The sequence below is a fragment of the Neofelis nebulosa genome, chromosome 6 (genome assembly GCF_028018385.1).
Source record: "Neofelis nebulosa isolate mNeoNeb1 chromosome 6, mNeoNeb1.pri, whole genome shotgun sequence".
Classification (NCBI taxonomy): domain Eukaryota; kingdom Metazoa; phylum Chordata; class Mammalia; order Carnivora; family Felidae; genus Neofelis; species Neofelis nebulosa.
Genome location: NC_080787.1, coordinates 39129369 through 39398308, shown reverse-complemented (window position 1 = coordinate 39398308; position 268940 = coordinate 39129369). Strand labels below are relative to the sequence as shown.

The window sequence follows — 268940 nt, the reverse complement described above, 5'->3', positions numbered from 1 at the left end:
TAATGTCCACATATCCCTGATATGTGTTTAGCATCCTTATCTGGAAATCTTTCCCGACTCCCCAAGTATGGGTTGGGAGTCCCACCCTGGTTCCCATAGCTTTGTCCTTCTGCTATCAAAGCATTTATCACAGTGTTGTGTAATGACCCCTTGACCGGTTTGCCTCCCCCACTCGGTTGTAAATTTTGTACAAGAAAGGTTCTTTCCGGGGTGCCTGGGTGGCTCAGTCTGTTAAGCATGTGACTTCACCTCAGGTCATGATTTCACAGTTCATGAGTTCGAGCTCCGCATCAGGCTCTGTGCTGACAGCTCAGAGCCTGGGCACTGCTTCAGACTGTGTCTCCCTCTCTCTCTTCCCCTCCCCAGCTCATGCTCTGTCTCTCTCTGTCTCAAAAATAAATAAACATTAAAAGAAATTTTAAGAAAGGTTATCTCCATCTGTCTGTATTAAATCCTTAAGATCCATAAGATTTAATACAGTGGCTGGTAGTAGGTGCTCAATAGACATTTATTGAATCTGTTGAAGTATGGAAGATGAATGAAGGTTAAGTGATGTGCCCAAGGTCACAGAACCAGGAAGCAGCAGATGAGCATTTAAACCAACTCACGACAGATTCTTAACGTATGTGTGCCTTAGACACCTTTGGTAATCTTGTAAAGCTTATGGACAGACCCATTCTCAAAAATAATAATTGAATGGCATAAAATACAAGTTTAGGATAACAAAGGAAATCAATTATATCGAAATACAATTATTTAATGAACTTTGTGATTTTTTTTGTAATTTTATTATTTTTTTTTTAAATTTTTTTTTTCAACGTTTTTTATTTATTTTTGGGACAGAGAGAGAGACAGAGCATGAACGGGGGAGGGGCAGAGAGAGAGGGAGACACAGAATCGGAAACAGGCTCCAGGCTCCGAGCCATCAGCCCAGAGCCTGACGCGGGGCTCGAACTCACGGACCGCGAGATCGTGACCTGGCTGAAGTCGGACGCTTAACCGACTGCGCCACCCAGGCGCCCCTTTTTTTTGTAATTTTAATGTAAAGCATTAAGTAATAATTTTAAAAATAGGAAAATTAAAGATAAAATTAGTTTTTAATATATATGAGTAAAAAACCAATGAATAGAGCTGGAACAACCAAATAAGTATTTAGGGGAATGATGAATCTTGATTTCTACCTTACACCATGTGCAGAATTAAATCAAAATGGATCAGACCTAAACATAAGAGCAAAAATGGTAAAGCTTGTAAAAGAAAACATTAGCAACTGTGGAGAACAGTAATGTATATTTGAAAGTTACTAACAGAGTAGATCTTAAAAGTTCTCATCACAAGAAAAACAATTACCACTGTGTGAGGTGATGGATAGTAACTTATTTGTGGTAATCATTTCACAACATATACATATTGTCATTATGTTACACACCTTAAACTGATACTATATGTTATTATAACTCCATAAACAGGGGGACAAGGAAGTTAAAAAAAGAAAACAGGAGAATATCCTTGCAGACATGGAGTAGACAAAGGTTTTTTTCACAAAAGACCAGAACAGCATTAATCAGAAGAAAAACTTGATAAAATAGACCTCATCAAATAAAAGGCTTTTTGCTCCTGAAACCAATATTGCACTGTATGTTAAATAACTAGAATTTAAATAAAATTTTGGGAAAAAAATAAGAGGCTGTTGCTCATCAAAAGACACCATTAAGAGGGGCACCTGGGTGGCTCAGTGGGTTAAGTCTCTGACTCTTGATTTCAGCTCAGGTCATGATCTCATGGTTTGTGGGTTTGAGCCCTGCATCGGGCTCTGCACTGATGGCATGGAGCCTGCTTGGGATTCTCTGTCTCCCTCTCTCTCTGCCCCTAGCTTGTTCTCTCTCTCTCTTTCTCTCTGAAAAACATAAATAAACATTTAAAAAATAAAAAAGACACCATTAAGAAATTTGGGGCGCCTGGGTGGCGCAGTCGGTTGGGCGTCCGACTTCAGCCAGGTCACGATCTCGCGGTCCGTGAGTTCGAGCCCCGCGTCAGGCTCTGGGCTGATGGCTCGGAGCCTGGAGCCTGTTTCCGATTCTGTGTCTCCCTCTCTCTCTGCCCCTCCCCCGTTCATGCTCTGTCTCTCTCTGTCCCAAAAAAAAAAAAAAAAAAAAAAAAAGAAATTCAACAGGCAAAGGGCACCTAGCTGGCTCAGTGAGTAGAGCATGCAATTCTTGATCTCAGGGTTGTGAGTTCCAGCCCCGAGTTGGGTGTAGAGATTACTTAAAAATAAAATCTTTAAGAAAAAGAAATTGAATAAGCAAGCCGCAGACTGAGAGAAAAACATTCACGACACATATATCTGACGAATGACTTACATCCAAAAAACACATAATATTCAGTAATAAAAAGAAAGAAAGTTGCAATTCTTGTCAAAATGGAGAAAATACATTCCATCCCATTTCTCCAACTGAATGCAACTAAAACCTAGGAAGAATGCATGGAACATCTCTCTAAGGATTCTGAAAAGGAAATGGTAGCAGGATTAGTGGAGAAGGAAACCAGAAGTCAAAGAGCCACCAAATTGGAGATAAGTTTCCCAATTCTAACCTCATTGGTATCTCCTGGCCAGGAATGAAAGGCAGCTTGAAACGTGGAGCTATCCAACAGGTGCAGGTGAAAAGAACTCCAAGAGAAACCATGTATTTCTCATCCCAGAAGCAAGAAAGAGGTTCCTACAGATTACAGAAAGTGGGGGAGAGGGGGTTGTTTTGTCAGCTTCCTTAATTCACTTCCATCCCAGTCTCCCGGCAGTCACCAGGCGACAATGCAGACAAAGCCTACAGCCCATTAGAATCACAGCCCACAGAAGGTACATAGGCAATTGTGGTTTGGACCTACTTGGGCCAGTTCCCCATTATTTTGCTTGTTTGTTTGTTTGTTTGTTTGTTTATAGTAGGCTCCACGCCCAGCACAGGGTCCAATGTGGAGCTTGAACTCATGACCCTGAGATCAAGACCTGAGCTGAGATCAAGAGTTGGACACTTCACCAACTGAGCCACCCAGGTGCCCCCAGTTCCCAGTTAAAACAAACAAAAACAGAACAAAAAACAACCAAACAAAAACAAATAAACCAAAAAAGAAAAAAAAAAAAACATTCTCCATAGGATTTGAGCAAGACCCAGCATCATATATGTAATATTCAAAGCGTCCAAGATAAAATCCAAAACTACTCAGGTGCCTGGGTGGCTCAGTCAGTTGAGCAACCAACTCTTGATTTCAGCTCAGGTCATGATCTCAAGGTTGGTGAGATTGAACCCCGCTTCAGGCTCTGCGCTGACAGTGCAGACCCTGCTTGGGGTTCTCTCTCCCCACCCCCCTCTGTCTTTCTCTGCCCCTCCTCCACACACTCTCTCTCAAAATAAACAAGTAAACTTAAAAAAAAGACTTTATCTTTTCTAGAGTTTAAGGTTCACAGCAAAATTGAAGGGAAAGTACAGAGATTTTCCATATACCCCTGCCCCCACACATGTGTGGTAGCTTCCCCCTTTATCAACATCTCCCACAAGAATAGTACATTTGTTACAATTGATGGACTTACACTGACAAGTCATAATCACCCAACGTCCGGAGTTTACATTAGGGTTCACTCTTGATGTTGCACATTCTGAGGGTTTGGACAAACGTATAATGACATGTATTCATCATATGGTTTCATACATAATATTTTCACTACTGTAAAAGTCCTCTGCATTCTACCTATTTTTCCCTCCCCACCCCAAATCCTGGCAACCACTGATCTTTTTACTGCCACCATAGTTTTTGTCTTTTCCAGAGTGTCATTAGTTAGTAATACGCACTAAGTTTCCTCCAGGTCTTTTCATGGCTAAATAGCTCATTTCTTTTTAGTGCTCAATAATATTCCATTGCCTGGATGTACCACAGTTATTTATCCATTCACCTACTGAAGGATATCTTGGTTATTCTGTTACTTCTAAGTTATGAATAAAGCTGCTATAAACATCCATGTGGATGTTTTGGTGTGGACATAAGTTTTCAACTCCTTTGGGTAAATACCAAGGAGCACAATTTCTGGATAGTATCTTAAGAGTATATTTAGTTTTATAAGAAACTATCAAACTGTCTTCCAATGTGGCTGTACTATCTTACATTCTCACCAGCAATGCATGAGAGTTCCTCTTGTTCCACACCCACACCAATGCTTGGTGGTATCAGTATTCTGGATTTTGGCCATTCCAGTGTGTGTGTGTGATGGTATCTTATTTTAATTTGCATTTCTCTGATGGCATATGATGTGGGGCATCTTTTCATATGTTTATTTGCCATTTGTGTATCTTCTTTGGTGAGGTGTCTGGTCAGGTCTTTGGCCTATTTTCTAATTAAGTTGTCTGCTGTCTTATGAAGTTCTAAGAGTTCTCCATAAATCTTAGGTAATGTACTTTATCAGATGTGTCTTTTGCAAATATTTTCTCCCAGTCTGTCTTCTCATTCTCTTGACATTGTCTTTCATAGAACAGGTTTTTTATTTTAATGAAGTCTAGCATATCAATTATTTTTTTCATAAATAATGCCTTTGGTGTTGTCTCTTAAAAGTCATCCTCATACCCAAATTCATCTGGGATTTCTCATATGTTCTCTTCTAGAAACTTTACAGCTTTGTGTTTTACATTTAGGTCTGTTATCCATTTTGAGTCCATTTTGGTGAAATGTGTAAGGTCTCTGTCTAGATTGTTTTAAATGTGGATGTCCAGTTATTCAGGCACCATTTGTTGAAAAGATTTTTTTCTCCATTGTATTACCCTTATTCATTTGTCAAACGTCAGTTGGCTATATTTGTGTGGGTCTATTTCTGGGCTCTCTATTCTGTTCCACTGATCTATTTGTCTATTCTTTGGTCCATACCACATTATCTTGATTACTATAGCTTTACAGTAAGTCTTAAAGTTGGGTAATGTCAGCCCTCCAACTTTTTTCATCACCTTCAATAATGTGTTGCCTATTCTGGACCTTTTGTCTTTCAATATAAACTTTAGGATCAGTTTGTCAAGGGGCACCTGGGTGGCTCAGTTGTTTAAGCATCTCCAGCTCTTGATTTTGGCTTGGGTCATGGTCTCCTGCTTTGTGGGATCAGGCCCAGCATTGGGGCATGGGCCCTGCTTGAGATTCTCTTGCTCCCTTTCTCTCTGCCCCTCCCTCAATCATGCTTTCTTTCTCTCTCTCTAAACAGGTAAATAAACATTAAAAAAATAATAATCAGTTTGTCATTATCCACAAAATAACCTTCTGGGATTCTGATTGGGATTGCATTGAATCTATAGATAAAGTTGAGTGAAATTGATATCTTGACAATATTAAGTATTCCTATCCATAAACATGGAATATCTCTCCATTTATTTAGATCTTTTATTTCATTAATTGGAATTTTATACTTTTTCTCCTATAGATCTTGTACATATTTTGTTAGATTTATACCTAAGTATTTCATTTTTGAGGGTGTTGAAGTAAATAATATTGGTGTTTTTAATTTCAAGTTCCGTTTGTTCATTCTGGTATATAAGAAACTGATTAACTTCTGTATATTAATCCTATATCCTGCAAGAGACAAAAGGTTTTTTTAATATATATTTATTTTTGAGAGAGAGAGAGAGAGACAGAGCCTGAGCAAGGAAGGGGCAGAGAAAGAGGGAGACGCGGAATTCAAAGCAGGCTCCCAGCTCTGAGCTGTCAGCATACAGCCTGATGTGGGGCTCCAACCAACAAACCACAAGATCATGACCTGAGCTGAAGTCATTTGCTTAACCAACTGAGACACACAGGCACCTCAAAAGACAAAAGCTTTTATAATAACTGTTATAAAATAACAATGACCAAAACAAATAGCCCAATTTAAAAATGAGCAAAAGACTTGAATAGACATTTCTGCAAAGAGGAAATACAAATGGCCAACAAGAATATGAAAATATGCTTAATGTCAGAAATCATTAGAAAAATGAAAATCCAAACTGCAATGAGACATCACCTCACACCCATTAGGATGGTCACTATCAAAAAATGAAACAGGGGTGCCTGGGTGGCTCAGTCTGTTAAGTGTCTGACTTCAGCTCGGGTCATGATCTCATGGTTTGTGGGTTCAAGCCCCATGTCAGGCTCTGTGCTGACAGCTCAGAGCCTGGAGCCTGCGTCAGATTCTGTGTCTCCCTCTCTTTCTCTCTCTACTTCCCCCACTCATGTGCTCTCTCTCTCTCTCTCTCTCTCTCTCTCCTTCTCTCTCAAAAATAAATAAAAACGTTAAAAATTTTTAAAATATATACTATAACAGAAAATAACAAGTATTGATGAGGGTATGCAGAAATTGAAACCCTAGTGCTCTGTTGGTGGGAATGTCAAGTGCAGCCACTCTGGAAAACAGTATGGAGGTTCCTCAAAAAATTAAAAATAGAGCTACCATATGATTCAGCAATCCCACTTCCAGGTATATATCCAAAAGAATCAAAAGCAGGATCTGAAAGAGATATTTGCACACCCCTGGTCATTGAAGCATTATTCACAGTAGTCAAGAAATAGAAGCAACCTAAGTGTCTAAAGATCTGTTGCACAACAATATGAATATAGTTAACACTACTGAACTGTACATTTTAAGATGGTTAAGATGAGGGGCGCCTGGCTGGCTCAGTTGGTAGAGCATGAGACTCTTGATCTTGGGGTTGTTAGTTCAGGCCCCATGTTGGGTGTAGAGATTACTTAAAAAAAATCATAAAAAAAATTAAAATGGTTAAGATGAAAATAAATGGTTACAATTTACAAATGGTAAATTTTTATGTGTTTTCCCCACAATTGAAAAAAAATGTCTATTATAACCACAACCTAAGAAGGAATGCAGACTATTAAAATGAATAGAAAAATAGTAAGTTTCCACAGAGAAAGAAAAAATATAAAAGAGAACCAAGTAGGGATTTTAGAATTGAAAAATACAGTAAGAGAAACAAAAATTTCACTGGATGAACTCAATATCCGAATGGCAATGGCAGAGGAAGAGTCATTGAACTTGAAGATAAATCAATGGAAACTCTCCAATCTGAACAACAAAGAAAAAAAAATGAACAGAATGTCAGGGACCTGTGGGAAAACATCAAAAGGTCTGACACCAGTCCCAGAAGGAAGACAGAAAGACAAAATATTGGGTGCAGAAAAAAATATTTGAAGAAATAATGGCTGAAAACTTCCAAAAGGTGTGGGGGGGGACCCATAAATTTATAGATTCCAGAAGCTCACAACTCTCCAAACACGAAAAACTCAAAGAAATCTATTCCCAAAAGCATCATAACCAAACTGCTGAAAGCTAATGACAAAGAAACTATCTTGAAAGCAGCAAGAGGGGTGCCTGGGTGGCTCAGTCAATTAAGTGTCCGACTCTTGATTTTAGCTCAGGTCATGCTCTCACAGGTTCATGTGTTTAAGCCCCGCATCTGCTCCTTGCACTGACAATGCAGAGCCTACTTGGAATTCTCTCTCTCCCTCTGTTTCTGCCCCTCCTGAGCATGTTCCCTCTCTCTCAAAATGAATGATAAACTTAAAAAAAAAGAAAACAGAGAAAAACTGAATATCATATATAGAAAAACAACAATTAGAGCAACTATGGATTTCACATCGGAAATGTCAGGAATGAAGGAAGAATGATAAAAATGGTAAGTATTTAAGTAAATATCATAAACTGTTTTTCTACTTTTATGTTCTTTAAAATTCACATGAGATTTGAAAGGAAAAAATATAACATCATCTGATGGGGTTTTCAATGGATGTAGACCATTGTAGATGTCTGTCTCTATGTATGACAACTATAACATGAATGCGGGATGGCAAAATGACCTATAAGGTGGCAAGGTTTCCATATTCTGCTGAAAGTTGTAAAATATTAATTCTAAATAGACTATGAAAAGTTATCTATGCATATTGTAATCCCTAGAGCAACCCCTTAAAAAAGATTTAAGAATTCCAACTTCTAGAATAGCATAGTAAGGACCTCTAAAAACACAGTCTTCCATAGAAGCAATGAAAACACAGGCAAATTTGTCAAAATCAAGTTTTTTAGAACTCTAGAAATTAACCAGAGACTTGCAACAATCCAAGGAGGGTTTCCTCAGGAAAAATGGGTTCAGTAACAACAATGAGCTTTGTGGCATTTTAACTTGCCCCAATCCTATCCCCTTATCACCAGCTCCATAGTAGACTTGAAAATCAACAGCATCACAAGCATGGTAGCTATGAAAACCATCAACCTAGCAGCAACTAGCAGGACAAAACAGGTTTGGAGCTCCTCCAAAGCCCCACCTCCAGAGAATTATCTCTATTTTAACTGTCTGGCAGCTTGCTGAAAAACTCCATTCTCAAAGCATGTCTTTATTTTATCTGACCCAGAGGTTACTCTGTGCAAACAGTTCTATTTGCAAAACATTATCAAAAATAATCACTGGCAAGCATTACTTGAGGCAGCGTTACCAGTTGGACCTAACAAAAAACAAATATCTGGGAATGAGTTGCCCAAAGGGCTCTCTAAAAAGCCCCAGAATATTCCTAGGTATCTAGAAGGCTACAGGAATAGGCAGGGCTGTGCACATGCTTAAGAAAGACCTGAGAGGGCCCTAATCTCTCACCTCTCACCTACTGTGCGGCTCTGCACAAGCAGGAAGTGAAGACAAAGGCAGAGTTAGTTGCAAACTGCCTGTCAGAGCATTGAAGCCATATCCCAACATGCACACACAGACCTTGACAAAGGCTAGGAGATTTATTGGTTCCAGGCATTTAAGGAAATCTGTCCAGTCATTAGCTGACCGTTAAACTAACCAAGCAGAGACTTCAGTGGCCATCCATGACAAAGAATGCAAACTTTACAGAATTCAGGAAAATTACTAATAGCAATGAAACCAAACTAGTTGCGGGCGGGGGGCGGGGTGGGGAGGGGACACTGCAAAATTATTTTAAACATTCCGTTTTCAAGACAGAAAGAAATGGTAAAGTATGACTCATACAAGGAGGGGAAGCAGCCAATAGAAACTATACCGGAGAATGCCCAGAAACTGAACCTAGTAGATAATGACTTTTAATCATCTATTATAATATGTCCAAAGAATTAAAAGAAAGTATGAGGGTAGTGTCTCACCAAATAGAGAACATCAATAAGAAGATAGAAATCATTTTTTAAAAAGAACAAAGTAGGGGCGCCTGGGTGGCTCAGTCGGTTAAGTGGCCAACTTCGGCTCAGGTCATGATCTCGTGGTCTGTGAGTTCGAGCCCCGTGTCGGGCTCTGTGCTGATAGCTCGGAGCCTGGAGCCTGCTTCTGTTTCTGTGTCTCCCTCTCTCTCTGCCCCTCCCCCATTCGCGCTCTGTCTCTCTCTGCCTTTCAAAAATGAATAAATGTTAAAAAAAATTTTTTTAAATGAATAAAAAGAACAAAGTAGAAATTCTAGAGTTGAAAAGTACAAAAACTGGCATGAAAATTTCACTGTTGGGGCTTATAATGGACTGAATTGTCCCCCATAAAATTCATATGTTGAAGCCCTAATTCCCAATGTGACTGCATCTGCAGATAGGGCTCTTAGGAGATAAGTAAGATTAAATGAGGTCATAAGGGATCCTCAATAACATTAACAGCTGACTGCATCAGAAATCATGGAGGCCAGAAGACAGTAGGATGACATATTCAAAATGTTCAAAGAGTGCACCTGGGTGGCTCAGTCAGGTGTCTGACACTTGATTTTGGCTCAGGTCCTGATCTCACAGTTTGTGAGATCAAGCCCATGTGGGGCTCTACACTGACAACATGAAGCCTGCTTTGAATTCTCTTCCTCTCTCCCTATCTCGCCTTCCCTCCCCTCTCACATGCAAGCTCTCTCTCTTTCTCAGAATAAACTTAAAAAAAAAAAAGCATTGAAAGAAAAAAATTGTAAATTAAGAATTCTATATCCAGCAAAACTTAAAAAAAAATAGCAACAAAACCAAACCGGGGGTAGGGGTCATAAAGAAGAAATTAAGACATTCCCAGATTAAAAACAAAGATTTGTCATTATCAGACCTGCCTTACAAGAAACACTGAAATGAATCTTTCAAGCTGAAAGAAAAGACACTAGACAGTAAATTGAATCCACACAAAGAAATATATAGCACCAGTAGAGGCTGCCTCAAATCCATTTTCAGAGTAGGCAAATGACAAACAGTAAATAAATTACATTCAGAGTTCTCTGTCTTCTATTCTCTGCCATGTTCATCCCTGTCACTTAATCAGAAAACCAAGTCAGAAGTAACTTGAGAAGATGTACTTTTATTTCTTACTTTAAAAATAAATATGAATTTTTAAAGTATATACAGAGATATAGTAAAAAAAAACCAACTCACTATATCAATTAAAATGGAATCTTAATCCAAAAAAGTCAGAATGAGACAGAGGTATGAAAAACAGAACAAACAGTATAAACAAACACAATATAAAGAATGCAGACCTATAGCCAAATATATCAATGATTGTATTTAGTGTCAATAGTCTAAACACATCAATTTGAAGACCAAGATTGTCATAAGGGATAAAAAAATCAAGAACCAATTTATATGCTATCTATAAAAATTCACTTAATACAAGAGTCAGTTAAAATTAAAAGAATCAAGAAATGATATACCAAGCAAATACTGACCAAAAGAAAGCTGAAAGATCTAGAATAATATCAAAGTAGACTTCAGAGAGAGGAAAATTCTCAAGAATAAAGAGTGACATTGTATAATGATAAAAAGGATCAAGAAGACATAACAATCTTAAATATGTATGTGCATCACAACAGGACTTCCAAATAAAAGTGAAGACTGATGGAAATGGAAGGAAAAATGGGCAGTTATGGTTGGTGAGTTCATCTCTCAGTAATCAGTGGGACAAGAGACGGAAGTCAGGAAGGATATAGAAAATCTGAACAACTTCATTAACCAACTGGATCTAACTGACACTGACAGAACACTTCACCCAACAACAGTGGAATACACATTCAAGTACACATGTGCACCAAGATAGACTACATGCTGGATCATTAAACAAACCTTGATACATTTAAAATAATTGAAATCATACAAAGTAAGTTCTCTAACTATTTAGCATTAAAGTAGAAATCAATAACAGAAAGATAACTGAAAAATCTCCAAATACTTGGTACTTATATTAATTATTTCAAATGATCTATGGGTCAAAAAGAAATCTCAAGGAAAATTAGAAAGAATTTTGAACAAAATAAAAATAAAAATACAACATACAAAAACTTCCAGCATGCAGATAAATCATGCATAGAGGTCAATTTTATTGCATTAAATGCAGAAAAGAAGAAAAGTCACAATCAACAATCAAAGCTTCACTTCAAGAAAATAGAAAAGGAAAAGCAAATAAACCCAAAGTAAGCAGAAGAAGGAAATAATAAAAATAAAAGCAAAAATCAGTGGAATTCAAAAAAAAAAAAAAAAGAAAGAAACCAGAAGCTGTTCTTTGAAAAGATCAGTAAAATTAATAATCTTTTTGTAAGACTGACCAAGAAAAAAAGGAGGTATAAATTTCTGGTACCAGGAATGAGAAAGGGAGTATCTTTTTTTTTTTTTTTTTTTTTTTAACTTTTATTTATTTTTGAGACAGAGACAGAGCATGAACGGGGTAGGGTCAGAGAGAGGGAGACACAGAATCTGAAACAGGCTCCAGGCTCTGGACTGTCAGAACAGAGCCCGACACGGGGCTCGAACTCACGGACCGCGAGATCACGGCCGCGAGATCATGACCTGAGCCGAAGTCGGCGGCCTAACCAACTGAGCCACCCAGGCGCCCCAGAAAGGGAGTATCTTTACAGGTCTTGCAGGCATTAAAAAGATAATAAGGGAATACTAAGAACATCCCTACATATAAAAATGGACCAACTGATATTGACCAATTTCTTAAAAACTACAAATTACCAAAACTCACCCAAGAAGAAATTGATATCTGAATAGTTCTATCTCTGTTAAAGAAAATGACTTCATAGTTTTAATTTAAAAAAAAAAAACTTCAAAATAAAATTGAGGTCCAGATGGCTTCACTGTTGAATTCTTCCAAACATATAAAGAAGAAATCACACCAACTCTACACAATCTTTTCCAGAAAATAAAAGAAAGAACACTTTCCAGTTAATATGAGGCCAGCATTATCCTGATACCAAAAATGAGATAAAGACAATAGAAGAAAAGAAAATTGTAGACCAATATCCCTTACGAAAATTAGAAACAAAAGTCCTAACCAAAATACTGGCAAATCAAATCCAACAATGTATAAAAAAAATTCTACACCATGGCCAAGTAGGGTTTATCCTAGGAATGCAACACAGATTAAATATTAAAAGGTCAATGTAATCCATCATATTAACAGACTAAAAAAATCAAACCTCATGATATTAATTGTTGCAAAAAAGTATATGACAAAATTCAGCACTCATTAAAAACTAGTAGTAAAAAGGATATATATAACCATATATTATCATAATATAATGTAGTGATATGTGATATATATTAATTATCCTAATTAACAGTAAAAGTCTGATGCTTTTTATCTGAAATCAAAAATGAGGGAAGGATAAACATTCTCACCACTCATATTCAAATCATACTGGGGGCTCCTGGGTGGCTCAGTCAGTTGGTTAAGCAGGTTAAGCGTCTGACTTCCATTCAGGTCATCATCTTGCTGTTGGTGATAGCTCAGAGGCTGGATGGAGCCTGCTTCAGATTCTGTGTTTCCCTTCCTCTCTGCCCCTACCCCACTCACACTCTGTCTCTCTCTCTCTCTCTCAGAAATAAATAAAACATTAAAAAAAAAATCATACTGAAAGTCCTACCCAGTGCAATAAGGCAGGAGAAAAAAGACAGATTATTGGAAAGGAAGGAAGAAAAGGATCTTATTCACACAGAAAATGATATCTATATAGATAATCCCAAAGAATCTACAAAAAAGTTCCTAGAATTAATAAGTGAGTTTTTTAAGTTTGTTGAATTCAAAGTCAACATATATAAATTAACATTTCTGCATACTAGCAATTAATAATTGGACATCAAAGTTTTAAAAATACCATTTACAAAAGCTTCAAGAAAATGAAATATTCTAACAAAACTTATTCAAGGAATGTCTGCTAAAAAGAAAAAACAACTACAAAATGTTGATGTAATAAATCAAGGAGGACCTATATAGAGAAAAATACCACATTCAGGGACTGGATGACTCAGTATAATTAAGATGTAAATTATCCTTAAATGATCTATTGATTTAGTGTAATTCCGATAAAAATTCCAGCAGCAATATTTATAGATATAGACACACTGGTTTTTAAATTTATGTGGAAAAGCAAAGACACTTGGATAGCCAAAAACAATCTCAAAAAAAGAGAAGTTAGAGTTCATAGTACATGATTTTAAGACTTACTATAAAAAGTTTACAGGCCACCTGTAATTTACAGGGCTCAGTCAGTTGAGCATCTGATTCTTGATTTCAGCTCAGGTCATGATCCCAGAGTCATGGGATCGAGGAATCAATGGAAAAGAATATAAAGGTCATAAATGGACTCGTACAAACATGGCCAATTGCTTTTTGACAAAAGTACAAAGGCAACTGACTGGAGAAAAGATGGTCTTTTCAACAGATGGTGTTAGAACACCAATTAAATATCCATATGTAAAATCATCATCATCATCATCATCATCATCATCATCATCATCATCTTGAACTAAACTGCAGCATTATACAAAAATTAAACCCAAATGGATCATTGATCTAAACATAAACTCTAAAGCTATAAAACTTTTAGAAAAAAAACATAGGAAAAAATCTTCATAACGTTGGTTTAGGCAAAGGGTTCATAGATATGACACCAAATCATGATCCATAAAAAAATATTGACAAATTGAACTGCATCAAAACTGAAAATTATTGCTCTGTAGAAGACATTGTTGAGAAAATGAAAAGAGATGCTATAGTTTTGGGGAAAAGATTTGCTAATCATATATCCCTCTATGGACTTGTATCTAGAATATACAGACAACTCTTGGGGTACCTGGATGGCTCAGTTGTTAAGCCACAGACCCTTGATCTCAGAGTGGTGAGTTTGAGCCCTGGTTTGGTGGCGCCTACTTAAAAAAAAAACAACCTCTCAGTATTAAACAGTAAGAAAACAACCCACTTTTTTAAATGGACAAAAGATTTAAGCAGATAACTTACCAAAAAAAATATATGGATGACGAATAAACATCTGAAAAGATATTCAACATCATTAACCATTAATGAAATGCAGTTTAAAACCACAGTGAGATATACACCTACAATTTTTTAAAAATCTGATAATACTAAGTGCTTGTGAAGATGCAAAGCAATTGAAACTCTTCTATGTTGCTGGTGGGTATACAAAATGGTACAAACACTCTAGAAGAACTTTATTTGGCAGTTTGGCAGCGTCTTAGAAACTTAATATGTATACACACACCTATTACCCAGCGGTCACATTTATCTATTTACCCTATATAAATGAATCCTTTTTTACGATTTTATTTTTTATCTTATTTTTAAATTTATTTATTTTGAGGGAGAAAGAGAGTGAGAGAGAGCAAGAGAGTGTGTGTGCACATAAGCAGGGGAGGGGCAGAGAGAGAGGGGAGAGAGAGAATCCTAAGCAGGCTCTGCACTGTCAGCACAGAGTCCCACGGTGGGGTGGCACTCAAACTCACAAACTGTGAAATCATAACCTGAGCCGAAATCAAGAGTCCGACTGAGCCACCCAGGCACCCCCATAAAGATTTTATTTTTAAGTAATCTCTACACCCAACATGGGGCTCAAACTCACCACTCCAAGATCAAGAGTCGCATGCTCTTCGAACTGAGCCAGCCAGGCACCCCTGTATAAATGAATCTTATGTTCACACAAAAACCAAATATAGGGGCACCTGGGTGGCTCAGTCAGTTGAGTGTCTGACTTCGGCTCAGGCCATGATTTCATGGGTAGTGGGCTGAGACCCACATCAAGCTCTGTGCTGACAGCACAGAGCCTGGAGCCTGCTTCAGATTCTGTGTCTCCCTCTCTGTCCTTCCCCGCTTGCACTTTGTCTCTCTCTCTCTCAGAAATAAATAAACATGAAAAAAGTTTTAAAAAATACAAATGTTTGTATATCAAATAGCTCTATTCATAATTGCCAAAATCTAGAAAGAACTAAAATGTTCTTCAATTGGAGAATGGATAAACAAACTGTAGTACACCTATATAATGGAATACCATACAAGCAAGAACTATTGACATAGGCAACAACATGAAAAAATTTCAAATGCTGAGTAAAAGAAGCCAGGTTCCAACGGTTACATACTGTATGATTCCATCTACATGACCTTCTGGAAAAGACAAAACTATAGAGACAAAGAATGGATTAGTGATTGTTAGGAGTTAGGAATGCGGGTGCAGGGTTTACCATAAAATAAAATGGGATCCATGAGGCACAATTTAGAGTGATGGCACTATTTTATATCCTGATTGTGGTGGTGACTACACAAGTCTACACGTGTTAAAACTTATAGAACTGCACACCAAAAAGCCAATTTGACTATATGTTAGTTATCAAGAACATACAAATTAAAACCATTATGAAATACCACCTTACAGCCACAAGAATGGCTAAAATTAAATATACGGTACAGACAAAACCAAATGTTGACAAGGGTATGGAGCAACTAGGACTCTCATACATTGCGTGGAAATCACTGTAGCAAATTTCTCATGAAGTTAAATGTAACCGATTCTATGACCCAGCAATTTCACCTCTAGGTATTTACAAGAGAAATGAAAACATGAATGTTCATAGAATCTTTATTGATAATCACCTGAAACATAAAATATTGTGCAAAAGGAGCCAGGTACAGAAGAGTATTTACTCTATTATTCCATTTACATGAAGTTCAAGAGCAGTCAAAACTAATCTATGGTAATATCAGAACAATGGTTGGCTCTGGAACAGAACTAAAGAAAAGAAGAACTGACTAAAAAGGGGTGTGAAGGGACTTCCTGAGGTCCTGGAAATGTGGTGGTTACACAGGTACATACACTGTCAAAATTCATAGAACTGTTCACATTTAACATCTGTGATTTAACTAGATGTAAAATTTACCTCAATAAAAAATTTTATATATGATGTTATCATATATATGTATATCAGTGAGAAAGCTGCTATTTAGCTTAAATAAGAAACCTGAATTGTGAGATGGTCTTTACACTCATGTTTTGTTGAACATTCAATCAATTTTTAATTTTTGTTTTGATGGTCAGAAGTGTTGAAAATCCCCACTTATAGATTCATAAAGATCTATTGTTACAAATGGAATTAAAGTTTCTAGAGTGTTTTTTAAAATCAAGGCAAGGATAATCCTATCTCAAAGAATACCAGAATTCCTCAAGTATGTTTGAGTTAAACTTCAATTGTAATTTTTTGTTCTAAAAATCAATGGATTAATCTTCAGTTAGGTCAACATCTTAACATCTTTGATTCAGTTTATATAAGAAAGAAATGGATTACATATCTATAGTTCAATTTAGGAGCCATCAAGATAGAAATAACTTTTGAAGGACTTCTGAAGTGTTCCAGAACTTTGCAGATTTCTCCTTTCAAAGAAATTGACAGAATTTTGTATTACAACACCATCTTAGACAAGCATATCCTCCAGTTTCTTCTTTATTGATCGCTTAACCAGGAATGTTCTAAATTTTTTAGGAAGCGTCTATAATGTTGACTTCATAACATTGAATTGAAAGGTTTAACTGATTCAACATGGTTAAAAGTATGTGCCAGGTAAGCCAATACATAGATAGAACTCTTTTTCTCATGACCCAAGGGTGGATTTCTTTCTTTCTTTCTTTCTTTCTTTTTAAAATTTCAGCTAAAGTAAAACTTCTGCCCTTAGTTTGAAAAAGCGCTTGAAGGCATATCTTCACGAAGGCCAGTGAATTTCTGTGTGGTAGAGAACGAATTCATATTTTGCTTTCATATCTTTACAACAAATTTTAAAATGCATTTGACTCAAAGATCTGCCTCTGGTGAAGTTGATGACATTTCTGGCTATTGACAAAACTTCTTTTTCAGGGTTGTTAGAAAAATCTTGTTGTCAGTGTATGTCTGTAAAAAGACAATGAGTGATGTGAAAAGTTTCCTTTCTCGTGAGAGTAGCGAAACTAGGTGCATTACCAAGCATCTCAGGGCCTCCATCAATGCAGAATCTGAAGGTTTTCTTTCCAAAGTTTTATTTGGCAAAAAATATTTTTACTATTCTCAAAATACCCATAGCCTTTTTAATTTCTCAAAGCAGTCACAAAATAAGAATTCTTCCTTGATGGCACCAACATGTGTACAGGAAACACAAAAAGGAAGTTGGCTACATTGAGAGATATCTGTGGAGAGACATATCTTATTTAGATGCCTTTCAGGCTGGACAGATGTGAGAGGCTCTTTCAATTTTGCTGACATTATACTTCAATTCACATTAATTTTTATACATATACACATCCCACTCTGGCCTTTGTGTTCCATCACATTCAATGATGCACATAAAATAATATAATACATGGTCTTCATCATCTGTCCTTTTCTTTGACATTTCATTTTAAATTGGGTTTGTAAAAAAATATACAAAATAAAGCTAAAATAAAACATTTGATCCAATTTACTTAGTTTTTTTATTTTGAAATAATTTAAAACTTATAGAAAATTTCAAGAATAATACAAAGAATTCCCATATACCCTGGACTATATTCCCCAATTGTTAACACTTTACCACATTTACTTTATCATTTTCTCTATGTATATATACCTATACCTCTCTCTCTCTCTCTCTCTCTCTATATATATATATATATATATATATATATACACACACACACATATATAGAATATATATAAATATAATTTTCTATTTTATCATTTCATACAAACATAACACATTCATCTCTATGTAAATATGTATTGTTTTCATGAACCATTTGAAAGTAAATTGCAGACATGATAACTCTTTATTCCTAAATACTAATGTATTTGTTTCATAAGAACAAGGATATTCCTTTACTTAGCCATAGTATAAGGATCAAAATCAGGAAGTTAACATTGATATGCTACTGTAATCTACAGACCTTATTTATATTTTACCAACTGTCCCACAATACCCTTTATAGTAAATAATAATTTTTTTGATGAATAGAATTTTTTAAATGTGCTAGTCTCACACACACACACACACACACACACACACACACACACAGGAATAAGGAAATCCTGCCATTTGGAATGACATGGATGAACCTGGAGGGCATTATGCTAAATTAAATAAGCAAGGCAGAGAAAGGCAAATACTGTATGGTTATCACTTATATGTGGAATCTGAAAAAAAAAAAAAAAAAAAAAAGCTAATAAAACCAGAGAGTAGAAAAGTGATTGCCAAGGGCAGGGAGATACGGGAGCTAGGGAGATGTGGTAAAAGGGTAGAAATTGTCAGTTATAAGATGAATAAAATCTGATGATCTAATGTATAACATGGTGACTATACTGGCTAATACTGTATTGCATAATTACAATTTGCTAAAAGAGTAGAGCTTAAATGTTCTCACAAAATAAAAGGTAAATAAATGGATGTGTTAATTAACTTGATGGGGGAATCCATTCACAATGTACACATATTTCAAATCATTACATTGTACACTTAAATATCTTATAATGTTATTTGTTAATTATACCTCAATAAAGCTGGGAAAAAAATTTCTGGTCCAATCCAGGATCATTTGTCAAATTATGTAATGTCACTTTAGTCCTCTTTAATCTGGAACAGTTCCTAAGTCTTTGTCATTCATAGCCTTGAGGTTTCTTTTTCTGGGTCCTGAATCAGCTTTATTTTTCTCTGCGTAGGGAACCCTGCACAGGCAATTCAAATTAAGACAAAATAAACGTATGAATATTTATGTAAAACTGTCCTTTCTAATGAACAATGATACACAATGTACAACTTCATGTTCACTGAGTGGGTTTACAAAAATGTACCATTCCCAACTGATAACCTTGACATTTTTAAAAAGGCATTTTGTGGAATGCTCCTCAATTGGAATTTGTCTGTTTCATGATTGAATTGGGGTTATGTACTTTTTTCATTTTAATTGTTTTTAATGTTTATTTATTTTTGAGAGAGAGACAGAGTATGAGTGGGGGAGGGGCAGAGAGAGGGAGACACAGAATCTGAAGCAGGCTCGAGGCTCTGAGATGTCAGCACAGAGCCCAACGTGGGGCTCGAACACACAAACTGCAAGATCATGACCTGAGCTGAAGTCAGTCACCCAACCAACTGAGCCACCCAGGCGCCCCTGGGATTATGTACTTTTGAAAAGGATACCTTAGAAATGATACTGTGCTAACACCACCGCCCCCCCCCCCGCCAAAAAAACCCCAAATAATCTAGTGAATGGGCAAAAGACATGAACAGACACTTTTCCAAAGAACACATCCAGGTGGCTAACAGACATACGAAAAAATGCGCAACACCACTCATCATTAGGGAAATACAAATCAAAACCACAATGAGGTACCACCTCACACTGGCTAAATGTGCTAAAATGGCTAAAATGTTAACAACAGATGTTGGTGGAGAAAGAGGAACCCTTTTGCATTGCTGGTGGGAATGCAAACTGGTGCAGACACTCTGGAAAACAGTTTTGAGGTTCCTCAAAAAATTAAAAATAGAACTACCCTATGACCCAGAAATTGCACTATTAGGTAATTATTCAAAGGATATAGGTGTGCTGTTTCGAAGGGGCACATGTACCCCGATGTTTACTTATAGCAGCACTATCGACAATAAAGTATGGAAAAAGCCTAAATGTCCATTGACAGACAAATAGAGAAAGAAGATATGGTAGCCTCATGCCAGTCAGAGTGGCTAAAATGAACAAATCAGGAGACTATAGATGCTGACGAGGATGTGGAGAAACGGGAACCCTCTAGCACTGTTGGTGGGAATGCAAACTGGTGCAGCTGCTCTGGAAAACAGTGTGGAGGTTCCTCCAAAAATTAAAAATAGACCTACCCTATGACCCAGCAATAGCACTGCTAGGAATTTACCCAAGGGATACAGGAGTGCTGATGCATAGGGGCACTTGTACCCCAATGTTTATAGCAGCGCTTTCAACAATAGCCAAATTATGGAAGGAGCCTAAATGTCCATCAACCGATGAATGGATAAAGAAATTGTGGTTTATATACACAATGGAATACCACGTGGCAATGAGAAAGAATGAAATATGGCCTTTTGTAGCAACGTGGATAGAACTGAAGAGTGTTATGCTAAGTGAAATAAGTCATACCGAGAAAGACAGATACTGTATGTTTTCACTCTTATGTGGATCCTGAGAAACTTAGCAGAAGACCATGGGGGAGGGGAAGGGAAAAAAAAAAAAGGTTAGAGAGGGAGGGAGCCAAAACATAAGAGACTCTTAAAAACTGAGAACAGGGGCGCCTGGGTGGCGCAGTCGGTTAAGCGTCCGACTTCAGCCAGGTCACGATCTCGCGGTCCGTGAGTTCGAGCCCCGCGTCAGGCTCTGGGCTGATGGCTCGGAGCCTGGAGCCTGTTTCCGATTCTGTGTCTCCCTCTCTCTCTCTGCCCCTCCCCCGTTCATGCTCTGTCTCTCTCTGTCCCAAAAATAAATAAAAAACATTGAAAAAAAAAATTAAAAAAAAAAAAAAACTGAGAACAAACTGAGGGTTGATGGGGGGTGGGAGGGAGTGGAGGGTGGGTGACGGGTATTGAGGAGGACACCTGTTGGGATGAGCACTGGGTGTTGTATGGAAACCAACTTGACAATAAATTTCATATTAAAAAAATAAATAAAATAAAATAAATAAAAATGACAAAAAGATGTGAGATATATATATACACATACACACAATGTAGTATTACTAGGCAATCAAAAAGAATGAAATCTTGCCATTTGCAACAACATGGATGGAACTAGAGTGTATTATGCTAAGCGAAATTAGTCAGAGAAAGACGAATATCATATGACTTCACTCATGTGGAATTTAAGATACAAAAGAGATGAATATAAGGGAAGGGAAGCAAAAATAACATAAAAACAGGGAGTGGGGCAAAACATAAGAGACTCAAATGTAGAAAACAAACTGAGGGTTGCTGGAGAGGTTGTGGGTGGAGGGATGGGCTACGTGGGCAAGGGGCATTAAGGAGGACACTTGTTGGCATGAGCACTGGGTGTTACATGTAGGGGATAAATCACTGGATTCTATTCCTGAAATCATTACTGCACTATATACTAACTTGGATATAAATTAAAAAATAATTAATTTTAAAAAAAAGAAAAAGAAAGCTGAAGTAATGGGAAAAAAAAATGATACTGTGCTCCTCTTATTGGGGGGTGACATGATGTCAGTTTGTACCATTACTGGCGATGGTAACTTTTATCACCTGTTTAAGGGGGTGTCTGTCAAGTTTCTCCACAGTAAAGTTACTATTTTTCCCTTTGCAATTAACAAGTATTTGGAGGTGCTCTATTCCTCCTCAAAATTTTATTAACTAGTTTTTAGCATCTGATGATGACTCTTGGCTAATCAATTTTGACTGTGAGATCTACAAATGGTGACTTTCTAACTATGTCATCCTTCTGACTTTAATGGCTGGCATTCTATTGTAGGAGGCTTTCCTTCTCTGTAATATATGTATGTATGTACATATGCATGTATGAATGTATTTGGTTATAATAGCATTGACTTATTATTATACATTACTGTTATTTATTTTAAGGCTCCAAGTGACATTTTTGAAACTCAATTTTTGTATGATTTTTAAGCAAATTGTTTTTCATGAACCTAGAAAGAAATAATTTAAGTCAAATGACATTCAAAAGATATGTGTAAGCTATAAAACAAGGCAAATTTTATACTTTATCTAGTTTTATCACCTTTACTGACTTTTTTTTTTTTACTTTATTTTTTAACGTTTTTTTATTTATTTTTGAGACAGAGAGAGACAGAGCATGAACAGGGGAGGGTCAGCGAGAGGGAGACACAGAATCTGAAACAGGCTCCAGGCTCTGAGCTGTCAGCACAGAGCCCGACGCAGGGCTCGAACTCACGGACCGCGAGATCATGACCTGAGCTGAAGTCGGCCGCCCAACTGACTGAGCCACCCAGGCGCCCCTCACCTTTACTGACTTTTAATCCTTACAATGGATTATAGCAGCAGTAGCTCAAGAATTATATTTTTCCAAGAATCTGGTTTGTTGAACATGATGTTGAATGGCTTTCTGTGCCTTCCTAGAAATAATGGTTCTTGTTTTTTATATCATTTTTTTTGCAAAGTTTTTATCATACACACACACACACACACACACACACACACATCTGTTGCGGTAATACAGTGTTATAATAATTGTTTTTTATAATCTGTTTTTTAAGATAGTTAAGGAAAAAAAATGAGGAGGGGTGCCTGGGTGACTCAGTCAGTTAAGCATCTGACTCTCAATGTCATGATCTCATGGTTTGTGGGATTGAGCCCTGCATCAGGCTCTGTGCTGACAGCTCAGAGCCTGCTTGGGATTCTCTCTCTCTCAAAATAAATAAATATTTTCAAAAAAAAAAAAAAAAAAAAAGAGGGATGGGGCCTGGGTGGCTCAGTTGGTTAAGTGTCTGACTTCGGCTCTCAGGTCAGGATCTTGCATTTCATGAGTTCAAGCCCCACAATGGGCTCTGCATTGGTGGTGTGGAGCCTGCTTGGGGTTCTCGCTCACTTCCTCTCTCTCTGCCCCTCCCTCACTTGTGTTCTCTCTCTCTCAAAAATAAATAAGTAAAACTTCTAAAAAAATAAAGATTAAAAAAGAAAAGAAATGAGGAAAACTAAGAAATGAGGAAAATTATATTTCTAAAGTCTTTCATATCAATTCACGTATTTACCATTTGTGATGCTCCTAATTTCTTCCTGTGAATTTGAGTCATTTTTTGGTGTCATTTCCTTTCAGTCTAAATGAATTCCTTTAGTATACCTTAAAGGCAGCTCTGCCAGTAACCAATTTTCTGTCTTTATCTAGGAATGTCTTTATGTTACTTTCCTTTTGAAAGGGTAGTTTTGCTAGATAGAGAAATTTTCATTCAGCCCACTGAATATGTCATTCCACAGTCTTTTGGCCCCCATCATTTCAGATGAGAAGTCAGCCAACAGTATTTATGCTCCCTGTATGTGATGAGTCATTTTTCTCTTGCTGCTTTCAGAATTTTCTCTTTGTCTTTCAGCAGTTAGACTCTGATGTGTCTAAGTATGAATCTCTTTGTGTTAATCTGACTTGAGGTTTGCTACATTCTTGCATGTATAGATTCATGTTTTCATCACATATGTAAAGCTTTTGACCATTATTTCATTTAAAAAGTCTTCCCTTTTCTCTCCTCTCCATTTCTTCTTTGGATACAACCATTAGACATACATTGGCATTCTTGATGTTGCCCCACAGGTCTCTGAGCACTGTTTATTCTTCTTCAGTTTTTTTTCAATCTTCAGATTGGGTAATTTCTATTTTATTCAAGTTCATGGGTTCTTTCTTCTGCTATCTAGCATCTGCTGCTAAATCCCTCCACTGACAGCACGGAGCCTGACAGTGCAGAGCCTGCTTGGGATTCTCTCTTTCTCTCTCTTCGCGCCTGCCCCACTTATTCCCTGTCTCTCTCTCTCCCTCTTTTTTTCTAAGTGAATAAAATAAACATTTTCAAAAATAACTGGAATCAGGGGCGCCTGGTGGCTCAGTCGGTTGAGAGTCCGACTTCAGCTCAGGTCATGATCTCACAGCTCGTGAGCTTGAGCCCCACGTCAGGCTCTGTGCTGACAGCTTGGAGACTGGAGCCTGCTTCGGATTCTGTGCCTCCCTCTCTCTCTGCCCCAACCCACTCACATTCTGTCTCGGTCTCTCTCAAAACTAAATGAACATTTAAAAAAATTTAAAAAATAAGTGGAATCATACAATATTTACCCTTTCGTGACTGGCTTGTTTAGCAGAGTGTCTTCAAGGTTCATCCATGTTTACAGCCTGTGTCAGAATCTTCTTTCTTTATAAGGTTGCATAATACTCCATTGTATGTGTATACCACATTTTGTTTATCCATTAATCCATCAATGAGCATTCAGATTGCTTCCACCTTTGGGGTATTATGAATAGATTTCTTTGAAAATGTGTGTACTTGTATCTGTTCATGGCCTTGCTTTCAATTCTTTTGGATATAAACCCAGAAATGAAATTACTGAATCATATAGTAATTCAATGTTTAATATTTTCAGGAACTGCCACACTGTTTTCCACAGCAGCTGCACCATCTGACATAAATCCCCATCAGCAGTGCACAATGTTTCCAATTTCTCCACATCCTCACTAACTACTAGTTATTTTCTGGAGAATTTTTTGTGTTTTTTTCTTCTTCTATACTAGCTATCTTAATAGGTATGAAGTTATATCCCAATCTCATAGTGCTTTTTATTTGCATTTCCTTAATGATTAGTGATGGTGAGCATCTTTTCATGTATTTCTTAGCCATTTGTATATTTTTTCTGGAGATATATCTATTCAAGTCCTTTGCTCATTTTTTAATTAGGTTGTTTGGGTTTTTGTTGTTGAATTTGTAGGAGTCCTTTATATATTCTGGATATTGATTATCAGATATATGATTTGCAAATATTTTCTGCCATTCCATAAGATGCCTTTTCAATCTGTTGGTAGTGTCCTTTTTTTAAAAAAATTTTTTTTAACGTTTATTTATTTTTGAGAGAGAGAGACACAGCACGAACAGGCGAGGGGCAGAGAGAGGTGGGGGGAGACAGAGGATCCAAAGCAGGCTCTGCACTAACAGCAGAGAGCCCGATGCAGGGCTCCAACCCATGAACTGTGAGATCACAAACCGAGCCAAAATTGGACGCTTAACCAACTGAGCCACCCAGGTGCCCCAGTAGTGTCCTTTGATGCACTAAGGTTTTTAATTTTGATTAAGTATCTATTTTCTCTTTTGTTGCCTGTGTTTCAGTGTCATATTCAAGAAATCATTGCTAAATCCAGTGTAATGAAGATTCTCCTTTATATTTTCTCTAAAGAATTTAATAGTTTTCACTCTTACATTTAGGTCTTGAATCCACTTTGAGTTATTTTTTGTAGATGATGTAAGGTAAGAGTTCAACTTCATTCTTTAGCACATGGATATCCAGTTTTTCCAACACAACTTGTTGAAAAGACAGTCCTTTCCCCATTGAATAATCTTTGAATCCTTGTCAAAAATCATTTGATCATATATGCAAGGGTTTATTTCTGGGCTCTCTGTTCCATTGATTTATATGTCTGTCTTTATGCCAGCACCAAACCGGTTTTTTGTTTGTTTTTGTGTTGATTATTTTTAGATTTTTTAAAGTCTTAATTTAAATTCCAGTTAGTTATTAGTTTCACATGTACAATATAGTGATTCAACACTTAAATAAGCACCACATTTTTTTGATTACTCTAGCTTTGTACTAAGTTTTGAAACCAGGAAGTATCAGACCTTCAGTTTGTTTTTCTTTTTCAACAATGTTTTAGCTATGGGGTCCCTTGAGATTTCACATGAGTTTTAAGATGGATTTCCTATTTCCACAAAAAAAATGTTTTTGGGATTTGGATAGGGATTGCATTGAACATACAAATCGCTTTCAGTAGTTACTGTATTCACCTCCAGAATATCCTTTCATTCATTTTTTTTTTAAACAATTTCTATCTATTAAGAAACTCCAGTGGGGCTCCTGGGTGGCTCAGTGGTTGAGTGTCCAACTTCAGCTCAGGTCATGATCTTGCGGTTCATGAGTTTGAGCCTCACATTGGGCTCTCTTCTGTCAGCGCAGAGCCTGCTTCGGATCTTCTGTCTCCCTCCCTCTCTCTCAAAAATAAACATTTGGGAAAAAAAGAATCTCTAAGGGTGTCTGGGTGGCTCAGTCAGTTGAGCATCCAACTCTTGATTTTGGCCCAGGTCACGATCTCATAGTTGTGAGATTGAGCCCCATGTTGAGCTTTGCATTGAGTGTGGAGCCTGCTTGGGATTCTCTCTCCCCCTCTCTCTGCCCCTCTCCCTCATGTGCACACACACACACACTCTCTCTCAGAATAAATAAACATTAAAAGCAGAATCTCTATTTGTTGATTCATTAGTGTAATGCTTTAATTCTTTAAGCATAATTTCCTTAGTTCTTTGAACATAATTATAATAACCTCTTTGAAGTCTTTGCTAAATTCTATATCTGTGGTCAGTCACTGAGAGTCAATTTATATTGACTGTTTTTTTTCTCTTGAGTATGGGTCACACATTCCCATTTCTTTGTGTCTTATAATTTGTTGTTTTTATTGTTGAAAATGGGCATTATATATATTTTTTAATGTTTATTTATTTTTGAGAGAGAGATAGTGCGAGCAGGGGAAAGGCAGACAGAGAGGGAGACATGGAATTCGAAGCAGGCTTCAGGCTCCAAGCTGTCAGCACACAGCCTGACGAGGGGCTCAAACTCATGGACTGCTAGATCATGACTTGAGCTGAAGTCAGATGCTTAACCAACTTAGCCACCCAGGGCACCCCCAAAACTTGGCATTTTAGATAATACCCTGTATCAAGTCTGGATTCTAATTCCCCCACCACAGGTTACTGTTATTGATATTTTTATTTGTTTGTTTTTTGTTTCCTTGCTTAATAATTTGTCTGGGAAAAACCCATTAAATCCGTCTCTCCTCCAGTATATAGCACTGACGTTTCTGTTCTGTTCTGTTGTTTTTTATTCTTATTTTTATTTCTGGTTTCCTAAGCATTGCCCCATGTCTGTGTAGTTTAGTAGTTAGCCACTGATCAGAAAAAGGTTATGCTTAAACACTTCAAGCAAGTGAGTCTTCTGTCCTCTACTGATAGATCTGTATACAGGTAGGGGAGTGAATTCAAAGTTGAAGTCATTTTCAAGTTTTATCCAGCTTTTACTTTCTGTTGGGCCCTTTTGTGTCTCCTCTGCACATACACATAACCTCAGGGCTGGTCCACAGTTTGTTGTTAACTTGGGCCCTCTCTGATCTTCTCTGCATGCATGCAGCCTCAGTCTAGAACATGCTTGCCCCAAACCAAGACTACAGCCTCAAGCTAGCAGAGCCAATGGCCCTCCTCACTTGCCTGCCTCTGAGATTGTCACTTTCACCAACAACAATGCTAGGTGTGGTAACTGTCCACTGCTCCAAACTGAGTAAGGCCCCAATGACCACAGCAGAGATGTTTCTGGTCCTGATTGCCCCCAAAATTTGAACTTCTGTGTCAAATAAACAGAGGAGAGTGATGGAACAGCCTCAGGCTAGAACACCACAGATTCCCACTATTCTTGCTGAAGTTCAGCAATTTTTCAAGCATAAATGCTTCTCAGATTGTTGTATGATTTTGTTTGGTTTCTGGGGAACCAAAATGGTTGTTTCTCTCCATTTTTCTTTTTGTCAACTATTGCTTTTATCACTAGTTTTGTTTTTCTTTTTCTTTCTTTCTTTTTTTTTTTTTTAATTTTAACGTGTATTTATTATTGAGAGACAGAACATAAGCGTGGGAGGGGCACAGAAGAGGAGGAGACACAGAATCTGAAGCAGGCTCCAGGCTCTGAACTGCTAGCACAGACAGAGCCCGACGTGGGGCTCGAACCCACAAACTGCGAGATCATGACCTGAGCCGAAGCCGGATGCTTAACCGACTGAGCCACCCAGGCACCCCTAGTTTTGTTTTTCTTTTTGTTGTTTTGGAGGAAATGATATGCTGATCTTTTCACTTGGCGAAGTCCTGCCTCTAGTTTTATTAGTTTAAATGCTCAGTATTTTAGGGAGAAACAAGGTACAAATACCACCTGTACAATATACTGTGTGTTTATGCCTTTACTCCGAAACATAGGCAATATACAAAAGGGAGTTTAAGGAGTAAAGTAAAAGAAAGAGCCTTTGCTACTCACAGAACTTATAACTGTATATACACCTATATCATGTGTTAGCAATAGTAAATTATCTCAAATAATATCCTGAGACAGTTACCTAAACTATTAGACATGCTTTAAACTGCCTAGTCCATACTTCTAGACTGCATTCTTGTTCACATTACAGAGGGTCAAGGTGCCTTTTGGAGAGTTAAGAATTTGAGCTGTCTGGTTTGCAGAAGTTGAACCAATAACAGAAACAACTGACCTCCTTTGTTTGGTCAACAAAACCATTTTTGATAGAAACTCCTAAAAAGCAACATAGATATCTGGGTTATCAATGGGAGGAAACATGTTAATCAACTAGGTGCAGAGTTGCCCCATGGCTGCTATACCCCACTATACCCCAAAGCTGCCCCATGGCAGCTATACCCCACTAATGTAAGTAGATGGCAGACTGTAATCATGTATTATCCAGTGGTAGATCTAAAAATACTATACTTCTAAAGTAAAGATGAGTAGAAATAATATTATGAAATGTCTATATCAACTTTGATGTGATATGAAAATAGCTATGGTTTCAAGAAACAGACTCAACTACAGAGAGCAAATGATGGTTACCAGAGGGAAGGAAGGTAAGGGGATGGGTTAAATAAGTGACGGGGATTAAGGAGTGCACATGTTGCGATGAGCACTGGGTGATGTATGGAATTGTTGAATCACTATATCATATACTTGAAACTAATATTACACTGGGTTAGCTAACTGGAATTAAAATAAAAACTTAAAAAAAATAAACTAAAAACAAAAGAAAATAGCTATGGTTTCTATTGATGATAAAGTCTTAGATAATTACTATTACTGGGGTTTGTTGCTTACTATATTAGTTTACCTACTGCTGTATAACAAATTTCCCCCAAATTTAGTAGCTTAAAACAACACTGATTATTTTAAACTATTTCTAGGGGTCAGGAATCTGAATTTAACCTGATAAACATTAAACACTATAATCTTAGAAATGTTATAAAGAAAAAGGAGGAATCTCAGAGCAGCTTAGCTCAGGGTTTGAGTCTCTCATGAAGTTGAAGTCTAGCAGTTGGCCAGGACTACAACCATCTAAAGGCTTGGGGTGCCTGGGTGGCTCAGTCCGTCAAGCCTCCAACTTCGGCTCAGGTCATGATCTCACACTCCGGGAGTTCAAGCCCCACGTCGGGCTCTGTCCTGACAGCTCAGAGCCTGGAGCCTGCTTCAGATTCTGTCTCCCTCTCTCTCTGCCCCTCCCCTGTTTATACTCGGTCTCTCTCTCTCATTCTTAAAAATAAATAAACACACAAAAAAAATTTTTTTAAAGGCTTGACTCGGCTGGAAGATCCACCTCCAAGCTCACTCATGTAGCTGTTGGCACAAACGTCACTTCCTCAATGAACCCTATTTCATTCTGGGTGGCAATTTGTCCAGCTGGAAAAAAAAATTATAATGCTAGCCTCCCTTGCATCTAGGTATGACTATATACGTTTTAGCCAATGATGTGTAAGTAGACGTTGTTGGGTAGAATTTCTAGGAAGTCTTAAAACTTCCCAGATGGTTGCTGTCTTGGACTATCAGTCAACCACTAATAAGAGTGAAGAAAAAAGAAAAGAGCCTTATTCCTTAATAACAATAGAGCCTTGGGGCACCTGGGTGGCTTAGTCGGTTAAGCATCCGACTCTTGGTTTCGGCTCAGGTCATGATCTCATGGTTTGTGAGTTTGAGCCCCACATCAGGCTCCATGCTGGGGGTGTGGAACCTGCTTAGGACTCTCTCTCTCTCCATCTCTCTCCCTCTCTCTCAAAATAAATAAATAAACTGAAAAACAAAAAAGAAAATATCTTCTTAAAAAAAATAGAGGGGGCGCCTGGGTGGCGCAGTCGGTTAAGCGTCCGACTTCAGCCAGGTCACGATCTCGCGGTCCGTGAGTTCAAGCCCCGCGTCAGGCTCTGGGCTGATGGCTCGGAGCCTGGAGCCTGTTTCCGATTCTGTGTCTCCCTCTCTCTCTGCCCCTCCCCCGTTCATGCTCTGTCTCTCTCTGTCCCAAAAAATAAATAAAAAATGTTGAAAAAAAAAAAATTAAAAAAAAAAAATAGAGCTTTCCTTTAGCTTCTTTTATGTGGGTGGAAAATGGCTTGTTTAGGGCCCTGTATTAGCCTAACCTAACTCTGATATGTATGTGTAATCTCATTTCACCCTCACAAAAACCCTGGGAAGAAATATTTTATTATCCTCATTTTATGGGAAGTAAATCAGAAGACAGATTAGTTGACTAGCCCAAGCTCGTGTGCATAGTACAGGCTGTAGTGCTAAAATTCAAACTTAGGTGTGTCTGACTCCTTAGCTAGTGCTCATGACCTCCAGGCCGCATGGCTGTTTTGCAACATGGGCAATCTAAGTCCTCTGCAATAGCAATAATGGCAATAATAACAATACTTAACACCTGAGCTCTTGGCATGTACCAGGCATTATGCTACAGGCTGCATACTTATAATTTCATTTAATCTTCTACAACAACCCCTAGGAGATAGATACTGTTATCCCCATTTTACAGATGAGGAAACTGACACTTGGAAATTTTAAGTCATTTGCCCATGACTCCAGCAGAAACGTAGATGGCCAAGACATGATCTCACATGTACTTTAGACAGCTACCTTGGGATAAGGAGTAGAAAATGGACTGGAGAGGGAAAGAGCAAAGACCAGAGACTCATTTAGAAAGCTATCAAAAGATTTTGATGCCTGTCCCAGATACCAACTTCTAAGATGCTCAGTATGTATGCTCTAAGGAAGCTCCTTATAAGAAGCCACCTGTAAGAGGGTAGGGCCTAGGACATGTCTGTCTCTCTGTTCCCTGAGCTTTATTTTTTTTTTTAAGTAATCTCTATGCCCAACATGGGGCCCAAACTCACAACCCCAAGATCAGGAGTTGCATGCTCTAACCAACCAAGCCCTCCAGGGGCCCCTCCCTGAGCTTATTTGGGGAGCTCCTTCCATTCCCTCTTGTCTCTCACTTCCTTTAGCTTCTGGAATGTCCACTCTCCCAGTCTCACAGAGTTTGTGAGGGAAGAAAATGGATGGAAGAGAAGAGGTGATAAACCTATTTGCTTCAGGATGTTATGAACTTAAAAGAGAACCTCGGTGGGTGGGGGGAAAAGAGGGAAGGAAGATCAATCAACAGTTCAACCTGTTGCTCACTACTCAGTAGAGACCTTTGAGGAGCCATCCAAATTCTATAACCAGAACAGGTCAGAGTGGGAAGTGCCCTCTTATCTGTTAGAAGAGGTAGGGTAACTGGCTAAAGGTCATAGAGTAAATTAAAAAAATAGACTCGAAACTCATACTCTTTTCCTCATCACATTTGCTACCCAGACAAGTAATGGACCCTGATGCTAACTCAAATCAAAAGAAAATGATTTGGGAGGATATAGGCTAGCTCAGAGAATTGAGGCAAGGCTGAACCAGGCTATGTCAGCTTTCTGACTTAGTAGTAGAAATGGATTCTGGGCACACTACTTAGAGAAGGAATATATTGACAGGATTGAAAGAATATATCAGAAGAGGCTTGGCAGCTATGCAGCCAGGAATAATACTCCAAATTTGTACTACAGAACCAGTTTGGTGAAGTCACTTCTGCCCCTAGTACCTGGGCACACATACCAAAGTTTGCATGGCAAATGCCTTTGACCATGGATAATGCTGAGCACCACTGCCACAACTGTTTCTAGAAACTGGACTCATGAGCCACCGTCTTCACAGAACCATGATTCTGCTGGTCCCAGCTTTTTTGGATCACATTTCCCATTCACAGCTTGAATGTGTCCAATTAATGGATCCTTGTCATGTGTACAGCTCTAGCTGCAAAGGATTCTGGGAAAGTTAAGTATCTGGTATTTTCAGCTTCCTTGTGAAGAGGTGGGCTTTGCTTCATAAGGAAGAGAACTAGTTAAAAATAAGAAAGTAGTTCTGGTGCTAGATAGTCAAAGAAAGGACAAATGTAGGTGGAACAGTTGCAGGAAAAGGACAGGAACCAAAGATTTTTGTAACAGCATTTTAAAATAATGCTTGGGGCACCTGGGTGGTTCAGTTGGTTAAGTGTCTGACTGACTTCAGCTCAGATCGTGATCTCATAGTCCATGATTTCGCTCTGTGCTGACAGCTCAAAGCCTGGAACCCGCTTCTGATTCTGTGTCTCCCTCTCTCTCTGTTCCTCCCCAGCTTGTGCTCTGTCAATCTCTGTCTCTCAAAAATAAATGAATGCTAAAAAAAATTTTGTTTTAAATAAAATAATGCTTAATTTGTTCCTACTGTTGCAGCTGGAGATTGAGAAAGAATGGGAGATTAGGGGTCCATAAAGATATACTCAAAAATGAACAGTTCTTATAAATATATTATTTAATAACATTTTAAATTAATATACTATGAGAATATACACATAAGAACAGAACATTTATATATATATGTATATATATATTAATACACATAATTTTTTTTCAATTAACATACAATGTTATACTCAGTGCTCATCATGGTAAGCATACTCTTAATCCCCTTTATCTGTATCAATCCCCCCATCCACCTCCCCTCTGGTAATGATCAGTTTGTTCTCTGTAGTTAAGGGTCCATTTTTTGGTTTGTCTCTTTTTTTTCCTTTGTTCTTTTTGTTTCTTAAATTCCACAGATGAATGAAATCATATCCTATTTGTCTTTCTCTGACTTATTTCACTTAGCATTATACTCTAGATCCACCCATGTTGTTGCAAATGACAAGATTTCATTCTTTTTTATGGCTAATATTCTGAGTAATATTCTACACCACATATATTCATATACACCACATCTTCTTTATCTATTCATCTATCAATGGTTACTTGGGCTGCTTCCATAATTTGGCTATTGTAAATAATGCTGCAATAAACATAGGGGTACATATATCTTTTTGAATTAGCGTTTTTGTATTCTTTGGGTAAATACCCAGTAGCGAAATTATTGGATCATATGGTAATTCTATTTTTAACTTTTTGAGGACCTCCATGCTGTTTTCCACAGTGGCTGCAAACTTCCACAGTTTGCATTGCCACCAACAGTGCATGACGGTTCCCTTTTTTCTACATCCTTGCCAACACTTGTTTCTTGTTTTTAATTTTAGCCATTCTGACAGGTGTGAGGTGATATCTCACTGTGGTTTCAATTTGCATTTCCCTGATGGTGAGTGATGTTGAGCATCTTTTCACGCGTCTGTTGGCCATCGTATCTCTTCTTTGGAAAAATATCTGTTCATGTCTTCTGCCCATTTTTAAATTGGATTACTTGTGGGGGGGTTTGGTGTTGACTTGTATAAGTTCTTTATATATTTTGGATGCTAACCCTTTATTGGATTTGTTATTTGCAAATATCTTCTCCCATTCAGTAGGCTGTCTTCTAGTTTTGTTGACTGTTTCCTTGCTGTGCAGCTTATTTTGATGCAGTCCCAACAGTTTATTTTTGCTTTTGTTTCCTTTACCTCAGAAGATATATCTAGAAAAATGTTGCTATGGCTGATGTCAGAGAAATTACTGCTTGCACTCTTTTCTAGGATTTTTATGGTTTCAGGTCTCTCACATTTAGGCCCTTAATCCATTTGAATGTATTTTTGTGTATGGTGTAAGAAAGTGGTCCAGTTTTCCCAATACCATTTGTTGAAGAGACTTTTTCCCATTGCATATTCTTGCCTCCTTTGTCGAAGATTAATTGACCATATAATTCTGGGTTTATTTCTGGGCTTTCTATTCTGTCCCATTGATCTATGCATCTGTTTTTGTGCCAGTACCATACTGGCTTTGATTACTACAGCTTTGTAGTGTAACTTGAAATCTGGGGCTGTGATACCTCCAATTTTGCTCTTGTTTTTCAAGACTGCTATGGCTATTTGGGGTCTTTTGTGGTCCTATACAAATTTTAGGGTTATCTGTTCTTAAATGAATTTCTATGTCATAAATTATAAATTTCTTAATTATTACATTTATTGTACACATATAATGGCAATAAACGATTTTATAAATAAAAATATTACATTTAAGAAAAGCGTCCAAGATTATTTCCATAAAGGAGAGTGCTCATAGGGCAAATCCCATCATTTCATTTTGGGATGAGGACATCCATGTTTGGTTGTAGAACTGTTCCCGCCTTTAAATATTAAATCCACACATCAGTTCTCTCACTTCTAGCTCTTTCCTTCACATCCAATTCCTTGACTTTGCAGATACCTACTCCGGGCTCTAAACTCATCTACTTTCTACATGCCACCTCCCTGCTTTCTTCATTTTCCACTCCAATCAGTCTTGAATCCAAGGTCATCCCCTCTTCATCCCCATGACACCCTCTTATCAAAATCCCAACCCTGAATCCATGCAGCTCCATTTTCTCCAGACAGAGGAAGCTGAGCCACGCCAGGCTAAAACCACACAAAAGTACCTACTGGTGCCACAAGACATCCAGGCACACGCCTTGTCCACACACAGCCCAGCAGTTATTTCAAATCTTCTCTATCTTCTTCCAATATCCAATCTCAACACTTCCCCTTTCCTTCACTCTAGTCAGAGAAGATCCTTTCCAACTTCATGAAATACATCAAAACCATCATTAGAAAAAGCCCTCAACTTCTCTCTACCATATTTTCAGACTTTTCTCTCCAACTGCATCCTTTTTTCTTCTTCTTCCCTTGAAATATTTCTCACTCACTTCCTAATGCAGAGCAAATGGTTGTTTTGCCCCCACCACATCATTAAAACTGCTCTTCCAATGACCTCCTAGTTGCTAAACCCATTGGTATTTTCAGTTCTTATCTTACTTGACCAACAGCAACCTTTAGCCCTGTTAACCACTCCCAAATTCCTGAAATGTTGCCTTGCTGTACTAGTCAGTGTTCTCCAGAGTAACAGAGCCAACAATAGGATATAGGTAGGTAGGTAGGCAGGCAGATAGATAAATTGATTGATTGATTGACTGAGTATAAGGAAATAGCTCATGTGATTATGGAGGCTGACAAATCCCAAGGTCTGCTGTTGGCAAGCTGGAGACTCAAGACAGCTGACAGTGTAATTCCAGTCTGAAGGCCTGCAGGCTAGAGACCCAGGAAGGGCTGATGTTTCAGTCTGAGTCCAAAGGCAGGAAAAGAAAACCCATGTCCCAGCTCAAGGAAGTACAGCAGGAGGAAAGTCCTTCTCACTTACCAGGTCAGCGTTTTGTTCTATTCAGCTGATTTGATGAGGATTCCCACATTGGACAGGGCAATCTGCTTTACTCAGTGCACTGATTCAAATGTTAACTTCATCCAGAAGCACTCTCACAGGCACTCAGAATAGTGTTTGACTGAATGTCTGGTACCTCGTGGCCCAATCAAGTTGACACACAAAATTAACCATCACATTTGCCCTCTGAGATACGTCACCATTTACTTCTCCTACCTTTTGCCTACTACCCTTTCTTGGTCTCTGTAGGTGGCTCCCCTTGTAGGTCAGTGGTCCTCAGCGTTCTGTTTGGGGTATTTTCCCCTTCAGCCTACTCTCCCTGGGGGATTTTATTCTCTCTTATGATCCCAGTAACCATCTGTACACATTTGTATTACTAGCCAGGTCTCACCTCTGAGCTCTCAGCTCTATGTTGAGAAGCCTTGAAGTCCTCATGAGTCACATCATGTGGTCCATCCCAGAGCAACAGCTGTCTCATGTCCTGATGTGGGTGGCAATTTCATAAGATCATTTGATGGGGCATTTTTGTCACAAGTGTCAACCACAATGCTTACTTGAGTACACTTCACACATGGATTTTTCCACAACTGTGTGTGAAAGGTCTTAAATCAACAGCTCTTCTGCTCCAGCACTTATGGTTTCCCAGTTTGTAAATATTTATCTTGACAGCCAATTTAGTGGATGTTGGAATGGCTGTAGCTCTGATATCATGTAGTATGCTTCTTGCCTTCGGGTATCATGATAAATTCTCAAATCCGCCTGATAACAGTTGAATTCCTCAAAGCAGCTATCGAGGCCTACTTTAATGACTTCCAACCATTGCTCTGGAAGATAATGTCCAGAAGATTATGTGGCAGAAAAATTTAAATGTGTGTGGTCCATGGAGGGGAGTATATAATCAGCATGTGTAGGGACTTTGTAGTCACTCCATGCAATTTTCTTTTCAGCATTTTCAAATTCAACAATCCCCCCAAAATAAATTCATGCTTGACTAATATCTTCCCCCAAATATTTTCCTCTTCCTGAGTTATTTCCAAGGCAGAAACCCAGTCATCACCCTTAACTCCAGGATCTCCCTCATCCCCACATCCAATCAATCAGAAGTCTTGCTCAATACACCTGCTAAATATCTGTGAAATCTTCCACTTCTCCCCACCCACACTACCAATGCCTTACTTAATTCAGGCCATCTAACCTCTTGTGTGGATTATTGGAATTGCTTAAATGGCCTCCCTGGATACCCTCTGTCTTCCCCACTCTAACCTACCCTCCACATAGCAACCAAACTGATCTTCCCAAGACAGAGGAAAATGTCACTCCCCCCAATTATAACCTCCAATGATTGCTCACTGTTCTTAGGATAAAACTCCATAATAGGGGCTGATCACTTCAGCCGCATTTTCTCCTTTCCACTAATTTGTGTGCCCTTGAGCAAGCGAGTTAACTTCTTATTGCCTCCATTTTCTCATCTATAACATGGAATCATAACAGATTTGTTACAAGAGTTAATTCCTCTAAAGTGATAGTAACAATGTTCAACACATGTTATTGAGATATTGTTAGCCTATATTATTACATCTCTTTAGGAACTCTACAATCCAGCCACACAGAATGCGTTTCACTTCCGCAAGAAGGCCATGCTCTCTCACCTCCCTGGCTTCCCACTCTTGTCTACCCAGAACACTTCCTTCTCCACCCAACCCCCAGTCCTCTCCTCTCCTCACCCGTAACCTGGTGATCCCTAGTTGTCCTTCAGGTCTTAGCTTACATATCTAATGCTCTAGAAAGCATTCTATGTCCTTAGTCTGAGCTGGCTGCTCCCTTTCTGTGTTCTCTTGGTTCCCAGTACTATTTCTACTTAAACCTTAACCACCTGTTACTGTCTGTTCTCTAGGACAAGTCCTATAAAGTCAGAGACTGTGGTAATGCTAGAATCTAGCACAGTGCCTGGCACGTAGTAGGTATTCAGTAAATACTTGTGGAACGAATGAATGCTGAGAACTATCCCAGGGGTTCAGAAGCTAACTTCTTAGAAGGGGTTAGATAACTCCAAAAGGGCAGGGGAAAATGAAAAATCTGGCCCCTCATATTTAGGCAACTGAAGGGGAGGTAATAGAGATTCTGTTTTCCATTTCCCAAATTTCAGGACCTGTTGCAGAAGGGTGAGGAGGTTCTTCAAATGGAAGTAGGAAGATAGCCGTTGCTGCTCTGTGAGGGTTGCACACTTGGAGACAAGATCTCATGACTAGAGACGTTCATTGGGAAATCAGCCCGCTCACAAGGTCAGGCCTTAAGTCGTACCTGGTGGCCTGAGTCAAGGGCACTGCCATCTCCAAAGTCACACCATGCCTGGGAAGGATTCTTCCAAAAATCATTAGGATGCTACCTAGGACAACCTGTGCCCGTGCTGCAAGAAACCAAAGCTGGCTTATAATCCCAAGAGGGAGGACTAATATCCAGATTCGTGTGGCTCAGGATGAAGTGCAGTTCACACCACCCAGCAACAAGGCTCCAGCCCTGGAGAGATGCCCAGTACCCCAGCCACAGTGCCTATTCCCAATCACTGTTAAAGGACTCCTGTAGGAAGATGGTTTGAGTAAGCATGATGGGGCATACTGACTGATGGCCCTGCTGAGGACTGAGACTCTGCTGCTGTTGATTATATCCCTGTCCTCCACCAAGCATCCAACTGCATTCAATGGCTATGAGAACGCAGGTCATTAAAGAAGTGGGGATGCAGCGGGTGGTGTAGCCTCTGTCTTCTCCCTGGACCTCTGGGATTAGGCCTAGGCCCCTATGGCTACGGGACTGATGGTCAGCGGCCATTTTGTCGAGAAACTGGAGATTCTTAAAGTGTCAGTGATTCCAAAGATGACTAAGTGTGGCCTAGAGTAGTGGGGAGGGCCGTTCTGCCTCTGCACGCACACCACTACCCTCCTGGAGCAATTCTAGAGAACCAGGAAGGAGACAGCACCCTTGGCCTGACCAGTGGCTTTTTCACCAGGAACTGGGAAGACCTGGAGTGAGAAGGCCTTCGGAATCAACCATGTTGGGAGGTGCCAGTGGCGTTTTGGTAAATATTTTAACTGGCTATGCCAGCGGGGGCGAGGGCTCTGATTTGTGGCATTTAGCCAATTTCCATGGTATAAATAATCCTACCGTGACTGATTTCAGACTACCAAACATGACGTCGCTGAATGTAGAATTAGGAACAGACGCACACAATCAGCTCCTGAGAGCCAGGGCAGCACAGGGAGAAGCCTGCGTAAGGAGGTGAGGAACCAAGAAGAGCTACAAGGTCAGGAGAGTCCTCACAGCTAGGCATAAACTCACAAAGGCACATGTCCTGAAAATCTGCCCACTATCACCCACCAACTAGGTTAAGTTTGGTGTCAATGCTCACTTCAGAAACATTTGGCTGTGCCTACCTGGGCTGAAGTAGTGTCACCTGAAGCTCCCTCAGTGGTCACCCAGGTGACTGCCTGCATAGAACTGTGGTCGTCTTAGGTAGTTCAGAGGGGGTTCTTCAGGGCCTGCCTTCCATGCTGTGAGGGCCCAAACTTGCCTAGAGATGCCCTTGAAGGCCCCTCGAAAGAGCTGGTCCCTACATCCTAAGGGGTGGTAAATAGATGGAGGACCCTCTGGTCCTCCCGGACCCCAGGTCCTCAAGGTGTGAAATTCCAGCTTCACATCTTGCAGTGGATCCAGTCCCGGCCTACAGGCTCTTTGTTTGAGGAATATGAAAACACATCCAACATACTAGCTCCACAGGCAGCATTGCTGAATCTGGCAAAACCTTTGTGGGAAGGTTTTGACCTTTTGACCCCTCCCAGAACAGACTATAGGCTCACAGCAGCTTTTTTGCTTTTTCAGTGCCATACCCCAAACACCTAGAACTGTGCCTAGTAAAAAAAATGGGCATTCAGTAACTATTGCTGAATTTACTGAAAACATCCAGAATTCAAATGGCCACTCTATGACAAAAAAGTTACATCAGATTTAAGTATTCACAGAACCCAAAGGGAAGTGGGTAGCAGAGACAGTAGGTCTGGAAATCAGATCTGAGGTGGGGATCTCGGTTAGACTTTGGTAAAGCAACCACAAACAGAAAATAACGCCTGGAGATTACATTAGTGAGCTCTGGCAACCCACAATGGGTACATTGCTTGGGGATGCTGCAGACAAAAGAATTAGAGCCATGTATTTATTGAGCACCTACTACAGATTCAGCCCTTTCCTGGGATTCATATGCTCTTCTAAACATGACAAAAAAATCAAAAAATAGGCTCAGTCAGTTGAGCATCTGACTCTTGATTTCGGCTCGGGTCATGATTCCAGGGTCATGGGATCAAGCCCCACATTGGGCTCCACACTGAGCATGGATTTTCTCTCTCTCTCTCTCTCTCTCTCTCTCTCTCTCTCTCTCTCTCTGTCTCTCTCTCTCCCCTTCTGCCCCTCACCCCCACTCGTGCTCTCTCTCTAAAAAAAAAAAGAAAAAAATTTTAAAAACGCAATAAAATCAGTTGAACAAGACAGTTCATTACTTTTCATCAATACAAGCTCAATACAACACACCAATCTTCTCCCCAGAAGCCCCTATTCTTACGGCCTCAACTCTCATTTATCAAAAAAGCTAAAAGAATTGACCAAGTGGGAAGTTCAGAACAAGCCCTTGGCCTACTGTTACCAGTGGCAGCATTCTGCTCAAATCAGGCCCTGCACCTGTTAACAAGACCACATCTCTTAGATTAGGGACAGTGATTACATGATTCTCTTAACTTTCTTAATTCTTAGGTTAGGACCACAATGCAAATTAGATGTTCCTTCTCTTAATTTTTGTGTCGAATAGAGTTAATTGTAGGATTTTTTAGAAGCTTAGAATGTGTTGTTGCAAAGAACATACTTAGGGCATCCCTAAGTTTCTAGGTTATCTTTAGACGTCAAGTGGGGAGATTTTATCCAGAGTCAGGATGTTAAAAGCTAATGGGTGGCTGGAGAGAATTGTCCATTCCAGGCACTCTTGCAGCTACGATGACTGCCTGGATAGTCCAGAAGAAAAAAGCGGTGAGAGAGAAGGGCTGGAGATAAGGAGAGGATTTAGGTCTTTCTGTAAAAACAGCAGCTTCCAATCAGAGAAACAGATGACGAGTATCCAGCTACCTAACCCTGCCTTGGCAGTCGGATTGCTGAGATGAAGCATGCTTAGAGGTAGAGTAAGCCCTTTCTAGGTTAACATAATCAGATGTATATGGGACACCTGCCACTCATTGCAAAGTGCTTCGCAGAGCTAGCTGGCTGCATTCATCTGTGTAATAAAGCCAGAATCTGAAACAAACCCTTTACCCAGTTTCTCAGAGCCCTGTTGTCGAGAACATGCCTTTAATTAGAGCTAGACTACACAGTAATGGGGCTCAGCTATACTGTGGTTTGGTGCTGCAGGCAGAAAAGTCACCATGTGTTTTTCTAGGCAAGCAAAATGTAGATGATGTTTAGTATCAGATATCTCTCCAGGGGAAGAACATACTGTAGCTCAGAGAAATAATGCAAAAGTTTGGGTTAGTTTTTGGTTTGTCTTTTAAAAATAGAACATTCAGATTTTTGTTTATGAGCAGTGCAATAACTGGGATAATTATTTAGGCCTCACAATAGCACATCAGGACATTCAAGGGATGAAGAAACGGAGGCTCAGAGAGATTGACTAACTTGCTCAAGGTCACATAGTTAGTTACAAATGGCAGGACTGGGATTCAAACCCAGCTAGTCTGACTTCCAAATGTTAAGTTTTCTTTTTCTTAGGTCTGTATTTAAGAGCTTACTTTCTTAACCTGTGTTAAGAACATGGTTCTTGAGAAGAACATGGTGTTCTGAAGGGAGAGGCTGTAAGTCACCCTGTGTGCAGGCGGAGGAGGGAATGGTCAGTCTGTGAGATTAGTCTTTGGCAGATGGCCTTCAGGCTCTTCCAGTCAAGATGTTCCTTCTTCAAGGATCTTTGCTCTAATGATAAGAGTGTTCACTGCAGCATTGTTGTTGTTTTTATTTTTTTTTAGCATTGTTTTTTTAAGAGTAAAAAGTGGGATGCACTGATCCATAACAAGCCCAACAGCTCCTGGCAGTCCTATGGCTCATGTCGGTTACCATGGAACCTTGGAAGGTTGCCACCACCACCACCACTGGGGGCAAGGAGATACAAAAGTGTGAGAACCTCAAAATGAGACAACGTATTTGTAAATACCTAAACCAACCAACCAACCAACAATGCTGTGGCAAGAACCAGATAACTGTACAAACTACACAGTTCATGCTCTGTTTTCTAGCGCCCAAGACAACTTATATAAGGATTTCTGTGGCAATGTGAAACATATTTTACTGGAAATGAGGTTGATTTTCTCAAGCTCCCAAATGTAAATGTAAATGGCTATTCATTCAAAGTAATAGTTGCACTGTCTTTTCCTTGAATGGTTGGGAGACCAATTTTATCTTGGATAGTCTGCCTTAGGTTTACTTTTGTGCTGTAGTGTTTTGTGGAATTGAGAGCCTAATTGATTTCATTCTTATTTCAGCGCAGATTATAGGAACTTCAGATGGAAGTAGTTATGTTATAGATTCTTATGGAACCAGACTTAAAAGACTATCACTAATGAAACATTTAGGAAAATAGTTACAACCATAAATTTATTTACTTATTTATTTAACCATAAATTTTTAAAAAAGAAACACTGACCTTCCTTGATTTTTAAATTTTTAAAATTAAAAAAAAATGTTTATTTTTGACAGAGAGAGAGTGAGCACAAGCAGGGGAGGGACAGAGAGGGAGACAGAGGATCTGAAGCAGGCTCTGCACTGAGAGTGGAGAGCCTGATGTGGGGCTTGAACTCGCTAACTGGGGGATCATGACTTGAGCTTAAGTCAGATCCTGAACTGACTGAGCCACCCAGAGGCCCCTAACCGCTTTGATTTTAAAAGAGAACTCCCAGTACGTGGATTTCCAAACTTTCCTTTTTTCCTTCCTTGCATAACATCTTGTGGGTTCTATGGAATTTTTTGTTATTTTTGCTTTGTTGTTTTAAAGTATAGAGTCCGAGATTTATTTAATAGGATTTTGAGAGCTGTATGAAAAAAAAAGGAAGTAAAAGGTTTAAAGCAACCTAGACCAAAAACACACTGGAAAAACAAACTATGGTACAAACACACAATGCAATAATGGGAAGATATAACTAAGAAACAGTAAGTTCCTCATGTTCTGATATGGAACCATCACAAAGATATATCTGAAAGAAGCAAGGTATACAGAGTGTAGAGTCTCTCTTAGTTCACGTGAAAGAAGGGAAAAGACTATGTGTACGTTTGCTTGTACAGTCAGAGATGTCTCGAAAGGTACCTAAGAACTAGTAACACCCATCACCTCAGTGCCGGGAAGTGGTCACTGGGGGGGGCAAGGGTGACAGGCTTCTCACTTTAGGTCCTTCTGTGCCTTCTGATTTTAAGGTATGTGACCATATTACCTATTCAAAAAATGTATATCTGCACTCTTCTAAAAGTGAATGTGTGAGCTTAAAAAACCAAATATACAAAAATTTATACATGCTCACGCCATCATATAAACAGAACACATGTACACGGGAAAGTCAGTGTTGCAAATCCACCATCCCTAGAAAGCTGGTGAGGCAACAGTTACCAATCCTTAATGAAAACACAGGGGTATAAATAAAGCATACAAAGTATGATTCTCCAGGTAGACAGTAAAAAGGGAGAGGAAAATACCTTTCCATCTGGAAGCAAATTGCTGAACGACATAATGCGCAGTTTCATAATCTTACTAGAGAGCTCCTCGTTTCAAATGACTACTCTTCAGCTTCCTGCATCTTCCCTCATTCTCCTCACTGGTAACCAAGGAGACCACAGGTTTTCCTAAGCTTCTATCTCCCAAACATCAAACTAGTTTTCTTTCTGTTTAAAAAGGAGAAGCAGTAAAAGATAAATGATTTTTAATAATAAATAAATAAATAAATAAATAAATAAATAAATAAATAAATAAAATAATACCACGTAAAGAGATAAACAGATAAAACAGATTTGGGAAGTGCCTGGCTGGCTCAGTTGGTGGAACATGTCATTCTTGAACTCAGGGTCATAAGTTTGAGCCCCATGTTGGGTGTGGGGTTTACTTAAAAAATATATATAATAATAATAATTAATAAATAAAATAGTTTGGAAACCACTTCTAAACCTCAGCTGAAAGAGGAAACCAACCCTGTCTCAAAACCAGGTAAACAGTGACCCACCTCTGGAATGAAAAGGAAAAACAACAGTCAGGGCCTTAACAGAGCCCGTCTGTGGTGGTCATGATCTTGGGCTTGGCTTCTTATGCTGACATTCACTTGAGTCTATCATCTGATACAGTCACTTTCTTGGTTGCAATTTATGAGCTGCCAGTGTTTACTTGTGAGACTGTGTGGGAGCTGGAAGGGAAGAAGATAAGTACACCAAAGCCCAGCTGCACAACTGATAGGCTTTACATTTTATTTCCAGGAAATGACATCTTGTTTTCACAAAGAGGTATGCCATCTTCTCCAAGAGAAGCTGTCTTAGCTTTTAGGGGCAGCCGTAAGGGTACACCCAACCTGTCCAAAACAAATGTCGACAGAGGTGCTTCTGAGGTACCAAAACAGTAACAACAACAATAAATTTAAAAAGCAGAACAGAAATACATAACCCATTCAACGCGCAGTGAAGCCGAGTCTATTGAGTACCCTGAAGCAGTCAGTGCGGTGAGGACCAGTGGCTCTTCAGACAATGGTGGCCGCAAGGCTGGCCGACATGGAGGCTCAGGAGGACTTCCTAACTCAGTCTCTGTCCCACGTGGCTCCATCCCATGCTCTATCTCAGAGCGGCCCAAGACCTGTCCACAGAGAATCCTCTAGACCATCCCAAGCTCCAAGCTCCCACTGCCTGGCAGTCCTTCAAATGCCTCTGGAGCATGGTCTTCAGGACAGTCTCTTTGCTTTGAAGAGAAAGAAAAAGAGAATTAAAGGAGGAGCCTGCATTTCCCTGGCCTGGTCTCCCTGCTGCCACGCTCCACCTCTTCCCCACACAGTGAACCAAGAAAACAGACCTCAGAGTACATCACTCTGTTCAGAGCCTGATCCTCATTCGTCCCAAGAGTAAGAGTTCAAGTCCCATTCCTTCCAAAGGCCCCTGAGGTCCTACAAAATCTGTGCTGCTCCACCTCCTAGTCCTCCCCCATCACACGCTCCATTCCAGCCACACCAACAGCTTCGCTGCCCCTCCACCTCCCCAAGTGCACTCCCCACGTGACACTCTTCCCCACGTGGCAACACGGCTGCTGCCTTCAGGGCTTTACTCTAGTACTGCCTTATTGGTGATGCCTTCCTAGGCTACCTTATCAAAAATGGCAATGCTCTTCCCATCACTCCCTGATCCCTTGCTTTGTTTTTCTCCATAGCACTAATCACATCAAACTTATTAGATTTTCACTTCTCTTTCTATTTCTGGAACCTAGAGCAGCTTGGCACAAAGCTGGCCCTCAATGAACATGTGTTGGAGAATGAAGGAATTATATACACAGCACTAGGCAGGGAGAGGTGGGGACAGTGGGGGTGGGAGGGACAATTTACTGCTATTTACTGTTTCTGCTTCCTCAATTCGGGGAAGCAGGGATCCTGGCCTAAGGACACAACAAAGCCACCAAGGAGACTGTCCCCTTCCCTGAGACTGAGGTCCTAAAGACTTGGTAGGAGGACTGAAAGGATTGTAAAAGTTCCTTTTCTCCACTTGTGGGCAGCCTTAGAGAGCTGAGAGAGCCAAGCAAGACTCTCTTGCGTGCAGCTAATGGCCTCACCTAGTAGCTCACAGAAAAATACAGAAGCCACAAAAAAGAAATTCTCTCAAGCAAATTTCCTTGCCCACCCTCCCACATGAAGCCCTTCTCTCTAGAAGACAGGATGTACCCTTTCACTTAAAAAAAACTTTTTTTAATGTTTTATTTATTTCTGAGAGAGAAAGAGCGCAAGCAGGGGGTGGGGGCCGAGAGACGGACACAGAATCCGAAGCAGGCTCCAGGCTTCAAGCTGTGAGCACAGAGACCAACATGGGGCTCAAACCCATGAACCGTGAGATCATGACCTGAGCCAAAGTCGGAAGCTTAACAGACCGAGCCACCCAGGCACCCTCCCACTTTTAAAGACTAATCCCCCCATCTGTGCTCTGCATTCCCTACCCTGCCTTCCAAAGAATCTGCCCCTACCCACCATCCCAGGTTCCCAGCAACTCCTTCACAGGCTCAGCAACTGAACACCACACAGAGCTCTCATTTCTTTAAAACAAAACAAAACCTTCCTCCTCCAACTACAGCCTTCTCTTCATGCTGTCCCTATGGTCTTAGTCGTAGCCAAATTTCTTAGAAGACCTGGTCTATCTTACTTTTCTGTTTTCTCTACTCCTTAATCTCACATTCATTCTCCAATTCACTGAAAACTAGCTCTGACCCCACCATTCCTCAAACTTGTACTAAATAAAGTCATCAATGTCCTACATTCCTGCTGCATCCAAAGGGCAATTTTTCATCCTTATGCCTGCTCACTTTTAGCCTCAGCACCTGGCACTTAGTAGAAACTAAGAAGGAAAGGCCGAGAAGAAAGGAAGCAAGGAAGAGATGTTTTTTGGGGGTTGGTTCTGGTTCAGGTTTCATGAGACAAAGGTAAAAGAGGTCCAAACTCTCCAGAGTAGGAAAGCAGAAAGCAGTTAAAGCAGAAGCCCTAGCCAGGAATAGGACATGACAGGTCTTATCAGATTTTTTTCTTTTTTTTAATGTTTATTATTTTTGAGAGAGAGAGAGTGAGGAAGGGGCAGTGTGAGAGATGGGGACAGAGGATTGGAAGCAGGCTCTGTGCTGACAGCAGACAGTCTGGTGCGGGGCTCAAACTCAAGAATCATGAGATCATAACCTGAGTCGAAGTTGGACGCTTAGCCAGCTGAGAGTCACCCAGGTGTCCCTGGTCTTATCAGATTTCTTAAGAACGCAGTAGTAGGCAGTTGGGCAACATATATATCCAGCTAGTGCAGAGAAGCTTCAATGGTGATATACCTGATTCTATGATATTCTATGGGAGCGGGAGGAAGAGGCATATTCAGTGACCCCAGTCACTCTCCAAGATCAGTTCACTGAAATCTAAACATGTTCTGTGTTTGGGGCTCCTGGGTAGCTCAGTCAGCTGGGGCTGACTGACTCTTGGTCTCAGCTCAGGTCTTGATCTCAGGTCTTGATCTCAGGTCATGAGTTCAAGCCTCATGTTGGGCTCTGCGCTGGGTGTGAAGCCTACTTAAAAACCAACCAACCAACCAACCAACCAACACGCTCTGTGTTCATCTAGAGTTAAGTGTAGGAACCAAGAAACGCTAAAGGAAAATCTGTTTTGGTTAATGACACTACTCTGTATTTACACAGGTGGTCTATAATAAGAAGTCCCTGAAAGTATTTCTATATAAAGCAAATCATTAAGTTACATGTTCACGGGGAGGGAAGATCCATTTTTTCAGAAAACCAAAATAACTCTATTTTATCATTAAGAAGACAAAAAAGCCCAGGAGAAACTTCTGCTGAGGAAAACAGCAATGAATGATCTAAAGTACCTCCTGCTACATCCCTAGAGATGGCCAGAGCTGCTCAATACTTACTTCTTTTGATGCTATAGCGTGTGCTCATGTTCTTCCTCCAGACCCTTTTCCCCAGGTGGACAAGCCCTGGCCAGTAAGCATGTCAGGGGCTCACCAGAGTTCCTAACTCAGTGGGCAGGTAGTCAAGGTCTCTTTGCTCTGGTATGGTATGGTTCCCTCAAACCAGTCGTCTATACATTTGGGGTACAGTGAAGGATTTTTAATTGCATCCGGGAAGGCCACTCTCCTAAACTCTCCCAAGGTTCCTACAGTAAGGTGCTTTTGGTGAAGGGGAGAAGACACTCCATGACAGAGCACTAACGTCAGCAACAGGCTTTTGACCTCTAGAGGGAAGGACACTCAGAAGTCTAAAGGACTATATAGTCAGCAAAAAATCTGAGGTTCTAGGACTTCATGGGCTGCTATTCCACATATTCCAATTAATCCCATAGCTGACTTCTACTAAGATCACATTCCCTTCCCCAACTGGGCGGACAGTTCCTGTGCTGCCCTTGTTGTTTCCAACTATGCATTCGGAGATGCCAATAAGGGTGATGGGGGAGACACCCATCAAAGGACAAGGAAAGGAAAGACAACAGACAAAAGAAGGGAAGGAAAGGAAAAATAAGGGGCAAAAACGGGGGGTGGTGATGGAGAAATAAGAAAAAAGCTTCTAGTAATAATTCTAATTTTGTATCCCATGACAATTTTGCAAAGGGAGAATTTTTAAAAGTCAAAAATTTTAAGAGTTCAGTGTTACACACTATTTGAGTGCATGCATGTGGACACCCCACCCCATGCCAACCTTGTTGAGAGCCGTTTCCCCTAGACAAACTGTTGTAAAGCCAGCCAGGCATGCTGACTACATGCACACGAGTCTCTAGTGGCAGGACTGGGTGGATTAAAAGTACTTGCTAACAAGTATTCTCTCTGGATGAGGTCAACTTGCCAGACACTGTTACTGCCATTCCCACATACTCCTGTATAAGGCTTTTCAGCAACGGGTGATGGGCAATATCAAGGAAAGCGTTCCAAATGGGCAGGCAGATACTGTCTTAAGCGGCTGCCAGTTTCTCCTGTCCTGGGTCTGGATCACCCTCCTCATAGCCTACGGGAAATTGGCAAGAGCCACAGGCCAAGTGGTATGACCTGAGTCTATCTTCCTAGTGACCCTTAACCTCTGGAGGGGCCTCTGTCTCACAGATTCAGGAAAGCTGTGGCCTATACACCTTTCTCCCCACCTCAACATACCTGAAGGCCATGGCGCACTCCCACCAGTAGCCTTGGTTCAATACAACAGCATCAAGGGAGTCAGGGAATTGTAGTCTGAAAAAGCCCCTAGACTGAAAATCACTATTTTAAAGGACCAACAAGATTTTATTTCTAGATAATTTGGTTTCTTCTTTTCTGAGCACAACCCAAAGAAACTGCAAGGGAAAGCTAAAAGTGAGAATGTTAACACTCTGTCAACCAACATTTAATGAGAACAGAACAAATGGAGGAAGGGGAGGAGCCGACAGAAGACTCTGCTCTAGCTCCTCACCAGCTCCAGAGGGAGATCCTCCATAAGGAATGTCAAAAAAATGTCTTCCTTTCAGAAAATCTCATGTCAATATCCCAGAGAGCCACAATTACTCACGTGACAAGCACTTACTAGATGTTTGTTATCTGCCCCAGCTTCAGAGCATCCTTTCTCTAACAGAGGATCTAGTATCCTAATACTCTCCTCATGTCCTCTGTATAATCTGGCCTCACAGAGTTTACAAGGGATCAATGGCTCATCAGTCATGAGGCATCACTTCTCCCATGGGGATATGGAACTAGAAGACAACAAGCAGCCAGGGAGGCCTGGAGTGGGGCTGCCTTGGTGGAATCAGCATACTACGCTGCCACAAGACTGACAGGTTTCCCTCCCTGAATTTGTGATAAGAGCAACCCTTGTCCAGGAGAAAAATAGCCCTACCACAGTGTCAGAACTCTGACAATTATAGGCTTGCCAATCCTGGTTCCCAGATCCTTAGTTTGGTCCTTTTCAAAATTCCCATGCACTGGAGATTAAAGCAGTTTTCAGTTGGTAAGGAAGGTTGGTATTTGAACTAAGAATTTCCTCTAACCCCTACACTGCAGACCAGTGAAGCCACTGATGGCTCTGGCACATATTTCCCTAAATCGGGACTCAGAGCCTTCTGTCGGTCTCTGGAGAAAACCTCAAAGCTGCACTCCCTGTGGAAACTGAGCCTAGTGCCATCGAGTGCAACAGGGAGGCTGCTTCAGTTTACTGTGTAGGCTCCTAGGTTTACCAAAAAGGCAGACAGGCACCCTCTTTAGCCTTTGGAGGGAAAAGGAGGGTGTGATATAATTTAATGTGCAGAATTAACTCTGTGTGAGGGGAGCCAGAGGTGAACTTAGGACATAGGGCTCTTCTTTCCCTTTCTAGTACTACATGAAGCCATCTACTGTGCTTGCACTTGTGAGAAGAAACCCAATCACTGGTTTGGGGGAAGAAAGTACATGGGTGTCCCCACCCTGACACAGACCCAAGCCAAAGGCTGACCTTGGTTAAATCTAGGTCCCAGGTCACTGCTCCTCTCAGAAAGGGAAGAAAAAGAAAACTGAAGGCATCTACGACGCCTCGGCAGACACTTCCTAGGTCTTGGCTGTCCTCATGCTGCTCCAGCACCATGTAGATATTCTGTCATGTATGGGCCACCAGGGGGGCACTGCTATGAACATGTCACTGCTTCTCATGCCTGTGCTTTGTTTGTGCTGAAGCCTCTGTTTGGAAAGCTACAGCCCTGGGAACCTCTAAGACTCAGTTCAAGTGACACTACTTCCATGCGGCTGTCTACTGTACCTCTACCTGCCCAGGCCAAACTGTCTGCACCTCTGCGGTGTCCTAGCACCCTCGTGGGGAAATTGTCACACTACCGACCTGCCTTTCTACCTCCTCCATAGACTGAGTGCTGTGAGAACTGAGACGATGCCTTATGTATCTCTTTATCTTGGTTCCTGTAAAAGTTGATGAAGTAAAAAGTGAGGAGAAGAACAACAGGACTCTGCCAGAATCAAGTGGCTCCTGGGAGGTAAAAGATCTATGAGAGCTCAGACTGGCCACAAAATCTATTAGCACACAGCTGTCAGAACAGTGGAAAACATCCCGGTTCCAAAGAACCACCTGAGGGCTGTCCCACTCTCCCACAGGTCACAAAGCCTTCCTTCGGCAGAACAGGCTCAAGCATACTTCCTGCTCAGCACCCGCTTTGCCTGGCTCTGCAACAGGCTTGCTGCCTCCACTCTGGCTGACCAGCTGAGGTCCAGTTTCACACCACAGCTGCTTGCACATCAGCATCAGATTCCTGGCCCTACTCAAGGTGGCTGACATCTGTTGAAGGGCTAGAAGAAAAGAAAGCAGTGGACAGAAGATCCTACTCTTAGCAGTGTAGCTGTTAGGCCTTCTGTTCCTCTGGACTTAGAGAAAGGTTTATCCAAAGACACATATGAATATGGGTTATCAATGGCCAGGTGGTGGGAAGCACGTGTAAAGGCAGTGAGCTTCTTGGTTGTCTTCTCTGCTCAGCCTTTTTGTGCAGCCAACTGACTTCATGGCACTTTGGCTCTGGTGACTTCCCAGAAGGTAGTGCTGTGCTGGATTCTTAGAGGTACTGAACATGATAACCAGATCCACCCTGCTTCTATGCACTGTCGTCCCTGGCCAACAACCAACCAGTCCTTCCTCCTATCCATTGGTTTCCTTGTGCCCGGCCTCAGGACACATCTTTTGCCACAAGGATATTCGAGTCGCAAGCGGAGAGGCTCTGTAACCCTCAACACAGCAAGCTCCAAGCATGAGGAGATCACTCGTTCGAATGAACAGATATTCACCAAGGAAGAATGGTTCATTAGGGGAACTCACCCACCCCTACTTCCCCAATCTCTTTATCCCAATTCTTTCCAACTAGAGACTAGTTGGTAAACATATTAGGATCCCCAAAGATTAAGTTTATCTCTCTAGTTTAACATTATGTCCACTTTGTGTAATTAAGCTGTGACTTACTATAAAACCTGTATGTGTGCTCTTCAAGCATTCTCCAATTTGTGAATCTCTGTTTACCTCCTATTTATAACTGATAGTGTACCCAACCCAAGGTTTTTCCAACACTTGGACAGCAATTGAACTGTCTTGAACAACAGCACCATCTAGTTATCAGCACAACAAACCATCTGACCTTGTGTTTTCTACGCACATCCATATACTTAAGCCTCCCCCTTCCCCACTGCTCAAATACATGCACCCATTCTCCCTCAACTCTTAATCACATACTTATTACCTTTAACTCTCTTTATTTTTTCCCATTTCTCCCTCCTCTTCTTTGGCCTAAGAATCATTTATCTGACTCTCTTCCCCAGCCAAAAAAATCTGCTTAAGTTTGTAAGTCTTTTGTTGAGGGGACTCACCTTCTTGTTCACACTGACTCACCTTTTCGTTCCCTAATGAGGACAATTCGTCGTTCTTTCACTTCTGAGCTCAGATTATCTACCATCTTATTAATGCAATTGTCCAGAACCAGGGAGTGGGTTTGGGATTTGATGTCCTTCCGACAAATGGGACATTCTACCTTTCGCTTCATCCATTCACTGATACAGTAGGAGCAGAAACTGTGGGCACAGTTCAAGGTGACAGCCTACAATGGGAATGTGAACACACATAACAGAACCGTCATGCTTACTTTCCCAGGGCAGTTGTGATCTCAATGCTAAGACAGGAGTTCATTCCCAAGGCCAAATGGAAATTTAACAATAATCCCATCTACAGGGCTTATGGAGGGTATCAGAGTCATTCCTGGGGATGAGAAATTTTAAGGTTTAAGTTAGATGATTCATTTTCTTTCTCAAAGGTAAGTTCGTAGACACAGGCTGATTTGTCTATCTCGTTCCACCAATTCAGATGACACTGTCAACGCAGATTAGCTACCTTGCAAACAAATGTCACTGGACACAAGTAGGACTAGGAAACGAGTGAATGTACAAATACACCACTAATTCCCTCATGGAAAATAAATATATATCCTGCTGATGGTGAATCAGAACTTCAATTTTAATATACGAAAAGAAGCACATTCTAAATACTCAGTACATAGAATGGTAGGAGGCATATCTCTACTCAAAAGAAACTTAAAAAAGTAAAATATATGTAAAAAATGACTAAAAAGTCTGGGGAGAAAGGAACCAAGATAATAGAAAAAGTGTAATGGGTTCACTGACAGTGACTGAACTCTTAAGTAAATAAACCTGTCAGAAGAGGGAAAGCAGAAGGAGTAATTCCAATGGTCAGATTTCTTCTAGGGTCCTTTTCACTTCTAAAAATATAAACCATCCTCTTCAATAGTCTTGTTTAGGTACATCTCCTAAGATACAAGTTTTTCTGAGGCTCAAAAGTCTTCGTTCCTGCTTTTAGGATGGCAGCGGAAAATAACAGAAATTATGCAGTTTTCAAATGCCAAGTTGAGCACAGAAAGCCAACTAGGAGATATTTTGTTAACTGTATGAGATAAAGCCTCACAAATAGGACTAAAAACCTGTCTGATTAAAGTAAAACCTCTTTCCAATGCTGACTTTAAGAGGTGACCGTAGAAAAAGTCAGGCAGTGTGCTGTAAACAAAGCACAGGTCAGGTTGTCTCTTAGATGTCTGTGCAGATGCCCTAGGTTGGCTAACTCATCTCCAATCCCAACCCCCCTTTCCTTGCTTTCCTCTAGCAGAATCCTGTCAAAGCAACACGGAGTTTCTCCAAACTAGGGAATCAAATGACTAGAAACTATGGAGGGAAATTATGACCTGAAGTCAAACTGGATCCAGAGCAAAAGAAACAGATCTGCTTGAGAGGGATTTCTCAGGAGGCTAATAGACTCAACCTCCCAAAAGACTACCAGAAAGAAGGAACGAGTGTGTGCATGCATTTTCCTTTTTAACGAAACCCGAAAAGCACAGTAATTTAACAAAACTTGAGTTTAAGATCAGTATAAGATGAACTAGCCACAAATGGTAGAATTTGTGAAAAATAAGGTCTATGCAAAAATATGACAGGATAACAAATGGTAACCTAGGAGATGTTTCATTTTCATAGGGAGCCTCAGAGTCCCTGAAATATGTTCCACTTGGCTGCTGAATTCCCCAAGTGACCACACATCAGTGACATTTACCACCCTGTTAAAGGCTGCACTATACGCCCACTCTCAGAACTGCGTCCATTCAGAGTAAAGAAAGAGAAGCTTTAGTGAGCAGCTTTACCGATACTTCAAAAATCTAATGCCATGTGGCCCTATTTTCTCTGAACAGCAAAGAAATAAAGGCTTCACTGCAGCTAAAAATAGTGATTGTACCAAATAAACACTCAACACCACATGAAATAAGAAAAAGGATCAGTGAAGGTAAAGATGACTACAAAAACAAATGAGACATGGCCATCTCTAGAGGTCACTTTGAGGTCAAATAACTACAACAGGTTCCTAGAATAAAAATCTCTTCAGAATGTTTCCCTATAACAGAACTGGCATAGCCAAGGCTATGCCAACCCTCAGTGAGGGTTGAGAGATCAAGAAGACATAAGCCACTGCTGATAATTACCTCAATGAAGTATTCTGAGCAAATAATACATTGGAGCTCATTTTCCAGCACATCATTCACGTGGCTAAGAACTTCCTCCTTCTGTGCTTGCACCTTCTCCTTCTCCTCCTGCAAAGACACATAACCCCACCTGTCATGTGGATGACCCAACAAGAATGCAAAACAGGACAGGGAACAGGGTTAATTGTCTGAAATAGGATTCAAGATTCTAAATTAAAAATTCAACCTGGCACAGTGTCTTGAGAATAAAAACCCTTTCTCTAAGGGTGACCGTTCCTCAGAACGGCTTTCTAATATAGGGCATGGTCTTCCTTTCTTTCCTCTCTCCACTTTTTCTGTATTTGCTCCGTAGCTTCTGTCTCCTTTCCCAGAGCTCACCAAATGAGAAAAACTGAAGGCGGCGTACTAACCCCAGCAGCCACCCAAAACCGGAATGAGGCATTAAGTATCCTATAACTAACAGCAGTTTAGAGGTGATATAAAATCATCCCAAACAACCAAGGACTCACTAGACATGAAAGAAAACAATCCATAGGGGCAGGAAGCCTGAATTAGTTTATAAGGTCCCCTGTGTTCCTTGCAGCTGCCTCTTCTATAAAATAAGGATAATACTTATACTCCCTGGAGACGGGAGGCTGAGAGATGGCCTCCTCAAGTACCTTCAGGATCCAAACTCTATGATGCTTGCCACCTCCTACTCCTGCAGAGGTCTGCAGTCCAATTTCCCTGTGCTTTCCCCAAGAGGTCAGACCACTTATAGACATACATTTTGGGGAGGACCCTAGGTGTGCTCTCTTGAAGACATTTGTTTAAATTAGCTCTCATCCCTAAAACTGAAAGTGCCAGGAGCCCCTGAGGGGAAAGAAAAGCTATTTAGGGCATATTTGAGTGGCTAATTTTTCATCTTTTATTGTCCCTTCTAATCAAAGCAAAGACTATAACACTGCTTAGGGCAGTGAAGAGAGTATGTATGTACCCATTTTCATTAAAGTCCAGTTCCCTGAAAACCTACAAATTGCTAGGTTTAAAAAGATATGGTGGCTTTTTGGAAGTTAAGAAAGGTACTATATGATTTAAACCAAGGATAAGGATAGCAAACCAAATGAAAACTGAGTCTTCTCCTTTCTGTATTCTGCTGCAGGTCTGTCTGTGGGGAAGGGCGGGCTGAGAGATACAGACAGTCTTGGACATCAATTTCAGGCCAGAGGTTCCAAACTGGTGGCCTGTGGACTGGATCTACCTGGCAGATTTGTTTAGTTTGGTCCTCAGGTATTAAAAAACAAAATAGAATAAAACTGAACTTGTTGCTAATATTTGAAAATTGGGATAGTTCACACAAACATTTGGATTTCTATCTTCTGTGGAAAAGTCAAAGGATCTGACAACACTGAGCTTGCATTTCTGGGCAGCAACAAGTGGCTCAGCAAAGAAGGGCTGTCTCTTCGGGGTGGGGTTGGGGAGGGGTGGCAAGTGCCCTTTCTGGTGTGTCTCTGTCCCTGCAGCTTCCTACTGTGATCTTTTTATTTTTTTTAATTAAAAAAATTTTTTTAATGTTTATTTATTTTTGACACAGAGAGAGACAGAGAGACAGAACATGAGCGGGGAAGGGGCAGAAAGAGAGGGAGACACAGAATCCAAAGCAGGCTCCAGGCTCTGAGCTGCCAGCACAGACCCAACACAGGGCTCGAACTCACAGACTATGAGATCATGACCTGAGCCAAAGTCAGATGCTCAACCGACTGAGCCACCCAGGCACCCCTTCCTACTGTGATCTTGTATCCAGGCCACTTCACTCACTTCTATTACCACTCTAACCCTGGGGGGCACTTGAGTTTATAACCCCTAATTTAAGCATTCCACTGATTTGATGTGAGAAATAATTACCCAAATGCATCAGGATGAACGGTGTTTTGACTACACTACCCCTTAGCTTGTGTCAGTGGACCACTCTGAAGGAGCATCTACCACAGCCAATGGACTAGACTGCAGGACGTGAGTCTCATTCCCAGCATTTCACTTCTTAATGAGGGAAGGAAAAAAACATTGTCTTAGAGGCAGACCCTTCCATAGGCCTGAATCATTTTACAGATTATTTCCCCTAAGGCAGGGAACAGCCATAATCTCTCTCTTTATTCACCACAGCAACCCTTGCATCGTTGGAAATGCTGAGTTGCATGTATTGACCAAATTCTAAACCTTTATCTTCTTTCTAGTACCTTGGTCTGTTCCAATTCTTTGTTCTTGGCTTGAATAATTGCTTCAAAGTCCTTCTTGCTGCGGTTTAGCTCTTCCATTAGAGCCCGATGCTGCAGAAACATAGCAGATATGTATTCAAAATGGGCTACACTGCATATTTCCTTTTCTCCATACATGAGCCTGCTCCTTCCATCAGTAGCTTTGGTTCAAGGGATCAAGGGATTGGCAATTTCAAGATCGCCTTTGTTCCTTCAGGACATCCCACTTACCTGCTGCTTTTTTTTTTTAGAGAAGGGGGGGAGGTAGGGAGGAAGGTCATCAAATCCATTAACCCCTCTGAAAATAACCCAACCTCAGTGGCCATCCAAATCAACTAAGGAACTTTACACTGCCTTCCAGATTCTGTAGGTTTGGCTGGGGGCTCAGGAATGTGCATTTTTTTTTTAAAGCCACCCAAGTGATTCTAGGAACTCAGGAACTCAAGAACAAGTAAGTAAATCTGAGGCTACCCAGCAATGGGAGTGGCTTTTAATAATCAGGGAGAAATGGGATTTCTAGATCATTTTCATTGAAATAAAAAAGACCTTTAACCTATTTATTCTACAAATCACATACTACATACTTGTGAGGCAGTACTGCCTGAACCCTGCCTGTGTCTTCTGGAAGCTGACAGTTCATTTATTGTGACTTACTGCCTACAATGCATGTCAAGAGATTCCACATCTATGAGAATTTCTGAGCACCCTCACACTTAAGTATAGCTTACACTTTAAATCTCACCTCCAATCCTTTTTTAAAGAAGGTGGAATAAAGGTAAGTATTTCTGAAAAGATATTACTCAAGAAACAAATTTTAAAATTTGTGGTCTCCCAAAAAAAGTTATATCAGATGGCCTGGGTATTCATCTTGACCACTGATTAGATGTATGTGCCTAACTTTCTCATCTATAAAATGGGAAAACAGGTGCCCCCTCCTACATCAGTGTTGATAAGAAAATAACAGATATGAAAGCATTCAGAAGTTTTAAAAATTGCCTAGTAAGTAAAAAAGAATTGTCACAGAGGGACCAACAAGGTGGACCAAGAAACAACCACTGTTTCAGTTGAGAAAGTGGTATGTCCCCCAGGCATGTTGTTAAAAACCATGACCTAAAAGTTTCCCATTTTAGGCTAATGAATGGAGACTGGCCAAGCACCTCATGCTAAATATTTTCCTGTCTCTGGGGAAAGGGTGAGGAGTCGTGGGTACAAGGTACTCAATGATCACTTGGCGATTTCCAAGCAGCAGAACCTTACTCTTTTCCAGCCAATTTCAAAACGGTATTTCAATACAATTTAATAAAGCTCTAAATGAGAAATATACCTACCTTCCCACCCTAGAAAATAAACAAGCTTAGAAAATAAAATTCAAAAAGACTGAATAAATTTTCATCTAATTCTTTTCAAGACTATTTGTGCACCCCTCAAGGAAATCAAGGCAGACATCCCCACAAAGATTACAATAATACAGGGCTGTTGGCACTCTATGAAGGTTGTGAAGTAGATATGCAATAAAAGACCATAAGGATAAATTCACCTAAACAAATTCTAATGCAACTGATCAAGGAGATTTGAACCATCTCACTAACCTCCTGACAAAACTTGCATTAAACTACTAATCATAAACACATAAAGTTTAGAAGATAAAGTGGGTTTAAAAGATGCAAAAGAGCTTGTAAAAAAATAATCAGATGATAGTCAAGTTACATGAAATAAATTACAGGCAACCTTTTAGGGGAATTTTATTCCTGTGAGCCTTGCCCTTTCAGTAAATCGGTATGTTCTGCTGACTGTTAAACTACATTCTCAACCTGACCTAAAACGCTTAATTGGAACATTCTTGAATGGTTTCTGGATGGCTTCAGCTCAGGAACAATGAGGTAATAAAGGCCCTTGCAGGCTCTGGTGGCCAAGTCATAGCTTGAAATTCCCCTCTGCTGCCCTCACCTTTCTGGAAGTGCAGACACTTCCCCAGAGAGCCTCCTAATTGCTACAGGCTCAGTTCCATCTTCACTAGAGCAACTTCTGCTCAGATGAAGATGTACGTTTTCATGCTGAGGTCTGGCATGTCTGTGAGGCCAAATCTCCGACCTGATGGTATGAGCAGCTGTTGTCTGCAGACTGGAGATGCCACAGAGGTGTGTGCTAAGCAGAAGAGGCAGCCAGTGGCCATGTGAGGTCTGGCTGCCCCCCACTCTCCAGCCCACTATAATCTCAGTACAGTGGCAAGAGGTAAGTTACCTCCTGTAGAGCCTGGGCCAGCTGTTGCTTCAGGTCCTCTTCTCCTTGTTCCTTCTCCAAATCCTGCAAAGCCAAAAACAAAATGGAAAATTTCCCTGCAGGGAGTGGGGGGGAAAAGAAACAAAATCTAGCAACAAGCAGAGCAGACTGGCTCCTGAGAGCATCTGGAAACTATAGGGGGCAGGGAGCAGGTGGAAAACCTCCCGTTTCACTTCAGGCTCTTGGCAGGAAGGGATCTGAGCAGAGTTAACTGCTCAAACACTGCACACCTGAGGGCTGTCACCTTCAAGCTGCCACTCAGGTCGTTCTGGAGAGAAACCCTGGGGTAATACTCCAAGTGTCCTTCACTGGCTAATGTCATGACCCCCAGAAAGATGTAAACTGAGAGATTCTAAGCCACCAAATATCTAAACTCGGGATATAATCCCCCAGGTTGACACTCACAAGCTCCACCATGTTTCTTCGCTCAATTCTGGCCACGCTGTCTCTTAGTGTGAGTATCTCTTCTAGACTGCTTCTCCTCCTTGCCTGAGCTTATGCTGTTTTCTCTGTCAGCCCCCTGTGATGTGGATGTCTTCCACATCATCATTGCCCTACATTCAGCACCTTCTACAAGAACCTCTGAGCCTTTCCCTCGTTAAGAACTGCCTACCCATTTAATATGCCAACTGGAAATTGTTCTCTAGGGGCGCCTGGGTGGCTTGGTCGGTTAAGCGTCTGACTTCGGCTCAGGTCATGATCTCACGGTCCGTGAGTTCGAGCCCCGCGTTGGGCTCTGTGCTGACCGCTCAGAGCCTGGAGCCTGTTTCAGATTCTGTGTCTCCCTCTCTCTCTGCCCCTCCCCTGTTCATGCTCTGTCTCTGTCTCAAAAATAAATAAACGCTAAAAAAAAAAAAAAAAAAAAAAAAAAAGTTAAAAAAAAGAAATTGTTCTCTAATTTAAATATATTAACTTAAAACTGTTCTGATTATTATATTTCTTAATGGCAAGAACCATTTATTAAGCCTCTTAATAACCACCTGATGTCTAAGTATACTGCCATAGGTGCTAAAAAAAAATCTGTGTGAAGTAGTAGGAGAAGACTAAATCCCTAGGGCTTGGTGGCAAAGGGAAATGCAGCTAATAAACAAAGGACTAGATACATTTCACCATGAGCCATTTCTATATGACCCTCTAATACCCACAGAAATTCTCTAAGCCAGTCCTTTTTGCCTTTCTCTACCATTCTGATATAGAAAAAGATTTTATAACTATATCCTGAAGCATACCCAGAGCAGCCACAAATATTAATTAATAATAACTCTTGTTCCTGAACACATTAGCCTTTAAAGAGGCTTCTGCTCTGGTGAAGGTGTCATACACTAAATATGTAGAGGTAAGCCTCCCTCTATTAGCTTCAAGAACTAGTCCAGGCTGGGTAAGGGAAGCAAAAAGGTACACATGAACAAGCAATGAATATCCTGAGAAAGACCTATTTAATCCATGGCCTTTGCTAATGCTAGCAGTTCAAGTGGAAAGCAGAGATTAGAATGAAATTTTTAAATTGTTCCAAATCTAGTCAACACTACTGGTTGTTCCTCGCCCTGAGCAAAGTAAACAAAACAGAAAAGCTTATTCACTTCAATCCTGATTGGTCCTTTTTATTTCTAAATCAACAATGGGGAATTCTTGACATTCAATATTACCTGAGCAAAGAGATGGGAGTAAAATGTATACTTCTAGCCAGATTGGAACTGACATTTTCAGCAGGACCAGAAATCAGCTCTAGCCTAGAGGCTTTGTGCAAGAGCTTGTCATCTAAGCAAATGACTCAGGGATGGGGACACATTTGGTCTTACCTTGACACAGCTAAGACAATCATTCTGCCTCCCCGCTAAAGGCACTGTGGAAAGTGGCTTACCACTCAACCCAACAACTGAGTCACAATATACTTGTCCCCTCCAATGCTAGTTGCTCAGGATAGAAACAAAAACATTTTCTGCCTTTCTAGGCTCCCACTTCCTAGGTTAGCTAGAGTTAACTAACCATCAGAGCTAGTAAGTTGCCAGGTACAACAAGGGCAGAGTAACCACCTGACTCATAGCTGCCCTCAGGCTAACTGGTTTGGCTTTGACACACCAAAGAAAGATCATTCATAGGGACAACCACTGGTTTAGTTGGAGTGTACTGTGGCTCTGTGGCATCCTGACCTTCATCCAACCCCTCTGAATCTGCCTCAGTTCTCAGGTGCCTCAGCTTTATATCCTGAGATCAATTGCATCCTGGCTGGCTCTCCCAGCCCCCTTCAGCCAACACAGCACCCAAACTCTGGCTCTTGGTCATCGTGCTGAAGCCTTAACCCTGCACTCAAATCCCTTCTCCCATCTAAGTCTTCTTCTCCCATTCTACCTCCTGTTCCTGGCACTCAGCATGTGGTCCCTGACCCAGAAACAGAGAGCTATGGCCAGAGGCCCACCAAAGGCCTACCCACCCCTGAGGGGCACTGGTGTCCCTTCCTCCTATGTCGTACCTGGAGATGCTGTTCCTCTTCCTGGAAAGTCTTCTCTAGCTGTTCCACTCTGGCCTGTTGCTGGGCCTGCTCTGCACATAGCTGGGACTGTAAGTCCTGCAGCTCCTGCTCCATTTTTACGATTTTCTTTGAGTTCCCTTTTTGGGTCTGTTTTTTCACATTCAGTACAGCTACCTGTTTTTCCTGCATTTGTGTTTTCAGCTTCAGAATCCTGGACATGGTCACCTTGAACAGTGCTAAGCTGCTGTGCGATGCTGAAGGGTTTGAAGCTTTCTGCTTCTTATGATGAAGCTCTATGACTTTTGTGGAGCCAGGGTAAACATGAACCTCTGTGGCCTTCTCACTTGGCTCAAGAGAAGTCAACTTAGGATCCAAATATTCAGAGGGCTGACTGGCCACTTCACCTTTCCCATGAGACTTCACTGGTTGACCAGATTCACAAGATACTTTACTTATTTTGGATTTCAAATTTGAGGGGCCTTCAGCTCCAGGGCCCTCTAATTCATCCAAACTAAATTTCCTTTTAGTTCTCAATCCCTTATTTTTTCCCGTCATCTGGTCATTCTTTGGGGCAAGACAAGGATACATCCTGTCCCACTCTTCTTCAGTAACTTCATATTCATACTCTGCATTCTCCTTATTTTCCAGAGGTACCCCAAGCTGGATGTGGTCTCCCTTATGGATAGAATAGACATTTAAAGGTTCTAGACGTTGTCTGTTCAGCCAAACACCATTCAGACTCTAGAGAAAGGGAAATAAAGACAAAATAAGCTTCATGATTTTCCTCCTCTTAATGGAACGTTTCTCCTGTTGCTACAAAAACTTCTGCCTTTTCAGAAGGAAAACCCCTGAGGACAAATAGAAAAGGTTGATAAACCATCACCCTTAGAAATAGCATTCCTGAAACAGCTTTGGCTTTTTACCTATATTTCACATCCATGCCTCCACAGAGAACTGCCTGTGTAACAGGCAGGAATTACCTTATTACTGGCAGATGAATTACTCAAATAAATGCAGCAGCATTAAAAGAAACTGCAACTGAATAGCTCCTATTGACCTAAACTGGGGGCAATGGCCCAAGACTGGAAAAATGGCTATTAGCGAAGGAAGTAGTATCTAATGATGAGGTTCAAAAGATAGGCTTAGCCAGGAAAATCACACAAGCACTGTCTCTAAATGTGGTCCCTGAACACATTGGTGAATGAGCAAAGCACTTCCCAGCACACATACATAAACCTAAAAAGAGTGTATCAATACCTTGTACTGGGGTCAACCTGCAGGTGGGATCTGACCCAATTAATAGCACCAAAGGTCCAGGGGGTAATACAGCACAGTGGTTAAGAGCTGGAGCTTTGGCTCAGACAGACTTGAGTTCATAGCCCAAATGCACCACCTTGGGTTTATTAGTTGCATGGCCTTCAGCGATTTACTTAACCTCTGTGTCTCAGTTTTACCTGTAAAATAGGGATAGTACAGTTCCTAACTCATACTGTTCTGTGAAGAATGAAATAAAATACATGTAAAACACTAAGCACAGTGACTCACATATAATAAATGCTCAATATATATTTACTTTAATGACTTAAATTAAGCCATAGTGTAGGGGTTAAGAGCATGGACCCAGGAGTCGGACTGCCTGGATTTATAATCTGGCTCCATCACTTAATAGCTGTGTAACTTTGGGTAACTTTCTTAACCTCTCCATGCTCCAGTTATCACATCTATAAAATGGAGGATAATAATAGTCTCTCCCTCATGGAGTCTGTGTGGATTTAATGAGATGACATATGTAATGTACTCAGAAAAGTGCCTGGCACATGGTAAGTATTATATAAGTGTTCACTACTATTATTATGTTCTGGCTCAATTGACTTGTCAACAGTTATTTCAATTCTATGCTCAGCATCTTGCAAGGTAAATATACTGAGCACAAAAGTAGAAGATATGAAAACAACTTTTAGCAGCTGACTATGGAAAGGAAAACATGAGGGCACACATAAGTAAATGTGGGATTACACAGCACAGCCTATAAATGCAAAGGAGTATCATATAGAGCTGGGCTAGAGAAGAGATGCTAAACAGAGATGATGCATTCTAAAACAGACTTGAAACAAATGTAGCATTTAAAGTTTAAAGAGACAAGTGGGAGTGTGCCTGGTTGGCTTGGTCAGAAGAGCATGTGACTCTTGATTTCGGGGCATGAGTTCAAGCCCCATGCTGGGGGTAGAGATCACTTAAATAAATAAACTTGGATGGAAGGAAGGGAGGGAGGGAGAGAAGGAGGGAGGAAGGAAAGAGAAAAAAGAAAAGAGACAAGTGGACATTTTAACCCATAGGAAGGAAGGAAGGAAGGAAGGAAGGAAGGAAGGAAGGAAGGAAGGAAGGAAGGAAGGAAGGGGGAAGGGAAGAAAGAGGAGAGGGAAGAGAAGGAAAGAGACAAGTGGACAATTTAACCCATAATAAGAACGTATCTTTGGGACACAGGCCAGAGATGAAGGTCACATATGAACTGGGACTAAGACTATATTCAAGTTGGTAACGATAGCTACCTCCTCGTGGCTAGAAAAAATACCTGATCAGCTCAAATATGAGGGATGGGAGGCTTGACCACAAGGCACAAAGGATGAAGACTAGAGATTGGATCTCAGCTCTGGATTGGTTTTAGGCCCTTGTTTCTGGTTTTGTGTTATCTGGCCAGAGTGGGGAGAGGGAGAGAAAGACGAGCATAGATACATACAGAAAGACTGGCTTTAACTCACTGCCTTGGCCCTAACCTGGCTTATCTGACCAACCTTCTCCCAACTTTTCTACTCATATTCAGCCTGAGAAATTATGGAGAGTGATCAGTTCTGATTTCTGAAACAACATATGCAGGAATAAAAAGGAGGGGGAGGGAGGCCAAAAGAATGTATTTGAGAACAGTTCTATAGCAGAATAGTCAATTATAGATTATACATAGGAAAAAGCTTTCAGGAAAAGTAGTATGACACAGGAGGCCACCTATTGCCAAGGTATAGACATTTAAGAAGAATCTCAAAGACAAAGAGATGGTTAAGAAGGCTATAGAAGCAACCTAAGACTAGAGTGAACAAAACCCTAAAAAGCTAGGGTGAACTTTCAAGACGTATTGCAACCCTCCGCGAGATCCTCTGCAGTAACCTGCCTCGAGAGCCCTTTGAGATCTGGAAAATAAACTCTCAAAATTTTCCCATCACTTTTTATCCCTGGATCCCTCTGTTTATCCATTCGTCACTCCTTGGTGACATCTAGTGGTATACTTTGGACCACAGCCCCAACTCAGGTCTGTTCACAGGGCAACGGTAGAAAAGGATGAAATTACCACGGCTGTATAAGAACAATCATGTACTGCCCAGGATATGATCTCAAATGCAACAGCTTAAATAAATCAAACTGGGGGCACTTGGGTGGCTGTCAGTTGAGCATCCAACTTCAGCTCAGGTCACGATCTCCCTGGTTTGTGAGTTCAAGCCCCGCCTCGGGCTCTGTGCTAACAGCTCAGAGCCTGGAGCCTGCTTCAGATTCTGTGTCTCCCGGGCTCTCTCTGCCCCTCCCCCACTCGCACTCTGCCCCTAAGAATAAACATTTAAATATATCTATCTCAAACTGTGTTTAAGATAGATATCTTTACTAAAAACTTTACTAAAACTTTACTAAAAACTTTACCAAAAAACTGCCTTTTTTTTTTTTAATGTTCATTTTTGAGAGAGAGCGTGAGAAGGGGAGAAGCAGAGAGAGAAGGAGACACAGAATCTGAAGTAGGCTCCAGGCTCTCACCTGTCAGCACAGAGTCCGATGCGGGGCTTGAATCCACAAACCATGAGATCATGGCCTGAGCCAAAGTTAAACGCTTAAGCAACTGTGCCACCCAGACACTGCCAAGCCTTTCTTGATAGTTTTCACAATCACCAGTTTGAGCACTGTCAGCAGCAGCAAAGTGATAACCAAAGAAAAGCCTGCCCAGTGACTCTCAGCCATCAATGGGAAAAAAGTGGGATCACCTGCACCCCCTTCAACACCAATTACTTCACTTGATGCTCAATCTCTGTCCAGCATTTTTAATCCATTTGAGTGGAAACCCAAAGCCAACGGGCAATGTTTTCATGCAGTTCATCAAATGATTTATGTAACCCAGTGGTTCTCAACCCTGATGTACAGTGAAATCACCTGGAAATGTTTACAAGAAATAGTGACTGGGTTAAATGGTCTGAGATGGGGACTAGACATCAGAATTTTAAAAATCCAGTTTATATACAAACACAGCATATGCAATTTGTATCAAGACACAGTGCCCCTTTGCAGTCGACCCTTCCCTCATTCCCAGGCAACTACTCATCTATTCTCTGCCCTACATAGGTTTGCCTTTTCCAGAATGTTGTATAAATGGAACCACACCAGTATGTATCCTTTTGAATCTGGCTTCTTTCACCTAGCATAATGACTTTAAGATTTATCTACTTTGTTGCATTCACAGCAGTTTGACATTTTTACTGCTGAATAATATCCTAGGTCATGGGTGTTACTAGTTTATCCAGTCCCTAGTTGCTCCTTCCAGTTTCTGGTGACTATGAATAAAGCCACAAGAACATTCACATACAAGTTTCTGTAAGAACATAAGTTTTTATTAATTTGGGACAGGAAAAGGAATGTTGGATAAGTACATGTTTAACTGGAAGAAACTGCCAAACTGGTTTTCAAAGTGCTGATATCATTTTGTATTCTCACTTGCAATGGTTAAGAGTTCCAGTTACTCTGCATCCTTACCAGCACTTGGCATTAGAAATTCTTTACTAAAATATAACATAAAAACATAAAAGTGCACAAATCATAAATGTATAACTAGATGAATAATCACAAAGTGAACATCTCAGTGTAACTACCACAAGGTTAAAAAAAAAAAATTACACATTCTCAGCATCCCAGAGACCCCCTGGGCTTCCTTCTAGTCACTAAGCCCCTCCCCCTCCATACATAAGGGGACTGTCAGCCTGGCTTGATGTCACATATTAGTTTTGCCTGGTTTTGACAATTATATAAACGGCATCATATAATATGTATTCTTTTGTGTCTGTCTTCTCTAACTCAATATTGTTTGTGACATTTATCCATGCTGCTGGATATAGTGGTAGCTCATTCACATTCATTCTAGTATAGTGTTTCATTTTAAGATTCTACCGTTGATAAACACTTGGGTTGTTTCCTTGGGAGTGAAAATATTGTTGTGAGGTGTGTGTGTGTGTGTATACATATATATATATATATATATATGTGTGTGTATATATATACATATATATATATATATACACATATATATATACACACACATATATATATATATATGCAACTTTAATAAATAATGCCAAATAATTTTCCAAATTTGTTATGCCAATCTATACCTCTACCAAAAGACAACTTGACAATACCTGGCATCATCAGTATTTAATTTTAGCCACTCTGGTGGATATGTAGTGGTATTCCACTGTGGTTTTAATTTGCATTTCCCTTATCATTAATGAGGCTGAACAACTTCTCATGAACACTGAACATTTGGATATAATATTTTGTGAAGTGTCTGGCTCTTGCCCATTTTTAAAACTGGATTATCTTTCTTTTTCTCATTGATTTGGAGTTATGTACATATTCAAATATAAAGTCCTTCATTGGTTATGTGCAGCAAATATCTTCCACTCTGAGTTTGCCTTTCACTTTCTTAATGGTGTCTTTTGATGAATGGAAGTTCTCCATTTTAATATGATACCACGAGTAGTTTTTAAAAGAACCCCAGGTAAGCACAAAAACTGGAAACGGGGTTGACAATCACTGCTCCAGCTGCTGGAAGACCAGAAGTTGAACTGTCCCAAGCAACAAGGTGTGTTCACAGACAGTACAATTCACCAGAGACATGAAATGCCATAGTGTACAGAAGCATGAAGGTGGGACTCACCAGGGAGCAGATGAATAACAACACGATAGGAGGAGAAAGGTTCAAACTCCATGCCCAAATCTCTAGGACTGAAGGCAAGAAAACCCACCAAGGCATTTCAGATGGACCCTCAAACAACCAATTTTCTGAAACAGCTGGATAGGAATACCTACAATGAGCCATCTGAAGAGCTTTCCAACTGAAATGCACACAACTACAATATTTTGTGTGCAGAGTCAGCAGTCCTCCACGGTTTTTCTTTTTTTAAAGCCAATTTAAACTAAAATTGCATTTGTTGCAATTTTTGTATCTGTACTTAAGCTTTCATTTTCTGGCCATTCCAGCATATAAGAGAGACCATTTAATGAAGAGAGAATGCAGTTCTGAGTTTTGAATTCTTAGAAGTATCTACCTCTTGAAAAGACTTGGCAAATGACTTCAAATATGACCATAATAATAACATCCTGCACGTGAAATCCAAATCCTTCATCAGAAGAAGAGGACTGCCAAGGCATGGTGCCAGAAAAAAGCCACAAAGGAAAGGAGCGTTTGTTAAGGAAAAAAAAAATGTGGGGGGAGTGCTTTTACCTGTAAGAGTAGTTGCTCCATCAAAACACTTGACTCACAGCTTCTCTTAAAAATCAGTTACCTCACAAATGGAATCAAAGCTAAGAGGCTTAAACCAGAAAAGGCTTGGAAGAATCAGGAGGCTACCTTTCCTCTGTATTATCTGTCTGAGACCTCAGAGAGGAATCTCATGGTAACAACAGCCCTGGAAGAAAACATACACAGCTAACACTGGAGAGCAGCCCAGAAGCACAGTCATGATCTGTCGCTGGCATGGGCCACCTCTGTCCCTGAAGCTGATGTTCAAGGAACAGTAAAATCTGTCAGTTGGTGGCTTCCCAACCTTTCAAAATCTGCTATCCCATAAATGGTGTATACCCATACTACACATCATCAAAGAGAAGAGCACCGGAGAACTTACCTCTATAATACTGCAATCCCATTTCTCAGATAGCCAACTCTGATAAGGAAAATGTCTTTTCCTAAAGTGGTTCGATATAAGCTATTGCAGGGGCTTTAAAACCTGACGTCTATGACTTAGATATGTATAATTAATTTTTTTAAATCATGCAACTGGTACAGGTTTCCCCTGCTATCCAAAAGGAGAGTGTTCCCTTGAAGCCCTTCTTCATAAGCCGCTGGTGCAAAGTAAAGATGCAACTACCATTAACTTATATGGGAAAATATTTTTATTGTTCTCAGACACATAATATAGCCTCTTTTAGGCTTTTCTGATACCTTAGGACATCACCTGCTAACGGAAACACAAAATAAATCAAGATTAAAACACTGATGCTCACAGACACAGTTCAAAACTATGGAACCTTGGGCGCTTGGGTGGCTCAGTCGGTTAAACACCCAACTCTTGGTTTCAGCTCAGGTCAGGATCTCGAGGTTTGTGCAACTGAGCACCACGTCGGCCTCTGCGCTGACAGCACAGAGCCTGCTTACGATTCTCTCTCTCCCTCTCTCTGCCCCTCCTCCGCTCATGCACAAGTTCTCTCTCTCTCAAAATAAATAAACTAAAAACAAAAAAACAAAACAAAAAAAACCCCCCACAACTATGGCACCGTGAAGCTGAGATGCTGAGTGTAGCTCCCTGTGAAAGAGCTCCCCGGTGCCACTCTCGATGCTCTGGTGCGTGCTGCCTCTATAACAGCTCGCTGCAAAACAAATGCTAAGCGCTATTTTCGCCTTATTTTGTAAAAGTGAAAATCCTCTTCCGATTTCTTTTAGTTAGCAAATACAGGTACCAATGTAGGTCTCTTGTAAAAGCAAAATGTAGGATAGATAATGTGAACTTTCCAAAAGCAGGACATATCTGTATAGCAAATCACTGCATACCTCCCTGGTGTTTGACAACAGGACATAGTAGAGACTTATTTGAGTTCCAGCCCTGGTTCATTCATTCACTTCAACAGTCAGTTAGAAGGCCCCTGGGCAAGTCAATTTATCTCCCTGGGCCTCAGATTCATCTGTTCCCAGAAGAGATTAACCTTGATCATCTCTAAGGCCCCCTTTCAGTGCCAATTTCTATTCTGCTCATAATGTCTTGCCAAGAGTGCCAAACCAATTTACTTAGCACTTATACTCTCTTCTTCAATATAGTGCCAACTCAACCTAATTCTAGTCAGGAAGGTACTTTCTCAACAGCTTAAATCTAGCAGTTTTAAGCATGCAAAATGAGGCAGGCCTGCAGGATACCTGTGAGACTGTGAATTATAATAAGAAATATATATTTGGCCTTTATCCCTGTTTCTAAGCACAGAGCTCCTAAAAACTTGGAATTTCCTAAGTGGTGAGACGGAAAGGCGTCTTTTGTTATGCTAATGAGGCAACTTTGGGACCATCCCAGGTCACCTAAGGACGGGGGTCTAATTGCTAGGGGAACCAACTAAGTAACCGGAGGGTTGAAACTTTCAGTCCCACCCCTCAACTTCCTGGGAAGGGAGAGGGACTGGTCATTGAAGTGATTATCAACAGCCAATGATTTAATCAATCATGCTGTATTATAGAGCCTCCACAAAAACTCAAAAGGATGGGTTCAGGGAGCTTCTGGGTTGGTGACTATATGGAGGTGTTGAGGGAGTGGAATACCCATATAGGACATGAAAGCCTTGTGCCCTTTCCTGTATACCTTGCCCTACACATCTCCTCTGTCTGGATGTTCATCTGAATTCCTTACCATATCCTTTCATAATAAACTGGTAAACTTAAGTAAATGTTTCCCTGAGTTCTGTGAGCCACTCTAGCTAACTAATCAAATCCAAAGGGGAAGGAGGTCATTAGAACTAGTTGGTTCCAGTTGGTTAGAAGTACAAGTAAACAACTTGGACTTGTGACTGGCATCTGAAGTCCAAGGAAGGGGTCCCTGAAGCCTCCAATCTACAGCTGTTGGTCAGGAGCATAGGGGTTAACCTATGGAATCTGATGCTATCAGAACTGAGTTGAATAGTAAGTAGGACTCCAAGCTGGTGTCTTAAGCACTGCTTGGTGGTGTGAGGGTAACTGCACCCACCTCAGAATTGGTCTCAGAACCATTTAATACCCTCCTTTCTAACAGGTGTCTTTACACTCCTTTCAACCAGAGCAATGTAAGATGGCATCTGAAGACATTTCATACTTCCTAATTCTTTAGCTATCAACATGAGAATTTCTCTCACGGCACAATCTCTATTTTCACCATATCCCTGAGTGCTTGTATATCTATCTGCACATTAGGCACTTCCTAATTGCTGGGCTTTACACACTATTTCACCTCCCTTAGTATTCACACCAGACCAGTGATTTTCAAAGTTATTCAAAAGAAATCTTCCTCAAAACATGAATATGTAAAACAGATTAAAAAGGGGGTGGGAAGTATTTGCTCTGATTGAAAGGAATAGGGAAGGGAAGGAGCTAAGTCCAGTCAGCTCAGCTCCCTCCTCCTCCCAGTGCTCTGAACCATAGGTGTACTCCAGAATATTCATCAGATTTCCAAGGTCTCCGGACCTATGACTCACAAAGGCCAATTCCCCCAGTAACTTAGTCTAGTTTCTGGAGCAGGACCTACTGCTCCAATTCAGGTATTCCCTTCAAAGTAACATACTTTCATTCAAGTCATTAGAAATTATTTTGGTATAATCTAATCCCTGGCAGCATACAGAAATGTCTGTCTCCAAAGAAGACAACTAGGTGGCTGGGGAGAAGATATTACTTTTGAGCCTTTTAACTTTGTATCATGTACTACCTATGCCAAAAAAAAAAAAAGGAATTTAAAAATAAACAAAAATTTAGTAAAGTCAACAGGCATCTATGGATTCCTGTACCTTGTTGTCCATAATTGTCCACTGGCCCTCGACATTCTGCTTCAAAACACAGTGGTTTCGGGAAATCATCAGAGGGCAGATTTTTGATACCAGTTGGTATGTGACACCAAATCCTCGCCCTATAGTCACCTAGGAAGACAACAATGTAAGAGACAAAATCAGTCATTCTGCTGAACAGGGAGGTCCTTTACAATCTTGTCAACAAGCAATATGCACATGTCCTGACTTATGAAACCAGACTCTCATGAAACCCAATCTCATCAGCTATCTCTTCAGCTACCATGGGAGCCACCAGGTAGAAAAAAGCAAGTTCTGACATGAAGAAACAGCTGAATGAAGTTAATCATGGAATGTCAGGGTTGGGAGGACCCTGAAAGGTCATGAGATGGAGGAAAACCTTTCCACACACCCCAATCAATTAGTCTTTTTTTTTTTTTTTTTTTTAAACGTTTTTTATTTATTTTTTTGGGACAGAGAGAGACAGAGCATGAACGGGGGAGGGGCAGAGAGAGAGGGAGACACAGAATCGGAAACAGGCTCCAGGCTCCGAGCCATCAGCCCAGAGCCCGACGCGGGGCTCGAACTCACTGACCGCGAGATCGTGACCTGGCTGAAGTCAGACGCTTAACCGACTGCGCCACCCAGGCGCCCCACCAATCAATTAGTCTTAAACACTGCCAATAACTATAACATCTATACAAGACGGCTGCTCCAATTTTTTAATGGTCCTGACTTGGCATCCTTCTCCCTATAAATTCCATCCTTTGGCCCTGGCTCTACCCTGAGCACCATGAAAAAATCTCCCATCCTCCTTCCACTTGACAGCTATAAAGTATCTACCTAGTCTTTTCTTGGCCCTATGTTCCCAGTTACTTCAACCTAACTCCCATGGCATATGTTTGAGTCTCTCTGCTATCCTAATAGATCTGTGAAGAGACTCCTGGTTTATTTTTATTCCTGGATGCCATATTAAAAAAATAATTTTTGTAACACAGTCAAATGCAAGTATCACTTTCCCAGTTCTAGATATTATCACTGGAGCATATAAATTGCATTAGCTTTCACGGCAGATCTATCACACTGCCAATGTATCCTCAGGCTTAGGAATGATTAAATTTCTTGGTCTAACCCTCCCCCAAGAATTGCTATGCTAAGTCATGTCTCTTCTGTCCTATACTTGACTAGTTGGTAAATTTGGATTCGAGTGCAGGACCTTACATTGATTCCTATTAAATTCCATCTTGTTAGTTCAGCCTATCACATGAGCTTGTCAAGACCTTTCTGAATTTTTAATCTGCCATCAGACATACTCAATATCCCTTCCAGCTTTGACTCATCTACCAAACTGATTTGAGACCCTCTCTACATTCATTTAGGGCACAGATAAAAATATTGAAACAGGATGTAGCCAAAGGCAAAGCTCCCAGGAAAGCCTAGTAAACATTATACCAAACAATCTGGGTATACCTTTAACCAGTTGTAATTCAACCAAGAGTCTTTGCATCAAGTTCATATTTTCTATCTTATCCATGAGAAGACATCATGAGAGCCTCTGGAAAAGGTTGCAAAGAAGCCTCAATTCCCATCCATCACACTTTCCTGATAGACCAGTTTAGTTTATAATAACTCTGTCAAGGAAGAAAATGAAATTCTCCCAAGATTTAGATCTTAGAATCAATCCCCTGCTTATTCTTCTTGGTGCACAAGCCACCTCTTTAATGACCCATACCACAACCATAGCTGAGAACATTAAGCCAAATGGTCTGTGGTTTGGTATAAGCTACCCATTTTGCTCCTTTTGAAAATCTTTCAGAATCATGCCTGTCCTCCTCAGTCCCTCAAGGACCACCATGACTCTCCTTGCCCCAATCTATTCTTCCCCTCAAACTCTCATCTCAGTAACTGACACCACCATCCAAGCAACTGCTTAGCCCAAAACCAAGGAGCCATCTTTGATTCTTCTCTGTCCCTCATCCTGACATTAAAATCATCAGCAAATTCTGCTGGTTGTAATTCAAATATATCCTAAATCTGTTCATTTCTCTCTATGGCCAATACCTTGGTCCAAACAACCTGACCTCCACCAGTTAGGCTGTTCTTGTTCCTGCCCTGCACTCCCTGACTCAGACCAACTTCGTTCTTCACACAGCAGCTGCAGTGGTATCATACAAACTCTAAATCAGATCATTTCCCTTCTTTTCAAACTACATTCATGATCCAAACTCCCTTCCATAGCCTATAAGGCCTGAATGTCCTAACCCCCTCCACCTCTTTAGTCTTACCTCACACCACAGACAGAAACACTCACCACTGCCTGAGGGTCTTTTCACAAGTCCCCTCTACTTGGAACACTCTTGTCTGAGACATCTGCACAGGCTCCTTCTCATCTTTCAAGTTTCAGCTCCCCAAGGGCCTATCCCGATTACCCTAGAGTTGTTGCCTGCTCCCTCCCCGACCACTGCATTCCTTCATGTTGTTAGCATGCACTTGTCACAATCCAAAATTACCTTGTTTGCTTTACCTATTTATTCCTCCCCCCTTACTAGAATATAAATTTCATGAGCAGAGACCTTATCTGTCTCGTGTACCACTGTTTCTATACCTGGGACAACACTTAGTAAGAGTTTGTGAGTGGAAGAATAAAGAGCTTATGCATCCTCCCAGATTCTAGGATGAGCATTTTTTAGCTCAGAAGTTGGAAACTCAGTTATTACCTCTGAAAACTATGGAGCAGCAGCCAGGAACTCTTACAACCTGACTTAAGTTCTTTAGTTCTTCAAACAGTTTGCCAGAAATCCCATTTGTTATCCAAGTTCCTCAGAATTAACATATATACCCTTCAAAAATGGAATGTTTAGGGGCACCTGGCTGGCTCAATCAGTAGAGCATGTGACTTTTTAAAGTTTATTTATTTATTTTGAGAGACAGCAAAAAAAAAAAAACAAGCACGCATGAGTGGGGGAGGGGCAGAGGGAAAGGGTGAGAGAATCCCAAGCAGGCTTGGTGACAGCACAGAGCCAGGTGTGGAGCTCGATCTCATAATCAAACCATGAGATCATGACCTGGGCCACAATCAAGAGTCAGACACTTAACTAACTGAGCCACTTAGGCACCCCTCAGTCAGTAGAGCACGTGACTCTTGATCTCCGGGTTATGAGTTCAAGCCCCATGCTGGGCATGTAGCTTCTTTTTAAAAGTTAATTAATTTTTTTTTAAATGAAACGTTTAAAGGTTTATCTGTCATCCATATTCAGTAAGAATTTTCATGTAGGTAGCTTTATTTCTAATAAAGGAAGTATTCCATAGCCTATTTTAATACTTATGGAGAGACAGCCAGACAGCCCTTGACAACTGCCTGGGTAAAGCATTACAGAAAAGGGAGATGAATGGCTATTTTTTTTGAAATTGCCTCCTGCAGACTCTGAATCCATGAACGTAAGGAATCATTCTTTTTTGTCCTTCCCTTTACAGTCTGGTCCCAGAATTTACCTTCGTACACCAAGGTTAAAGAGTCTGTGGTGAGTTTATCTGGATATTCCAGCACCATTTGCACATGAAAGTAAACTTTGCAAGGGAACTGAGTGCCAATAAACCACCAATGCATATGTTGGGGGTTGTTTCTATTTACAACAATTTTGCAATCCTTACCCACTTTTGCTGCTATCCCATTCCTCCCGGGGATGATTCCTATTGTTTCCCAAATGGCCAGCAAATACTGTAGAACCGTCCTTTCCCTGTTTTCAACCCCTTTAGCCCAAAAAGCTTCATGAAAACCTAATTTGTTTTTCCACCAAACTCTCTGGATTGATTTAAGAAGTTTAAGGACAGTGCTTGGCTAGCTCAGTTGGTGGAAGATGCAACTCTTGATCTCCGGGTCATGAGTTTGTGCCCCATGTTAGGTGTAGAGATTACTTAAAAAAACAAAAACAGGGGCACCTGGGTAGCTCAGTCGGTTAAGCTTCCAACTCTTGATTTCTGCTCAGGTCATGATCTCCTGGTTTGTAAGCTAAAGCCCCGCATCGGGCTCTGTTCTGACAGCTCAGAGCCTGCTTGGGATTCTCTCCCTTTCTCTCTCTCTCTCTCTCAAAAAATAAATAAATAAACATTAAAAAACAAAACAAACAAAAGCCCTCTTTGAAAAAAAGAAGAAGTTTAAGGACTTCTTCAGTTGACTTCAATTTACTACTATGTTCCATTCAGTGAAATGAGAGGAATCTTGTTTTATTGTTTTATCTGGGAAATCTAAGACTTTAAAGGGAACTGGAAAGGCAGGAAACTAACTCCGTTATAACTAAATACTATCAGCACACTTAAACCTTGTGCACACCGCTCACCACTTTGTGTTATGGTTTGGGGGCCACTACGATAACTAAGACTTCATCTTTCGCCTAGATTCAGACTTCTCTTCATACACACTGCAGGCTACGCTCCAACGACTTCTTTTTTTTTTTTTTAATTTTTTTTCATATTTATTTATTTTTGAGACAGAGAGAGACAGAGCATGAACAGGGGAGGGGCAGAGAGAGAGGGAGACACAGAATCTGAAACAGGCTCCAGGCTCTGAGCTGTCAGCACAGAGCCCGACATGGGGCTCGAACCCACGGACCGTGAGATCATGACCTGAGCCGAAGTCGGACGCTTAACCGACTGAGCCACCCAGGCGCCCCTCCAACGACTTCTTAACACCTGACCTTGCAGACAGCCAGGCCTGGCAGGTCGCTCACACATGCCCCTAGAGCAAGTCGGTCTTCCCACTACGTCTTTACCTTTCACGATGGTTCGTATGGGTCTCTTCCCATAGCAGTGGCCCTACACAAAATTAACCAAGAGTTTAAAATATGTGTAGGAGTACTTTACAATTCCTCTTGTCTTTGCTGCAGCAGCTTTCATTCTTTCTGCCCCCAACTCCTACTCCTACTCCCACTCCTGGGGCTACCAAGCTATTGACAAGTAATGAATTAATCCTCATCAATTGAATCTGAATGTTAACATTTGACTAACTTTACAAGGCTGAGCGTGAGTGTGGTACACTTGCAAGGCTCACATTAAGTAACACATGTAAAAGCCCAAACCCAATACAAAATAAGGTGCAGCTCCCATTATCCAGGTGTTGGCGTCTTCATTTGTTAACTTCATTTGTTAACCTTCCCAAAGGGAAAATGCTTTTGGAAAAAGGCGTGCAGGGGAAGGTCAATGCTCAAAGCTAAAAGAAGGAAGCAGCTGCTGGAGGGGTTGATTAGTATGATTACTATGGACTTTAGGTACCGATACCTGGATAGAAAAAGAGGGCAGGGGTGTCTTTCTGGTGTTCTTCAAATCACAGCACACAAGGAACCCTTTTAAAACCTCCTAACCCAGCAAGTTAAGGCTGGACCTGAACCCCTCCTCCGACCGGAGGAGCCACTGTTCTAGGATAGTACTAAGTAATCCATATCTTGGTACTTGATTGGACAGCCTGCGTGGATGTTCTCCGCCTTCCCAGTGTAAAACTGCGCTTCCCCATTCAAGCAATAAACTCTGAGGGCAAAGTCGCTATTATCTGTCCGTCTCACGATACACGAAAAACCATAAATAATAAATACGTGGAAGACTGAACTGAGACTATACTGCTTGGAGAAAAAAACCTAATCAAACACACATCACCGTCAAAAGACTTATCTTTCATACACACTATTCCCCGCATCCAAATCGTCGCCAGTCACCACAAGCTGGTCCCTGATCCAGCTCTGCTTCCCAAGCTGACTGAACCCTAATCCGCTCAGCCCCCTCTCCGAACACCCTAAGCCACCACCCCAACAAGCCCCCAAGTGGAAGCGCGCCTCGTCCGTCCTCTTTGTTTCTCTGGTGTGCACGGAGGAGCGCACTAGAGAACCCCACAGGCGGCCTCTGGCGAGGACAGCTCTGGTGTTTCCGAATCCCCACCCCCAACCCGTCTGAGGGGGCGCCGCTCGCAGCACCGAGACGCGCGGGACGATTGCAGACCCGCCCACGGGGTCAATTTACCTCAAGAGATGGGAACGCAGGCATTTTTACGTTAAAGTTGGGGCACCGTAAGGGACGTGACCTGCAGCTCGGGTCTTTTTCGACACAAAACTTGACAAAGTTCCTGCTCTCCCGCTGCCCCCCACCGCCTCCCGGGACACCGCTCCGTGCAATCCACACGGGGGCTGTCCCAGGGCCCTCCCCCTCGAACCCCGGGCCGGTCCACACGTCCCCCACGCCCACCTCACGCCAAGCCCCTCCACCAGCTCCTTCCGGCAACCCCGACTTCAGCCCCGGCTCGCCCCGCAGGCCCCGGCTTCCCTCAAAGAGGCCATCTTTTCTTCCGCGCGGTCCTACCTCCACACAAACACCTCGCCCCCCTCAACCGCCCGCCCCAGAACCCCTTTCTCCCCTCCCCCAGGACCCCCCTCCTCATATCCCTTCCCTCTAACCCGCTCCCACCTCCCCTTCTCCATTCATCTCTCCCACCCGGACGCCCCGGCTGCCTCCCGGCCCTGCTTCCTCAACCCCCTAGGCTCCCTCAAGGACCCCCTCCTCCTCACCTCGTTTCCGTCCTCGAGCAGCAGCCACTCAGCGTCCATCCCCACTCGTCGCAAGCACCAACTCCGGCCACCGGCGCGGTCTCCCGTGACCAACGAGCCGGGCTCCCCCATAGCCCACTCGGCCCCGGGATCGCGGTCAGCACAGAGCGAGACCCCCACCCGGGTTCCCGCCGCCTCTCGGCTTCGGCGCCGGCGCCATACCTAAACAACAGACAGAAGCAATCGCTACGCGCTCGCGATCGATGCGAACACCCGCTAGGGCTCAGCGCCCCCGCCCGCCCTGCCAGCAAGGCCGAGTCGCTGCGCCTGCGCCGGAGCGAGGGCGGCGAGGACGGCGCAGGTGTGAAAGCTATCTAGCCCCTGGTGGGGCGGGGTCGCCGTGGAGCTGCGTCTCTCGCGCCACGCGCGCCTCTCCCGCTGCAGCTCCACCACCCCAGTAGTAGCTGCCCGTGACCGGAGCCTCTTACCCGCTCCTCTTAGAAATTTTTATTTTGCCTTATGACGTTTTCATGATCTCTAAAGCTGTAACCAACTTTTAAACAACTTGTGATCATTTTAAAATATGTTAAGTCTGGGGGCACCTGGCTGGCTCAGTGTGTACAGTGTGCGACTCTTGATCTCCGCGGTGAGTTCAAGCCCCCCGTTGGTTGCAGAGCTTACAAAAAGAGAAAGAAAGAAAGAAAGAAGAAAAGAAAGAACCACAATGAGTCGAGTCCGTTTCCGAAGTAGCATCTGTGTTGCATGACCTCCTTTTACTACTGAATTTTTCAAAACTTATAGTAAACAAATCTATGAGGCAGAAATCAGTTACTGAGACCTGAGAGAATTTGAGGGGTGATAGAAGTGCTCCGAAACGATTGTCGTGATTGCACAGTTGTATACATTTAGTGAAGAGTCATAGAAGCATTACATCCAGTCCCTATCGACGAATTTTATGGTACTTAGATTATCCTCAATAAAGCTATGTTAAACACACGCACACACACACACACACACACACACACACACACACACACACATCAAATTCTTTCCTTTGATTCTCCAGTATAGCGTGGTAGCTCTTCCCTGTAATGAGTACCTCTGTGATAACTCAACACCCCCTTTTGTCTTCTCCATTTGAATCACACAAAGCACAACAGTAAAAGGCTAACATTTGTAGAGAACCAAGTGCCAAGGACTGAACCACGCACCCTGCACACCTTATCTTACATGCTCCTCACAAACAGTATGGTCATGGTTACAATTATAGTTCTTATTTTAAGGTTCATGAGAAAAGAGGCACGGAGAAGTTTAGCAACCGTCTCAAAGTAACAAGTTACACGGTAGAGTAGAATGCCAATTCAGTTCCGTTTCCAGGACCTGATTTTCTAACCATGGTTGCAAACCCAGCGTGGAGTTTTATCTGGGTGGCATTGTCAAGAATGTTTGGCCTGCGAGGTCACAGAGGGCCAGGAAAATTGGTGGGAGCCACAACTGCACTCGTGCAGATGCTTCCCCTAGGCTCTGGATTCCATGTCTGTTGGTGCCTCCGTTCCAGCTTAGCATTCTGTCCCAGGGACAGCAAGTGCATCTAGAGGCCATCCTGACATTTAGTTGGCATGTCTCCTTAAGCTCTTCTTGGCTGTGACAGTTTCTCAGACTTACTTTGTTTTTGATGACCTTGACAGTTTTTGAGACTTACCTGGCCAGGTATTTTGTACAATGTCCCTCAATTGAGATTTGTCTGGTGTTTGTTTGTCTGGCATGAGAAGCCTAGACTGAGGATATAGGTTTAGGGAAGAAGACCACAGAGGTTAAATGTCATTCTCATCACATCATACTGGGGGTGCATGCTATCAACATGAATTATCACTATAGGTGTTAATCATGATCATCTGGCTGAGATAATGTTTGTCAGGTTTCTCTTCTGTGAAGTTACTGTCTCTCCCCTCTTCTAATACTGTGCTTCTCGGAAGTCACTACACACAGCCTACACTTAAGCAGTGGGTGGCCCAGTCGGTTAAGCATCCAACTTATTCAGCTCAGGTCTTGATCTCACAGTTTGTGGGTTCAAGTCCTGCATCAGGCTCTGTGCTGACAGCTCGGAGCCTGGAGCCTGCTTTAGAATCTGTGTTTCTCTTTCTCTGCCCCTCCTCCACTTGTTCTCTCTCTCTCTCTCTCTCTCTCTCTCTCTCTCTCTCTGTCTCAAAAATAAATAAATGGGGCTCCTGAGTGGTTCAGTCTGTTAAGCGTCTGACTTCAGCTCAGATCATGATCTCACAGGTCATGAGTTCCAGCCCCACGTAGGACTCTGTGCTGACAGCTCAGAACCTGGAGCCTGCTTTGGATTCTGTGTCTCCCTCGGTCTCTGCCCCTCCCCTGCTCACTCACGCACGCACACACTTTCTCTCTTTCTCTCTCTCACAAAAATAAATAAACATTAAATTTTTTAAAATAAAAAATAAATAAATATTTAAAATAAAAAGGAGTGGGGATTTATGCTCTATTTCCTGAAGAGCAGGGTATCTACATAAATTGCTTATCATTCTGCATGGGAGATTTGCCTCTTCTCCCCCATTTATTTATTGAATCATTTATTCATATTGGTATGGACCCATGGATGCTTATTTTATACTTTGTGTTATAATCCAATACCACTTTATTTATTTTGTTACTCAGATTGTTCCTACTTTGGCTACATTGTCCCTCTGACATACTTCCATCACTGTGTTTTATTTTGAGCACATCCTTACTTTCTAGCGCAAGATGCTCTACACCTAGAATCAGCCATTTCTCCAAGGAGGCCTGCTTCCTTTTATTGGGAAATGGTGCCAAAACCAAGATCTGGACACTAGGTGTGCTTGTTGCCATTGGAATGTTATTACTTCTAGTTTGTCTCAGCTGACAGGGAAGTAAATATTTGTGTGAATACTAACTCCTCTATATCCACATATCTATGAATGTTTACTATATATGTATGCATTTATTCATATTATGTTATGTGTATTTATGTATATATGTAGTAATACATATATCCCCATCTGTAAGTTAAAGGTGTGCATACTGATGTCTTACAACTCTAATGCATTACCACCTGGCACCTAGATCATTCTAGTCATCCCCCACCCTTGTTTATCTGCAACCTTCCACTCCAAAAATGCCATCCATTTACTTAATTTCCATAAAGCATGTCACTTCCTGTATACATGTATAGTGTTTTCAGAATTGCTAACCAATACACCCTTGGGAAACACTCTATTAACTAGAGTACATGACCCATGAACAAGTCTTTAGCTTTTAGTCTTAAAGACTTCACTCATTTCCACAGTTACTTAGGTCAGCATCCTATTCCCCACCCCCTTCAAAGAGGTTGTTTCCTAGTTAGATTCTTTTGTCACAGTCTGAATTCTATCTGGGATCCCCTGACCTCCCACAATGATCTTTTAAAATTCATATACATCGAGGGTGCCCTGGTGGCTCAGTCAGTTGAGCTTCCAGCTTTGGCTCAGGTCATGATCTCACGGTTTGTGAGTCTGAGCCCCACATCTGGCTCCCTGCTGTCAGTGCAGAGCCCACTTCAGATCCTCTGTCTCCGCCCCCCCTGCCCCTCCCTCACTCATGCTCTCTCTCTCTCAAAGATAAACACATTTAAAAAACAAAATAAAATTCATATACATGAAGGCTCACTTTCATAATGTAAAGTTCCATGAGTTTTTGGCACATGCATAGTGTCATGTTTTATAGTATCATAGAGAATAGTTTCATCACCCTAAAAAGTCTCCTGTGCTCACCTATTTGGCCCTCCTCCACCCCTGTACCTTGTTTGTTTTATTTAACAACATATCCTGGAGATCACTCCATAGCAGTATAGACCTATATTCCTTCTTCCCCTTTATGGCTGTGGATCACTCCATCGTACAGATGTACCATTGCGTCTTCCACCAGTCCTTGAATGATACACGGTTTGCCTCTTTCTAGTCTTTCGTTATCGTAAATAGCCCGGCAATGAACTAGTAGGTGCCACTTATGAGTATTAGATGCTTTTCACACATTATCTTACTTAATCCTCACCACCATCCTACAACATAGCCCCACTTACCTATGAGAAACCTGAGACTACTAGGTTGCCCAAGGTCTTCTCACCGTGAACTTTTTTTTTTTAAACGTTTATTTATTTTTGAGACAGAGAGAGACAGAGCATGAACGGGGGAGGGGCAGAGAGAGAGGAAGACACAGAATCCGAAGCAGGCTCCAGGCTCTGAGCTGTCAGCCCAGAGCCCGACGCGGGGCTCAAACTCACAGACCGCGAGATCGTGACCTGAGCCGAAGTCGGACGCCTAACCTACTGAGCCACCCAGGCGCCCCATCCGTGAACTTCTTGAGAGTCATGTCTGGTTTTCAGTTGTATTCCTGACATTTTAATTGACTAAATAAATGCAACTCAACTAGTAAGTGGCAGTGCTGGGAACTGAAGCCATGGCTTGAGCTTGGACTTACCTACTCCAAAGGCTGAACACCTTACAGTCTAGCAGTGATCTCTAAGGTGGAATGGTCCCCCAGGGAGTACACAAGATGACCCATTTGCTTGTGGGAAGAATATGTTAGGATGTCTAATTAGGTTATTATCCCATCCTTTAAAAAAAAAGTTCATTTTTGTGAATATTCTATATTCACATAAAAAGACAACATAGAGGATACAGACTTTATACGAATAAATAAATACACATATATTGGGCTTTTTGCTCAGACCTTCTTTTGCTGCTAAGAATGCATGGTCAAAATGGTTTGGAGATACTGCCTTCTAAGATTTGGGGACTTTATTAACTCTACCTCCCCTGTTTATTCCCTTATAACAGTGAATCTCAACTGGGGGCAATTTTGCCCCCCCCCCCCCCAGAGGACATTTAGCAATATCTGGGAGCACTTTTTATTGTCATGACCAGGGCAGGGGTGTTACTGGCATACAGTGAGTAGAAGCCAGGGATGCTGCAAAACATCCTACAAATCACAGGACAGTCCCACAACAAGCATCATCCAGTCCAAAATGCCAATAGTGATAAGGTTGAGGAGACTTGCATTATACCCATCTCAAGAGGGAATAATGGAGAGGAAAAGAAAGAGCAGGATGCAGAAAAGGAACTAGGGTGTTATCTGTATCCGTGGATCTGACACTTATCTCATTACATACGCTCAATTTTTGTGAATCAAACTGAGCTGAGGAGTGTTAGAAAGAGTTGATAGTGGAGAGGCTTGGGAAGTAAGAAAGGAAAACAAGAAGAGGAGGAAGCACAAGGCAAGAAGAAGGAAGGGAAAGGGAGGAAAGAAATACGGAAAGGAGGGGTACCTGGGTGGCTCAGTCGGTTAAGCGTCCGACTTCAGATCAGGTCATGATCTCACAGCTTGTGAGTTTGAGCCCCGCATCGGTCTGTGCTGACAGCCCAGAGCCTGGATCCTGCTTTGGATTCTGTGTCTCCCTCCCTCACTCTGCCCATCTCCTGCTCATGCTCTGTCCCTCTCTCTCAAAACACAAGCATTAAAAAATATTTTAAAAATATGGAAAGGAAGTGGGGCAGACTGTTTTCCAAGATGATTATAAGATCTCTCATCCCACATACTCTTAACAATGTGACATCGACACTCCTAACTTGGGAGATGGCATCAATATTTCCTCCCCTGGAATCTAGGTGGGCATGTGACACCAGCAGAAGTGATGTTATGCCATAAAAGATAATACAGTTTCCACATGACCTTTTTTGGGATGCTCTTGGAACCCAGTCACCAAAAGGAAGTGGAGAGAACAAACACATGAAGAGGCCATGTGTAGATGTTCTGGCCAATAGCTCCAACTGAGGCCCCAGCTGATAACCAGCATCAACTGCTACACATGGGTATTAAGGCACCCCTAGATGACATCAGCCCCCAACGGGTGAATCAACCCTAGCCTTTGAGTCTTTCCAGCTGAGGCCCCAGACCTCATGGAATAGTGATTCCTGAATTGTCATCCCTGTTGTACCACACCTGAGTTCCTGCCCCAGAGTCTGTGAGCATAACACAATGGTTGTGTTAAATCACTTAGTTTTGGGGTGGTTTGTTATACAGCAATACAGAACTAGAACAGGAAAGGTGGGAGGGGGGTGCTGCTGGCCAGTCGTTAGTTATCTGTTTATATATTAGGGTAATACTAGCAACTGTAACATACAAACCCTGAGTTTCAGTGGTTTAGTACAGTAGAAGTTATTTCTTACTCACATAAGTGTTCAGTGCAGTTCCTGGTTTATGGACAGCCTGTCATTAAATCATTTAGGATGGGGCTCCTAGGTGGCTCAGTCAGCTAAGTGTCCAACTTCGGCTCAGGTCATGATCTCGCGGTTCATGAGTTCAAGCCCCACATCGGGCTCTGTGCTGACAGCTCTGACCCTGGAGCCTGTTTCAGATTCTGCGTCTCCCCCTCTCTCTGTCCCTCCCCTGCTTGTGCTCTCTTTCTCAAAAATAAACATTAAAGATTTTTTTAAAAAATCATTCAGGAACTCAGACCTCTTTCATCCTGTGGCTTCTCTACTTCCAAGAGCGTGGAGTGTTCTGTATCTACAAAGCAACACAGGGGAAAGACAGAATGAAGAAGGCACACCTGCTTCTTAACTGTCTTGTCCCCAAAGTTACATTCCCTCTGCTCATATTTTATTGAAGAGGATTGGTCACATGATCCTACTTAGACCCAAGAAAGGTTGGGAAATGTAATCCCTGGTTGATCAGCCAGTTCACAGAAACTATTCTACACCGTGGAAAGAGGAACATGAATTCTGATGGGCAGCTAGCTGTCTCTGGCAGACTTTAGAATTCAAGTTTATGAATTGAAATGATGATCCTAACAAAGCTTTCTCTTCCTCTTCTTCTCTCCCATCTCCTTTCTTTTTATCTCCCTGGAATAGAAGGATGGAGTATCAGTGATCACATTTTGGCCACTCTGTGGATTTTGTGAAAGGTCAGCCCTTAATTTGGTGGGAAATTAGATGCTATTGTGGCATGACAGTGAGATGTGTGGAGGTTGGAGCCAAGTTGCCCAAGTTCTAATCCTGGCTCAGCTGCTTACTAGATATGAGACCTCGGGCAAGTTATTTGACTTCTTCAAGCCTCCATTTCCCTATTTATAAGACAAGGGTGATGATAAGGGTAACACTCAACTTATAGGATTGTTATGAGGATTAATCTGGTGAATTCCTATAAGATAGTTTTGTTTGGTACTGAGTAAGTACCCTATAATTGTTAGCTACTATTATAGAAGAATGGAGCTTCAGCTTCTGCGGAAGCCACCTCCTATAGGTATAAAGTCTATCTCCCTGTGCCTTCTCTATGTTTTCTTGTCTAAAAGACATGGAAACAAAATGTTTCCCCCTCTTTAAATTGGCTTATTATAAAGTTAGAAGTCCCTTGAGTCAGTTTTAGACTTTTATTACCCATCTCCAAGCAAGATGGTTTTGTGTTTTGTTTTTTTTTTAAACGTCTAAAGCAAATAGTTCCCAATGTGAGCAAGCGTTGTCCATTTTGGGGGCACAGCTCTGCCGGTTGATTTAAAGCGTGGTTCCCCTGTGTGAGGTTCAATAAAGGTGAAGTGGAACTTTTTTATTATGATTTCAAAAGATTCAGCAGAGAAGAAAGGGGTCTTGATATAGCATCTCAAGCAAAGTCCTGTGTTTCTCCTTCAGTCTCTCTAATCCTGAGATCACAGGCCAACTTTTCAATAGACTGCTACATTTAGTCATCCTGGGGGTGGGGTGGGCCGTGATTACACAGATGGGTTCTCTAGACTTGGAGGAATTCAGGGTGATTGAGGGGAGGTAAAATCCCAGATGGAGTGATCCAGCCTTAGTGTGTGTGTGTGTGTGTGTGTGTGTGTGTGTGTGTGTGCGCGCGCGCGCGCACGCGCGTGTGCATGTGATGGGGAGGTAGGGTTAATGGCTCCACAGTCTCATTCACTCTACCTTTTCTTTTACTCATTTATTCTACTATTTCTTCTCTGCCCACCCCCAAATGTAAGACTCTGTACTGAAGGAATCAGGGAAATATATCTCTTATTTTTGAAAGGGAATGTTTTAGAAAACCAGCAGTAGGTGAGGAAGGAAAAAAGGCACCATCTGCTTTGGACAGCTTGTGTATTAACTGCTATTTTATGTAAACAGGGTTTTAAGTATAGGGTTTGTAAGATATTTCTGATACCTTTAATCAAGTTTATTATATTTTGGAAGTGCTTATAATGACTCATCGACTTTACTGTATTCTGGAGGTATTGTGATCAGGAATGAAGGTGGGTGTTTTAGAGGTTCTTGAAAGCAGTGCTGTGGGAAACCACCACCACATTCCTTTCTGGTTGCGGCTCTGGCTGTTTCTTTAAGCATCCTTTAACTTGCCAAGGATCAGTATCCATTTCAAATATTTATTACCCATCTGATTTTACTGAAGGGGAGAGGGAGAGAGGAAAAGAGGAGGTAGATAAGAGGGAGGGAAAGAGGCAGCAGGAATCATGTATCAATAATTACTACCTCGTTTTCTTCTTCTGACAGAGTTGGCTTCAGGCTGTTTATTTTGCAAGTAATACGTGGGATTAGGTAGCTAATATAAAATAGGCTTGGGGTGACTTACAACTGAATCCTATCACTCTGAGTTGGCTATATTTGGACTACAGAAAAACCCAAAAAGCAAAAATCCCTAATTCAACTCACCTTTGTCTAGGGTTGGGGAAAGGGGGGGAGAGAGTGGAAATGTTTCTCACATGGAGAACCTTGAGTTCTATAATCCAAGGTTATAATGCAATTCTCATCACACTCTTTCGACTTAACAAATTCACTGCATTATCAGCTGTGGCATTTATTATTCAGGACTTGTGGAAATGTGCTTATTTTAGCCAGCAGCAGGTTTATTTCTTCCATTTCAGTAATAACACGCAGAGTTGTGTTTTTCAAACTCAAGTTAACACTCAGTAATGAGTCTTAACCAGCATTAAAAAATTTTTGTTGGTTTATTCATTTTTTTTAAAAATGTTTAACATTTATTTATTTTTGAGAGACAGACGTGGGTGGGGGAGGGACAGACACACACACACACACACACACACACACACACACACACACACAGAATCCAAAGCAGGCTTCAGGCTCCAAGCTGTCAGCACAGAGCCCGTTGTGGGGCTTAAACCCAAGAACCCCGAGATCACGACCTGAGTCCAAGTCTGATGCTCAACTGACTGAGTCACCCAGGCGCCCCCATGTTTATTCATTTTTGAGAGAGAGAGAGAGAGAGGCAGAGAGAGAGGGAGACACAGAATCCAAAGCAGGCTCCAGGCTCTAAGCTATCAGCACCGAGCCTGACGCGGGGCTCAAACTCACAAACTGTGACATCATGACCTGAGCCGGAGTTGGACGCTTAATCAAATAAGCCACAAGGCACCCCTAGCATTTGAAAAAAATGGAATAAAACAGGTCACAGGCCACCACGTATAGGAACAGTATGTACTGTTGTGAAATGTTTGTTGTTCATATTTGTGTGTGTGTGTGTGTCTGTGTCCTGGGCTCAATGTAAAATGTGTCTTTTACTGTAGGTTGTGGTCAAAGACGTTTGGAAGATTTCTGGTGCTAGACAAGAAGGAGTAAACCCACTGCAGTCGCTCTCTGCTGCTTATTATGACTAAAAATTCTGGACAAACTAACACTGAGAACTCTGTAAAGTAAACAAGCAGGGAAATTACGGAGGGAGACAAAGCTTGAAGAAGCTATCTGTAGGGGGTGAGTTTCTAAAAAATTTTCCATCTTGGGGCGCCTGGGGGCTCAGTAGGTTAAGCTACTGACTTCGGCTCAGGTCATGATCTCATGTTTCGTGAGTTCAGGCCCCACGTTGGGCTCTGTGCTGACAGCTTGGAGCTTGCAGCCTGCTTGGGATTGTGTGTCTCCCTCTCTCTCTGCCCGTCCCCCCTCATGCTCTGTTTCCCCCTCTCTTAAAAATAAACATTAAAAAAAGTTTTTTTTCCATCTTTACTCTCACAGCTTTGACTTGAGATTAGGTCCCAGTTAAGTGGCTTCCCAGTAGCACTGGCAACAAAAAATGAGAGAAACCCAAAAGAAAACAACTCTTGTTTCTTCTACTCTATTCACACTTTTGACACCATATGTGTGGTTTTTTTTTTTTTTCCCCCCACATCAACCAGTTCTCCAGCTCTCTGGATGGCAACAGGATGTCCTACAACTCAATTCTGACACTACCCGGAGCTAGCACAGACCCCACAGGTTATGGGCTCCATCCCAAAAGACTGCCCCTACTTCAGATGCCAGTCATATGCCCCAGGTTGTCACTTGTGTCTTTTCCAAGTGGCTACAAATTAGGGGGTTCCCATAACCCCTTCCTCAGGTTTGATAATTTGCTACAATGGCTCACAGAACTCAGAGAAGTCCTCACTTACACTTACAGGTCTATCACAAAGGAACAGCCAGATAAAGTACACAAGGTGAGGTCTGGAAGGGTCCTGAGCACAGGTGCTTCTGTCCCTGTGGAGTCGGGATGCATCACTCTTCCTGGCACATGGATGTGTTCACCAGCCCAGAAGCTCTGTGAACCTCTTTGGTAAGGGTTTTTAAAGCAGGTTTCATCGCGTAGCCATAACTGATTAATAACTCAATCTCCAGCCCCTCTCCCTTCCCCAAAGGATGAGGATGGGCTGAAAGTTCCAAGCTTACAATCATGGCTTGATCTGATGACCCATTTTGAAGTTATCCAGGAGCTCACCATGAGTCACCTCAAAATATAAGGTGAACAAAAGACGCTTCTATCACTCAGGCAATTCCAAGGGCTTTAGGAGCTCTGTGTCAGGGACTGGGGGAAGAGACCAAATATATATTTCTTATTATGTCACAAACCACATCTCCCTGACCCGGTGACTTGGTTAAAGGGTCTCTGCGAGCCAGAGAGTGTGGGGGGAATTACAATTCTTTCTCTTCTGGACCTGTCGCAAGGGCAGGACTAAATCGTGCAGCAGTGGTGGCACTAGTGTGGGCAGCAGAAAATTCAAGAGAAACACTGTCATTCCGGCTGACTAGGAAACAGAGCACCGGTGAACCAAAGAGTACAAGAGGGAATCCCAGAAAGAAGCTAGCTAGAGAGGGGATCCCAATTCTGTGTATGAACTGGCACAAGTTTTGCTTGGTGAAAACGAACCCAAAGTAGCATAGCAAAGCCTCTGAAAAACTGAAATGACACTAGAACAATGGCCCTCAGAAGATGAGAGAGAACTTGCCGTTTAAACCTAACTGGGTTTCCCGGTCTTCAAGCTGTATCACAAAGCTGTAATCATCAAGACAGTATGGTACTGGCACAAAAACAGACATTCAGATCAATGGAACAGAATAGAGAACCCAGAAATGGACCCACAAATGTATGGCCAACTAATCTTTGACAAAGCAGGAAAGAATATCCAATGGAATAAAGATGGTCTCTTCAGCAAGTGGAGCTGGGAAAACTGGACAGAGACATGCAGAAAAATGAACCTGGGCCACTTTCTTACACCAGACACAAAAATAAACTCAGAATGGATGAAAGACCTAAATGTAAGACAGGAAGTCATCACAATCCTTGAGGAGAAAGCAGGCAAAAACCTCCTTGATGTTGGCCGCCGCAACTTCTTACTCAACATGTCTCCAGAGGCAAGGGAAACAAAAGGAAAAATGAACTATTGGGACTTCATCAAAATAAAAAGCTCTGCACAGTGAAGGAAACAATCAGCAAAACTAAAAGGCAACTGATGCAATGGGAGAAGATATTTGCAAATGACACATCAGATTAAAGGTTAGTATCCAAAATCTATAAAGAACTTATCAAATTTAACACCCCCAAAACAAATAATCCAGTGAAGAAATGGGCAAAAGACATGAATAGGCACTTCTCCAAAGAAGACATCCAGATGGCCAACCGACACATGAAGAAATGCTCAACATCACTCATCATCAGGGAAATACAAATAAAAACCACAATGAGATACCACCTCTCACCTGTCAGAATGGCTAACATTAACAACTCAGGTAACAACAGATGTTGGCGAGGGTGCGGAGAAAGAGAGTCTCTTTCACACTGCTGGTGGGAATGCAAACCGGTGCGGCCATTCTGAAAACAGTATGGAGGTTCCTCAAAAAATTGAAAATAGAACTACCCTATGACCCAGCAATTGCACTACTAGGTATTTATCCAAGGGATACAGGTATGCTGTTTATACCAGTACTGTCAACAATAGCCAAAGTACGAAAGAGCCCAAATGTCCATCGACAGAAGAAAAGCAAAAATAATATAAAAACAGGGAGGGGGACAAAACATAAGAGACTCTTAAATATGGAGAACAAACAGAGGGTTGCTGGAGGGGTTGTGGGAGGGGGGATGGGCTACATGGGTAAGAGGTATTAAAGAATCTACTCCTGAAATCATTGTTGCACTATACGCTAACTTGGATGTAAATTAAAAAACAAAAACAAAAACAAAAAAACAGCCACATCTTAAACTTACCAAGTTGTGCACATTAAATATGTATAGTTTTTTGTATGTCAATCATTTGTCAATAAAGTGGTTTTAAAAAAGAAAAAAAAACCTAACTGGGTTGCCTACTAAAACAAAGCAAAATGAAGTCAGTGCTTTCTAGAGCAGAGATCAGCAAACTTTCTCCATAAAAGACCAGAGAGTAAATATTTTTAAGCTTTGTGGGCCATACAGTCTATCGCAACTACTCATCTCTGCTACTGGAGCGTCAAAGAAGCCAAAAACAAGATGTAATGAATAAGTATTGCTGTGTTTCAATAAAACTTTATTTACAAAAAGAGGGTTGGATTTGGCCCACAGGCCATAGGTTGCTGACCCTTGCTCTAGGGGATTTTAGTAAGACCAAGACTCTCACATATAACATTCAAAATGTCCGGGATACAGTCCAAAATTACTCAACATTCAAAGATGTAGGAAAAGATGGTCAATTTTTATGAGGAAAGCCAATTGAAAGATGCCAACCCCAAGATGAGACAGATGTTAAAAATGCCAGACAAAAATGTAAAACAGGTATTACAACTATGCTTCATGAGGTAAAAGTAAACACACTTGAAATGAAGGGAAAACTCAGGAGAGAAACAGGAACCACAAAAAAAAAAAAAAAAAAAAAATCAAATGGAAATAGTAGGACCAAAGCCTGCAATATCTGAAGTAAAAATTCATGGGGCACCTGGGTGGCTCAGTCCATTAAACGTCTGACTCCTGATTTCGGCTCAGGTCATGATCTCACGGTTTGTGAGTTCAAGCCCCGCATCGGGATCTGTGCTGATGGAGCAGAACCTGATGGGATTCTCTATCTTTGCCCCTCCCCCACTCATGCACTGTCTCTCCCTCTCTCTCACAAATAAATCAATAAATAAACTTAAAAAAAATTCACTGTATGGGCTTGGGATGCCTGGGTGGCTCAGTTGGTTGATTGTCTGACTTCAGCTCAGGTCATGATCTCCCAGTTTGTGGGTTCAAGCCTCGCATCAGGCTCACTGTTGTCAGTGCAGGGCTTGCTTTGGATATCCTCTGTTCCCCTCCCTTTGCCCCTCCCCCACTCATGCTCTCTCAAAATTGAATAAACTTTAAAAAAAATTCACTGTGTGGGCTTAATGTAGAATGGAGATGACAGAAAAGGAGTCAATGGACTTAAAGATAGACAAAAAGAAAGTTCTTAATCTGAAGAACAGAAAGGAGAAAAAGTGAAAAAATAAAACAGAACCTGAGGAAGTATGGGTCTAACATTCACATCATTAGAGTCCCAAGGGAGGATTGAGACTGGTGCAGAAAAATACATATATATTTGAAGAATAATAGCTGAAGGCTTCTCAAACTTGGTGAAAGACATACAACTATAGATTCAAGGAACTCAAATCCCAAGTAGGATAAATGCAACAAAACAAAGCAAAACCAAACAACCAAAAAACACACAAAAAACCCTAAACTCCAAAAACAAAAATAACCCCCCAAACAATCCACAATTCAGATACACTATCAAACTTCTGAAACCCAAAGGGAAAAAAAAAAATCTTAGAAGCAGTCTGAGAAAAAACATATTCCTCAGAATATCAAAAATAGAATTACCGTATGGTCCAGTAATTCTGCTTATGGGTATATACCCCAAAGAACTGAAAGCAAGGTCTTTAAGTATTTACACACCTGTGTTCACAGCAGCATTATTCTCGATGGCCAAAAAATGTAAGACCACCGACGGATGGAAACAAAATATGGTGTGTGTGTGTGTGTGTGTGTGCCCACGCGCGTGTTGGAATATTATTCAGCCTTAAAAAAAGGAAGGATGGGGCGCCTGGGTGGCTCAGTCGGTTAAGTGTCTGACTTCGGCTCAGGTCATGATCTCACATTCTGTGGGTTTGAGCCCCATATGGGGCTCTGTGCCAGCAGCTCAGAGCTTGGAGCCTGCTTCGGATTCTGTGTCTCCCTCTCTTTCTGCCCCTCCCATGCTCACGCTCTCAAACATAAACATAAAAAAAAATTTTTTTTAAAAGGAAGGATATTCTGATACATGCTACAACATAGGTGAACCTTGAGGACGTTACGAAGTAAAATAAGCCAATCAAAAAACCCCCATATACTGTATTGTTCACTTACATAACTTACCTAGAGTCGGCAAATTCAGAGAGACAGAAAGTGGAATGGCGGTTGCCGGCTGTAAGGAGGAGGAAATGGGGAGGTGTCGTTTAATGGAGACGGAGTTCTAGTTTTGCAAGATGAAACGAGTTGTGGTGATGGTCGCACAACGATGCAAATGGACTTATCCCTACTGACCTGTACACTTAAAAATGACGAAGATGGCAAGCTATGTTCTGTGCATATTGCCACAATTTTTAAAAACACAGTCTGAGAAAAGTGGAATTAATTAATTAATTAATGGAATTAAATCTAGAACAGCGATCTCAATGACTGGATTTCTCATCAGAAACTGTGGAAGAGACAGTGGAATGACATCTTTAAAGCGCCAGAATAACTATACCTAGAGAAAATATATTCAGGACTGAAGGCAAAATAAAGACCATTCTCAGATGAAGGAACACTAAGAGAATTTCTCGAGAAAGTTTTGCAGGCAGAAGGGAAATCAGTTTCAGAGGAATGAAGGAGGAATCTCTTCTCGGCCTTTTGGCTAAGATCAAGCGGAGGAATGAAGGAGGGACATAAATGGTTAAGTGTCTCCTCTCAGGTTCTTTAAGATATGTGTATCGACTGAGGGCAAAAATTGTTGATTTTGAGCCAGGCATATGGCCGCCTGGAACAGACTATTCCTCCAACCTCCCTTACAACGAGGTGTGACCTACTGTGGGACTAAGTTCCGCTCCCTGAGTTGTAAAAGGAGGTATTAAGGGGCAGCTTTCTGGAACATTCCTTAAGGTACTGCTGACACATTTTTTTTTTCATTCCTTTTTCTCTGTCCCTTCTTTATCCATCCTGTTGCTTGGAAAGTGGATGCAGTGGCTGGCGTGGCAGCCCCATCTTCCCCGGTGAAGACCGCGAGGCGGAGTCCAGATTCCTAAAGACTCTGTGAAACAGACCCATCATCCTAGCCCTGGGTGGTCTACTTTTGGACTTTGATGTGAGGCAGAAGGTATGCTCCCTTGGTGTGTAAGCCACCGTTACGTCTGGGTTTCTGTAGCGTGTTGCTGCATTTGACCCTAAGACAGCTCCTAATTGCTGAAACCAAGCAACACTCTCGAATGAATCCAGGGAGAAGTTCTGGGTGAGGAAACCATCCAAGTGTTTCTCGCAGCACTTGGCGTATGGCGAGGTGCTCTGTAAATGTCAGTGGTTAGGTACCGTGTGGCTCAGTTTTGTATTTTCCACAGTATCCAGCACAGAGTCGATGCACCATCCCCCGAGACCGCCTTCTGACTCTCTGTCGGTCCCCGGCTTGCCCTACGGAAAATGTGTCCCCCATCCTTACTGGCGTCAGCAAGAAAAACCTGACCAAAGGGCACGCCTTAGGTTCCAGGTTACACAAACCCATGGGAGAAAAATCAGCAGTGGAGGAGGAAATACACTATTTATTTACAATTCTTTCACTTTATCCACAATTTCCATACAAACATAAAAACTAAAAAAATAAAACCACCACTTGGGAACACAAGTGTCTTTCTTTAATTAGTCCGGTTGAGGGAGGGTCACCGCCCTCTTGCTCTGTGAAGGAGACTATTGAGGCACACGGAAGGGGAACAGGAGAAGGTTGGGAAGAATGCCTGAGAAACAGCTCCAGATGAGAAATGTAACATGCCAGCGTGGTGGAGCTTCACTGGCGGAGACTCAAGGGCGTCACCCACTGGGGACACTGACCGGCTTCCCAAGAGGACGACGGCTCCTTGCCACCATCCCCCCCCCCCACCCCCCCCCCCCCCGCCGCCTCTCCACTACGGAACTCTAGAAATCAAACACGCCTCACGCATCTCATGAGCGGTGTGGGGTATGGTGGTGACAGTGGGGGACGCTGGATGCTTCTCTCGGAGAAGAGCCCTCAACCCCAGGGAGACACAGGAAACCCCTTTCCTTGGCACTGATGAGTCAGTCACAGCTTCTGTCTTGAATACAACGCTGGCTTAAAACGGAAAAACAAAAGCTCTCCCCCAGCATCCTGGGGAAAGGGAAGGGCTGAAAACATGCTCTCTGGGAGGTGGCTAGGGGTGAGGGGTGGGGGGCAGGGGGGCTCTGTCTGCCCAACAGGGGGAAGGAGTGGGGCTGACGCTCCACCAAGACCCAGGGAGGGGTGGGGAGGGGGGAAGACAGAAAAAGTCAGCCGCTGACGCTTGGGACGGCCACCGCTGGTTGTCAAAGCAGCTCCATCTGCTCAGAGCCACTTGCTCAGGCAGACGCCCACCCGCTCCCTCACAGGGGGGCGCCCAGAAACCGACCTGGAGGCGCTGGGCCCACCTGCCTGGCGACGTCATCTGTGCTAGTGACCTAGATTGCTTTCACATGTTGATGCACATTATAAATATAAAATCATATCTGCTACAAAGAGGACGTATATTTGTACATCTTTACCCATATACATAATAACACAATTTACACATAATATCTTGGAGTGGGTCATCATGGAAAAAGGGTTTGGAGAGGTAAACAGCCCCTTCTCCCTCCCCCTGCCCTGATCCTTCTCAAGGGATGCTTATATACTTGGTCACCGGGGGGGCCCTTCCCAGCGGGTCGTGACAGGGCTGGTCTGGACACATGAATTCGGACATGTAACTAAATGCCGAGGGGTGTGGATACTCACGTACACACACGAACGCAGGCACACATACAGACATCTGGTGAGAAAAGGAAAACTAAAATTCCTAGCCCTTGGGTGTACGCCTCTGCCCAGACTTATAAGCATCAGTGCCTCCTCTATCTGAGAACAACAGTCTAAAACTGCCCCTCACCGGCTCACACGAGGGCAGAGGGGGAAGGGCTAGGAACCAGGGAGGGAGGGAGGGGGGGAGGGGCCAGGAGTCTTTTGAAAACATAAGGCGTTTTTTGACCTGTGATCAAATGAAACCATGTCACAAAAAGCAACGGCATCAGTTGGGGCCGGGAGGCAAGAGACAGTCCGTCCATGTAGGGACAATGTGAGTTGAGACCCTGAGCCTTCCCCTTCTTCTGTCCAGTTTCTTTGAAAGGGGCAGACAACCCTGTACCTCCTTTCCTGTCCTCTCCCAGAGCTGGGCCCATCCACATGTCATGGAATACTGACAGTGGTCCAAGAAACATATCCAGAGACATGGAGTGGTGGACAGGCACGCCAAAGAATTAAGACCTGGGCGGCGGATGTGAGCTTTTTACAGCAGGAGTGGTTCCTGGCCTGAGTCCACGGCTCGCACAGTGGCCACAGTGATCAGATTGCCATCAGAGATGGGGACAGTCTGGGTCCCCCCTGGGGAGACAGCACCTATCGGCGGTAGTGATTGGGGGCATCGGCAAACATGTACTTTAGTCTGTATGCCTCGGCGAGCAGCAGCCCAATCTCTTCGTTGCCCCAATGGATCGTAGGTAGGTTTTGTAGCAGCATCAGGAGACCCTGGAATGCAAGAAAGACGTTTTTATCATCCCGGGACTACAGACCAGGGGACCAGCAGGCCCTGGGATGGGGTCCCTTCCTCCTGGATCACACACATCCCGCAAGGTCGGGCTCCCTCCTCCAGAGCAGCACACATCTCCCGGCCCCCAGTTCACCTTCAGAAAGCCCTGAAAAGCCTCTGCTAATTTTCCGATATCCACTAGCACCTGCCTCTTTGAACAATACTATAAACAGAAAACGACACCGACAAATAAGGATATTTAAAAGAGAAAAATAATCTCCCTCATCATCCAAACATACTCTCTTCATTTCCAAGTACTGCTTTTCAGTCTTTTTCTCACACGCATATTTCTTTAAACAGCTGTAATCATAATTATGATTTTATGCTTTTTAATCATCTTCTTTCTCTAGAATTTTAGTGTCTTTCCATGCAGCCTTCAAAACTGACTATTCTCAGGGTTAGTATGTAGCTATACCCAAATGTACTCAACCATTTATCTTTTGTTAGATACTTAATTTGCTTCCTTTAAAAATAACATTTATTAAAAAAAACCCTCATTTATTCATATTCATAAATGCATAACCTTATGCATTTGACATATTTCTCCTAATCGAGTGTTCACTTGTAATCACTATATTTAGCTTCTTCCTTGTTCTCCAAAGACTGTCCTGTCCTCAACCTACCGGTCCAGCTCATTTCCTACTATCCCAGTATACATGCCTCCTCCAGCTAGGCCCATTTCAGCCAGATTTATCTGTGCCTCCGTAGTTTAGTTTACTTGGTTCCTTTCACTTGGAATACCTTTCCTTTTCCCCTCTTCCTACCTCAATCCTATTCAGTTCTCAAAGCCCAGGTCCCTCAAACAGTTCCCATAGAGACACCCTATTAAAGAGGATAACAGAATAAAAAGCGAACGTGAGGTTTTCTCTGTAGTTTATTTACCCATGTTGTTGCTGCTGCTTCATGTTGTTTTTCTTTCTCTTTTTTTTAAGTTGATTTACTTATTTATTCTTAAATAATCTCTACACCCAATGTGGGGCTCGAACCCACAACCCCGAGATCAAGAGTCCCATGGTCTTCCAACCAGGCCAGCCAGGCACCCCTGTGTCTCTTTTTGAACTGCATATTCTTCTTCTTCTTTTTTAAAATTTTATTTATTTTGAGAGAGACAGACAGACAGACAGCGGGAGGGGCAAAGAGAGAGAAGGACAGAGAATCCTAAGCAGGCTCCAGGCTGTCAGTACAGAGCCAGATTTAGGGCTTACTCTCATAAACTGTGAGATCGTGACCTGAGTTGAAATCAAGAGTCAGACATTTAACCCAATGAACCACCTCGGTGCCCCATCAACTGCATAGTCTTATTTTTCTGATTATAAAAGTAATAGTAGCAAGACAAAACCCAGAGACACAAGAAGACTGGCAGACTCGATTACATACAACTTCAAAATGTCAAAAGGTGCCGAAAACCAAGTTAAAATCTAAGAGACTGACTATAAGTTATATGCTAACTAATTTGGATGTAAACGAAAAAAAATAAAATTAATAAAAAGCAAAGAAACTGACTGTAAGAAAATATTTGTAACACCTATAAAAGACAAAAGGTTGATATCTATAACCAAAAAGGGTGCCTACAAATCACTGAGAAATAAGAAAACCACCAAATAGAGAAACAGGTGAGTAATATGAATAGGTAACAGGCAGAGTGCCTATGGCCCAACACGCATGCGGTGAGTACTCTTGCTTTTAGCTGTTCTGAACACCCAGCAATGTTTTGTAGTTTTTAGTGGAAAGGTCTTGCATATCTTTTACGAGATTTCTTCCTTTAGAAATAGAAACTTAGCTGTGCACAAAGCTGCCTGTGGTACATCACTGTTTAAGAGCCCCGTTCTGGGACAGTGTATGTTCTTGGTTCTGCCCTAAAACCTCTCCCTCCCCACTTCCCAGAAAGCGGGTGTGAGTGGAGGAGGGGAACAGTCATCTCAGACCATAAGATTACAGCCATGCGTTGAAGACGGCAGAGGGAGAAGACAGAAGACATCTGAATCCCTGCCACACTGGAGCCGGGATGTGAGCCCTCGATTGCTTATGCTGAAAGACTGTGAACTGTGGGGAAGTAAACAACGGTCTGGTTTTAAGCCACTGCTATTCTAGGGTCTTGGTTACAGGGGACAAGCTTATATCATCTTAACAAAGACAGGCTGTAGCTATCAAAATCAGAAATGCACATGGTCTTTGATCCAGCAACTCCACCCCTGTATCCTGTCCTAGGGAAATATTCGCAGTCCGGCAGGAGGGTCTTCCCGGCATGCACCACTGCTTCAAACAGTGGGGAATCAATCGCTGGATAAACAGTGGTCATCCACTTCGTGAAATACACGGCAGCACACGGGACAAATGAAGTCGGACTAGGTGCACCGAGGTGGAAAGATAACAAAGACAATTTTACAAGTACCAAAGAAAAGTAAGTTGTAGAAAAATACAGGATGATCCCACTTAGGTAAATGAAAAAACACAATACATTTGTATATGCACATATGTATACAAAAAATTTAGAAGGTGAGGTGGTAAACTGTTAACAGTAGTTACCTTCAGGGATGAGAGACCTTCACTTTTTTCCCGTTATACTTCTGTATCTTTTGGGCTCTGTGTTTTCAATTTTTACAATAAAGTGTTGATGCATTACTCGGGTGATAGAACTTTTTCTCTTTAGTAATACATGTTCTGTGGTAGTTTTGCTTAGTAAAAAGTAAAAAAGCAGAAAATAAATCACCCGTAATTTCATAACCAAGATGAAGCCACTTTTTTTGTTAAAATATTTATTTATGGGGGCGGGGCACCTGGGTGGCTCAGTCGGTTAAGTATTGACTTTGACTCAGGTCATGATCTCCCAGTTCGTGGGTTCGAGCCCCGCATCGGGCTCTGTGCTGACAGCTCGAAGCCTGGAGCCTGCTTCAGATTCTGTGTCTCCCTCTCTTTCTGCTCTCTCTCCCCCATTCATGCCCTGTCTCTCTCTCTCTCTCTCTCAAAATAATAAACATAAATCAAAATAAAATAAAATAAATAAAATATTTATTTATTGGGGCATCTGGGTGGCTCAGTCGGTTAAGTGTCTGACTCTTGGTTTAGGCTCAGATCATGATTTCGCAGTTTGTGAGTTCGAGCCCCGCATCAGGCTCTGCGCTGACAGTGAGGAGCCTGCTTGGGATTCTCTCTCTCCCTCTCTCTCTTTGCCCCTCCTCTGCTCATGCTCTCTCTCTCTCAAAATAAATAAATAAACTTAAAACAGATTTTTTTTTTTAATTTTTTTTTTTAATGTTTTTTATTTATTTTTGGGACAGACAGAGACAGAGCATGAACGGGGGAGGGGCAGAGAGAGAGGGAGACACAGAATCGGAAACAGGCTCCAGGCTCCGAGCCATCAGCCCAGAGCCTGACGCGGGGCTCGAACTCACGGACCGCGAGATCGTGACCTGGCTGAAGTCGGACGCTTAACCGACTGCGCCACCCAGGCGCCCCAAACTTAAAACAGATTTTAAGTAAACTCTACACCCAATGTGGGGCTTGAACTCATGACCCCAATCTCTCTCTCTCTCTCTCTCTCCCTCCCTCTCTCTCTCTCTCTCTCTCTCTCTCTCTCTCGCCAAAATCAAGAGTCATATGCTCCACTGGCTGAGGCAGCCCAGAGCCCCAAAAGGACGTCACTTTTAAACACTTTGGCATATTTCCTTCCACTCCTTTTTCTGCACACTTTCCATAGTTGAAACATTTTATCTACATAATTTTGAATCTACTTAGCATTTGTCATAAGCATTTCCTTTGATATTAAAAACTCCTTGTAAATATTTTCATGGCTAAAGAATTTCTCACGATGCAGATGCACCAAATTTACTTTACATCTTCCTGTTCTGAGTACTTAATTATTTCTGGTTTTTCACTATAATGAAATTACAATGAATAGCCTTGTGCATAGAGCCATATTTTAGATTATTTCCATGGGCTGACTTCCTAGGATTGAAATTACTGTCAAAGAACATGAACATTTAAAAGGTATTTAACGCTCATTCAGAAAGTGCATTCCAGAAAAATGCTCATTTCTGTAGATCTCCACCAGCACTGAGTACTCTTACTAAACAAAGTTCTCTAATCATAACCCTTTTCCCTGAGATTTCCAAGCCTGAGAAGAGAGCTCAAAGCCTTAAGTCAACATGGTGGTGAATGCACAGGATGAACACACTGAGAAAGGAATCAGCCTATATGCTTCTCTACATATGTTCAACCCTCCTCCCCAACCCCCCATCCTGGTTGCCATCAACCTCCTCTCTTCCCCAAACCCTGTAGGTTAGCCACCCTCTACTATCCCAACGTTGTTACTGAAATTCATTCAACCAGACAGCTTACTCAACCAGTTAATGATTTTCACTCAACCCACCCAGATGCTAATGTTGCGTTTAAATACACTATTAGCTGACCTAATGTCTCTGGAGTGCGCTTTTCTCATGGTTAACAATTCTCCCTGGGATGTCTTGGCCTCTCTTCTAGGTCTTTCTTTCTTTCTTTCTTTTCTTTCTTTTCTTTCTTTCTTTCTTTCTTTCTTTCTTTCTTTCTTTCTTTCTTTCTTTCTTTCTTTCTTTTTATTATTTTTTTTTAATGTTTATTTATTTTTGAGAGACAGGAAGAGAGCACAAGCAGGAGAGGGGCAGAGAGAGGGGGAGACACAGAATCTGAAGCAGGCTTCAGGCTCTGAATTGTCAGCACAGAGCCCAATGCAGGGCTCAAACTCGCAAACCGTGGGATCATGACCTGAGCCGAAGTCAACGCTTAACCAACTGAGACACCCAGGTGCCCCTCAGGGAGTATACTTTTATTCTAATTTGGGCAGATTCTCTACTATAGAGGTCCTCCCCTTTTCTATACCTCAGACTCTTTGGCTATCTGGAGAAGCCTATGGATCCCTTCTTAGAATTATGATTTTTTAAATACATAAAATTAAATACATAGTACCATGAAGAAGGCCCGTTAAATTGAAAGTTATCAAAATATTTTTAAACAAATTTATGATACTGCTGTATATGTACTTTATTAATATATTCTGTAACAGGATCTAATGGCAGATTAAATAACTATCACTATTTCAAAGTAGCAATGAACATAATGTTTTCAGATATCTGTAACAACTTAATATGATATGAAAATACCTGCAGTTAATGACAAAGGAAGGTACCGCTAATATTACTGTGCTTTCCTGGCTACATTTGTTAATGTAGGAAATGCCAACTTTGAATTTGGGGTTACTGAAAATAAAACTGAAAATTTTTTTCCATTCATGTCTAGGGGTCCCGACTTTTTTTCTTTTTTCTTTCTTTTAAATTCGTGTGTGTGTGTGTGTGTGTGTGTGTGTGTTTAAATTTTATTTATTTTGAGAGAGAGAGAGAGAACACACAAGTAGGTGACGGTCAGAAAGAAGGAGACACAGAATTCCAAGCAGGCTCTACAGCATCAGCACAGAGCCGGAGGTGGGGCTTGAACTCACAAGCCGTGAGCTGAGATCAACAATCAGATGCTTAACTGACTAAGCCACCCAGGCTCCCTAGGATCTCCTGACTTCTAAACTTAGACCCTAAATGAAAGTGTTTACTCTTGTAGCTTGCCCTTCTCTTGATTCACACCACAGTCAACAAGAATTCTTATTATACTTTCCTTCAGAGGTAAGTTTAACACCCAAGTATCCATATTAACATTAAATTTTTAACTTAATTTATTCATTGGAAAACTTTTTTCTTGCTTTCCTTTTCCTTCCTTCCTTCCTTCCTTCCTTCCTTCCTTCCTTCCTTCCTTCCTTCCCTTCTTCTCCTTCTTCTTTTTGGTTCAAATTGCTTTTGTCATTATAGAATTTCAGTCCCATTTTCTTTTTTTTTTTTTTTTTTTAACAATTTTTTTTTTTTTTTTTTTGGGACAGAGAGAGACAGAGCATGAACGGGGGAGGGGCAGAGACAGAGGGAGACACAGAATCGGAAACAGGCTCCAGGCTCCGAGCCATCAGCCCAGAGCCCGACGCGGGGCTCTAACTCACGGACCGCGAGATCGTGACCTTTCAGTCCCATTTTCAATCAGCTTGCTGGGTGAGGTCAAATCGTTATCCTTTTTCTTGAGGACACATTTCATTGACTCAGAACCAACCCCTGCCTTCCATGGAAGGGGAGCTGAAGGAATGGTACTTGGTTACCCTCATCCGGAATATTAGCAAGCAGACTCTGGGAACTTGGGAGCCTCAACAAAAACCCTTGGGTTCGTCCTGTCATCACAGCCAGGCAGTTTCAACCAGGCTGCAAAAGCTGAATCAACTGTAGGACCTCTTAGAAAAACCTGAGCCCAAGCCTCATCCCGGGAGTTTTTTTATTCTAAAACCCTGGGATGGGACCTGGTAACCACACTTTCCCAATGATTCCAGTGGGCAATCAGGTGTGGGCTTACCTCTAGGGGGATTAAAAAGCTCTACAGGAATAAAAGCATATTTGGGATGCCACCCTCATGGTGAGATCCTAAGGAAGGAAACCCCTAGATGTTACACAGAGAGAGACCTTTCATTACATAAACTAAGATAAATCTATAAAATAAAAATAGCTTGTAGCCAATTTATTTTAATGTTTTCACAGTTTTTGTATGGGCATGTACTCATGTGATGTGTAAAAGATATAAAAATGGCGGAATTTACAGTTTTTGACATGATAGGCTATCCACCATATTTTGTAAAGTGATAAAAAGAGGTTACAAAACAAGGTATAAAATGGTTGCATTAATGGCTATATACACACAGTACGTATTTGTGGAGATCTGTGTGGGGAAACATCTGGAAGAAAATAAAGCACCTTTGTGTGGCACAACTTCAGGTATTTAGTTCTTTTTTTCTTTTTGCTTATTGGTGTTTCTAATTTTTTTTATAACGATTACAACCCGTGCACAATTGATAAACAACAAAAGAGTAATATCTCTAGATGGGAATATTCTTTGCTGGGATAGAATCTACCTATAATTTCCAATGCCTCTAACCTTGCTAGAAACCTCCGGTAAACCTTGAAATAATTCTAACACTGCACACGTTAACGTCCCCGGATGCCCCCTGGGCAGTGAGGCATCGCGAGGGAGCACTCTGCCACCTCGTGGCTATGTCTAGGAACTGCATCCCTTCGCACAGTGCTGCAACAGTGGGAAACCCTGCCCAAAGGACTGATAAATCTGGGATAATAGAAAAGAAGCAGAAACCAAATGGCTGGGGGAAGAAGGTGTTAATCACAAGTCAGGGGCTTTTATCTAATGATAGGGAAGAGACAAAGTTTGAGCAGGGAATAACTGAAGATTTGTTACAAAGCCAGCCCATGGGAGCACTAAGCATGACAGGCAGTCAGATGGAACACTGCAGCCATGAGAAGACAGCTTATGAAGCAAGCAGCAGTGAGGAGTTCCCAATTAATGGGAAGGGACCAAAGAAAAGTTGGAAGTGGCTAAAATAGCAGAAAACAACCTGACCTAGATGCCAGCTGAGAATCCACAGATCCTAAAGGAAAAGGAATATGGCAGAAAAGAAATTAGTGCCATGGTGGGTAGGGGGGAGGCAACAATTAGATAAGGGGGTCAAAGGAGAAGGGATAGAAGTTATAGCCAAAGAGACCCTGTAAGGAAAAGGTATAGGGGAAACCTCTTAGAGGATGTCCAATAGATGGAAGAAGTGGAGAGCAAGAACACCAAGAATAATCATTATAGTGACAGCTACCATTTATTGAGCACTTACTACACACCAGATGGGGCTCTACATGCTTTACGTGTACTCTGTATTAACTCATTTAATCTTCCCACCAACTCCATGAGATACATAATATTATCTCCACCTTACAGATGAGGAAATTGAGGCACAGAGATTAAGGAATTTGCCCAGGGGCACAGAGTGGTACTGGGCTGGAATTTGAACCCAGGCAATCTGGCTCTAGAGCCTGTGCTCATAACCACTATATATTTCAGCGCTTGCCCTGGAGTAAGAAGAGAAATGGGGCATAACGTAGAAGGAACCAAAAGAAAGGAAGTCATGGCAGACGCTGTTTGAAGGAAATGTGGAACAGTTGCTTGATTTTACTCAGTGCTAAGAGCCAAGCACAACCAAAGATAGGATGTGTAGTAATTAACAGCAAAAGAACTTAAAGACCCCATAAAACATACACTATTAAATAAGATACTGTGTGTAGAATCACTTAGCAATATTGGAACATCCTTTGCAAATGTAAAGTGTACTCAGGCATGTAATAATATTTTCCTAGTCAAATAAGCAGTTCTTTAAAACAAATCCCCCATTCTGAGAATCAGTGAGTTAGCAAACCAATTCCCCTGGTTACAATAAAAATTTTCAAAACCATGTCCTTGTATGTAAACTTTCTGAGAGTCAAACTTATTCACTGGTTTTCTCCCAAAGTGTGTTTAGCAACTTTCCCATCAGAGAAGGCCAGGTTGAGTTCTTCAATGGCTTGTGTTATGTCTAGGGATCGTGCCCTTTCTCACACCAGCTTGCTGTGGGTGAAAGATCTTCAGTTCCCGGGGCTCCCTCTGAACCCTTCTTCTGGGCAGGATTCACACTGACAACTCACTGGATGTCTGTAAAGATGAGGCCTGCACTGGCCAGTGCTCCAAAATCCTACCCTTGAGTTCCTGCAGAAGTGGTGGGTGGATGCCATCTGATTCAAGGGATTTATTTGCATTTAGTTTCTATTTAGGCCGCGAGCATCTTATAGGCTTAGCACTACTGAACAACTCTGACCTACCTCCTACAAAAGACACTTTGAGAATAGGAGTCTCTCCAAAGTGTTCTTCTGTAGGATGGAGGCACGGGATTCTGGGATCAGCTGCCACCTTGCTTTAGAGGCATCAGCTGGCCCCACTGACTCCCTTGCTGGTCCCCATTTTATGTAAAGGAATTTTGATTATTAGTCCTCAGAGTCCTCTGTGGGGTGCTTCTCAAAATCAGTTCTGAGACCTCTGAGGCCTTGTTGGCCCTCACATCTTGTGGGGTCCCATGCCCTTCTGGGCTCTCACAGATGCTGCTTTTCCTGAGATGACTGTTTAGACTGTGGGACGAGGGAGCAGGCATTCACTCAGGTGCCTGTTCTCTCTGACTCAGGCACATACACTTTTCCCAGATATGTTATTCATAGTGGAACAGTTTTCAGGCTTCCTGTGGGTTACTTCATTCAGTACAAATTTTCTTTCTTTTTTAATATAAATTATGAGTTTATTACAAAATACAACATGTTAGTTTCTCATCATCAGAGATTCAAGAAAACAAAGCCAGGAGCTCATCCTGGGTGGGGCTGGAGGCCAGACGCCGCCAGGCTCAGGAGCTGGCCACAAGTCACCGGTTTACAACCCCCGGCAGATGGGTGTTCTCCGGGGTAGCCGCCACCCAGTTCTTGTCGCTTGCACACCGTGAGCTCCAAGGAACGAAACCCCGGTGCAAAGTGTACGTCCATCGTGAAAAGCTGGGGCAGGGATCACAAGAGCTTGACCGTAATGGACAGGCCAGTAAGGGTGGCCGTGCTGCAGTATGGAGGGTGGGTGCGAAGGCCACGGCCACTGTGTCCTCAGGGTGGCTCCCCTGAACCTGGACTTGCTCTGCTACATTCACTTCTTCTTGTGTCGCTGGCTGCTCCAGGTCACTGACGCTGACGGAGCAAATCAGATCAAAGGTCCCGTGCACGCCACCGCTGCTGGGAACCTACTTGTCCTCTTTGTCCATAGTTACCAGGTGTCCCCAGAGTGCTCAGAGACGACGTTACTCACCTCCGGTTCTCCAGGAGGCTGCCCCCACCACTGGGAACCACCGCGGGCCTGTACAAGTGCTCTGCGCACGTTTTTTCCTGAATACCCACATTTCAGCATAGCTCATATCCTTCCAATGCACACTGAAGTTCTGATTTTTGAGGTGCTCCACTCCTTCACCCCGGCAACTCCTTTGGTTTTGGTTGTGATTACGGGGTGGTGCACCGGCCCACGTTCCCTCACGCACAGAACTCACTCAACGATCTCCTGCCCTTCTGGGTTTGACATGCGCCTGCTCTGGGAAGTCTCCCCCAGAGTCCGACGCCCACAGCCTGCCCTGATGGTGTTTCTGCCACTGGGTGTCAGGAATAAAGATGTCTTCCGGCGACCAAATTCTGTGGCTCTCCAGGCTCACTTAACGTGCCAGGTTCAGCCTTGGCCAGAGGACGGGAGAGTCCACTGTCACTGCTATGATTCTGCCACTTCACAGTGGCGTGTACACCCCTGTGATTCCCTAGTTCACTCTGCTGGCCTTGTGGGGTGGGACCAAGGCACCCCTCTTCATTCCATCTCCAAAGAGCTAGCAGCACGGGTCAAGGCCCAGACATCCCTGGCCAGGCTTTAGGACGGAGGCTGTTGGTCCAACAAGGGATGGGGGTGAAAGTTCCTCCCCAATTGAGGGTCAAGCCCAATCTCTCCACAGGCTTCTCCACAATCAGGTCTTGCGGCACCACCCCTCACCCTGTGACACTCCGGCCACACTGCCTTCTCTCTGCCTCTTCCCTCCCCCCACCCCTCAACCTCTTACCCTGGCAGGGCTGCTCCTCACCGCCAGGGAGATGGCACCCAGCAAAGCGCGGGCCAGGGGCAGGCGCTGGGAAGGGCTGAGTGGGACAGCAGGCCTCCCAGCTCTTACCTGCTCAGCCTAGGTCCCCAGACAGTCCCCTGTGCTCACCTTCTCCTTCAAGTGCCTATGGCAGCTATAAGAGATGCGGACAGGCAGACAGAACTCTTGGGCAGACAGAACTCTCTCTAGGCTCACGGCTGGGGAGAGAAGCCCCAATCCCTCCCTCAGCAGGTGCACAGCCACATAGGAGACCTGCCGGTTCTGATTAGGGCGCTCACATCCAAGGCAGATCTCGCTCTCTCTGACCACCACTGAAGCTTCCCCTTTGCCAGTTTCCCACCGTCACTGCTCCCATCCCCAACACCCTCGGTCGGCATCACACAGCCTCTAGCACGGCCACTACCCCTACAGCCAGCAGCCCTGAATCCTAGGGTCACCCTTTGCCCTTCTAGCCCCCACGATGCAAATAACATCAAGATCCTCACTCAATACCAAGATTCCTATGTGAGAAAGGACTCATTTACCCATTTTGTTTTGGGTGATTTTTACACAGTCAACTGTCTACTTAGTATGGAGATTTTAGTGTATTGGTTGTATTTAGTTGTATTTAGTGTTAATGCACTTTCACCTTTCGCTGGTGACCTTGCAGCAAACTGAACCATGTGCTCTCGTCCTATCACGCACTCTGTTGTCAATCTTTTTTGTTTTTTTCAGTGAGGCATAACTTGTACACAGTAACTACGCAAATCTTAAGTATACAGCTGGACAATTTTTACATATGTAACCACCACCCAGAAGATTCATGTTCCTGCTCAGTCAATACTCCGTCTACAACCAGTGACCTGACATCATAAGTTCGAACTTCACATAAATGCTTTCCTACAATCTTATTTCCAAAGTTATCATGATACTTCTGAATATTTTTTAGTGGCAAAAAAACTGGCTTAACCAGGGCTCCTTGGAGAATGGTTGATTCCAAGGTAAGGCAAAGAAAATATAAGCTGGGAGCATCTCATGGCACCAGAAAGTAAGGAAGTGCTTTAAAAATGATGGGATCAGGGGTGCCTGGGTAGCTCTGTCAGTTAAGCCTCCAACTCTTAATTTTGGCTCAGGTCATGATCTCACGGTTCATGAGTTTCAGCCCTGTGTTGGGCTCTGTGCTGACAGCTCAGAGCCTGCTTGGGATTCTCTCTCTCTCCCTCTCTCTCTGTTCCTCCTCTGCTCAAATTTTCTCTCCCTCACTCTCTCTCTCTCTCTCCCTCTCTCTCTCTTTGTCCCCTGCCCCTCTCTGGCTCGTGCTCTCTCAAAACAAACAAACAAACAAACAAACAAACATTTTTAAAAAAGGTAAACATGATGGGATCAAAAAGACATAGGAGACAACTTGAAGGAGAACCCAAGGGCCAAAGCTGGGACAACCTGAACAGCAAAATAATGACAATGTCAGATAACCCATGAAATAAATACCTGTGAATCTATACTGATATAAATAGATACATGAATACATAAACGGGAGAGAAAGGACAGCTCTCCCTTAGGTTAGAATAGCAATTAATAAATATAGAAGCAGTGAAAATAGAAAATCACAATTAGGCAAACATCACAGTAATGACTGTTACAGGCAAGAGCCATTCATGAATGTTAAAAAGTGGGTGAACGAATGATGAGAAACATCAGAATTGCATAGTCTCAGACTGTCTCTACAAAAGATACTTACCAATTACCAAAGGGAAAATAGTAACTTCACTGGGGAGAGACTCAGGAGACCCCCGAGTCAAGCGATCGAAGGCGGCAGGAATGAGACCTGCCAACACCAGCTACCTCCTCATATAGACATCACCTCTGTGGTTTCTTCCCCAAAAGGCATGACCCTCAGTTTCGTCATAAGAAAACATTAGACAACCCCAAGTTAAAGGACAGTCTACAAAATAACGAATCCGTACTCTCCAAGAGTTTTGAAAATTTTGTCCTGGAAGACAAAGACGGAGGAATTGTCCCAGGTTAGGATCCTGAATTGGATCCTCATCCAGAAAAGGACATTAATGGGAAGACTGGTCAAATTCAAATAAAGTCTGTAGATTGCTAATATTTTATCGACCTGAACGTCCTGGTTGGTTAATCACAGTACGGAATATAAGATGTAAACATTAAGTGGATATGGGTAGGCTATTTGGGAACTCTACTATTTCTGCAACATTTTGTAAGTATAAAAATTATTGCAAAGTAAAAGAGAGAGGATACTTTTTTAAAAACCTGGTTTCGGGGCGCCTGGGTGGCGCAGTCGGTTAAGCGTCCGACTTCAGCCAGGTCACGATCTCGCGGTCCGTGAGTTCGAGCCCCGCGTCAGGCTCTGGGCTGATGGCTCGGAGCCTGGAGCCTGTTTCCGATTCTGTGTCTCCCTCTCTCTCTGCCCCTCCCCCGTTCATGCTCTGTCTTTCTCTGTCCCAAAAATAAATAAAAAACGTTGAAAAAAAAATTAAAAAAAAAAAAAAAACCTGGTTTGCGTGGAGTCCCTCCTCCCCAGCCCCTCCAGAGTCTGACATTGAGCCCCTAGAGCGCAAGTGGCTCCTAAGCCTGGGGGCTCTCTCAGGGCCTGGGCGGAGCTCCAGGACTTCCCAGACAGAGGCCCAGACCCCCCCAACCCCCCAACCGGGCTCCAGCAACGTGTACAAGTGTCCAGAACTCCCTGTTGCCTCCAGGTGTGGTGGTCTTTCGGACTCCACCTTCCCACAGAGGCAAGTGCCTTAGTTTCCTCCTGGGAAGGAGGGCATGGAAAGGAATGAGGAGGCCGAAGGCCCTTCTGGCAGTGGAAGGAAAAAAACCCAGGAGCCAGAATAGTAGACCAAAAGGAGGACCTTAGAGGACTTCTTTCTCAGTTTTAAAACAACCAATCTTTTGTTAAACGTTTACTTCATGAGAAGAAAGCCTGTGAGCAATTATCAATGAAAGGTGAGGGGTGGTAGAGGGCAGAGGAAGCCCAGGAAGCAGGAGGGGAAAGGGGGAGGAGGGGGAGGATGAAGATCCTTGCCCGGGATCCTGGAGTACTGCTATGTGAATTCAGCTCAAATGCCCCAGGAGGTGTCTGGCCAGGCCCCAGGGTAGAGGCAACAGAGCACAATCCACGTGTGGGGCACGATGCTGGGTGTCTAACTCCCTGGGTGACCTTGAGCCAGTTACTTAATCTTGCTGTGACTCAGTTTGCTCATTTGTAAAATGGGGGTAGTTATTATGACCTACTCTGTGGGACTATTGCAAGGATTAAATGAATTAAACACAAATAAGGATTTATTTGTTTATTATTTATTTTAAGATTTTTTTTAAATTTATTTTTTAAAGTTTATATATTTATTTTGAGAGAGAGAGAGAGACAGAGTGAGCATGCACAGGGAAGGGGCGGGGGGCGCGGAGAGGGGGGAAGAGAGAGAGAGAATGAATATCCCAAGCAGGCTCTGCACCATTGGCACTGAGCCTGATTCGGGGCTCAAACTCACGAACTGTGAGATCACGACTTGAGCTAAAGTCAGACACTTAACTGACTGAGCCATCCAGGCGCCCCAACACAAATAAGCGTTTAGATTAGTGCCTGCTACATTAAAAGTGCTAAGAATTAGTTATTATTAGGTCGAACCTTATGAAACTGCCAATATCTGACATTTGGACCTATGAAAACAATGTTGTAAACGTCACCCTAATATAATCATCATTATTCCACTACACCAGGCCAGGCTGAGGGCCAGAATTGCCGAGGGCCCCTCAGACCACGGCAGAGCCTTGGCCCAGCACTATTAGAAGCTCTCACTTCAAGTGGCCCATGGCTCACAGGAAGTGGCCCATGGCTCACATGGCTCACGGGCCACTCTGTCCCTGCAGCACCTGTGCACACATTGCCTCAGGTTCCCTTGCTCAGAGGCCTCAGGAAGGAAACACCTTCAAGTGATCCTCCTGTCGTCAGTTCTGGGGCCCCTCTCCCAGGCAGTATGAGCCCAGATATCTGCTCAGCCAAGGAGAAGCAGGAGCCCTTCCTTCTGGGGGCTTCTGCCACAGCTGGGACACTGCCTTTTACCTCCGCAAACTTTGACACCCCCTCTCTAGTCCTGTTTGTCCATCTAGCTTGGCAGCTTTGCCCACGATTAGCCTAGCATGGTTTACTCTGGTAAGTTACACACCACTTAGAGACTTGGGTTCCTAAAGCTTTGTCTTCACTGCTTCTCAGACTCGGGAGTACATTTCAGCAAACAATATTAATGATAATAAGCGCCCTGTTCTGAGGCCGTAGGCCACGTATACCATTCTAACTGCTTCACACGTATTAACGATTTAATCCTCACGGTAGCCCTGGAGGTAGGTACTCACCCCCATTTTACAGGCAAGAAAACCGAGGCCTACAGAGCCAAGTTACTTGCTTCTGGCTGCACACCTAGAAAGGTAGCAGAGCTCAGATCTGACCCCGGGCAGTCTGGCTCCACAGACCGTGGCTTTACCACTGCACTATTCTACATAGTCCCCAACTTTCGAAGGAGGGTCTCTGCTTCCCCCTGATGCCCCTCCACTGGCTCCCCTAACCGGGGGCTCTTCTTCCCTGTCACTAAGGGTGACCAATGGCCCGGTCTGCTGAAACCACCACAACTCTCTTTTATTTCTGCAGTGGCTTCGCCTAATTTTTCTTCGAGTCGCTGCAGCTGTTCAGCCCTCAAACTTCTCTCATCCAGGCTGGGCCAGTGTGGCTTTCTGGGGTACCTGTGTTCATTTACAGAGCTTCCTTTGCAGCGACTTAACCACAGGTGGCCCTTCAGCAGTCAGGCTGCACATACCTTCTTTCTCTGCACAGGTCACGGGCCAGTAGCTCACAATCTCGCACAACACTCTCGCACCTGCACCACGCTTCTGTCTCCTAAGGGACCCTGCCCATCGATCTTAACACAGCTGGGCACAGGTTTTCTCTTCTTGGCCATAAAATTATGGAACAGTGGGGCTGGGAGGAACTTTGAGGACTGTCCACTTTAATTGCCCATTCTACTTCGTCTATAAGAGAGAGGTGACAGTCCTCGAGTAGTCTCACCGAAGTGTTAATACAGCAGCAGGCACAAATCCTCATTGTCATTCTGTGGGTTACTGAAGAAAGACCTCAAATCCACCAGATAATCGAATATGCAACCCGGTAAAGAAGAACATCTCTAGTTTTAAAGTCACAGACTATTATGGCCCTATGTTCTGCCAGGATTGTGAATTGCTGAAAGCCATTCCAGGAATCACCTCCACCTCTCAGAGCTAATCTGGGAAGCACTTTCATCACATATGACAAGGCCCACTGAGCCTGGCTCATGATAACTAAATTAGACCTCGTGCTCTTGATGTCCTGCTCCACCTCAACCACATTATCAGAATTGATAGCTCACCCCAGCACGCGGCCAATCCGGCCCCCTTGTGCTCATTCATCCTAGGACGTCGCATATGCCGCTCGTTGGCAGAAGCCGTGGCTCGTGGTCAGCTGCCGCAGCGTCTCGGCACCACAGCCGGCATCTGCTCACAGAAGCCCACTCTCTCCTTTTCCTTCCAAAGCCCTTACTTGGGCAGGCTGGGTCCCGTCTTTCCGTCTATCTGCTAAAGAGACTTCTGTTCTTTAACCACCTAACACCAATTACGGAGAGGTCCAGCCCAGGGGTCACAGAGAGATGTTGCTGCTCTTGAGAACACCTATGTTATTAGTTAGAACTCAGAAGAACATTCAACCTTCTTTGGCTCCCCCCTCCCCCCAGCTTTTAAAAGAGCTTTATGCCCATTAAAAAAGAAAGGGAGAAAGAAAGAGAAAGGAAACTGCTTAGTCCAGAAATGTGCAAAGCAGAAAAAGAAAAGCCCATCGCTGCCCCCCAGAGATAACGACCATCGAACAACCTCCAGGCCTCTGTGTCTGTGGACTGCAGAGCCTCGCAATCCGTCCCCTCGACCCCTAATTCCCCATTCCCCCTTTCCTGGGCCTCCTGGAGCAGCTGCCTGGCTTTCCACCACCCAACGTGTGCCCTCCAGTCTTCTTCACGTTCCCCAGCCAAGGCTTCCCGGACGCCTCACTCTCCCCGGCCGTCCCCTCTGCCTCCTTTGCTCTGTCCACCTCTCCCCACCAGCCTCCTCGGGAAGGTGTGCCAGGGCTCAGGCCCGGGGCTCTTCCCTCCTCCGTCCACACTCACTCCTCATCTACTGTCCTGGTTTTAAGGACCATCTAGCCAAAGGCTCCTAAACGTGTGTCCAAGCTCTCTCCTTCTCCAGCTCCAGACTCCTAAGATTTATTTGCCTACTCTAGATCTCCATTTGGGTGTCTAAAAGCACTTCCGATTTGGCATGCCCAAAACTGAACTCCTGAAATTCCTCCCTAAGCCTGTTCCTCCTAGACCCTTCTCATAAACTGAGTCATCCTGACTCATCCCTCTCTGTCCTACTCTACACTCGACACATCAGGAGATCCTGTTGGCTCTATTTACAAAATATAAGCAAGATCTGCCCACTCGTCACACCTCCACTGCCACCATCCAGGTCCAAGCCATCCTCGTGTCTCACCTGGAGGACTCTAACAGCCTGCTGGGCAGTCTCCCTGCCTCCACCTTCGTCCACACCTACAGTCTACATAGAAGCCAGAGTGATCCTTCGAAAATGTAAGTCAGATCACGGCCCTCCTCTGCTTAAGACCCTCTTATGGCTCCCCTTCCACTCAGAGTAAAAGCCAAAGCTTACAGTGGCTACAAAGTCCTCTGTGGTCTAGGTCCCTTGTGACTTCTCTGGCCTCACCTCTTCCTACTCTTCCCCTGGACCACTGTGTTCCAGGCCACCACCATGATTCCTTAAGTAGCCCAGGGAACCCCACTGTTCCTTCTGCTTGGACACTCGTCCCCCAGATGTCCATGACTCACTCTCTCACCTTCCCTGAGCCTTTGCTCAAACATCTCCTTCTCAGTGAGCCTATCCTATTGTATTTGAAATTGTAAACTATCTCTTCCCTACCACCTAATAATCCCTTTATCCTGCTCTACTTAAAAAAAAAAAAAATTTCCTACACTTTTGTTTATTGTTAAGTCTCTTCCCAGCCAGCATGTAAGCTCTATGGGAACAGGGATCTGTCTATTTTGCTTTCCAGTATATCCTATGCCTTCACCAGTGCCTAGCACATGGCAGGCATTCAGCAAATGATTGTCAATGAATGAATGAGACATCTCTTAGGCCTGCCTAGCTGCTCTGCAACCTTTCTAGCACTAATACCTATTAAAAAAAAAAAATATATATATATATACACACACACACACACACACACACATGTATATACATACATGTATATGTATACATATATATTTTTTAAGCTTATTTATTTATTTATTTTGACAGAGAGAGAGAAAATCCCAAGCAGGCTTGGTGCCGCCAGTACAGAGCCCAACTCCAGGCTTGATCCCATGGACCGTGAGATCATGACCTGAGCTGAGCTGAGATCAAGAGTCAGATGCTTTTAACTGACTGAGCCATCCAGGTGCCCTAAAACCCTTTTCGTACTGAAGAACTCTGGGGCTCACTGACTTGGCCCATCGGCCTTCTGAGCACCCTGTCTCCTTTCCTCCTCTCGGCCAGGTACCTGCCATTGCACCTTCTCCCTGTGCAGCCCCACTAACGGAATGGCTCCCGCTCTGATGCTCATCCCAGCCCAGGCTAAGCTCTTGGCCACTCACCTGAAAGTCCTCCTCATCCAAGATCTCTTTTCTCCACTTGATCAAGAAGGCTGCACACACGTAGAGATGAAAGTGGGAGAACCCTTCCGGTTCAGACTGGGAAGGGAAAGAACAGTTAGGTCTCCAGGCCCTGACAAGGAGCCGGCTCTAGTCCTCTCGGTCCCGGTCCTCCTGCAAGGTAGGAGCACAGCAAGGCACTCCTTTCACGGCTGGGCACACGGAGGCCTGAACAGACTCTGTAGAGGCCCTGCCCACGAGGCCAAGGCAGACACAGAAATAGAAAGGAGGTAGGGGATTCTGAGCAGCTACTCTCCACCAGGGCAGGGAGCTGGGGGCCTCAGGGACAGCCTGGCATGGAGAGGGCAGGGGTCCCCGCATACCTGGTATGTGTCCCATAGGCGGATGGTGCAGCGAAGGGGAAGCTCCCGCATGAGCAGGTTGTTCATCCAACGAAAGGCAAACTGGAGGTATTCGACCTCGTACCTCCTGAAGTGATTATGTACCTGCTCTGAAACAGAAAGTGTCATTGGCCCCAAGACCACAACCTAGGGGACCGACTGGACCCTGAAAGGGTCGCATGAGCCAAAAGGGCAGTTTCCATCTCCTTCTCCCCCCTTCTCCTGGGGAATACAGGCACAGAAGGGCCGAACTGGCATCCGACTGTCCTTTAGGTTGGATTCTGCCATCTCACAGCCACACCACATGGGTAACCCAGTCCCACACTCGGCAAAACTATTTTAACACCCATGGTGACGCTCTGGGTACCTTTCCTCCTTCACAGGGCTCCTCTGGCCATAAAGCGGCAGACGTGAGGTTCACTTGGCTGCTTGACCCCATTACTCTTCAGAGGAGGAGGCAGAATGGAACAGAACCATGGGGGTCACCTTGGCCATCCTCCTGCCAGTGAGGACTTCCTCCTCAGCATCCCTGACAGATGGCAGCCAGCAGGGACTTAAACACTGCCAGAGAAAGAGGTTCACTGACTCCATCAAGGGCAGCCTCTCCCACTGATGTATTAAGTGATTCGCCAGAAAGTGCTTCGCTGTATTCAACAGAAACTAGCTCCTTCCTGACTCCCACCCTTGGTGTTTGTGTGGTGTTCTGGAACAACCCCAAACAAACCTGATCCCTGTTCTACATGACGGCCCTTTAAATAGTGCTTAACAGCATTAAAAAAAAAAAAAAAAAAAAAAAAAAAAATTATTATCCTCCTCAGTTTCCTAATCTAGAAAATGCAAATAATTATTCGTACCTCAGAAGATTCGGGGGAGGAGAAAATGAGAAAACAAAAGTGCTCACAGCAGCACCTGGCATGTGGTAAATGCGTAAGACACATACTTTTTGAAAGAATAATAACAATAGTTATCTCTGGGGAATAGGATTTAAGGAGGGGGGAGGATGTTTACTTTTCATTTTGTGCTTCTCCGAATTGTCTTAATTTTTACAATGTCTATTGCTTCTATGATTCAATGAAACAATAAAGATATATACATTTACCAATCCAATATCCTAAAGTACTATGCCTTTACTTATCAGGTATTCGCGAGGGCAGAAAAAACAAGGAGAGGGCAGACGGTGGCAGAAACCACAGCCCTCTGCCCTCCGGGCCCACGCTGAAGCTCACGGCTAGGTCAGGGCGGCTAGGTCAGGGCGAGAAGGGGGAAAAACCGCCTCCGGACGGTGTGTCGGAAACAACCGTAAATCAGCAAACAAGACAGGAAGACGGAAATCTTGCCATGAAAGGAATCTGGAGTGAGTGGCACAAACCAGGGAAGGTTTTCAAGAAGAGAGAAGCTGGGGAAGGAGAGAGAAAGATACGCGGTTTTTGTATGGGGGCGGGGTGAAAGGCGATGCCTTGATGAAGCACAAAATCCACACAGAAAGCCAGGAAATGAGGTCTATTAGTTGTGTCGTGTCTGGTAGAGTCCTAAAAAAGCTCTACAGTGTAAATGGTGCTACGGAGCCCACTTAACAGAAGACCTTACCGTGAGGTTCTAGGCTATCTTTATGAAACTTAATTCTGACTTTCTCTTTCTGGGCCTCGGTTTCCTCATCAGTCAAGAGCAGGGCTTCCCAGCTTGCCTTTTAGTTCTAACATTCCATGATTCCAAGCCAGAGCCAAGGAATTACTGGAGGGCTCTCGCCCCTCAGAGACCTTCTGTGCCAGGAAGAGTCACGTCTCACTTCTTGCCCCTGCCACCAGCCCAAACTAGTCGCAGAGAGCTGTGGAAAGGCCTGCCGGATATCAGCCAGACTAGAGGACTCTGCGTCAAGTCCAGGAATTCTGAATGACATCACCACCTGAAGGACAAGGTCAGAGTACAGCTTGATGCTAGAAGCAACGGAGAGCCACAGGAGGCTTCAGAGCAGGAGAGGGACGGAACCAGGATGGTGCTCTGGAAAGATGCAGTTGTATCACAGAAGGTTTAGAAGAGGAAAGAGTACAGAGGAGGCAAGTCCTTATAGGAGGAAGCTGCAGAAATCCAGGCATGGCTGGATCAGAGCTGTGGCCAGGGAAATGGAGAAGAAAGGGCAAATTTGAAAAGAAGAAAAAGGGAGGAAGGGTTGGAAAAAAGAAAAAAAAAGGGTGAATGTGAAGAGAGATGCTAAAAAGAATGGACAGAACTTGGTGACAAAAAACAAAGGGGGAAGAAGAACTCGAGGGGCCCGCAGACCTCTCGCCTCCCCTTCCTGCCGACGTGTGGAAGGATGCACACGCGCCAACAGCCTGGACGGAACTGGAGAGGGTGGTGGCAAAGAAGCGGGCAGAGGAGAGGCCCCCACCAGCACAACTGGCTGTGTCGGAACCATACCGTGCTGCTACCAGAGAATCCCTCTTCTTCCAACCTACCATCAATCCGGCTGACGAGCTCTTCCAGCGCCTTGACCTTCTTCTGGATCCCTGGTTGTGCAAAGGTGTAGTTATCCTGCAAATGACACAGAGCCCGGGATGAACAGGGACTCCAAAGTCGTGCTACCGCTCTCGACTTCACTGAAACACGTTTAAAAGCACAAGCTGTTTTCCACAGCTGGTGCCGGCGTTCTGGAGAACAAAGGAATCTACAGAACAGCAGAGGGTGGGCAAATCCTGATGGACCCCTGTGCTGTGGAGGAATGAGGAAGAGCCGTGCTGGGCGGTGGCGAGGGGGGGGGGGGGGGGGCGGTGCTTCTGGCTGACACCGAGGAGCAGTAAGGAGCTCAAAGGCCTGCAGGGAGCCCCTGGACCCGGGCAGCCCGCATGGGCAGAGCCGGCTCACCTGGATCCCATCTAACAGCTTGCTCATGCACCAAAAGCTGTCAGCTTCAATGCTTCGAAGCACGTCCTGAGACAAATTGGTCACGTCAAAGTTCTCCACGTCCTCTTCTGTAAAACAAAAGGTGAAGAAAGTCCAGAGGTCTTCTCTAAAACATGGAGAAAGCTAGAGACTGGGATCTTCTACGGGGTCCTTCAGGCCAGGGGACAGCCAGGCTAAAGTGATGTGAGGAGTGAGGGCCTGTCCTCCTCCCCTGGTCAGGTGGGCAAGCGGGTCCCAGGAGAGCTCTTGAGGATCCCGTTCCAACACTGAACAGGCCACTTCTCACACTGGTTCCACTGGGTCCAACATATCTTTCTCGGCTGTATTTGTTCATTCGGCTTTAGGAGAAGATATTTCAGGCCTCATGCTCAGTGAGCTATATACCCAGACCCTTGGAGGTGGTCTGGAAAAATTCTTGATTTCAGAAATTCAGTGACCTGTCTAGCATACGCACACCTGCATGGACTGAGAAAGGTGGGATCAGATGGACCCTGTGGTTCACTTTTTTTTTCCTTTGGCCCCCCATAGTTCATTTTAAAGACAGAATCTCCATATTCTGACAGACCCACTGCTGAGACCACTCAGAAATGAAGATGAGGGTGTGAAGGCAGATGGCTCGAGCCTGACGGAGCTTCTGGGACTTAATTTCACCAGGCTGGTAGTACCTAAGCTGGGTTCCGTAAAACATCAAACCTATAGGGTACTCCAGAAGAAGGGCGTTCCGTAGACAAGTACGGTTGAGAAATGGCAGTCTTATCTTGGAGATTCACAAAGATCATAGCGAACAAATGGATTTGAGACATTATAACAAATTTTGCATTAAGTAAATCTATTTAACCTTTTTTATCCAGGACTTCCCAGGCTTCTTTAGCCACAGGACCTCTTTTATTTATTCTATTTTTTTTCAAGTGTTTTTTTTTTTCTTTTTGAGAGAGCGACAGTGCATGTGTGCATGCAAGTGGGGGAGGGGCAGAAAGAGAAGGGGACAGAGAATCTGAAGCAGGCTCTGTGCTGACAGCACAGAGCCCGATGTGGGACTCTAACTCAGGAACCATGAGATCATGACCTGAGCTGAAGTTGAACACTTAACCGAATGAACCACCCAGGCACCCAGGGACCTCTTTTAGAGACCTCTTTTAGCTTCTCGTGGAAACCCTACACTAAGTAATAGTAGCGAGAACTAGTCTGTCTCTGAGATCCAAGTGGGGAGAACATCAGAAGTGCTCTAGAAACCTGAAGAAGGAAAAGGCCATGGGATGTGTCCTTCCTGCCACAGAGGTGGGAGTACTAAGAAGGCTCTGCTTGCCAACATGACAGGCCACCTCAACCCACAGGCCCCGGCATGCCTGGCAGAGGCCACACATGCAAATGTTCAGGCTGGAATTCTGTGCCAAAGGCGGCTTTTCTCCTTAGACCCACAGCCTTATTTTGAAAACAGGATGTTCACTGCAGTCCCATGTGCTGCAAAGACACAGGCATCTGACAACATATATTCAGAATCCAGCCCTTTCATTTATGAGAATTATTACTACGACCTACAACTAACCCCCCTTGGGACAACATGTAACAGTTTTCAGATTTTCATTCTGTATAAACAGCATTTTTTAATGGACATCAAAGACTGTAAAAACCCTTTTGAGGGGGTTAGGGTGCTTTGTTAGAAAAGCTATAATCCTGGGGCGCCTGGGTGGTTCAGTCAGTTGAGCATCCGACTTTGGCTCAGGTCACAATCTCACAGTTCGGGAGTTCGAGCCCTGAGTCGGGCTCTGTGCCGACAGTTCAGAGACTGGAGACCGCTTCGAATTCCGCGTCTCCCGCTCTTTCTGCCCCTCTCCCACTCCCGCTCTGTCTCTCTCCCTTTCAAAAATAAATAAACATTAAAAAAAATTTTTTTAAAGAAAAAAGGAAAAGCTATAACCCTGGAAACAACCTAAAAGCTCAACTCCAAGTACAGTTACAGTTAATACATGTAAAGTGCTAACTATCGGGCCTGGCACACAGTGGGTACAATATAGTCTATTTCAGATGAAGCTTATCAAGAATTTGTAACGACAAAGGAAAGTGTGTCACAGTGTTAAGGGAAAAGAGCAAGATACAAAATTATTTATGGTATACTCTCAACTACTCTACATACAATATTTATGTGTGCTTATATAAGCACAGAGGAAAGACAAAATATACCACAAGGTTTACAGTGTTTATTCCCTAGGCAGTAGAGATAAAAGATTTTTATTTTCTTTAAGCTTTACTCGACTTCTCAAAATTTCTACAATAAGCATAATTTTTATAGTAGGGGGAAAAAACGTACAATATTTTAGAAAAGAAAGGGCTACAATTGACTACACCTGTCTTTTATCACCAAAAAGGAATAAAGGCTTTGTAAACTAACACTAAGCTTGCAGAAACTAAGACTTCAGATAACATATAAGGGTCCACTTGAGAAATCACATGAAAAAGAAAACCACAACCTTCTAAAGAAATAGCATCCCCCCCCACCAACTTAAAGACCTACTATGTGCCATATACATACTATTAAAGAATACTGAGCTCTAAGACCCAGTTCAGAACCTTCCTCTTTCTTTTTGCTTCCTATTACATTTCTGAGACCATCCTGTACCTGCAGCTCGCTGCTCCACACGCGTTCCACCACTTTACATGTCCACCCCCCCTAGGGACAGATAGCAGGTGGCTCTGACTCCCGCTACCACAGACAAGGCCCTGAGAGACGACCCCCTCCGACCCTGTACAGGAAGTGCTCTGAGCCACAGGTACAGGCAGCGCGCTCCCCAGGGCCAGCCCAGCAGCGACAAGGACAGTGCCGCCTCCTGGACCGAGCGCGGCTGCTCACACTAACTGTCCTAGGCAGGAGCCCCCCTTTCAGAACGGGGCTGGAAGAAAACCGTAAGACCCACGAGGAAGGCTCAAGACCAAAACCACTCCTGCCGCTCCCATGCATTTCCCAAATGAGGATCCAGAACTCCATGATCATTCGAGGAGTCCTCTCCAACCGGGGCACTCTGCAATTCCAGAACACCACAGTGGAAATGTAACTGGGAGTGGGAACTATCCACTGCAGAGTAGCAACGGGGGGAAAAGAGCCTGAGTCCCCAAGAACGGGGAGCACAGCTACCGTATCAGCCCTGGCAGCCTGTGGCGTTTTTGTCAGACTGAACGGCACGTGGCTAAGAGTACCGACTCTGGAGCCAGACTCAAGTCCTGGCTCCGTCACTCGCTAGGTGTGTGGCTTTGGGAAAGGACTTTACTTTGGTGCCTCAATTCCTTCTCTGTTAAGGTGGTAATATCCTACCAGTGTCACAGGATACTACAAGGATTAATACATGAAATGTGCTAACAACAGTGCCTGGCACGAGAAGCGTGATGTAAATGTTAGCTGGTATTATCGTTATTAAATGAGGCCCAAGCAAACTTCCATCTCTTTGGAGCCTCTGTTAGTTTGGATCTCTGTTATTCGCAGCCACCCCTAACCTAACTCCAATATGTACCTTAAAGATTAGCTAATTTTCAAAGCCTTCCGTTTCCCCCATTTGGTCTAAAGGAGGAAAAATCTAACAACGTAAGGTCTTAAGTCGGTAAGATGCCACTCTCAGGAGCTGAACCGATTCCAAACCATTAGCTGTCCAGGAGCAGAGGGACCAACAGACAAGATGCTGAGCCCTCTTTGGGGGCCTCGAGTCAGGGGCTCTGTCTCCCCGTGTGCCTGGCCTGCGCATTAGACCTTTGTTTTCACAGACGGTGGGACAGTTCACCAGCCCTTCAGGGAGTGGGAGGAGAGTTTTGTTCTAGTGTTCTGCCTGCTGGGAGGATAAAATTCACACATTCAGTCAAAAACTGTGAGCTGAGTGCACCAGCAAAAAAGCAGCAGAGAAAGGAAGGCCCAAATGCTCTCTGAAGAGCTTCATTCAGCATAAACAGTCTGTTCAGGAGGATCATTAAACATTCCACTTGAGAAAATTCAACATATAATTGAAGCTGGAACGGGAACCCATGCCAGCAATGTAGTCTCGAATGGGGGCAGCGTCTTTGGTTGTCATTACAGAGCGTACAACAGCCAGGACTCCGACTGGAGGCAATGAGATTTGAAGGATATTTTCTGGCTATTTTAAAAGGCAAAGCATCCAAAAAGAGGAAACCCAAAAGCTCTTGATAAGAATCAAATTGCCCACTCTGGGCTCGACGAGAACATGTCCATTTATTAGCTGATAAAACGTACTTGAGCGGTGACTCTAGTCGAGTGTTTATTTTTCTGAGAACCCCAAGTCCTGGGCCCGACATCAGGCTTGTGTATGCCTGAAATACTCAAAGACAGCTTTGGGAAGAACTAGTTCTGCTTAAACTGACAAGAGTAACTTGTCTCTTTGCCGCTCTAGGCAGTTCCCAGGAGCCATCTGTGATTGCAGGGCAATTTCTAGATTCTGTGATCTGTTGGGGCAGAACGATTCGGCCCGACTGGTGGGCAGGAGAAGATTCAAGGCATCAGACTGCAGATAGCCTTTCTACTTCCTAAAGCCTTTGGTTGCCTGATTCCTGTCTTTATAGTTTTAAAACTAGACACAATACCTTACATAATATTTTCTGAACACAAAAGTAAACTGAGGAAAGGGAAAAATAAACTTTTGGTCACCCATCTAAAGCAGCTCATAAAATCAGAACGTAAATGCTACGTCCAGAAAAACACCGCTTCAAGAAAAGTGTCAAGGGATTCAAGGTGTCACTTGCACGTAATTATTTTTAAGTGGTTCAAAATGCGACATAAACGTATCACGGGGCACTATTCACCTGGCATTTGCAGGCAGGCACACGACGGCAGCAGCCAAGGTGAGAATGTCACTGCAAACCCTAGTACGGGGAGGGGGGAGGGGCTCCCGGCTCATTCCTGGAGGGTCAGACGACCCGGCAGAGCAAGGAGGGTAAAGAGAATTGGTCTCCTGCAAGGAGGAGGCCAGACGGAAGACTTCTTCTGAGGCTCCGACAGAGCAGAGACCCGCAGGGAGTCGACTCTGGTTCGTGAGGACCACGCCGCAGACCGCGAGAGAGGCGGCGTGCTGTCTCAGAGATGCAGGGAAGCAGCTGACCAGCGAGCCCTTCCTGACACTGTGCCTGACGGCGCAGTGACTAAAAGGTAACTGTTAACTCTGAACGACACCCGATCTCTGGCTGTTCACTTCTTAGCGTGGAGCAGCCTGAGCACACGTGCATCATGAGACCCCGGTTAAAACTAATTTTAAAAATCAACACACCACCCCATTTTTTCTACTTTCTACAGGAAAGCAGAACGTTTACTTAGCAAATGTTACTGACTCGGGGTTACCCCAGCCTCTTGGCACTGGCTGTGGGAGCCCAGATTACATAAACCCAGACTATGTATTTGGGTTAATGGGCCAAAGAAGGGCCAGGTCCAGCAAACACCTAGCCTTCTAGGACCTGTCCAAAGATCACCCACAGAGACAGGCAGCATGTCCCCAAGACACTGTGGATGCGAACAGGCTTGGGGAGTCCAGGGCCCCCCAACGTCAGCTGCTCTGAGGCTCTTCATCTGGGCTCAAATGCCTTGAGTATGTCAGCTGTCACCATCTCTCCTCTGTTACAATTTCTCACTTATTCCTGGGTCAGATGCCAGGCAGACAGAGCAAGCAAGCAAGCACGTGCCACTCAGCTCACTGCCCGAGAGAGAGCAGGCTAGGTCTCAAGGTTCCCGAGGTGATAAGCCACAACCTGCCCTTGGAGAACTTCCCTCCGACATGAGAGGAAATCCAGCACTGGACATCCCACCAAATGCACACACTGCTCTCAAGTGTCAGCTGGAAGTGGCTCAGCTCAACACGCTGGCGGGGCTACACCCACATATATGTGTGTGGCCGGGAAGAGCCTCAAATATTCCTCAACCGCCTATCATGTACAAGGCTGCTTCATCTAGGAAGACCGGGCCAGGAGGCACCTTGAGGAAAGCATCCAAAAACGGTGGGCACTAAAAAATTCAACGTCAGGGCACCTAGGTGGCTCAGACGACCAAGCATAGGACTCTTTAAAAAAAAAATTTCTTTTTAATGTTTTTTCATTTTTGAGAGAGAAAGAGAGAGAGAGAGAGAGAGAGAGAGAGAGAGAGACAGAGTGTGAGCAGGGGAGGGTCAGAGAGAGAGAGGGAGACACACAGAACCTGAAGCAGGCTCCGGGCTCGGAGCTGCCAGCACAGAGCCCGACGCGGGGCTTGAACGCACAAACTGTGAGATCATGACCTGAGCCGAAGTCAGACGCTTAACCGACTGAGCCACCCAGGCGCCCCTAAGCATATGACTCTTAATTTCCGCCCAGCTCATGATGTCAGTTTGTGAGATGGAGCCCTGAGTCAGGCTCTGCGCTGCTTGGAATTCTCTCTCTCTGCCCCTCCCCCACTCTTTCTCTTTCTCTCTCTCTAAGTACATAAACTTAAAAAAAAGCTTTCTTAACAAAATGTATATTAGGCTTCACGTTAAAAAGCAAACAAGTAATGTCCTCTTAAGACGATAATGAAAACCCACCATTACGAAATAAGTTTGTCCAGTTTCATCTTTGGCCTCCACTCCTCACCAGACAGGGGACAGGATGAGCAGGGTGGCTACTGCAGGCAAAGGCTCAGATATGAGATAGAGAATAAGGCCTCCCAGGAACTGAGAGCATGGAGCTGCAGTATAATCCACAACAGCCCAGGACCAAGACAAGGAGGCAGTGTCCGTGGTACCTGGGGGAGTGCAGGGACTTACTAACAGCACCCCCTTTTCTCTGAAAGTGAGTGTTAACTATCAGAAACTAACTGCACGGCCAGCCCCTCACCTCCTTCAGGACCTGGCACAAACACCCTCTCCTCAGCGTGACCCTGGCTCACTACCCTGTTTAGGGCCTGCTCCCGTTTCCACGCTCGCCAACAGGGCATATATCTCTGCTTCACTTTTCTCCATAGCACTTATCACAATCCAGCAAATACTTTACCTGTTTTTCTATTCATTGTCTGTTTCTGCTCATCAGAAATCTATGAAGGGATTTCTCTTTATTTTTTTTTAATTGTTTTTTAAACATTTATTTATTTTTGAGAGACAGAGAGAGTCAGAGCACAAATGGGGGAGGGGCAGAGAGAGAGGGAGACACAGAATCTGAAGCAGGCTCCAGGCTCAGGGATGTCAGCACAGAGCCTGACGCGGGGCTCGAACCCACAAACTGTGAGATCAATGACCTGAGCCGAAGTCGGACGCTTAATCGACTGAGCCTCCCAGACACCCCATCTTTATGTATGATTTACTTACAGTAGACAACACATAAGTGCACAGTTCTGTCTCGACCCACGTATACATCTGTGTAAAAGATGCCTCAGTCCTTGGGCACCTGGATGGCTCAGTCAGTTAAGCATCCAACTTCAGCTCAGGTCATGATCTCACAGTTTGTGGGTTTGAGCCCTGCATTGGGCTCTGTGCTGACAGCTCAGAGACTGGATCCTGCTTCAGATTCTGTGCCTCCCTCTCTCTCTGCCCCTCCCCCACTCACACTAAAAATTAAATAAACACTAAAAATTTTTTTAAAGATCTCGGTCCAAATAGAGAACATTTCCAGCACCCCAGAAATTTCCTTATGTCTCTTCCCAATCTCCCACCATAGTCAACCACTGCTTTGATTTCTACTGCCATGGATTATTTTTGAACCCCATTTACGTGGAATGATACAATGTGTCCTTTTTTGGTATCTGACTTGTTCAACACAGTGGTTTGGGGATGGTTTCTTCCATGTCGTTGTATTTATTGACAGTTCATTCTTTTTATTGCTAAATACTAATCCACTGAATTTTCCTGTTAACAGATATTTGGGTTGTTTCCAATTTTTGTCTATATGAATATAGTTGCTATGAATATTCTTGTACAGTCTTTTGGATACTGTAAGCTTTCGTTTTCCTTGAATAAATACCTAGCAGTAAAAGACTGTGCTTTTTCTCTACTTTATTTATTTATGTTTGTATCCCTAGTGCCCAGAGCAGTGCCTGGCACAGTACAGATGCTCAATGAATACTCGCTGAGTGAGTAGTGCTACTCCTGTCTCCATCTCTTAGAAGAGATAAAACTTCTGGCTAATTCAGCACAGTATCAAAATATTGTAATTCACTGCCCCCTGGTGGCCAATCCTGGCAATGCCATACTAATTCCTAAATACCTTACAAAGTTAATCGTGAACTCTTTATTCTCTCATTTACCTAGACATGTATGGAGTGCCTATTTCGGACATCAAAATGAAAGCACTAGGAATCTAAGATATTTAAAATAGCCTCTAGTCTTAAAGAATCATATAATCTGGTGGCAGAGGGCAGGAGGACAATACAAACAACAACCAGCATGATGAAGTGCTATAGAAGAAACGTACGGGGGTTAGGGACACAGCACTGTTGTGGGGGCGGGGGCAAGGCGAGGGTGAGGGCAGGCTTCCTTTGTAAAGGAGGCACAAAGATTAGCCCAGGGGAGAAGAAGGGCATGGTGCAGGACAGGCTTTAGATTAAAAATGTCAATTTGGGGAGGCTGAGTTTAAGGGGTGTGGGAGGGAGCAGATCCCACAGGACCTTGCACAAGCTAGGCAACCTGGACACACTTGAACCTGTACGTGAGGGGATGTTACTGGAGACCTTTAAGTAGAGGAGCCGCATGGGCAAGTCTGTATTTGAATGGTGTGTAAGATGGACTTGAAAGGGGATAAAAGCAGAGAAGGGGAAATACACGTGGCCATTTCAGCAACCCAGGTCTGACCCAGGGCAGTCACAGAAGAACGGAGAGCAAGGCACATGCAAGAAACGTTTAGGACATAAAATCATCAGAGGCTTGTAAATGATTAGATAGAGAAGGGGGAGACTCACGCACAATTCTTAGCATTTCTGACTAAAGAGTCAAAAAACTCTGCCAACTGTGAGAAAAGAGTGGCTGGGTCCGGGGAGAGAAGGAGTCGGTAAAACACGGAGTGTGAGGAGCCTAGGGGTAGCAAAAATTGCAGGCTGTCCCCAAATAACTGTTCCCTTTTACGTCTTGGTGAAGGGACCCCTAAAGAGTACTGGCCACCTGGCATATAGACTGTTTTCTGGCCAGCTATGCTCACATGACCAAGTGTAGACAAAAGAGATTCAAACCTAAGCACCATATACAACTTTGGGAAGTGTCCTTAAATGGAAAGAGTATTCCCTTTCTTCCCTTCCTTCTCCGTACTGGATGGAATACAGACGTGATGGCTGGAGCACAAGTAGCTATCTTGGATCACAAGAAGGAAACCACATGCTGAAAACAAAAGAACAAGAGTGAGGAGCCTGGGTCCCTGATATCTTAGGGCAGGCTAAGCCCTAAGATACAAGCCCTGGACTACTTACCTGTCTTTTTTTTTTTTTTTTTTTTTAATTTTTTAAAATGTTTTTATTTATTTTTGAAGGAGAGAGAGAGACAGACAGAGCATGAGCAGGGGAGGAGCAGAGACAGAGGGAGACACAGAATTCAAAGCCAGTTCCAGGCTCTAAGCTGTCAGCATAGAGCCCAATGCGAGGCTCGAACCCACAAACCGTGAGATCACGACCTGAGCCGAAGCCGGACGCTCAACCGACTGAGCCACCCAGGCACCCGACCTCTCGTCTTTTTATATGAGAGAAATTAAATAAGCTTTTCTATCTTGCTTAAGATCCTATTATTTGGGGTTCCCAGTCACACGCAGCCAAGCTAGCCCTAACTGATCATCTACGACGCATCCAAGTGGAAATGTCACACAGGGGCCGGGACTCGTAAGTCACAGAGGTCTGGGAAAGACTTCCCTTCTGGGAGTTCCATCACCATGACGCTTCTGAAAACATCACGCTTCAAGTAGAACTTGAAATGAAAATCCTACTATGCTGCTTCATGCAGACAAGAAGAGGGAGAGCTATTCGATAATGAGGGTTTCATTTTGTACTGATGGAAACCACCAGACAGATACCACTCTGCCTTTGGAAACAAGACGGGTCATGAGCTCCGCTCTTCTACAGGATTTTTTCATATGCATCACTCAAAAGTTGCCAGTAAGCAGTTTGTTTTGATGAGGACCACACTATCAGGTATGGTGGACCTTAATATGTTTGGGGCTAGATCAATAAAATTGTGTAAGCGCAAACGTTCTTGTGGATGAGAGTTTACAGGTATTCTGCAGTCTCAGGGACCACAGGCCAGAGACTAGATCTCCTTTAGCACTGTCACCCTGGGCCCAGACACAGCTGGCTTATCCAGAGATAAGTTTTTCTATGTGAGCAGCTGTCTTCAGCAGATAAAGAAGCTGCGTGGGGGCCAGGCTAGCTATAGACAGCTTCTCTATCAACTCAGAGGCAGTCACTGGATCTCCGTTTTTAACTCTTCTTACAACAAAGATGACATACCACGAAGCAAGCTCAGGTGCTACTTTATAGACATGACGGAGTGCAAATAGGGGACGAGAAAGGAGAGAGACTCTGATAGAGCAGACCCTTCAAGCTATGGTTCAGGGAGATGGGGCAGTGGGCCAAGGCTGCCTGGTGGCACCTGCCCAGGATGACAAAGGCAAGAGCCTGGCTTATCCCACAGGTGAAAGATACCTGAGGCCTCCTGAAGCAGGGGTGTCATAGCAAAAGACTTTTACAGTAGCTGCCTTATTAGGACACAACACCATTAGAGAAGGGGAGGAAAGAAGCATCATTACCTAAACAAGAGAATTATTATTATTTTTTTTAATGTTTATTTATTTTTGAGACCGAGAGAGACAGAACATGAACAGGGGAGGGGCAGAGAGAGAGGGAGACACAGAATCTGAAACAGGCTCCAGGCTCTGAGCGGTCAGCACAGAGCCCGACGCGGGGATCGAACTCACGGACCGTGAGATCATGACCTGAGCCGAAGTCAGACGCTTAACCTACCGAGCCACCCAGGCGCCCCCTTTTTTTTTTTTTTTTTTTAATATAAGCTCTATGCCCAACGTGGGGCTTGAACTCACCACCCCAAAGAGTCACTTGCTCTACTGACTGAGCCAGCCAGGCACCCCAAGAATTATTCTTAAAGGTCATAAACAATATTGTATCTCTGTTCAAGACGACCTTGAGGCTGGGGAGAAGTCTGAATGCCTTATTTCTTTAAAACGTAACTTATATCCATCAACTGGTGAATACATAAATAAAACGTGGTATATCCACACAATGGATATTTGTATTTGACCAAAAAAAAGAATGAGGTACAGACAGATGCTACAACATGGATGAATCTCGAAAACATGCTAGGTGAAAGAAACGAGGCACAAAAGACCACACACTGTAAGATTCCATTTACATGAAATGTCCAGGAAAGGCAAACCGATAAAGACAGAAAGTCGATTAGTAACTAATTAGGGGTAGAGGGGATGGGAAGCTTAAGGGTGATGGCTAAGGGATACAGGCTCTCTTTTGGGGGGTTATGAAAATGTTCTTGGGGCGCCTGGGTGGCGCAGTCGGTTAAGCGTCCGACTTCAGCCAGGTCACGATCTCGCAGTCTGTGAGTTCGAGCCCCGCGTCAGGCTCTGGGCTGATGGCTCGGAGCCTGGAGCTTGTTTCCAATTCTGTGTCTCCCTCTCTCTCTGCCCCTCCCCCGTTCATGCTCTGTCTCTCTCTGTCCCAAAAATAAATAAAAAACGTTGAAAAAAAAATTAAAAAAAAAAAGAAAATGTTCTCAATTGATTGTAGTGATGGTTACACAACTCCGTAAACTAAAAACTACTGAACTGTACATTTTAGTGGGTGAATTGTATGGTATATGAATTACATCTCAATAAAGCCACTACAATGAAAAAGCCCACAAAACTTAACTTATAAACTCACTGTAACTCCAGTAAAGATTCTAAAAGGTTCCCACTGCCTGAATTTGGCAGGTTGATTCTAAAGTTCATGTAGCGGACAGAAGAAATGAGTGGACATTTCACCAAAGAAGACATCCAAATGGCCAATAAACACATGAAAAATGCTCTACATCATTCACCACCAGGAAAATGCAAATCAAAACTGCAATGGGATACCACCTCACACCTGTCAGAATGGCTAAAACCGAAAACACAAGAGACAGCAAGTGTTGGCGAGGATGTGGAGAAAAAGGAACCCTCGCGCTCTGTTGGTGGGAACGCAAACCGGTGCAGCCACCGTGGAAGACGGTATGAAGGTTCCTCAGAAGGTTAAAAATAGAACTACCCTATGATCCAGCAATTGGACTACTCGGTATTGACCAAAAAAATACAAAAACACTAATTCAAAGGGATACGTGCATCATCATGTTTATAGCAGCATTATTTACAATAGCCAAGATACGGAAGCCCAAGTGTCCATCAACTGATGAATGAATAAAGAAGTGGTGTATACCCACAATGGAATATTATTCGGCCATAAAAAAAAAAAAAAGAATGAAATCTTGCCATTTGCAATGACACGGATGGAGCTAGAGTGTGATTATGCTAAGTGAAATAAGTCAGTTAGGAAAAAACAAACACTGTATGATTTCACTCGTACGTGGAATTTAAGAAACAAAACAAATGAGCAAAGGGAAAAAAAGAGAGAAAGGCAAACCAAGAAACAGACTCTTAAATTTTTTTTTTTTTCCAACGTTTTTTATTTATTTTTGGGACAGAGAGAGACAGAGTATGAACGGGGGAGGGGCAGAGAGAGAGAGGGAGACACAGAATCGGAAACAGGCTCCAGGCTCCGAGCCATCAGCCCAGAGCCTGACGCGGGGCTTGAACTCACAGACCGCGAGATCGTGACCTGGCTGAAGTCGGACGCTTAACCGACTGCGCCACCCAGGCGCCCCCAGACTCTTAACTGTAGAGAACAAACTGATGGTTACCAGAGGAGACATGGTGGGGAGGATGGGTGAGACAGGTGACGGGGATTAAGGGAGCACTTGTCATGATGAGTACCAGGTGTTGTATGGAAGTGTTGAATCGCTATATCGTACACCTGAAACTAATGTAACTGTTAACTATACTGGAATTTTTTAATGTATTTTTTAACACTTATTTATGATTGAGAGACAGAGACAGGCAGAGCATCAGCATGGGAGGGGCAGAGAGAGGGGGAGACACAGAATCCAAAGGAGTCTCCAGGCTCTGAGCGGTCAGCTCTGAGCCCGCCATGGGCCTCAAACTCACAAATCGTGAGATCATGACCTGAGCCGAAGCCAGACGCTTAACCGACTGAGCCACCCAGGTGACCTTATACTGGAATTTAAAATAAAATTTAGAGGGGCACCTGGGTGGCTCAGTTGATGGAATGTCCCGTTCTCGGTTTCGGCTCAGGTCATGATCTCATGGTTCATGAGATCGAGCCCCACATCAGGCTCTGTGCCGACATCACGGAGCCTGCTTGGGATTCTCTCTCTCCCTTTCTCTCTCTGCTCCTCCCTGCTCTCGCACTCTCTGTGTCTCAAAAACAAATAAACATTTTTTTTTAAATAATAAAAATTAAAATAAAATTTAGAAAGGAAGGTAGAAACATGAAAATAAATTAAAGTTCACATGGAAGAAAAGCCAAACCAAGTTTTTAAGAAAGGTGGTGAAAGGGACTGGCCCTGGAATAATGACAAAACACACTACAAAGCTCAAAACCCCAACTGTGTGCTGTTGGCATCGAAATGGAAATAAGTGGAACAGAATAAAGAAGGAGAACCATGTAAATAAAGGAATTTATGTTGTATTACCAAGAGGGATTTCACACCAGTGAAGAAAGGATGCATTATTTGTAAATGGTGTTTGAAACAATGGACCATTCAGTTGCACAGGAACTTTAATCTCAACCCTCACCATTCAGGAAAACAAATTAATAATGAAATTTAAAGAGCTAAATGTAAAAACAAACCCACAAGAGTATTAGAAGAAAACAGGAGAGAGTATTTTCATAATTTTGAGGTGGGGAAGGAAAGACTTCCTAAGCAAGATACCAAACCCCCAAACTAGTGGTCTCCTTCGCGACCTCAGCACCATTTGCCAGGACTGGTTTACTTGTTGTTTGCGAGCCCCTCCACTAGAGGGCAGGGCCCACCTCTGTCATTTTAGCCTCTCTATCCCCTGGCAGGCAGCAGGAGCTCAATAAACACCTGTCAAACGGGCAGATTTGACTACATAAAAATCAGGATGTTCTATATAAGGAGACACAATCAACAAAGTTAAAAGACAAATGATAGTCTGGGAGAAAAACAATATTAGGCTGAACCATATAAAATTCTCATTTGGCAGTGGGGGGTCAAAAATGGTTGAATATTAGCAATTTTGTGTGGTATAGCCTGCTATTTTTAACACACACCAGGTAAAGGAGGAATATATCTAATCTACAAAAGTTTTTACACAAGACCAACAATCCAACAGGAAAAAGTGGCAAAGGATCTGAACAAGCAGATCCCCAAGAAACAAATGCTAATATGTACACAGAAGAAAAGATAAACAACCTCACTCACGAACAAGCGGAACAAAAACAAACACAAACCATGGTTTATTTGCCAGATTGGTGAAATAGAATTAGATTAGGATATCTAGTTCTGCTAAGGATATGAAGAAAAGTGCACCCCACGCTAGTGGCTGGAGTATAAACTGGTACAAACTTAGAATTTAGACGTGTAATTTAAAAGTACCTAGGGACGCCTGGGTGGCCCAGTTGGTTAAGCATCCAATTTAGGCTCAGTTCATGATCTCACAGTTTGTGAGTTCAAGCCCCATGTTGGTTGAGCTCTGTACTGACAGCTCGGGGCCTGGAGCCTGCTTCCGATTCTGTGTCTCCTCTCTCTGCCCCTCCCCCACTCACGCTCTCTCTCTCTCAAAAATAGATAAATATTAAAAATAAATAAGTGGGGCACCTGGGTGGCGCAGTCGGTTGAGCGTCCGACTTCGGCCAGGTCACGATCTCGCGGTCCGTGAGTTCGAGCCCCGCGTCAGGCTCTGGGCTGATGGCTCGGAGCCTGGAGCCTGTTTCCGATTCTGTGTCTCCCTCTCTCTCTGCCCCTCCCCCGTTCATGCTCTGTCTCTCTCTGTCCCAAAAATAAATTAAAAAATAATAATAATAAATAAATAAATAAATAAGTAAGTAAAAAATAAAAAAAAGAAGTACCTATTTGGCATGCTCTTAGGACTAGCAATTTCACTTCTGGGGCTCTCTTTCAGAGAAATAAGGTTTGTTTTTTGCTTGTTTATTTATTTAAAGATTTTTAAGTAATCTATATCCAACGTGGAGCTTGAACTCATAACCCTGAGATAAAGAGCTACACGCTCATCCACCTGAGCCAGCCAGGCACCCCAGGAGAAATACGTAGTTTAACACAAATGCACAAGAAAATATATATAAGGATATTCAAAATAGGTACTATATTATTTATAATAGCTAAAAACTGTAGACAACTTAAATGTCCTTCAATAGAGGAATCGTTAAATAAACAAACTGTAGTAAAGCCTTATTAGGGGAACAAATGTCATTGCTGAAAATGATGAGGTAGATCTGTATGTCCAGACTTGGAAAGCTGGCCGTGATTTTTTTTTTTTTTTTTTTTTTAATGAAGACAAACAAGATATAGAAAACTATGGATAGTTGGGCACCTGGGTGGCTTAGCTGGTTAAGCGTCCAACTTCAGCTCAGGTCATGATCTTGCAGTTTGTGAGTTTGAGCCCCGCATTGGGCTCTGTACTGACAGCTCAGAGCCTGGAGCCTGCTTCAGATTCTCTTCCCCCTCTCTCTCTGCCTCTTTCCTGGTCATGCTTTGTTTCTCTCTTTCGCTCTCTCAAAAATAAATAAATATTAAAAAAAATTTTTTTTAATAAAAAATAAAAAAAGAAAAGAAAACTATGGACAGTTGAAGCACTGGGCTGGCTCAGTTGGTAGAGCTTGCGACTCTTGATCGCAGGGCTGTGAGTTCGAGCCCATTGGGTGTAGAGAGTACTTAAGAATAAAATCTTTACCAGCAATTTTTTTAAATTTTAAGTAGGCTCCATGCCCAACACGGGGCCCAAACTCCTGACCCTAAGACCAAGAGTCATACACTCTATGATTGAGCCAGCCAAGTGCCACCCCCCCAAATAAAATCTTTAAAAGAAAGAAAAGTATGAATAGTTTAAACCCATTTTTTTCTCAACACAATAAAGAAAAATAGTATGTGCAGTACACACAGGGAAAGGTCTAGAAGAATATACACCAGATCAGAGTGGGAGTAAGGGAGGTAACAGCATTTCTATACTGTTTTGATTTTTTTCAATGAGTATGTACTTTGTACTGCAATTTTTTTTTTTTTTTTTTAAAGGCAAGGAGCAGTAAGAAACGTACTGCCTGCTTTGGAACAGAGAATGGAGTAGAGGGAGCCATTAGAAGTCTGAAAACAGGGATCTAAGTTGAAACAGCAGCAAGTCATATTAAGAGGACAGGTATTAAGGTCAAAAGACCTAGGTCTGAGTCTGGAAAGCTGATTAAATCCTTGAGCCTGGGATTTCTCCCTGTAAAGTGAGTTGTGCATCTACCTTAAAGAGATACTGGGGCCTACTAAATGAAATCTGGTAGGCCACAGTGCTTTGCAAAATGGTAAAGTGCTTTAAGAATCAGGGTGTTATCCCTGGTTGTCGTGGTAAAGCCCTAAGCTGAAAACCAGAAAAACAAGGGCTAAAGCTACAAACTCCTAAGGAAAAAAAGAGGGATGGGAACTGATGGAATAAGAGAGATTTAAGAGACACATCAACCAATTAGAATGTGTGGACCCAATCTGTACCCCGATTCAAACAAACTATTAAATATATTTACAAGAATCAGAAAAACGTGTATGTTGATTATATATGAGATTATACTATGGAGCTATTACAACTTTTTAGATGTAATAACTGCATTATGGCTGTGAGTTTCTTTAATCACTGTCCTCTAGAGCTACACATAGAAATATCTATGGATGAAATGATATGATGTCTAATTGCTTCCCAATAATTCACAAAGAGGAAAGGATGAAGAGAACGGATAGAGGGATAGATAAAACAAGCCTGGCTGGGAAAGCTGGGTGAGAGCTATGTGGAGATTTATGGCATGATTTTTTCTACTGTTACATCTGTTTGAAACTTAATCTAACAAAAGTTTTCATAAAAAAAAAAAAAAAAAAAAAAAAGAATGGGCCCCACCTTCCTCAGTCTAGAAGGAGGTACCAAGACCTTTCTGAAGTCTGTTGCAGCAGTAAAACTGGGCGTGGCCTTGCCAAGACTGCCTCCAAGGAAGGGTGGAGAAGCCCAAGCTTTACCGCATAAACGCCGTGGGTCAGTAGGTGCGGCTGCCAATACCAAGATCAGAATGCTGGCATATCTATCAAAGAAAGGCACAGTACTTGGTGGGACCAACAGAGCTGTGCCTACAGAAAGGAAAGGAAAATCTGGCATACAATATAAATGGCAGCTAACGAGATAATTAAATATCCAATTAGAGACTGCAGCTGCTGAGGGTTATTTGTAACTGGCATGATACTGTTACCGAGATTCCACGCCAGCATTTACACTTCAAATGTAGATTAGTGAACGGATTACTACCTTCTTAGGCTCATCCTTTAATAGTGTTTTAGAAGAGTACTATTGCAAGGAAGCAACCCCCAAATCCCAACAGATCAGCCGCACTGCTCTTAATAAAGTTAAACACACAGAATTAAGCTGCCTCCGAAAGCTGACCCATTAATGTGAAAGGGAAAGTGAAAAGTCCTCTAGCAAAAGCATTACCTATCTGCCTTTCGTAGCTACATTTTAACTCATCTTTCTTTTGCTTAGGACCCCCTGATAGAGTGGGCAAGAGAGACCTTCCTCCCAGTCCTGCCCAGCTTGCTGCCAATAAAGGGAATGGGAGATGGTGTCATTTAGTCGTCTTACTTTTTGGAAACTGCCTCATAAAAGACCAAAACACCATCCACTGAGCCCTATGAGAAAACAATGAATGGGATGGATCGAGTGAGATAGTTTCATGCCCTTACCCTCCAAGGGGCTCCACTCTGGTCTACTTCTCATTACCCTCTTCTTCTCCCACACTGGCTTCCTCCAACACCTGCAATAACCCACCACCTCCAGAGCCTACAGAAAGGCTTCTAGTCTTTGCTCTGCCACCAACAAGGAGGCAGGGCATCTCACAACCCATTGGTGAAATGAGAGGATAGATGGATGATGTTCTGAGACCCCCTCCAACATTCTGATTTCCACATGAGCTTCTCCTTAACTGCTTAAGCGAACACACATGACAGACACATGGGTTTTCTTGGGAGTCTCTAAGCACAAGCGGATAAAGAAATCAAAAGGAGAAGGGGAGGATCCTCAACCCCTTTTAAGACTCTGCCCAATTCAGGCCTGGCCAGAGGAGGAGGCTGGAGCTGTAAGAAAACCTAACTGCCACCACGGTATCCAATCACCCTATCTAAAGTGACAAGAACCCAGTGGGATTAGAGGAGCAGGAGGAGGGGAGAAATCAAGGTCCTGGAGCTCTCCTCGGCCTGTTCCAGGACCTCCAACGTGTGCTCGATTCTGATTTTGTTTCATGCTGCCAACATACAGCATGTGAACTGGAGTGTGGAGGCCTGGTGTACAATCTAAAACTCCAGCTTCCACGATGAGGGCCTGTGTCTGAGACGAGTTCAATATAATCCTAAAAGGACCTCAAATAAAGCATCAAACCATCTGCTTACGGTAGAACAAAAAAGGTATCCATTTGGTCATTCTGGAACCAAGTGGGTCCTTTTTGGGTGACGTCTGTGGCCATCTCTAGAGATAAATTCCAGGCTGCTTCTGCTGTCAGACAGGTTTAGCTGTGTATTCGAAGGCCACTACCTCTTTTTTAGCAAGACTTGCCTACTGGCTGCACTCTTGGGAGAAACAAACAGACCGCAGATAAGAAAGAGCAATAGGGACGCCTGGGTGGCGCAGTCGGTTAAGTGTCCGACTTCAGCCAGGTCACGATCTCGCGGTCCGTGAGTTCGAGCCCCGCGTCAGGCTCTGGGCTGATGGCTCGGAGCCTGGAGCCTGTTTCGATTCTGTGTCTCCCTCTCTCTCTGCCCCTCTCCCGTTCATGCTCTGCCTCTCTCTGTCCCAAAAAAAAAAAAAAAGAAAGAGCAATAGTTTGTTCAGCTTGGTACTCATGCTTCTTACCCACATATTCTGAGAGGAAGACGACAAAGAACGGAGTGACCAGGTCATTAATTCCCTGGACGTACCCACTGGCAGGGTGTCGGATGGCCCAAATAAATAGAATTCTTTCGAAGATCTAGGAAAAGGAGAGAGAAGACAGGACTGTTAAATCATAGGGATACCCTCCCTCCCTCTATTTACCTATGTCACAATTTGCCTCAGGGATGCTGCCAAATTTTTAGGAAAATTCTAAAGCTACTCTGGGACAAAGGAAGTTTATAAATGCAGAAAGTTTCTAAGATGCTGGTTGTTTTTAAGCAGGGGTGGACAGACAGTTCTTGCCTTTGTTTCTCTTTTCAGTATCCAGCCACTGTGATATAAAATGGGGAAAATGGGGGGGGGGGGCCTGGGGGGCTCAGTCGGTTAAGCATCTGATTTCAGCCCAGGTCATGATCTCATGGTTTGGGGGTTCGAGTCCCATGTCGGGCTCTGTGCTGACAGCTCAGAGCCTAAAGCCTGCTACGGGTTCTGTGTCTCCCTCTCTCTCTGCCCCTCCCCCACTTGTGCACGTGCTCTCTCTCTCTCTCTCTCTCTCTCTCCCTCTCAAATAAATGGATGTTAAAAAATAAAATAAAATGAGGAAAGCGGGAAGGGCAGGGACACAAAGGGCTTAGGAAAAGGTCTGCTTATCGATGTCCCTAACCCAGGCCACCCCACTCTCATTTGTAGATAACAATTTCTTGATTTCCAGAAGCAAGATGGTAAAACATCTAAGTTCTGATACCTTTTTGACACCTTTTTTTATCATCATAGGATGTGGAGTAGAAACGCCTTCCCCACCACGCTCCCCTTTCTCCCCGCTGAGACGGAGGAAAACTTATACCTAGACTTACTCCTAGCCCAGCCTGACTGAGAACTATCAACGCAGGAAGTCATTGTGTGTATCAGGATGCAACCCAGACATTTGCTGGGGAAAGGAAAGCAAATAAACCAAATCCTACAGCTGGGAATTTGAGAACAGAGAAATCAGCCTGGGCCTCCATGAGGAAGCCACCGGGGTTAAGTATATTAGCCACAAGAGACCAGAGACCTAGACTGGGGAGAAGGAAAAGATGTCTAGGGTCCCTTTTCAGAGTCTGGTCCTGCCCCATTCAGCTACACTCCCTCTGCCTTCATTAGGCTCTCAGCTATCCCCCCATCTTCTCTGATACTATTCATCCCTGGGCTTCATCCTGGTGGCCAAAACTGCCAGTCCGACACGTTCCTTACACTGGCTTTGACTGGGCTGCCTCGTGTCTCTGCGAGCCACACCAGAGGGACGGCAGAGCTGATGGTGACCACGTGTGGGGGGCACGGGAGATGAGAGGGCCTCCACTGCACACACACGGGCTCTGGGGGCAGACTGAAGAGGCCTTCTTAGAGGTCAGGTGCAAGGAAGAAAGCCCCCCAGGGAGAACCACGGGAAGGAAATGCTTGTATGGTTTTGGAGTTGGTAAGCTAGCGCAGAAGAGAAGTAGAGAATCTAGAGACACAATAAAGGATGTGTCCCAGCCCCCGTGTTGAGTCTGCCTTCCAGCTGCAGAGGGAAATGAGACACACGCCCATTGTCAACACTCTTGCCCTTACAGGCAGTGAGAACAAGCCCTACCAGGAAGCAAGCTGGCCTCTCTGCCTCCACTAGACTTGCCCACTTGCTCTCTGGGGCTGAGGGAAGGGCGTGACATCCTCACATGGGTTAGGCCCAACACTTTAACGGGGGCCCTCTTACATTCTTTCCTCCCTCCCTTGAAACACAAGCCCAAGCTCAGGCTAGACCCACCATGTTCAGGAAGATCCCAAGGGGCTCCTGCCTGCCTCCTGTGGCCTGTGTCTGTCTGGACGTCTCTGTTAGTTCTGAGAGAGGAGGGGAGGGGCAGAGACAGAAAGAAAGAGAGAATCCCAGGGCTTCTGCTCCACACTGTCAGCTCCTCGTGAAAACACAGATCCTCGCTGACTGGTTTCAACAGTGGCCAAGGGCATGGAGGCCAGCAGCTCACAATCAGGAGAACTGTGACAATCCCTGCTTGGTAAGGATGGGACAATGCAGGTGCTCACACACTGTACAAGTGAAGATGCCACAGACATGGCCTGGCACCAGGCCTGGTTACCAGGGGAGACCGTGGAACCTTCATGACAGAAAACAACCTGGGATAATCTTGCCTTGTGGAGAAGAGTGGAAAGGATAATCCCTGAAGGTTTTTCTTGCACCTCTTGTACTTGGGTAATTCTGCCTTACTGTAGTCAATTCTCAAGTTACCTTTCAGATATGCAAAGCAAGCCTTTCAGTATTCTGTGTTGCTTAGTTCTCTGCTCCTTGGTCGGCATTTTAAGTAATACTCTGTGAGAGGACTATAGCCAGCTAGAAGCAAAGATGATTCAAGACAAAATGGAAAGAATGCAGTTTGAGTTCCCTTCTTTGTATTCAGATTCTACTACTAGAAGCATGTTAAACAAACTGCGTTCCCTGTCTCCAAGTTTATAGTAAGCACGCGCAGGTAAAAGAGAAGTATCTGAACATCTCCAAGTTAAAGCATAAGCAGGGCTGAGCCGTGGGAAACAATGGGAGGCACAAAGGGACCCTCAATGGGTCTTCCGCTTCCTTTGAGCTGAATCTTAGAGGTAAAATAATGCTGTCACCACGCCCTTCAAATCTTCTTAATGCTACTGGTAAATCATGAGGGATCCCACCAGTGGAGATCTGCATTTAAATAGAATTATGAATATAATCTAAAGTCAAATAGAAATTATTTTGAGCATTTTTACCAACATCCCTCTCTATTCCAAGGAAAACTGAAAACAGGATTCAGAGAGCACTTACACCCAGCGTCCTAGCTACCGTGAAGCTGCTAAGGAAATCCCTAGTCTCAAGGAGGTTATAATTACTGCTCGGGTCAAAAGATAACAGTCCCACTGAGACCTTCTATGCGTTTCGTGGACTTGTCAGGTTTCACAATATCATGACTACTTCAACTTCTGGGTATATTCTCAGAAGGATTTAAAACAGGGACTCAAACAGACATAATACCCAAAGTGGAAGCAATCCAACTGTCCACAGACAGAGGACAGAGTAGATGGACAATATGTGTTACACACATATAACGAATATTATTCAGTTCTAAGAGGAAGGAAATTCTGACACATGTTACAACATAGATGAACTCTGAAGATATCATCATGCCAAGTGAAATAAGCCAGTAACGCAAGGACCGACAATATATGGTCTTACTTGTCTGAAGTACCTGAAATATTCAAACTCATAGAGACAGAAAGTAGGATGGTGGTTGTTGGGGATGGAGAATTATTGTTATTTTTTTAATGTTTATTCATTTTGAGAGAGGAGGGGAGGGGCAGAGACAGAAGGAGAGAGAAAATCCCCAGCAGGCTCCCTGATGTCAGCACGGAGCCCAACATGGGGCTTGATCCCATGATCCTGGAATCACGATCTGAGCTGAAACCAAGAGTCAGACGCTCAACTGACTGAGCCAAAAGGCGCCCCCAGAATTATTATTTAATGGATACAAAGTTTCTGTTTGGGCAGATGAAAAAAGTCATAAAGACAGGTGGTAGTCATACCACAGTGTGAATGTACTTGATGCCGCTGAACTGTGCACTTAAAAAGGGTTAAAATGGGACATTTCATGTTACACACACTTACCACAATAAAAAAACCATCACTAGCCCAGCTTGATAAAGCAGAGCAAACACAGGACTAGGAATTCTGAGGTATGAGCTCTAGCCTTCATCCTGTTACAGTGTGGCTTTAAAGCCCCGGATAGGTCCCTTAACTTCTCAGAGTGTGACCTGGCCCATAGATTTGTCGAGGAGAACAAACGAGAATGCACAAGAAAGAGCTCTGCAGGGACCACAGCTCCGTATCCGAACAGAAGGTACCCCCATGATTAGCCACACACCTGCCCACGGCCGGAGGGAGGTCTAGGACACACACATGCAGAACAGGTGCTGTGGAGGCATGGAGCGGAGAAGGGCCGAGAACGGTTAAGTACTTCCCTTACCTCCTGTACAAGCGGCTGCTGGAACAATGGAATGAGAGGATTTGTCCTTGGAATGTCGATGTGAATCTGAAAAAGAGAAGTCATGTCTAAAAACACAAATGCCAGTTTGTTCTTTTGAGAAGTTATTTTCTTAAGATCTGCGAATCAAAGGGGTAAGAGTGACAGCACAGTATCTTCAGAAAGAACTGACGGACATACCAGAAGAGTCTAATTAAGCCCGCCTGTCCATCTGGAATAGGTTTCCATGACAGCAATAGCTTACTGAAACTGAGGAAACCTCCGCAGATAAACCACTTATGTCGAACAGCAACAGGCTTCACGACCTAAGAGAACCCACGGCCTAAGAGAATCGCCCTGGAGTCTGTTTCACTCTGGGCTGGTGCTTACTCAACAGGCATGATCAAAATGTGCATCCCTCTTTCAGAGTCTTACTCATCAATAGTTCCCAAGAGCGGAGAGAGCTCTGAAAGTGGCAGACACGTGACTGGATTGGGAACCAGAGGGAGCTGGCATTCAGTAACTGTCACTGCCAAGCCCTCACTTCTGTTACCAAAGAGGTCACGACAGCTGGTTTCAGCTTCAGGATTTCTCCGAGCCTTAACGATCGATCCCAAGGACCGTGGCGGCGACAGCAGCAGAAGCTACTTTGGCTCTTGAGGCTTCCTGAAGACAGCTGCCAGCAACCTGGGCTTTTCCCCTCGCCCCTCTTCTTCCTCCCCTCCTCTTTTGGCAGGTGGTGGGGACCACCGTGAGGGTGGTGGAACACTGCCTGCCGAGCCTGCTGGTAACTACTGCTCCTGCAGACACACGGGCCGACATGGGTGCTGAAACGGCACTAGCTGCCAGGTGGACATACTAATGTCACACAGTCTAGAGGGACTGGACCACTCCTGAGTGAGCTTCTCTTTCACTCTGTGCCCGGGGACCCTTACTACTTGCGGCCTGGGACCAGTAGTGTTGACACCGCCTGGGAGTTTGTCAGAAGTGAAGGTCTCAACCCAGACCCACTGAATCAGAATCTGCATCTTATCGTAACGCTTGGGTGGGATTTTACCAAGACCCTGGATGATTTGTATGCATGTGGAAGTTGGAGAAGCAATGCCACTGATCAGTGCAAAAAAAAAAAAAACAAAAAAAAACCACCACAAAAAAAACAAAAACTCTATTTAAAATGGCTAAAATCAGAGCTACTCATTAGAAACAGGGAAAGCAGTTCTGGGAATAAATTTAATTCCTAACCAGCATACTAAAGCCTGAAGACTCGGAAATCCTGCACTATGGCAGTTCTCCCAGGAGATACACCTGACAATTATGATTCGTAACCAAAAAGGTGACGACTGTACCTGTCGGTAGGTATCCTGGTGATGTTCCTCATTTCGAGAGTCATAATACTGCTCAATGAAGCCAAAATATTCCTCCCGCTTCCGCTGCAGGGTCAACTTCCTCCTCTCGGTGTTTGCTGGGAGATAGCCCTACAGACAGGACCGTGGTTAGACGGGGACACACGTTGGTTGCACGAGTCCTTAATTTTTATTTTAGCCTAAGGATTGGCTTGGCAACCGTCAAAGGGGCGGAAGGACAGCTGCCAAGAGCACAAGAATCCTCCCTTTTTGGGTCCGGCCGCCCAGCGTCTGCTCTCTCCTTCTTCAATGAGACCCACATGTGGGCAGATGAAGCCAGGCCAGCTTTCCCAGGGTTACGTGCACACTCCCACAGCCCTGCACTGTAGTTGCAGTGCGTGCTGCTGGTGAGCGCCCTGGAGCTGGCTCAGCATAGCAATGGATCTAGGTCAGTGGGAGGGAACTGGACCCGAGTGGGGGCCTCTGGAGGGCTGCGTGTGTGCAAGGCGATACTTCCGGGAATCCCAGCCCTACGGCCACCTCTACGGCACATCCCAGGGGTTTGCCTTGGAAGTCTGTGCCAGTCACACATTCTTCTCCACGCTAATATTCAGAACTGCCAGCTTAGAAAGCTGAATGGAATCTGTGACACGGGCAGCCACAACGTGCAGACACGGAACTTCTGGCAGCAGCCTCCCGCCTAGCCAAAGCTTCAGGCCAACTTTCCTTCTCACTCCTGGTCTAGAGCCCACTCTCAATTCGTGTGGCTCCCGTTCCCGAAACCACGACCAAATCTACTCTTATTGGCATTCACACTTATTAGAAGTGGCGGAGGCAGTGATTACATGGCCGTAGGATCGGGACTCGTGGGGAACACTGAGGAAAGAGTCACTTCCTCTCGCAGACATTTATGTAATACATTCCCCAGGCAGGGCCTGCAGAGCAGGGACCAGGCTTCATTCATTGTTGTGTATCCTCGCAGCTGCTGGCACCATGCCTGGCAGACAGCAGGCCCTCAATAATTCCTTGCTAGATGAATGAATGAATGAATGAACGAACGTGACAGGCTCAGGAAGTCCGAGCGTCCCTATCACAGAGGCTGGCACAGTGCTCTGCCCTCAGTGAGAGCGGGACTGGTGCAGGCTCCTGGGGGAGGCCCATGTCTCACCTCCTCACAGTGCCAGAGTCGCTTTCCACCACTCTGGTTATTCCTACTGAGGAAAGAGTGAAGTCTGGGGAGTGTGGGAGCCTGTCCAAACAAGTGCTGAGATCCCTACCTCACTACGCTCTTTCTCCCTGGCGTTGAGCAAGGGGGTATACACCAACAGGGAAAAGCTGTGCTCTTCTATACGTGCGTGAATAACTCGCAAGGATGTGTTTATTTAGGCGCAGAAATAAGATGACAGTCCCACAGATCTGCCACACCCAGTGGGACTGGAGGAGTCTATGCAGTAAGATGAATGTGCCCACACTAACCTCAGCAGGTAAGAAGAGCTGTGTGAGGCTCACGCTTCTCTACACAGCGGGCAGAACTCACCGACAGGAGTCTCCAGGTTATGGGTCGAACCTCCCTGGGAACCCCCGGCCAGCTACACTTCCTCAGTTCATCTGCAAACGGACAACGGCTTGATTGGATTAGCCCTTCCCACAAATGCCTTAAGACAACCCTGAGCCAGCACTGCCTGATTCCTCCCACCATTCAAGAAAGACCACCACCACCAGCAGCAGCAGCGGCTACCGACAAGCACGGGGAGAAAGCCCCAGACAACAGCCCTGAGCAGCAAAGTGGCGAAGACACGGTCTGCAGTAGTGATGCAGTCAGCTCGGAGATCAGACTCGGGGGCAGAGAGACCCGTGGGTGTGGATTTGAGTCAGAGATGCCTCGAGGCAGAGGAGACCAAAGCCAGAACAGCTACACTATGGTCTACGGGCCGCAGAATCCAGTCCCACCTAATTTGGTCCCTAATTTCTAGTAACATACTTCTGACTTAATACCTGCATGTCACTGCAATGGGCACCAGATGAGGAGATGCTGGAAAAGTAAAAGAAGGAAGAATAAAGAGCAATAGCTTCCAGGTCTCTGAGAATTCCAGTCACCAAGAGGTCCTACCTTGCCCGGGGCTCATGGGGACTCACCTAAGTCAGTGTTGTGGCTGGAGAGAAGCTGACGGAATTTTTCAAGGCGGGTTTTCTCCCGGACAGTCATCGGGGGCGCCCCGGAAGCATTCTGGTCCGAGATGCGGGCAACCAGGGGGATGATGGGTCGGAGAGGGAGTGACTGCTGTTTGTGGAGTGGATTCCTCAGGCATGTGTCACCTGTGATAAAGAAAGAGAAAGAGAACAGGCGGCAATGTAGCGCATGGACGTGGAGGGACCCTGAGCTGGCTGTTCAGTACTGGCCCCTCCGCCAGAACCGGGTCCGAGCAGCTGGCGCGCTGCCCCAAGGCGCCCGCTGAGGGCAGCCAGGGGATGGAAACCGTCTGCCCGGGGGAAGGGCTGCATTTTTATCACAGACTCCCAAGGCATCTTATGTGCTAACAGACTCCAGAGGCCGTAGCAACTGTGACAACTTTTTTGGCAACTCTGGATGGAAATCAAATGTTTCCTTTCTACCCCAACCTGGGATGTGTCCTCATGCCTAATATTGAATGTGGGGGCAACACGGTCTAAGGTAGTGTTTGCCTTCCCTTTCCACATCACAGAGCACGTAAGCAGTGAGTTAAATTCTGACTGTCCTTTCATAACTGTTTCATATTCTGTATCTATCTGGGCCTTAAAAAGCAGGAGTCACAGGGAACCTGAGTGGCTCAGTCGGTTAGGCATGTAAGTAGGGCACATGTAATAAAAACAGGTGGCTGCTTGCCTGAAGCCCCAGGCCCCATGCAGCTGGCCCAAGGGCTGAGAGGATCAATATCCACGGCGCAACCCGAAGCTGTTCTTGGCCCATCAATGTGCCCTGCACAGCAGGTGAGAGGCTCTGGCCCCAGGCAACCCTGTTTTGGGTTCCTCTGTGCTCCTACATTTCCCACCAAGGTGAGCCAGCTTTTAATTCTGCTGGGATATGACTGAAATAACAGGAACACAGACCCCAGCAGAACCACATGGCTGGTTCTTGACATTTCTAACCCAGATGATAGGAAGGAGAAACGCGCAGTATAGGACTGACATTTCCTGAGCTCCTACTACGTATAAGGCATCATGCTGGTCACATTTACATAGGATCTCTCATTTGATTCTTGCAACATATGGTAGGAATTATTACTTTACAGATGAAGAAACCACAGCTCAGAGAGGTTAAAAGCGATTTGCTAGTGAGACCTGAGATGCCACCTTAGGTCTGTCTGATTCCAAAATCCTTATTTATTTTACTACCCCAAAGTCAAGTCAGTTTTAAATTCTGACTGTCCTTCCATAACTATTTCATGTTCTTTTATCTATCTGGGCCTTAAAAAGCAGGAGTCACAAGGAACCTGAGTGGCTCAGTCAATTAAACATCTGACTTCGGCTCAGGTCATGATCTCGAAGTTCATGTGTTCAAGCCCCACATCTGGCTCTGTGCTGTCAGCACAGATCCTGCTTCAGATCCTATCCCACTGTCTCTGCCCCTTCCCCGCTCATGTTCTCTCTTCTCTCAAAAATACACATTAAAAAAAAAAATGGGCTAAATGGGTAAGGGGCATTAAGGAATCTACTCCTGAAATCATTGTTTCACTATATGCTAACTAATTTGGATGTAAATTTTTAAAAATAAAAAATAAAATTAAAAAAAAAAAAGGCAGGACTCACAACAAGAATTAAATGATGAGGGGTTCCTGGGTGGCTCCGCTGGTTAAGCATTTGGCTCGGGTCATAATCTCACAGTTTGTGGGATCAAGCCTCATGTCAGGCTCTGTGTTAACAGCATGGAGTCTGCTTGGGATTCTCTCTCCCTCTCTCTCTGCCCCTCCCCTGCTTGCATGCATGCTCTCTCTCTCTCTCTCAAAATAAATAAACATTTTTCAAAAAATAAAGAAAGACAGGGCACCTGGGTGGCTCAGTTGGTTAAGTGTCCAATGTCGGCTCAGGTCATGATCTCGTGGTTTGTGAGTTCGAGCCCCGCGTCGGGCTCTGTGCTGACAGCTCAGAGCCTGGAGCCTGCTTTGGATTCTGTGTCTCCCTCTTTCTCTGCCCCTCCCCTGTTCATGCTCTGTCTCTCTCTCAAAAATAAATGAACTTAAACAAAATTTTTTTTTAAATAAAAAATAAAGAAATCCTCTCTTGGAAAAAAAAAAAAGATGAGCACTCAGCAACATGCACAACTAGAAGGTTTACAGAAGCAACAGTCACAGGGTATTTGGCTGGGATGCCTAGTGTTACATGGGGCCTAGGAAACAGACCACACACTGGGGGCCTGAGAGCGATGTGCACCTCTGATATCACAGATTAACACATGATGTTCACAGGAGGGGACCTCATAAAGGGAATGTTCTGGACGGACCTGGCTGTATGAGGGCTGCACCTTTACTAGGGATGGGGGCGGGGAGGGGGGTGCTTCCTCACACTTGAGATCCTTTAACACCCTCAATCACAGCACACAGACACTTCCAACAGCCTATAGCTACGGCCAGTCAGTCAACACCGAACACCCACGTGGGCACGGCACTGAAGGTGGAACCTGGAGCCCGATCGGCGATGGAAAGTGACTGTGCCATTTTAACAGCCTCACAGCCTAAGTTCATGACCACGTGCTTATTCTGAAACTGCAGAAGTTGTTCTCTTAGAGCATGAGTCGGGACACACGCCAGGCTCTGACATTCTTCCACTTCCCTTCGCCCTTTACCAGTCAGCCATTCTAACTTTCACTGGAATAATGACACTTCCCTCTCCGACTCAGAATAACTGGCTTCCGTAAAACCCTCTAGAGCAAAATTACATACAGCAATGGATAGTTAAGAGGGTACACTGAGAGACCCCAAACATCTGATAAAACCACCATTACCTCAACCACTTGCAGAAGCCAGTTTCCCAAAAAGAAACGGAAGGCGTGTCTCCTCCCACCCCGCCCCCAACCTGAGGCTGTGACCCAGAGCCTCCGGGCACATGTTGCTCCATTCCTTAGGAACAGGAAAGGAACAACCTTACTAGTGACTGCTCCCCAGGGCCGAACAGGCCAAACAACAGTGCCACACGTTTGTGAAATTCAGCCACTAACAACTTTACATACATGAGTCAATAACCTTAAACCTGACCAGGCCCAAAGAAATGTGAAGCAACCAAAGAGCAAAAGTTCTAGACCCCATCACAGGGAAAGGAAGAACAAAACGGCAGGCAAAAATGGGGTGTCAGCAAGTGAAGCCCCAAGTAGCCATCAAGGTGTGGGGGCAGAACAGGCAGAGTCTATGACCCATTGGGCTCAGGCTTGAGCTCTCACATTTACCATTCAATGGAAGATCTGAGTAATGCCCTAGAGAAAAACTGTTCATTTGAGGTGCACTCTGCTCAAAAGGGTGAGGCTGTGGAAGGGAGCAGGATGGACTTACTGGAATTTCTGGACAGCTGAGCGTCACTGCTGGACTTTATGACCTTGTAGCTGGCAGAAACATCGGATGTTGTTGACTGGGAGCGTTCTGGTTTCACCCTCAGCTTGCTGTGGTTTTCTAGGACTTGGGCTGCGGTCGCCAGAGCAACTTTTGAGTTTAGAGTTTGGAAAGAAGGGGAGGAAAAGTCCTCTTCCTCATCATCGCCAATGTCCCAAGCATCACTGGTATTCCGGGCAAACTCATGGAAACTGGAGGCCTTCTTATTCTTCAAAGGAACTGCGTTGACTTTTGACCGTTCTTTGATGAAGCTTTAAGAAAGGAGACATCATTACCAGGGAATGATCTGACACGTCTGACCACCTTCACTGGCTTAATATGAACAGTATGACAAACTAGCTGATATATAATCTTTACCTTCTACAAATAAAAACAGCTTGTATCCATTGCTCATCTAGAGGCATCTAGACCAGCACTATACTGCAGAGACTGATGGAGCAGAGACAACAATGCTCACCAAATATCCCATGTGCTCCCCTATACTTCCCAGCCCCCCCACCCCCGCCCCGTATTCAGACAAGGCTAGAAGACTAGTTCTGGCCATAAGCTGAGGAGAGAAATGAGGAAATCACTCCAAAGCCAAAGTAGACAAGCACAGGGATGAGTTCTCTCTCTATAAGCTTTCTTCTACTGTGGTAACTGGCCAGGCGCCTCCCTCACCTGGGAAGCAGAGTGACTGCGTAGGGTAGAGCCTGCCCTCCACTCCCACTCAACTCCACTCTGGACACGTAGCATGAGAAAGGAATAAATGAACCTTTGTTGTGACAATCCACTGAGATTCCAGAGTTAATCTGCTACGGTAACATAACCTAAACTATTCCTTAGAGTAGGACATGAACTCCTGGCAGAACCAGAGATAATTTTAGGCAGTCCATATGTAGCATGAAACATCAAGTTCCAGAATGAATGAGATGTTCCTTTTTCATTCTGTTAAAGTCCTTCAGCTAGCCTAAAGGAGACAGTCTCAGTATGGTGCTACTCTGTCTTTAAGGCTATTTTTTAACAAAGAGGACGGCCTCAGATCAACATGTTTGCAAGCAACATCAGCTGGTTAAGAATTTTCTTAATAAGAGAGTTTTGTTTTTTTCACTGTGTTTACTTTTAAGGTTACTTCTTCTATTTTTGGCAAATGATAATTAGCTTTCCACTTCTAATTTACAGAAGTGATGAGGTTTACTTTAAAATATCAATGTGGGGCGCCTGGGTGGTGGCTCAGTCAGTTAAGTGTCCGACTTCAGCTCAGGTCATGATCTCATGGTTCATGGGTTGGAGCCCCGCGTCGGGCTCTGTGTTGACAGCTCAGAGCCTGGAGCCTGCGTCGGATTCTGTGTCTTCCTCTCTCTCTCTGCCCCTCCCCCACTCATGCTCTGTCTCTCTCTCCCTCTCAAAAATAAATAAACATTAAAAAAATTAAAAAAAAAAAAAGATAAAATATCAATGTGGAATTATGGAAAGAGCCTAAATGTCCATCATCTGATGAATGGATAAAGAAATTGTGGTTTATATACACAATGGAGTACTACGTGGCAATGAGAAAGAATGAAATATGGCCTTTTGTAGCAACGTGGATGGAACTGGAGAGTGCTATGCTAAGAGAAATAAGTCATACAGAGAGAGATAGATACCGTATGTTTTCACTCTTATGTGGATCCTGAGAAACTTAACAGAAGACCATGGGGGAGGGGAAGGAAAAAAATGGTTAGAGAGGGAGGGAGCCAAACCATAAGAGACTCTTAAAAACTGAGAACAATATGAGGGTTGATGGGGGGTGGGAGGGAGGGGTGGGTGATGGGTATTGAGGAGGGCACCTGTTGGGATGAGCACTGGGTGTTGTATGGAAACCAACTTGACAATAAATTTCATATTAAGAAAAAATTATATATATATTATATATATATATTATATATATATATATATATATATATATATAATATATATATATATCAATGTGGGTCACCTGGCTGGATCAGTCGGTAGAGCATGTGAATCTTGACCTCAGGGTTGTGAGTTCGAACCCCACATTGGGTGTAGCAATTACTTAATAATAAAATCTTAAATACACACACACACAAATCTAATTGAGGTTTTTTAAGAGGCTATTTTTAAAAAATGCATTCAGTAAAATAACAGAACAGACTTTGGCAAAAAAACGCAAAGATGGTACATGACGACAGTTTGGGAAAACTAGATTGACGCACTGAGGAAAGAGAGCTTAGTCCTAGGAGTCATGCGAATCATTCCTACTTTCCTGACCTTCTCCTCTTCAGGTCTCCCCTTTAACATCTGTGGGCCCTTATTCTGGATCCTGGGGACTACCTGGTTGGGACATTTCTAACTCAGTCTTGTCTAACATCCCTCAAATCCCAAACCTTGTGTACATTTACACCTGGAGCCTGAATGCACTGGAGTAAAGACATCACTTGGGAATGCAAGCTGGTGCAGCCACTCTAGAAAACAGTATGGAGGTTCCTCGAAAAACTAAAAATAGAACTACCCTACAACCCAGCAATTGCACTACTAGGTATTTATCCAAGAGATACAGGTGTGCTGTTTCAAAGGGACACATGCACCCCCATGTTTATAGCAGCACTATCAACAGTAGCCAAAGTATGGAAAGAGCCCAAATGTCCAGTGATGGATGAATGGATAAAGAAAACGTGGTATATATACACTAGGGAGTAATCCTCGGCAATCAAAAAGAATGAAATCTTGCCATTTGCAACTACGTGGATGGAACTGAAGGGTATGATGCTAAGTGAAATCAGAGAAAGACAAATATGATATGACTTCACTCATATAAGGACTTTAAGAGACAAAACAAATGAACATAAGGGAAGGGAAAGAAAAATAATATAAAAACAGGGTTGGGGGGGCACCTGGATGGCTTGGTCGGTTAAGCGTCCAACTTCGGCTCAGGTCATGATCTCACGGTCCGTGAGTTCGAGCCCCGCGTCAGGCTCTGTGCTGACAGCTCAGAGACTGGAGCCTGTTTCAGATTCTGTGTCTCCCTCTCTCTCTACCCCTCCCCTGTTCATGCTCTGTCTCTCTCTGTCTCAAAAATAAATAAACGTTAAAAAAAAATTTTTTAAAAAGGGAGGGGGACAAAGCATAAGAGACTCATAAATATGGAGAACAAACAGAGGGTTACTGGAGGGGTTGTGGGAGGGGGGATGGGCTAAATGGGTAAGGGGCACTAAGGAATCTACTCCTGAAATCATTGTTGCACTATATGCTAACTAATTTGGATGTAAATTAAAAAAATCAAATTAAGTATTATGTTGAAAAAAAAAAAAGACATCACTAATTGCCTCCCTGTCTCCTCCAGCAAAGCACAGTGATACTAGAGGGGAAACAAGGTTCTGCCAGAAGAGCTGAATCTCCCCATTTCCAGGAGCTGTTTCTTCCCTTTGGATAGAGGTGGGTGGTCTAACAACCCATCTCATCTCCCTCTATGAGTCCAACGCTTATCCTAAAAGATAATTGTTATTAACACTGATAAATACAGTCTGGGAGCTCATACAGCTCAGCTCACCAATATGTCCTTACTATTAGCATCAGAAAAGGGGTAAGATTTTAACTGAGGCATTGCTTTCAAAGCTGGTCTTACACAGAGTAAAGGAAGAGAAGACATCACACAAAATACAAGGGAGAAAACTAGATTACAAGATGTAGCAGTTCAAATGTGATAGAAACAAAATACCATTTTCTACCCGCCAAGTTAGCAAAGATCTAAACAGCATTCTCTTCAGTGTTGCCAAGGGTGCAGTGGGACCGCCATCTAATGGTGCAGGTGAGGGTGTATGTTGTACAGCTTTCTGGAAAACAATCTGGCAACATACATACCATAAGCCCGAAAATGGTTTATAATTTCTGACCCTAACATAATAACCAGAGGGTCAGAGGATCTAAGACAGTTTATCATGGTGTTACTTTGGTTAAAAACTGAAAACAGCATAAACATCTAGAAATTGGAATGATGAAATTTGTTCAGCCACCAGATGAAATGTTATAATGCCACTGAAAAGCACATCTCACAGGCTATTAAGTAACACTAGAAAACGATCTCAATAAAGTGAAAACTGGAGCCAAAAAAATATATTTTTATAATCTCTATATTAAAAAAAAAGTATATGCATAGAAAAGACCAGAAAGAAAATACATCAAAATGTTAACAGTGCTTATCGCTAGGCTGTGGATTATAGGGGATATTTCATTTCATTTCTATAGGTCTCTGAATTATTTGTGTCTTCTACAGTGAGCATATTATTAACCAGTGGATAAGGTTGTTGGCTTTCATCAATCCCCAAAGTAAGGGTACTTATAAACTTACTAAACAAACGATCAGAAACAAGCAAGAGCTCAAATCAAAGAAAATAAAACTGGGACAACACATTGTGAATATCTGCTGTTAAAAATCCATCCACGAGCCAGAAGAGGCAAAGTACTCGTCTGTGGACCTGCTGAGGCTGCAGGTTCTGGACCCATCACTATGACTGTTTCTCTTTTGTAAAGGGGGATGTAGAATCCATTGCCTGTAGAACATACCTCAGAGGGTCCACTGTCAAGAACAAATAGGCAGATGTGTAAAAAAGCTCTGCCACCAGTAAAATACTGCATACAAGTTCGTGGTTACTGTCGTTTTCCTCTTTGGAGGCTATGTGTACCTCAAGATTGCACACAATGAACCCGACTGATTGATATGGAGTACCTTGGATACCAAGATTAACCACCGTGTTTTTCTGGTTGATGTTTCCTAAATACTCTCTCTCTCTCTCTCTCTTTTTTTTTTTTAAAGTAGGCTCCACACCCAACATGGGGCTTGAACTCATGACCCAGTAATCAAGAGTCACATGCTCTACCAACTAAGTCAGCCAGGCGCCCCTCTTAAATACTCTCTTGATATTTTTAAGATTTTTTTTTTTTTTAATTTTTTTTTTCAACGGTTTTTATTTATTTTTGGGACAGAGAGAGACAGAGCATGAACGGGGGAGGGGCAGAGAGAGAGGGAGACACAGAATCGGAAACAGGCTCCAGGCTCCGAGCCATCAGCCCAGAGCCCGACGCGGGGCTCGAACTCACGGACCGCAAGATCGTGACCTGGCTGAAGTCGGACGCCCAACCGACTGCGCCACCCAGGCGCCCCGATATTTTTAAGATTTTTAAAATAAGCCATCAACTCAAGAAGCTAAATTTTTTTTAATTTTTTTTTAAATTTTTTTTTAACATTTATTTATTTTTGAGACAAAGAGAGACAGAGCATGAACGGGGGAGGGTCAGAGAGAGAGGGAGACACAGAATCTGAAACAGGCCCCGGGCTCTGAGCTGTCAGCACAGAGCCCGACGCGGGGCTTGAACTCACAGACTGTGAGATCATGACCCAAGCTGAAGTCGGACGCTCAACCGACTGAGCCATCCAGGCGCCCCAAGAAGCTAAATTTTAACTCAGGCCAAAGAAGTGACTGGATGCTGATAGTTTAACACTGGGTGAAGCACACATACACCCTGCACTGGATGGAAACATTGCACCAAGAGATGGGACATGCTAAGACTCAGGCTCTAACACATCCGTACAAACAAAGGAGGTAAATCAGCCGAGTGGTGGGTACATGAGGATTTGTTATATTTTTCTTTACATCTTTTTAAGCATTCAAATATTTCATTATATTTTTTGAAGGAGATGAAGATTCAATATAAGTCAACTATTGAGATTAAGAATTGGAATTACTCAGGTGAAGACTTCTGCAAATAGAAACTGGAAGGACATATTCCAACATACTGAAGAACAAAGAAAGGAGGAAAGGCTGTCATTCCCTGTGACAGGAAGACAAGAGACTCAAAGCAGACCATCTTGAGGCCACTGGAAATTATTTTAGAGATGTCTATTCCACAAAACCCAGAACGCAACCAACCAGTTAAAAAAAGTCAGCTCCGTCTTCTGGAAAGAGGCCTTCATGGAGGAAGAGGTTGGTACCACCAGGAGGGGTAGGAGTGTGAGGACTGAGGGTTGGTGAGAACCAGTTACAGAATGAAAGAGGCAGGTCAGAGTGAAAAGGTTCCTGGGTTGCCACTGAGAGGAAACAAGAAAATCTACAGACCAGCAACAACGGTGGGATGATTTAAAGTTGAAGCATTTCCACGTTTATTCATTTTGTTCTCTCCAAAGGAGAGAATATAAATTTATACATACGTTAAAGTGTGAATGTATTGGCTGTTTACTAGGTGCCAGGTTCTGTGCTAATATTTATATATACCCATTTTCTGATCAATGCTCATTCATAAGGCTATAAGGTACTATTACTTTTTGAGGTATTATTATTATTATTATTATTATTCCTATTTGCAGATCAGGAGACTGAGGCTTACTGAGGTCATGAGCAGGCAGCAAAGTCTGGGCTCAAATCTAGGTCTACCTGACCTGATGGCCTGCCTACACTCTTTAACTAATCTACCTAGAAAAGGAGGTCTAGTAAGATCTGCAGCCCAGGAAGAAGAGTTGCCAGGCAAACGGAGCACATACCACCACAGCCGTAGTGCCCCCGTGTGTGCACAGCTGACAGCCCTAACTCTCTAGCCTTGTGCCAATCGTCTCCTGTCTACACGGAACGGGCTGTGTGCGTCGGTAGCTGGAATGGGAAAAGGCTGAATTCAGGAATACGGTCCCTGGAGGAGACATACCACTCTTCTCTTTTGACATCAGGAGGCCCAGTGAAAAAACCAATCCAGGTGATCCCAGCTGGGGGTACCTCTGGTTTATAGGCTGCCTCATTTTAACATGGCCCCAACTAATTGATTGCCAACCTGAGGTATCCTAACAACCACAGTGTGGCTTGAAGTTCAGCCAAGGTTGTTCAAACTGATCTGTGTCAGACTTACAACCAAACTGGCCTGTCACAGACACCTCCATCACGCCTCCTTACGACCGAATGCCAAATTATAGCTTCAAAAGCACTTTCACAGAGACCTCTTAATTCTCCCAGTAACTCTGACCTGAGTCTTATTACTTCTATTTCACGGATGAGGAGACTCAGAGAGGTTAAGTAATTTGTCCAAGATCATGGAGCTACAAAGTGGTGAAGAAAAAGAGATTCAAGGAGTGCACACGACCCTAAAACTCCTGAAAACGTAATTAAGTGGCACATTTGAGAGAAATCAGTTGTTTGGTGAATGGTAACTTGTTGAATGCTGACACGAGCCCCAAAGGATGTTTTGAACAAGAGTGGCTACAGGTTCTACTGGTTAGGAAACAAAAGATCAATCATTCTGTAATCTGATTGAGGCTACACCGTTTTACTGACATGGTTGCTCGCTTAACAGAAACAGTACACAAATTTACTCAGAAAAATAATGTCTGACACTGGTGAGGGGTGTGAAACAAGCGGGGAATTCGGTGACATTCAAATAAATCCAGTCATCCCGATAACTAGTGTGGCTGTGTGTGAACCAGCTTCGTTAACACGCAACCAGGATCGTACTTCAGTGCAATTCAGAAAACAATAAATTTAGAGGCTTGTCATACCATCAAGTGGCCAATGGGGCCACTCTGCAGTAAGGCTAGCTTCATCCGAGCTGTAAAAATTATTGCTGGCAATATTATCAGTAATGGTAATAATTTGGCAAATTGAAGTCAGTATATACAGACAGGGAACGATGTACTGCGCTCATGCAGTTTAGATGATTGAAGACCCCGTGTAAAGGCTTCTGCTGCGATGGGGCTTAACCACACGGTAATTAATGGCAGTCTGAAGTGGAATGATAATCACACAGAGGAGAAAGTAATAAAAATGTCCCAACAAAGGTACTAAAATAAGGGCGATAAATGTTTTATAGTAACAATCTGGAACTGTAAAATGGTCCAGTGCAGACCTAGAGGTTGTCCCATGTTGCAGAGTGCTAACAAACCACCAAGTGCATGAAAAGAGGCGGCAATTTATTCAGTGACAATTCTATTCCTCCCAAATTGCAGAGCTAAGTGATTACTTCTATTGAAAGTATGATTGCAGGGGCACCTGGGTGGCCCAGTCAGTTGAGTGTCCAACTCTTGATTTCAGCTCAGGTCATGATCCCAGGGCTGTGTGATTGAGCCCTGCATCAGGCTCCACGCTGAACGTGGAGCCTGCTTGGGATATCCTCTCTCTCTTCCTCTGCCCTCTCCCCTAACTCTCACTCTCTCTAAAACAAAATTTTAAAAATAAATAAAAGGAGAATGATATTGAAGTAAGATACATGAAGAAAAAATTAAACCTATAAAAAAAAAGAGAAAATAAAGTTGATTCCAACTCTCCTGAATGATCAGTGAAAACTTTTGTGGTTTTATATAACTAATAGTTGGGAAAACAAAAGTATATAAAATTTGTCTTGGCAGTTTGGAATATGGGAATGTTCCTCAAGACCTGTCCTCAATACAGAGCCAGGGAAAATGCACTCGATAACAGATGCAGACAAGGTGTGGTGACTCTGACATGAACATAAAATAGAGGACAGTACCCTCGACTGCCTTATGCATGGGTGGACTGAGTGATTTCTGTGTTAGCCACGTATTCATCAAAGGCAATTATAAAATACGCTGGAATGGATCTACCAATCAACAAATCCTGGCTGTGAACAGAACTGGCTACAAGGAACAGAATCCTCAACCTCTGGGAGCACCTCGGTGGCTCAGTTGGTTGGGCTTCCAACTTAGGCTCAGGTCATGATCTTGCAGTTCGTGAGTTTGAGCCCCATGTCCGGCTTTGTGCTGACACCTCAGAGTCTGGAGCCTGCTTCAGATTCTGTGTCTCCCTCTCTCTCTGCTTCTCCCTGGCTTGTGCGCGCTCTCTCTCTCTCTCTCTCTCAAAAATAAATAAAAACACTAAAAAAAAAAAAAAAAAAGAATCCTCAACCTCTGATGCTTTAATTGTAAAGACCCATGATGCCAAGGCACTACTCGGCAGGTGTCTGAGGGTCTCTTACCCGTTCCCTCAGCTTACAAGTTACCTGCTACAGCTTTCAGCATCTATTTTCACACCACCACATTCAAAAGCAGGAAAGGTGAGTAGAGACAAAAAGAGGCTCTCTTCACAAAACGATCTCTCTCTGATCGAACAGGAACATCTTTCCAGGTACCCTCCCTCAGGAAACTTTTACATCTCATGGGCCAGAACCAATGACATAAGCCCACTGCAGGCCAGTCACTGTGATTACCAAAAGATTATTATAAAAGGCTTAAACTAATACAGATACCTGCTCAAGAGCTGAATAAAATTATGGTTCTTGAGCAAGGAAGAGGCAGGGGCAGGGAAGACTGTTAGTTAAGTAGTGCCTGCTATATCGACCGACCAGGAAAGAGTATCCATTCTACTTAATGTGAATGCCACACAATTGTCACAGAAAACATGCTCCCCTATGAAGAGCGAGGTACAAACTAAGAAGCACTAAAGTAAAGCTCACTGTCTAAGTGCATGCAATGATTTCATTCCTTCAACCCATAAATGCTTACTAAGTGCCTAGTACGCGCTGCGTGCTCTTCTAGGTACTAAGGGTACAGCGGTGAATAAAGGAAAATCCCTGCCCTCAAAGAGCTTATACTGTGGCTTCTGGTGTAAAAACTGTGCGTTACAGAAAAGAATAGCAGTCACGCTTCCAAAGTGATTCAGGAGACCATACCTTCCACATACTGGCCAAATTGCCATCTTTTTGCAGTGAGTTGGTAGAATTACAGAAAGTTCACCACATATTCAGCTAAGTTATTATTTTTTTTTTAATATTAAAATGCTGGGGTGCCTAGGTGGCTCAGTCAATTAAGCATTTGACTCTTGATTTCGGCTCAGGTCATGATCTCGCGGTTTGTGAGATCAAGCCCCGCACTGGGCTCTGTGCTGACAGTGCAGTGCCTGCTTGGGATTCTCTCTCTCTCTCGCTCACTCTGCCCCGACCCCCGCTTGCGTGCATACACATGCACTCTCTCCCTCAAAATAAACATTAAAAAAAAAACTTTAAATATTAAAACATTGATAATGTACATCTGTTATGGCATTTTTGTAGGTATTCAAAATACTTTAATATACATTATCTTTACTCCTTCCTTGACTGTTAAGGAAAGAAAGGGTAGATATTATTACACGGGCCCCAGAAAGATGACAACTTAGGTCTCCTGTACCTCTCGAATCATTCGGCTTTCACCACAAACTACAGCTTTCCTGGAAATAAGTCGTAAGATGAAGTGTGCCCAGAGACAGAGCCCAAAATTCTTAGAAAATCTGAGAAGATGATGCATCTCTTCATTTAAATTCACTGTGGCTGATTGATGGCCCATGAGAGAAAGGAGCGATGAAGTGATAATTGGGGGTATGAATACACACGCACACATCTTGGATTTGACCAGGGTTTCTATTGTGTTCGAAAATAACTTATTAGAATTTTACTAGAGAAATAACCTCCAGGGAGCTTTTAACTCTACTGTATGGCTAGATTTCTTTGAGGCTGGAGAAAGAGGACCTGAAGAATGTCAGCCCTACAGTTTATATTCTATTCGCCCCAGTCCTCATAGTATAAGTGAAGACAAGTTGGCAGACCTATATATATTCAGAAGCAATGAAACCCAGAAAGGAGGCTCCTACAAGAAGAAGGTCATCAGTCATCCAATTTGGAGACGATATTTAACCAATGAAGACCCTTCCATCAGAACAAAGGGTCCAACACCAAACCCTGCATATACCAGCTTCCAATGCAGGAAAATAAATCTCTGGTGTGAGTTAATTTCCCACTTAATAACAGATCATTTAGAGGTAAGAAGATTGCTCATCTCTTGATCCAAAATAGAGCAGGGGAGAAGCTAGAAAAGATCAAAGTAGAAACTGTCATTTCAACAAAGTAGGGGAAGGTTTGAGAGTTTTAAAAGAAGTACATGCATGAAAGGAAAACTATCTTGACTTACTTTTTGGTGAGCCGAGGGTCCAGAGGGGGGTGTTGTGCTCCGTACACAGGCTGGATGCTGGAACCAAGAAAAAAAGAAAGAAGAAAATTGTCAGGAAGCTAAATATGTCAGGTAAGTATCATCTGCATCACAAAATTGGAAGGGACTTTGGGAAACAGGTCTCCTCCAAGACAACCACATCCAAGCCTTTCAGCCTGGGGGCACCTGGCTGGCTCAGTTGGCAGAGTGTGTGATTCTTGAACTCAGGGTCATGAGTTCAAGCCGGACGTTGGGTGTACAGATGAAATAAACATAAAAAAAATTAAGTCTCTGGAGAATGTTCATTTTCCACTGGGGCTTCAGCACCTTATATACCTAACAGACTGGAAGTCCTATCGGTAAAGACGGCAGCACAGAAAGATAACAGGCTTTTGAGCTGGAGACAGCATGGTTTGAACCAGAACTCGCGTTCTGGCATCCGCCACCTCTGTAAACTTGCGCAAAATTACTGGACCACTTTGAACCAGTTTTCTCGTCTGTAAAATGAGAGGATCACCTACCCCAAAAGATCACCTGGGCTAAACAACAGTGAAGCAACACTAGATACCAAGGGAAGGGTGACCCAAGTGACTCACTGATGGCTGGTGGGCGCATAAAGTGATACAACCCACTTCAAAAAAACAGGTTGGCAATATCCAGGAGGAACGAAATATGCATACCCTAGAGCCTAGCATATTCTTCTCAAATCTGTATCTTAAGAGAAATACATAGATATGTGTATCAGAAGACATATATAAGACTATTCATAGCATTATAGTTCCTTTTAGCCTAAAACTAGAAATAACCCGTGTCCAACAGAAAATAAACTGTAATGTGTTCGTATAATAGAATATTATATCGCAACATAAACATACAAAATGGGGCACACAAGTAATAATGTGCATGAGTCTTCCAAATGTGCTGAGCAAAACAAGAAAAAAATAAAAGGGTAAATACTGTATTGTTCTATTTATATACACTTCAAAAACAGCAAAAAGGATTTATATATTTAGGGATGCATCCATAGCAATAACCCCATAAAGGAAGGAGGGATTAACACAAAAGGATGTGGTTACTTCAGAGGGAAGGAGAGAGTTGTGGTCGAGAACAGATCCAGGGGCTTCTGACCTGCTCACTTCTGGGGTGTTCACTTTGTGATTATTCATCAAGTTATCATACCACACAACTGTTTTATGGAATAGGTCACAATAAAAAAGAGTGACTTGAGGGGCCAGGTGCCTGGGTGGCTCAGTTAGTTGAGAGACCAACTCCTGGTTTCAACCCAGGTCATGACCTCACATTTCGTAGGGTTGAGCCCCACATTGGGCTTTGTGCTGATGGTGCAGAGCCTGCTTGGGATTCTCTCTCACTCCTCTCTCTCTGCCCCTCCCCCACTCACACTCACTCTTGAAATAAACATTAAAAGAGTGACTTGAGAATAATTATATATCTAGCCAAACTGTTGTTCAAATACAAAGGTGACAGAAAAACATGTTGCAAGATGCAAGAACCCAGGAAATATGGTTTCCTTGACTCCTTCCTGAAGAAACTACTAGAAGAAAAACTTCAATGAACAATGAGATAGAGAAACTACAGTGAAAGGACTCGTGTAAAGAATTTAGGGGCGCCTGGGTGGCTCAGTCGGTTAAGCGTCCGGCTTCGGCTCAGGTCATGATCTCGCAGTCTGTGAGTTCAAGCCCCACGTCGGGCTCTGTGCTGACAGCTCAGAGCCTGGAGCCTGCTGTGGATTCTGTGTCCCCCTCTCTCTCTGCCCCTCCCCCACTCATGCTCTGTCTGTCTCAGAAATAAATAAACGTTAAAAAAAAATTAAAAAAAAAGAATCTTAAACAAAAAAAAAGAATTTAATGAATTTAGCCTTAAGAGTAAGTCTTAAATTTGAGGCTTCATGATTAGAGGAGAGAAGGTAAAAACAATGTAAGTGGCATACGTTAAAATGGAACAGAGGATGGAGTGGACAAATAAGTATGTTGGCTGGGGCACCTGGGCAGCTCAGTCGGTGAAACGTCCAACCCTGGCTCAGGTCATGATGTCACGGTTTGTGAGTCTGAGCCCTGAGTCAGGCTCTGTGCTGACAGCTCAGAGCCTGGAGCCTCCTTCAGAATCTGTGTCTCCTTCCTCTCTGCCCCCACTCCCCAGCTCACATTCTGTCTCTCTCTCTCAAAAAATAAATATACATTAAAAAATTTTTTTAAAAAAAGTATGTTGGTTTCTTCATCTTTCATGGACAAGGCTCAAAAGATATTTAAAGGTGATAGCTCAAGTCATAGAGGCATAAGTATGTTTTAGGACAGGAGATAAACTGAGAAAAATAGGGGCACCTAGGTGGCTCAGTTGGTTCAGTGCCTGACTCTTAGTTTCAGCTCAAGCCATGATCTCACAGTTTGTGAGTTCAGGCCCCACACTGGGCTCTGTGCTAACAGCACAGAGCCTGCTCCTTTCTCTGCCCTTCCTTTGCTCTCGTGCTCTCTCTCTCCCACTCTCAAAAATAAATACATAAATTTAAAAAAAAACAAAAAACTTTAATTGAGGGGTGCCTGGGTGGCTCAGTTGGTCAGATGTCAGACTTTGGCTCAGGTCATGATCTTGCAGTTTGTGGGTTCGAGCCCTGCATCAGGCTCTGTGCTGACAGCTCAGAGCCCGGAGCCTGCTTCAGATTCTGTGTTTCCTCCCTCTCTGCCCCTCCCCTGCTCATGCCCGGTCTCTCTCTCTCTCTCTCTCTCTCTCTCTCTCTCTCTCTCTCTCTCTCTCACACACACACACACACACACACACACACACAAATAAATAAACATTTAAAAAAATAAAAAAAAACTTTGAGAAAAAATAATCAAGTAAAAGCAGATGAGGAAAGGGCAAGAAATGCAACTACCAATTTCATCATTGATCATGGTAGGTGATCAATAGACGTCTCAAGAAATACAGTATAGAGTTATAAATGCAATCACTAGAATAAAAACACAAACTTTCCCAATTATCAGAATATACACATGCACACCCTCTCCCAAAGCAAGTAGTCCTTACAGTGAAAGATTTTTTTAAAGAAAACATTAAAAACAGAGCTACAATAAAATATATCAGTCATTCCAGCAAATATAAAAGGGCTGAACTTACCTATTACAAGAAAATTATTAATTAGAGGGGACTGATTAAATAAATGATGGTACATCTGTAAAAAAGAATGGGGCAATTCTATACCCATTGGCACGGAACAAACTCTAAAACATTAATTAAATGTTTTAATTAAAAACATACGCAGGGGCACGCTGCTCTCCGTGTCCCCCCTCTCTCTGCCCCCTCCCACTTGTGCTCTGTCAAAAATAAACAAAACATTAAAAAAAAAGATGCAGAACCGTATGCATAACATGCCATCATTTCTGTGGAAAACCTTTAAAATAAAACAAATCCGCATACTTCTCTATGATTAGAGATCTCTGAGAGAATACACACGACACCAGCAGCAGGGGTTTGGAAGAGGAACTGGAGAACCCGGCAGCAGAGAGGCTGAGTTTTTACTACAAACTTTCTTGTGTCTTTCTGAATTGGTATCATGGACATGTATCACCTTTTTAGGAAATAAATGAAGCAATCTTAAGAGAGTTGGGAGGTTTAAATGAGTCAATGTGTAAAAAGCCCTTTAGCACAATTCCTGGCAGGTAGTAATATACTAGCAGGTAATGAGGTAGATTTGCAAGCATCCAGAATGCCACCTGGCACACGCTCAGTGCCCAAGAAATGTTGGCTTTCTTCCTCCCTCCCATTTTGGTAATTTACTCCTTACCAACATTTAGAAAGTAGAACAAATTTACCAACTATCTTGTTTGACATAACCAGTGTGATCCCAAAGTTGCTTTTAAATAAAAATGCAGCCAATTCAATCATTTTCATATTGATTTCTACTAAGATTCCAGCGGGAATGTTCTTATGTACAATCTTTATGGATATAGCTCTGACCTTTTTAGCTATTAAGAATCTCTAACTCCCCAAACTTTTCTGAAAGGTTATTCAGTAATTTGTAAACAAACCATTACCTATACCACTATAGAGATACAAATACAATTTTAACATGTTTACAGAGATTCCTAGGCAGAGAAAAAGGAGAAAGAAAATAAGAGGGATCAAAGAATAACAGGAAAGTCTGGCATACAGAGAGAAGGCTGACACAAAACAAAAATGAAAACACAAGCAAAAAAGCCAAAAGGCATAGATCAATGGAACAGACTAGAACACCCAGAAATAAACCCACAACTATATGGTCAATTAATCTTCAACAAAGCAGGAAAGTATATCCAATGGGAAAAGGACTGTCTCTTCAACAAATGGTGTTGGGAAAACTGGACAGCAATGTGCAAAAGAAAGAAACTAGACCACTTTCTTACACCATATACAAAAATAAATTCAAAATGGATTAAAGACCTAAATGTGAGACCTGAAACCAAAAAATCCTAGAAGAGAACATAGGTAGCAACCTCTTGGACATCAGACATAGCAAATCTTTCCTAGATATGTCTTATGAGGGAAGGGAAACAAAGGCAAAAATAAACTACTGGGACTACATCAAAACAATAAGTTTCTTTTTTTTTTTTTTAATTTTTTTTTTAACATTTATTTATTTTTGAGACAGAGAGAGACAGAGCATGAACAGGGAAGGAGCAGAGAGAGAGGGAGACACAGAATCTGAAACAGGCTCCAGGCTCTGAGCTGTTAGCACAGAGCCCGAAGCGGGGCTCGAACTCACGGACCGTGAGATCATGACCTGAGCCGAAGTCAGATGCTTAACCGACCAAGCCACCCAGGTGCCCCTCAAAACAATAAGTTTCTGCACAGTGAAGGAAACAATCAACAGGACTAAAAGACCATCTACTGAATGGGAAAAGATATTTGCAAATGACCTATTTGAGAAAGGGTTAGTATCTAAAATATAGAAAGAACTTATAAAACTCAACACCCAAAAACCAAATAATCCAATTTAAAAATGGGTAGACGACATGAACAGACATTTCTCCAAGAAGACACACAGATGACCAACAGACACGTGAAAAGATACTCATCAACACTGATTATCAGGGAAATACAAATCAAAACTATAATGAGATATCACCTCATACCTGTCAGAATGGCTAAAATCAACAACACAAGAAATAATAGGTGTTGGTGAAGATGCGGAGAAAAGGGAACCCTCTTGCACTGTAGGTGGGAATGCAAACTGGTGCAACCATTGTGGAAATGACTATGGAGGCTCCTGAAAAAGTTAAAAATAGGGGCACCTGACTGGCTCAGCCGGAAGAGCATGTGACTCTTGATCTCAGAGTCGTGAGTTCAAGCCCTACGTTGGGTGTACAGATTACTAAAAAATAAACATAAACTTAAAAAAAGTTACAAATAACATTACCATATGACCCAGGATTCATATTGCTGGATATTTACCCAAAGACTACAAAAACACTATTTCAAAGGGATACATGCACCCCTATATTTATAGCAGCATTATTTACAATAGCCAAGATATAGAAATAGCCCAAGTGTCTATCAATTGATGAGTGGATAAAGAAGATGTGGTGTGTGTGTGTATATATATATATACACAACGGAATATTATCCAACCATAAAAAAGAATTAAATCTTGCCATTTGCAACATCATGGATGGAGCTAGAGAATATAATGCTAAGCAAAATAAGTCAATCAGAGAGAGACAAATAGCATATGATTTCCCTCATATGTAGAATTTAAGAAACAAACGAGCAAAGGGAAAAGAGAGACAAATCAAGAAACAGAATCTTTTTTTAAAACTTTTTTTTAATGTTTATTTTGGGGGGGGAGAGAGAGAAAGAGAGAGAACACAAACAGGGGAGGGGCAGAGAGAAAGGGAGACGGGGGTCTGAAGTGGGCTCTGTGCTGACAGCAGAGAGCCTGCTGTGGGGCTCAAGCCCACGAACAGCGAGACCATGACCTGAGCCGAAGTCAGATGCCCCAGAATCTTAATTATAGAGAACTGATGGTTACCAGAGGGACAGAGGGAAAGGTGGGGGGGGGGGGGGGGGGGGCGGGGGGTTAGTTAGGTAAGTGATGGTTTAAGGGGATTAAGGAGTGCACTTGGCATGATGAGTAATGTACGAAACTGCTGAATCACTATGCTGTACACCCGAAACTAATACAACATTTAACTAACTGGAATTAAAATAAAAACTTTTTTAAGGGCCACTTATTTGTATTTTAATATTTGCAAACACTCACAGATGAGTACGCTTGAGTTCTCAAACTCCACAAGCCTCTTTACAGTAAAATATAAAGACCAGAGGATAAACCCTGCAGGAAGATTTCAACAGGCTGGTTAGACTGGGTGAATGGATAGAAAAATGAGAGACGGTCCTTAGAGTCTCCCTTTTAAAAGAGTAACACCACCTGCCAGTAGTCCATGCAGAAAAACAAGCAATCCTAATTGTGCGGGTCGATTAATTACCATCCAGGAAGGAGATCTTAAAATCATGGTAGGCTGTGTTTTATTTTTATTTGTTTTTGTTTGGTTTTTTTTTAGTATAATTTATTGTCAAATTGGCTAACATATGGTGTGTACAGTGTGCTTTTGGTTTTGGGGTAGATTCCCGTGGTTCATCGCTTCCATACAACACCCAGTGCTCATCCCAACAAGCGCCCTCCTCAATGCCCATCACCCATTTTCCCCTCTACCCCATATTTTTAATTTTTTAAAAGTGTACTTATTTTGAGAGAGACAGACAGCAAGTGGGGGAGGGGTAGAGAGAGGGGGGCAGAGAGAGAATGAATCCCAAGCAGGCTCTGCTCCACCAGCACAGAGCCCAGTGTGGAACTCGAACCCACGAACCATGAGATCACGACCCAAGTTGGACACTTAACCAGCCGAGTCACCCAGGTGCCCTGGTAGGCTGTTTTGTCTATGTCAGCCTCAAGGTGTCGGCACAGCCAGAAAGGCCAAGGTAAGTGATGGACTTCTTCAGCAAAGGTATCAGAGCCCATGTTGAATTTGTTAACGTACTCTTGAACTAAAAAACCATGATGCATCTGTACCTAAAACACTTTAATTAATCAGTTTACGGAATCTCAAAAAGTAGCCAAGACATTTGAAAAGAAAGAGAAACAAAGATGAAACAGAGACTAAATGCAGACTGACTGAAAGCCTGGTGATTAAGGTGCTCAATTTCCCACCATTTATAATTCACCTGTCAGCCTGGACCATCCCTACTCCTCCCAAACCACACTCAACTCTAGAGCGGGCTGGTCTCCACTCTGCCTTCCAAATATTTCTTAGCTACTGAATCAGGCTCTTTTCCCATTTCAATATCATATCCAATCTGAAACATTCCCTTCAAATTCTATACTTCCCGCCATGAGATTTTCCCGGACGCTACCCCACAGCATCCATTAACCCATGCCTTCTCTGATTCCCTAAAATATATAAATCAGGGCTTATACTACTTCTAATAAGTAAGTAACTTTTTTAAAAATTTTTTATTATTTATTTTGGAGAAAGAGAGACACACACACACAGAGTATGAGCAGGGGAAGGGCAGAGAGAGAGAGAGAGAGACACAGAATCCGAAGCAGGCTCCAGGCTCTGAGCTGTCAGCACAGAGCCCGACACAGGGCTCGAACTCACAAACCACGAGATCATGACCTGAGCCAAATTCAGACGCTTAACTGACTGAGTCACACAAGCACCCCATAAGTAAATAACTTTTTTAAATGAATTTGATTTAGATCATAATATAAGGCATACCGAGGTCAGTGCTCCACTCGTACATAAGAAATAAGACATCATTGGGAATGCAAGCTGGTGCAGCCACTCTGGAAGTATGGAGGTTCCTCAAAAAACTAAAAATAAAACTACCCTACGACCCAGCAATTGCACCACTAGGCATTTATCCACGGGATACAGGTGTGCTGTTTCGAAGGAACACATGCACCCCCATGTTTATAGCAGCACTATCGACAGTAGCCAAAGTATGGAGAGGGCCCAAATGTCCATCGATGGATGAATGGATAAAGAAGATGTAGTATATATATATATATATATATATATATATATATATATATATATACACACAATGGATTATTACTCAGCAATCAAAAAGAATGAAATCTTACCATTTGCAATTACATGGATGGAACTGGAGGGTATTGTGCTAAGTGAAATTAGAGAAAGACAAAAATCATATGACTTCACTCATATGAGGACTTTAAGAGACAAAACAGATGAACATAAGGGAAGGGAAGCAAAAATAACATAAAAACAGGGAGGGGGACAAAGCATAAGAGACTCATAAATATGGAGAACAAACTGAGGGTTGCTGGAGGGGTTGTAGGAGGGGGGGATGGGCTAAATGGGTAAGGGGCACTAAGGAATCTACTCCTGAAATCATTGTTTCACTATATGCTAACTAATTTGGATGTAAATTAAAAAAAATAAAAAATAGGGGCGCCTGGGTGGCTCAGTCGGTTAAGCGTCCAACTTCGGCTCAGGTCATGATCTCCCGGTCCGTGAGTTTGAGCCCCACGTCAGGTTCTGTGCTGACAGCTCAGAGCCTGGAGCCTGCTTCAGATTCTGTGTCTCCCTCTCTCTCTGACCCTCCCCCATTCATGCTCTGTCTCTCTCTGTCTCAAAAATAAATCAACATTAAAAAAATTAAAAATAATAATAAAAAATAAAACAAGTTAATAAAAAAAAAAAAAAAGAAAGAAAGAAGACATCATGGGTTTCAAACCCTGCCAACCTCTTCCTCCCTCCCGTCCTCAGAAGCCACTTTACTGCATCTGGCATTTTTCACCCTTATTTTTGTCTTCATGTTTTTATTTTCCAAACAATATTCTAAAGAATATTATAGTATTATAGTATTTTTTCCATGTGTTTTAAAACTTTATATAAATGGCACCACACTATACATATGACTTATTTTGACCCTAAGTCATAAATGCTACTTTAAATATTACTTAATTTCATGGCTGGCTAACTGGTCTCTCCAACACAAAATTTAAAAAGCATTTGCTCCACACCAGTGCAGAAAGCACTTTATTCACGTTTTCAAACAAAAAGACAAGTACAGAGAAAAATTAACAAACATCCATGAGCCCATCACTCTGATTTAACAAATGTTAATACGTGTCACATTTCTTTTTTTAAGAAAATAAAATTGGGGAAGACTACTGAAGTCCCAAGTGCAGTCCCCCGTCCTGTTCCCCTTTGTCCCCAAGAGATAACCACTCTCCTGAAGTGGGTATGAAATCCGTTCCATCTGTTTTTATACTTTTACACACACAAGCATACATAAAATACTGTTTTGTGTTAAAACCGTACACAAAAGCCCACACGCCACTTATCTTTCCACGTCTTGCTTTTCTCACTCAACAGTGTGTTTTCACCCCGCTGCACTTTTCAGTTTTTCTGATTACAGAGTAACATATGTGTGGTGGAGAAACCCAAGAGTCAATGATACACACCGTCCTCACGGGGGAAGCCACGGTGCCAAGCAGACTTCCCGCTTCTAGGGAGCAGTGGTGATGCCATGTCTTGTTTTGCAGTCCCCTCACCACCCGGCAGAGTGCAACACACTCCAGCAGGCACTTACTAACAATACTTAACGAGGGGTGCCTGGGTGGCTCAGTCGGTTAAGCGTCCGACTTCGGCTCAGGCCATGATCTCGCAGTTTGTGAGTTCAAGCCCGGCATCAGGTCCGCACTCAGCACCTGCTTGGGATTCTCTCCCTCTTCCTCTCTCTCTCTCTCTCTCTGCCCCTCCCCTGGTTGTGCACGTGTGTGCACTCTCTCTCTCTCTCTAAATAAACAAAAAATAAACTTCAAAACACACACACACACACACACACACACACACAAAATTTAATGAGCGAGGACTGGAACTCTACAAACCCCAGGCCTCTGCTTAGGCAGACTAGTGGCTCATTAAACCTCAACACTAGAGGCAAACCCGGCATCTTGGGAGAAATCACACTGCACATGCAGAGAAATGAATGCCATAGCACGTACCGCAATGGAGACAAAAGTGAGCAAAACTCCTGGTCAACCTCCGACGTTCTCCTTAATAAAACCAACACCACAGGGTGTATTGGCATATAGCTGGTTTGCATCGTCACCATAGTGCAAAACCGTTGGTAGGAAAAATCAACAGGTGTTTGCTGAGTGCTGACAAAGGAGCAAAAGCAAATATGGGAACAGACCTATGGGATTTAAAGCCAAACATGTTGGCAACTGATTCAGGTTCACACACTCATTTGATGGAAGTCTTCCAGAACTGGGGTTCTATGCTGTCTCTGTGATAATTTAGTATCTTCTAGCCACTTAATTTTATCAGTCACACGTTTCCAAACTAAGAATAGGTTGTAATACAGTGTACGTGCCCAGACAGGCTGGGACCATAACACTGAGTCCACTATCAGATTCATAAATGTTATGGAAAATAACCAAATGACAGAGGTTTTTAGTTGCAAATCTGCAAGCTCCTAAATAATTTGAGTGATTAGACACTTTTCTCAACTTCATTTAATGCTAAAAAGCACTCCCTAATTTAATTTTTTTTTTTAGTATTTATTCATTTTTTGAGAGGCAGAGAGAGACAGTATGAGCAGGGAAAGGACAGAGAGAGAAGGAGACACAGAATCCAAAGCAGGCTCCAGGCTCTGAGCTGTCAGCACAGAGTCTGACACGGGGCTCAAACTCATGAACAGTGAGATCATGACCTGAACCGAAGTCGGACGCTTAACCGACTGAGCTACCCAGGTGCCCCTCCCTAATTTTAACAATAAACACATTTGCTTAAAAAGAGGGAGAAGCCCTTCCCAGAAGGACTGGAAATAAGAATGTGGGAAACTAGCTGGGCTTTGGCTCACATTGGTCTCTCCTATTCCAGGTCTTATCTACATCTTTTCACTGGAAGTGTCTACACCCCTGGCCTGGATGAGGTGCCTCGACAGGTGTCCTAACCTTGGCAGAGACTGATTGAGGGAAGAAGTAGCAGAAAAACCACCAGACCCAGAGTCAAGAAATCTGCAGCTATACAGCGTGATTTGGGGCAAGTCACTTTCCCTCTCTGGCCTCAGTTTCCTTACCTGCAGTGGCCTTAGACATTCTACAGTTTCATGACACTCAGATGCTCATGGGGCCAGCAATTTGCTACTTCCAAAAGCACGAGATAGAAAAGCCCACCTTCAGTGGCCCCCACACCATCTACTCTTACCTATCAGTCATGCCGGGTGTGAGTGACAAAGCAAAAGAGAAATACCCATGGACATGAGTTGAAGCTAGTTGAGTACTACTTGAACTTTAAACTTAATCCTCAGCTTCAGCCTTAGAGGTCACTCAATCCAAAACTCTCATTTCATAGATATGGAAACTGAGCATAGAGTATTTAAGTACTTGGTCCTAAAACTTGGCTTTTTCTCTAAGTGTATGACATCACACTCTTACCTGACCAGCTAAGTCAGAAACCTGGGAATGGCATCTCCTTCTCCCTCACTCCCTAAATCCAGTGGTTTACCAAGTCCTTTTGATATTCTCAAACTTGACCCCTATGTGCCATTGCCCTAGTCCAAGCCATCATCACCTCTCCTTCCACTGACTACAGTGGCCACCTAACTATACTCATCCTGATCCCCAGTGGGGGGCAGGGGGTGGTGGTGACTGGAGTGTTTGGAAACTTGTATGTGGGAAAGGTGTTTGTCCCAATAAATGGTGGGTCTCCCTGGCACTTAGTGGGCAAGGGCCAGGGGTGTTAAACATCCCACAGTCCAGTACAGCCCAGATTTAACCCACCCAAAACACCAACTGTGTGTCTCCCATCCCTAACTGTTGAAAATGCTGGTCCAAGCCATTTTCCTCAGGGCAGCCAGAATATTTTTTTATACATGCGAATCTGATCGTGCCACAGCCCCCACCAACCTTCTAACGGCATCCCACTGCTCTTGGGATAAATATCAAAGTCCTTAACTCGGCCTATCTTTCCAACACGAAGGGCCTGGAAGACAGAGAGAGTTTGGATTTCATTCTAATTACAAATGAGAGAGAGGGGCAAGAAGAGAAACGGGAACACCAGTTAGAAGGCTAACGCAGTAGTCCAGGCAAGAGCGAGGAGAGAACGGCTCAGAGCCAGCGTATATTGCGACGAGCCAACAGGACTTGCTGATGAACTGAATGAGGCAGGAAAGGAAAGAGAAGGATCAGACGTTAGGATTTTGGTGAATGGCGGGACCATTAAATGAGATGGAATGAGTGGCTTGGCAGGAGAGGGCACATGTGGAAATCAGGAGTTCTGTGTGGGTGTGTTCAGCATGAGACACCTATCGGACAGCCAAGCGGAGATGCGTTAAATGTTCAAAATCCACATGGCAAAGGCTCCCAACGCTGGAACTCAGGCTGCTTTCAGTTTGATTCAGGGCTCTTATCCCAGTGGTTCTCAAAATGCAGCCCCCAGATTAGCAGCAGCAGTAATCACTTGGGAACTTCTGAGAAAGTCTACTTCTCAGGTCCCATCTCAGACCTACTGGATCAGAAACCTTGGCTACCTACGGCTACCCTGGATCAGAAACCTGGCAATCTATGTTTCAACAAGCCCTGCAGGTGACTCACCAAAGTCTAAAGTTTTAGGACCGCTGCTCACAATCATACTCCTCGGTGATAATGAACACCTGATAGCCACAGCTGCCCTGCATTAGGCTTCTTTGCGTCTCTGTAAATCTTCTGCCTGATTAGCAATAGGGGGTGCTTTGTTTGGGGTTTTCTTCTTTACCCAGGACTCACTGGGGGCTCCAGACATACCACTGATCAAAGTTTTTGAATTCCAGTCTCAATGTTTATCTATTTTTGAGAGAGGGAGACAGAGTGTGAGCGGGGGAGGGGCAGAGAAAGAGGGAGAGACAGAAGCAGAAGCAGGCTCCAGGCTCTGAGCTGTCAGCACAGAGCCCGACGCGGGGCTCGAACTCGCGAACCGTGAGATCATGAACCAAGCCCAAGTCGGACACTTGACCGACTGAGCCACCCAGGCGCCCCAATTTGAATCCCAGTCTCAGAAACTAGAGCAAGGGGGAGAAACAAATTAAAAAGGAGCTACTACAACCATAACTATCATTTTCATAATAGCTAATGTTATTGAGTCCTTCTTATGCACTTTCTGTGTATTATCTCATTAATCCTCCTAACAGCCTTATGAGATAGGTACTCTGCTCCCATTTTATAGATAAGGAAATTGAGGCACAGAGAAGTTATGTATCTTGCCCCGGGTCACACAGCTAGAAAGTGGCAGAGCTGGGATTTGAACCCAGGCAGTCAGGTTCCAGAATCTGCATTTTTTTTTTTTTTTTGAGATATAATTGACGTAAAACATTGCATAAGTTTAAAGTGTACAGAGTGCAGGGGCACCTGGGTCGCTCAGCCATTTAAGCATCCAACTTCAACTCAAGTCATGATCTCAGTTTGTGCATTCAAGCCCCGGTTGGGCTCTGTGCTGACAGCTCAGAGCCTGGAGCCTGCTTCAGATTCTGTCTCCATCTCCCTCTCTCTCTGTCCCTTTCCCGCTCGTGCTCTCTCTAGTATAAATTAAAAAAAAAAAAAAAAAATTTAAAGTGTACAGAGTGTTTACCACCTTAGCATTAGCTAACACCTCTATCAAGTCACATAATTATCATTTCTTTTTTGTGGTGAGAACAATTAAGACCCAGTCTCTTAGCAACTTTGAAGTTTATAATACGGTGTTGTTGACTATAATCACTGTGCTGTACATGAGATCTCCAGAACTTATTTATCCTAGTTGCAAGTTTCCAGAGCCTAAACTCTTAACCACACGGTATATAGTGTTGCCTATCTTTCTAGGCATCTAGAGAAGAACCATTTGATGTCATAAGTACATAAGGCTCTTATAAATAACTGAGAGGATCTTAAAAGATGTTTAAGGAGTACCTGGGTGGCTCAGTCAGGTTGAGCATCTGACTCTTGATTTCAGCCCGGGTCATGATCCCAGGATAATGGGATCAAGCCCCCAGCCATGCTCTGCACTGAGCATGAAACCTACTTAAGAGTTACCCTCTCTCTCCCTCTGCCCCTCTCCCCTGCTCAAGCGTTCTTTCTCTCTTTCCCTCTCTCTCTCTCTCTCTCTCTCTCTCTCTCTCTCAAGAAATAAAAAACAGGGGTGCCTGGGTGGCTCAGTTGGTGAAGCGTCTGACTCTTGATTTTGGCTCAGGTCATGATCTCATGGTTTGTGACTTCAAGCCCTGCATCGGGCTCTGTGCTGACAGTGGGGAGCCTGCTTAGGATTCCCTCTCTCTCTCTCCCTCTCTCTCTCCCCCCCCTCACTTGTAATCTCTCTCTCTCTCTAAATAAAATAAACTTAAATAAATAAATAAAATTTTAAAAGATGTTTAATTCTATCTAGTTACCATATAACTTAGCACTTCTACATAAACTCAAAAAAAATGGAAAACACACATCCACACAAAAACCTGCACGTGAATTTCATAACATTGTTTACAATAGCCCAAAAGTGGAAACAACCCAAACGTCATCAACTGATGAATGGATACACAAAATGAAGTATAATCGTGGAATATTATCTAGCCATAAAAAGGAACAACATATTGATACATGCTACAACATGGGCGAGCCTTCAAAAACAGAGCCAGCACAGAGCCAGACACAGGGTTTGAACTCACAAACTGTGAGATCAGGACCTGAGCTGAAATCGAGAGCTGGACGCTTAACCAACTGAGCCACCAGGCGCCCCTCACATTATTCCATTTACATGGAATGTCCAGAAAAGGTAAATCCATTGAAATAGAAGGATTAGTGGTTGCCAAGGGCCGAGGTGAGGGGACGAATACAAGGCTTCTTTGTGGGATGATCAAAATGTACTGAAATTGGTGGTGCTGGTTACACAAAACCATCTATACTTTGAACGAATATACCAAATACCACTGAACTGTACACTTTAAAAGGACGCATTTTCATAGTATGTGAATTATATCTCAATAAAGCTATTTTTAACAAAGGATGTTATTTTTAAAAAGGATGTTTCATTCATTTTGAACTTAGGCTAATTTACGAAATAAAATTCCTATTTGTTGTCATTAAGGTTGCTAGACCATGATCAAAGAAACTGAAAGGAACTGCCATCGCTTTGAATTTTTACCTTTCAATTTGCAGAGAAAACTAGTTTCACTTCTAGGCTGCCATGGGCCTAGAAAGTTACTGATGTCATTTCCCCACCCAGGAGAAAGTTCTTCACTAACACTGAAAGAGTACAAATGCAAAACTTCTATTCTTGGGAAAACGCCCTAGACTTTTCCTTAAATCAAAGCACCTTCTATCTAAAAAAACTTTAATTTTCTCCCATAACCAACAGCTGCTAGGGCTCCCCACTGAAAGAACACAGCTAAACAATAGTTCTCTTCAACCAGCAAGGTACTAAAAACTGTTACGAGCTGTGCCAACATTTTAATGCCTTAAGATAAATAATAAACATAAATACCTAGTACTGGAGTAAGGAGCTGAGAAACATTCTTTTAAATGTTTACTTGCTCGGGGCGCCTGGGTGGCGCAGTCGGTTAAGCGTCCGACTTCAGCCAGGTCACGATCTCGCGGTCCGTGAGTTCGAGCCCCGCGTCAGGCTCTGGGCTGATGGCTCGGAGCCTGGAGCCTGTTTCCGATTCTGTGTCTCCCTCTCTCTCTGCCCCTCCCCCGTTCATGCTCTGTCTCTCTCTGTCCCAAAAATAAATTAAAAAAAAAAAAAAAAAAAAGAAAAAAAAATAATAGCTTTAAAAAAAAAATGTTTACTTGCTCTAATAACAAGAATCCTCATAACTAGTATTTATTAAGCAACTATAATGTGCTAAATAAACATCGTTCTAGGTTCTTTACAAATAGGATGTTTAATTTAGTCCTGATAGTAACCCCGAGGAAGTATTTTTATCCTCATTTCATAGATAAGAAAATTGAGGTCTAGAGAGATTGAGTAAATCATTTGTCATTGATCACACAGGTAAGAGGCCAAGTAATAACTCAGGCCTTTCTGAACTCAAATGTTCTCTCCTCTATTCCTCTTCGAAATGAAAAAGGAAGCCAGAAACTTGAAGAAACAGAAAAGACTCCTCTTACTTACAGAACACAAAAGCAATGCTCTGAAAAAAGTTGACTGCTCCTATAGTCCAAAAGAGGAAATATGGGGGCACCTAGGTGGCTCAGTCGGTTAAGCGTCCGACTTCGGCTCAGGTCATGATCTCGCGCTCCGTGAGTTCGAGCCCCGCATCGGGCTCTGTGCTGACAGCTCGGAGCCTGGAGCCTGTTTCGGATTCTGTGTCTCCCTCTCTCTCTGACCCTCCCCCGTTCATGCTCTGTTTCTCTCTGTCTCAAAAATAAATAAACGTTAAAAAAAATTAAAAAAAAAAAGAGGAAATATGGAAAACAAAAAATTGTTCCTAACAATCAGCAGTCAGCAGGCGTAAAAGACCCCACCATATCCCACATCTCAAATACTGCTTCCTGATTTAACAGTTTTCCCACTGATTCTGACTATAACCTTAGGAAGTCAAAATTGAATGATCTCACCATGGAAAACCCCAGAAAACAGCAGTTGTGACACTGGAGAGCTCCCTAGACCAGGAAGGAAAACAAATCAGTTGGCAGGAAACGGTGCCTATCTAAAAACATAGAAGTCTTTAGCATTAGTATTAACATTGTAATTCCACAGCACTTTAATCTGAAGCTATTTCTGCATTCTCTTGCATTATTCTAATAATGTGTTACTAAAAGCTGATTCCCATTCTCCATATGTCTAATAGGATCCTAAATAAGACTGCTACATAGCCATCACTGACCCTAATTTCCGTTTTGCTATTAAAAAAAAAAAAAAATCCACATATACACACAAATTCAAAGGATTGTCCCTGAAGGAAAAGACCTTTTATCCATTAAGAAAAGTAGCATGTGGGGCACAAGCAAACATGTATTTCATCACCCAGTGGCCTATGGCTGGTGGAAATCTTAAATTCCTGACTGAGATATACATTCCTTATGCTCCTCAGGGCTCTGCCCAAAACAAATTGAAACTATAAACCAACAGCAGATTGATGAATGTACAAATGCTAAGCTCTCAACATACATCAAAAAGGGGAGGGGAGTCGAGTAGCTTAAAAGGTCTGCTCTCCAACTAAACTACTGACGAATGAAAGAATCTCGTGCATTTGCACAAGAACATTACAACGCATTGGAAAGAGGTCACTTGGGGTTAAACAAATCCATAGAAAATGCTAAAGAAATAACCTCGATCCTTGAGTCACTCTGTAATAATTCCTAATGGGAAGTAGCCAACTTAAGATAAAGCAAGGTCGAGCTGGAGAATTTTCCTCACTTTTTCTGTCCCCCTGGATACGATCCCAAGCTCCCACCAGAATCTTTTGAGAGTCCAAGAAAAGATTCATACGTACAGATCTGGGGAAGCAAGGGAAGGGGCCAGCTCTTATGCAAGCAACCACCTGTGCGTGATAGAGACCCCCCAAGAAGGAGTTTTATTTAAAGTGAGAGACAGCTTTGGGGATGACCCTCCAAATCCAGGACCGACACTGGCTATTCACCCAACTCCACTGTCCTTTACACCCAGACTCCGGCCACCTCCGGCGGAGGGCACCGGCTTCGGCGCCCTCCGCCCCCAGACCCTGGTGTGCTCCCACACCCAGCCATTCCCAAAGCTCGCTGCCCGCTACCTTTGCTCGACAGCTGCCCCGCCGCCACCAGGCAGTCCCAGCTCCCCCAGCCCAGGTTCCCCCAAACCAGCCTTTCGAGGTCGGTGGCGCCCCAGGGCCGCGGGATTTAGGGCTTAGGATCTGGAAGGGTTTGGTCCAATCTCTTCCTCTCGGCGTCCTGGGCTTACCTCCCCGGCAGCTTGGTGCTCCTCTTCCAAAACTGCTTGCTGTTCTCGGCGGCCATTGCTCTGGCCGGGGAAGGCCTTGCAGGCGGGCCAGGGGGTACCCGGCGAGATGCCCCCAGGACCCCGTAATCGGAGGGCCAACCCAGGCCGCTTCCCCGCCGCCGGTCACCCGCTCCCAGCTCCTGGGGGCGCCATCTTGGATGTGGGCACCCCCCCACCCAGCGCCGCTGCCATTGGTGGGTTGCGCAGGCCGTGGTCAGACAGACCAATAGAGAGCCGGAATCCTGCAGGCCGCTGAAGCCGAAAAGTGACATCAGGCACTGGGCACACAGGTGGACCGGGAAGGCGGAGCTTGGAAGAGCAGGGAGGCGGGGCTGAAAGTTCCTTAACCCTGGGAGTGGAAGAAGCAGGTAAAGAAAGGGACCTATGGGGAAGGAAGAAAGAGTACTGTTTTCTTTCGGGAGGGAATGAGGTTCCTGAGCCTAATATTTTTTGGAAAGACAGAGCATATGTATTTATACATATAAATCTTTGAACTAAAAATAACGGCCATGTGGTGGTTGCAGCCCATTTTTAACATCTCCCAAATCAATGTCACTCTGGTTATTATCCTCCTCACCTTTCCCTGTTCCGTTTGGAGTCCGTTTGTTTGTTTGTTTGTTTGTTTGTTTGTTTGTTTTTTTGTTAAATCTATGAAGGAAGATCAATACGTATCCAATAGCCCAGGGTTGCTAACTGTTCAACACGTGAATAACGGTTGGTTCATAAGAGTCTTCCATTCGTCTGGTAATTGATCACTAGTAAAGGATTTGTTCTGGGGGTAAAATTCAAATGATTTAATCCGTGTTTCTATCATTAACTGCCACTTTCTGACTATGAGAAGCCAGATACTGACTGTTTAGGACATGCTCTTATTTTTTCCATCCAATTCAGACTACTAAGTAACATTTCCTGCCGGGACATAGCATATCTCCAAGGCGTGAATCACAAAGATTAAGGATATACCCCCAAACATCTTTAATCCCCTTTATTAATCTATTATAAATCTATCACCCTTGGATTCATTTTCAATCTAGTTTTCACTTGGAATGAGATTTGATACAGCATTTTGAATCCTTTGAATGTCTTGTCAGTGTTTTTTGCTCTTTGTGAGTTTCTGTGGTTGTATACTACAGTGATTGGGGTGGGCAGGGAGAATGAGGGGGTGGGCAGAGAGCACACCCTAGTCCAAAGTAATTTTTGTCCTAAAAAAGAACTGTTGACGTGGGCTGCTTGTCCTCCATCACGGCTTCTGTTTGCTGTTACAACACATCCTCCCACATATTGGAGAACATTTAAGGACCCCCTGTCTAAAAAAGAACATATGCCCTCCAATGGCCTTTTTCTATATAGACATTACCCCCTTTTTCAAGCTTCTTTTGTAAATTTTGCAACCATGATACTGTATGAAACGGGCTATTTTACTTTCTATGAATTTTTCAAGCTTTCATAGACTTTCTTAGTCTCAGATAGTCACCTTTATGGGCATTTAATCCAACAAACAAAAGCCCTTCTAGCCTTTTAATCATTTTAGCTGCCTTTCTTTGGCTTTTCTTTTTCTTCGAATGCAGTGACCAGCACTGCATACTGGGCTCCACGAGGAGTTTCCTGAGGTTTTTGTTGAAACTGATGCTTTGTCTTTATTCTGGACAGCCAGAACTTTTGCTGGCATTTTGGACTTTACAAGAGCTGGCATCTCAAAGAAATAATGTACAGCAACTTCTAGATCCCTTTCTTTGGTGGTAACTGGAAGTTCAGAATTGTGTCCCCCTGTGTTAGCTGCCTTATACTGTCCATGTGGCAAGTCACCTGCCACTTTCCAGCCTACACACATAGCTTTAGAAATATTCCAGAAGATGCTCCCTATTGACTTGACATTTCACTATGTGGAAAGCAGAGTATAATGTGTACACCAAAAAATGTCTTAAAGTATTCTTTTTTCTTAATTGTTTATGAGATGTTAAATAACACTGATTCCCAGGGGATGCTGTTAACATCGTTCAATCCAGAGACGTGCTATTATTCCTACTCTTTGTTTTCTACATCTAAGCCAGTTTCTCATCCAAAGGGGGAAAAAAATCACTCTTGTCATCTGACAAAAACTTTTTAAATAGTCTTTTTTTATGTTTATTTTTTTAAGTTTATTTATTTTGAGAGAGAGAGAGAGTGATCAGGAATGGGGTGGGGGCAGAGAGAGAGGGAGAGAGAATTCCAAGCAGGCTCCATGCTGTTAGCACAGAGCCTAGTGCAGAGCTCGAACTCATGAACCTATAGATTATTACCTGAGCTGAGATCACGAGTCACTTAACCTACTGAGCCACCCAGGCACCCCAGTGTTTATTTTTTGGGGGGGAGGGATAAGAGGGGGGTTTCTGTGCTGACAGCAGAGAGCCCAATGCGGGACTTGAACTCACAAACCATGAGATCATGACCTGGGCTGCAGTCCAACCTTTAACCAACTCAGCCACCCACGTGGCCCTTTAAATAGTCTTTCTTAAGCACCCAGCCACCTCAACCCAAATAGTCTCTATTAAGATAGTTGAGATTGTTGGGCCCTTTCTCACCACCACCACCATCATTATCAAAATCTAAACCAACCACATCTATACAGCAGCCTCCTATTGGTCCTCCCTGCTTATACTCTTTCCCCCTTAGAGTCTCTTCCCCAGAGAGCATCCAGAGAGAGCCTTCTAAAATGTTAGTCACAACTGACAACAGCCAAAGTATGTAAAGAGCCCATGTGTCCATTGATTGATGAATGGATAAAGATGTGGTATATATACAATGGAGTATTACTCGGCGATCAAAAAGAATGATATCTTGCCATTTGCAACAATGTGGATGGAACTGGAGGGTATTATGCTAAGCAAAATAAGTCAGTCAAAGAAAGACAAATATATGATTTCACTCATATGTGGAATTTAAGAAAAAAAACAGATGAGCATAAGAGAAAGGAAGCAAAACTAAGATGAAAACAGAGAAGGAGACAAACCATTAGAGACTCTTAAATACAGAGAACAAACTGAGGGTTGCTGATGGGGTGTTGGGTGGGGGGATGGGCTAAATGAATAGTGGGCATTAAGAAGGGCACTTGTCGGGATGAGCACTGCGTGTCACATGTAAATGATGAATCACTAAATTCTATTCCTGAAATCATCATTACACTATATGTTAACTCACTTGGATTTAAATTTAAAAAAATAATAAACATGTATATTTCAGGGGAAGAAAAATAAAATAAGATGTCAGTCACCTTATGTCACTCCTCTGCTCAATACCTTGCAATGGCTCCATCACATTTGGCATAAAATCCAAGCTCCTTAAAAGACCCCTCCACTCTCTTTCTTGCTTAATCTGCTCCAACCGCACTTACTGGCAGTTTCCCTGTTCCTTGAATCCTCCAAGCATGTTCCTACCTCCAGGCCTTTGTATTAGCCATTTCCTCTGCTTGGAATTCTCTCGCCACAAATATCTGGATGGCTTGCTCCCTCAGTGTCTTCACAATTGGGGATGCCATCCCTGACCACTCATCTTAAATAGCGGTCCCCACCACTCTATTTTTCTTTAAAACCCTCTCAGGGCGCCTGGGTAGCTCAGTCGGTTAAGCGGCCGGCTTCACTCCGGTCATGATCTCACAGTCCGTGAGTTCGAGCCCTGCGTTAGGCTCTGTGCTCAGAGCCTGGATCCTGCTTCAGATTCTGTGTCTCCTCTCTGTGCCCCTCCCCTGCTCATGCTCTGTCTCTCTCTGTCTCAAAAATAAATAAAAACATTTTAAAAAAAAAGACATGATCACCACCTGGCCTATTATGCACTTCTCTGTTGCCCATCTCCATCCCTAGAATGTAAGCTCCACTGGGGCAGGGATTCTGTCTGTTTTGTTTCCTGCTCTTCTCACCTGGGATAGCACTTGGCACATAGTCGGTGCTTAATATTGACTAAGTAGGAAAATGAAAAGTATAAACTGTTCTTGTCCTTTGGCTCTATGTTGTTCATAAACATTTTGCTGTTGTTGGAAAACATGTTACAAACCATGTTTTCTAACACCTACTAGGATGCGTCCACTTTACCAAAGACGACAAGCTTGCCTCTACTCTTGGTTGAAGAACAGTCTCTCTTCCTATCTTGGAAAGACTGTCCTCTTCAAACTCTTTTGCAGCTTCTAGGCCAGTCTTCTCATACTTTAATATGCATGTGGATCACATAGAGATCACATTAAAAGCCCAGATTCTGATTCAGCGTGTCTGGGCTACAGCCTACGATTCTGCATTTCTTTTTGGGTTGTTTTTTTTTTTTATGTTTATTTATTTTTGAGAGACAGAGAGAGACAGAGAATGAGCAGGGGAGGAACAGAGAGAGAGAGAGAGAGACAGAATCTGAAGGAGGCTCCAGGCTCCGAGATGTCAGCACAAAGCCCGACACGGGGCTCAAACCCATGAACCACGAGATCATGACCTGAGCCGAAGTCAGTTGCTTAACCGATTGAGCCACCCAGGCGCCCCTACAATTCTGCATTTCTGATAAGCCCCCCCGTGACACTGATGCTGCTTATCTGTGGACCTCCCTTCATAGATCTGTTTCAAGCACCTTATGGCCTTTGACCCTTGAGTTTATCTCAAGGATTTGATTATTTTTTAATGTATTTTTTTAAAGTAATCTCTACACCCAATGTGGGGCTCAGAGTCACAGCACCGAGGCCAAGAGTCACATGCTCTACGGACTGAGCCAGCCAGGTACCCCAGGTTTGATTATTTTGAAAGTATGAATAGAAGACTCTCAATGTAATCTGCCCGCAAGGTTTAAACCTTCCCCTCCTTAACTGCATCTTCATTCAAAGGAGAGTAAAACAACTCAGTCGGGGGACAAAGTAGAGTTAAGGGAATGATCCATGTGTGGGTTGCAGGTGGATTCAAAAGAGGTGGGTGTATCCCAATCCTTAGAGAAAGTTCTGTGAAGAGATAAGCCCTGAGTAGAGACACCATAGGAAAAAGAAAGAGAGGGAGAGAGGGGGAGAGAGACTTGAAGAATAGTAAAAAGGAGCCTGATTGGGGAAGATAAAAATTGAGGAAAAAGCCTTTGGACTTAGTTACCAGGAGATCACTGGCAGACTTTAACCTCTGCAAAGGAGTGGAGCGGACCCTGTAATGAGAAGAAGGGTTAAGACAGGAGAGCAAGGAGCAGCCCTCACAATGCACCACAGAATGTTCTGTTGAGTTACCAAAGGGATGGTGAGGTCAACCTGGGATCTAAAGGCAACAGAGCTTTCTCGATATCTAAACAACCTCTAGAAAGAGCAAAATGAGAGAAATCAGTTATATTAGAGAAGGCAAAGCGATAAGCAAAAAGACTGAAGGAACAAGAGGTTGTTGGAGTAAAGGGCGTTAGAGTGGTCACAGGGGAGCCTGGGTGGCTCAGTCGGTTAAGTGTTCGACTCGGTTTCGGCTCAGGCCATGATCTCACGGTTTGTGAGTTTGAGCCCTGCATCAGACTCTGTGCTAACAGTGTGGAGCCTGCTTGGGATTCGATCTCCCTCTCTCTCTGCTCCTCCCCCGCTTGCACTCTATCTCTCTCCATCTCTCAAAAATGAATAAATATTTTAAAATTTTTTAAAAAATAGATGGGTTGGGGCGCCTGGGTGGCGCAGTCGGTTAAGCGTCCGACTTCAGCCAGGTCACGATCTCGCGGTCCGTGAGTTCGAGCCCCGCGTCAGGCTCTGGGCTGATGGCTCGGAGCCTGGAGCCTGTTTCCGATTCTGTGTCTCCCTCTCTCTCTGCCCCTCCCCCGTTCATGCTCTGTCTCTCTCTGTCCCAAAAATAAATAAAAAAAGCGTTGAAAAAAAAAAATTTAAAAAAATAAAAAATAGATGGGTTTTGTCAGACTGAAGAAAACATAGGAAAATTAAGGAAATTTTGTTAGGTGGTGGAATTATATATCTTTCTATTTCCAGAATTTTTCTTTTTCGCTATTTTGAAATATATGTCAGATATTTAACCTGGGGTAGGTAAACTTTTTCTATAAAGGGCCAGACTGTAAATATTTTCCACTTTCCCAGCCATACGGGCTCTGTTGAAACTGCTCAACTCTGCCCTGTAGCATGAAAGCAGCCACAAACAATATGAAAATAAACTAGTGTAGCTGTGTTCCCACAAAACTTTATTTTTGGATGCAGAAATGTGAATGTTATGTAATTTTCACATCATAAAATATTAGTTTTTCAGTTTTTTTCTACTATTTAAAGATGTAAAGACTAAATAATAATAATGATATAATAATAATTAGAAAAATAGGGGCATCTGGGTGGCTCAGTCAGTTAGGCGTCCGACTTTGGCTCAGGTCGTGATCTCACAGTTTGTGAATTTGAGCCCCATGTCAGGCTCTGTGCTAACAGCTCAGAGCTTGGAGCCAGGTTCAGATTCTGTGTGTGTGTCTCTCTCTGCCCCTCCCCCACTCACACTCTGTCTCTCTCTCTCTCTCTCAAAAGTAAATAAACATTAAAAAAAAATTTTAAGTATAATAATAATAATAAATAATAATGTAAAAACCATTCCTAGTTCACAGGCCATACCAAAAAAAGCATGACAGATTCGGTTCATGTGTGGTAGTTCGCCAACCCCTGCAATAAAGAATAAATAATAGGGGCACCTGGGTGGCTCAGTCAGTTAAGTGTCTGACTTCGGCTCAGGTCATGATCTCACAGTTTGTGAGTTCAAGCCCCACGTTGGGCTCTGTGCTGACAGCTCAGAGCCTGGAGCCTGCTTGGGATTCCGTGTCTCCCTCTCTCTCTGCCCCTCCCCTGCTCACTTTCTGTGACTCTTTGTCTCTCAACAATAAATAAACATTAAAAAAAATTTTTTTAGATAAAATAAACATAAAAAAAGAATAAAGAACACATAAGAACAAGGTTAAGAAACAAAAAATTTACAGTAAACCTGAAGTCCCCTTTTTGTTCCTCCTTGGTCCTGTTCCCCTCCCCTTCTCCGTGGAAACCACAATCCTGAGTTATGTGTTCAGCTTTCTATGCATGTTGCAAACTTTCACTTTACGTATGAATGTCCATAATCATGTTTTTCACATTTTGAAACTTTATAAATAGCACCACACTACACATAAACTTCAGCCACTGGCTTTTTTCATTCAGTATTCTGTTGATAAATGGAGTTTAGTTGATTCATAGTAGCTCTAATATTGTGTTCCACTCTGTGAATATTCCTCAATTGTTGTCTCTAATTTTTTTTTTTATTTTGAACAGTGTTCAGTTAACATTCCCCTTCCTCCTCACTTTAGGTACAACCACTGTGCAGGGTTTTGTATTGTCCTCTTGTCTTTCTTTATACTTTTCCACCTACGTTCATAACCTTAAATAATGTATTCTTTATAGTAATGCCATTGTATTGTACCTATTCTGTTTCTTGCTGCTTTAAAAAAAAAAAAGATTTTTAACGTTTATTCATTTTTGAGAGAGAGACACAGCATGAGTGGGGGAGGGGCAGAGAGAGAGTGAGGGAGACACAGAATTGGAAGCAGGCTCCAGGCTCTGAGCTGTCAGCACAGAGCCTGATGTGGGGCTTGAATTCACGGACCGTGAGACCATGACCTGAGCTGAAGTCAGACGCTTAACTGTCTGAGCCACCCAGGAGCCCCTGTGCTTGCTGCTTTTAGACAACACTGGGGTTTTGAGATTTAGCTTTAGTTCACATTGATGAGTGTAGTTTGCTCATTTTCACTGCTGTACAGTATTCCACTTTATAAACAGCACAGGTTCAGGGAGACTGGGTGGCTCCGTCCGTTGAGCGTCCGACTTCGGCTCAGGTCATGATCTCACGGTTCATGAGTTCGAGCCCCGCGTCAGGCTCTGTGCTGACAGCTCGGAGCCTGGAGCCTGCTTCAGATTCTGTGTCTCCCTCTCTCTCTGCCCCTAACCCACTCACATTCTGTCTCTGTCTTTCTCAAAAATAAATAAACATTTAAAAAAATTTAGAAATAGCACAGTTTATCTGCGTGACTACTGATCAGCACTCAATTGCTTCACATTTTGTGCTAGTGTGAACTCTGCTGCTATGCACACTCTCATCCATGTCTCCTGGATAAGTGCACAGGGGGAAGGGTTTCTCTAGGACATCAATGTAGGAGTGCAATTGCTGGTCTGCGTGCATGTGTTCAACTTTGCAAAATAGTGTTCAGTTGTGTTTCTTTTTAAAAATGTTTATTTTCGCCCTGCAAGCAGAGGCAGGGGGGCAGAGGGAGAGGACAGAGCATCTGAAGTAGGCTCTACACTAACAGTAGTGAGCCCAAAGTAGGGCTCAAACTCAGGAACTGTGAAATCATGACTTGAGCTGAAGTTGGACACTCAACCAACTGAGCCACCCATGCACCCCTCAATCATGTTTCAGAGTGGTTGTACTACTTTATTCTCCTACCTGCATGGGATGAGAGTTCCATTTTCATCGCCTACAACATGGTTTCAACAGTAAATAAAAATTGAGGAGAGAAAGCTGGTTCAAAGCCAGATCCTTCAAAGTTGGGTTGAACAGGAAGCAGAAAAATAGAAATCTTAGTGTCTGTTCAGTCACATCCAAGTCTCTCTTCTTTCCTTCCTTTTTCTCGCCACTCTCTTGTGTGAGTGCTCTGTACTGAAAGCAAATGTTTTGTTGTTCAAAATTATGGAGATATCTTGAAGAGAAAATCATGGAGATGGGAGGTATTGGGCTTGTAATCAATAACAGGAGTGGACCACCTTGGTTTGAACTATTAGGAATCCTAGAAAAAAACATCTCCTACGATTCTGTCAAGCAGGTCCTTCTTTTTTTCCTTCCCTTCTTTCCTCTTTCCTATCTTCCTTTCTTAAACTTGCACATGATACCAATTCAAGACATCCAAATAGGTATGTAATAGGTTGAATGGTGGCCTCCCAAAAGACATGTCCGCATCCAAATTTCTGAAACCTATGAATGTTACCATATTTGGAAAAGGGAGTCTTTGTGGAAATAATAACGTTAAGAATTTTGAAACGAGATTGTCCTGTTTTACTTGGTTGGGTCCTAAACCCAATGACAAATGTCCTTACAAGAGAGAAGACACAGACAGAAGAGGAGGAGGTGGTGTGACTATGGCAGCAGAGATTGGAGTGATGCAGTCACCAGTCGAAGAATGCCTGGAGCTACCAGAACCCAGAAGAGGCACGAAAGGATTCCTCCTGAAATCCTCAAAGGGAGCACGGCCCCGCCAGCACTTTGATTGTGCTCTCCCAGCCTTCAGAACAGTGAGAGTACAAACTTGTGTTGTTTTATGTCACCAAATGGCAATTTGATGCAATAGTCTTAGGAAATTAACCCAGGATGTAAAGAAAAAGTTGGTCTCCCTCTCATCTTTGCCCCAGAGCCACCCATATATCCTTCAGCGGCAACCACTGTTGCCAGTTCCTTCTGTGCCCCCCTTCTAGAGATATTCTTACAGAGCCCCTTAGTAGGGGCAGGGACATTCAAGATCACTTTACAAGTGAGGAGTCTGAAGTTCAGAAGAAGAAATTGCTCAAGGACCTGGTGAAGAGGAACAGGAACTCACATTTCCTATCTCTTGGTTTAATCCTCCTTTGATGTAAAAGAAGTTATCTAGGAACAGATTTTGATGTAAGGATAGGGAGAGAGAAGAGGAGGATATTGGGCGAAGGAAGGGTAGGTAATGTCATCGAGATGAAAAGGAGCGTAAAAACTGCTATTATTTACCCTCAGGTTGGCCGCAGTTCAATGTAGCACTCCAGCAGATCATCGCCAGACTCTGTAGACAGAAATTAATCCTTCCATCCAACTAGCTTTTCCTTAGCATGTACTATATTCCAGGCACCAAACTATATTAAGAGCTGTGAAGTACAGCTCCTGCCCTTAACAAACGTATAATCTAGTACAAGAGTCGGGCTCATAAGTAAAGCAGTGTGATAAGTAATAAAAGTAAGAAGTGTGCACTATATCAAAAAAAAAAAAAAACAAAACAGAGTGAAGTGTGGTCCTCTCTGTTTAGGAAGCTGGGAAAAGTCTGGAAGGATGAGTAGGAGTTTTGCAGGTAGAGAGGGCAGGAAAAGCATCCTAGGCAGGAGGATGAAACATTTATGGAATTGTGGTCTACAAGAGAAGTTGCATTTGAAAAACCACATAGGAGACGCTGTCAGTGCCTCACCCACATCCCTCGACCTCTATGTATGCTCTCTTTGCCCAAAACTGGAAAGAAAAAAAAAAAAAACAGTGCACAAACTCCCAGTGTACTATTAGTGCCTAGGAGTTAACTCCTCCCGGGAGCAGCCCTCAACCAACAACTCTCAGGAGTTGGTGTGTAAATTCACCAGCTCCTTCACCCCTCAGATGGGATCATTCTGAGGCATGTGTTGCCCAGTTTCTTAACAGGATTAAGCTCCTCTTAGTCACTGTGGTAGTTAGCTTAATAGCTCATCCTTTATGGGCTACATTCCTCCCCTGTATCACTTTCCACCTCTTCTCCACTGGTGTTTCCATCACCTCCCAAATAAACTACTGGCTCTCAAGTCCTTGTCTTAGAGATTGCTCCCAGGAGAGTCCGAACTAAAATAAAATCTAAGTGGCACTACGTGGGAACAGCAAAGAGTGCGCAGAATGGGGTGCAGTGCTGATAGATACTGGAGCAGGGAACCATCATGGTGGACTTCTAATGCCACGTGAGAGTTGTGGTACCTTTTCCTGTAGACAAGTGGACATTCACTGAAAGTTTAAGTAGGGGCATAGCACGACCAGATTTGCATTGCAGAAAGACCACATATTCAACCGCTAAATGGCTTTCACTACACTTAGTATAAAACCCAAACTCCTAACCATGCCCGAAAAGGTACTGCTGGCCCGGCACCTGCCTGCTCCCCCATCCACTGAAAACTGTTTGATTTGGCAATTGTAGAGTTATTATGGACCCAAATGGCTCAGCTGGGCAGAGCCACATGAAGAGTTACGGTAGACTGGATTATTGTCCTCAGTTCTTTCCTCCATCTTCCTACGTGACCTTGCATGCATGAGGGTGGATGGAGTATATAGTTCCCTGCTAGACTTCTTCCGGCCGATGGAATGTGAGCAAAAATGCCAATGTACCTGAAGAGGCATCATATATTTTTTTGTTCACTCCGCTGCACTCCTACCATTCACCATCGTAGCATACTCTGGGAGCTGCTGGTCCCAGGTGGAGAAGAGACGTGTGTAGCAGACAGAAACCCAGACTGGAGCCCGGAACTAAACCCAGCCGACATGCAGCCTGAAGCATGAGTGAGAAAAATAGGTGCTCGTGGTCGTAAACCACTGGATTTTGCCTCATTAGTGTGGTAGTAACTGATTACGACAGAAGTGAAGTGGGCCATGAGAAAAGCGAGCCAGGGGTACTCTTGCAAGAAATTTAGCTGTGGGGGCGCCTGGGTGGCTCAGTTGGTTGAGCGTCTGACTTTGGCTCAGGTCATGATCTCACGGTCCGTGAGTTCGAGCCCCGCGTTGGGCTCTGTGCTGACAGCTCAGAGCCTGGAGCCTGCTTCGGATTCTGTGTCTCCCTCTCTCTCTGCCCCTCCCCTGCTCACATTTTGTCTCTCTCTCTCTGAAAAATAAACAAAAAAAATTAAAAAAAAAAAAGACGTTTAGTTGTGAAAGGAATGAGAGCCTAGTGTCCTCCTCCTCCTCGTTGTTGTGGTTCCCTTTCGGTTCTTTAGCTGCCCATGATATAAGCCCCTTTCCCATGTATGGAGAATTTTCCAGTCTATGAAACCTTGTGGGAAGCACAGCCCACCTCCCAGGACTGTGTAGCCCCAAACGCCCGCTCCTCACTTTCCCATCTTTCCTCGTGAACGAAGTCATGCACTTGTGTCATAGGCTCTGCTAATAAAATCTGCCCAGCCTCGGCTTTGAACGAGGAGGAGTTTGTGAGGCGAAGAAACACTGGCAGAAAGGAATCATTCTCTGGGTGGGCAGTGCCAGTTGTCACAGCCACGCTCAGTTTGGGGGGGAACAGCCAATGGCAGCGGCACCCGGGTCAGTGCCCCAAGGTCTGTCGGTGGGACTTGAGCGTCAAATGCTCCTCGGTGGCACTAGCAGCGTCTGTAGTAGTCTGGCCCTGTGGTAAGATGTTGGCAACCCCCCGGACAGAGCTCTGAATGCGGGGCGGCGGGCTGACTGCATTCGTGGCCTCAGTTCTTCGCCTCTCCCTGCATCCATGTTGTCTTGTCAGACCTTCCCATTCTGAGGCCGGGCTCACCCCTGGGACTTGCTTTGGTCAAGGGATGTTAGCAAACCTGACAGAAAGAGGCTTGAGAAGCGCCTGCGTGATTGTGCTCGCTCTCTGTTCCAGCCTGTCTGGGCAGCTGGAACAGCACACGGCAGCCTGGGGGGCTGACACACGGCAGAAATTTACTTCTCACCGCTCCGGAGGCCGGAAGTCCAAGATCGGGTGCCAGCGTAGGTTGGGTCTGGCTTTAAAGGCCGTCTTCCGGGTTGCGGCCTGCTGACTTCTTGCTGTGCCCTTATGTGGTGAATGAAGCGAGAATCTCCCTGGGACTTCTTTTATAAAGGCACTCATTTTGGGGGTGCCTGGGTGGCTTGGTCTGTTAGGCAGCGAACTCTTGGTTGCGACTCAAGTCATGATCTCACGGTTGGGGAGATCGCGCCCACATGGGGCTCTGCGCTGACAGGGTGGAGCCTACTTGGGATTCTCTCTCTGCCTCTCTCTCTCTCTCTCTCTCTCTCTCTCTCTCTCTTTCTCTCTTTCTCTCTCTCTGCCCCTCACCTGCTCTCAGCTCTCGTGCTCTCTCTTTCTCTCTCAAAATAAATAAATAAACTTAAATTTTTTTTAATTAAAAAAATAATAAAGGCACTAATTTCTTCATCTCTTCACGAGGGCTCCACCTTCATCATCTAATCACTCTCCAAGGCCCCACTTTCTAATACCATCACCTTGGGCATTAGGTCTTCAACCGGTGAATTTTGGGGGTGTATAAACATTCATTCTGTAGCACTCGCGCTGGTGTCCTCACCATCGCCATTAGAATATGTCCAGGCTAGCCTGTTGACTGATGAGAGACGCGCGACATTAGGCCTAGTCTCCCCGAGTCATCCCAACCGAGTCCATCCTAGATCAGCCAGCAACCAGTTGAGCCTCAGAATATGAATGAGCTCAGCCAAAATCAACACAACTCTCTCGCCAGCCAACAGTTGACCCCCAGACACTTCAGTGAATTCACCTGAGCCCAGCTCAGCTCAGCCCCAGATAAACTGAGCTCCATGGACTTATGAACGAAGTACTGTTCATTGTTACATGCCACCGGGGTTTTGGAGTTGTTTGTGTGGCGTTATTGTAGCAAGAGATAACTGACAGTTCTCTAGCCCTCTCCACAATCTATGAGCTATGCCCTTTTCTGCTTAAATCAGGCAAATGATCGGTATCTTTTGCCCTCTCCGACTAACACAGAGAAAGACTGAATGTAAATTAGAAACACAGGATCAAGGGAGAGATCAAGGTGGGAGAGATTTTAGCATGCTCTCAGACAGAGGATTAGAGGCAGTTGTATTTGTTAGGATGTAAGTGTGCCTGCAAAATAACAGTGCTTTATTTATTTTTTTAATGTTTGTGTTTTTTTTTTAATTTTTGAGAGAAGGAGCGTGAGCAGGGGGTGGGAAGAGAGAGAGGGAGACAGAGGATCCAAAGCGGGCTCTGTGCTGACAGCTGAGAGCCACATGCAGGGCTTGAACTCATGAACCATGAGATCATGACCTGAGCTGAAATCCAATGCTCAAACGAATGAACCACCCAGGCGCCCCCAAAATAACAGTGCTTTAAAGATGATAAAAGTTGGGGTGCTGGGTGGCTCAGTCACTCGGGCATCTGACTTTGGCCCAGGTCACGATCTCATAGTTCGTGGGTTCGAGCCCCACATCAGGCTCCGTGCTAACAGCTCAAAGCCTAGAGCCTGCTTCGGATTCTGTATCTCCCTCTCCCTCTGTTCCTTCCCTGCTTGCACTCTGTCTCTCTCACTTTCAAAAATAAATAAACATTAAGAAAAATTTAAAGATGATAAAAGTTTATAGTTTTTCTCTCTCATGTAAAAGCCTAAGCTAGTGTGGGTATCTCTGCTCCATGAAATCTTCAGAGACCTAGGCTCCTTCTGTCTATGCTCTACTATGCCCTTGCCCGGCGAGTCCAAAATGACTCCCAACCACATCAATGTTCCAACCACTGGGAAGAGGGAAAGGGAGAACAGGACTTTCTCCTTACTATCTGGTGCGCTTTTTTTTTTTTTTTTTTTTTTTTTGAGAGAGAGAGAGAGAGCACATGTCCGTGTGAGCAGCTAAGGGGCAGAGGAAGAGGGAGGGAGAGAATCTTAAGGGAGCTTCATGGCCAGCACAACCCATGCAGCGCGTGATCCCACAGCCATGAGATGTGACCTGCGCTGAAATCAAGAGTCAGACGCTTAACTGACTGAGCCACCCACATGCCCCACTCTCTGGTACTTAGGTTCATTTTGTCCCCTTTCAACTCCTTCTTAGGAGTTGGTCACATGACCACATTCAGCTGCAAGGAAAGTTGGGGAAAAGCAAACCTTATCCTGGCCAACCGTGTAAATACCTAAACATTCTGCTTCTGTGAAAGAAGGGGCGAACAGGTAGCCCTGGTTCCTTCTATGTCAGAGGAGAAAAAGAGTAGTTAACAGAGCAAGATATGTATGGCAGACTTTATCAGCCACTTCCTTGCTTCTCCTTGTTAAGGGGACTCTGGGGGGGGGCAGCTGTATTCTGGGCATAAATCACAATATGACTAAACCAGTTATGGCAATTCTACTCAGCTTTGCCAGGAACTGGCTTCCCCAGCCTCTCTTGAAACTATGGGTAGTCACGTGAACCAGTTCTGACCGACAAGTCATGAGAGGAAGGCTGCTGAGGGGTTCTGGAAAGTGCTTTCCTTCCTATGAAAGAGACGGACACGGGGGAGAGCTTACTGGCACACTCCTGCTTGGGATATTGGTGCGAGGCACTGCGGCTGTCGGCTTATGACCACAAAAGAAAGGCCAAGAGAATTACGGATGCCATCCGACAGCCCGACACCTTTCTGAGGATTTGAATGACCTTGAGAGGACTGCAGGGTCTCAACACCACCCATCACCTACACGGCCACCTCTGTATTTTCTTTCTTAACAAAGAGTAATACCTTTATCATATAAGAAACTCATACAAATTGGAAAAAAATAACTAACATCTTAATACACAAATGTATCAGGTAAAGGACATAAATAACTCGTAAGAAGTAATAAAAGTAGTTAACAAATACTTTTAAAATATTCAACCTAAAGAGTCATCAATAAGATGTACAAATCAGAACATGAATTTTCACTTACTGTATAGATTGAGTAGAAAGAATACATTTAAGAAATTAGTGTTTTTTTAAGTTTATTTCTTTTGAGAGAGGGAGCGAGAGAGAATCCCAAGCAGGCTCTGCACTGTCAGCGCAGAGACCAATGTGGGGCCTGAGGTTACAAACTGTGAAATCATGACCCAAGCCGAAATCAAGAGTCAGATGTTTAACCAACAGAACCACCCAGGCGCATCCCCCCAAAATAATTTTTATTTTATTTTTTTTTAATTTATTTTTTAATGTTTATTTATTTTTGAGACAGAGAGAGACAGAGCATGAATGCGGGAGGGTCAGAGAGAGAGGGAGACAGAATCCGAAGCAGGCTCCAGGCTCTGAGCTGTCAGCACAGAGCCTGACGTGGGGCTCGAACTCACGGACCGTGAGATCATGACCTGAGCCGAAGTCGGATGCTTAACCGACTGAGCCACCCAGGCGCCCCCCCAAAATAATTTTTAAATAGTACTAAAGGATGGCCTGCCTGGCTGGCTCAGTCGGAAGAGCACGCAACTCTTGATCTTGGGGTCGTGAGTTCAAGCCCCACCTTGGGTGTAGAGATTACTTAAAAAAATAAAACATTTAAAGAAAAAAAGAAAAGAGGAAGATGTAGGGATGGTGTCGGCCACATTTCCCTCCTTTATCAAGAAAAGCAGGGGTTCCTTGTTGGCATCCCACTCCTGATGTTGGCTCAAGATAGGCACGGTTCGTGAGTTCCAGCCCTGAGTTGGGCTCTGCACTGACACCACAGAGCCTGCTTGGGATTCTCTCTCTCTCCCTCTCTCTGCCCCTTCCCAGCTCGTGCTCTCTCTCTCTCTCCATAAAGAAATAAACTTAAGGGGCGCCTGGGTGGCTCAGTCGGTTAAGCGTCCGACTTCGGCTCAGGTCATGATCTCACGGTCCGTGAGTTCGAGCCCCGCGTCGGGCTCTGTGCTGACAGCTCAGAGCCTGGAGCCTGTTTCAGATTCTGTGTCTCCCTCTCTCTCTGCCCCTCCCCTATTCATGCTCTGTCTCTCCCTGTCTCAAAAATAAAATAAAAAATGTTTAAAAAAATTTATAAAAAAAAAAAAGAAAGAAACTTAAATAAATAAATAAATAAATAAAATAAACTTTAAAAAAAAGGGAAGGAAATGAGTATTGAGAACAAAGCTTATGGCGTCTGCTACAACACAGCTTAATGAGGAGTGGTTTTGCATGCATAATAAATAGTTACCCCTTGGCATAAAGCAAAATGGTAGCAAAAATACTTACACAGTGGAATGCTTACTAGTTTCCAGGCACTGTTCTGAGTGTTTTCAATATATTAACACAGGGGCTCCTGGGTGGCTTAGTCGGTTAAGCGTCCGACTTCGGCTCAGGTCACGATCTCGCGGTCCATGAGTTCGAGCCCCGCGTCGGGCTCTGTGCGGACAGCTCAGAGCCTGGAGCCTGTTTCAGATTCTGTGTCTCCCTCTCTCTGTGACCCTCCCCCGTTCATGCTCTGTCTCTCTCTGTCTCAAAAATAAATAAACGTTAAAAAAAAAAATTAAAAAAAAATATATATATATTAACACATATATTAACTCATTTAGTCTTCACAACGACTTGGAGGTAAATGCTATTGTTATCTTTGTTTTATGTATTTTTTATTGTACTTCATATACTCACAGTTAGACTTAACCATAATCCTTGGGGCATGACATATTCCTCATTGGTCCATTCATGGCTCTTTTATTTATTTTTTAAGTATTAGTTATTTTTAGTAATGTAATAGGTACCTTCAAATCCTCCACCCAAAATAAAATTAGGATCTTGTCAGTAATTCATACCTTATTGTCTGATCTGCTTAAGCCATTTCACTTCCTCCCTGGTCTGAGGTGACCATCATCTAGAATCCTAAATTCATCATTCCTCTGCTTTCCTTATATAGTTTCCTCATAGAGGTTTGTAAGGTGGTTTTTTTTTTTTTTTATCATTTATTTATTTTTGAAAGACAGAGACAGAGCACAAGCAGGAGAGGAGCAGAGAGAGAGGGAGACACAGAATCCGAAGCAGGCTCCAGGCTCTGAGCTGTCAGCACAGAGCCCAAAGCGGGGCTTGAATCCATGAACTGGGAGATCATGACCTGAGCCGAAGCCAGACGCTTAACCGACTCAGCCACTCAGGCGCCCCTGTAGGGGTCTTTTTAAGATTTTTTAAAAAGTAATCCAGGGGCACCTGGGTGGCTCAGTCGGTTGAGCATCCAACTTCGGCTCAGGTCATGATCTCAAGGTTCCTGGGTTCAAGCCCCACGTCAGGCTCTGTACTGACTGCTTGCTCAGAGCCTGGAGGCTGCTTCAGATTCTGTGTCTCCTCTCTCTACCCCTCCCCTGCTTGTGCTCTGTTCCACTCTGTCTCTCAAAAAATAAATAAATGTTGGGGTGCCTGGGTGGCTCAGTCGGTAAGCGTCCGACTTCAGCTCAGGTCATGACCTCACGGTTCGTGAGTTCAAGTCCCGCATCGGCCATTCATGCTCTGTCTCTCTCTCTGTCTTAAAAAATAAATCAAATATTAAAAAATTAAATAAATAAATAAATGTAAAAAAAAAAAAAGATTTTTTTTAAAAGTAATCTCAACACCCAATATGGAACTCGAATTTACAACCCTGATATGAAGAGTCGTATGCTCCACTGACTGAACCCAGGCACCCCAACAGTTTTATAGTTTTATTGCACCTATACATATAGTCATAAAATGTGAGTATGATATAGATCTATAGTTGTTGTGTGTTTTTTTTAACGTTTATTTGTTTTTGAGAGACAAAGCATGAGCAGGGGAGGGGCAGAGAGAGAGGGAGACACAGAATCCCAAGCAGGCTCCAGGCTCTGAGCTGTCAGCACAGAGCCCGACGTGGGGCTCGAACTCACAGACCTCGAAATCATGACCTGAGCTGAAGTCAGACGCTTAACCAAATAAGCCACCTAGGCGCCCCTAAATATTTTTTCAGCATTTAAAATATCAATATTCGAGGCACCAGGCTGGGTCAGTTGATGGAGCATGTGACCCTTGATCTTAGGGTCGTGAGTTGAAGCCCCACGTTGGGCATGGAACCTACTTTAAAAAAAAATGTCAATATTCAAAGATGGAATCAGAATCACTTCTAGTGGTGTACTTGTTGAAATAATGTCTCATTTTCAGAACATTTCACAAATAAACAAAAAAGACTGTTGGGATCACTTTTTTTTTTTTTTTAAGTAGGCTTCAGGCTCAGCACAGAGCCCAGTCCAGGGTTGAACTTACGACTCTGAGATAAAGACCGGAATGCTTAACTGACTGAGTCACTCAGGCACCTCATCGCACTATTACCAACTACTTTTCATGGTAACATTTGTAGCTCTTGGTTTAGACGACGACAATTATCTGGCTGTCCTTCCGCAATGCTGGCTTAACCATGTGGGGGGCTACAAAGATACTGTATTAAAGAAAGCTACCCCGACAACATAAAGGGAGCCAATGGGAGATACTTAATGATCTGATTTATTAGACTTAATAAAATAATTATATTTTCATAAACCCATTTTTATTAAAATTGTGTGCATGTGTAGCACTAGTTAATATTGAAAGGCTTATAGTAAACACAGCAGTCCTCCGCCCCCCACTCCCAGTCATAGTTCCCACAGGCATCCGCCTTCAGTTCTTCCACTTCCCCTCCTACTGACCTCATTATCTCTAAACTATACACTTGTATTAATACTTCTTGCTTAATCATTTTTAGACAGTATCTATTGGCTTCCCACCCTGATAGATGAGGACTTCTTACCCCTGCATACATATCCACTGTCTTCCTCCCCACTCCCCGTAGCATCATTCATGACTGTATCAAGACTATAACTGGGACGCCTGGGTGGCTCCGTTGGTTAAGTGGCCGGTTTCGGCTCAGGTCATGATCTGGTAGTTTGTGAGTTGGGGCCCCCCGTGAGGCTCTGTGCTGACAGCTCAGAGCCTAGAGCCTGCTTCGGATTCTGTGTCTCCTTCTCTCTCTGCTCCTCCCCAACTCATACTCTCTCTCCCTCTCTCTCTCCCTCTCTCAAAAATAATAAATAAGCATTAAAAAAAAAAAAAAAAAAAAGACTGTAACTTCACAAGTGGTATCAGTAGTCCAGAGAAGAACATGATGGTGATTGGACTATGGTGGTGGCAATGGAGGAGGGAAAAACAATGACTGATTCAAGAGATATGTGGGAGGGAGAGGAGATGGAACTTAGTATTTGGGGATGTAGGATAGGAGAGAGAGGGAAGGTACAAGAGTCGCCTCATTAACATAACAAAGGACACCTCTATCATTCTCTACACTTAGGAAGTTCCAAGGGCTTGGGGAGCTGTGAGCCAGAACCAGGGATGAAGACCAAATATATATTTCTTTTTTTTTTTTTAATTTTTTTTTTAACGTTTATTTATTTGAGACAGGGACAGACAGCATGAATGGGGGAGGGTCAGAGAGAGAGGGAGACACAGAATTTGAAGCAGGCTCCAGGCTCTGAGCTGTCAGCACAGAGCCTGATGCGGGGCTTGAACTCACGGACCGCGAGATCATGACCTGAGCTGAAGTCGGATGCTTAACCGACTGAGCCACCCAGGCGCCCCCCAAATATATATTTCTTATAATAAATCACAATATCACACTCAGCTATTACCTCTCCAAATATGCTACCCTATTCTTCTGTCTCCTCCCTTCCTTCTCCTTCCACCTCCTCTTTCCTCCCTCTTCCTCCTCCTCCTCCTCCTCCTCTTTCTTCTCTTCCTCCTCCTACTCCTTCTTTCTCTCTCCATCTTTCTTTCTCCCTCCCTCTCTCCCTCTCTCGTCAGACCATCTTATTATATTCTTCATGTCTCTTAACTTCTCATCCATATTTTCCATCTTACCACCTCTCTGTGCTACGATCTGGATAATTTCCTTTGACCTGTCTTCTGGTTAACTAATCATCACTTTGTCTGTGTCCAATCTGCTACCAAATACACCCATGAAATTTTAATTTCAGGTCTTGAGGTTTTCCTCTCTAGAAATTCTATTTGCTTCTCGTTCAGGTCTGCTAGGTTATTTTCTATGGATTCCTGTTTTTACATATACTTTCAATATTGCCTTTTATTTACATAAATGTGTAATCAAAGGGAATTCTGATATAAGCTATAACATAGATGAGCTTTGAGTAAATTACACTAAGTAAAATAAGCCAGAAACAAAAAGATAGATACTGTATCATTCCACTTTACTACTCTGAATATATATCATCCAAGTATATTATGTATTATATCCAGAATAGTAAAATTCATAGGAAAAAAAAGTAGATGGGGCGCCTGGCTGGCTCAGTTGAGAGAGCATGCAACTCTTAATCTCAGAGTCATGAGTTCAAGTCCCACATTGGGCATAGAGCCTACTAAAAAAAAAAACAAAAATTGTAGAATGATGCTCATCAGAGGTTGTGGGGGAGGGAAAATAGTTGTTTAATGGGCATCCAGTTTCAGTTTTGTAGGATGAAAAAGTTCTAGAGAATGGCTGCATAACAATGTGAATATAGTTAACATTGAACTGTACGCTTTAAAAATGGTTAAGTTGGTGAGGCACTTGGCAGGTTCTGTTGGAAGAGCATGCAACTCTTGGTCATGAGTTTAGGCCCCACATTGGGTGTGGAGATTACTAAAATAAATAAACTTTAAAAAATGATTAAGGTGGTACATTTTACGTGTACTTTACACATTAAAAATAAAATATAAATAAAATAAAAATTTAAGAAAATAAAAATTTTAATGCAAAAAATGTAGTAACTATAATTGTTTCATAAGTTGATATTTTTCGCAGTTCTGTTTCTGCTGTTATTTCTGCTGGTTGTCACTTGCAGTGCCTTGTTCCTTGCATGCTGGGTTCTTTTTTACTGTGTGGTACCCATCGTCTATGCAGTGATTAACTGCTGGAGATTCTTTGAGGACCAACACAAAGATGCATTCCTCCAGAGAAGATGTGAATTTGCTGCTACCAGGAACTTAAGAGAATTCCAGTTCAGAACTACTTTATTTTATTTATTTTTTAATGTTTATTTATTTTTGAGAGAGAGAGACATATACACACAGAGTGCAAGCAGGGGAGGGGCAGAGAGAGAGGGAGACACAGAATCTGAAGCAGGCTCCAGGCTCTGAGCTGTCAGCACAGAGCCCGATGTGGGGCTCTCACCCACAAACTGCAAGATCATGACCTGAACTGAAGTCCGACACTTAGCTAACTGAGCCACCCAAGCGCCCCTCAGGACTGCTTTAAACTAGACTCCTGGTAAATTAAAAGCTTTTTTGAATACTTCATAAAATTTGGGCTACAAATCCACAAAAGGATTAGCTATGGTTACAATGTCTCAAGGGGAGTGAGTTTTCTCCCCTTTTGTGCAGTGTAGTACTAAGTTGTCTTCCTTGGAGCTCTTGAGAGAAAGATGTGGGGTCAGGTTTACTTCTGATTCACACTTAATCATAGCCCTCTGGGCAACGGGCATGACAAATGCAAGGAAGGCTTTCTAATAGACTCCCCACCTTGGTGGATCCTGAGCTTTGATTTCATTCACCCTTAGCCTACAGCACATAACGTAATTCACATTTGCTCAGACTGGTGAATACCCTCAGAGCAAAATCGACTTCCATGCTTTCTTACCTCTCCCATAGACTGTCTTCCCACCTCCTACTTTGTCAGCTCTTCTGTGCTTTTAAGAATATTTTAAAACTATGGTGTCTAGCATTTTTTAGTTGCTTTAAGCAGCAAGTTGGCCCCGATAACCTAACCAATCAGAGATCCCTCTATCTTTATTTCCTTTTCACTGATTTCTGCTCTTCTGTTTATTTTCTTCCTCCTATTTTTTTGTTGTTCTTATTATTGGGGTTTTTTTCCCCTTAAGTTTTTTAGTTGAACACCCAGCTCATTGTTGCTTTTTCTTTTCTATTGTTAGGCAATCCTCTCCTGAAGGCTCCAAATTTCCCTTAAAGTATACCTTTCTTTGTATTTATTTTATTTTATTTTTTTAAATATGAACTTTATTGTCAAATTGGTTTCCATACAACACCCAGTGCTCATCCCAACAGGTGCCCTCCTCAGTGCCCATCACCCGCCCTCTCGTCCCTCCCACTTTCTTCGTATTCTTTCAGTTTTGATACATAGTGCAGGAGTGATTGGGGAAAGCCAGTTGGTGTCCACCTGTTTTCGTCAACGCCTCACGCCAGCGGCGATACTGTACTGATTTTCTCCTGAGACACCTGCACTCGAGGTCTGGCAAGTGCCGCCAATTTTCCCTACCAGGGTGCAGCAGTGCTGGGAGAAGAGAAGAGCGTAATTTAAACTACCTTCTCTACCCAGTGTTTCCTACTACTGGCTACCTGTGAAAATCACCAGGAAGTCATGAAAAATACCGATTTCTGAGTAGCACACGCAGGAGGTTCTAACTGGTCCGGGGTGGAGCCTGGGCCTGGGTACTTCATTGATTCTAATGTAAAGCCAGGGCTGAGAACCGCTTCTCTAATCACCTGCTCCTTGCCACCCGCCCCAGACTGCATCCTCCCTCCTCCCCACTCACACTCCCAAGCGATTTTATTTTTTTTCTTTCCAAAATTTTATTTAAATTCTAGTTAGTTGGGACACCTGGGTGGCTCAGTCCATGAAGTGTCCGACTTCGGCTCAGGTCATAATCCCCCGGTTTGTGGATTCAAGCTCCATATCAGGCTCTCTACTGTCAGCATGGAGCCTGCTTTGGATCCTCTGTCTCCCTCTCTCTCTCTGCCCCTCTCCCACTCACACTCATGTGCTCTCTCTCTCTCTCTCTCTCTCTCTCAAAAATAAACATTTAAAAATAAATAAATAAATTCTAGTTGTTAACATATGGTGCAATATTGGTTTCAGGACTAGAATTCAGTGATTCCTCACTTATATACAACACCCAGTGCTCATCACAAGTGCCCTCCTTAATACCAATCACTCATTCAATCCGTCCCTCACCCACCTCCCTCCATCAACCCTCAGCTTGTTCTCTATGGTTAAGAGTCTCTTATGGAGGGCCCCTGAGTGGCTCAGTCGGTTGAATATCCAACTCTTGATTTCGGTTCAGGTCATGATCTCACAGTTCATGGGTTCGAGCCCCACATCTGGCCCTGCGCTGACAGTGTGAAGCCTGCTTGGGATTCTCTCTCTCTGCCCCTCCATCGCTTGTGTGCACACACGCACTCCCTCTCTCCCTCAAAATAAATAAAAACTTAAAAAAAAAAAAAGCCTCCTATGATTTGTTTCCTTCACTTTCCCCCCCTCCCATATGTTCATCTGTTTTGTTTCCGAAATTCCACATGAGTGAAATCATACGGTATTTGTCTTTTTCTGACTTATTTCGCTTAGCATAATACAATCTGGCTCCATCCACATCACCACAAATGGCAACATTGCATCCTTTTGATGGCTGAGTGATATTCCATGGTATCAATACCACATCTTCTTTCCATTCATCGGTCGATAGACATTTGGGCTCCTTCCATAGTTTGGCTACTGTTGATACTGCTGCTGTAAACATTGGGGTGCACGTACCCCTTTGATTCGGTATTTTTATAAACTTGGGGTAAATACCTAGTAGTGCAATTGCTGGGTTGTAGGGCTATTTTTAACTTTTTGAGGAACCTCCATACTATTCTCCACAGTGGCTGCCCTGGTTTGCATTCCCAGAAACTGTGCAAGAGGGTTCCCCTTTCTCCACACCCTGACCAACATCTGTTGTTTCTTGTGTTGTTAACTTTAGCCAGTCCAACAGGTGTGAGGTGGTATCTCATCATGATTTCGATTTGTATTTCCCTGACGATGAGTGCTGTCGAGCACCTCTTCATGTCTGTTAGCCATCTGATGTTTTCTTTGGGAAAATGTCTACTCCTATCTTCTGCCCATTTCTCAACTGGATTATTCATTTTTAGGGTGCTGAGCTTGATAATTTCTTTACAGATTCTGGGCACTGAGCCTTTATCAGATATGTCATTCACAAGCAATTTTAAAGCCTTCTGTCTTCCCAAAGCTGTTGTTTCCTTGTTTCCATATTTCTCTCTATTGTTTTTCCAGGGTGCATTTGGGGCAGGAGGCAGAAACTGTGATCATTTATCACATTGGCAGGAACCGGAATTCTCCTGTATCTTGTTCGTCATCACAGGAAGTCTCAGCATGAGACAGCAGCACTGGTTTGGGATGACTGCCAAAATGGGCACCGTGTTATCAGGGGTCTTTACCATTGTGGCCACCAACATGTACCTCATCTTCGAACACAGATACATAAGGAACAACAATTGCACTGATAACCACCTACAGAACAAGAGTGCAAGTGTCCTGATAAGCCAGTTCATCATCTGCTGGGCTTTCAATATGGTCTTCTTCCTGTCTTTCATTACCCTCATCATCAGCTGCTTCCTCCTCTACTCAGTATATGCTCAAATACACAGGGGCTTGGTGATCTACATCATCTGGATCCTTTTCTATGAAACTGTAAACATTATAGTACAAATCTTTACCAACAATGACTCTGTCGTTGAAGAGGTCAGAGTCGTGCGCTGGTTTGGCCTGATGTCCCGTATTTTCATGCACTGCTTCTGGATATTCTATGTCATCTCCTATGCCCACATAATCTATAAAAGTAAAAGCCCAGGGAATATAATTTCCTACAACAGACGTATTTCGACAGGCAATGGAGAGTTCCTACGGCGGAAATCAAAGATCATCAACTTTACCCGACACTATCATGGATGATGTTTGCCCTTCTCTCCACTGATGGTCATTCTAGTTCCATCTCTTTCACTTTTGCTGATCTGTTCAGAATAGAGGCCCTACTGCCATCTTTTTGGGAGAAGTGGAGAGAAATGTAATTATAATCCCAATGGGGACCACCTGCTCAATCCATAAGGGCGTTTAGTGAAAGTCCATTGTTATTTGCCAAGCACTTCTTGGGTTCCTCCTTTGTCTTCTGGTCAGTGCCATCTTAGAGGTCAAAATAAAGAGGGTAAGGGAATGAAATGAAGCTGAGTTGCAGTCTGGCAATCCTTTCACCTTGTTATATACCTTCATCAGCCTTCGACCCACAGCTCTAATTCAACCCTGGGACACGGGCATATCTGTATTTATACCTCAGGTAGCTGTAGTGTAAGGGAGACTGGTGGTGTCTTGGGGTAGCTTTGTGCCATGGTCTTTCCCCCTCTGTCCTCTGTGCTATATTCCAGATAAATAAAAGAATAAAAGTAGAGAAAACCATTTTCCATTTTCTGTCTTGAGTACCCCCCTCCCCGAGATTTGTCAAAGAGTGCAAAATGCACTCGGTTAGCCAAAAGGTATTTGCTAAACTTTTCTGTGTCCATCACTATGCTGGACTTAGTAGAAGGATACAAAAAAAGTACAAGATACAAGGCCTGACCCTGAGGATTTTGCAGTTTAGTGAGAGAAACAAAACCACTGCTTATGGCTTAATAAGCTTAATAGCTTTCTTGAGGTATAATTGACATATAATAACTGCACATGTTTAAAGTACATAATTTGAGGGGCGCCTGGGTGGCTCAGTCGGTTAAGCAGCTGACTTCGGCTCAGGTCATGATCTCGTGGTTCGTGAGTTCAAGCCCCACGTCAGGCTCTGTGCTGATGGCTCAGAGCCTGGAGCCTGTTTCAGATTCTGTGTCTCCCTCTCTCTCTGACCCTCCCCCATTCATGCTCTGTCTCTCTCTATCGCAAAAATAAACGTTAAAAAAAAAGTCATAAAGGATATAATTTAATAAGTTTTGACATAAGTATATCCCGGTGACATCATCACAACTGAATTCCTAAACATATCACCCCCAAAAGTTTCCTCTTAACCCCTGCTCCCTCCCCTTCCGGCAGCACCCCCTACCATCACAAGGCACGGATTTGCCATCATTATCTATTAGGTTTGCATTTTCTAGAATTTTACATATATAGAATCATACAGTATGCACTGTTTTTTTGTCTTGCTTCTTTCACTCAGCCTAATTCATCCATGTTGTTATGCGTATCAAGAGTTCATTCTTTAAGATTCATCCACGTTATGTGTGTTGAAAGTTCATTCTTTATCACTGAGTAGTATGCCATGGCATGAATATGCCACAGTTTTTTAATCCATTTGCCCTTTGAAGGACATCTAGTGATTTGCAGTTTGGGGCAATTACAAATAGGAACACTATAAACATTTGTGGATAAGACTTTGTATAGACCTATGATTTCATTTGTCGTGGATAAATACAATTTTAACTTCTTAAGAAACTAGCAGATGTTTTCCCAGAGTGGTTGTCCCATTTTATATTCCCACTAGCAGGGTATGAGAATTCTAGTCCCTCCACATGCTTGCAAGCACTTAACACAAACAATAAATTTTTCATTTTAGCCTTTCTAATGGGTATAGAGTGGTTCTCATCGTGGTTTTTGCTTGCATTTCTCTCATGACAAATGATGTTGAACATCTTTTTATGTGTTTATTTAGCATCCTTATATCTTTTTTGGTATGGTGTCTACTCAAATCTTTCATCTATGTTAAAAATTGAGGTTACTGGGGCACCTGGGTGGCTCAGTCGTTTAAGCATCTGACTTCGTCTCAGGTCATGATCTCACAGTTTGTGGGTTCAAGCCCCATGTCGGGCTCTGGGCAGACAGCCCAGAGCCTGGAGCCTGCTTCAGATTCTGTCTCCCTCTCTCTCTGCCCCTCCCCCACTCTCACTCTGTCTCTTTGTCTCTCAAAAATAAACAAACATTAAAAAAAACTTAAAAAAAAATTTGAGGTTATTGAGCACCTGGCTGGCTCAGTTGCTAGAGCATGCAACTTTTTTTTCTTTTTTTGAGAGAGAGAGTGTGAGCATGGGCAGGGTAGAGAGAGAGATAGAAAGAAAGAGAGAATCCCAAGCAGAATCCACACAGTCATAGTGGAGCCTGATGAGGGGCTTGAACTCACAAACTGTGAGATCATGACCTGAGCTGAAATCAGGATTTAGATGCTTAACCAACTGAGCCACCCAGACACCCTGAGCATGTAACTCTTGATCTCAAGGTCATGAGTTCAAGTCTCGTGTTGGACATAGAGCCTACTTAAAAAAAAAAAAAATGAGGTTGTTTGTTTTTTTTATTACGGAGGGGTTTTTGTTTTGTTTTGTTTTGTTTTTTTATTACTGAGTTTTGGAAGTTCTTTATATTTTCTGGATACAAGTCCTTTATCATTTTTCTCCAGTTTGTGCCTTGTCTTTTCATTCACTTAGTGTCTTTTAAAGAGCAGAGATTTTCAATTTTTTAACTGAATTGAATTGAATTGAATTTTAGAGAGAAAAAGAGAGTAAGCACAAATATGGGGGGGGTGCAGAGGGAGAGAGAGAAAGAAAGAGGGAGGGGGAGAGAGAGAGAGAGAGAGAGAGAGAGAGAGAGAGAGAGAGAGAATCTCAAGCAGGCTCTACACTCAGCATGGAGCCCAGGGTGGGGCTTGATCCCACAACCCTGGGATCATGACCTGAGCCAAAACCAAGATTCTGATGCTCAAGTGACTGAGCCACCCAGGTGCCCTAAAGAGCAGAGATTTTTAATTTCAAAGAAGTCCAATTTATCAATTTGTTCCTTTATGGCTCACATTTTTGGTTATCATATATAGGAAATCTTTGCTTACCTCAGGATCATAATGGTTTTCTCTTATGTTTTCCTCTAGAAATTTTAGCTTTCACACTTAGATATATAATCTCTCTCTCTCTCTCTCTCTCTTTTAAAGATTTTATTTTTAAGCAATCTCTACACTCAACGCAGGACTCAAAATTATAACCCTGAGATCTGCAGACTCTACCAACTGAGCCAGCCAGGCGCCCCTATAATCTCTTTTGAGATATATATTTTTTATATATGGCAAGAGATATAGATCAAAATTCCCTTTTTTGCTCCTGGATGTCTAATTGTTCTAATACTAATTGTTGAATAGGTTATCCTTTCTCTACTGAATTGACTTTATATATACACACACCTATTTCTGGACCCTATTTTATTCCATTTATCTATTTGTCTATCTTTATGCCAATGTCATCCTGCCTTGATTATGGCAGTTTTATGAGTCTTTAAATCGCATTCCTCCATCTGTATTATTTTGCAAAATTGTTTTGGCCATTCTAGGTCCTTTGCATTTCCATGAACTTAGAATCAGCCTAAAATTTTTATTTAAAAAAAAATGCCTGCTGGGGATTTGATTGGGATTACATTAAATCTATACATCAAATTGGGGAGAACTGACATCTTAATAATATTGAGTCTTCTAACCCCTGAGAACAGTATCTCTCTTCATTCACTTTTCTTTAATTTCTCTCAGCAATGCTTTGTGGTTTCAATGCACGAGACTTTCACATCTTTCGTCAGATTTATCTCTAAGAATTGTGTATCTTTTACGCTGTTGTAAATGGTATTATTTCTTAAATTTCATTTCTGGTTGTTCATTGTTAGGATATAAAAATAATTTTTTTGCCTATTGATTTTTTTTATCCTGCAACACTGTTAAACTCACGTATTAGGCAAAGTAATGTTTTTGTGGATCTTCCGTATACTCGATCATATGGTCTGCAAATAATGACAGTTTTACTTCTCCCTCTTCTTTTTAAAATTTTTTTTAACGTTTATTTATTTTTGAGACAGAGAGAGACAGAGCATGAACGGGGGAGGGGCAGAGAGAGAGGGAGACACAGAATCAGAAGCAGGCTCCAGGCTCTGAGCCATCAGCCCAGAGCCCAACGCGGGGCTCGATCTCGCGGACCGTGAGATTGTGACCTGAGCCGAAGTCAGATGCTTAACCGACTGAGCCACCCAGGCACCCCTACTTCTCCCTCTTCTTGCCTTACAGGGCTGGCTAGCACTTCCAGGGCAATGTTGAGTAGAAGCAGAGAAGGGAAATTATTTTCTTTAAGATTTTATTTTTTAAGTAATCTCTACACCAGACATGAGGCTTGAACCCACAACCCTGAGATCAAGAGTTGCATGTTCCACCAACTGAGCCAGCCAGGCACCCTGAGAAAGGACATTATTGTCTTGTTCCTGATTTTAGAGGGAAAGCACTCAGTCTTTCTCTGTTAATAATGGTGTTAGTTGTAGATTCTTCATAGATGTCCTATACCAGGTTGAGGAAGTTCCCTTCTATTCCAGGTTTGCTTAGTTTTTTTTAAAATCGGTAACAAATGCTTCATGTTGTCAAATGTTTCTTTCTACGTGACATGATCATATGGTCTTTATTTTTTAGATTTTTAATATGGTAAATTACCTTCATATATTTTCAAACATTAAGCCAAACATGATATTCCTGGAATAAACTCTACTTGGTCATGGTGTATCATCTTTTTTATATACTGTGGGATTAGATTTGTTCAATTTTGTTTAGAATTTTTGAATCTATGTTCATAGGAGATGTTTGTCTGTAGTTTTCTTATAATGTCTTCATCAGGTTTTGATAGTAGAGTAATACTTGCTTCATAGAAAGAAGTATTTCTTCCTTTTCAATTTTCCTTAAGAGTTTATGTACACTGGTATTTATTTCTTCCTTAAATGTTTGGTGGGATTCAGCAATGAAGTTATCTGGACCTAGAATTTTCTTTTTCTTTCTTTCTTTTTTTCTTTCTTCTTTCTTTCTTTCCTTATTTCTTTTAGAGAGAGGGTGCAAATGATCAAGAGGCAGTGAGAGAGGGAAAGAGAGAAAATCCCATGAGGGGCAGAGAGAAAGAGAGAGAGAAAGAGAGAGAGAGAAGCAGGGCTCACCCAAAGCAGGGCTCAACCAAAGTGGGGCTCGAGCTCACCTGGCACAGGGCTCAAACTCATGAACTGTGAGATCATGACCTGAGCTGAAGTCAGATGCTTAACCAACTGAACCACCCAGGTTACCCAGGACCTGAAATTTTCTTTGTGGGAAGTATTAAACTACGAATTCAACTAAAAGAAAAACAAACAAACAAAAAAAACAGATATAGGACTACTGAGGTTATCTATTTCTTCTTGAGTAAGCCTTAGTAGTTTGTGTCTTTTAAGAAATTTGTCTGTTTTATCTAAACTGTAAAGTTTATTACCATAAAGCTATTCACAATATCCCCTTATTATCCTTGTAACATCTGTAGAATGTGTAGTGAGGTCATTGATCTCATTCCTGATATTGTTAATCTGTGTTTTCTCTCTTTTTCTTTTTCTGATCAGCCTGACTAGACATTTTTAAGTTTTTAATAAAATCAGCTTTTGGTTTCATTGATTTTATCTCTTCTTTTTCCTGTCTTATGTCCCATTGATTTCCACTCTGATCTTTATTATTTTCTTTCTTCTACTTTGAGTTTAATTTGTTCTTCTTACTATATCTTCTTAAGGTAGAAGCTGAGGTCATTGATTGAAGACCATATTGTTTTCTTTTTTTTTTTTTTTTTAAGATTTAAAGTTTACTTATTTATTTTGAGAGAGAGAAAGTGTGTGTGTGTGTGTGTGTGTGTGTGTGTGTGTGTGTGCACGTGCACTGGAGGGGCCGGGAGAGAGGAGAAAGAATCTCAAGCAAGCCCTGCATTGTCTGCACAGAACCTGACACAGGGCTAAATCCCACAAACCATGAGATCATGACCTGAGCCAAAATCAAGTTGGACACTCAACCGACTGAGCTACCCAGGTGCCCCAACTTTACTTATTTTCTAATATAGCCACTTAGTACTATAAAGTTTCCCCTAAGTGCTACTTGAATGGCTTCATACAAATTTTGATATGTTGTGTTTCATTTTTAGTCAGTTAAAAACACTCTCTAATATCCTTTTGATTTTTTCTTTGATCTATGGGTTATTTATAAATGTGCTACTTTGTTTCAATACTTGGAGATTTTCCAGAAAGCTTTCCATTCTTAATTTCTAACTTATTTCAGTATAATTAGAGAACATAAATTTATTATATGAATCATTTTAAATTTATTGAAAATAGTTTTATGGTCCAGAATATGTTATATCTTGATATATGTTCCATGTGCTTTTGGAAAGAATATTTATTCTGCTATTGTTGGGTGCACTGTTCTCCAAACGTCAAGTAGATCAAGTTGGTTGATAGTATTATTCAAATCTTTTAATATATTTTCTAATTTTCTGTCTACTTGTTCTATCAATTACTGAAAGCGATGCATTGAAATCTCTGATTATAATTGTGGATTTGTCTATTTCTCTTTTATAATTCTATCAGTTTTTGCTTCATGTATCTTGAAATTCTATTAGCGGGTACATAAATGTTTAGAATTGTTATATCCTTCTGATGAATTGACCCTTTTATCATTATGAAATGACTTTCTTTATCCCTGAGATTACTCTTTGCCCTGAAGTTTTCTTTATTTGATATTAATGCAGCCACTCTAATATTCTTTTAATTTGTGTTGACATGGTATATCTTTTCCCATCTTTTTATTTTTAGTCAATTTATGTCTTTAAGTATGAAGTATGTTTATTATAGGCAGTAACTAGTTGGGTCTTCCTTTTTTAAAAAAAATTTTTTTTGGGGCGCCTGGGTGGCTCAGTCGGTTAAGCGTCCGACTTCGGCTCAGGTCATGATCTCACGGTTCATGGGTTCGAGCCCCGCGTCAGGCTCTGTGCTGACAGCTCAGCCTGTTTCAGATTCTGTGTCTCCTTCTCTCTGTGACCCTCCCCCGTTCATGCTCTGTCTCTCTCTGTCTCAAAAATAAATAAACATTAAAAAAAAAAATTAAAAAAAAAAATTTGGGGGGGGGGCGCCTGGTGGCTCAGTCGGTTGAGTGTCTGACTTCAGCTCAGGTCACGATCTCACGGTTTGTGAGTTTGAGGCCTGTGTCGGGCTCTGTGCTGACAGCTCAGGGCCTGGAACCTGCTTTAGATTCTGTGTCTCCCTCTCTCTCTGCTCCTCCCCTGCTCACACTCTCTCTCAAAAATAAATAAACATTTTTTTAATTTTTTAAAATATTTATTTATTTTTGAGAGAGAGACAGAATGTGAGCAGGGAGCAGGCAGAGAGAGAGAAGGAGACACAGAATCTGAAGCAGGTCTCAGGCCCTGAGTTGTCAGCCCAGAGCCCGACGCGGGGCTTGAACTCACAAACCGTGAGATCATGACCTGAGCTGAAGTCAGCTGCTTAATAGACTGAGCCACCCAGGTGCCCCCACCAAAAAATTTTTTTTTTTAATTTTTTTAAGTAAACTCTACCCTCAACATAAGGCTTGAACTCACGGCCCTGCAATCAAGAGTTGCATGTTCTAGTGACTGAACCAGCCAGGTGTTCCTGTGTCTTCCTTTTTTACCCAATCTAACAACTTCTGCTTTTTTGTTGGAGTATTTAGATCATTTACATTTAGTAGCCATCTTGTTATTTGTTTTCTATTCGTCACACCTTTTCTCTTTTCTTTTTCCTCTTTTTTTTTTAACCTCCTTTTGGATTAATTTGATATTTCTATGGTTTCATTTTGTCTCCTTTGCCAACTTATTATAGATATGTAATTCTTTGTTGTGTATTTTAGTGGCTGTTTTAGAGTTTATGGTATACAGCTTTAACTTAGCACAACTCCCTTCAGGTGATATTATGCTACTTCACATGTAGTATAAGACTTTTTTTTTTTTTTTAACCTTTATTTATTTTTGAGACAGAGGGAGACAGAGCATGAATGGGGGAGGGTCAGAGAGAGGGAGACACAGAATCTGAAACAGGCTCCAGGCTCTGAGCTGTCAGCACAGAGCCCGACGCAGAGCTCGAACTCACAGACCGTAAGATCATGACCTGAGCCGAAGTCGGCCACTTAACCGACTGAGCCACCCAGGTGCCCCAAGACTCTTATAACAGTATACTTCCAATTTTCGTCTCCTATTTGTGCTATTGTTACCATACATTTGACTTTTATAAACCTCCTCATATATTGTTATTATCTTTCCTTAAATTATCTTTCAAAGAGCCTTAAAAAACAAGAAAAATATCTTTTTTATTTTTATATTTGCCTATGTTGTTACCATTTCCAGGGTTATTTGTTCCTTTGTATAGATCCAGATTTCTACTGGGTACCATTTTTCTTCTGCCAGAAGGACTTCCTTTAACATTTCTTGTAGTGCAGGTCTGCTGATGATTAATCCTTTCAGCTTTTTTTATGTCTGAAAAAGATTATTTCACTTTCATTTTTAAAAATTTAAATAATTTAAAAATTTTAAGTTACAGTCAAATACACATAACATAAAATTTGCCATCATAACCATTTGCTAAAAGTTTATTTATTTAGAGGTTCCTGGGTGGCTCAGTCAGTTGAGCATCCAACTTCAGCTTAGGTCATCTTCCCATGGTTCATGGGTTCGAGACCCACATCAGGCTCACTGCTGTCGGCCAGAGCCCACTTCGGGTCCTCTGTTCTCCTCTCTCCTCCCCCACTCAAGCTCTCTCTCTCTCTCTCTCTCTCAAAAGTAAAAAAACATTTTTTGAAATGTTTATTTATTTATCTTAATAGAGAAAGAAGTGCATGCACACAAGTAGGGGGGCGGGGGGGCAGGCAGATAGAGAGGGAGAGAAAGAGAATCCCAAGCAGGGTCCACACCATCAGCACAGAGACTGATGCGGGGCTTGAACTCATGAACTGTGAGATCATGACCTGAGCTGAAATCAAGAGTCAAATGTTAAACCAACTGAGCCACCCAGGCACCTCCCATCATAACCATTTTTAAGTGCCGAGTTTAATAATGTTAAGTACATTCACATTGTTGTACAACAGATCTCCAGCACTCTTTTTATCTTGCAAAACGGAAACTCTATAACCATTAAACAACAGCTCCTCGGCCTCTCCCCTCACCCCCTGGCAACCAACATTCTGTTTTCTGTCTCTATGAATTGACTACTCTAGCTATCTCGTGTAAATGGAATAAAACAGCCTTTGTCTTTTTTTTTGAGTGGTTAATTTCACTTAGTATACCATACTCAAGGTTCATCCATGTTGTAGCATGGATCAAAATTTTCTTCCACGGGGCGCCTGGGTGGCGCAGTCGGTTAAGCGTCCGACTTCAGCCAGGTCACGATCTCGCGGTCCGTGAGTTCGAGCCCCGCGTCAGGCTCTGGGCTGATGGCTCGGAGCCTGGAGCCTGTTTCCGATTCTGTGCCCCTCTCTCTCTGCCCCTCCCCCGTTCATGCTCTGTCTCTCTCTGTCCCAAAAATAAATTAAAAAACGTTGAAAAAAAAAAAATTTAAAAAAAAAAAAAAAAAATTTTCTTCCTTTTTAAGGCTGAGTAATATCCCACTGTATGTGTATACATGTTGTTTATCCAGCTCTCTTCCCCCCCACGCCCCAACAGAGCATTCAGTTCCTAATGCAGGAGTGTCCCTAAGACAGAAGCATATAATTGTCCTCACTCACAGTTCCAAAGCCGTGTCTCAGAGATTTTGGCTGGGACAGGAGAGAAGTAAGCCATAAAACAGATTGTTCACAATCTCTTCCCAAAGGAACTGGATTCATTTCCAATAGAGCATAGAGAAGTTCAAACCTAAAGACATTCTTTAAAACAGTGAAGGTTGGGGGCACCTGGGTGGCTCAGACGGTTAAGCGGCCGACTTCGGCTCAGGTCATGATCTCACAGTCTGTGGGTTCGAGCCCCGCGTGGGGCTCTGTGCTGACAGCTCAGAGCCTGGAGCCTGCTTTGGATTCTGTGTCTCCCTCTCTCTCTGCCACTCCCTGCTCACACTCTGTCTCTCTCTCTCTCTCTCTCTCTCTCAAAAGTAAACATTAAAAAACAAAAAAACAATTAAAAAAAAAAACAGTGAAGGTTGTGGCAAAAGGCAATTGATAGGAGATGTGTAGCTCCAATGAAGATAGAGGCTAGACTTTAGGCCAGCTAGTTTCAGGAGAGAACCGGAAGAAGAAATAACTAGGAGGGGACACCTGGGTGGCTCAGTTGGTGAAACGTCCGATGTTTGATTTCAGCTCAGGTCATTATCTCAGTTCATGAGATAAGCCCTGCATTGGGCTCCGGGCTCTGTGCTGACAGCTGGAGCCTGCTTAGGACTCTCTCTGCCCCTCCCCCTTCACCGTGCAAGCTTGCGTGTGTGTGTGTGTGTGTGTGTGTGTGTGTGTGTGTGAGAGAGAGAGAGAGAGAGAGAGAGACAGAGAGAGAGAGCAGGCTTTCTCTCGCTCTCAAAATAAATGAATAAACTTTAAAAAATAAAACAGGCAACCCAATTAGAAAAAAAAAAAAAAGAAAGAACTAAGAGAAACCCTCCTAGGGTCAGAAAAAATATCAAACACCAGCTTCTTTTTCCACCCCCCCCCCCCACACACACACACCCTCAAACACTGACTTCTGAAACTATTCCTTCAGAGGAGCCCACATTTTATTGGATTAGTCTGTAGAGCAATTTATGCCCTAGGGCATTATTGAAAACAACAGAGCAATCAGCCAGAGATTAGTGAATTTTAACAACTAAGGCAAGGTTGGAGAAAGAGGAAAGACAGCACTTCCAAAACCATTGTCATCCTAGAGTGACTGTGGGCATACCCTAAGCTGCACCTCCCTGACAAAGAATATCAGAAGCTTCACACTGTGGGATATTGGGGTGCAGGGGAGAATATAGTTTACCAAAGTAATCCAGCCAGTCACTAAACAAGTAAACAAGCAAATAACAAGCCTAGGGGAGAGTTGGGGCATCCCATTACCCAGAGTTGCTACAGTATATTGTCTACAATGTCCACTTTCCACCATGTCTTACATCGCACACAAAAATAAACTCAAAATGGATGAAAGACCTAAATGTGAGACAGGAAACCATCAAAACCCAAGAGAAGAAAACAGGCAACCACCTCTTTGACCTCAGCCGCAGCAATTTCTTGCTCAACACGTCTCTGAAGGCAAGGGAAGTAATAAACAACTTCTGCACTGCAAAGAAACAACAAAACTAGGGGCGCCTGGGTGGCTCAGTCAGTTAAGCCTCTGACTTCGGCCCAGGTCATGATCTCGCGGTCCGTGAGTTCGAGCCCCGAGTCGGGCTCTGTGCTGACAGCTCGGAGCCTGGAGCCTGCTTCCGATTCTGTGTCTCCCTCTCTCTCTGACCCTCCCCGTTCATGCTCTGTCTCTCTCTGCCTCAAAAATAAATAAAACGTTAAAAAAAAAAATTAAAAAAAAAAAAAGGAAACAACAAAACTAAAAGGCAGCCAACGGAATGAGAGAAAATAATTTGCAAATGATCTATCGTACAAAGGGTTAATATCCAAAATCTATAAAGAGTTTACTAAACTCGCCTGTGACGGACCGGCTCGGCGTTCGGAGCAGCTGTCGCCATGTTGTCAGTGGCCGCCCGTTCGTGCCTGTTCGCGCCCGTCCTATGGGCCACGTCCCGCGGGGTGGCGAGCACGTTGCGGTCTCTGGTGCAGGCTTTGGTGCCCGCCACCCTGGAGCCGCCAGTGCCGGACGTGAGGCGGCCCTTCCTGTGCCAGGAGTCGCCTCCGTGGGCCTCAATGTCCCTGCTTCTGTCCGTTATCCCCACACAGACATCAGAGTGCCTGACTTGTCTGACTATCGACGCACCGAAGTGTTAGATGGTACAAAGTCTTCAAAAGAGAGCAGTGAGGCTAGAAAAGGTTTCTCCTATTTGATAACCGCAACAACGAGTATAGGTGTCGCATATGCTGTCAAGAATGTCGTCTCCCAGTTTGTTTCCAGCATGAGTGCTTCTGCTCACGTGTTGGCCGTGTCGAAAATCGAAATCAAGCTCTCCGATATTCCAGAAGGCAAGAACATGGCTTCCCAATGGAGAGGAAAACGAATGTTTGTGCGTCATAGAACCAGGAAGGAAATTGAGCAGGAAGCTGCAGTTGAAGTGTCCCAGTTGGGGGACCCGCAGCATGATTTAGATTGAGTAAAGAAAAACCTGAACGGGTTATCTTGATAGGTGTTTGCGTTCATCTTGGTTGTGTACCCATTGCAAATGCAGGAGATTTTGGTGGTTATTACTGCCCTTGCCATGGGTCACACTATGATGCTTCTGGCGGGATCAGGAAGGGGCCTGCACCTCTCAGTCTTGAAGTTCCCTCATATGGGTTCACCAGTGATGACATGGTGATTGTTGGTTAGAGATCTGGACTCAAGTCCAAGGCTCCTTTCAGTCGTCTTGTCACCTCAGACCTATGAGCAAGCCTTCTATACTTAAGTGAGTTGATTTGAAATATTTAAGAATTGCTAATAATGTATTTGCAAACATTAATGTGAAGTAAATTGGGGCGCCTGGGTGGCTCAGTCGGTTAAGCTTCCGACTTCGGCTCAGGTCACAATGGTTCATGGGTTTTAGTCCCTCATGAGGCTTGCTGTTGTTAGCGCAGAGCCCACTTCAGATCCTCTGTCCCCTCTCTCTCCGCCTCTACCCCACTTGTGCTCTCAAAACAAAATTTTAAAAAAAGAAGAAAGAAAGCCTCCCCTGATTTTCATTCTGGATTAGATTCTTTTTTTTTTAAGTTTATTTTAATTGCAGTTAATTAACACAGGGTGTTATATTTGTTTCTGGTGTACAATAGAGTGATCTGGATTAGATCTTGCTACATGTTGAGGACGTTGGACCACCTCCTCCGTGGCATTTATCACAACGCATCGTAAGTTTTCCTTAAAAACATCGAAAACATTTTATTCACATTTTTGTTTTGTTTTTGTCTAGCGTCCTCACTAGAATGTTTACCTGTGCCAAGCTCAGTATCCAGCACATAGTTAATGCTCAGTACGTGTTTGCTGAGTGAATGCTGAATGACTAAAATGGGCCAGAGGAACAGGACAGGAGGCAGAAAGGGAAGTCAGGCAGGTTTTATGGTGACCGTGGGACAGCATTAAAGGCTAAGCCCAAGGCTGGGGTAGCAGGGACAAAGAACCAAGGGGATTTACAAAGGCAAGCCTTGAAATCTGCAAAACAGTCTTAAACCAAAGGAAGACACCTGTGTGGCTTGGGGCCTTCCTTTTGAATGATGCAGGAGAGTACCCCTCTGGAAGCTGTTCTGTGGGCAGGGACAATGGGAGATTTGCTCGGCGGGGGCAGGGAAGGATCAGCGCAGTTCTCCACCAGCCAGCACAAAGCTTCTCCCACCCTACCTGGGAAACCGCTGGGGCCTGGAGTGCAGCAAGAGGTTTGTGTACCAAGGACTAAACTCTGGAGACACACGGAGTTGGGAGGATAGTGGGGAATAAGGTACAAGAATATTTGGGATGAACTTGAAAAACATTATGCTAGAGTTGCCTGCGTGGCTCAGTCGGCTAAGAGTCCGACTTCGGCTCAAGCCACGATCTCACGGTTCGTGAGTTTGAGCCCTGCGTCAGGCTCTGTGCTGACAACTCCAAGCTCAGAGCCTGGAGCCTGCTTTGGATTCTGTCTCTGTCTCTCTGCCCCTCCCCCACTTGCACACTGTCTTTCTCTCTCAAATATAAACATTTAAAAAACTAATTAAAGGGGGTGGCTCAGTCGGTTGGGTGTCCGACTTCAGCTCAGGTCATGATCTCGTGGTTTGTGAGTTTGAGCCCCGCATGGGGCTCTGTGGCTGACAGCTCGGAGCCTGGAGCCTGCTTCAGATTCTGTGTCTCTCCCTCTCTCCACCCCTCCCATGCTCATGCTCTGTTTCTCTGTCTCTCAATAATAAATAAACATTAAAAAAAAAAATAAAATGTTAAAAATAATTAATTAATTAATTTTAAAAAAGAAGCAAAATATGCTACATGAAATAAGGCGGGCACAAAAGTGTATGATTGCACTTCTATGAGGTGCCTGGAGTAGTCATAATTCACAGAGACAGAAAGTAGATTGGTGGTTAGCAGGGGCTGGGGGTAGGGGAATGGGGAGTTAGCATTTTCTAGGTACAAGACTTTTTCTTGGGGGATATATAAAAGTCTGAAGATGGATGGTGGTGATGGTCGCACAACAATGTGAATGTACTTAATGGCATTGAACTGCACACCTGCAAAGGGCCAAAGTGGTAAAAATTATGTTATGTATATTTCACTACAATAGAACAATTGCACTGACCAAACAAACAAAAACAAAAAAAAAATCAGGGGTCATTCCAGGCCCCCATTCAAGGAGCCATGCCAGTTTTCTGACTTCACAGAAACAAATATCCCAGAGCTGCCTTCATCATCATTCCAGATACAGGAGCCTCCTAATTCCCACAAGCCTGGCACTGACAGGAGCATGCTTTTTGCCCCCTTAAAGCATAGCTGCCTCTGAAACAGCAGAGCTGTGAGCTATCCCAGGGGTATCCTGGGCCAACGACGCCCTCAATTCCCAGTGACTTGGTCGCCTATAGCTAGTCACGTCAGAGCAGGGGCCAGACGCCCATGTCCCTTGACCTCTGGCCCACTGCCTATCCATATACCAATCTTACTCTTAGCTCTCTCCCATTTACATCCGGGGGCTCAAGGAATTTGTCTAGGGTTACCTCTACCACCGTATCATTTATCTCCATTTTTTCCCCCTGCAGCAGGTGCTGTGATAAAACATGTATAAAACGAACAACAAGACGCTCTCCCTCGTGGTGGGCATCTTCTCTCTCCTTAACACCATCCAGTTCCTCATCTTTGAGTTGAACCACATTACGTACTTTGGCTACGAGGACAAAGTCAGTATCTACATGGACACAAAATCTGAGCTGGTGTCTTGGGTCATGATCCACAAGAGGAGCATCAACATCATCTCATCCACCATCACCCTCGTGTTCAGCGTGTTGCTTCTCTATTGCATCCGCGTGAACAACTACGTGGGGCTGCTGTGCTATGCCCTGTGGATCATCACGTATGAGCTCATCAGTGTCTCCGTGACCGTGATCGTCAACGGCATCATCAAAGATGAGTTCAAGGAGGTGACGTACCTCCACCTGATCTTCCAAATCTCCCGTATGCTCCTGCACTTCTTCTCTCTGCCTTTTGTCACCAAGTATACCTACGTCCTTTACAAGGACCCCAAGATTTCAGCTAAAATAGGCCGCCACAGGCACTCCTCCATCAGTACTGTCGATTCGTGGCGGCCTGTCGGGCTGAGAACCTTGTACCGCAAGTTAAACTGAACTGTGCCAGGAAGGAGAGAAATAAATAAACAGTGCTCCCCAGCGAGAGCTCCCCTTTTCCCTGCTTGCCTTCTGTTGCTTCTGCTTACCTTTTCAGGGTCCTTGAGTTTTATGCACCTAAGAGTATTCTTGGGGGAGGGACGTTTGCATGGATCAATTATTGTGCATGTGTGTATTTGTGACTTGTTTTAGCCTTTAATTATATTCTGCCTTTGTTCTTACTTAGCCGTCTCAGTATATGCCATTACTTCTCATGGTCCCCTCCTCCCTGCGTGTCCCTCGTTTCTAATTTTTCTCTTGCAGATTGTCTCACCCATGCCTGGTTCTGCTGAGGGTTTTTTTGGTTTTTTGTTTTGTTTTGTTTTGAGTAGTGCTTATCCTGTAGAACTTTCTGTGCCGATGGAAATGTTCTATATCTGTGCTGTCCACTAGTCACAAAGTTACTAAACACTGGGAACGTGGCTATTTCAACCCAGGGATCAATTAAATTTTTTTTTTCCCATTTTAAGTCATTTCAACTTCAATAGCCACACGTGGCTGGCGCCTGGCTACCATACTGGAGAGCACAATAATCTGGACCCTCATTTTGCTCCTGCATATAATCGTAGAAAGAATCCCTTTCCAGCTTCATGCATCACTCTGCTTTTCTCTTACTTTTCAGAGAGAAATTCCTCATATTGGGCCATACATGGCAAGAAGAATCCTCATTTTTAAAAGCTCCAGGGGGGGCGCCTGGGTGGCGCAGTCGGTTAAGCGTCCGACTTCAGCCAGGTCACGATCTCGCGGTCCGTGAGTTCGAGCCCCGCGTCAGGCTCTGGGCTGATGGCTCGGAGCCTGGAGCCTGTTTCCGGTTCTGTGTCTCCCTCTCTCTCTGCCCCTCCCCCGTTCATGCTATGTCTCTCTCTGTCCCAAAAATAAATAAAAAACGTTGAAAAAAAAATAAAAAAAATAAAATAAAATAAAAGCTCCAGGATTTTTTCATTTTAAGCACTATTGACATTTTGGACAGGATAATTCTATCCTGTAGGGGCTGTTCTATGCATTGGTGGATGTTTAGCATCTGTGACCTCTACCCATTAGATGCCAGGAGCATCCCCCCTATCCTTGTGACAACCAAAAATATCTCTAGACATTGACAAATGTTCCCTGGGGAGCAAAATCGCCCCCCGTTGAGAACCACTATTTTATTTTATATTTTTTTCAAGTTTATCTTTTTTGGTAATCTCTACAGCTAACATGGGGCTTGAACCCGAAACCCCAAGATCAAGAGTCCCACACTCTTCTAACTGAGCCAGCCAGGTGTCCTGAGAACCACTGTTTTACCATACACCCCAGTGTTGAGAGCTGCTATGTCACTACTATTAACTCTCTTTTACTGAGAGCCCTTTACATTCACTGCCTGGTGTACCTTTAACGCTAACGCTCCCATTTTATGGTTTGATGAAACTGAGACTCAGGGTGCTTAAGGGATGTGATCAAGGTCACACAGTGGCTAAAGCCGGATTTGAATCTAGATCATCTGACCGTATACACAATGTCCTACTTGGTTCCCTGAAGCAGTCTTATCTTCACCAAGATAAAAAAAGAGGGACCTCCTTTTAGAGCATTTGCTTTTCGCTCAAAAAAATGTTGGGGGTGAGGGGTACCTGGGTAGCTCAGTTGGTTAGGCGTCTAACTTTTGATTTCAGCTCAGGTCATGACTTCACAGTTCTGAGATCAAGCCCCAAGTAGGGCTCTGCACTGACGATGCTGAGCCTACTTGAGATTCTCTCTCTCCCCCTCTCAGCCCCTCTCTCACTTGCAATCTCTTTCTCTCAAAATAAATAAACATTAAGAAAAATGTTGTAAGTGAAATCAAGGGACACTTCTTTTTTTGAGAGACAATGAGAGGGCACAAGTGGGGGGTGGGGCAGAGAGAGAAAGAGAGCAAGGGACAGAGAGAGAGAGAGAGAGAGAGAGAGAGAGAGAGAGAAGGGGGCTGCCGGAGGAGGGGGTTCTTGTTTACCTGAAGTGGGACTCAAACTCACAAACTGTGAGATCATGACCTGAGCTGAAGTCAGATGCTGAACGACTGAGCCACCCAGCGCCCAAGGGACACATTTATTTTAACCACACTCCTCCAAACCAGGAGCATAACGACAGTAGCCCACTTTTACCAAACACTTAATAAATGCCTGGTGCTACTCGGAGAACTCATTAAATTCTTCCCACCACCCTCCCCCGTCACAGACTTGGATCCAAACCAGTTCCCAAAATGTCCACCAGATGGCAGTCAGTCATAAGCTTTTGCTTCGCGCTGTTCGCCTTCCCAGCCAGTCCTCTAAGTGGGGATGATGAGGGATTTGGGGAGCCTCAACCTGATAACTGAAGACTAACAGTGTGCATCCCCGCCCTAGTCTCACAAAGCACGTCTTGACTGGTACCAGATAAAAAATAAAACATGGGCTGACAACAGGCTCTAATCCCCCCTTCCCAGCTGGGGTGGCGGTGGGGAGGTTGGGAGACCCGCGACGGTGTGCAGAAGAGGTGGAGAGGGAAGGCAAGTTCCAAGAATCAGCTCAACTCAGAGTTACCTGGTGCAGGAAAGCTTAAGATGCTCAGATACAAGGCTGTGCGCCCCTCCACACCAGGACTCCTCGGAAGCGCCGTTCTGTCCGCCTCCCGCTTCCCCCGTCCCAGCTTCCCATTCTCTCTAGAACCCCCTCCACTCCACCGAGTCTGTTCCTGTTAAGGTGGTCTCCACACTGCCCAGTCCTGAGCTCAGCCTTCTCTTGCTAGACCTCTCCATGGCTTTTGACCAACTGATACCTCCCGGGCCTGCAAACAGCTTTTTCTCACCAGGACCATCACTCTCCATTCACCACCTGCCTCACTGGCCTTCATCTCCCTGACCTTCAAACATTGGAAATGCTTCCTGTCATCCTTCTGATTTCCTTTCTCACCATCGTCCTCCCTCCCTCTGCTCCAGCCACACTGGCCTCCTTGCAGTTCCTCCTACACGCCCAGCACACTCTAGCCTCAGGGCCTTTGCACCCGTTGTTCCTTCAGTCTGGAATGTTCTCACTCCAGGTATCCAATAGCTTCCTTTCTTTCTTTCAGGTGTCTGCTCAAAAGTCATCAGAGATGCTTTCCCTACTGACCTAGGAACCCAGCCCCTCCCCACTCCCTCCCTCTGTAACCCACTTACCCTGGTTTATTTTTTCCATAACACATCGCCTGACTTACTATATTTTAACCTCCACTGCCCCCCAAAATACGAGGGCCATATTTTCCTCATCGCTGTTTTCCCAACACCTAGAACGACACCTGGCGCATACGTGTGCTCCACAAATATTTGTGAAACGGGGGCACCTGGGTGACTCCGTCGGTTAAGCATCCGACTCTTGATTTCAGCTCAGGTCATGATCTCACGGTCGTGGGATCGAACCCCACATCAGGCTCTGCACTAGGCATGGAGCCTGTTTAAGATTCTCCCTCTCTCTCCCTCTCTCCCTCCACACCCCGTCCCTTGTGCGCACACACACACTCTCTCTCACTCTAAAAAAGCATTGTGAATGAGTGGACACAGACCCTCAGCAGCATAGAATGAGCCATTTTTGCCAGCTTCCCTCCTGGTGGTTATAGCAGGCGGGCCAGTGAGGAGCAAATTCTTATGCCCTTCAGCCTGCTCTTCCTGTTCCTTTCTTCTCTCACTCCCTTCTGGAGTCTGCAGATAGTTGCAGGTGGGAAATACTCACAAGGGGTATGATTTCAGCTTCCTTGTCCCTCTCCTTCTTCCCTCTTTTCCTCTGCACCAGCTGCTGATCCTAGAAACACCACCCCATCTTCCAGCTCACCTCACCAAGCCTACAACAAGCCTTTTGAACAGTGCAGGTGTCCCTGGGAAGGGTATATTCTGAGAGCTGTCACCATCACCTCCTTATCTCCCCTCGGCCCCCGCCCCCATGAAGATCTCTGGCCTTCCATCCCCCCCTGCTTTACTAGGTTTGCCGAGTGCCTACTGTTGTAGCAGGCCCTGAGCCAGGAACTGGGGAATACCCTAGAAAGTAAGATACAGCCCACATTTCAAGAGGCTGACAGCCTCGGGAGGGCTGAGTCACTCAGGGCCATTTGGATCCATAAGATGGGTGCTGAGGGAAGCACTGGGGGGACCGTCGGAGGAGGCCTAATTCTTGGAGACTGGAGAATCAGGGAAGTCTTCCTGGAGGAGGAGACATTTAAGCTGCAGCTGGAAGAGAGCCCTGAGAAGGGAGGGGAGGAAAAGGAAAGGTGGCAGCCTGAGAAGGTGCAGACACCCTGGGATAGTAGAGCTACCCCAGGGTGAAGGAAGCTACTCTGTGTGGGAAATGATGGTGTCAGGAGGAAGCAAGCAGACATGAACTTCCCCAGAGAGAAGAGGGTCTCCCCTTTTCCCACGGCCTCTGCTGGCTGCTCCCAGAAGGCGTTTGCTCTTAAGTACACAACCATTGAATATTTCTGAGCACCGTTCCCACCTCATTGCTGTCACCTATAACTCCAAGTTTCCCCTAGCAGCCATGTCCTACAGACTTCATTCTGCGTCCACTTCCCATCTGTTTCGAGATGTGTCAATGTTTCCATCTGTTTGACTTCTTTTTTCCCCAGGATCTAGGTTTCCATTTCGTTTGCCTCCTTTCCCCTAGAACTGCCCACATTGATTGCTACTGTCGTCAGCCTTCAAAGCTCTTTTTTCCCTTTCTTTGGTCTCTCCTGACAACCAGTCTCTACGTATCGTCCGATGCTTTGCTGTTTTTTCCAATTCATTTGGCCACCGGACAAGAGGTTAATGAAGGCCTCTGAGAGCCAGGCCCTGACTCTCAAGACAGCCTTTCCCGTGGGTGAGCGGCTCGGCAAAACTCGCCTCAGCTTCCTTTCTCTTCTCTTCCATCCCCTCACCAGTTGTTAGTAAAAATAACTTGTTTAAATCCTTAAATTGGGGCACCTGGGGGTGCCTGGGTGGCTCAGTATTTGAGAGTCCGACTTCGGCTCAGGTCATGATCTCACGGTTCGTGAGTTCGAGCCCCGTGTCGGGCTCTGTGCTGACAGCTCGGAGCCTGGAGCCTGCTTCGGAGTCTGTGTCTCCCTCTCTGCCCTTCCCCCACTTATGCTCTCTCTCTCTCTCTCTCTCTCTTTCTCAAAAATAAATAGACATTAAAAACAATAAAAAAATAAAAAATTGGGGCACCTGGCTGGCTCAGTTGGAAGACCATGCAATTCTTGCTCTCAGGGTTGTGAGTTCAAGCCCCATGTAGAATATAGAGATCACTTAAATAAATGAAACTTTTAAAAAATGCTTACTTTCTTATTTTCATAAGTGAATTATGATGTTCTTCCCTGAGAAATAGTTTTCACAAATGCCTTCTGTGTATGTGTTTGTGTGTGTGATTGTGTGTGTTTGTGTATCTGTGTTTGTGTATGTGAATGTTCGTGTGTGTTTGTGTATGTTGTGTTTCTGTGTGTGTGTATTTATGTATCTGCATTTGTAATGTGTGGTCTTCATGTTTGTGAACATGTAACAGCTGAGTCAAACAATTATTTGCTGGTGGTCAAAAATAACTTACATATTGGGGCTCCTGGGTGGCTCAGTTGGTTAAGCATCCAACTTCGACTCAGGGCATGATTTCACGGTTCGTGGGTTCAAGCCCTGCATCAGGCTCTGTGCTGACAGCTCGGAGCGTGTAGCCTGCTTCAGATTCTGTGTCTCTCTTTCTCTGCTCCTCCCCCACCCATGCTCTATCTCTCTCTGTCTCTCAAAAATAAATAAACATTAAAAAATAATAATAAATAATAATAAAAAAATAACTTACATGTTAAAGACATAAAAAGGTCAAAGAAATGCCCAGGCTTTATGCTCTTCTAAAATTTGCTTCTGACTCCTACCAACATTGCCTTTCCTCTTCAGAAATACATCCCAAAAGGGACAACACTAGAGGGCATCTTATTTAAAAGATGTTTGGGGGGGCGCCTGGGTGGCTCAGTCGGTTGGGCGTCCGACTTCGGCTCAGGTCATGATCTCACGGTCTGTGAGTTCGAGCCTCGTGTCGGGCTCTGGGCTGATGGCTCAGAGCCTGGAGCCTGCTTCCGATTCTGTGTCTCCCTCTCTCTCTCTGCCCCTCCCCCGTTCATGCTCTGTCTCTCTCTGTCCCAAAAATAAATAAATGTTAAAAAAAAAAATTTTAAAAAAAAGATTAAAAAATAATAATAATAAAATTAAAAAAAAAATAAAAGATGTTTGGGGGCACCTAGTTGGCTCAGTCAGTGGAGCATGAGACTCTTGACCTTAGGTTTGTGAGTTGGAGCCCCACATTGGGTGTAGAGATTACTTCATAATAAAATCTTTAGGGATGCCTGGGTGGCTCAGTTGGTTGAGCATCTGACTCTTGATTTTGGCTCAGGTCATTATCCCAGGGTCCTGGGATCAAGCCCCTTGTCGGGTCCCATGTTGAGCATGGAACCTGCTTAAGATTCTCTCTCTTTCTCTGCCCCCCTGCCTCTCTCTCTCTCTCTCTCTCTCTCTCAAATAAAAGAATAAATAAAACAAAATCTTTAAACAAATAAACACAATCTTAAAATAAAATAAAAATAGAATACTTGGTTTTTCTCTTGCCCCAACAGCATGACACTGACAAGACATAGTCTATGAATGATGTAGACAATGAAACTTGAGCAGTCCTGCTTCTCAGAGTTTTAGGGGAACAGATGATCCTTTTCAGAGGGATTGGGAGAAAGCAATTATAAAAAGTGCCCAAGCAACTAGAAAGCCTCTCAATTCTGAAAGTGACCTTTGCAGCTCCAAAGCTTCCCTAGCTCTTTGCCTCTTCCTCTGCCCAGGCTGAGCTCCCGCCAGCCACCCTGAACTTGGCCCAACCCCACCTGCTCTACCCTCTGACCCAGGGATAGCTTGCGTTTTCTGGACGAACTGAGGCGATTTTATCTAGCATTGTGTCACCCTTGTACAGTCACCACCCTCTTGGGGCGCCTGGCTGGCTCAGTCGGTAGACCATGCAACTCTACTTTTCTTTTTAATGTTTCTTTATTTTTGAGAGAGAGCGCATGAGCAGGGGAGGGGCAGACAGAGAGGGGGACAGAGGAGCCGAAGCAGGCTCTGTGCTGAGAGTAGAAAACCCGATGCGGGGCTCAAACTCACGAATTGTGAGATCATTACCTGAGCCGAAGTTGGACGCTTGCCCAAGGCTCCCAGGTGCCCCAGAGCATGCAACTCTTAATCTCAGGTTCCTGTGCTCAAGCCACATATTGGGTATGGGGCCTACCATAAAAAATAAATAACTAACCACCCTCCTTCCCTACCTTTGGCCATCCTGGAACACACCTATGCTTCCTAAACACTCTCTTTCTTTTCTTTCTTTCTTCTTTCTTTCTTTCTTTCTTTCTTTCTTTCTTTCTTCCTTATTATTTTTACTTTTTAAAATTTACATCCAAATTAGTTAACATCTAGTGCAACAATGATTTCAGTAGATTCCTTAGTGCCCCTTACCCATTTAGCCCATCCCCCCTCCCACAACCCCTCCAGCAACCCTCAGTTTGTTCTCCGTATTTATGAGTCTCTTATGCTTTGTCCCCCTCCCTGTTTTTATATTATTTTTGTTTCCCTTCCCTTATGTTCATCTGTTTCGTCTCTTAAAGTCCTCATATGAGTGAAGTCATATGATTTTTGTCTTTCTCTGACTAATTTCACTTAGCAAAATACCCTCCAGTTCCATCCACGTAGTTGCAAATGGCAAGATTTCATTCTTTTTGATTGCCAAGTAATACTCCATTGTATATATATACCACATTTTCTTTATCCATTCATCCATCGATGGACATTTGGGTTCTTGCCATACTTGGGCTATTGTTGATAGTGCTGCTATAAACATGGGGGTGCATGTGTCCCTTCAAAACGGCACACCCGTATCCCTTGGATAAATGCCTAGTAGTGCAATTGCTGGGTTCTTTCTTTCTTTCTTTCTTTCTTTCATTTCATTTATTCAGTCACCAAAATGCATGGTTTGCCAACTATATGCTGGGGCATTGTGTGAGAAGTGAGGCAAAAACGAAAAATGAGACGCAGTCCTGGCTGTGAATCAAGGAGAGACATGTTGGGGCACCTGGGTGACTCAGTCAGTTAAGCGTCCGACTTGGACCCAGGTCACGATCTCACAGTCCGTGATTCTGAGCCCCACGTTGGGCTCTGTGCTGACAGCTCGGAGCCTGGAGCCTGCTTCGGACTCTGTGTCTCTGTCTCTCTCTCTCTTTCTCTGCCCCTCCCCTGCTCACACTCTGTCTCTCTCTCTTAAAAATAAATAAACATTAACAACTACAACAAAAAAGATGGGGCGCCTGGGTGGCTCAGTTGGTTGAGCGTCCGACTTCAGCTCAGGTCATGATCTCGAGGTCTGTGAGTTTGAGCCCCGTGTCGAGCTCTGTGCCGACAGCTAGGAGCCTGGAACCTGCTTCGGATTCTGTGTCTCTCTCTCTGCCCTTCCCCTGCTCACGCTCTCTCTCTCTCTCAAAAATAAATAAACATTAAAAAAATTAAAAACAAAAAGAAGAGGGACATGTGAGGAAGTTATTACAACATTATATGATAAATTGGGTAATGGAGGTAAGTGCAAAGTGCTATGTTATCTCTGTCTCTCAGTGGTTTGTTCAACAAATGTTTGTTAAGCACATGCTATGCTACACATCAGGCTCTGTTCGAGATGTTGCAGCTTCGGGGAGAAGAAAACAGATAAAGTTCCTCTCCTCATGAAACTTACATTCTAAGGAGGGAAGACAAGGGATAAGCAAGTGAACGTGCAAGTACATACAATAATTTCAGGGGCACCCGGCCGGCTCAGTCGGATGAACATGCGATTCTTGATCTCGGGGTTCTGAGTTCGAGCCCTACGTTGTGTGTAGAGATTATTTACAAATAAAATCTTTAAAAATAAAAAAATAACGATAACGATTTCAGCCAGTGATGGGTGCTAAGAAAATGAAATGAGGTGACGTGATAGAGCTTCATCCCAGATAGTGAGACTTAGCCAGTCCTAGCATTGCAGCCTCTTATGAGTGAATGTTTCAGGAACAGGTCCAAGACCCAGTGGAGGGGGGCATCTAGGAGGTCTCCGAGTAAGGAATGTCTCTCTGGAGAAGTGATGCTTAACAGGACTTGGACAATCAGTGGGAAGGGCGTTCCAAGCAGAGGGAACAGCAAATGCAAAGTTCTAAGCAGGGGGAGCAAATTTAGTGTGTGCAAAGACCAGTCAAAAAGCCAGTGACTAGAGCACAGCGGGTGACAGCCTGGAGGATATGGTGGCTCAACTGGTCCTGTGTTCCTTTCAACTGCTCTGGCGTGCCTCCCTGTGTCTCAGAGCGGAAACCTAACACCCAACGTTCCAGACTCCCTTGCAGCTACAGTCCTGGAGACTGGCCACGGAGTGTGAACTTGAGAAGGTAGGAGTGTGACAGAGGGTGTGGGGGTCAGGCAAAATGGGTGAAGGCGAGTGGGAGATACAGGCTTCCAGTTATGGAATGGATAAGTCACGTGAACAAAAAGCCCGTGGACTAGAACCAACGATATTGTAATAGCGATCTATGATGGCAGACGGCAGCTATGTTGTGATGAGCGCAGCATAATGTATCAACTTGTCGAATCACTACGTTGTACACTTGAAACTAAACGTGCCGTGTCAACTGTACTCAAATATACCAGAAATGAGGCAGAGGCCATGCTCCTGCCGCCATTGATTTGCCACTGGCAATGGGGTAATGTGTGGAAACCCTCTCTCTCTGCAGCCACCTTCCAGGGTTTGGTCAGTAGCCTTGGTTTGGTATCTGCTGTAACTTCCTGATCCCTGGGTTACAGCTGTGGTGTTTCCTGAAAATCAACAGTGCCAAGGGTGGCCCCTGTTTCCCACTTTAACGAGGGGGCAACGGCAACCGCTCTCCCAGTGGGGCGGTTCGGCACTGTTATTCCAGGAGTCATCCCAGAGGCCCAGCCCGAAACCTCTTGCACCCTTCCAAAGATTGTGAAGGAACCGATTCCTGATATTCAATCCCTTCCTGCCTCAAATACCCGTGGGGGTCTCCAGTTTCCTGCAGCTGATCCTGATCCTTGGGAGGCCCAGCTCTGCCCCTCGGGAGACTCCTCTGTTACACAGACAAGCACCTGTCTACCTCTGCTCACTGTTTCCCAGCCAACTCCACGCTTGTAACAAAACATTTCCCCTCACTCCCCCAGGGTAGTTCAGACTTGGTCAAAGAATTATTGCAGTCTAGGGGCGTCTGGGTGGCTCAGTTGGTTAAGCACCCGACTTGGGCTCAGATCATGATTTCAGGGATTGTGGGTTCGAGCCCCGCGTCGGGTTCTGTGCAGACGGCTCAGAGCCTGGAGCCTGCTTCGGATTCTGTGTCTCCCTCTGTCTCTGTCCCTTTCCTGCTCACACTCTGTCTCTCAAAAATAAGTAAACATTAAAAAATTGCTGGCAGTCTTAATAAGCAAGTCCACAAGTTTTCCTTTGTCTGCCACGCTTGTTGAATGGCTAAAAAAATGTGAGTAGATGTTGCAGGCTTGGTTTCCTCTGGCCACCTTTCCCTGAGTAGGTCATACTTGGCAAGATATTCATTAACCTGCCCTTTATCACAATTCCCACAGGCTAACCAGGCCTGGAAACGACACTGGTCTGAACTTCCAGGTGATTTGCCAATTAAAGTCCGCATTTAAGGAGTGCGACTCTAAGCAAGCCTGTACAGAAAGCACCAAGGGAGATAGAGGGCTTCCCTCCAGGTGCCGAATGTCCAGCGGAGAGAAATGCACGGATAGACCAAATAACTAAGGCTAGGTGAGTGTCTCCTAGGCAGTGCTCCAAATGAACGAACCCGTTTGATTCTCACAGCAATGCTATGAAATAAATCACGTTGTCCTCCCCATCTCACAGATGAGAAAACCAAGGCCCGGGAAGGTTAAGTCTGTCTTCTGGATTAACGCATAGAGTACACTTCTGGGATTTGAGCCCAGGCAACCTGGCTCCAGAGTGTCTGCAACTGATCAGATCCAGGCAGCATGTGAGGCTCCATGAAGGCGTTCCGAGCGCAAAGCAAAGACACAAGTAACTCAGCCTAAGGGGATCAGGTCAGGCTTCCCTTCCTCCAAAAGAGATCTGAAGATCTTCTGGTCAGTTTGGCAAATGTGCTGGTCCTTGGACTTTGTGCTGGTCCTTGAGAAGGGTACTGGTTGTAGAAGAATGAATGAGACCTGCCCTCCTGCCCTTGAGGGGCTCACAGGCAGGAGGGGAAGCTGACAGCTGAGAACATTAATTGTGAAGCGGGACAAGAAGTGGCTTCTACGCAGGGGGGAAGCAGAGATACCACCAAAGGAGGTACCAGCCCTGCAGGGGACTTACAGGTAAGAAAAGGCTTCTTAGAAGAGGAGACATACGAGTTGGGCTTTTAACAATGAAGACGGTTTGCCAGGCTGATAGTCTGGGGTGGGGGGGGGGGGTGGTTGGCATAGGCGAAGATTGAGGGAAGGGCAGAAGGCATCCCAGATGGAGGGAACAGCCAAGTGCAAAGACAAGGAGGTGGGGAACATGATGATGTGTCTGAGGGTGTGGGAGCTCCGCGGGGCTGCCACAGTGCTCGTGGCAACAGCCAGAAGGGAGGCGGCAGAGCGAGCGGCAGCCGTGTCTTGAAGAGACCACCGCACTGTGCCAAGGCATTTGCACCGTGCTCTGGGAAAGTGTTGCTCACGCTGAGGGTTGTAACCCATCTGAGTATGTGAAATCAGGTAGGTAGGGCAAGACCAGTACTTTTAAAGATGAAAAGAAAATTGAGTGGAATAGACGAGAATAAACAGACACAATACTCTTTGCGTGAAGAGTAAGCAGCCTTTTAGGGGTGCCTGGCTGGCTCAGTCAGTAGAGCACGCGACTCTTGGTCTTGGGGGTCGTGAGTTCGAGCCGCACGTTGGGGGTGGAGATTACTTAGAAAAATAAATAAAGGGGACATCTAAAAAAATTGTTTAAAAAGAGTAAGTACCGTTTTGTGAAACTGTTATCTCATTTATATACATTGACCCAGATGCCACAGGTTTTCCATCAACCCATTCTCGTCTTTGTTTTCACATCGGATCCCCAAGTGCTGGCACATGGCTGCCGAGCTAAAAGCCACATTTTCCAGCCTTGGGGCACCTGGGAGGCTCAGTCGGTTGAGCGTCCCACTTTGGCTCAGGTCACGATCTCGCGGTTTGTGAGTTCGAGCCCCACGTGGGGCTCTGCTGTCAGCGCAGAGCCTACTTTGGATCCTCTGTCTACCTCTGTGTCTGCACCTCCTCCGCCCTTGCTCTCTCTCTCTCAAAATTAAATAACCATTTTGAAAAATTTACGTTTTTCAGCCTCTTTTGCAGTCGGGTGGGTCCATGTTAGAAAGTTCTGGCCAGTGCAGTGTGAGCATGGTGGTGAGTGCCACCTCTGAGTCATATGCTCCTCAGAAAGAATGGGCTTCTTTGTCTTTCCCTTTTCCCGCTGGCTGGGATACAGACATGAGGGCAGGAACTGGAGCAGTCACTTTAGGCCCAGGATCAGAAGCTATGTATGTGTTCAGCGTGCCAGTGCCCTGAAAAGCATACCCCCGGATTATGAAAGAGAAGTCAAGTTATGTGAAAGAGAACTTAACATCTATCTTATTGAAGGCACGCTAACATTTCCAGTACGTTATCTCAGACCAATCCCTAATACACATACGTGTGCATATGTATATATGCATGGGTATGTGTTCATATGTGTACATGTGCTTATACGCACACCCCAGGCCATATGGTAAATGACACTCATTATGATGGGTTGTATTAAAAAGAGGGAGCGAGAGACAGAGAAACTTCCTGTCCTTACGAGAGGTTTTAAGCAAATGAGCAATGTGATGTTTTGTGTTCCCAAGCTGAAAAAAAATCTTACAGATCATTTAGCCCACTTGCTCCCCCTTCTAATTGATGGGGAAACTTAGACTCATAGAGGTTAGGTAACTGACTCAAGGTCCTGGGGCTATACATGGCAAGCACTGGTCCTAGAACTCAGATCTCTGAATCCAAGACTGGGCCCCTTCAGACTTTTTTTTTTTTTTTAATTTTTTTTCAACGTTTTTTATTTATTTTTGGGACAGAGACAGAGCATGAATGGGGGAGGGGCAGAGAGAGAGGGAGACACAGGATCGGAAACAGGCTCCAGGCTCCGAGCCATCAGCCCAGAGCCTGACGCGGGGCTCGAACTCACGGACCGCGAGATCGTGACCTGGCTGAAGTCAGACGCTTAACCGACTGCGCCACCCAAGCGCCCCTAAAGTGAGCTCAACACCCAATGTGGGACTTGAACTCATGACCCTGACAGAGTCACATGCTCTATAGACTGAGCCAGCCAGGCACCCTCAAGCCTGGGCACCCTCAATGTCACCGTCGACAAAAATTGCTTTATCTTGCTTTCTTTCAATCTTCAAACACTTTTCTGCATCACATTGTTCTCTAATTATCTAATTAATGCAATTCAAATCAGAAAATATTTATTGTAAACCTACTATATACTACACTGTAAAGACAGGAACGACCTTCATGAAAATCTCCTTAAGTGGCACCTGCATGGCTCATTCGGTTAAGCGTCAGACTTCGCTCAGGTCATGATCTCGCGGTTCTTGAGTTCGAGCCCCGCCTTGGGCTCCATGCTGACAGCTCAGAGCCTGAAGCCTGCTTCGGATTCTGTGTCTCCCTCTCTCTCTCTCTGCCCCTCTCCTGCTTGTACTCTGTCTCACTCTCTCTCAAAAATAAATAAGCATTGGGGCGCCTGGGTGGCTCAGTCGGTTAAGCGGCCGACTTCGGCTCAGGTCACGATCTCGCGGTCCGTGAGTTCAAGCCCCGCGTCGGGCTCTGTGCTGACAGCCCAGAGCCTGGAGCCTGTTTCGGATTCTGTGTCTCCCTCTCTCTCTGACCTTCTCCCATTCATGCTCTGTCTCTCTCTGTCTCAAAAATAAAATAAATGTTAAAAAAAAATTTTTTTTAATAAATAAATAAATAAATAAGCATTAAAAAAAAAAAAAGTGCTCCTTAATCGGTATCACGGATAGATACAGAAGTAAACACGGATCTGTGCTCATGCATGGATGAGTATGTATGCATGTATTTCCTAGCTCTGACCCCTGAGAAGGTGTGGAAGCAGTAACACCCCAGTAGCAATTGAGGACATCTAGGGCCCAGATTTTGCTTTTAAAGATTTTTTTAAGTTTACTTATTTATTTTGAGGGAGAGAGAGAGAAAGTAAGGGAGAGGCAGAGAGAGAGGGAGAGAGAGAATCCCAAGTAGGCTCCACACTGTCAGTAGAAGAACAAGATGCAGGGCTCGATCTCACAAACCTTGAGATCATGACCTGAGACAAAATCAAGAGTCGGACACTTAACCAACCGCACCACCCAGATACCCCATAAAGATTTTGTTTTTTATTTGAGAGAGAGAGAGCATGAGCAGGGGAAAGGAGTGGAGGAGAGAGAGAAAGAGAGAGAGAGAGAAAGAGAGAATATCTATCAGGCTTCATGCTGAATATGGAACTCCACTCAGGGCTCAATCCCACGACCCTAGGGGTCATGACCTGAGCCAAAATCGAAAGCTGGGCACTCAACCGACTGAGCCACCCAGGCGCCCAGATTTATTTTTTCAAGGCCTTTCTTCAGGGAAAGAAACCAAGGTTCCTTGGAGAAGTGGTTGATTCCAGGGCTGGGAAGGGAAAGCACCAGATGAGCCTGGAGCACCTGAGTTCCTGGAAAGGACACGAGAACCAACCTGAAAGCACTCTCAATGGCCAAGGCGGGGTCAAGGTTTGAGCCACAAAATAAGTAACAATCGTATTGGATTTTGTAACCCACAAAATAAATACCCGTGAGTCCATGCTGCTATAAATAAATCATTGCAGAAACAAACGACTTCCTTCACTGAGTCTCTAGATGACTGGAAATATAAAGATTTCAAAATTCAGTTGAGTAGGCTTGAATAATGACACTTTGTGGTAACCGAAACCAAAATACACTTGTGGTGGACAAGTCCTGGGACAGAAGGGTAAAATCCTGGCACTAGTCTTATCTCTGACACTCGAGCCTTGTCACTCTAAACATTTATAAAGTGCGGAGACGACCACTGTCCTTGGGGCGCCAGGCTGGCTCAATCAGGGGAGCATGTGACTCTTGATCTCAGGATCGAGTTCGAGCCCCAGGTTGGGTGTAGAAATTACTTTAAAAAGAAAAAGAAGGGGCGCCTGGGTGGCTCCGTCGGTTAGGCATCAGACTTCGGCTCAGGTCACGATCTCGCGGTCCGTGAGTTCGAGCCCCGCGTCAGGCTCTGTGCTGACAGCTCAGAGCCTGGAGCCTGTTTCAGATTCTGTGTCTCTCTCTCTCTCTGACCCTCCTCCGTTCATGCTCTGTCTCTCTCTGTCTCAAAAATAAATAAACGTTAAAAAAAAATTTTTAAAAAGAAAGAAAAAGAAAAAGAAAAGAAACAAAACAAAAAGGGGGGGGGGAATATCATTTCCCTGGCCTACCTCATGTTTCTCCAAAGAAACAAAATATATGAAAGAAAGTTCAAATGCAAAACAAAACAAAATGAATCAGTATTTGTGATATATTTACTGCTGTGTTTTTCACATTTTTGTGCTTTTCAAAAAAAATATTTATTTATTTTTGATTGAGAGAACATGAGCAGAAGAGAGGCAGAGAGAGAGGGACAGAGGATCTGAAGCAGGCTCTGCACGAATAGCACAGAGCCTGATGTGGGGCTCGAACTCACGAACCGTGGGACCATGACCTGAGCCGAAGTCGATGATCAACCAACCAAGCCGCTTAGGTGTTGCCATTTTTGTACTTTTTGTTGGTGACATTGTTGTTTAAAACTGCCCCAAATGTGGTGGTGAGGTGCTGTCTAGTGTCCCTAAGTGACCATGCCTCATGGAGAAAACACATGTGTTGGATAAGCTTCCCTCAGGTGTGAGTTACAGGACTATTGGCCATGAGCTCAATGTGAATGAGTTAATATATACATTAAATAAGATATCTTGGGGGGCGTCTGGGTGGTTCAGTCAGTTAAACGTCCGACTCCGGCTCAGGTCATGATCTCGTGGTCCGTGAGTTCGAGCCCCGCGTCGGGCTCTGTGCTGACAGCTCAGAGCCTGGAGCCTGTTTCAGATTCTGTGTCTCCCTCTCTCTGACCCTCCCCCATTCATGCTCTGTCTCTCTCTGTCTCAAAAATAAATAAACGTTTAAAAAAATTAAAAAAAATAAATAAGATGTCTTGGGGGGTGGGGGAGGAGATGTCTTGGGGCACCTGGGTGGCTCAGTCCGTTAAGCATCTGACTCCTGGCTTCAGGTAGCACCTTCTGTATGTCTGGCCCAGCCTGTGCTTTCTTTGACATGGTCTCAAATACTCCTTACAACAACCTAGAGAAAGGGTTTATGTCTTAGGCTCCTACCAGTCATGTAAGTGTTGCAGTTGGCTGGCTCTTCTCTCACGCTCTTGCCCCTGATAAATGTCTGACGAGCTGGGTACGTCGTGGTCACGTTTTTGTCAAGAAGGCCAATAATTTTTCCCGATGACTATATTCTGTCCTTGCCAATTTCACAGAGAAAATACTTACTCACTTGAAATTTTTCCCAAAATCTCCTACAACTTTTTGTTATGAAAAATGTCAAACACACAGGAAAGGTGAAAAAATAGAAAAATGAACATTCATAAACTCTTTGAAGACTGGTCACATGAGAAAGCGATCGGGTTCGTATGGAGTCTAAGAATGGAGCTAGGACCAAGGAGGGGAAGGTAGCAGAAGACAAACTTCAGCTTGAAACCAGGAAGAATTTTCTATCTAGCAAGAGGGATGGGACCCGGTTAACGCAGAATGCGTGTGGACAGGGACGCGGTGGAGCAGATCCCCATACCGTGTAGGACGGAAGTCTAGACGACAGCTTAAGTTGTCTACGAGTCCACAAGCCACTGTTTTGTCTGAGTTCTAGAATTGCCCCTGCACTGTTTTCATAGCGGTTGTATAGTATTTCAGCCACCTCATGTGTTAACTCAGCATTTGAGGGAGGATCTGAGTGCCCAACATCCATTTGTAATGTGGTTTCTCTGGGAAGATGTGTTGAATCTCAAACAAAGGATATACAAACAAACTTCTGAAACATGACCCTGTAGAAGCTGGAGAATTGTCTCTTCTTTTCACTTGTCCTTAAACTCCTTGAAGTGTCCCGGCTACCCTCCTCCTGCCACTGTTCTGGGGTTTGGGGACTAGGTCTATGTTTGCCTTATTAAATTATGATTCCAACATGGGTTTGACCAGACAGGAAGGAAGAAGACCTGAGATCCACCCCTGCCTCCACCCACACGAGTCAGGTTTTCCCAGCTCGGCTTCGTGATTTTGTCCAAAGTAAATGTCGAGGGTGATAGATGGATAACCTCACTAAGAACCTGCCCTGACAGTTTAGCCAACCCTCTCTTCTTAGACCTCCAGCAGCTGTTTGTATCTGTACAATGCAGACAACATATTTGTGGCGCTTGGTTACAATGCATTTTAACATTTGATTACTGTAGCCTCTTGTCTGTTCTCCAGGTGTTCCATGTACCTTACTCTTGCTTCTTCATGATTGTAAATATTTTTTTAAATTTTCTTTAATGTTTATTTATTTATTTATTTATTTTAACATTTATTTATTCTTGAGACAGAGAGAGAGAGCGCATGAACAGGGGAGAGTCAGAGAAAGAGGGAGACACAGAATCTGAAACAGGCTCCAGGTTCTGAGCTGTCAGCACGGAGCCTGACGCGGGGCTCGAACCCACAGACCGCGAGATCATGACCTGAGCCGAAGTCGGACACTTAACCAACTGAGCCACCCAGGCGCCCCTAATGTTTATTTATTTTTGAGTGAGAGAGAGAGACAGAGACAGAGACAGAGACAGAGTGTGAGCAGGGGAGGGGCAGAGAGAGAAGAGACATAGAATTCAAAGCAGGCTCCAGAGCAGAGCCCCATGTGGGGCTTGAACTCACAAACCGTGAGACCATGACCTGAGCGAAAGTCGGATGCTTAACCGACTGAGTCACCCAGGTGCCCCTGTAAATTTTTTTTTTAATGTTTATTTATTTTGAAAGAGAGGGAGAGAGAGAGAGAGAGAGAGAGTGTGTGTGTGTGTGTGTGTGTGTGCTCGCATGTACAAGAGCGGGGGAGGGGCAGAGAAAGAGGGGGAGGGAGGATCTGAAGGCGGCTCTGTGCTGACAGCACAGAGTGGGCCTGATTCAGGGTTTGAACTCACGAACTGTGAGATCATGACCTGAGCAGAAGTCAGACACTTAAACCAACTGAGCCACTCAGGCGCGCCCCGCTTTTTCGTGACTGTGAACTTTGACTTTCCATCTGCCCCTAACATATTAATCTTTTAAGACGTTTGCAAAACCAACGACAGTGGCGGTGTGGTGTATAAGGAAAGGCCCTAAACTTGCAGACAGAGAAACTTAACCAGAATTCTACTCTCTGCCATTTACTAGCCCTGTGACCTTGGTAAATTTTATTTCGTTCCTGAGCTTGGTTTTCTCACTTCTGAAAGAGAAATGATTATACATTTGTAAAGTGTCTGTCGCCCAATAAATGGTCATCCTCACAAATGAGCCCATGCTGTTTGACACCATTTAAATGCAATTCTAGAATAGGCAAGACTAATCTATAGTGATGGAAAGTGGATCAGTGGTTGCCTGGGGCTGGTGGGGGTGGGATGGACAGATTGACTGCAAAGGACCAGGCGAACCTTTGGGGGTAGTGGAAGTGTTCTATACCTTGATTGAGATAGTGGTTACATGGGGTGTGCATGTTTGTGAAAATACATCCAATCATGCACTTAAAATGGGTGCTATTTAGTGTATGTAAACGATCTTTCAATAAAGTTGGTTTAAAAAAAAAAAGAGGGGCACCTCCTGGGTGGCTCAGTCAGTGGGGCACGCAACTCTCAATCTTGGGGTGATGAGTTCAAGCCCCTGTTGGGCATAGATCTTACTTAAAATAATAATAATAATAAATTTTTAATTAAAATTAAAGATAGATCTATATTAAGGAAGGTCATGTGACAAGCTAAAAATCAGGGGTTCTGTTACCAAGAAAGAAAGAATAATGGATCTTGGCCTAGGCAACCATTAATCTCTGCCCAAAGCCTTATCCGGTAACAATATTTCATATATAATGGTAGAAAATTGGAAATTACACAAATTAATAATGTACATCCATATTATGGCCATATCAAAATGATTATATTTATCTATATTTTTTTTAATTTTTTTTAATGTTTATTTTTGAGGGAGAGAGACAGAGTGTGAGTGGGAGAGGGGAGAGAGAGAGGGAGACACAGCGTCCAAAGCAGGCTCCAGGCTCTCAGCTGTCAGCTCAGAGCCAGACGTGGGCCTCGAACCCACAAACTGTGAGATCGTGACCTGACCCAAAGTTGGATGCTTAACCGACTGAGCCACTCAGGTGCCCCTCTATAGTTTTGTTTTGTTTTGTTTTGTTTTGTTTTTTTAACGTTTATTTATTTTTGAGACAGAGAGAGACAGAGCATGAATGGGGGAGGGTCAGAGAGAGGGAGACACAGAATCCGAAACAGGCCCCGGGCCCTGAGCTGTCAGCACAGGGGCTCGATGCGGGGCTCGAACTCACGGACCGCGAGATCGTGACCTGAGCCGAAGTCGGCGCTCAACCGACTGAGCCACCCAGGCGCGCCTAGTTTTTTTTAAACATTTATTCATTTTTGAGAGACAGAGACAGAGTATGAGTGGGGGAGGGGCAGAGAGAGGAGGAGACACAAAATCTGAACCAGGCTCCAGGCTCTGATCCTGTATAAGCTGTCAGCACAGAGCCCAATGCAGGGCTTGAACTCACAGAATGTGAGATCATGACCTGAGCTGAAGTTGGACACCCAAACAACTAAGCCACCCAGGTGCCCCTATAGTTCTTTTTTTTTTTTTAAGTTTAGTTATTTTGAGCAAGAGAGAGAGAGCGCAGGAGGGGTAGAGGGAGAGGGAGAGAGAGAGAGAGAGAGAGAGAGAGAGAATCCCAAGTAGGCTCCTCACTGTCAGTGCAGAGCCTGATGCGGGACTTGAACGCAGGAACTGTGAGATCATGACCTAAGCCAAAACCAAGAGTTGGATGTTTAACCTACTGAGCCACCCAGGAGCTCTGGAAACTTTTCATTAGTATGTTGTTAAGGGGGGGCAGGCGGAACAAGTTACCAAAAATTAACCTCTGTTCCGTAAAAGCATATATAGTAATACATGTGTATGTATAAAAATATTATACATATATGTATGGATGGATATATATGTATGATGTCTGGATGTGCTAAAAAGATTTCATCACATATCTTTTAATCCCCTTTATACCATTATTTTTACTAAAAAGCATGTGTCATTTTTATAAGCAGGAAAAAAAAAACTATTTTTTACCTGGGAAATATGTGGGCATCTGTGTCTCTTGGAAACTTCGTGAGTGGATCTGGGAGGAGAGCTATGGCCGGGTGGGATTCAGAGGCTGGAAAGGTCACATGAGTGATATTCAGCTCCTGGGTCATTTTCCTGCGGTCACATGAGTGATATTCAGCTCCTGGGCTCCTGGGAGATCCTGGGAGTATATCTGGAAGGCTATGGATCCCCTGGCCTGGAGCTCAGAGCGCAGTCTGTACTGGCTTCATGGGCATCATCACGGAGAAGATGGTCAGTGAAGCTAGGGGACAAGGCACGGTCCTGCCATGACGGTGCGGGCGCCTTCCTCTGCCTCCCCAGCGCCACTCCCCAAGATTCTCCATCTTGCTCTGCGCCCCCAGACACTGATCCTCGAGGACTGCATCACTTCAGACTCCCTGCCTTCTGGCTCCGCATTGGGTTCAGCCAAGGGGTTCAGATCGGAGGGTGGAAAAGAGAGAGCTTCCAGGGCACTTAGTCCTCTGGCTCCCTCCACGTGGGGTGATCACAGGCCAGACTGCTTTTCTCCCATGAAGGTCACAGCTCCTGTCAGGCAGGCTTCTCCACACTGATCCTGTTCCAGTCCCTGCCCCCTTCTCTATTCCTCAGGCCTGAGCCAGGTAATTCTCCCACTGTTGCTAGCCCCAGGGTATAGGACTGCACCTCAGGGTTTCCCAACACCTGCCCCACACACCTTTGTAAATCGCTCTTTTTCACACTCTCCTCACATGACCCAATCTGCCCACGGCACGCCATCTGTTTCCTGCAGGGGTTCTACCCACACAGGGCACTTGGGGGTGAGGAAGGGAAAGAACACCCCAATTTATTTTTTTTTCTTTCTTTTTTTTATATCTTTATTTTAATTTTTTTTTTGAAATGTTTAAAAATGTTTATTATCTTTGAGAGAGAGAGACAGAGACGGAGAGAGCACGAGGAGGGGAGAGGCAGACACACACACACACACACACATACACACACACACAGAATCCGAACCAGGTTCCAGGCTCTGAGCTGTCAACACAGAGCCCGATAACTGGGCCGAACTCACACACTGTGAGATCATGACCTGAGCTGAAGTCGGATGCCTAACCGACTGAGCCACCCAGGTGCCCCGAGAACACCCCAACTTAAAGGCAAGGCGGGGTTGGGATGAGCACTGGGTACTCTACGTAGGGGATGAATCCCTGGATCCTACTCCTGAGATCCTTATTGCACTATATGCTAACTACCTTGGATGTAAATTTAAAAATGTAAATAAATAAATAATAAGTAAATAAATAAAGGCAAGGAGAGGGAAAGGAAACTGGGCCTAAGGGGCAAAGACGTCTAAGGCAAAGCAGGGGTTATGAAACCAGAGGAGGGAGTCTCCAGAAGGAGGGAGGGGCCAACAGCTTTTGGAGGTTGCAAAGGTGGACCTCAAAGGTGTATTGAGATGGGCCACCTGGAGGAGGGAGCAGGGGACAAAATGAAGAGAATCGGGAGGGCGGTTATGGAGGAGGGGACTGAGTTGGAGATTTGGAGGAAGATAAGAGATGAAAAGAGGTGAGAGAAGAGAATGGGGCAGATGTGGGGCAGAGAGGCAGCCAGGCCACGTGGTGAAGACACAGAACTCTCTTCCACGTGGGGTGAGCAAGCAGTCGCTCCAAGAATGAGTGTGCATGTACAGAGGCACACACATGTCCACACACACCACGTACACACCCACCTCCTGCACCACACACGCTACCTCGCACACACATCACACCACTTACACACCACCAGTCACTGGCTGATCTGTAGAGCTTCCTGGGAGCCCGCACGACCACAGATCTTCGCTTTGCCCTGACACTCGTCTATTTGCTGGCATCACGCTGAACGCGGAAGGGGACAGATGAGAGAAGCCTGGTTCTGTCTCCTGATGCATAAGGAGTTCTCAGTGTTTACAGCGCGACACCTGGAACAATGGTAGGTGCTCCGCGGATAAATCTGGAATAGCCACACAGTCACTAGCTTTCATCCTGGGGTATCGTGCAAGGGCTACGCCTGGTCGCATGCGCTGACCTCCTAAGTCATTTAACCTAGGCCTCCCCTAAAGAGTGGCCTTCGCTAACCACGATCCAAATGCCTGTCCATACGGTAGAATATTCTAGCGTGAAAGGGAACCACGTGCTACAACTGCATGAATCTTTACAACATGATGTTGGGTGAAAAGAACAAGTTCCAGATCACTACCTACATACGTGATACTCTTTTAATAACGTTCAAGAACAACGAACACTAGACATTACATAATTCGGGAACATGTGCCCATTAAATAGAAAAATTTTAGGGGCGCCTGGGTGGCTCAGTCGGTTGGGCGGCTGACTTCGGCTCAGGTCATGATCTCGCGGTCCGTGAGTTCGAGCCCCGCGTCGGGCTCTGTGCTGACTGCTCAGAGCCTGGAGCCTGTTTCACATTCTGTGTCTCCCTCTCTCTGACCCTCACCCGTTCATGCTCTGTCTCTCTCTGCCTCAAAAATAAATAAACGTTAAAAAATTAAAAAAAAAAAATTTTTAGAGAGATGTAAGAGACTGCTAAATACAAAATTTAGGACAGTGAACTGCATCTGGGAAAGGCAAAGGGTGGACCCAGAGAGGATCATCTAGGTAGCTGGATGTCATTGTTAACGTCTGCTTCTCGAGTTGGATGGTGAGTTCACCTAGTATAATAAAATATAATAATACAGTAGGTCATGCTGGGAGCTTGAGACTGTATCATGAACCAAGGATTACGATTAATAAAAATTCTGTACATCGGATATCCTGTTACGATAAATAAAAATAAGGACTGTCCCCTCAGCTTGACCCTAGTTCTGCTTATTTTTGCACTTCCTCCCACAGCGATGCTGAGGGGTCACTGCAACCTTGCTCTTGGCAATCGGGGTTACTAGCGCAAGGCTGGGCAGGAAATGAACTGGGGGATGAGGCCATATCTGCTTTAACACTGTTGTCGATAGGTCCTTTGTGGTGAGGGTTTCCAAGAACCAGCAGAGCAGTTGAAGGAGCTGAGCAACATTTACAAGAAATGTGCCCCTGCCCCACCCCTAACCCCCGCTCCCTGCTCCTCCCCACCCCATCCTCCTTCTCCTCCCTTTACCGCCTCCAACTCTTCCTCCCCACCCAGGCTCAAGCAAAGGGCAGCTCACTAGAGCCAACAATGAATATTTCCACAGAACAGAACTGCTTACCCGATTCTCTGAAGTCTGGGGAAGAACTTTCTTGACCTCCAGATCCTGGGCCCTGAAAGAACCTTGAGTTGACTAATTCATACAAACAGTTTTTTTAAGTGGCAGTATGACAGAGTGGTAATGAACATTGACTGCCTGGGTCCAAACTCTGACCCGGCCACTTCTTAGGCAAGTAACCTTTGACACGGTACTCAACTGCTCTGTCCCTCAGTTTTCCCCATCTGTAAAATGGGAATAAATAGTATCTACCTCATGGAGCATTGAAAGATTAAATAAGTTAATATATGCAAAGCATGCAGAACAGTGTCGGGCACACAGTAGGTACTGGATGAATGTTAGCTCTTCTCCCCTGTTATGAAAAATGTAGGTCTAGTGCAGGGGTTAGCAAACTTTTTTTGTAAGTGCCAGGTAATAAATATTTTTCCTTTGCCAGCCATAAGGTCTTTGTCGAAACTACTCAACTCTTCCATTGTAGCATGAAAGCAGCCTTAGACAATACTTACGTGGACGAGCTTTATTTATGAACACTATTAAATTTCATATAATCCTTACACGTTACAAAATATTATTCTTCATTTGATCTTTTTTCAACCATTTAAAAACATAAAACCCGGGGTGCCCGGGTGGCTCAGTCGGTTGAGCGTCGAACTCTGGCTCAGGTTGTGATCTCTCGGTTGGTGAGTTTGGGTCCCACATCAGGCTCTCTGCTGTAGGTGCAGAGCTCGCCTCTGATCCTCCTGTCCCCCTCTGTCTCTCTGCACCTCCCCTGCTTGTGTTCTCTCTCAAAAATAAACATTTATATATATATATAATATATATATATAATGTATATATATAATATATATATAATGTGTATATATAGAATATATATATAATGTATATATATAATATATATATAATGTATATATATATAATGTTTTAATTTATGTGACATATAAATTATATATATATAATAAAATGATATATAAAATATATTTATATATATATAAAACCCAGCCTTGGCTTGCAGGTTATATAAACCCAGGTGCTGTGCCAGACTTGGTCAGTAGGCCGTAGTTTACTGATCCTTTGTTTAATGAGGAAAAAAATTAGCCTCTGGATCTCTTAGCTCAGTCTGCATGTTCAATGCCTTACTTTACAGATGAACAAACTGAGGCTCATCCTTCAAAGCCAGTTGAAATGCTGCTTCCTCTTTGAAGCCTTCCCAGATCACCTCAGTCAAGGGCAGTAATAACTCGACCTTCTGCCTCCTATGTGATAAACACAAACTTGTTTGTTACTTTTTAAAATCTATCATGGGGGCCCCTGGCTGGCTCAGTGGGTAGAACATGAGACTCTTGATCTCAGGGTTGTGAGTTCAGGCCCCACGTTAAGTGTGCAGTTTACTTTAAAAAAATTAATTAATTGAGAAAACAGTGTGGAGGTTCCTCAAAAAACTGAAAATAGAACTACCCTATGACCCAGCAATTGCACTACTAGGCATTTATCCAAGGGATACGGGTGTGCTGTTTCGAAGGGACACATGCACCCCCATGTTTAGAGCAGCACTGTCAACCATAACCAAAGTATGGAAAGAGCCCAAATGTCTATCGATGATGGATGAATGGATAAAGAAGATGTGGTATATATATACAATGGAGTCTTACTCGGCAATCAAAAAGAATGAAATCTTGCCATTTGCAACTATGTGAATGGAACTGGAGGGTATGATGCTAACTGAAACTAGTCAGTCAGAGAAAGACAAAAATCATATGACTTCACTCATATGAGGACTTTAAGAGACAAAACAGATGAACATAAGGGAAGGGAAACAAAAATAATATAAAAACAGGGAGGGGGACAAATAGAAGAGACTCATAAATATGGAGAACAAACTGAGGGTTGCTGGAGGGGTGGTGGGAGGGGGGATGGGCTAAATGGGTAAGGGGCACTAAGGAATCTACTCCTGAAATCATTGTTTCACTATATGCTAACTAATTTGGATGTAAATTTTAAAAAATAAAAAATTAAATTTAAAAAATTAATTAAGGGGCGCCTGGGTGGCTCAGTCGGTTAAGCGGCCGACTTCAGCTCAGGTCATGATCTCGCAGTCCGTGAGTTCAAGCCCCGCGTCGGGCTCTGTGCTGACAGCTCAGAGCCTGGAGCCTGTTTCAGATTCTGTGTCTCCCTCTCTCTGACCCTCCCCCATTCATGCTCTGTCTCTCTCTGTCTCAAAAATGAATAAACGTTAAAAAAAATTTAAAAAAAATTAATTAATTGGAATGCTTGGGTGGTTCAGTCCGTTAAGCATCGGACTCTTGATTTCCACACAGGTCATGATCTCACGGTTCATGAGATGGAGATGTGCTGTCAGCACAGAGCCTGTTTGGGATTCTCTCTCTTCCTCTCTCTCTTCCCCTTCCCCATTCACTCACACTCCCTTTCTCTCTCTCTCTCTCAAAATAAATAAACTGTAAAAAATTAAATCAAAATTTAAAATTTATCATGCAATATTTAAGACCAACCAAAAGCTATAAAGAACAACACAGGGGAGTGCCTGGGTGGCTCAGTCGGTTGAGTGTCCGGCCTTGGCTCAGGTCATGATCTCACAGCTCGTGAGTTCGAGCCCCCGCGTCGGGCTCTGTGCTGACAGCTCAGAGCCTGGAGCCTGCTTCAGATTCTGTGTCTTCCTCTCTCTCTGCCCCTAACCCACTCGCATTCTGTCTCTGTCTCTCTCAAAAATAAATAAACATTAAAAAAAACTTTTTAATGGAACAACGCAAGGGCACCTGGCTGGCTCAGTCAGTAGAGCATACCATTCTTGATCTTGGAGTCAGGAGTGCGAGCCCCATGTTGGGCTTAGAGCCTACTTTAAAAGGGGGGGGGGGATCATGCAAATATCTTCATCTTTATCATCTAGCCTCTGAAAGAAAGCATCACCCAGTCAAAGGCCCCCAGATACTCCTCCCCAAACCATAGCTTCCCTTCCTCCTCCCCAGAAGTAAGGACCACTATCCTGTCTCTATTGCCCTCCCCACCTCCATACTTTCATCACATCTATTAGGCATCCCTAAGCATAATCCCTAGTGTTTGTTTGCAAGTAGTACACCCCTTATTTAATTCCTTCTTCCTTACAATCCAATCAAGAAATATCTCTATTTGCAGGTTAGAACTTGCCCAAGGCATCCAGGTAATGGTGATGGAATCAAAGCTCAAGAGTGAGTCCCAGGCTAGTGCTTCTAACCATCACTCCCCCAATATTCCTGTGGCCACAGTCTTACTAGACATGGACTCCCTTTCTTCACTAGATTGTCAACTGCCAGTGAGAAGAGACTGTGCTTTCTCCCTTCCCATACAACCCCTAAGATCCTGCACCCTGTAATAGGAGCACGATATTGTATTTCTTTAAAGAGACACTGTCTTCCATCACCCCTAGCAGTCCCAGTAGGGGAAACTGCCAGAAATTCACTTCAAGGGAGGGATGGGTGGGGTTTTGCAAGATTTCGTTAGAAGTTTGGAGCAACTTTTGAGTGTTCAAGTGTCAACTTTACTGGAAAGGATGAGGCATCCAACATTCATGCTCCAAGAGATTGGGAGTTTGTGTGTGTGCTTGGGTAGGGGTGGGGAGGAAAGAGGAACTCAAAACATCGGCCCCCAAAACCGAAAAATACTTCCTTTCCCACAGCCACGGTGGGGCTGAGCTAGGGCTCGGGGTCTAGTTCAAGCTTAAGGGCAGACAATGAAACGTATCGTGACCCCGGACCCTCAAGCAACCTGACAAGACATCTGGCCAGCGTCCAAAGGGTGTTTGCATGCACCGAGGGGAGGGAGCAAGATGACCCATGGGGAAAGAATATTAGAGGCGCTTGCTGATGCTTATGCAGAAAAAGAAACCAACATTTACTAATACTTAATATGCAAATTAACAGCAGTACACGCTCCAAAACGTGCTTGCTGCCTATCAGGGTGTATTCAGGCCACGTGCACTAAGTGGATTCATAGGTTCCACCATCCAGTTTACACTAAACTCTGACAGGGGCGCCTGGCTGTCTCATTGGTAGGGCCTGCGACTCGAGGTCTTGTGAGTTCGAGCCCTCCGCTGGGGGTAGAGTTTACTTGAAAAACAAAAAAAAGAAAAAGAGAAAAGGAACTCAAAAAAGAGCAAGGGGCGTGAGCAGATTCCTGCAAAGAAATCATAGACTAAAAATACTAATCCCAGAACAAGCGGTAAAATGGCAGAGCTAACTTTTCATCTACTCCCATTATAAGCTCTGTGTAAAGCACATCGGAGGGGAAAACCCGGTCTGCTTAAGTCAAAAACATTTCCACCCACCTGCTATTAACGACTCAAGCCCACACGAAAGGCGAAGGGACCTCGAATCAGGGAACTGAGAGCAATACAGGTATACAGGTTTTCAGGAAGCTGAACACGTCAGGTATGCGTGCTCAGAATGTTTGGCTCGTGGGAACGACAGCTGAAAAAGAAGCTTCCACTGTCAGCTTAGCAACAGAGCGGTTTGCTCTCTAGGTCAGCCCTGTCCAATAGAACTTTCTGCAGCGATGAAAATGTTCTGTAGTTCCACCTCCACTAGTCAGGAGGAGCTATCCCAGGAAATGTGACTGACACCAACTGACTAGGCCGTATAGTGTGTTGAGGGCTCTAGAATCTGCAACAGAAATAGAGGCCAGACCCCTCAGGCCGAATTTGCCCACCGAAGGCTGCCCCCCACCAAGCCTTTGGCCGCATATTTATTTCAGAAAGGCTACTAGCCCACATGTCCTGTTGAAGGAAACCCAATTTAGGCTTAACGCTCTCTTTTCTCCCAGGAGATTGAGGCACCCGCCAGGAATTCAAGAAATGAGCCTCCCCTCAGCACGGACAACACTTTAAAAGCCACAAGTTAAGACAAAGGTTTTTATTCAAAAAACGCCAAGTATAAAAAAAAAAAAATAATAAGATCTCTTTTATTCCCCTGTACAGTATTTCACTCAGATAAAACCAGCAGGCTACATACTGCTCAAAACACAGCCCCAGAGAGGATCCGGAAGGCACACCATCCAGAACTGCTTTTCATATATCTATCCTATGTACACCAGTCAGCAATGCCCCTTCCCCTCCCCCACGGAACCCATACCCACTTGGGCGAGTAGGTGAGGGGGCCCCGCAGCAGTCAGGGAGCCGCAGCAGCTGCCCCGCCTGAGTCCCGTCACCCTACAAACAGAGCGAGCCCTCCCCTAAAGGTCCCCAAGTCAGAGGAGGAAAGGAGGAAAGAAACTATGGCAGCAGCCGTGGAAGCTTGGAGCAGGAAGGGAACCAAATAAATAAATAAATAAATACATAACGTTGACCTCCAGGTTAGAATGCGCATCTTTTCCAAAAAAAAAAAAAAAGAAAGAAAGAAAGAAAGAAAAGAAAACAAAAACAGGTAAAATAACTTAAAGGCAAAATTAAAAAAAAAATTCAATCAACTACAATCCTTTTGTACACTACCCATGCCGACTGTACACACATTTACAGTTTTTCTGTTGATTTGCATTGTTTGTGCATTTTTGTGTGTGTGAGGTCTTGGCTTTGAAACAGTTAAGTAAAAACCAAAAAGGAAGACCAGTTCACTCGGAGTTTTACTAAAGGAGGCAGAAAAAGGGCAGGTGGCTCAGCGTTTGGCCCTGTAGCCTCTTCCATGGCACCTTTCATAGGAAGGATGGGGGGAGGGGGACAGGAGAGAAAAATAGGGAACCAAACCCAGGCAGATTTTTGGAGAAGCAGCAGGTAAAAGAGGCAAGTTCAAGTATTTCTCCCAGCACAGCCGGAGTCCCCACAGAAGGCACTCAGAAGAGTCGGAAGAGGTGACAGGGACTTCAAATGTTGCTAGTCCTATCCTACCCCAACCCGTTTCCCCCCTACCCGACCCATCGCGGCATTCAGCAGAACTCGTGATGAAGGGAACAGTTCCATGGCAGGGTTCTGACCCCCCCCCTCCCCCCCCCCCCCCCCCGCCCCAGGATTTTGCAGAGTCCAGCCAAGCCGGACCTCTTTGAATAGGAGACAGCATCTACGGGAGGAGTTGAGGCCTAGGACGCCTGGAGAGGAGTCTCTTCCCCCACTGTTGGGAGGCAACCTCCAGGGGCCTGGGGTCTGGAATGAGTTGTAAATGTTGTTCCTGTTATCAAGCACTGTCCTGCTTGGCGAGAAGTGTCACTGGTACTCTGGGAAGCTGGAAACAGAAGCTTCCCCTCCCTCGAGCATCTGAGGGGGAGGGGAAGACCTGCCAGAAAAGCTGCTATTTGCTGGGCCCTGGTGACAGGCTGTGCAGATGGATCTCGGCTGTTTCCTGGGGCAGGAGGACATCTTGCATCCAGGGATGGTTCTGGATTTCTTCGAAGGATGGCCGATCTGACGGTCTCAGGGCCAAGCACCATCTAATGAGATGCTGACACTCTGCAGAAAGCAAGACAGACAGAGGTTACAAATGACTCAACCTGTTTCTGCGATGCAAAGGTCTTGCTCATTTGCTTCCCAGGGGCCCACTACAGTCTGGGGTCCAACAGAGACCACGAACCTCCTAGAACTAGTTTTCAATGGGAAGGTATGAACTATAAGAGCTGGATCTTCCAACTTGCTTTCAGCTAAAAAAACAGCTCCCCTCTTAAACCTGTGGTTTTCAAACTTCAATAGCTGGGGCCTTTCCCACGACACCCACTCACTAGAAATAGGAAGAATGATGACAAGGGATTTTGATGAGACATCAGTGAGCATGATGAGGTGATTCAATTCACCTACAACTTACAAATATGAACACCACCCACAATGAGGTCACTGGAACCACAACATTTAGAGAGTCTGCCTTAAGGGAGAAGGCTCAAAGAACCCTCAACTTTTCACTCTGTGGCAAAAGAGCCAGGAGTTGAGGGATCAGGACTGCTGGCAAAAAAACAAAAAACAAAAAAAAACAGCTTTCGGCCAAACTAGATGGTCTTTTCTTCACAATAGTCTCACACATGGTCTTCCTATGGCCTCCCAGGGAATGCTCAACACAAACCATTCAATTCCTGAGCTCTAGCTCTCCAGAATCACTGGCCTACGACTCTGCTAAGCCAAGGGTCGCGGCATCCCCTGGAGAGGTGAAGCTCTCCAGAATTCAAAGACTGTCCCCTGAGGTCTAACCGCCTTGTGATTCCTGCTTCTCTTCAACAAGGGGCTTCCCAAAAGTTACCTGAAGAGACCCTCTGCCTGAAGAAAACTTGGCCCCTGATGATCTCTTCATCATGCTCAAAAGGAATATCTCCACAGACCATATCATACAGCAGGATCCCCAGAGACCAGACGGCGGCCGACCTGCCATGGTAGCGATGGTAGCGGATCCACTCTGGGGGACTATACACTCGGGTCCCTGCGAGCCGGGGGGAATAGAAAGGAAAACACGCTTTTAGCAAAAAGAAACAAAGCAACGCATATAGCGAATGACTCTTACAAGATAACAGCACCACTCCATGTCTCCCGGGACAGGAGCTGGGCTAACTCTATTTCCCCCCTAGGCTAAAAGGAGTGGATGAGTGGCATCTTTCCAACACAAAGCCTTCCCTACCCCTCTACCAGCCCAGACCATACATCACAATTCTTTACAAACTGCTCCTACAGACAAACAGCGCTGGCCACAAACCCCAAGCCTGAGGCCCGCATGCGCTAGGACCACCCACAATGGGACGAAGGGATGAAAGTCTGCACAACCCAGGGAGGTATCCCAGAATATCCTGAAACTGCATGAAGGTGTCCCGGGAGCCTGGGTGATTCTCTTCTCAGCTGCCATCCAGTCCAGGGCCCTTATACAACATACTACATCCTAAAAGACAGGGTGCCCTTTGAGAGGCCTTCCTCCCCCTGCTCTGAGCGCCGCGACAGACATCCACACCCTGTCTTCCCCCCACTGCAAAGGTAGACAGCGCTGCAGAGCCGGTTTCAGACCACGTGATTCCTGTTTACAAACTTTGGGTTGTAAAAAAAAAAAAAAAAAAAAGGTGGGGGCCATCCCGCTTGTGCTCACCAGGGGGCAGCAAAGACTCGGAGGAAAAAACAAGGGAGGACCCGGCCAGCCATTAACTGTTAAATACAAAAAAATGCTGCCCAACCCAGCGTCCTCCAAGGGCAAATAAACACAAACCACAAGCCCCGGTCACAAGTTTTGAAAGGCTGTAGTTGGTTAGGTTAAGCCGCTCAGATGATGACCCACCCTCCTTTGCTTTGATCTCAGGCTCCCTATTCCATTTTTTCTGAAAGAACCCGCTCCAAGCCCCTCCCTAGGGTAGGTTTTCATCCTCTCTGCGGAGACACCCAACTAATTTTCAAACCAGCAAGAGATCTTATTTCACAACATTCATTCCCGACTCCCTCACCCCACAATGACAAAAAATAAATAAATAAATAAGGAGGAAGCACAATAAAATGAGTTACTTAGTGAAACTACTGTTTCTATCCCTTTATCCGTCCCTAGATCAAAGGGGAGAGAAACTGCAGCTCTAAAAACTACATCACAGAAAACTCCTTTATAAAACAAAACAAAAATTACAAAGCCGGCGTCAATTTTCATCCCTCCCGCTCTCTCCTCCCTCCCCCCCCCACCCCATCCCTTTACTGGCGGGGAAACTGGGTCAGACTTCAGAAATCTGGGCTACGGCCGGTTGCCCACAACCTCTTATTCATCGGAAAAGCTTGGAACCCACTGAATTCCAGTTAAAAAATAACATCATGCCAGAAACATGACAGGTTCAGCTGGCTGGAAATCTCCGGCTTTACTACGCTGGGAAGCTCTTCTTCGCCCCACCCCTGCTAGCACCGAGCCAGACGGCCCGATGACCTTTACAAAGGGCCGAAGAGGGAAGCCGGCCGAGGCCTCCAGGCAAGGCCAAGTCACCTGGGCAGCTCCCTCCCCGGCAGCTCCCTCCCAGGCCTGGCTCACCATCGAAGTCCGTGTAGACGGTGTCCTTGAGCAGCGCCCCCGACCCGAAGTCGATGAGCTTGAGCTCGCCGCGATTGAGGTCGATGAGGATGTTCTCGTCCTTGATGTCGCGGTGGAGCACCCCGCAGTTGTGGCAGTGCCGCACAGCCTCCAGCACCTGCCAGAAGAAGCTGCGGGCCAGCTCCTCCTGCAGAGCCCCCCTTTCCGTGATAAAGTCGAAGAGGTCTTGCACCGGCTCGGGCCTCTCCAGGATCAAGACGAAACTGTCGGGCCTCTCAAACCAGTCCAGGAGCCGAATGACGCCGGAGAAGCCCGAGCTCACCTTCTTCAGCAGGACCACTTCCATGGGCACTCGGGTGCCATTGGGCTGCAGGGGCGAGGAGGCTACGTTAGGGCGGGAGTCGGAGGGGACCCCTCACCCCACCCCATCCTTCAGGGTCGCTCACTCCAAGGCACTCACCAGCTCTCCCCAATCGGAAATCCGGTCCTTCTCCACGTGCTTGATGGCCACCTGGAAACCCCCCAAAGAGGCTCCATTAGGTCCTCTCGCCGGGGCCAAAGCACACCCGAGAGTCTCCCGCCCGGCGCGCCCTCCCCACGGCGGGGCGCCCACTCACCGGCAAGTTGTCGGCGACCCGGATGCCTGAGTAGACCGAGCCGAAGCCTCCGCTGCCCAGTAGCGGGCCCACCTGGTACTGCGACTCCAGGGGCTCCTTCTCCTTGCCTAGGAAAGGGGGAGGCAAAGGGGACTCAGTGCCGGCCCGTGAGGGCCCCCCCCCAGCTCCCAACCCTAGGGGTCTAGCCGCCTCCCCATCCCGGGATGGGGGGTGGGGGGTGGACGCTCACCGGGCGCCAGCTTGGTGGCGTGCAGGTCGTTGCAGGGCGCGGTGCGCAGGTGGGCAAGCGAGTTGATTTTGGACAAGAGCATCCCAACCTCCAGGGTGTCGGCGTAGGGACTGTGTCTGGAGGAGCTGCAGCAGGAGCTGGGGCTGGGGTTATGCCGGTGGCTGTGCCGATGGCTGGAGCTGAGGCTGCGGCTGGCGTTGCGGCTGCGGCTGCGGCTGGCGCGGAAGGCCGAGGGCGAGTCGGAGGACGACTGGGGGCGCTGCCGGGGCTGGCGGCTGGCGGACACGCCGGCGGGGTCAGTCAGCGCCGAGGGCGGCGGGGTGGGCGGCTCGTGGGGCTCGTGCGGCAGCGCCGCGGCACTGGGAGCTTGTAGCTGCTGCTGCTGCTGCCGGTCCCGCCACCGCCGCCGCCGCCGCCGCCGCCGCCAAGTCCTGTCGGGCCTCCTCCGCCACCGCGGCCGCTGCAGCAGACGCCCGGCTCGCCCAGCCGCCAGGAGTAAAGGGGCGGAGCGCGCCGGCGGTGGCGGGGGGGGTCGCGGGCGGGCGGGGATGGGGCGGGGCCTCTCCGGGAGGCCTAGGCGGGGAGCCGGGCTGCCGGGCCGGCTGAGGGAGGAGAGGGGGTGGGGAAGCGGCGGGACAGGGCGACTCCCCTCGGCCCCCGCCCCGCGCGCTCCTTCGCCGCGCCCCGGCCCCGCCCCCGCCGGCGCGTCTCCAGCCAACCAGAAGCTGACTGATCTGCATAACGCGGCGCGCCCCGCCCACGCCCCGCCCCGCTCTCGCGGTCAGAATGGTCTCTACGCCGCCACGACGTGGCGGGAAGGAAAAGGCGCCAAAATGGAGGGGGAGGGGCGCGGGGCGTGAGGGGAGGCGGGAGCTGGGTGTCGAGCCGCGAGGGAGGAAGGATGGGGAGGGGCGTATCGATTCAAACCCAAACAATAACAAAGCCATCAAAGGCCGCCGGAGGCCGGCTCTGCGGCTCTCTGTTTCTCGGAGGTTTTTGGGTCAAGGGCTCGAGCTGGAGCATAACAAGTTGCGCGGGGACGACAGGCGTCGGTGTGTCAGGCGGGGAGGCCGGCGCGCCGGGGAGTGAGGGACTGTGTGTGTGTGTGGGGCGGGGTGCCGACGAGGGTGGTCCTCCTGTGTGACTCAGACCCGAGACCTCCAAGTCGGCTTGGGCGGCTTCACGAGGCGCTGTGGGCTCGGGTTGGGTCCCCGGGGGTTGTGTGTTGGGGGCGCGTGGGGGGCGAAGGAGCTGCAAGATGTGAGTCACGGCGGTTTCACCGAGGGAGTGGAGGTGTCACAGGCCTGGAATAAAACCGGGGGAGAGCTCGGCTTATTCGGGGGAGGGGTCCAGATCGCGGTTGTTCCAGCTGGTGGAAAAAAAATCAGCCCCCAGATTCTCGAGCCGGCGTTTATTTTAAAAATGCAGACAAGTACCAGTGAATCCTGATTCCTGAGAAGTGATGTGTGTTAGCGTGCCCGGCAAAGAGGAATCACGAAACAAATGTTGGTATTATGATGCCAGATGCTGTCTCAGCCCCTCCTGTGAGGGCGGGAGAAAGAGGAAAATTCCTCACCGAAAACGAGGGTGGGAGGGCGCGCTTGATTTAATCAGAGTTTTCGCGTTGTGTTCACCTTTTCATCAGCCTGTTATTACCAGTCTGGCAATACTAGCAATTATTGGCTGCACCGAGTCTTGTCTCAAAGGAAATCCCCCCACTCTCTGCCCCGCCGTGGAAATAACGCGGAAAACTGGCCAAATCCACTTTCAGCCTTTGTCCTTTTAAACTTCACGTAGAGTTGATAACGACGTGTGAAATGAGTCCATTAAAATTCTGTGTAATCCATACATTGAATTGTCGGTGGCCTAAGTCATCGAAAGCTAACTGCATCCCGTTTTAATATTTTTCAAGCGCCTGTCACTTAAAGGAGAAATGGAAGTTCGAGGATCTTAGCTGTAGCGGCAGTCACTAGTGAATTTAGGTGTTTCGTTAAAAGTTTTCGCCGGCGCTTGTTTTAGAAAGATGTGCCCCGATAGTTCAGCTTTTACAAATCTATCTTATAAAATATTCCATTCTCCTTTTGTTTGTGTTCTGTGGCCTAACTCTTATGGTTGATGACTAGGAGAAAACCCAAGAGAACAAGAATTGCTCCCTTTTGTTCAGACAGGAAAATGAAACATAAATAGGATGACACAGGGTCATACAACAATGACCCAAATGCAACTTGGAGTGTTCAAAGATTGCCTTTTATCAGGGTCTACGACTGTCCTTGGTACTAAGACATCAAGTGTAAATGTAAGTGACCCAGCTCTTCCAATCCCCTTTACCCTGTTCTCCTTTTTCGAGCCCTACAGGACAACCCCGACATGCTCCCACTCACCCAGCACTTGCCAGACTTTCTGCCTCTCCAGAGGCATCCAACCTATTTCCGAGGGCATCCTAGGGTTGCCCTCACCTCTTCACTTTTATTTAAAGCCTTTCCAGCCTCCAGGACACCAGACTGTTAAACAACACCAAGCATTCTTCACTGTCCACTCCACTCATCTGACAATCATGTGTTTGGCTTTTTATTTTTTTGGATCTCCTTGTTGATTAACTCCTCAATTAGTTACACCTTGTTTCCCTATTCTTTGAACATTATATATATTTATATATTTTTAAAGTATTTTATTATGATTTTTTTAATGTTTATTTATTATTTATTTTTGAGAGAGAGAGTGTGAGAGGGGAAGGGGCAGAGAGAGAGAGGGAGACACAGAATCTGAAGCAGACTCTAGGCTCTGAGGTGTCAGCACAGAGCCCGATGCCGGGCTCGAACTCCTGAACTGCGAGATCGTGACCTGAGCCAAAGGTGGATGCTCAATGCACTGAGCCACCCAGGCGCCCCAAACGTATATGTTTTTGTTGTCCAACACCTGTTGGACAACATGTGTCGTTGAGGAGAAGGAGAAGACCAAAATGAGTCTCAACAAAAAGGTCATGAGAAAAGTCAACTGATACTAAATTTAAGTGAATTAGGCGGGCTTGGGTAAAATAAAGGGAAGGTGAGGAGCAAGGGGCTTAAAAATATGGGATTTGGCACCTACTAGTTCTGTGACATTCGTCACGTTACTTAACCTTTCTAAGCTTTAGACTCTGGATGGAGATAATAGCACCTACCTCATAGGGCTGTTGTAAGGCGCAAATAAAATTCTACATGTAAAGCACGTAACCTAGCACAGAGTAAACTTCTAATAAATGTTAGCTGTGATGACAATAATGACGATTGTGATTATGACAATAATGACTTTGGAATGGTCTTGTACCTTGGAGGTTCCAAAGGTGAAATACTAGATACATCTGATTGTAATCATCCAGGGACAGAATGTGATTCAAAATAATTGTATACATTAAATCAAGTTCAACCTTTTTCACTTTCTCTAGATCTTTGCAGGGCTAAATATTTAATTAGGTAGAGCTAAAGTGATTAACATTTAATATGCTGCTTCGTATGGTGGCTGCTTCACAGCTGGAAGTTACAAAACATGGACCTTGCTTGGCAAAGAGCTTTTATTTACTTAAAACTGCTTTTAAAGATAATTATTAAACATTCAAGTATGTATTGCATTAAAAGTTACTCTTCCAGGGAGGGTAGGGAACTTGATGTGTTTATTCATCAAAATGTAGTTTTAATAATAAAAACAATCGCGGTCTGTGCTGTTTCAAAGAATCTAACAAAGAATCGGAAAAATCGTGCTAATAATGAAATAACAAGAGCTTTTGGAAAGATAAAGGCCATAATTATGCTTACAATTCTCTGTAAAGGGAAGGATTTGTTAATGTTAATTTGAACAATAGCCACATTAATCCTTAGGTAGTTTCCATATTCCACCTGATACAGAGTTGATTAACTCTCATTGTCAAAAGGAATGACTTAAAAAAAAAAAAAAAAGGAATTACTTAAGCAATTTCTGTAATACCAGAAGCTTAGAAGAAGTAAGTTTGAAAGGGATGCCTGTACACTTTTTTAAAGTACCTCTGAGTCTAGTTGATGCACTCATATAATAAGTAGGTCTGTATAGCATTTTCTCTATAAGCTATTTGCAATTAATCGGGTGGAAATAATTGGGATCTATTTCTTTCCTAAAAAAAGAATTACTGTATTTTTTTTTAATTGAAGTTCGGTTGGCACACAATGTTACATTAGTTTCAGGTGTACGAATTACTGTGTTTTTTTAAATGTTTAATGGTGAAACAGCACTATTTTTTATTTTACTCTTCCTTGTTTGGGGAAATAAAAAGAAAGGAGAAAATTTGGAGAACGCCAACCACCTCAACAGTTTAAAAATAACTCCAATCACCTCAACAGTTGTAAGATTATTTAGAAAAATCTAAATTTCACATATATTTCCTATGTATGGAATATATGTAAAAATCCACTACAAACTGTAAGTCATGGAACCGTAAATTTTAAAAGATTGAAGTAAAGCCTCTTTTTTAAGTTGTCATAATCATGGTAGTAGTGGACAGCTAAGACATCCACAGTGTCCCAAATTCAGAAAGCTCAGGGAATCTATGTTGTCAAGCTAGAACTGGTTCTTGTCCTTGATAAGATGTGACATTTGTTTCAAGTGTATAAATCACTTGGTTTTCAGTTTCCTCAGCAAAGTTGGAGAAAGAAAGTGTTTTTATTATCTGGTGAAGTAATTTAAGTTCATTACCAATTCATCTTTTTTTTAAGAAATTAAAAATAACCTATGGGAATGCAAGCTGGTGAAGCCACTCTGGAAAACAGTATGGAGGTTTCTCCAAAAACTAAAAACAGAACTACCCTACGGCCCAGCAATTGCACTACTAGGCATTTATCCAAGGGATACGGGTGTGCTGTTTCGAAGGGACACATGCACCCCAATGTTTATAGCAGCACTATCAACAATAGCCCAAGTATGGAAAGAGCCCAAATGTCCGTCAATGGATGAATGAATGAAGAAAGAAGATGTGGTATATATATACATATATATATAAATGTGTATATATGTGTATATATGTGCGTATACACACACACACACACACACACACACACACACACACAGTGGAGTATTACTCGGCAATCAAAAGGAATGAAATCTTGCCATTTGCAACTACGTGGATAGAACTGGAGGGTATGATGCTAACTGAAATTAGTCAGTCAGAGAAAGACAAAAATCATATGACTTCACTCATATGAGGACTTTAAGAGACAAAACAGATGAACATAAGGGAAGGGAAACAAAAACAATATAAAAACAGGGAGGGGGACAAAGCATAAGAGACTCATAAATACGGAAAACAAACTCAGGGTTGCTGGAGGGGTTGTGGGAGGGGGGATGGGCTAAATGGGTAAGGGGAATCTACTAAGGAATCTACTCCTGAAATCATTGTTTCACTATATGCTAACTAATTTGGAAGTAAATTTTAAAAACTAAAAAAAATTAAATTAAAAAAGAAAGGAAAAAAAACCCTCTCAATCAGTACCATACTAATAAAGGAGATATAATTTGTTTACACACACACACACACACACACACACACACAAAGAAATAAAAATAACCTAGATTGGGGCACCTGGGTGGCTCAGTCGGTTAAGCGTCCGACTTCACTCAGGTCACGATCTCGCGGTCCGTGAGTTTGAGCCCCACGTCGGGCTCTGGGCTGATGGCTCGGAGCCTGGAGCCTGCTTCCGATCCTGTCTCCCTCTCTCTCTGCCCCTCCCCCGTTCATGCTCTGTCTCTCTCTGTCCCAAAAAGAAATAAACGTTAAAAAAAAAAAAATAACCTAGATTTATTTTTGGAATTTTACACATTCAGCACTGAAAATTTGAGCAAAAATAGCCAATATTTATTGAAGGCACTGTAACAAAGATTTTACAGTTCTTGAGTATTTATTGGATAGGTTAAAAACAAAAAAGAGTAGTTAAGAATACAAAGGCTACAGAGAGCTTGGAGACTGTTATAAGATACCTTATTAGACTATGAAAATATATGCCTCAGATGAAAAAGACCAGGCACATGAATAAAAACCCTGCATGTCTAACTGATAAAGAAAAGGGGCCCAGGCACCTGGGTGGCTTAGTCAGTTAAGCATCTGATTCTTGGTTTCCGCTCAGGACATGATCTCACAGTTTGTGAGTTCAAGCCCCGAGTCGGGCTCCACACTGATAGTGCAGAGGCTGCTTAGGGTACTCTCTCTCCCTGCCCCTCCCTCTCTCACTCTCATTCTCTCTCAAGAATAAATAAATAAATTTTAAAAATAGGGGCACCTGGGTGGCTCAGTCGGTTAAGCTTCCAACTTCAGCTCAGGTCATGATCTCACATCACAGGTGGTGAGTTCGAGCCCTGTGTGGAGCTATGTGCTGACAGCTCAGACCCTGGAACCTGCTTCTGATTCTTTGTCTCTTTCTCTCTCTGCCTCTCTTTTGCTCACACTCTGTCTCTGTCTCTCAAAAATAAATAAAAATTTTTAAAAATATTTTAATAAATAAAATACATTTTAAAAAGAAAAAAGAAAAGGGGCCATCGTGTATGTGTGTGTGTGTGTGTACAAGGGAGAGAGAGAGAGAGGAAGCAGGCATGAGAGAGAGAGAATGTCATATATTTGGAAGTTGGTGAGGGGATTGTCTGCCATGTTTTAAAAAGTATAGAACTGTTGGGCACCTGGGTGGCTCGGTCCATTAAGCATCCGACTCTTGATTTTGGCTCAGGTCATGATCTCACTGTTCATGGGTTTGAGCCCTGCATAGGGTTCTGCATTGACAGCGCTGAGCAAGCTTGGGATTCTCTCTCACTCTCCCTCTGCCCCTCTCTTGCTCACTTCCTCTTTCTCAAAAATAAATAAATAAACATTAAAAACATAAAATAAAATTGCTGATGTGAAACTTGGAAAAGCCACAGAAAGCATCTAGGTAAGTGAAAAAGAAAATTTCTCACAAACATTTCATAAGATATCTTGCTAAGGCACTTAAACAGATGCTACTGAAAAACGTGTTTATTGTATATCTCATTTGTCATTTAATAGTAAGCAGCCTTACCTTTCTGTACGTGTTTCGTCTCTACAACTAGATTATAAACATACTAAGGGCAGAAATCATCCTTTCATTGAACATAAAGGCTAAGTGCTAAAAATGGGTCTGGTGAAAGGGGCAAAAGACATTGTAATAGCAGCCAACATTAGCTGAGCATCAAAAATGTCTTAGGCATATTTCTAAGCACTTTATGTGGATCCTCATATAAATCTTAGGGTTTGGGGGCAGTTTTACTGTCTTCACTGGTTTCCAGATAAACAGAAACTGAGAGAAGTAATTTGCCCAAGCCTATATGGAAGAGCTATCTGCTACCCACCATGACATTCCACTTTTCCAAGGAACACAAGATGAGTTTAAGGGATCTGGCGAGTATTCTATGATTGAGTTCTGAGGATATCATCCACAAGGGCAGGGTTCAGAGGAGGCCGAAGTCAAGAAAGTCTCCATGAGGATGTAGAAACTTAATGTGGATTTTTTTTACGAAGTTTTTTTTTTTTTATAAGAGGTTTTCTCTCTAAATTTTTTTTTAACGTTTTTTATTTATTTTTGAGACAGAGAGAGACAGAGCATGAACGGGGGAAGGGCAGAGAGAGAGGGAGACACAGAATCGGAAGCAGGCTCCAGGCTCTGAGCCATCAGCCCAGAGCCTGACGCGGGGCTCGAACTCACGGACCGAGAGATCGTGACCTGAGCCAAAGTCGGACGCTTAACCGACTGAGCCACTCAAGTGCCCCCGAAGCTTTTTTTTTTAATGTTTATTTATGTTTTGGGGGGGGGGGCAGAGAGAGAGGATCCAAAGCAGGCTTTCTCTGCTCTACCCTGACAGCAGAGAGCCCAATGCAGGGCTGGAACTCACAAAATGTGAGATCATGACCTGAACCAAAGTCGGACACTTAACCACCTAAGCCATCCAGGTGTCCCTGAGCTTAATGTGGATCTTAAAGGATGAGTAAGATATAAATAGGTAGAAAGGAGAGAGGGAATGGGCTGAGTAACATCAGGAATTGAAGCAAAAGTTGCTTTGTATTATGTTCTTCGCATTCCCTATAACATGAGAAATGAATGAGTAAAAGTTTCTTTAAATAAATCAAAAGCAGAAAGCCAGAGGAAGAAATCAGTAGGACCTCCTGATGTCATGATGCAAAAGGTGAAAGATAAAAAAAGATGGAGACTTTATTTCAGTCTTTATTGAAGAACAAACTAGGAAGATTCTCTATTCAAATAATCTCTTAAAGCTTAAGGTCTAAGAATAATAGTTTACTCTGTGGTTAACACATAGAGTGTTCAAGATCCAAATGTCAAAGACGATATGCATTAACATGATTGGATAAAATCCACTCAGTAATTTGGAGAAACATTTTCTTTTATATATGTGTATACACACACACACATATATTTTTACATTTAGTTATTTTTGAGAGACAGAGAAGGACAGAGCACAAGTAGGGGAGGGGCAGAGAGAGAAGGAGACACAGAATCCGAAGCAGGCTCCAGGCTCCGAGCTGTCAACACAGAGACCAACGCGGGACTCGAACTCACAAACCATGAGATCATGACCTGATCCGAAGTCCGACGCTTAACCGACTGAGCCACCCAGGTGCCCCTGGAAAAACATTCTCAACATAAACATCCTATTTTCCAGCTCTGTTTTAGTGCTCTTTTTCAGTCTGGATGCTGCTAAAACAAACATAGACAGGTCCCCACAGCCAGAAGTAAAACAACCGTATTACAAACATGGAGTCATTTTTTACAGCCTTCAATGTATCACTTTGTCAAAGATTCTTTTTAACGTACAGTCTTGCTCACTCTAGGATAAGCTGTGTTGTCCTCTTTATAGAAGTGATGTTACTTTCCCCTGGATAGGTTAAGCTCACGTCTGTGTTCAGTGATGCTACTTTATTAGATACCCACTCACTAAATGAGAATCAAACTTCTCATTGGCAGTCATTAGCGCTGTCTCCCAGTCATTCTTATTAAGGGGAGTTATACTGGCAAATAGCCAGTCCTCTTGGGTAGGGCTATAAAGGCAACACAGATTGCATACTTTGCCCAAATTACACACACATCCCCAATTTCAGTCTACCGTGTCTGACCAACTCAAGTCCATTTGGACTTCTTGTGGTTTTTCCTGATCATTCCAGGAAGTAGTTTGGAAACTCAGAGCAATGATTTGTGCTGGTGATCTGACATGCTCATATTCTTCTACCTGAGTGTTGGTTGTTTTCACAGCATCATCTTTAAGAGCAGCGAGCATTGAGCGTCTGTGGTGAAAGAACCCATGTTTCCCCAGTGGAACCATAAGCTCTTCATGTGCAGAGACTATATTGTAAAAATTTTAAGACCACATAGCTCCCTTTGGGAGATACTAAACAGATAATTTTTTTTAATGTTTATTTATTTCTGAGACAGAGAGAGACAGAGCATGAGTGGGGGAGGGGCAGAGAGAGAGGGGGACACAGAATCCGAAGCAGGCTTCAGGCTCTGAGCTGTCAGCACAGAGCCCCACGCGGGGCTCAAACTCACAGACTGCGAGATCATGACCTGAGCCAAAGCCGTTCGCTCAACCGACTGAGCCACCCAGGCGCCCCCAAACAGATAATTTTTTAAAAAACTAAATTGAGGGGCGCCTGGGTGGCTCAGTTGGTTGAGGTTCAACTTCGGCTCAGGTCATGATCTTGCGGTCTGTGAGTTCAAGCCCCGCATCGGGCTCTGGGCTGACAGCTCAGAGCCTGGAGCCTGCTTCATATTCTGGGTCTCCTTCTCTCTCTCTCTCTCTCTCTGCCCTCTCCCTCTCATGCTGTCTCTCCTGTCTCTCAAAAATAAATAAACACTAAAAAAAAAATTTTTTAAATAAAAAAAAAAAACTAAATTGAGGAGAGCCTGGGTGGCTCAATCGGTTAAGCATCCGACTTAGGCTCAGGTTATGATCTTGCGGTTCAGCACAGGCCCCACATCGGGCTCTGCGCTGACAGCTGGAAGCCTGGAGCCTACTTCAGATTCTGTCTCTCTCCCTCTCTCTCTGGCCCTTCCCCACTCATGCTCTGTCTCTCTCTCTCAAAAAGAAACATTAAAAAATTTTAAACAAAACAAAACAAAACAAAACCCAAATTGAAAGGTGCCTGGGTGGCTCAGTTAGTTAAGCATCTGATTCTTGATTTTGGCTCAGGTCATGATCTCATGGTTCATGGGATTGAGCCCCATGTTGGGCTCAGTGCTGACAGCAAGGAACCTGTTTGGGATTCTCTCTCCCTTTCTCTGCCCTTCCCCCACTTGCCCTAGTGCTCCCTCCCTCTCTCTCAAAATAAAAAAGCAAACATTAACAAATAATAAAATAAGGGGCACCTGGGTGGCTCAGTTGGTTAAGTGTCCAACATTGGCTCAAGTCATGATCTCGCAGTTTGTGGGTTTGGGCCCCGTGTCGGGCTCTGTGCTGACTGCTCAGAGCCTGGAACCTGTTTCGGATTCTGTGTCTCCCTCTCTCTCTGCCCCTCCCCTGCTCAAGCTCTGTCTCCCTCTCTCTCAAAAATAAACACTAAAAAAAAAATTTTTTTTAAATAATAAATTGAATGAAACCCTAAAGAGAGCACATAAGACCCTGTGAATTTCCCCTGCCTTAATCTTTGCCCCTGCCACTATTTACTATGTGTTATAATGAAAAGACAGGTGACTGCTCTTTGGAGAATATGGACGTCAGAGAAAATTTTTGCCTTTCTCAGAAAAGCACCTTTATAAATTAAGATTGCCAGATTCCCAAACCAAAGGCTTAGAGAAATACGTATAGTCAAATTTATAGAGATAACATCTAATATTAATTGACAATTTACTATGTGCTAAGCACTATTCTAATTAATCACTTCATATACCTAATATATGGTACTTATATAGTATATATATAATAGATATTCATGTGGCACATATATTTATACTTTTCCTTTAATCCTCTATTATTTTTTTTTAATTTTAATGTTTATTTATTCTTGAGAGAGAGAGAATGAGAGAGAGAGAGAGAAAGACAGAGCATGAGCGGGGGAGGGGCAGGGTGAGAGAGGGAGACACAGAATCTGAAGCAGGCTCCAGGCTCTGAGCTGTCAGCACAGAGCCCATTGCAGGGGTCAAACTCACAAACCATGAGATCATGTGACCTGAGTAGAAGTTGGACGCTTAACCAGTTGAGCCACGCAGGCGCCCCCTCTTTATTATTATTATACCTAGGGAGTTAAATAACTTGTCCAAAGTCCACAGGTGAGAGAGGCACGAGCCATGATTCATGGAACATAAACTGATTAAGAGAATAAACAATGTTTCAGGTAGCTCTTTTTGTTGTCCTTGGTGTTGTCTTTGTTATTGTTGTTATTGTTTCAGGAGTAGAATTTAGCGATTCATCACTTACATATAACACCCAGTGCTCATCCCAACAAGTCCCCTCCTTAAGGCCCATCATCCATTTAGCCCATCCCCCCACCCAACACCCCACCAGCAACCCTCAGTTTGTTCTCTGTATTTAAGAGTCTCTTATGGTTTACCTCCCCCTCTCTTTTTATCTCAGTTTTCCTTCCCTTCCCCTATGTTCATCTATTTTGTTTCTTAAATTCCACATATGAATAAAATTATACGATATTTGTCTTTCTCTCACTGACTTATTTCACTTAGCATAATATGGAATTCTAGTTCCATCCACATTGTTGCAACTGGTAAGATTTCATTCTTTTTGATCACCGAGTAATAATATTCCATTGTATATATAAATGACATCTTCTTTATCCTTTTGTCAGTTGATGGACAATTGGGTCTTTCCATACTTTGTCCATTGTCAATAGTGCTGCTATAAATATTGGGTTGCACGTGCCCCTTCAAGTAAGCATTTTTGTATCCTTTGGATAAATACCTAGTAGTGCAATTGCTGGGTCATAGGGTAGTTCTATTTTTAATTTTCTGAGGAACCTCCATACTGTTTTCCAGAGTGACTGCACCAGTTTCCATTCCCATGGGGTAGTTCTTTGTGTGCTAGAGGTAATACCCAGAGCACAGAGTGCCATGAGCCAGATTAAATAAAATCAGGAAGCAAGGTAATGAATGGAAAGACAATGGGATCCATGGATAATTTCCTTCAATATTGTGCCCAAGAGAAATGAATGGGGATTGAAACAATGTTGAAAGTTAACCGTGTGCATGAGTGGTGGCCAGGAGGAACGGCTGCTGAAAACCAGAGCTCCTGGCAACTAAGCTTGTGTGGTAAGGGTTAGCCTGAGGGTAAGGGGAAGCTATAATCTTTACAACAGTGAGGCAAGAACCTCTTGTGTCTTGCACTGGTCTTGAGTGATTCAGTCAATTGGTCAAATATTTCCTGAAGAGCTACTAGGTTCAAGGTACTGTGTTAAGTACTACTGAGATGCATGGAGACAAAGGATATGGTCCTAGTTCTGTTTAAGGATATTTTTTTCCTGTTAAAGCAAGATATAGAATCATGAAGATTGAGCTGTTGGGAAACTTAAAAATCTTCCCAACTAATCCTTTTAGTTTTACAGATGACCAGAACTAAACCTCACAGACAGGGACTTTGCGAAAGTTCCCATAGCATTTTCGGAGCAAAGATAGAGCCGAGACTGGGTTGCTACCCCAAGCATTTTCTATTTTCTTATATAGATATAATTAGTAATAAAAGGTAGTATTTACCAAGCAGCTAATTACTGGTATAGACAATGCATTGCTTCTTACCATAATATGTTTCCAAGGTCAAGGTCTAAAAGCTAAAACTTTTTCTGGGTAATTTTCAGGTGCAAAGGGACTTTCCCAGTTGTCTCCTCAGCTGTTTTAGCATGAGAACAGAAAATGGCCCCTCTTCTGTGCTCCCTGAACACCTGTGCCACCTCAATCATATACGTCACATGTGATCTTGATAGGTCTAGCTCCGTAGTTCTGAAAGTATGTGGTCTCTCCAAACCAGCAGCACCTGGAAACTTGCTAGAAATGCAAATTCTTGGGCCCACTCCAGACCCACCGAATCAGAAACCCTAGGGGCGGGGTCCAGTGATCTGTTTTTTTAAAATCTTGAAAAAAAATTTTTTTTAATGTTTATTTATTTTTGAGAGAGAGAGAGAAAGCCTGCGTGTGAGCGCACATTAGTGAGGGAGGGGCGGGGGGGATGGGGAACAGAGGACCCGAAGCGGGTTCTGCACTGACAGCAGCGAGCCTGATGTGGGGCTTGAACTCACAAACCACAAGCTCATGACCTGAATCAAAGTCAGATGGTCAACCGACTGAGCCACCCAGGTGCCCCAAGCCTTTTTTTTTTTAAGTTTATTTATTTATTTTTGAGAGAGAGAGAGAGAGAGAGGGCACAAGCAGGTGAAGGGCAGAGAGAAGGAGAGATAGAATCCCAAGCAGGTTCTGTGCCATCAGCGCAGAGCCCAATGTAGGCCTTGAACTCACGAACCGTGAGATCACGACCTGAGCAGAGATTAAGAGTCTGACTTTTAACCAACTGAGCTGCCCAGGTACCTGCAGTGATCTGTATTTTAACAAGCCCTCCTAGTGACTCAGTTGGTCAAGTGTCTGACTTTGGCTCAGGTCATGATCTCATGGTTCGTGGATTCTAGCCCCGCATTGGGCTCTTTGCTGACAGCTCAGAGCCTGGAGCCCGCTTCTGATTCTGTGTCTCTCTCTCTCTGTCCCTCCCCTGCTCGCACTCTTTCTCTCAAAAATAAATAAAACATTAAACAAACCGAAACAAAAGAAAACCCTCTGGTTTCTCTGAATGGCTCTCCAGAGAGATTGTAAGCTCCTTGAAGGCAGGCACCATGTCCTCCACAGTTTTTGTTTTCTTAGCTTAGTAACAATTTTTGAGCACAGCGCATGTGGCTCCGTTGGTTAAGCGTCCGACTTCGGCTCAGGTCATGATCTCACGGTTCGTGAGTTCGAGCCCCGAATCGGGCTCCGTGCTGACAGCTCAGAGCCTGGAGCCTGTTTCAGATTCTGTGTCTCCCTCTCTCTCTGACCCTCCCCCATTCATGCTGTCTCTCCCTGTCTCAAAAATAAATAAACGTTAAAAAAATTTTTTTTCTGAAACAACTATAGGAGTGAACGTGCTAAGGTAAGATAAAAGGCATGATAAGGATACTATTATCCAACTCTCTTCATGTAACGATTAGCACCTTTAGTTTTACCTTATGTTATGGGCTATATTGTGTTTCCTCCACTTCAAAATTCATATGTTGAGCTCCTAACCTCCCAGCACCTCAGAATGTGTATTTGGAGATAGGACCTTCCAAGAGGTAATGAAGGTAAAATGAGGTCATCTAGGTGAGCCCTAACCCAACATGCCTCGTGTCCTTATAAGAAGAGGAGATAGGGACATAGGCATAGAAGGAAGGCCACACGAAGACAAAGAAGGGAAGAGTGCCATCTACAAGCCAAAAAGTGAGGCTTCAGGGGCACCTGTGTGACTCAGTCAGTTATGTGTCCGACTCTTGATTTCAGCTCAGCTCATGATCTCATGGTCATGGGATTGAGCCCCACAACGCTCACCATGGAGCCTGTTTAGGATTCTCTCTCTCTCTCTCTCTCTCTCTCTCTCTCTCTCTCTCTCTCTCCTCCTCTCTCCCCCCCCACCCGCCCCTCACCCCCAAAAGAGAGAGAGAGAGAGAGAGAGGCTTCAGAAGAAACCAACCCTGTCAACACCTTGATCTCCGACTTCTAGTCTCCAGAATTGTGAGAAAAAGAAATTTTTGTTGCTTAAACCACCAGATTATGGTACTTTGTTATGACGACCTTAGACAACTAATTCACTTTTTTTTTAATTTATTTTTTAATTAAACTCTACCCTCAACATGGGGCTTGAACTCAAAACCCCAAGATCAAGAGTTACATGCTCTGTCGATTGAGCCAGCCAGTTGCCTCTGAACTAACATGCTTTGTAAAAAATTTACAAAATTACTGGCTCTGAAATCCAGGAATTCTCATCCAAGCCTCTGACAAGACAATCTTATTTTTAGATGACTCTATAACCATCTTTGGATGTTAACCATTAAAGTGTTTGTTTAAGAAATTACTCTTTCATGCTCAATATGAGCACAGATTTTGGAGTCAGACAGAGATAGGTTTCAATCCTGACTCAGCCACTTAGAAGTTATGTAATCTTATCCTCTAAAGACTCAGTTTCCTTGTCTGTAATTTGGGGCTAATAATAGCTCCGTCCTAGACATAACTCAATAATTGGCAAGTATATCGTAGGCACTCAGTTTATGGTGACTTAGAAATGATAATTAACCAAATTATTCAGATTGGCCTCTGAGAGATAGAATTGAAACAAAAATTTTACCGTAATGCTTGAATCAGTTTAACAAACATAGTACGGTGGTGCCTTTTGAAAAGACTGTATAAAATGACAGATTAAGATTTTTCAAGAGAGGGGCACCTGGGTGGCTCAGTCAGTCAAGCGTCTGACTTCGGCTCAGGTCATGATCTCAGGGTTCATGATTTTGGAGCCCCGCATCAGGCTCTGTGCTGACAGCTCAGAACCTGGAGCCTGATTCGGATTCTGTGCCTCCTTCTCTCTCTGCCCCTCCCCCACTCGCGCTCTGTCTCTGTCTCTCTCAAAAATAAATAAACATTAAAAACAATTAAAAAAAAAGATTTCTCAAGAGAAACAACTTGAAGAGTCATGAGGAATAAAAGAATAAGAATGCCTGGAATGTGGTAGAAAGAGGCAACACCCAAGAATAGTTAAATTGTCTGAAATTGATGAGTAATTAGACTGCATGAAGATAGAGATTGCTGATTTTGTTTTGCGTCCCCAGTGCCTACTATGGCACCTGGCATCTACTATAAACTCAACAACTTTTGGTTGAATGAATGAATGAATGAATGGCCTTCTGCAAGGACGATTATATAGATTATACAAAGACATTTCAGCCCAAGTACACGTACACAGAACTGACAATTCCTAGCTTTTTGGCATCGTGCAATCAAAATTTTAATATTAATTTCGTTATTATTTTTTATTTGAGAGAGAGAGGGAGAGAGAGAGAGAGTGACAACCTTAAGCAGGCTCCACACTCATCACAGAGCTCCACACGGGGCTTGATCCCACAATCCATGAATCATGACCTGAGCTGAAATCAAGAGTCGGCTGCTCCACCGACTGAGCCAGCCAGGCTCCCCAAAGACATTTTCAAAAAATGACACTTCTTTTGGGGTGCCTGCCTGGCTCAGTCGGTGGAGCACATGACTCTTGACTCAGGGTCCTAAGTTCAAGCCCCCATGTTGGATGTAGAGATTACTTAAAAATAAAATCTTTTAAAAACATAAAAAATAGGGTGCTTGGGTGGCTCAGCTGGTTAAGCATCCGACTTCGGCTCAGGTCATGATCTCCGTTTGTGAGATGGAGCCCCGTGTCGGGCTCCGTGCTGACAGCTCAGAGCCTGGAGCCTGCTTCAGATTCTGGGTCTCCTTCTCTCTCTGCCCCTCCCCTGCTTGCATTCTGCCTCTCTCAAAAAGAAACATTAAAAACATATTTTTTAAAAACATAAAAAATAAAAATGTCGGGACACCTGGGTGGTTCAGCTGGTTAAGCATCTGACTCTTGATTTTGGCTCAGGTCATGATCTCACAGTTCGTGAGTTCAAGCCCCAGGTCAAGCTCCTCTTCGGGCTCTGTGCTGATAGTCCCTCTCTCTCTGTTCCTCCTCCACTTGTGCTCAATCTCTCTGTCTCCCCAAAATAAATAAATAAACTTAAAAAAACTTTTTAAATGTCTTCAATTGAAGTTTTATTCAAAATAGAGAGACAGTGTTTGGAGCCTCTCCCACCCCTATCTGTACTTCTCCTCTCCTGCCTTTCATCTCAGCCCTCCCTTGCTGCCCCCAAACTGTTCTGACCATCCTCACAGCCCCCCATCTGAATGGCCCGGCGCCCCATACTTCTGACCCTTTGGGACCAGCTTCCCTCTTTGAAACTTAACTAGTCTTGCACCTGCTTATCTTTGGGATCCTCAACCAACTAACCCGATAACTTCATTTAAACTGAGGTGCTAATGAATGATAGTGGCTGAATGTTGAGTCTACTCCTGGATAACAATTGATTTCAGCAGCACCTTATTCTGAAGAGTAAGTCATACGTTTCAGGCATGTGTCCCAGCCATCGGGGGAAGATATTTTAAGCAGGGGGATTTCCTCAAACCCCTCAAATTACACCATGTAGACAGCTGCCTATCCCACATGATCTGGCCAACTCCTTGGCATCCAACTATCAGCACTCAGGGGACACTAAGAGGAAACAGGTCTGTTCCTCTTCTTAACAGAGCTTGGAAGCAGTGACTGGACTATTTATGTCACTTAAAGGAAAAGGGCATTTACTCTGGAACCGACCCAGAAAGCACACATTCTGTGGGCTTAGAGGTAAATTTCTCTACCTAATCTCTGGGGATGGCTGAATGACTAGTGCCTAGATTCACCAAAATGAGTGAGCTGGGTCATGCAAACACTGAGAAAGGACTGGTAATAGACAGTTTCACAGGTAAAAAGATCCTAGACATTGATCAGAATTTATGTGAGCTCACATATAAAGAACATTGAGCCTAATAATAAAAATGGCTGCCTTTTATCAGGTGTTAACTATATTAACTGTACTTGCACACTTGAAAAGATCTAACCCTCTGGTATTGAGGAAAATAGCGGTCATTATCCCCATTTCAGATAAGGAAACCGAGGCAAAGATAGGCTAAGCAACTACCCCACAGTCCAATGGGAAATGAGATCAGAAGCCAAGTCTTTGAACTCCCAAGTTCATGGTTGGAACAGAAATTTAACAGCCTTTCATGTTTCTGAGTCAAGAATCTTTTTTTTTTTTGGGGCGCCTGGGTGGCGCAGTCGGTTAAGCGTCCGACTTCAGCCAGGTCACCATCTCGCGGTCCGTGAGTTCGAGCCCCGCGTCAGGCTCTGGGCTGATGGCTCGGCTCGGAGCCTGGAGCCTGTTTCCGATTCTGTGTCTCCCTCTCTCTCTGCCCCTCCCCTGTTCATGCTCTGTCTCTCTCTGTCCCAAAAATAAATAAAAAACGTTGAAAAAAAAAATTTAAAAAAAAAAAGAATCTTTTTTTTTAATGTTTATTTATTTATTTCTGAGACAGAGAGAGACAGAGCATGAGTGGGGGAGGGGCAGAGAGAGAGACACACACACACACACACACACAGAATTTGAAGCAGGCTCCAGGCTCTGAGCTGTCTGCAGAGGGCCCGTCGCGGGGCTTGAACTCACAAACTGCGAGACCGTGTCCTGAGCTGAAGCCTTTCTACGTGGCAAGAACAGTGCTAAGTGCTTTATAAACACTTTCCCCACTCCCGACCCAAGCACTCCATGAGACAGGTCCTGTCATTACCCCAGTCTTACAGATGAGGAAACTAAGACCCAACTATTCTGAGGTCTTCTTCTCATAATTGCGTGTCTTTTTTTTCCTCTATGATGTGAGGAGACGGTAAGGGCAGGATAGAACTTGCTGTCCCCAGAGTGAGACTTGCCTTTTCCCATCTCTCTTTGCTTACACACCGCCTCTCTCCATTTGGGCTCGTTTCTTCATAAACGTTTAATAAACACCTCTCACATAGTCAAACACTTAATCTACAGTGACTGGAGTTAGGACATAGTGTGCAAAGAAAGTTATGATACCCTCTAAATCCGATCTCCAGGGTCAAGGATCTTCAGAGAGGAGGTAGCACCTGATGTGGGTTTTGAAACATAAATAGGAAGACAGGAATCAACCAGTCAAAGGACAGGATAGGGAAATTCAAATTTCAGCAAGAAGGAACAGCATGTGTAAACACCTAGAGTCACGAATTTGCATGAGAGGAAAAAACCCCACCATATCCCTGTAAGTAGGGTCCAAAATTTTACAAGCCTAAAACAGAGGTAAAGGTTGCATTACTGCAAGGTTAAAGAAAAATGGTTATTTTTCAGTTGGATCTGTGCTGTCACAAAAAGCACACAAAGTAAGGGTGGTGAAACTCATTGTGTACACGACTGATTGCTGATTGAAGCGAAGTACAAAGGGTCCTGAGACAGTCATTTCCAGTTACCCCCTAAAACGCTCCACCCAGAGGCGCTTGGCGGCTCAGTCAGTTAAGTGTCCGACTTCAGCTCAGGTCATGATCTTGCGGTTCATGGGTTCGAGCCCCGCATCGGGCTCTGTGCTGATGGCTCAGAGCCTGGAGCCTGCTTCGGATCCTGGGTCTCCCTCTCTCTCTGCCCCTCCCCCGTCCGCACTCTGTCTCTCAAGAATAAAGACATGTTAGAAATAAAAAATAAAATGAAATGAAACACTCCACCCAAAGAGCTCTTTGGTCTGCCCCCAATTTTTACAAAGCAGTAGAGTGCTTGGGAGAGGGTTAATTGTTGATG

General features: G+C 43.8%; 5 protein-coding genes, 3 long non-coding RNA genes and 2 pseudogenes across 13 annotated transcripts; 5 read left to right on the top strand and 5 right to left on the bottom strand.

Moving 5' to 3' along the window:
- Window positions 1–41405: 41405 nt before the first annotated feature.
- Window positions 41406–43870, top strand: LOC131515400 (TM2 domain-containing protein 1-like; annotated as a pseudogene).
- Window positions 43777–77159, bottom strand: RNF8 (ring finger protein 8). 4 transcript variants are annotated; one of them, XM_058733774.1, is made up of 8 exons: window positions 76923–77155; window positions 70378–70506; window positions 60562–61302; window positions 58053–58115; window positions 55794–55883; window positions 53578–53685; window positions 51432–51636; window positions 43777–44282 (listed from the first exon to the last, which is right to left on the bottom strand). In XM_058733774.1, exons 1-8 carry the CDS (start codon window positions 77031–77033, stop codon window positions 44266–44268), a joined length of 1464 nt encoding a protein of 487 aa, XP_058589757.1. In that variant the 5' UTR covers window positions 77034–77155; the 3' UTR covers window positions 43777–44265. The 4 variants fall into 4 exon arrangements, with proteins under 4 accessions (XP_058589757.1, XP_058589760.1, XP_058589758.1 ...); XM_058733777.1 differs by lacking the exon at window positions 51432–51636 and having other exon boundaries at window positions 76923–77159; XM_058733775.1 differs by lacking the exon at window positions 70378–70506 and having other exon boundaries at window positions 76923–77159.
- A 15804-nt stretch (window positions 77160–92963) lies between these two features.
- TBC1D22B (TBC1 domain family member 22B) lies at window positions 92964–175767 on the bottom strand. 3 transcript variants are annotated; one of them, XM_058733769.1, is made up of 14 exons: window positions 175567–175767; window positions 157634–157690; window positions 146665–146972; window positions 143282–143461; window positions 142683–142753; window positions 141149–141277; window positions 139806–139871; window positions 135775–135889; window positions 116593–116699; window positions 116187–116262; window positions 113716–113843; window positions 113336–113431; window positions 112182–112244; window positions 92964–94986 (listed from the first exon to the last, which is right to left on the bottom strand). In XM_058733769.1, the coding sequence occupies exons 1-14, from the start codon at window positions 175620–175622 to the stop codon at window positions 94858–94860; spliced, it is 1581 nt and encodes a 526-aa protein (XP_058589752.1). In that variant the 5' UTR covers window positions 175623–175767; the 3' UTR covers window positions 92964–94857. The 3 variants fall into 3 exon arrangements, with proteins under 3 accessions (XP_058589752.1, XP_058589751.1, XP_058589753.1); XM_058733768.1 differs by lacking the exon at window positions 175567–175767 and adding an exon at window positions 167685–167809; XM_058733770.1 differs by lacking the exons at window positions 112182–112244; window positions 175567–175767 and adding an exon at window positions 167685–167809.
- LOC131514140 (uncharacterized) lies at window positions 104237–109427 on the bottom strand. Its single transcript, XR_009262952.1, has 2 exons — window positions 108128–109427; window positions 104237–107885 (listed from the first exon to the last, which is right to left on the bottom strand). It is a non-coding gene; the product is annotated as an uncharacterized LOC131514140 (long non-coding RNA).
- A 117-nt stretch (window positions 175768–175884) lies between the features above and the next one.
- Window positions 175885–216063, top strand: TMEM217B (transmembrane protein 217B). The gene is made up of 2 exons (XM_058733773.1): window positions 175885–175973; window positions 215436–216063. The coding sequence occupies exon 2, from the start codon at window positions 215454–215456 to the stop codon at window positions 216015–216017; it is 564 nt and encodes a 187-aa protein (XP_058589756.1). The 5' UTR covers window positions 175885–175973; window positions 215436–215453; the 3' UTR covers window positions 216018–216063.
- Window positions 175891–201238, top strand: TMEM217 (transmembrane protein 217). The gene is made up of 2 exons (XM_058733771.1): window positions 175891–175973; window positions 200063–201238. The coding sequence occupies exon 2, from the start codon at window positions 200162–200164 to the stop codon at window positions 200738–200740; it is 579 nt and encodes a 192-aa protein (XP_058589754.1). The 5' UTR covers window positions 175891–175973; window positions 200063–200161; the 3' UTR covers window positions 200741–201238.
- Window positions 200846–236614, bottom strand: LOC131514141 (uncharacterized). Its single transcript, XR_009262953.1, has 3 exons — window positions 236516–236614; window positions 208969–209106; window positions 200846–200968 (listed from the first exon to the last, which is right to left on the bottom strand). It is a non-coding gene; the product is annotated as an uncharacterized LOC131514141 (long non-coding RNA).
- LOC131514137 (cytochrome b-c1 complex subunit Rieske, mitochondrial-like) lies at window positions 212265–213057 on the top strand (annotated as a pseudogene).
- An 8704-nt stretch (window positions 236615–245318) lies between the features above and the next one.
- Window positions 245319–250010, bottom strand: PIM1 (Pim-1 proto-oncogene, serine/threonine kinase). Its single transcript, XM_058733767.1, has 6 exons — window positions 249515–250010; window positions 249286–249392; window positions 249129–249179; window positions 248669–249035; window positions 246929–247105; window positions 245319–246153 (listed from the first exon to the last, which is right to left on the bottom strand). Exons 1-6 carry the CDS (start codon window positions 249594–249596, stop codon window positions 245996–245998), a joined length of 942 nt encoding a protein of 313 aa, XP_058589750.1. The 5' UTR covers window positions 249597–250010; the 3' UTR covers window positions 245319–245995.
- A 149-nt stretch (window positions 250011–250159) lies between these two features.
- On the top strand, window positions 250160–253109 carry LOC131514135 (uncharacterized). Its single transcript, XR_009262951.1, has 2 exons — window positions 250160–250566; window positions 251638–253109. It is a non-coding gene; the product is annotated as an uncharacterized LOC131514135 (long non-coding RNA).
- The last annotated feature ends 15831 nt before the right edge of the window (window positions 253110–268940 follow it).

What these genes read in the sequence shown, in the direction of transcription:
- RNF8 (XM_058733774.1), bottom strand. Translation starts at nt 77,033, where the DNA reads ATGGGGGAGCCCGGCTCGTTGGTCACGGGAGACCGCGCCGGTGGCCGG. An exon ending in TGCTCGAGGACGGAAACGAG is followed by an intron (nt 70,507 to 76,922) that starts GTGAGGAGGAGG and finishes TTGTCTTCCTAG; the next exon opens with GTGACTATAGGGCGAGGATT. An exon ending in GGACAATTATGGACAACAAG is followed by an intron (nt 61,303 to 70,377) that starts GTACAGGAATCC and finishes CCCTTTCTCTAG; the next exon opens with AGTCTGAATGGTGTTTGGCT.
- TMEM217B (XM_058733773.1), top strand. Translation starts at nt 215,454, where the DNA reads ATGTATAAAACGAACAACAAGACGCTCTCCCTCGTGGTGGGCATCTTC.
- TBC1D22B (XM_058733768.1), bottom strand. Translation starts at nt 167,794, where the DNA reads ATGGTGACGATGCAAACCAGCTATATGCCAATACACCCTGTGGTGTTG. An exon ending in GACCCTCGGCTCACCAAAAA is followed by an intron (nt 146,973 to 157,633) that starts GTAAGTCAAGAT and finishes CCTTTCTTAAAG; the next exon opens with CTTCATCAAAGAACGGTCAA. An exon ending in AGGCTGTTAGAGTCCTCCAG is followed by an intron (nt 94,987 to 112,181) that starts GTGAGACACGAG and finishes CTTGCATTCCAG; the next exon opens with GGTCTCCTGATGCTGCTACA.
- PIM1 (XM_058733767.1), bottom strand. Translation starts at nt 249,596, where the DNA reads ATGCTCTTGTCCAAAATCAACTCGCTTGCCCACCTGCGCACCGCGCCC. An exon ending in CGCCACCAAGCTGGCGCCCG is followed by an intron (nt 249,393 to 249,514) that starts GTGAGCGTCCAC and finishes CCCCTTTCCTAG; the next exon opens with GCAAGGAGAAGGAGCCCCTG. An exon ending in GGGTCGCCGACAACTTGCCG is followed by an intron (nt 249,180 to 249,285) that starts GTGAGTGGGCGC and finishes GGGGGTTTCCAG; the next exon opens with GTGGCCATCAAGCACGTGGA.
- TMEM217 (XM_058733771.1), top strand. Translation starts at nt 200,162, where the DNA reads ATGAGACAGCAGCACTGGTTTGGGATGACTGCCAAAATGGGCACCGTG.